This window comes from Lingula anatina, chromosome 3, assembly GCF_051362555.1.
Source record: "Lingula anatina isolate TDL-2025a chromosome 3, LinAna3.0, whole genome shotgun sequence".
Lineage (NCBI taxonomy): Eukaryota > Metazoa > Brachiopoda > Lingulata > Lingulida > Lingulidae > Lingula > Lingula anatina.
In genome coordinates this window covers 16169017-16401578 of record NC_141769.1, presented here as the reverse complement: position 1 = coordinate 16401578, position 232562 = coordinate 16169017, and the positions used below count along the sequence as shown (strand labels likewise).

Sequence of the window (232562 nt, the reverse complement as noted above, 5' to 3'; positions counted from 1 at the left end):
CTAAGGCTCTGCACATTTTCTGTATTTTCTATAGGTTAAGCTCTCTTAACTGGGTCACATATTTAGGAATTGGTGATAATTATGCAGGTAAATGTTGTTTAATATTGCAAATAAGTTTACAAAAGAAAAAATTTGTGTAATGCTAACATTAATGCTATAGATGAATAACAGCGCCTTATTATCCTCAAACACATTGGGGTTATTCATATCATGTAATACAGCAAGATTAAAAGTTTGAATAGCAGCTTTATTGGAATTTTTTTATTGTTTTTTTTTTTGTGTGTTTTCTTTTTAATTTTTTTTCCTAAACACTGGCATTTTCAACTCCCATCCACCTGAAGCTCTTTAGATTTTCTATATTTCCACATTTAATAAGCAGTTGCATAGGTTTTTATGTCTTTAAACATTATGTAATATTATTTTATGTACTGTCAACATTTTTTAAATATTGGGATTTTTGTTATCTGAATTTGAATTCTCATGGTCCAGAAACTGTAATCTTATTGCAGGGGTGGATTGAGGCCGTCTTCTGGGTCTTTCAGATGACGGTCAGATATTTAAGTTTACATTGACTGGTATCAATTTTTTTCTGTTGGAAGACCATCAAAAGTGGAGGATGGATCAACAAAGATACTTTGGAATACTGTCAGAAAATATCTCTGGATCTGCTCCTGTTATTGAGCATGTTACCTGTTGTGCATGATTAAAAATCAGTGTTAACTGACTGTGCTATTATAAGCATTATTTATTATTGAATCAAAATTGACAAAATGACCTATTTTGCATCTTTATTTTCTGTTTTGTGTCTGTACATTTGACAGCTTTGCTGCCTTGTTTTGTGTCTTAATATCCAACTTCTTTCCCAATCTAGACGATGAAACCCGTCAAATAGGAGTGCCCGATGTCGATATTTCCAGAAATGTCAAGAAGACTCTTAAAGAATCTAAATTCATTTAGAAATAACGTGTCCATTAAGAAATGGCACAAAACCTAGTCATCTGACATCGCTGGGGTGCAATGGTTTTTTTCTCCAACAAAATCAGCGCAAAAATCCTACATAAGATACTTTCACTCTCAAAAAATTACATCTCAAAAATGGAATAGTATGTACGTTTCTACGCGAATTTTCCGACTAGACCTTATGGACTATTACGGACACATTCATTGAAGTGTCGTCGACAGCGGTCTACGTCTCGAACAGATAATATATCAAGCTTTTATGATGACATAACCATGAAACATAGCACGCGTTACCTGTATCGATTAGATAAGCGGCAGACGACAGCCATTCCGCATGGTAAATCTTCTTGCGATAAGGAAAATGATGCGAACAATTGAAAAATTGTTCAATATCTACAAGCGGTCATGTGTCTTTAGTTTGCATGTTCAAAGGGTCTTTCTTTGAGTGAATTAAAATTGTTGATGGAATTGTTTTAAGCATAATGCTGTAATCGATGGTTGAATTATGAAGTGTAGGTATTTTCACAATGAACAGGACTGTCGATTCGCAGAACTACCGGAAGAATACGTTGAATGTTAATTTCCTACCTAACATTTGAATTGGATAAAATGATTTACAGTTGTAGTTATGGCGCATTAAGTGAGCGTTATCAACACGGAGATAACACCCCGGGTCATATATGTGTGTTTATATATATATGAAGAAACGGACTGATAAACCACTTCAATATAAGGTACTTAAAACGCAGTCGCCTAGTAGATATGAAAACCTGGAAAGGTGCGGATGATTTTCAGCGAATTTGAAAAAGCAGAAGGAACCCTAGGGATATAAAGCAGCCAGTTTTGCGCTTTTTTAAACATTTCGTCTGTATTGAGTACACAAGAGAATGTTTATTTAAATCATAAATGCTTAAGGCAACGTTTTGCGTTGTCCGCCAAGGTTAAAACATGCATCATGCTGAAATTGAAGTGGAAGAGGTCAAGTTGTCAGCGTCCAAAAACTGCAAAGTGGTTCCAGTCATTTCGGTTGAAGACACCCACAGACACAGACGACCCTTGGATCAGCGACTTGACCTGCAATGAACAAGGGGATCAGTTCTTTATAGATAATGACAACAAAAAATTGAAGCACTATTCCGAAAGTCATGAGTTGATAGCTGAAACGGCATTACCCGAACCAACAGCAGTTTGTTCCATAGGTAATGGCAAAACCATTGTGTCCTGTTCGGATGGCTGTTGGGTAATCCCAAGTAGACCCGGGGCGGTGCACAGGTTTGCCCAGGGAGACATGGTTTTCCCTGTCAGTGTGACAACCAACGCGCGAGGACAAGTCTTTGTCTGCGACGAAGTCAAAAAACTAGTTTGCGTGTACGATGTCGAGACGGCCCGTTTGGTTGATCGAATCAGCATTGCGGTTTGTAAAACTCCCAAACATATTGCCATTCAGGGCTTACACGGTGGTATTCTAGCTGTGACGGACCATGGGACACATTGCGTTTATGGGGTGACACCCCAGGGCGATACCATCTTTAAATACGGGGTTTCAAACGTGGCAGGATGTGGAGATGGCCAACTTAATTCCCCATGGGGAATATGTTCCAACGCATTTGGGGAAATACTTGTCGCTGATTGGTTAAACAGTCGAGTGGCGGTTTTAGGACCTGATTGGCTGTTGAGGTCGCATGTGCCGGAAAAATGTCATCTCAGTTTACCAACTGCAATTGCCATGAATCAAAACGGACAGTTAATTATAGCGGATAGAATGTCTAGACGACTGGCATGTGCTGCAAGATGTCAGATATTTGAATATTGATAATTACATGCATTTGGGTATACCTACGCCAAGATTCAAATTTCTTCCAAACTGTATGTGGGGCTGTTGTCTAATTTAGAAAAAAAGATATTAAACTGATAATAAGTGCAACCTTACATGCAGACCTATTGAAATCATTCAGACGTCCATTTTGTATGGAAGAATTGCTAAGATGGATATTAAACAGCCATGTTCTCTTAAACTTTTAATATGTATAAGTACTGGGCCACGCTATAGTAGACAATCACAATGCATACGCACGTATAAGACAAGTGTATTAAATATATAAATACAAAAATAAATAAATACGTCTTGTCATAATAAGATGAATAGATTACGGCAGTAAATATTGTGCAAAGATTTGTCCCTTTTGAAAAAGATCCATGTTTTAAAGTTTAGAACTAAGTGATTCCGTGGATTCCCTCGCGCAGCATTCAACAGGGATTTTATAATCTAAATTAAGCCTGGGGATTCCCCCTCTCTTTTTAGCATACCTACGTAACCAGTTATTTTTTCCACCTATAAATACATTTGTTATTGTGGACAGAAAACACTTGCGCAGTTTTAGTCAACTTTCATTCTAGTAAGGAGACTTTGACTTGCCGAATTTAATAGATCGTGGACGGGTGTTAAGCGCTAAAGTCAGGTGGATAAATTTGACTGGATCCTGACCGTTTACGCCGGTTCGACCTTTGAGGGACCATCTGAAAACTGCATCAGTAGTAGCAAAGATTAAAGGTATGTACACTTTAAAAACTTTTTTGTATTCTCAGGTAAGGTAAGTTAAAGGATACAGACGGCTGCGAATCTGTTGTCTTGGAGCAGTGGTTCGGCCACTGTTGGCGGTGAGATCCGGGCTCTATATACCAATGTACTGATGAGCACATATCAGAGGCAGGAAATAGAAGTGTTAACGCACGAAACTGCATGTTTCATACTGACATACATGTAGGCCCCTACGTGTATTGGATCCTAGGGGGAGGTTCCTCAAACCATCTTAAGTCCCCAAAAACAGTCTAAGCTTAGTTTTAAACCAGAAATTTGGTTTACTTCCGTTCAAGGTAAGTTCATAGCAGTCCATTTAAATGAAATAATTATTGATCTGAAACATATGGTATGTCTTTCTTTTTGTAATAGTAAAGTAGGTAAGATATTTCACTTACATTGCACGTGTAACTAGACTACTTCTGATCTATCTTGGGCCAAAAAAGACATTTTAAAGATTAAAATCTTTGTTTAATTTAACTATGAAATTCCTTTGCGAGACGGGCCCCAGGTGGAAAAAAAAAACAATTCTTCACTCTGGTTGAACTCAAGTTTCAAGAAATTCGGCTACTTTCTACTCTAATACATAGTCTGTAATGTGTTTAGTTCTGTCACTGTATTCTACCTTGAAAACGGCATAAAATAGGGATGAGACTGTCATTTAGTGATAAAGGTCGGACAATATGGCGTGAGGTCCAAGGGGCCGCCTAGGCCAATGATATTTTTGACTCCCAAAAAGTTGGAAATCCGCTGAAATTCTCATCCCTGCATAAAACATTTAGTTGGGGAACAGCCACAAACATTTGGCATTATAGAGAAACAATTGTGTTGAGAAAGTGCAACATAGCGATCGAAGGAAAAGGATGAATTGAAACGAAACCTATATTTAACTGTGTTGATGACGTAGGTGTTCAGGTGCTTTGGGAATTTCCAATGTTTACTTTCCTGCTAACAACTAATTTTAGTCGTGTCGTATTTATTGTATTCGTTCATTTTAATTACAGATTTTAAATGTATGAATGCACATGTTTTGTTCACATATTTGATAAAAATAATAATTAAAAATTACCTAAATAACTTATGGCAACCAAGTAAACAAGGCAGCAAAGCTGTCAAATGTACAGACAAAAAACAGAAAAAAAAGATGCAAAAGAGGTCATTTTGTCAATTTTGATGCAACAATAAATAATGCTTATAATAGCAGTCAGTCAACACTGATTTTTCATTATGCACAACAGGTAACATGGTCAATAACAGGAGCAGATCCAGAAATATTTTTGACAGTATTCTAAAGTATCTTTATTGATCCATCTTCCATTTTGATGGTCTTCCAAAAGAAAAAAATAGATACCCATCAATATAAAAAATCTAACTGTCTTCCAGGAGACCCAGAAGATGGTCTCAATCCACCCCTTCAATAAGATTATAGTTTCATGACCATGAGAGTTAAAATTCACATGATGAAAGTCCCAATATAAGAAAAATGATGACAGTGCATAAAATAATATTACCAGTGTTTAAAGACATGAATACCAATACAACTGCTTACGTGGAAATACAGAAATTGTGCAGAGCCTCAGGTGGATGGGAAAGTCACATCTTAAAAATGCCAGTGTTGGAGAAGAAATTAAAAAGAAAACAACAAAAATATAATCTAATGAAGCTGCTATTCAGTGCTTCCTTATTATGGACACTGTTATCTAGCAGAGAGCTTAACCTTTGGGAGTTTACAGGGAAATATCAACAAGTGTGATTTATGAAATCTCATTTAATGGCCACTTAATCAGGCAAATGAGTTTATAGCACTAAACTTAGCCTAGTGAATACCCAAGGGGAATTTACAGACTGACCACACAAATTTGTCCCATAAGACACAGCTTAAGAAAAGCACAAAACAATAATGCACAAAAATAGGAGACTGCCAATTCTGATGCAATAGTACATTATGTTTAACTGCACAGTCAATATCAAATTTTAATTATGCAGAACAGGTAACAACGACGAAAGTAAAAGCATAAGGCTTCAGGTCCATCAAAGTTCAAATTTACAATTAGAAAGAGCCAGAATGAGAAAAATGAAAATTTAACACAAAATTGCATAAATTCAATAATAAATGATAACCCAATTGAGCTGGCTTTCTAATTTGAACTGCATGCCAATCCTAAAAATCATACTTGTAAGTTAAACACAATAATAGGTAACACAGTTTTCTTTCCATAATGTTTGCAGAAGCAGTACAAAAATATTTTTGTCAATTTTGATGTAACATTACATAATAATTTATAGAATAATGATCACCAATTTTTTATTATTGACTATGAATAGCAAGGACATGTAGAAAATTTGATTACCATTCAGCTTCATGTCCATGGGAGTTCTGAGTCCCACAATGAATATGCCAAAAAGATAATAATGAATATTTCACTAAAATGTATAAATTCCAGAAAAAGAAGCCAATTAGACTGCTTTTCCAACTTTTTTTGAAAGATTGAGTCGTAAGTAACATGATTTTCCCATAATGGTCATCATGGCAGCAACACCAAAAATTATGTTTTCTTCTATTTTGATGCAACATTACATAATGTTTAACAGCATAATGACCATCAATTTTTAATAATAAAATATTAGTATCATGGATATTCAGAAAATGTGACTAGCAAAGGTCTTCAAGCCCGTGGAGGTTCTAAGTCACACCTTGAAAATGCCAATAAATGAATAATTAAATTTTCACAAAAAACTGTTTAATTGCCAGAAAAATTTACCAAACAGACTGCATTGCCTACTGAAGCTATATTTTAGTCCCATGTTTCTTTCCTGTAAGTTTGAGAACAGTGAGTGATATGATTTTCCTTAAATGATCATCATGGGAACAGTGCCCAAAATAGGGGTTTCTTCAAATTTTGATGCAATATTACATAATGTTTAACAGCATAATGACCATCAATTTTTAATAATAAAATATTAGTATCATGGATATTCAGAAAATGTGACCAGCAAAGGTCTTCAGGACCATGGAACTTCAAAGTCACATCTTGAAAATGCCAAAATGTAAACAAGACAGCACTTTTCTGAAATGGGTTTATTTCCATTTTTAACACTTTTTTAACATAAAACAAAATTAACAATTAACTGCCATTTTTATATGACCAACTAATAAAATTGATGAGATGGGGAAAATATCAATAGAACAGTGTTAAATGTCCAATTTCCTCCATCTAAGATTCTGAACATAGTGGATGATTGAATATGACAAATTGCAATGATATGTGTTTATTTCCAGTTTTGACACTTCATTACACAATACATGATACACAATTTACCATCATTTTTACATAATCAACTGACAATGTTGTAAAGATGCAGGAAATGTCAAACAAACACTTTTATGTATCTTATTAGTTCAATAATGAGACTATTAACATGCCTAAGAATTGAATCTGAGGAAATGTAAAAAAAAAGAATAACTTCTAAAATAATGGACCGATTATGCTGATTTTCATACTCAACCTATGTTTTAGTAAGATTGACCACTCTTGTGAGTAAAATGACAATTTGCCTATCTGTTTTTCTTATATTGTATTATCAGTGTTGTATATATGCTAAAAAAATGAAAAAACAGCATAACTTCTATAAAAGTGGCTCTATCATGCTGTTTTTCAAACTTGACCTGCGTATTATGAATATTCATCAGTTCTGTAAGTTTCAAGCCAAAAGGTAAAATGGTATTTCACATATCGTGTTATCGGTGCTGCATATATGCTGAGAAAAGTGAAATAAAGATGCAAATAAGTGAAAAATTAAATTTTCACAAAAAACTGTTAAATTGCCAGAAAATTTTACCAAACAGACTGCGTTGCCTATTGAAGCTGTATGTTAGACCCATGTTTCTTTCCTGTAAGTTTGAGAACAGTAAGTGACATGATTTCCCTTAAATGGTCATCATAGGAGCAGTGCCCAAAATAGGGGTTTCTTCAAATTTTGATGCAACATTACATAATGTTTAATAGCATAATGACAATCAAATGTTATTAATAAAATATTAGTAACATAGACATTCAGAAAATGTGACAAGCAAAAGTCTTCAGTATCATGGAACTTTAAAGTCACACCTTGAAAATGCCAATATGTGAAAAATTTAATTTTCACAAAAAACTGTTTAACTGCCAAAAAAAAAAAAAAAAAAAAAAAAAAATACCAAACAGACTGCATTGCCTACTGAAGCTGTATTTTAGTCCCATGTTTCTATCCTGTAAGTTTGAGAACAGTAAGTGACATGATTTTCCTTAAATGGTCATCATGGAAGCAGTGCCCGAAATGGGGGTTTCTTCAAATTTTGATGCAATATTACATAATGTTTAACAGCTAAATGACCATCAATTTTTAATTATAAAATATTTGTATCACAGATATTCAGAAAATGTGACTAGCAAAGGTCTTCAGGCCCATGGAACTTCAAAGTCACGCCTTGATAATGCCAAAATGTAAACAAGACAGCACTGTTCTGAAATGGGTTTATTTCCATTTTTAACACTTTTTTAACATAAAACAAAATAAACATTTTACTGCCATTTTTATATGTCCAACTAAGAAAATTGATGAGATGGGAAAAGTATCAATAGAACAGTGTTAAATGTCCAATTTCCTCCATTCTGAGTTTCTGAACATAGTGGATGATTGAATCTGACAAACTGCAATGATATGAGTTTATTTCCATTTTTGACACTTTATTACACAATACATGATAACAAGTTTACCATGTTTTTTACATAATCAACTAACAATGTTGTAAAGATGCAGGAAATATCAAACAAACACTTTTAGGCATCTTATTAGTTAAATAATGAGACTGTTAACATGCCTAATAATTGAATCTGAGGAAATGTGAAAAAACAGTATAACTTCTTAAGTAATGGCCCGATTATGCTTATTTTCGAACTCAACCTGCGTTTTAGTAAGATTGACCACTCCTGTGAGTATAATTACAATTGGCCAATCCGTTTTTCTTATATTGTGTTATCAGTGTTGCATTTATATTGAAAATAGTGAAAAAAACAGCATAAATTACCTAAAAGTGACCCGATCATGCTGATTTTCGAACTTGACCTGCGTATTATGAATATTCATCAGTTCTGTAAGTTTCAAGTCAAAAGGTAAAATGGTTTTCCACTTATCGTGTTATCGGTGCTGCATATATGCTGAAAAAAGTGAAAAAACAGCATAAATTCCCTAAAAGTGACCCCATCATGCTGATTTTCGAACTTGACCTGCGTATTATGAATTTTCATCAGTTCTGTAAGTTTCAAGTCAAAAGGTAAAATGGTTTTCCACTTATCGTGTTATCGGTGCTGCATATATGCTGAAAAAAGTGAAAAAACAGCATAAATTCCCTAAAAGTGACCCGATCATGCTGATTTTCGAACTTGACCTGCGTATTATGAATATTCATCAGTTCTGCAAGTTTCAAGTCAAAAGGTAAAATGGTTTTCCACTTATCGTGTTATCGGTAAAAGTGCACGGCGACGGCGACGGCGACGACGGCGACGACGGCGACGGCGACGACAGATGCAGATGATGGCTATATGTACAGACACATCTGTGTCTGTACATAAAAATACATAGTGTATAGCTCTAGTTATATCGATCGCTTAATGCTATTTTCCATACATTGGTTTTCTGGTAGATCTAACAATAGGGATTTTTCAATCGTTCAAATTTGACGCAAAAATTGGACTTAGTCAGGTGTTTTTACTGGCTTACAGAATGCCGCTGTTTCTTTTTCTTACTTAAACCGAAGTGAATTGTTTACAATACATGTACTGTTGTAGGTAACAGCATGGCTGACAATATAACCTACAATCCTCTGTTTATCTTACCTAAAATGTGTAATCTAAAAGTTAAATGGCATTGAAAAGGAATTGTTTTCGCGACAAGAGTCGTTGTGTAGTTAACTGACGAATCTGAAAGTGCATTGTATCTAAGTTTATACATGTACAATCGCGAAAATGTAAATAAAAAAAAAATACTATTACTTAAACTACTGATATGTGAGTCACAATAGTTACTAGTTCAAGACTGTTGCTATTACAATTCAGATTCTATATTTACTTAACACAAAGATTTCTTGTCTTATCTATGTCTTCACTAGATGTTTCGACCTAAGAGTGAAGGTATTCCTTTGAGGGTATCCCCATATGGGGCATCCAGATACCCAAGTGATGACACGACCCAGGGAGCTTCTAGTTACCCTATAGCCACCACACGCCAAGAGCCGTCATCGCCTGTGGAGCTGAAGCAGTATATGACAGAGCCGCAACCGCTGCTGACTGTAGATAGTAACGGAAAATTGCAGCTAAACGAGGACACCATGAGGACCATAGAAAACTGCACTCAGCCGGTGGTGTGCGTGGGGGTTATCGGACCCGCCCGCACCGGGAAATCGTTGCTGATGAACCGTCTTCTCGGACGGCAGTCAGGTTTTGATTTAGGGTCGACTCTCGACTCCAAGACTAAGGGGATATGGGCCTGGCTGGTACCACACCCAAAAGATGCAAATTTGTCTTTGTTACTGTTGGATACAGAGGGTCTGGCCCACGCAGCGGACGGATGCTGTGATAGAGACAACTGTATATTTGTTCTGACTGTTCTGATCAGCGGGTGCCTGCTGTATAACTGTCAAGGGGTGTTTGATGCGGAAAAGGTGGACAAATTGGAGTATCCTTTTCTGATTTTACAATTTGATAACATATGTGGGAAAATGGTGTGTGTGTGTGTGTGTGTGTGTGTGTGTGTGTAATGCACTTGTCTACTCTATTTCTACCAATTTACTAACTGAACAAATGTGTTTTATTTATGTCACACTTTTTGTAGATATTGAACGTTATTGCCAGCCTGTTGAAAGTTTCATTGCCTTAACGCACTTTAAGACTTATCGCAAACCTGTCGCAGCACATGGTGGAAAAGATGGGTTCTGGCCGAGACACAGACGTGCTGCAATTGTTTCCAGCGCTGTACATCGTTGTGCGAGACTTCACGCTCGAGCTTGTCATGGACGGGGAACGTTGCAGTCCTGATGAGTACCTGGAACGCTGCCTGAAGACAAAATTTGGCCACAACAAGGAAACAAGAACCCGCAATGCCACCAAAGACGCCGTGAAATCCTATTTTCCAAACAGAGCGTGTTTCGTTTTGCCCCGCCCGACCGAAGAGGAAAAGCTGAGCGCTTTAGAGGAACTGGGAGAGGAGGATTTGAAACCAAATTTCGTCAAGGGGGTCAACGATATATGCGACAGGATCCACAAAGAGGTGAAACCGAAATCTATTCAAGGAAAGGTGTTCATTGGTAGAGGTGGGTATTGCTTGAAAAAATTTAGATAACATTTTAAGTTTTTACTTTGTTTGTTGTTTTTATCTGTTCATTCATGCACTCGTTTTCACTTCATACGCACAATATAGTTTTTGTTATTAAGGCTTTCATCTGTTTGTTCATTTGTTAATTGAATTATGTACTGAGACAATTAAAGAAGTGGCCTATTTCATGGCAGTGGACCTTTAATTACATGTCAATTTTTGTCAGTTACGTGAAAGACAATGATCATGAATCCAAATATCACAATCGACAAAAGTAGATGTGCAAGATGTTAAAAAAAAAAAAAAAAAAAAAAAAAAAAAAAAAACTTTTGTCCATATTCAGTTTAACAATATGATTAAAATACGATAGTTGTTAAAATATATCCGTTTAGGCCTATACCTGTAGAAAACTGATTTTATATGAAGTTATTCACTTGTTCCATTTCAGTGCTCGGCACGCTGATACGAGACTGCCTCAAGGCATTTGAAAGCGGTTATATTCCAACAGCCCTGAGTACACTGGAGGCTCTTTCCAAAACTGAATGTAGCAAAGGTATAGAAGCCGCACTAGAAATGTACAGGCTCTCAATGAACGTGTTGAAGGAGGATTTCCCTGTGACAGAAAGACAGCTGGACAAACACCACGACCAGACATTTAAAACAATCGTAAAACCAGAGTTTGATAAATACGTAGTTTTCGACGACAAGGCAGACGGGTTTAGAAAATTAAAGGTAAATTTAAGGTTATTACAGTTTTACAATATGCCAAATCCTAGCTGTAAAAACAACAGTTTTATTATGATATAAGCATATTTATTGCTTCACTGTCCAGTATTTACTTACTACAGATATACTTACTACTACCTATATTACCTTACTACAGCCTATTTGACCTAGAGTGTATAACCTCCGTGGTGTTCGTTTGATTTTTATCAAGAAATTTTGTCCAGACAATCTAAATTTTATTTGTTCTCAATAGATAACTCACTGCTTTGATTGTAAAACTGACAAACTGTTTGTTTCATCAGGAGGCCATCGACAAGGATTACAAATTTCTCCAAAAAATTAATGAGGAGGATTCAAGAACACTTTGCCAACGGATAATCAAAACACTGCACGAGGCTTATGTTCTGACCAATTTAGAGGAAAACCCGTATACTGACGAAGATGGACTTGAGCGTTTTGATAAGGATGTGGAAAAGGTTATCAGTTTGTTTGGAAGATGCCCCCATAAAGGCCCACCAAAAATTATCATGGCAGCATTAGAGGAATATAAGTCTGAAATCGGGGATCTCAGAACGACCATCGAAGTAAACGCGACGGAAATTACCAGGAAAAATCAAGAAATTGATGAACAGCGACAAAGGGTGGATCAACAAAGGGAGCAGCGTAAAATTTTGGAGAGAAATTTCGAAGAATTTAAAACCCAAGTACGTCGTAAAGACGAGAGATATTGCCGCCAATTCAAAGAACTGAAAACTGAAAATGGAGCTTTGCGTGTGAAACACGAAAAAGAAATAAGTCGAATTATAAGAGAAGCCAAGAGTCAGGCTATGGAAATGCAACGTACCAACCAGCACCTTCAGCACGATCTAGAAATGCTGAAAGAACGCAATCAGTATCAAAACCAAACCGCAAGATATTTAACAGAAAGGGCAGAGATGCTCCAGCGACAAAACCTGAGATTAGAAGATCAATTAGAACGTATTCAGGAGAATGAAAGCGACGAACGTAAGCAATTTAAAAATATTATATCACTATTTCCTAACTGAATTATGTAGTACTGTTTGATTGGTTTTTAATTTGACTTTTCAGTTGCTTTTGTGCAGCTTAATTGTAATGTACTAGTCTGACTAGTATTTTATGTCCATGCGTTATTTCGTAATGGAGAAACGAACGGTTCAAGTGTTTTGATAATTCTATGTAGAAATCACGAAGAATGTGTGGCCTATGAAGTCAACTTTTCCTGTTGTTACTGTCTTACTACCGTCTTTTCCTTTCAGGCTGTATCATATTGTAGATGAACGAATAGGGTCAGCTCCATATACAAGACAGAAGAGTTGTCATGCATACCAAAACGGATATAGACCCGAAATAACGTGCCTTAGGGTCACCGCTGATGACCAGTGTTTTCAGTTATGTTTTATTAGACCCACAACGATTTCATGTAGGATTTTTACCTTTTATTCGTTAATTAATGGGCTCTTTTTTTCAATCCAATTGTGATTTAATTAAACAATCCGGTGATTTTTTTTCTCATAAGCTCAACAGTTTATTGTTTTGGAATTTTCCAAACTGACAGATTTCGACCTAATCATGGGGATGCATATCGGTGCCCGAACTGTACTTTTCTTTACCACGAAGGTGTATATAGTGGTGGTGTTACAGAGTAGTGGTATGATTCTACGTTTGTACGGTAAATAAAGTGCCATCCACAACATACAGTGTCCTCTCACAGCAGGGCGCAAAACGCGGTCAACTGAGACGCAGTTTACACACGATCTTTTAAGCCATACTACGGGCGTTGATATTGTGAAAATCCAACGCACCTTTAAGCACCTAAGGTGACAACAACAACAAAAGAAAAGACTTAAAAGACCAAAATGTTGATTTACTGTTATTGAGAATAAATCCACAGTGCTGTGGTTTACAAGGAGAAAGTTGCTGCGATTAGCCAGTACCTGAAGTACAAAGTAAAACAGGTTCTTAATTTGAAATGCGATATAAAAGGTGGTTAAGGGGGATAGTTTTGCTGCCATGGTAACGTTTGATGGAGTCCATTAAGGTTGGTTAACAGTACGTGACCGAAGTTCTGCGTCAGTTAACAAAACGCTTGAGAAGTAGAGAGGAGAGTATAAGACATGGAAGTAGCATTAGTTAAAAACCAAAGACCCGTGTGCGGTGTTTATTTTCTACTTTTCTTTAATGTCGTCGTATTTTCAATAATCACGCTACTCATGGCAATGGAGTATGTTAAACTGAATAGCTACCAGACTGTGAGGCAGACGAAACCATTCGTGGACAAAGAAATAAAAGCGGGTAATATATTTTCTTCTTCAAGACAAATTTGGAAAGGATTACAAAATCTGCTGACAGCTCCTAATGACGATGGCGGTTCTATTTTAGGCATCGGAGATAAAGTCGATGAGATTCGATCAGTGCTTTGGCCGTATCTTCACACTAATTCCATTACCCTCAGTGAGTTAACTTTCAACGCTAGGAAGAAAATTTATGAGAGAAAGGGGAAAGCTTTGATGTTCACGTATTGGAATGGATCGACCATGCCCTCGTATATCGAACTGTGTATATTGACGGCGTTGTGTCATAACTTTGAAGATTTTCAATTATATTTGCTAAATGCAACAGAATTTCAAAAAAGCGTTCCCTACACCCACCCAGCTTTTACGTCTCTAACCCCCGTTCATCAAGCCGATTATTTTCGTGCCGCCATGCTGAACCAATATGGCGGCATATACATGGACGCGGATACCCTTAGCTTTGGCAGCTTGAAGGCGAAGTTAAACATGCTGTCGGACTACGATTTCATTTTCGGCGGGGATGATTACTGGTTCATTTACATCACCCCTCTAGGCCCCATCCGCGCCTTAACCCCCCTTACCATGACATGGATGAAAGAGTTGTTCGACATGTTCGATACCACTGAAAATCAAGAATTTCTCTCGAAGGGAAAGGATAACTTTACATGGGACGCTCTCGTGACAAACAGTTTCAAACGGCTTCTGGATGAATACCTGACTTCTAAAACCATATCGGCCTATCGTTTTAATATAACTGAAACCTGGGGACAGTTTAGCGCAGGTGATTTAATGTCCGAGGGCGATTTAGTGTCCAGGTACCGGGAAACCGATGTATTAACTCTGAATAATGATCTATATTCTGCAGAATATAAAACGCTGAACACTTCCCAAGTGCTCCAGAACCAGAGGGGGCTGTCACAGTTGCTTCGATTATCGCTGAATACTTGTTGGACAAAATTGATCTCAAAACTATAGCTTTCACTGGTGCTGTAACACGTGCGACTCAAACCATATTTAAAAGGTATATGAGTCTATGTCATTCAAGTGATTGTATTAAAATATGTGTAAATAAACAATCGCCTCACGACTCTCTCACTTAAAAAAAAGTTAAATACCATTAATGAATCCCCATATTTACTTGCTCAAAATTACTAATCAGATTCTTTTGGTTTTTTATTCTCTTAATGATATACTAGTGTAATAAACTTAAGTCAGTTTACGCGATTTGAAATTCATTTACTCATCAAGGTGACAGCAGAACGAGATTTATTACCATATAAGGCACGAGGAACAAACTTAATTACACTAACCGCATGGACCGGTATGCACCCAGGTGGCTTGTTGTCAACAAGGACACCCGCTGAGTTTGTTTTTCAAAATAAAGTTCGGTCAAGCAAAATTGATGGAATGGTCAACAAAATGGGATACCCGCTGAGATTTCTTTTCAGAATATAGTTAGGTCAAGCAAAATTGATAGCATGGTCAACAAGATGGAAAGACCTTCATTTTGAGAAAATCAGAATTATTTTAGCACCTTTCCTTAAAAAATACGCATTAAATATAGTGGTTTGGTTATGGAGGATTTACAGATGAACCATGGAAAATCTCATTGCTGTTGTTTTAATCTTCCATGTGGCTCACATTGTGTGGATTTTACATTTCCACCCCTAAATAGCAGAGAAAAAATAATTAAGTCCTCTTCGAATGTGCTGCAATACTTGTTAAACAATATATTTATATGTTTTTAAAAGCAAAAAGCAAGAAAGTTACTACTCAATCACCAAGGTATCAGTTTTGCAGAGAAGTCATTGTAGCGGTGTTGCGATAATCCGCAGATTGACCGGGAGTTCTTCTCTGTCAAGAGTTTGGCCTATCTCCATACGTTTTGTACTCGACGAAATTATTTTATCTTTAAAGCCCACATTACATTCCCTATGCGATGTCGGTACAGTGCTTGTATACAGCCCGTAAATCCTTTTCCGTGTGGCGTCTGTACGTAAGCAGCCAGTGTCCGTGCAAAATCGTACGGATTCACGGCCTCCGTAGCCTCTACGATTTTGTTAAGGTTAAACCTTGGGCAAAATTTGAAAATCGTTGGCCCGTAGGCCGTAACAGTATCGGCGATGGCACTGCACAGTTCCCATAACGGGCATCGTTAGGTGGACTTGCGGCGATCGTGATAACGGTTGAACGAGTTACTTGTGTCTTTCCTTTTCACCTTTGATAGTTTTCGGAGCCATAACGATAATAAAGATGTTTAAAACTTAGAGTAATTCACTTTTATGAATTTAAAATTGTGCGTTTCCTTGCTATGGCCAAATGGGTGCTTAAAATCGTGGGGGCTGTAGCGACAACGTATCGATCGTCAATAGAGCACTTTTTAACCGACAACCGATTTTTCCCTGTGACCTCAAGGCCACGGCACCCGCTGTGTCTGCAGGCAACTCGTCGTAACATGTAACTATTTACGATGTCAAAGATGAAAAAAAAATCGCATGGAAAATCGTATACGATTTCATCGAACGACAACCGTGGCATATGTAATCTAGCTTAAAGTTTGTATTGGGTATGGGTGCAAAGTTTATGACGTTTTCATCATGCAGAGCATTGGACTCCTTAACACCAACCGGTCAATGCATAAAAAAATAATTTCAAAGGATACATTGCCTGCAGACATAGCTTTATAGTTCTTTACGGTATGAACACGGTAAAGATACAATTGTATAACGGTCAACTCCCTAACGATTCCCGACAACATTTACCTATTTCTTCCACGCGGTGCACTAATCACGTCTTTGATCTTAGTGATGTTTTATATTAAACAAATTAAGAGGTACACATGTTGTGCTCAATGAATCCGACTTCCTTCCGTTTAGTATTGCAACTGCATACTATTTATAACATTTTAAAATAAGTAATTTAGTTCAATACGTTTTTCGTACCATTAATCGCCTTTAAGGTTCGAAGCTCTAGAGGATAAAGATATCACTTAGTAAAATTTTCAAAGGCGGGCAGGCAGGATGCCTTTTATTTTGCCCCCCCCCCCCCCCCCCCCCCCCCCCCCACTTAACACAGACAATCAAAAACTCAAAACCCTTTTTTTAAGTGAATGCTGTATTTCTGATAGTATGCATATGTATATAATAATATTTATATATAGAATCTGTTCATGTTTAGTGTAAAATCAACGTAATTTTTCCACAGTTCATGCAATAAAGAAATAGGTGTGATATAAAACAAATTAAAGTGCACTTCAACCCAGTCGCATATTAGCTTGTATAACGTGTTTGTAACTGGCCTAATTAAAACTGGTTTCGGATCCCGGACTGCCCAAATGTTTAAAGCCAAATTTTGACAACCTAATTTAAGGTGCAACTACACCGAAGATGAGATGATCATTTCGGTGGCAACTGAGGCTAATGTCTCAGCAAACCATAATGGCAAATAATTATGTTTTGTAATAAATCTCTCCACTTGGCAAAAAAATGCAACTTCAATGTAGAATTGCACTGGGTGTAGCAGTAGAGGGGTTTTATTGGCTTTATGTGTTCAAATATCGTAAATCTTTCACTTACTGATATAGGGCTCATTCCCAATGAAACTATCGGTCTACGTAGCGGGGACTCTCACTGAATTCAAGCAATTTAAACATATGAACACACCTCTTTTTCCAGTGTAGTCATAGAATCACCAGCTTTTTGTATTCTGCTCAATGCCAGATAGAAGGGAGTGTGTTTATCTGTTAAACTGACTACATGAGAGTCCCTGTGGAGTTGGATCGATCTACATAAACAGTGGAGTTGGATCGATCTACATAAACAGATAGTTACGCTGGGAATGTGCCCATAGTGGTGCACTAAATTAGGCTGTCACAACTGGCCTGGGAACACACTTAAAATCAAGATTAACCAAAAGAGCCTGTGTACAACCCGTATAATGCACCCACCACAGTGGTGGGGCCTCTCTAACATGTCACCTACAGACAGATTACCTAGGTTTCTATCCAGGTGACCCAGTATGTACCTCACTCTCAAGTCTTCACACTTTATGCCTTATACCAGACAATACATCCCTAGGTATGTTACATTACTGTCAATAGGAAAGTGAAATGCATTTGATACAATTAACTTGTCATCGTCTTGTATCAGTACCATATTACACCGGCTCTTCATACACAGCCAAGTCATGTTTCAAGTCAATTTGGGCAGACATAACCCATTACAACAGACCTTAGCCGGTAAAATGTTTATTTTATAAACTAACTCTGAACTTTTCCTAATAAAATGAATTCAGCTATGCTCAGTTGGGTGGAAAAAGTTGACTGGAACCACGACTTGACAGTGTAAGTAACACACCTCTTTCCTGATCGACCATTACATTCAGTAGACAAGATCCATTTTTTCCCCAGAAACTCAACAATTTCTAAAACATCCACTGCTGTTGGATAAAATGTGTTTGAGTTGATCCATTTTCAGGCCTGCCTATGCACATTTTTCTTTTCAAATTAATAAAATAAAATAAATAAGTCCTTTTCAGTATAAGTCCCTTTGTTGAAGTTATCATTCCTTAAATTCTTTAGAAAGAATCCCCGACATAACTTTTTAGCATCCTAAATAGTAATATTTTATCTTAAAATTTATAATGAAGCAATAAGGGGTGGTTCATAATTAATATCTATAATCTTATGGATAGTCAAGTTAAAACATGAATCCTTGGTGCAGCATTCAACTAATTTGTACATATATAAATACAATAATCCTCAATGTTATATTAATATGCAATCAATCTCAAATTTTCCATTGACTAAACAATGTCCGCCTTTGCATTCCTGCCTGTTACACAGCTAGAAACCTAGTCACATTAATAAAAGGTCACTAGCTGTGCACAGCCTGTAAAAATATGATGAATATATTACATATACACAGATTCTGTCACATGACTCGGTGAGCACAACAATGTGCCTTTGTACAATATTTTTACACTATAAAATGTGAAGTTCAGTCAACTCAACTATTGTAGAATGTAGCATCAATTCTGAATTGAAATAGCAGTTTATACTACTCCACAAAATTTTCAATGAATTTTCTGAACTGAGGCTCTGTCTATCCCATTGCACCTTAATTACATACACACTGGCATACATATGAAAGATACTCATTTCAAATTTGTGCCTCACGCTCCTTAACTCTTTTTTTTTTGACTCATTTAGATATTTTGGTTCAAAATACCAGATTAAAATGAATGAACTTAACTGAATCTCTTCCTACACCCAGACTAACACATCATCATCATTAATGACCTTGTATAAGTCCCTCTTCTTTCAAGTCATGCTTAATTATAAATATTAAAATGACTAAGTTTGAAACTCCACAGATATTCTCTTTTTCTTTTTTGTTTTTGGTGCCTCAACCGTTGCTTCAAGCGTGCATTCACCAACCTTTGCTGCAAGTCTGCTACATTATAATAAGGTAGCCGTGGGGACTGGAGGGGGGTGGGGGTGGGGGGGGGGGGTAGGTAGAGCTCCGATTTTACATAAGAATAAATCAGGTAACATATAGGTCAAACTGAACCTCTCAAGTTACCAGACAAGCAATATTAAATATATATCAAGAGGGATCGCACTGTAATTGAGCCTCCCAGTTGCAGGTTAGCAAGGAAAGAACGTACAAATACCCATGTAATCTGTAAGTTAGCTATGTGCCAATGTGGTGGATTGAATGTGAATGTGTGTGTATTTATGCATGATTGCACAAGTTTATGCATGCTACACTTCAGTCTGGGATCTATAATGTGGTAAAGAAGACATATGGGCAACAATATACTCAACATAATAACAAAGGCCATGTTATCACTGTCACCTGCAATCATGCAATGTCACCATTACTGTCATTGATGTAAGACTCGCTCTTGCCCACTGTACCATCATTGCTGGCATCAGTACCATGTTTAACTTTCATTTCATATGACTGAGTCTTCCGCTTCAAACATCATCTCACTACACAAAACAGCTTACGTTAAGAACCATAACAGGTGTAGCTCTACTGCCTGAAAACGTCCCACCCTGTCCAAATAATATTGACAGATTTGTTCTATGTTGACCATTGTCCAGTAAATACTTTATATGTATTCATAAAGTCAAAGGGCATATCAGAGTGATCAGTTTAGACTTTCTGCATAATTTCAAGGTCTGACCTTCACACAGCTACCCCAGCCACTACTATCATCTCGCAAGTCAGTTCTAAATGAAGTGCTTGTTTCAAATATCCTCTTTCAGTCCTAGTAGGCATCTTCACTCCGTATGACTACTGCATAGGTAACTTCTTCACAAGTTCCTTCCTTAATTGGCCTTGTATTACATTGTCCATAATGAGGTACACAGACCCCTCGTTAATGACTTTTTTTCACTTCATAAAGGGAGCCTCTACAGATTGGTGACATAAACGCTAAACGGGAAAACTCAAGTTTTTTTATACAAGTAATTCCTTACTACCAGAGCACTGAATAAGAACTTGCATAATCTTTATATTCCTGCATTTTAATAGTGAGTTCTCAGATAAATTCACTTCTTAGTTCTTCAATAGTTTTGCTGTCTTCAGATTTGCTGTTACTCTAGACACATATTTTCTCAGATTAAAAACAAATGTGCTGTTATGATAACAATACCAATGGTGAATACTACAGACAACGTGCGTCCACTCGGTGAATGAACTTGTATATGACTAAGGTCAACTGCACAAGTTACTGTACATACACACAAACACACACATAATATGCTGGCTCTCCTTTGGGGCTATGTTACAATTAAGGGAACTCCACCTCCTCCTTTACACGAGGAAAATACCCTTCATGCTCTTGAGTTTTTTCTTTCTCTGTTGTTCCAGTTCCACATCCACTATATGCCAGGTTCAAAATTCAAAACACTATAATTATACAGTCAAATCGATGAAATGGTTCTGTGAATCAGAGCTGTGTGAAGACTTTACTGATTACTGTATATCCATTGCTTATTAATGCACACAAAATTGAGGATGAGAACACATGTATCACTCTTTACACAGGCAGAATTTCCATAATATTGCATACTTCCAATAAAAAGTTAATGCATGTTATAATTCAAACCATTTTCTCTTGATAAAAAGGCCAGTGTGTCCCCAAGAGGTAGTCATTATTATTGTACTCGTTCCCACCTCTGCCTCTGAACATTTTCGTACTGCGATTTACATCTTTAATGATATCTGAGAAAGCTGTACACATAAGTATTGACCTATAGAAAGTTGATTAAGTATCCATTGCTCCAGGTTAACACAGAGGTCAAGGTGCTCTATCTTGTGCCAGATCATAATATTGTGCAACAGTTACTGCATGCACTCTCCCCTCCTTTATCTTTCTTGATCTGTCCTGTAAACAACAAATGGAACAGTATTAGTAAGTTGAACTGGCACCAAAAAGCTAAGTAAATGCACACAAATAATTGGTCCATTCAGTGGTTCATCATCTGGGCCATATCTTATGGAAATATTTGGGATGAAAAAAAAAAAAAAAAAAAAAAAAAAAAAAAAAAAAAAAAAAAAAAAAGATGGTAGTCATTCCATGCATCTATTATTTTGAGCATACACACAAAATGCCAGGACTTGCCTCAAGTACCTGTTACCTTCAGCTCCGAGTATTCCACTCTTTCATGAAATAAAAGTGTATGTGACATCCACTGTAAATTCTACATTTAAAATACCAATCTCCCGTCACGTATTACTTAGTGCCCTTTGGTATGGTTTAGAACAATGATTTAGCTAGTCAAAATTCTAATTTCAAGAGGGGAATATTGGTGTAATATATTTTTCAGAAACCAAAGGGGGGGGGGGGGGGGGGGGGGCAGGAAACCCCTTCCCCTCCTCTAAATCTGCCACTGTTACATAGGTACCTACCTTGATTATTGGGCTCAGGTAAATGCTCCCTAGCAACCAAGTGCATCACAGTCATCTTGCCCACTGGCAACTGAAGTGCTGAAACAATGGAAGGAGTGTCGAGATTAGATTACAAGAAATAATGAGAGAGAGAGAGAGAGAGAGAAGAAGAAGCTATTACAAAGTTATATTTCAAGTTGTTACATTCTATTGGATAATAGTTTTTCTCTCTGTAGTGATCTAAATATTAATATATACTGCACTGAATGTTCACCATGCTGTACTAGTGCTACATCATCATCCAAGGCCGTCTTGCAAATTGTGACAGGTGTCCATGACCTACTAAACCCATAATGAGTTAGTTGTGCTTGATCTACTAGAACTTGCACTAAATTCTCTGTTTACATGAACTACTCATTGATATGTTTCTATGGACTACTTACCCACAAATGCGATTCTTCCTGGAACTACTTAACCCCAAGACAACTCACTCAATGTTATATTTCAGTGGATTACTTAACCCACCCCCTAACTGTGTCACGTTTCCATGAACTAGTCACCCCCAAATGTTTAATTTCAATAAACTACTTACCCCCCAATGTCACGTTTCCATGTAAAAATCTTCCTTGATATATGAGGCGCAGGATATTTGTGGGGGGCAGCTGCTCATCTGCCCAACCTGGGGAAAAGCAGGAGAAAAATATTAACAAACAACAAATGATAGGCATTCCTTTATTACAGAACATGTGATAGGTAATGAAGCTGTATGGAAGTGATCTGCAAGAACATGCTATTGACCTTTTGCTTACCAAATTACGAGTGAACAATCTAATCTGCCTGGTGGGTATAGTATGACATAAATTAAGAGAAAGGTGAGGCGGCCCAGACTTCAAAATAGATAGTAAAAGTACATGGTTCACAGTGTAAAGCTAGAACATCAATTTCATCAAACCATGCAACAGGCTTTAAAAAGTACCGAAATGACAAAACCAGAAGAAGCTTTCTGTCTGAATACCATGTACACATGGTTTGTGTATCCTTAAACACACAATATGGGAATGGTATCACAGAGAGGCCCCATGGATCCCAAGACTTATAAATTCCTGCTGCACAATGTACACACATGCCCATCTTATTATATTCTAGTTAATCACCTTTATGTAGCTTCAGAAAGGTACATTCATTAAATCCTAGGTACTAGTAGTCTGTCTCTCTTTGAGAACAGATAACATTATTGATTTCTTTAACTGTGGAAGACACAAAATCTATGGTTCTTATGACAATGCTCAAAGAAGAAGATAACTAAGTGAAAAAAAAAAGAATTTATTTCATAAAATGTAAAGAATAAAATTAAGAGGGGGGGGGATCTTACCTTGTGGCCAGTTATCGTAGACATATTGTGTGATCTCTGCCGCTGAACTGTTGGGGGTGAACAGGAACTCATTTGTTTTACCACTCACTAGGATTAGCTTGAGGCTGATCTGGAAAATAAAATTTGAAGAAAATTGATCAATATGTTGTACACCAAAACAATTTTCTGCCTGTGTTGTGTGAAAACATGAGTCACTTTATAAGTGCAGGCATATCACTAGGGAATGTCTAATGCTAATGACAACAGGTGATAAATGACTCCAAATTACAATACTATTTTGTATTGATAATGGTGATACTTTTACTAGACTTCTTGTCCATGCAAATGATTAAATAAACATCGAAAAGCAAAAACATGTTAGTAAACATGTTTTACACTAGATGAGGAAGAAGTTAAGAAGAAGTTAAGATCTTTAATAAAGATTATTGAACCAATCAAGACAAAAAAAAATGCATAGCTAACATAAGCTAAAACATATATATCTGATATATGTAATATAACTACATGATTAAATATAAAATTCAACAGACACATACAGAGAAGCACCACAGCTAGGTAGGAAATGGGCTGAAACCAGCAGTCTGAACTCCTGGTGATAAATCACATGATCTCCATTACAGTTTTCTCACAAAGGAAAGGTGTACCAAGTACAACAGATATTGATATTGTTAACTATAAAATAGAATCTTTAAATTATTTCTGTTTGGTCCCTACTAGTATGCATTATCAAAGTCATGACTGCTGATGAATTCATTCAGGCTTATTCCATATCTTACTTGTTTTGCTTTTGAGTCGATGAAATGTTACCACATGGCCCACACTTGCTGATTTACTGTCTTTACATTACCCCTCCCAAGTCCCTACCAAATAATAACTGTAGTATATCACTTTCTTATAAAACTACTAACAAAGATATTTCTTTCAGCAATACATCAGTGCCAGGCTATCCGATAACTCCCAGTGAGTCTATCAAATGGCAATTTGCATCACAGAAACTTCATTAACAGGCCATAATGTAAAGAGATGCTAAGGTTAAATGGGTCTTTAAGGGAGGCATGATGTCAGTATAAAACTGCAGCCAGAGTTTACCACTGCTTATGCAGTGACAGGATATTTAGATAAAGAGATTCTTGTAAAAAGGGTCTTTAATGTTCTTCACTTCATCCAGTGACTTTGTACATAAGGGCTCTTTCCCAGTGAAACTATCATTCTATGTAGATTTGTCCAACTCTGCAGGACTCTCGCTGAATGCAAACAGATAATGATTAACACACCAATTCCTGGCATTGAGCAGAATACAAGGAAACTGGTGATTAGACAAGTACGTTGGAGACAACACACACACACACACACACACACACACACACACACATACGTACTACCAACAATCCACAGCAGAATAATCAACAACTACCAAGATAAAACGAACACAGAGATACTCAGAAATCTTGCATCCTTTTTATACTTTTTTTTTTAACTCTGATATTTCTCTTATAGTCATATTTCATTTTAAATTTTAAAAAGTATGGATCAGATGAAACTGTCATCTAATTTTCATTTTTATTCTTCACTTTTTACAGATCTCACTAAGTTATTTTCTCATTCCGTCATAACAATTTCCTGGCACAAACTGTGAAACATCAAGTGATGAGATAATTTTTCAACTTGAATGAACTGAGACAGGATGTAAACCTCCGCAAACAAAGCAGAGGTCATACAAGGTGATCAATATATTCAATCTATCTGCCTAGTTCTCTCTACATTAATTGGATGACGTTTTCCAGCTGAACATTTCATAAATACTGATCAACAAAACACTATCTATACACTATCACAATATTATAAAATCAAGAAAAGTTAAAGCAATGAAAAAATGCAATAACATATTTCAAAATATCTTTTCATTTCCTTTCAATTATTCAGATTGAGTATATCATGTATTTGGGTTTAAATTTATGGCTCTAAATTGGAGCACATGAATCAATGAACAGGTTAAAGACTGTAAGGCTGTAGAAATAGGAGAGCTGACAGCCAGACTGACACTGGTCATGTTCTCAGCTGAAGAAATGGGAGAGCTGGCAGTCAGAATGACACTGGTCATGTTCTCAGCTGAAGTAATGGGAGAGCTGGCAGTCAGAATGACACTGGTCATGTTCTCAGCTGAAGAAATGGGAGAGCTGGCAGTCAGAATGACACTGGTCACGTTCACAGCTGAAGAATTCGGAGAGCTGGCAGTCAGAATGATACTGGTGGTATTCACAACTCATTTAATTTTGACTAGATATTGCCCAAATGACATCACCAAATTAAAGGACCATATAGAGCATTCCAACGACATTCAGTTTATTGTTTTAAGCCAAGTTTAATACATGGGGACACGGGTTCAAAAAGAGCAGACCTGACAGTTGAAATGGCACAGGTTAACCACTATTTCATCTGTAAACCAGTCTCAGGTTGATGAAACATTTCCTTGTTCTCATCTTCAGGCTTTAAAAACTTACCTAACCTCTTTGAGCACAGGTTCATAAAACAATGCACTGTGCTGTCGGATTTCCTGGCCACACCATCTACTTTGTGCCAAGGAAAAAAGATACAGATATCACTTAGATGATATCAGACAGTCTTTAACTTATCCAACACCCTCAAAAAAAAAAGACTCTCTACCAATTTGGATCACTCCATAAAATGGTTTTAAAATGACAGGAAGGGTGATACGAATTAAGGTTTAAATAGTCTAATGCCAATCAATTCAATATCAGATTAAAGTACAAAAAAATCCCACATGAGTTAAACTTGTGTTAGAACATGTGCAAATGTACCAAAAGCAATACAACAAGTAAACAGCTTCATCTCTTAGTAGCTAGAACATTAAATGCTCCATTTACTGTTCCCTGATGTATTTCAAACTGTCAACACTCAAACATTATCATCCTTTCGGTTGTTATCAGCTAGCATGATTGCATAATACCTATTTATATTTTGTTGTAGTCAAAACAAGACCACTTCTGCGTTGGTAAAATGAGATAAACACTTTTTTTATCAGACTACTGGCTTTCTTATGACTGATCAACAACCTGTTTAGTTTCCAACTGATGCTGGTTTCTATTTTCTGAACCTTTTTTTTAAACCTTAGTCAAACACGTCTTCACGTCATAGATATAATTTTCTCATAACAATTTACACATTGAGATATATCTGCCATAGGTTCTTATTAATCCAGACCCTGATCTTGATTTTGAACACAGGCTCTTAATGACAAGTTTGTCTTTCTTTTATGATATTAATTGCAACATTTAATGTGTGCATTTAAAAATAAGTGTTATTTTGACAAATCTTCATTGATGTGCTTTGCTCCACTCTTCTCTTCTCAGAGTCAAGGAAACCCTTTCCTCAAACTAATTTCATGTTTTCGTCAATATTACATTTGATTCTAGGAAAATTCACACTTTTGCTAAGCATTTTAAATGTTTCAGTGACTACGTGATAACAAAAGAACAGGGGAGGCACTGTCAGTGCACACAAAGCAGCCATATAAACTAAAGAAAGCCAAGACATAATTGGATTCTTCTGTATGTCTTGCATGTGACAAGTAATCGATAGAAAAAGAGAGGTCTCAATTTAATACCTATTTTTAATATTCCCTTGTTAAAAAAGCAAAAAAAAAAAAAAAAAAAAAAAAAAAAAAAAAAAAATTGATATAACTGGTGAAAATAATGAAAAATGCTGAATCATGGTTGTAAGATACCGAGTCGCTTTCTTAGGGAATGTGTTAAATAACCTTCTGATAATTTCAAAACAGACAATGTTTTTTTTTAATACATTACTAGTAATAATAAAGCCAGGGCTCTTCTGTACAGAAAGACACAAAGTGAGTAAAAAAATTCCACAAAGTCTGCTTAAAAAATACTAACTGCTTATATTAAATGACTTATTACCACAAAACATCACCCTTCATATCCTTTAGTTACATCCTGTATCTGAGCTGCTCTATTCACATATGCCTGCGCGTCCTTGTGTATGCGTGTGTGTGTGTGTGTGTGTGCGTGTGTGTGTATGGGGAGGGGGAGACAGTACCTGATTACTTAAGCAAATCCACATCACCACATATTATGAATCTACAGAAAGCAAGAACCAAGATTCAACATTTAGATAACCGAGCCTAGCATGTTGAACAGCATGAAGAACTGAATGTTTGTCTTTATAAATCAATAGTTCACACACTGAGGCTGGACACAGGAGGTAGATTAGTTTCCATCATAGAGATTATTTCAACAGACTTGTCTAGGAATCAGATTGAAAACAAGTTTAAAAGAGGACACTGTCTAACCCTATCCACACAAAGCCAACAAAATTTCTAAAACCTGTTTTTATCCAAATGTTATTAAACCTTAAATTATACTTGGTGTATTCATTTTAATTAATATATTAAAATATTTCAAGATGGATATTACAAACAATAAAAACATTTTTGTTTGATAGTCTATCAGTGATTTAACAACAAATACAATTTGATACAGATTTTATTTATCAAAACATTTGGCAAGGCAGAAGAAATCAACAAAAACATTTTTACAATATCATCAAGCCAAGCATTCATATGTAATAGGGAAAATAAAAATATTCAATACATCACAAGAATATTTGTCTAAAAAAACTATTTACAACTAAACTAAAATCCAACTTAATGTGTACTGTTTATTGATGAGTGCAATTAAATTTAAAACTACATGTGTCATGCAGTTCATAATCTTAATTTTAGCATAAAATTGTTTAAGTGGCAATAAATATTTTATCCAAGGGCTAGTGTCAATTTTTTTTTTTTTTTTTTTTTTTAGAATAAGAGAAAATAATGTCATATCTATTTTAGATTTCAAAATGCAGTTTCATTCATTTCTCCCAATAAGAAATCATTGCTTAAAATTCCAATGCACTTTGATTCGATGTTTTATTCAAATTTTAATTTAATGATTTAGTTATAAATGACAGGCCAGAAAGAGATAAGCATTTATTATGAGTTAGCTTGACTGTTTAGATGAACAAACCAAGTAACAAATTCAATAATGATTATGATGATGATGATGATGAAGACAATTACTTCAGGCAATGTGTCATTTTTATCATGTGTTGATAAATCTAAGATTGTTCATATGGATTATGAAATGAACAATGTACTACTAGTGTTTAGATGTGAAAAATGCAGAACACCAGTGACCTGGAGTTCAATCAATGCAACAGACAATCAGCTACATGTATCAAAGGCGATATTAAAGTTATAAATGCAATTTCTTTCTTAAGCAAATTATCAAAATGTATCACACTCATTGGATGATTCCTGAAATGAAATAAAGCAAGTGTCAGACAGTGTCACTGTCAGTGGATGAAAAAGGAAATCTCTAACATTGCCAATCAATATACGTCCCACTCACCTTATCTGATGGAACAGACATTTTTTCGCCCTTCATATCAGTCTTGATTACTTATCTAACCGAATGCTGTTGAATGAATTCCCTTTTATGAATGATCGTTTAACAAAGTCACTATCATCGGTGACAAGTCGCCTTTGGCTCAGCCCAGTTGTTCACAAAACGCAGGGGAGAGTCGTCATTTTCAACGATCGTGCTCCATCTTCGGGCAATGTGTCTGATAAAAATATACACTTAAGAATCCAATCTATCTTCCTAGGCAAAAAGAATCCACGTGAATGTAGTTCCAAGGTAGATTTAAGAGAAAATATTCTTGATACTAATTCCCCGAGTTAAAATTCCTTAATGGCGGATTCCTAGTGGGATTATGGGTAAATTTCCCTGACGTCACGCTGTAAACAAAACACCAGAGGGCATGGCTGATTACAGTTTGAATAAAGGTAAGCTCATTGTAAATTTAACCCAATCAGCACAAAAATGTAGCGTTCTAAACAAAAATTTAAAAAGAGGTTCACAACACGTGATAAAGGAGAACTGGGGAAAGTATCACCAGAGCCTTCGAATGGCTTCTGTAATTGCAATTATGATGAATTCTCTGTCCCTTCTCGTATATTTCATGGTGCATCTCACTGTCTAGGCTAAGTTATTTTGCATGTACACTACCAGTGCGAGAATTATTTTATTTGTAGTGACAACTCATAGTCATTTTTAGGGCTTTGTTGCTGCTTTCAAAGTATTGTTTATTTTAGTGTTAGAACTAAACGAGACAACATGTAGGAATCTTAGAATACAGTACTGTGTAGAAATTGCTCTCTGGAGTATTGGGGGGGGGGGGGGGGGGTAATGCCTTTGGAAACATATGATCAACCTTTTGCCTACGTGCACTTGTTATCTCATGTCACTAGCTATAGTCAGTGGCTGCTCTTTGCCATTTTATTGTAAACTACTTTGTCAAACATGATTCTCTCAGTTTCAGGTGGAAGCATGACTGTTAGATTCCAATAATGGCATCAACACTCGTGCTTACAGAGTCTAATCATGAAAGGTATTGTATGAGAAATTCACCTACTACTACATGTACATATACTTCAGTATATAAATGTAAAGAGCAAGATAAAAATTGAAAGATTTAATAAAACGCAAAGATTACAAGTAAGCATATCTTAAAAGATCTAAAGAAAAGTTTCCTTGTCTTTAAAAGCATACTTATATAGATCTTCATTTGAAAGTGATTTTCTTTGTCTTCACTTACTGTAAACCTGCCAATATTTTCTTCTGAAATGGAAGACATATGATAGACCAAATGACTGGCCAGTCATTTGTAATTACTGTAAAGCATATAATGAGAAGTGGCATAAAGCATCACTAAAGCAATCTATGCAGGTGCAGGGGCGAGTCCAGTAATGATTCTTCAGTATACATGATAGAAAATTACATATTGTGCAAAGAAAATTTGGTTTGGCAGGAAATGATTAAAATATGGCAGTTCCAATTTCTTGAAATAAACTTGTTTGTATGACTTTTATAAATATCACTAATAAAAAGCTATGTACTGCTACATCCATTGACTTAGCAAATGATCTCTGGTTTCAGGCTTAGCAGGTCTTCCTCTAGGGGCTCTCCTGCAAGACAGCCCCAAATCATCACCTATACTGACTGTGCCAAAGGTTTAGGTGGGTAATAAAGTATAGCACAGTCCAGGATAGTTGGCTGGTGACCAGTGTCTTTGTTGACCAATATAAAACTGTTATGCAAAAGATAATAGATTTGTACTGTTGTGGAATATAAACTGTAATTTTAAAGAACTTAAGAAAAAAAATAACAGAAAAATATCACTGGCTAAACTTTGTCAGCTTTTTTTTTTGCACCCACTCACTAATCTACCACTATTTATGACCCCACTAGATTCTAAGCTCATTTGCCAGATTTTTGGCTATCTCAGGTGATTTCTACTGTCTTACAACATTGGTTAAACTGGCAGACTGCAGGTTTAACTAAAAGGACATTTTAATCCATACAATATGATAGAATGTTGAAGCATGGGCTCCAAATTGAATTTAAATAATTTTTGGTCATATGTCAGCAATTAAAGATGAAGGCCTATTTGAAAATTCATTTCAGTGCTACACTTCTTCTTGTTTCAGGTATTAAAATAATAGGGGGATGCAACTCTGAGGAAAATAGGGGCCATGGTATATTTGTTAGAAGGATCTTGATTGGTGGATTGGCAGCCAGAGATGGTAATTTTAAGAAAACTGTTTTCAGAACACCTGCAGCTTTTCAAACTTCTTTAAAGGGTTTTGAAATAAATATAAGTTAACAGTTAGGTCCCATTCCCACTGTCACCATTGTTGTACGTGGATCATACCAGCTCTGCAGGGACTCTCGCTGACTGCAAACAGCTGAACTAAATGACACGCCTCCTCTTGGCACTAAGTAAATAAAGAACAGCTTGTCATTATACATGTAAATTATGGGAGTACATTGGAAGCAGGACCTTGTGTCACATTGTCAGAATTACGATTTAGTCAGCATTCCTGATCAAAGTTGCCATTTAATCATTGATTATCTGAGTGTCGGATTATTTATGATATTAAGATGCACATGCGTGGTTTGAAAAATAATTTATTAGGAATCACCAATGACCCTGTACCATGTCTTTCACAGGCCGCCTTTGTGAAGGTGATGAGATTTTAGAAGTCAATGGGCAGTCATTTGGGAGACGAACTACAAATGAAAGGTAACTCCTAAGAGTCCTTGTACTGGGTACATTGTAAAATTTGAAATGAAAACATTCATAAGAAATATGCCAAAATCAATTATGATTATCAAAATAAAAAGTTTAGCAAAATTCAAATGTTCACATGAAAATGAAAGCAAGCACCACCAAACCAAAATATACTTTGTATAAGTGCACTGTAGCAACAAAGATTATGTCATCAATTTCAAATTTGTATGATGTATAGAAAATAGAAACAAATAGAAATTTATCATAGCAGTTTATAATCAGTCTCAATTAATATTTAGCCATGATTCAATCTGTTGCTTCAGATTAAATTCTTGGTTATGTTATGACATCTTAGTTGATCTTTACATTAAAAAGAAATAGTCAAAAAAATAAAAGAAAAAGAAAGAAAGATGACAAATTTCTATTTTTTTTTTAGTTTTTACAATCCATATAACTTATTTTCAAATATATACAAAAAACATGCTGTAAAGATTTTATTCAGGCTTGTAAATATGATAAATTTTTAATTAAAGTAAACGAATCAATTATAAAAATAACTCAAAAGATCATGTATCAGTGAAATGGGTGTTTGTATGTTCCCAGGGCTGTCTCTGTACTCAGAAGTGCCTCGGCTACCAGCACAGTACAACTTGTTATCACAAGAGATGAAATAGCAAGGTTTGTGATTGGGCTTGTCTTGGGATATCATATTTATGACTTTTGAACTTCGTAATTTTGAGAGAGAGAGGAGATGGGGGGGGGGGGGGTAAACACACCATTTGCAAAAAAATGATTTAACAATATTATTAGGTATTGAAAAAAGAAATGCAAGGTAAATATCAAGTATCAATCCATCTTCACTGTTACTGGCCTCCTTGAAGATCGATACGCATTTGGGAAGCCCCCCTACGTTTTTTTGCACCCACGTGGTCAACAGCATAAAAATCATACATGTGCATTACAATAAGTTGTAAAAATCTTCACTATTGTTATGACGCATGCACAGCACAGACATCTCTTTGTAAGTGTTACAACACACACAAGAAACTTGGATTTTGATTTGCTATTTTTGATGCGTCGGATCACAGGACTATGTCTCATACCACATTTCTATGTAATGAAGTTGTGTTCTATTGTTCTTCAGGTCAGAGTACCTGGATCTTCTTGAGAATCAGAGTAGCTATTCTTACTCGACAGCTACCCACAGTGCTTCCTCATCCAGAGCCAATACACCTCTGATGACTGCAGGTAATATATGTTACAGTACTTACCCCATGTTACAGACCTGGAGAAACTGCCTGGAGAGCCGGTGTAACATGAAAATCTAACTCCCATGAAAATCTTGACTCCCCCTACAAAACTTCATAAATCTTATTTTATTTGAGTATATGACTAGTATGCATAATGGAGGATACATTGGCACTTTTTGTTAATTTGCAGGTTATGGTTAGTGTTAGGAGTCAAAGTTTCATGATGAAAATCTGACTGTAGAGTCGCCTTTTAGGGGAGTCAGATTTTCATGGTACACCAGCAAGATTTTTGATAGTGCAGGACCTCTGGATTGGCAAGGTTTATATGTAAATACAATACATAAAATAGGAATCATACGTAAACATTGACTAATGGACCTGCACAGAATTAGGAGGACCTGTAGATTTCTTGTAGGGCAGATCCTCAGGACCTTCAGAACCCCAAAAAATGTCTGATGTTAAGTATTTTTTTTTTCATGATAATATATAGAAAATTGCAACCCATAGGATAAAGTTTTACATAATAATTGTCATAAAAGAAATATACATAAACATGTTGCAGAATAATGTAAAAATAGAAATATAAACACTGCAGCAACGCACCTTAAAACATCTACGTAGAATGGTGTGAAATTTATAGAGCTTCTCAAATTTGCAGTCGATCATATTGTGAAGGTTTTTTTTATATATACAGTATTCAGCCATTTATATTAAGTGAAATGTTTTATTTGGATATAAATAAATTAGTTTTTCTTGACATCTTCATTTATTTTTTATTTTTTAAAAAGAATTCAGTGAAAAGAGGTCATGGGTACTTAAGGATGGTCAGATGACCCCTGTGAGTCAGAGTTCAAGGTCAAGGTCGACTAGTCCAGAGGAGCATGGGAGGAGTAGAGGGTATAATGTTGGAGATGGTGAGGAGGATGAAGAGGAGGAGGAGGTAGGATTTCCATATTGAAATGCTAAAGTATCTTTTTTGTATCCATATTGAAATCCTGAAGCATCTTTTTTTTGTATCAAAGATTGATGGAGTACAAAAGGATATGGTTTTGTAATGTATTATGTCATTCTTTGTGTTATGCTTTGTATTATTGTGTTCAGGGGTAATTTAGGATAGCCATCGTGTTTGCATTTGACCTGATACCTCTGGCTTGCAAAGATGGCAATAAACTTTCAGTTTTCAATTTCCTTTTCAAATGAATGAATAGCCTTGTTTGTTTATTGATGATTTAATGTTAAAAAGAGTTCAATACATATAAATTTGTATTAATTTTAAAGATTGATGTTCACCTGGTAGGGCATTTTTAGAAATGAATTCCTGTAGTAGTGTTGATCACAACATAAAGGAACAACTGCAACAATCCAGCAGTAAAGTACATTGCTCTGGTGTGTTGATTGAACCTCTAACACAATGAGCTTTCTTAAAAAAAAAGACTGACTTTAAATAATAGATTTAAATTTTATTACCTGATTTTGATTATTTATTGTATTATCATTTGTTTATTGATTATTTGATTTGATTTGATTTTGATTATGGTGTGTTTTGGTTAACATTCAGCATCATTGAAGTTGTTATAGACAATAATTATTATCTTGCTGCTTTGATGTAAGAAAGAAAAATTGAACCAAACATGAGAGTCACATCTTATAATTAATAGCAATAATATTTATTTTTTATATAGCATGATCTGTTTGTTTACATTTCAATGCACTCAACAATAAAATATAAAAAAATTCATAAGAACCACAGCTGCTGCACCAAATGCTGACTTACTTAAAAAGCTTAAAAACATGAATCCTAAAAAACTTATAAAAAGATTAGTTTTAGAGAGACTTAAGCATAAATCGTAATTACTTTCAGTGCAAGTATAAATTTTTTTTCAACACATTTTTTTATCTTCTTCCCACTAGGGGTACAAACAATGAAAACTTAGGATATTCATCCAAATCCCACTGTCTCTAGTGTTTTTTTCATGAGTTCATGCCAGAGTGCACTCTCTTTCTAGGAGACTGAGACTGAGAAGTCCGAGGGCTCTGAGGCAGGGAGTAACTCCCAGTCTGATACAGGCACAGAATCTCAGGGAGAGGAAGAAGGTGAGGAAGATGACGACACAGATTCTCAGGGAGAGCAGGAAGAGCAGGGTGTGGTAGAGCCTCCCAGACTTAATACACAAAGTGCATTGCCAAAAGTTCCCAATACATCATCGTTGCAGCGATCATTACAAGAACTGCCAGCGATGGCCTCGACACCACAAGGAAGCACAGGTATAGTAATGTGTGTGTGGGTTTGTGTAATATGCTTATGAAACCACTTTCTGAACCATACTTGTTAAAACCAGGTGGTACCTAGAGGTCAGCCCCTGCAAAAACTTGTCTCTTTTAACGCTCACTTACAATTCTCGATCTGTCCTAGAACAAAATGTTTTTCTCTTTTAATAAAAAATGATCTTAATAATGTTCTAACACATTCTGAAGGACTTCCCAAAAACAGTTCTCGAACTGTTACATCCATTACAGAACAGCATTAGAACTCTTAAAAAAAAAAACAGCAAATGTTCTAGATAAGATTGAAAACTGTAAATGAACGGTAAATGAGACAAATTTTTGCAATGGAGGGTATTGCAGTTAATGGCTCAGTTTCTGTATTTAAAATTCTTATTCAATGATATATTTATTGAAAAATTTTTAAATGTGGCTTATGTGTTAGGATGGGTATCACTGTATGCATTGTTGTGTTCTCTTATTTATACACCATAATTTACACAAAATGAACCTCAACTCAATTTAATTCAAGCAATTAAGTAATAGTCATATAAGAGCATATATTAGTTGTACACTTACATGTAGCATAAATTAATACCCTGATGTATTTATGTAACTTTGCCCCCCCCCCTCCCCATAGAAAAAAAAAAGCTTACATATTCAGGTATCAAACTGTTAATCCTTGTCACAAGCAAGCACTTAGGTAATAGTCATATAAGAGCATTGATTAGTTATACACTTACTTGTAACATAAATTAACACCCTGGTGTATTTTATGTAACTTCCAAACCCCCCACCACCCCAATCCAAAAAAAAAAAAAAACAGCTTAGATATTCAGATATCGTACTGTTAATCCTTGTCACAAGAAAACACGTAGGAATTATAAAAGAGCATCTATTAGTTTAACACTTTCTTATAGCATAGAGACCATTCCCAGACCCTATTGTCCTGACTTTGGATCGAACTATCTCCAAGGGGATTCTCGCTTAATAACAATTAACTTAAACTGCTTAGATACCTGTCACGCCTACTATACACTGATAGGGGGGTAATGAACTGTGGTTTAGCAGCTACAGTAGCCGTCCCAGACATCTAAGCCACTAAAGCTGAAAGCAATTTAGCGAGAAACCCCATGGAATTAGACCGATCCTGTTAGATCGATCTAGGAATGGGAGCCCCATGGAATTAGACCGATCCTGTTAGATCGATCTAGGAATGGGAGCCCAATCATAAATTAGCACCTTGGTGTATTTTATGTAACTGTGACCCCCTGCCTTAAAAAAGATTACATATTCAGATACTGCACTGTTAATCCTTGTAACAAGACAAGACTTCCTGGGCTTATGATGATTTTGTGTTCTGTAATGGTATGCCTGTGTGTTCTGAGTTACACTTATAGAACTTCCTGTAATTTTTTCTCTGACCTTTCTGGCCTTCTACTGGTTTTATAAGTATTTTCTGGATTGCTGCCAAAGAAAGCCCTTAAAGACTTTGTAAGTCAACTGAAATAATGTACCATGTGCTGCACACAATATTTGGTTCACAATAATCCATGTTATGTATTTGCAGCATGTTATTGCCATTTAAAGCAGTCAGGCTTACAGCTAACAGAAAGCACTAGTTGGTATCTTTACATTAAATGCAGTAAAAAAAAAGGTGAAAACAAGAAAAGTAAAATGTGCAGTTTATATTAACCTCTATCAAAATGTCTTATGCCAAGTATTCTGTGAAGTACATTAGAAATGTCAGATTGCCTTTTGTCACACAATGATCTCCACAGGTGAGGTGGGCATTATCATTGAGATTACTATTAATTCTCTTCTGAAGACCATCAGATAAGCTCATGTGGAATTCATAGTTGGATAGTTAGAGTATGATCATTGATTAATTTGCAGGTGTCAGGAAAAAGGTGCTACAGTATTCAAGGAATTGGTTTCAAAGAGGTGAAAATCTCCCCCCCCCCTTTTAGCACCCTGTTTCATAAATGTGCAATTGTTGATTACATTTATTTAGATTTTATTATGCATGACAGACTTTAAGTAGTATTTATTTTTACCAAGAGATAAAATTTAAAGTTTTACTCATGTTCTCAAAAATGACTTTCTTTTTGGATTCCTACCAAACAATATTTTAATGATTTTGAGATTTGCAAGAAAAGTTTTTGTATGCATGTGTGTTTGGGGGGGGGTCTCAGTATCTCCTGAATTAAACTGAAAATTTGTTTTAATAAATGTATATCAAAGGGTTTTATAAGTTTTGATATAGTAAGATATATGGTAATGTGCCAAACAGTTTGACCAAGATCAATTAATTAATTTCAGAGAAATATCATTTTGGTCAAATCAATTTAAATACAGCAATAAAAACCTTTGAAAATGTCAGATTGTTTGGGCCATCTGCTAAAACATCCATATCTTACCCGAAGTATTGCATTTCACCCAAAGTGCTACCCAAGATAAGCTGCAATTTACGCTTAATACTTTTCAAGTACATTTTATCCTCCTTTTTAAATCCTATTTTGCTGTGTTACAATGTTATATTTGCTAACGTACATTACTTGCTATTGAAATAGACAACAGTTCACAATTTCCATCTATTTATTTCCCCCACCTACGATCATTTTCATGATGTACTTCATTACACAAGTGATGAGGGATGCTTTCAAACCAGTTATATGATCATATAATTAAGCTGAATGACTGGAATAGCATCTACGTTCGCCCTATTTGAATTTTTATAAGTATTTAATGAAAAAATTATGTCACAATAAACATATTGAGAAAAGGCAATCTACAGAGCTTCCCTGTGCCGATAGACATATCTTGTTAGAACTATTCCAATTTTCTTATTTATATACACTTAACTGTGTACAAGTCCCAGTGCATTTATAAAAAAAAAACAAAAAAACATTGAATCAAACCACAAATAAACATTTAATTGCCTTAATTTTCACAAAACAGATGCATTTATAATTTGACTTTGGAATTGAGCAAACACAAAAATGAGAGACTGGTCTGATCTGGTCTGCTCCCAGCACAAACTACATGTTATTGAAGATGGTCATATTGTGGGGAAGGGGGGTGATGGAGTTCTTCACAGATTAGTTAAATAATATCAACGTTTCATGCATCTGGGGAAATAAAAAGTGAGTCACAACTCCCTATGAAGCTTCGCCGGTCACTGCCATATAAGTTACTGTATTTGCTAAAAGGTACATATGAACCGGGCATCAGTGGAGCGTGGATTCCCAGTTACATATATAAACCACTTCTACTAGTTTCTTAAACGACTCAAATAAATTCGACATGCCAAGGGATAAACTGAATAAATCACTCAATCAGCCATAAAAGAGCTTTAGACTGCTCCTTTCCTTAAATTTTGGGTGAGAAATTTAACCAAATTTTGTAACCTACTTTTCTTACCCATACAGCATAGAAAGCTAGCAGAATAGAAAGCAGCATAGAAAGCTAGCAGAAAAATCCATTCAAATATCATTTTTTGGGTAAAATTTGACAATGCCTTTTGGTAATTCTCTTAGTTATACTACTTGAAACTGTATGCTGGCATTTGGATGGCTTTTGTGGCAAAAATTGACTTCATATGCTTCTTTAAAAGGAGATAAGGAAGACATCATTTTTATTGTTGACAAATGAGTTTTCCATGTAGGTGAACAGGTTACACCTCTTCATCCGTTTTTTACAGCGTCAAACTGTTTGACACATTATGGTAGGGATTACGTTCCATATATGGTCTAGTGAAAATAAAAACTAAATTCCATCAAAACTATTTTAAACTGATATCCATGATGGGCTGAAAAAAAAAAAGAACAATTGGCACTTCCATTGAAGGGTTTTTTTTTGACCAGATAGTGACATACCTGGTGTAATATTTTTCCATCTGTTTAAGGGGACAATCAAACATGACACCTGAGATTTCCTTGCATGTCACCGCTCCCTGCATTGTGGTTTGACTCAGATTTTTGTGTGTGCTGTTGGCTTGACGACAGATTATATAGTTAATTGCCTTATCTTAACCCTGCTGGGCTGTTTTCCAAATCACTTTTAATGGCAATCATCAGGTAGGAGTTCAACAATACACAAAACCAATCTCTGCCAAGATACTAATAAATCACATCTGATGTGAAAACAAAATTTTATATTAAGTTATACCAGACTCAAAGGGTTCATTCAGAACACGGGACTAACTAGTCTGAGCTAGGGTCATATATGGCCGATCGACCCACTTGAATACTTCCTCAATACTCTCTCTGCTATGATAAAAGCTTATTGATAATATCCTGCCTGACATTGCATGATTTCCCATTTTCCCTCATTTGTTTGTTGTTTATCATTTGAACTTGGCTTATTTTTGAAATGTTTATCCAAATATGCCCTTGGAGGTTTGTCTTTTCTTAACTATAAATATCACATTATTGATCATTATGTTGAATTGATCTCTTAAACATTGCAGTGACAGTTTGGCTGTGCTGTTGAATTAACATGTACTTGACTTCTAAAATCAATAATGCCATAAACCCAACACACACACACATATACTCTTCCAATAATATGTTACAGTAACTGTGTACATTCAGTTTGGATAAAATCTATTTGGGCATGTAAATTTTCTTAATACCATATGATGGATGTCAAGTAGTACAAATATAATTAGGTGCAGTTAATGTACATTACTTACATCTTAGATTTTAGCTGGAAAAAAAAACCTGAAATGTGAACAAAATCTGTAGAGTTCCTTATAACATAAGTGAGTCTGTCTGGTGATACAAAGTGTATCATGTAATACACAGGGACATCCATATATGTCACTGTTTGCTACTGACCAGTGTGAGCCACTGACCACAGTGAGTGACAGTCCAACTGACGATAAGCAAGGTTGACCTACACCAAGCAGTTCAGATACTGCTAAACAGGTACAGAATTCTACATTTATAATATGAGCAATGTTAACATTTAATGTACCAAGTCATAACACAATTTTTAGAATCTGACTGACCCCAACATCCTTAACACGATTGATAAAGAAATTGACAAAACATATAGGAATTGCTCTGCAACTTGCACAGAGAGGAAGTGCATGTTTGGAAATTTTGGAAATCTCTCCCAGGGAAATTCATTGCCTATCAAATTATAGGGGACATTTAATAGTCTAGACACCCTGAGTTTCAGAGGGCACTTGAAAACGTGAAACCCATCACTTTTACATGATAACTGTACACGTGGATACATAGTTTAAATTTCCTGTGCTCTTTGAAACACTGGGTTGTCATTAAAACCCCCTTTACACTGGACAGCATCCTTTCCGTATCCTTTGTGCGACCATTTAACCGGCATCGCTGTGGTTGTGAAAAAGAGGTACAAGCATTGTCGGCACATAAAGTATTTTTTTTACTCTCACATGGGGCCATATGGGATTGGCTTATGGGATGCAGAAAGGACGCTGTCCAGTGTAAAGGGGGCTTTACTGTATATTATCATATAATCATATAAATTATATCTTGTAATGAGAGAAACATATAATAATAATAATGATAAAATACGAGTGTGGAACACATTTATTGTTAAGTAAGTTAAAAAAAATGTTAAAATAAACCATAAAGTAAGGGCATTACGGTACTGTCAAAAATTTTAGTGAGTGGAGTACTGGGTGGAATAAATAAGACCTTATTCAAGTATATATATATATATATATATATATATATATATATATATATATATATATATATATATATATATATATATATATATATATATATATGTAGTTGGTGAGGAGGGGTGTACTTCCAAACTGGAAATGCGATGAATAGGTAGGTGAGTTCCAGCATTTTTTTTTCTTTTGTCACATGTAAAGACAAGAAAATACATTCAAAATAATATGTGCACCAAAGAACTACAAATGTTGGTTTTCTTAATCCCAAACGTGCCCATAAAATACTACACAGGTATTTTTTGTGCAATGAAAATGCATCAGAATACTCAATAAATGTACATTTCAGAAACTACCTCTCAGTCTTTAATTCATTTTAAGATGTTCAGGCCTACCCAACTACCAGACTCGGCACCGAATGATCCAGAATTCACCAGTAGATCAGACCACACTACCTGTTTTCAGGGTGTGTATCAGATCGCATTACACAGTATCATACCCTGAACAAATTTTGAGTGGTGATGCAATGCTTTTCAACCCTGCTGAGAATGGTCACTATCACATCGCGTACTAGGCAAGAGCCGTGTCGCGTCTGATACTGTATGATGCGATCTGACACACACCTTGAAAACGGGTAGTGTGGTCCGATTTACTGGTGAATTCTGGATCATTCGGTGCCGAGTCTGGTAGTTGGGTAGGCCTGAAGTTGATGCGACTTGGCTTATGCAACATCTGAGATGTGTCAAATTTACCTTTTATATGTGATAAATGGGGAACAGTTATATATCTGTTTTTTTATGTGTTGCCCAGAAAATAATAATAACAAAGTTGAGTTGGAATTTCAGCTAAATTGTCTCAGGAACATATTAATCAACTGATCTGCCATTACCTGCTGAAAGCATCTTGAATGTGCTAAACACGAAGATTAGTTTCATTATGTATATAATATAAAATGTTGTTGGGTGTCAATTAGTAGTCGAAACTTATGTAAATAGATTACACAGTTTGAGAAAAAGAGAGAAAAAGAATATTGATCACGGGTATGACATAAGAGATAATTGGTCTGTGTAAATGCAGCACTAGGACAATTAGTAGTTTTTTTCGATTATCCGTATTACTTTCTTTGATGCAAATTATCACCTATAACATGGCTGTTTTCATGGGAATTTCCTGTAATATTAGATATCCATCCTCATTAATTTTCTAGGCGTGTGAATCAAACTAGTTTATATTTCTACAATTTATTCATCAAGGTTTAAAATGTATTGTGTAGATAATAAATCAGTATCTTAGTAATGTAGCCTAGTTGATTCAAACTCTCTGTCTCTGGATGAAGAATGTTGCAGGCACTGCAGTGACACTCTACACCAAGGGTATTTTTGTTCTTTTATTGCCATTGCATGGGTCTAAAGCTCATGTCTGTCCACTCTTTGATATTGTCCTTCCATACTTTCCTTTGTCTACCTGTTACTCGACAGTGTAAAAAAAATGGCAGTTGCAGTCTTAAGAAAAGGAAAAATGTATAAGGGCTTATATAAAAAATACAATTTGGCTTTTGTTATTTTGGAACATTGCAAATGTCTGTCAGAGTTATTTGAAAGAAAGTTTACTTGACATTTAAATCTTGAAGTCAGATATTCTAGGCATCTTGTTCTCACCTACTCAGAGGTTATAACCACCTTTTTGTAAACAAGTTAACTGGCATGGCATTTTACACAGTGTCATATTGTTTATGGATTTGCTCAATCCTGCCTATTCACATGGCCTTCATGTAGAAAGACAACCAAAGCTGATGGCTGTAATTGGGTTAAATAAGTATTCAAAACCAGTGATCTTTTCCCCACCTTAGGAAGCTTGATTCTTAGGGTGACAGCAAGGGCTGTTTTGTAAGCATGGTCTTTGGTATGACTTTTACTATGAGCCCCCCCCCCCAATCTGAGGCAAGCACTGAAGAAATGTGAGACCAGGTTGGTGTTTATCCCCCCCCCCCAACCCAGTTCCTTTACAAAATAAAAAAGTTTTTGCTATATTTATCAACACAATAAATGTTTAGAGATAAAAGAAAAGCAACCTTAATTTCTGTTGTTATCTTGCATGTTGTTGTGAACTTTGCAAAATGCGTGAATGAGGGATGCTAAATGGCATTATACCTGATTCGTTTCTAGGGTAATTGCTTTGATTGTTCAACTAGAGGTTGCATTGCATGTTTGTCTTCAGCAATATCTTAGTTTTATAAGGCTAGGTTCAGTTTCATGAAACTGTACTGGAAGGATTGTTTTGAAATGCAGAGTTTGGTTTTACTGGTGGTAAAGGGGATTGTCTCACAATAGTCTTATCTCAGGTTGAAAGCACCAGGCTGAGAATTCATGTCCATATTTATATAGACACTCCTCATATGAATATTGCATCTTTCCCATCAATTCCCACTGGTATTTTTCCAGGTACTTTCTCTGTTCTATTGAATTATGTCTTTTGCACAACATAAGGGAATCGCCTTGTTTTGTATGTCACTTTTGTATTGCTTTCTAAGATGACATTTCTGCTTCATCAGGTTTCACCTTTATCACTTAGAAGTAAACTCCACCCCACCTGGTTTCTTGCATGTTTACTATTCAAGACTGGTATGATTGTTTAGCATTTCAATCAGCCTTGTTTTAGACATCCTCAGATTATTTCCATTTGGACTAATGCTAAATGTGTGAGTGAAAATATGGCCACCTCTATGGTTGTCAGTCCAGAAGTGGACTTTCTCTTTAAGAGAAAGTTTGTCTTTTCTATTTGGAGTTAGGCCAAATTAAGCTCAACTTTGTAATGAGTCGGGCCATTTTAGCTCAAGTTCAGACCTAAATTGCCTGGTCCATTTCACTCCCAGTCCCAGTGTAAGGATGTAAGATGGCAGTTTAGCTTTGACCGTATTCACATCGAGTTGAGCCATGGCTCTACAAAGCCACGAACTAAATATGGTGGACGTACATGAAAGGAAAACCGCATAATCTTTTAATAATCTCTCCGCCTCTCACACGCCTCCCCATGTGTCGTCCCAATGGAGCCGAGATTTAATGACTGTACCCCCGCAGGCACGACGCATGGGGAGGCGTGTGAGAGGTGGAGAGACTATTAAAAGATTAGGCGGTTTCCCTTTCATGTATGTCCACCATATTTAGTTCGTGGCTTTGTAGAGCCATGGCTCAACTCGATGTGAATGCGGTCTTTGACATGTTCCTTAATTACTACCAGTTGTGAAGTGCATGTTACAGTTTACATCTGATTGAGTTATTTTTATGGGTATATTCCAAATATGTTTGCAGAGTTTAGTACAAACTCCATTGCATGGTTCTAGATTACAATAAATATTGCCTTTTCATTATTTGAGGCTTTTCATTTATTTTATATACATTTGACAATGTGTTGTACATTTGTTCTATTGAGAACCTGTAGAAAATAATTGAATTCATGTAATAATAATAACTTATCGTAATTTGTTATGATATTATTAACGTGCATTTTCAAGTATCCCTTGTCAAAGAAAAATATAATTACATTGTTTCATTACTTGACAACTATTTGGTATCCTGAATTTTCATAATTTAGTTCAGGCAGTAATATACCTATTTCAAACTAAAAATTTCCTTATTTGTTATTACTTACATATTCAAAACAAAGAATTATTATAATAAAGTTTAAAAAGCGCTATCTAAGAAGAGAAAAGGTATGTCCTTATTACCATGTGTAAGTTACCAGTGGCAAGATGGTTTATCTATTTATACTTTCAGGTTTTCTGCCTAACAGTAGACCTGGAACTTCATACGGCAGTGCCCTGCATCCTGATCGAATACCAGCTCAAACCATGTATGGGTCTGTCCAGTCTCCACTTGACCCGTCCCCTGTTTTGGCAGGAAACCCAGGTCGAAGTGCCCCTGCCCAGTTCCCATTTCAGCAGACGAACTCTTCCTCTGCCAAATTATCCCTCGACCCACAAGTCCGTCTTAAAGTGGAAAAGTTAGAAGTGGTAAGTACAGTGTATTGACCTTGTGGAGTATGGTATCTTCAGGCCCTTAGCCAGGGAGGGGATGGGGGGTTAAAAGAACCCCCCTTTTTGCTGGAAAAAGGTCCCTTCTGAGTTAAATTTTATTGTGGCATATGAAGGTTTCATGGTAAAAGGTCCACTTTTTCAGAAAAAGTACCTCCCTTTTGAAATTGCTGGCTGTGAGCCTGTTCTTGCTATTAAAAATAACATATAATTACTAACTGGGTCATGGTTTAATTAACAAATGATTTTCTGTTTGGATTAAGATTTATGACATTGAAAGTATTTATGTACAATTTTATACCTGGTAAGTCTGACAATGCTGTTTTGTCAGATTTCATTTTTAAATTACTAGAACTCGGAATATTAAAAAGTAATTTTTCTTCACTCAACAGCTTTAGTCTTAGCTGTCAATATAAGCCATTGCCATGCACCCTTGTCAAATTAAGTGCAAAATATCTCCCAAACAAAAGGGAATATAGGAAAAGTTACTATAATGAAAGTCTGACTGAAAGTCTTTTTTGTTTTTCATATAGTCAAAGAGCTGTGCTAATTCTAAAAATGGTCAGCGGTGAACATTTTCAAAATAAAGTGTATAATACTCAAAAATTAGCAGAGATACACCCATAGGAACTATTTAACTTGAATAGCTGCTAGCAAATCTGCATGTCCAAAACTGGCAGATATACATCCATAGTTAATATTGAACTTGAATAGAAAATCAAATATTGGCCATCTTTATATGGCCTTGAATTTGAACCTTTGGCATGCTTTTGCTCTAAATGCACTTTGCATATTAAGCACACCCTATTTGTCCACAACTAAAACAGGTACATCCGTAGCCACCATTTAGCTTCAATGAGGTTAAGTTTGCCGGTGGTACAGTACCTGGTGGCGGTATTGCCGCTCTGATCCCCTAGTTCTCATAACATAACACAGCTGATAAAATTCTTCCCTGACTTACTGGAACTCTTGTTGTCAACATCATGATATCATTTTCATTCTGATCAAATTGAAAGATATTGACACAAAAACTTGAATTTAGCTATAGACAAACATGCAATGAAACCTCTAGTTCACAACCTGCAAAATTACCCTATAAATAACAAGAAGATTACTTCTGAGAAGTTTGGTAAAATGAATAGAATAGAAGGTATTTCATTTGTTTGCCGTGTCCTTATAAACCAGCCTTAAAATATAACTTGACCCGGCCCAGGGCATTTTACCCACAAACTTTCCTGTTGTGGTAAAAGCCATAAAAGAGAAGTTTGGTAAATGACGAATAACAATTTGTAAAATGTGCTTTGCCCTTTTTTCACTGTTGTAATGAGTCATTGTAAGTTTGTGATTTAATTTCAGACATGAGCTTTTTTTAGTTTTCTACATGACCCTAGGTTACATGATGGTATTACATGTAGGTATCATAATTAATGTTCAGAGGTTTTTTCCTTCATTAAAACCAAGGCTGATGTCTGTAATCATTATAATCATTGGGAATGGTTGTTATTTTGGAATCATAATACACTCTGGTATTTGAAACTGATAAACACATTTGATATAGGTTAAGGACACCATTTTTTTGTCTGTGCATGGAAAGAAAACAAGAAAATATGCATTGAATTGGGCCCTTTGTGACCAATTAATTAACAACTTACAGAGTGCTCAGAGATAAACATATCGCACTGCATGGGTTGATCTAACTCTGTGGAAGATTCTTCCGAAGTGCAATATTGCTGTAATCAGCTTAAATGTCTGCCATACCTCCTTGAGTTGCTTGGGGGTAAGTAACTAATTGACTAGCCACTCCTGGAGGTGTGGTAGACAATTAAGCTGATAACACTGAATACACTTTAAATTAGTGAGAACCCCCTTACAGAGTTGGATGGATCCAGGTCGTATGATGTTTGAAGCTGACCGTGTTCTTAGCAGCAGGATGAAGAACCTGTGAAAGGGAGCAAACCATTATGACTTAATTGCATGTTAGGACCCTTTAACCTGGACCAGTCTAGACTGGATCAATGAGTGCATTCAGAACAGCGGACTAACAGGATCAAATATGGCGACCCACTAAAAAGCTTGTCGCTTATTTCCCGATTAGACACTGATTCCCTGTGGGAATTAAGCAACAAGCATTCAAGTGGGTCAGGCATATTTGATCTGCTGATCTGTTGGTGCGTTGTTCTGAATGTGCTCATTGAAATATTAATTTTGGAGCTCTGTGTAGTCTAAGGTGCCTTCGATTGCCAGTAATAAGGCTTTTTTGACCGTGATGTTTTTGAAGGGACTGCCTTGATTGGTTAGCAGTACTCTCTCGTGCTCTTCTACCAAGTTTCCTATGATAGTAACAGTCAAGGTCCCAAGAGAGGTGTCAATTTGATTGCTCCTATTGGCCTACCAAATCAGATTTTAGATCGATCTATCCCTGTGGGGAGTCTCACTAGATTACTGTCAGCTTAGCCAGCTTAAGTGTCTGTCCCGCCTACTAATAGCTGTAAGGAGGTAATTAACTACCATGCGCGCTCGGCTGACATCAATTTAGCGTGAACACCCAGGGAGTTAGGTCGATCTAGATAGATTGATCTAAATCTTTGGGAATGCACTTTTAGACCCCATTTCCAGAGATTAGATCGATCTACTTTAGATCGACCTAACTCCCTGGGGGTTCACGCTAAATATCTGTCAGCCGAGCGGACACGAAAGTTAATAACCCCCTTACAGCTTGTAGTAGGTGGGACGGACATTTAAGCCGGATTATCTGACAGTAATCTAGTGAGACTCCCCGCGATCTAAAAGCTCAATCTAAAAGCTCTGGGAATACAGCCATAATGTTCAAATCATGGCATATTGGCAAGGAATGTGAAGTTTGTGGGCAAAAGTAATTACTTTGGGATATTTGGGATTTAAAACACTCCAAATATTTTACACTCCCAAAAATGGCATAGCATGTTCATTTCTAAGCATATATTTTGGCCAGACTGGACATGGTGTAAAAAGAGCTTTTAGTGTACTTCTCATTCCTCTGTAGAGTTCAGAACTCATACAGATCGAAATATCCCCCTTCCCATAGAGGAGCATTTTTATTGGACATTTTTCTCTACATTTGCAAAACCATGTGACCACTTTTCTTATAACACTATTAATCAGGGGTGGATCCAGATATATTTTCTGACAGTCTTCCAATTTATCTTTGTTGATCCATCCTCCATTTTTGATTGTCTTCCAACAGCAAAAATTGGATACCCGTCAGCGTAAACTTGAAAATCTGACCGTCTTCTGGAAGACCCAGAAGATAGCCTAAATCCACCCCTGTAAATGATAGCTTTTATATTATGGAACATATAATTATTCTTTTTTGCTTAGCACTGTAATTGTATGATTGTAGAAGATAACAATTCTGTTTCCAGGCATTGAAGTATTTGGGTTTAGAGCCAACTCCAGAGCAGCAGTATGAGTTAAGGAGGCACCTGCACCTGGATTCCTCAGGCTGTGTCACATATGGAGGTAAATACATACCTGATAGGAAAGCAGGAATTAAGGATATGCTGCTGGTTTGTGCAAGGACATTCTTGGTTTGTGGTTTCTGCTCAGAAGGTGGCATCCTCTCAAATAATTTGTTTTATTGATTTTGGCCTTCTGAAGTTGGATGCTGATCAGTAAATGAAAATTTTGTGGGTTATGTGAAATATGGTAATTTTCTTTGATAAAATATAAAGTGGGTGTATGTATGAGTGTTTGTGTGTGAGTGCCTGCATGAATGCTTTCATGTTTATGTGTTATTGTACTTTCATTTTATGAATTACCATTCAATAAAAAAAAATAACATGTAGACATTTTTTTGCTTATTCAGAGTTTGTACAAGTTGCCAGGGAGATGTTTAAGTTTCAATTGAAAGATTGTGATATGAAGACGTCAACAGCATGTCACAATGACTTCAGAGATTTCACACAGCCACCAGCCTTCAAACCAGAGGTCAGTCACTGCCCAGTGGTCACCTATTGCACTTATAAATTTTTAAATCCTATATATATGCATATTATTGACTTGTAGTGGAGGGTCTGTGACATTGGGTGTTTCAACTTTAGGTAAAGGATGGTCATAGCTTAGACCTTGAAGTAGCAGGGTCTGGTTCATAAAAATAAGACATATTAAGCCAAAAGTTACATCTAAATCATTTTCATGTATTGAGCATGTCAAACAGTAGTGGCTCGATCAGGGTTTCTATGAATGTGAGATTTTGAACTTCTTTGAGGTTTAGAAACATTTCTATTTATAGGAATAACTGGAAGAAATCAAGATATGTTTACTTGTAAATTGTCCTGTATATAAACAATCTAAATTTAAATCTAAGTTTGTTCATATTAGTTTAGCCAATTAATCATCTTCCACAGAAAGGAAGCAAAGTTATGAAAGCTGCTACCACTTAAAAACCTACCCCCCCCCCCCCCCCCCCATAGGGTAATTACATGTTAGAGCGCATTCTCAACGAATTAAGCCAGGCTTTACAAAGCCGGTGACCTAAAAATGGCGGACGTACATGAAAGAAAAACCGCCTTATCTTTTAATAGTCTCTCCGCCTCCCCACACGTCGTCCCTGCGGGGTACAGTAATTAAATCGCGTCTCCGTTCGCCATGCGGAAGCTACCTGAGAAATATTAAGTGCGCATGCTCGTCAGTTAAACTCGTGGTGAAGAAAGCATGGCGACTGAAGGCGATCGAAGGAAAAAAGCTCTTCTGTTCTATTATCTTTGAAAACAGAGACGAAAAAGGAATAATTTGGCCCGTAGAGCAGCAATGAATCGACTATCTACGGAGATAATATCACCAGAGATATTCACGGAAATATTAATGTTCGGAGCCGAGATTTAATTACTGTACCCCGCAGGGACGACGTGTGGGGAGGCGTGTGAGAGGCGGAGAGACTATTAAAAGATTAGGCGGTTTTTCTTTCATGTACGTCCGCCATTTTTAGGTCACCGGCTTTGTAAAGCCTGGCTTAATTCGTTGAGAATGCGCTCCTAGGCCCTCTAACTGTGTAAAGGTATGACTGTATTGCCAAGGTTTATCACTCAATGTTAAAACGGCATCAAACATGAAAATATAATGTGGAGTTTACTTAATAACCAGGCCTCATAAACAATTATAATTGCAGTTTATTTTCCCCGAGCCACAGATTAGTGATTGCATACAGCGATTTCTAGGGGCAAATGTAAAAAAAGTGGTTGTGGGCATCACATAAAAGTACATGAACAATTTGGCAATCTTGATAATGTCTGACACATAATAAACGTACTGAATGAGTAGGTTAGCACTGCATACTTGAAATCCCACAGGGTGGGATACAATAATTTTGTAAAAGACTATGAGCGTACCCTGTGTTCAGAGAGTACAGTTAACCTATGAGAACTACAGCAACGCAGTTTATGTAACATGATATTGATGTTGATGTTGACATGATCAGTGCAATGACCAAGATACCTGATACATTGATTTTCTGTAGAGAGTATGGGCTACTAGTATGAGATTTACTGTAGATGTATGTAGATGTACATGTTACAAGTCATCTCATATTTTAAGCTTTTCAAGCTTTCCATATTCCACAATGTCATAATGTTCTGAATGGATATTGATTACCGGTGGTGTGCTGGTTAGAATAATGTGACAGACAATAGACAAACAATTGAGTCACGCAATCATGTTTAGCACTGACATTGTTCTTTAAATGTTTTAAGCTTTTTCTGTGGAAGCACGGAACTTCCAAGATTTTAAATTCAGTCCCAGTGGGGCCAAATAAAGGAATCTCAGGACCCCTGGCAGATAAAATGTTTGGTTGTACGATTATTAAATGTTCAAAGACTGAAACAAAAAACTAATCTCAGGTATGTGCTTTCAATCTCTTTAAAAGTGATATTAATTTGGCATAATATACAATGAAACTAGCCATGTTTTTTTTTCTTTTAGATAAATTATTCCCCATCTGTAGGCACAGAGGAGCTTCACCATGTTGTTGAGGAAAGAGATCAGCTGAGGAGAGAAGTTGAAAAACTTAAGGTTTGAAATTTTAATATCTATCTATCTATCTTAGTCTATCTATCTATCTTCAGATAGCAGTAATTTTCAATCAATAATGTTAAACTCATATTCAAATGCCATATAATATAATGACTGCATATTGTTTGATTTGCTTTAGGTTTTGTTGCGTGAAAAAGAGAAAACATGTCAATCAGCAGAACAGGAATTGCTAAGGCTTCGGAGGGTGAGTGACTTGCAGGCTTAAAAAAATTATAATGCAATTTATAAGTTAAGTATTTTATTTCCTTTTTTATTTTAGGTTAATACCATATATCACTTGCAAAATATTAAAGCATTCCATGAAGTACCTTTTTGGAATTTGAAATTGTCTTAACTTTGAATTTCTTGCGTATTGGACAAACCATAGATACAAAATATTTTCTAAAAAAAAAATGTAACTTCGTGCCAAATGAGATCTCTGCCTTTGGCTAGCATAGAACAAGTGCAGGATGCCAACCTTTCAAAGTAGAGATTTGCCCAATGCTGAAAAGACATGCTCACAGCACGCAGATAGCACTTGCATTTACCATGAGAAACCAATTTGGATTATTTGTATCATCACAGTGGTAAAGGAAGAACTTAAATAAAAGGGAGAGCCATAAGAATCACTAATTTTTAGTATCATGCTTTGATTTGTCATATATAATGAGTTTATTCAACCAGTATACTGTGGACTTGAGAATGCATTTTAATAATATTTAAGAGAAGCATCAGGGGTGAAGCATACATTAGTAAGGCATGTCATTGTGCAACAGTAATTTGTCTCTGGAAAGATAGAGATAATATATATAAAGAAAACTTATGGAATGCAGCATTTTAATAATATAAAAAGGTCTAGCCGGAAAAGCTCAAGGTGCCAGGAAAACTTGTGGACGTTTTTCATCTATACACACAAACTTCCTATTAATTTTCTTTTAAAATGGCATATCAAGACAGTTACTGTTACAGTAGTGTTTTTAACAGTAAATAATACCTAAGAATACTACTTTTCAATCTAAATAAACAAATTTTTATATCCAGTGCTAAACATGTACTCAATTCATAGAAACAACAACAAAAAATAAAAAATGAATAAATAAATAAAATCATGTATCATGCAGATGTCATGCCAAAGAAGCATGGTCAGCTAATTTGAGCTAGATTGAGCATAACAAGAATATGAGCTCCAGACTTTACAGAAGCTGATAATCTGATTAGTTCAGTTTAATTGTCAGATTGCTGATAAGGATATACCTGATCATAATATACTAGTTCAGATTATTCTATAGTATGATATGTCCTTCCTGTTACCATTTCAATTTAAGGTTTTATGATTATCAAAGTACCAAAAATGAGGTGTTTCGTGCATCTACCTTTTTAAAAATTAAAAACAAAACAAAACAAAAAATCATCTAAAAAATATAAAACATAGGCCTTTACATTTTCTGTGAAAAACATAAGCACCTCAGAGTGTTTATCATCAGTTAAACCTGTCAGCTATTTTGAAGTAAGACAACAAGCAGTATGGGGCATAACTTCATCTTTGAACAAGATCTTATTACCAAAATTGGCATAGGTGACAACAAGTGTATGGGCTTCGTCCCTATATCGTCATTTTATTTAATATTTTTGTCATGGAGTCATGAGCTGCATCATTGAAACAAAGGTATTATTTTGCCTTTTTAAGAATAAATCTTAACTAAGGCCTTACAGAAAAATTACTGAAGTACTTAGTGATATCATTAAATTGACATTGAAATGTTGTTTGTGGATGCTCAGGTAGAGAAGAAATCTGAAAAAAAAAAAAACAATTTTGCAATTTTTACAACAATCTTACAGCTATGACATTATTATTAAATAACATTGAATTTTGTGTCACTTCTGAATCAAAGAAATTTAGTCAGTGAACACTGAATGTTCATCTATTATCCATTACAGGTATGTAGTAACAGCAACTGAGGAGTTAGATATGTAGTAACAGCAACTGAGGAGTTATCTAACCCTGAACCTGTTAATTGCTACCCCCTGCACAACAGTTAATTAGTTTTAATTATCCCACCAAGTAACTAAGGATATGGAATTACTTTATATTAAATGTGTGATGTCTTAACCTTACTAGAGCACAGTGTTAAGGAACTATAATCTTTACATTGTGCTGTTTCCAGGAAGCTCAGGGTGCTATACACGAGAGCCGGAACTTACGCAGTAAAGTCCATCTGGCAGAGCAGGCCCAAAAGGCAGCCCGCAACATGGAGCAGGATTACGAAGAAGTTGTGCAATTACTGGAAACTGAAATCTCTGACATGAAGACTCAGCAGTCCAAACAGCTGGTATGTCAAGGGTTTGACAGAAAATGCCAGCAGTTGCTTGAAATAAAGTTTCTCATTTTTATCACCATATGTTGGCTCAATCAGGTTCACTGTTCTTTTTCTTGGTTAATTCATTTTTTAATAAATCAGTAGATTCCAATAACTTAAGAGTATGTAACTGCCTTTCCAATGGATTTTTAAAGATAATTGAGATGGTCAAAAAACATTTGCAAACAGAGTGTGGCATTTATGAAACTACTTCATGAATTAAAGAGATTATTAATTCATTCTAATCTTCAAATTCTCTGTAATGCTTGCTGCCATCTTAAGTTCAGAGACAGGGGTTGTCATGTGTATAGGGTGATTTTCTGTTCATTTGAATTGTAAAAGAGAGTTTAAAGTTGCCATATTTTACAAGAAATATTTAAAAAAATATCAGGGAAATTCAGGGAAGAGGGAGTATATTCCTGTATTCTTTTGCGTTCTCTATACCTATCTGAGAATTGACATAAATTGTCAATTGAAAGTTCCATCAGCAATATTTCTATGACAGTTAAGACAGATTTTCCTGATGGTTGTCACCATTCATATGTTTGCAACTGTTTCAGGAAAGTCCTATTGTCCAAAAGAGGCTAGCTGTGTTAAGTTGTCAACTGCGGAAGGCTGAAGTTGCAAAGAAAACTTATGAAGTTGCTACAGAAAAACTGTTGCACTTTGCAGAAGTAGGTATTTCTAACCAGTAGTTTTGCTCAAAGTTGCCTTGTGATTGCATTTGGTGACAATAAAGCATTACACTTAAGCATACAGTGAATTTTATATGCTTTTTAAGTGCAAGTTTTTCTAACCACCAGGCAAATCAGCCAAAAAGCGGCAAGGTGGGGTTCTCACAGAATACACTCATTTTGCCCACAGTTAATCACCTTTGTGACCTTAATTTAACTGTAAAATATTAAAGCTTTCCGTTGCGTTATTGTCGAGATACAGCCACATGAATATTTCACTGCCTCGCGTGGCTCCCGTCTCACTTTTCAGCTGTGTGAGTGGTGTATTTTTCACCGAAGTTTGCTTCACAAATGTGCATCAAGTGATCAACTCATTACTTCGATCAATACCAAAATTGAAAGATGGATATATAATCTTTATAACGACAGAGATTTATATCATAAATCCGTTGCTATGGTTACAAACTACCGAGGTTATTTGAGGTCACTTGATGACTGCCGCAGATACCCACCCTGTCAATAGCCTTATATCTCCACTAGTAGAGCACCTTAGATAATTTCACTGATATTTACTGAAAATATGGACAAGGGGCCTACCATAAATTAAAACACTGGCGTGGCCTTTTGCCTACAAATTTTGCAACAGCGACGCAAATTCTTCTATTTTCTGGCTACATTATCGTAAAGCATTTTTGCTTCCCACAGTTTCGATTTGCATTCAAGGATGTTTAAGTTAATTTCAACGTTAGTTAGGGACTAATTAACTGAAATAGTCTTCTGTAGTTTTTATTTATTGATTCCTGGATAATTAGTATATGCTAAGTTCAAATACGGGGGTTAACATGCATTCGAAACTAAATTCGTGTAGGCGGTCATGACAGTTTCAAGTAGCAGTGGTGGAAGACGTGCGATGAATGCACTGCAGATTTTCCGAATTTCAAGCAGCAGAGCGTATACTTTGTTGTTCTGTAGACCGTTACAAAGACGGAAAGGTTGTGCGATACTCAGGAGATACGACTAAGATGATTGGGGTCACCTCCCGATGCTAAAAGTTACATGCAGTGTGAGAGGCTAATGAGAGGCAGTGTCATCATCAGAGGAAATGGAGAGTGAGCTCGATTCAGTCGTGTGTCCAGCGCATCGTCACATGCTATGGATCCTTTGGGGAGCTGCAAGAACACGTCAACTACTTCTTCGGACCAAGTTATTATTGTAGGACTTTCCTTGCTCGGACCAAGCGGGAGCTTTCATGAACAGTCAGTGTATTCAAATTTTTATCAAGACAAAGCCAAGATATTCAGTTGGTTGGGCCCAGGTAATTAAAAAGTTGACATTCGTCACATCTTTATAATTAATTAACACACCGAATTTACATACAGACGGAAGGTTGATAATGGTATGATATCTGTGTTGTTTGAATTAAATATGCATAGTAATTAGACAAGTGAAGCTAAGTCATCATCTAAATACTGCTATCTCTGACCCTCAGAACCACAGCAAATTTGTTAAATATTACATATAGTGAAAAGAGCTTATGTTTTGTACTGTACATGTCAGCAGTGTAAACTTTTTTGTTTGTAAGAGCAACAAGTTACAGAACCCTCACAACTAAATAATACTGCTTTTGTAGGTCATTGCTTGTGATTAAAAGAGTAACAATCATATCACAATTACATGAATTATATATATATATATATATATGAAATAAAGCTTAGTTGTAGCCTAAAATGGGGTTTCATGTTAAATTTTGTTGGTTGAAAATTAAAACCATTCAGTAGATTAAAGAATAAATTTTTGTTGTTATTTTAGCTAGAAGATGTTTGGAGACTGGTCAGAAAGAGCAGCCAGGAATCAGATATATGGCAAAGAAAATAAAGTGATTAATCCAAGCACCCGAAAAAGAAGTTTTGTGAAGAGGATTGACTTACTGCCCAACAGACTGAAATGTATTTTTGATGTTTATCTACTTTGAACAAGTATTTGTATCTACAGTTGAAGGACACCAATGACCTGACAGATAGCTAATGTCAGCCATGATGATCCAAGCAAGTAGCAAGGAGATCCCCCATAAGGAAGGACAGTAATTTATGGGAGCTTCATTAAATGATGAAAACTGACACTTTTCGGTGACTTTTTTTTACAAGGAGCTTTTCAGACATGAATTTTTGCCCCAGAAACGTGGAATTCCGCATTTTTTAATTCAATTCAAGGTGTCCTGGACCTCTGGACGCTTAGGTGTTGAGTCCCATGATAAATGTTCAGAGTTCTTTTTTTATTTATTTATTATTATTTTTTTTTTTGAAACCTAGGATCATGTCTGCTTTTTTCTGTTTCATTTTACTGAAGATATCCGTGAATGCCACCTTTCAATGGGATAAGATCTTACTGAGATATTGATATGGAATATCATATTTTTATTCCTAGGAGCAAAAGATCAGTTTGACTTAAATATTTAGAAGCAGCAATATGTTCCTGGTCCTGAGTAGTGCAAAATAATCCATGAATTACACTGTTACAGAAGTTCAACTTATTTCTTCATTCTTCTCAGGAAGGGGATTCAGTTGGATAATATAGATTTACATTACTTTGATGTTTTTGTAGAATGAAAATCAACCTTACTTTTTTTTTGAAACATTCACTTAAATCTTGAGTCAAAACTTTGTCGGTGTCTTATTCAGTTAAGGGTGACAGGAGTAGTCTTGAATGGCAGTTACAATGCCTTCCACCCATTTATTAAGTTATTGGTAATAAATATTTTCCAGTATGAAGATTTGAATTGTTTGCTACACTTCCAAATAATTTGCTTATTTATACTTAAACTTTAAAGATCCAATAAAGAGATGATTATGCATTATGAAACATTGTTGATTGATTAAAAGCTGTGTGTGTGATTGGTGCCCACTTGTGTCCAATAATTGTTGAAGTAGTAGATCAAAAGAAATGTTGAAGGAATACAGTTTTCTTTATATGATTAAATGTAAGAAAAATGTGGGTTTTTTTGTCGTTTTATTTTCTGAATAATTAAATTTATTAGGCTAAAAATATTTTTAATTAAATTTGTAAGCTATAGTGTTACAGGGAATACCATTCCCAGGTGTACAATCCAGATGGAAGCTATTGAGCAAAGGGTAAAAACTTGAGGCCAAGTAGCAGGTTGAAAAGGGTTTATGTCTTGACCAAAGCTACATAAATTTCTATCACAAGTCATCAAAATATGAATATGACGGTTTAAATCCCAAAGGTAGGCTCTGTTATAGGGCAATTGCCTATTCTTGTAAAGTCTATTGTTCAATTCTGCCGTGATTAGAGTAATTGAGCAGGTATTACTGGCCAAGACAAGAGCAACACCCATCCAAATTTTACAATTTTCGGATATTTAAATATTAAAATATATCGCCAACAAAAGAAAAGGCCACGAGGATCTCCTTTGTACTTTATATTTTTAATGTTCCTTTACAAACCCATACAGGTTTGACAGCCATAGGGCCTCTACTAGTGGGTATATGACCCTCTGAAAATCGCCATGCGTAAACTTAGTTTTGGGGGGTGGGGTAAAAAAAGTGGGTACAGTGTGGACAAGGTGGGTTATATTTTTAGTTTGAATGTCTTGGGGGGAAGAATATTGATCAACAAAATACATCATACATAAACATAGTAAATATATTACTAGATAAGAGTATAATAAGCATATATATGAGTGACGTGTATGATAACTGAAAATATGCTTCGAAAGCTGGAAAAACAGAAAATTGGGCATAAATCCCCTGAAATACAGTTTTATGGCATAACATTTGGCAGAAGTTAAAAGGGTCCTCAGGCAAGTATTTCAGCCCAATAAGGTCAAATTCTGTGAACCCCCACCTTGCCGCACTTGTCTGGTGCTTAAAAAAACTGGCACTTAAGTTGTTATTTCTTTAACACTTTTTAAAGATACTTAGTTTTGCTCAAACATTTAATGACATTTATAAATTATATAATAATTATACAATATATAAGTTGGTGATGTACGTATTAATGTGATCCTAGACTTCAACAAATTATGACAGTGTTGTTTTTTATGTGAGATTTCAAAATTCTAATAAATAAAGTATTTATCAAATGATACTTTTCTCTTTCTAAGCTTTCATGGGAGCTTAATTTGATTAAAAAGACATGATTGTTCAGTTAGAAAATTGGCTTCTTGGATTTTTATAGGAAATTTGATTATTTTTTCATACATTTTTGCATTTTTTCTTCTGTGCTGTCTGTATATTTGCAGGCTTTGCTGCCTGTTTTTTATTAAGTTGTTTGAATACTTAAATTATGTGAAAATTTCAGCTTAACAGCCTTACACTTTTTCTTGATATAGTTAGGATCAAGTAACACATAGTGATAATATGACTTGTTTATTACTTGTTTATTTTTTCTTTATATTTATTTAATTGTTTTATTTTTTCTCTCAGACTGTGCATGAGACATTGACAAGTGGAGATGGCATACATATAAGGTAGGACCTTGTTTACAGCCGTCATTATTTCATAAACAAGCCCGTAGGTGGGGTGGAGGGGGGGGGGGGGTCGAGCAGTTCAAAAGAACTGCCCTTTTTGTCAGGAAAATGTCCATTCAGGTTAAAATTTCACCAGCTAACAAACCCACTATAAGATCATATTCCATGGTAATTATATAGTTACTATCCATACAATCTGAATGGCCCAGTGGTGCTAACAGGAATTGTATTTCAGATCTGAGTCCAGCAAGGGGGAGCAGGCTAGAGGAAGTAAGCCCCCTGGATTTTTGGCAAGGCACAAGAAGCACACCCCTCAAACATTGGGAAAAGAAGCCAAGGAAGTTGTCAGAGCTGTTAAAGCCATTGTTGAAGTAGAACGTAAGATTTTTTCCTCTTTAAGCTTGTGTGTGTGCGTGTTTGATTACTTACTAACTGTATTGCAACTATGTTAACAGTTATTTATTGATTTATTCTGACAAATTGAATAAGACAATTTATTATTCCAGTTAAAAATGAATAATGCGGTATGACATTTGCAATTATTAGTTTGTCCTTGAACTGATTAGAAATTTAAATTTAACTGGAAAAAATTAAACTGTAGGCTTACCCATAAGTATCAAACTGCACAGTACTGCATTTTATATGATTAAAGGGTACACAAAGCCCTACAGATTCTGCATGTTTAAAAAAGTATTTTAATCCTTGTTATAGACGCGTGAAACATTTCACGTTTTAATATTCCACTGGTAAGATTAATATTTATTATATTGCTTCTCATTGTCATTAACATGTGATATGGTACATGTGTTTTTGTGTCAGGTTAATGGGAATACAAGGAAACAGGTTGGATGGTTATTACAGTCTTATCTGCTTTTCAATTTAAATAATAAATGATTACGTTGTGTGCCAAAGAAAACAAACAACAGAACATTCTAAATACAAAATAATAATAATTATAATAAAATTTAAAAAAAGGGTGCCAGTTTCATGCAAACATATTCATCAACCATTTTCAGCCTCCTTTCTGTTCCAATTTAGACAGAAATTACAGATTCGATTCAATTTAAAATTAAAAATTTTCATCCAATTTTTCATTTGGTTTCATTTCCACTTTTTTTTAATAAGTATCAACTCTGGGTTCAGCACTGGAAATGCAAAAGAAAAAAAAAATAGATTTACTCTTACCCTAATATTAGCAATTGTGCCATTGGGCCTGAGTACATAGTACTGAATATATGCACTATGTACTCAGTACTATGTACTGAATATATGCACTATGTACTCAGTACATAGTACTGAATATATGCACTGGGGGAGTGCATTCAGAACCTGGGACTAATAAACTTCCTGCGGATCAAATATGGCTGACCCACTCGAATGCTTGTTGTGTAATCCCTGCGAGGTATCTATTCAGTGTCTATAGGAATTAAGCGGCAAGCTTATCAGTGGGTGGCCATATTTGATCTGCAGATCTGTTTGTCTGCTGTTCAGAATGCGCTCTTACAGTACTAGTGTAAAAGATTTTAATCTTTAAAACCGGATTATACTAACCTTAAATAATCATTAAGCTATGTGAAACTTTTATTTGTGTAGATCAGTGACAACTTTTGGTTGGTATTATCCATTTTTGCCATAATTTCTGCAATTTATGAAGTTTTGATTTTTTCAGGAAGCATTATTACTCCAATGCTAGGTATATAAAAATATTAAATGTATTTTTTCGTGTCTAGATAATTTTTCATCTTCTAGCATTGCCATTTGGTTGGGAAGAGGCTTTCACAGCTGACGGCACCAAGTATTACATCAAGTAAGTACCTATATCAGGAACCAACATTTTGAAATATTCCTTTTGTTCAAAGTTGATGTTGGGATGCATCTAAGAATTGGGCATGTGCTTCTTTTTATTTTTCTTAATTATTCATTTAATTTAATTCAAATATGAATGGTGTGTGCTTGTGACCAAAAATAGGAATTTGTAAAATAAAATACCTAGTAGTCTTTTTAAGGTCGCATGTAGAACAGTGGACTAACAGATGCTCAGATCAAATATGGCCAACCCCGTGGGGAATATATTTAGTGTTAAATCTGGAATGAAACCGCAGCTTTTTGAATGGCTCGCCATATTTTATATGTAGATCTGTTAGTCTGCTGTTCTGAATGTGGCCTAAATCAGTCCTTTATTGGATTTTTTTTTTTTTTTACTTTTTTTCCCCAGTCATGTAACCCAGACCACATCCTGGACCCACCCAGTCTCCAATGTGCAGCACCTCCCAAAGGATGAAGCTGGCACCGCAAGTCATATAAAAGAGACGAGGACTTAGGGTGCACTCAGAACAAGATGATTCACGGACTGAACATGGCCGACCCACTTAAAAGCAAAGCCCCTAGTCCCTTGATGGTCTCCCCGCCTCCACATGCTGCAGGGGCCTAGCAATTAAACCTGGGATTCAAGATGTAATCCATTTAGTGGGGTGTGTGGAGACAGGGAGACCATCAGGGAATTAAGTGGCTTGCTTTTAAAGTGGAGTCAACCATATTTAGTTGGCTGATCAGTTAGTCCATGGATTATCTGTTCTGAATGTGCCCTTTAAGGTTATTTTTTTTATTATATAAACTGATATATATATATATATATATATATATAAACCCAATACAGTCTATTTTATCCATTGTTATATATATATATGACAATCTCCAGCTCAAACTTATGCAGCAAGGTGTTTTGTGAATTAATTGTATTTGAATACAGTTATCATCTCACCAAATCTGCCTGAATCTGGTTCATGTCATAATTGTACATTGTTAGGTGAATAGCTGGAGTTAGTGGTAAGGCAGACAAACTTGTTTTACTTTTTACCTGGCTTCCATAATTTCCAAGGCTACTGGATGAAAAGTATTTATAGATACAGCAGTGCATGAAAGCAGGTGGATTGATTTTTATGATAAATGTAAATATTTAAGTCTTGATTTTAAAAACATGATTGCATCCCCATCTTCCTGCCTTAGCTGTGGCCTTGTTTCATTCTCTGATGTATTTATGTGATTATAATTTGCATACTTTGTAATAAGTTTTAACTTGCTATTAAAATTGTTGTTTGTTTTAATTTTATCATATATTTTTTGCATTTTGCATCATCTACAATTAATAAATTTGTGAATTTCAGTTGGACACATTTTGAAGAAAATATCTGATAATGGGTTTTGAACTTTCTTACATTGTGTTCAAAAGTTTAGTTAATGGAAGTGTGAAACGGTATTGATTTAGATGTGGACTCATATATCTACGGGGACTCCTACTAAATGCAATCAGCTTACTGAAAATCTGGTGATTACACTAGTATGTTGAGGCGTGTTGATCTGATTGCTTTCAGCAAGTCCCCACGGAGTTGGATCACTCCACGTAGAACTATGGTTTCATTGGGAACGGGCCCTTGTTATTTCCTGAATAGAGAACATCACGTGTTGGAGCTATTACGTTATGTTTGGATTTGAAAAGATTTTGAAGAAGATAGTATTTTCTTGTTTAAAAAAAATGAGTAAAATCCTGATGAAGTATTTTAAGAGTGTTTGTCTTCATACTTTTTATTATGTAATATTCTGTTTAAGAAATAACTTTGAATTTTGAAATACACTCACCAACTATTGATTTTTTCTTGAAACCACATCAGGATGTTATCAGTAACAATAAACTTATTGCATCAAGAAACCAAGCATTATTTTATTATTTTTATCTACAATGAATTTTATAACCCGTCTTTTCCTCTTTGTCCTTTGCTAAACAAGATGTTAATATCCGAAGGAAAATGCTACAGTCAATGTTATGGTCCTTGAGGTTTTCCTTTGGTTCCTTGAACAATACTAGGCCTTATTATGCCTACACAAATTGAAAAATTTATCAGCAAAAGCCAAACATGTGCCTTGCCATTCACTGCAGTGTGACGAATTAAACAGAGGTAATGCATATGCCCTGTCAAAATATGTACAGTATACAAAGGAGTATGTTACAGAAAGACGTGTATATTCTACTGATAACTGCAATCCTAAAAAAATGAAACCTTATTCATAATTATTTTAAAAAAGAACATCAAAATGAGTTTTGAAGTGCAAAGGACATATTTGCGAGATATGACATAAATTAGAAGATACCATATGTTGATGACAATTTTTTATTGTGGAACTAGTTATACATAGTTATTTTTAGATAGAGTTTCTAGTAATTTCGAAATTTGTTTATATCAAGATGTTTTGAAAGAAAACTGCTAAACAAACTAAAACTGTTGTTTTCATTCTAAATGTATTTCATCTGCAGACTTCTTAACTTTGGCATGATTTGTACTTTGCCACAGGTAACATGGGGGGGGGGGGTTGCTGCCATGGGTGGACCTGCCCCGCCCCCCCCCCCCCCCTCGATTTCTGAAAAAAACGTACCAATGGTCCCCTCTTGAAATTAGAATTTTGACTAGCTGAATCATGAATCCTAGTTCTAAACCGTACCAAACGGCTACGTTCTCCCTATAAAATACTAAAATACCATGCCAAGGAAGGGGGGGGGGGAGGGTTGGCTTTGGATCCGCTGACCCTCGCTTCAAATAAACCTTAAAGGGATAATAACTCTTCGTATGAGATCTATATTTTACAATAAAAACATTGTGAATGACTCATAGAAATAAAATATATTCTGTTTTACCACAAAAACGGCAGTTATAGCTATTTTTCTGATATTTGAGCTTGTGTTTAGACCATGTGACCTCCATTGATGGCTATACTCTGTTAAAATCTCTTAAGAGATTTTAAGAAAAAAACAATCTTTTTAGAAAAAACCAGGGACTAACTTTGAATGTAAAAATAGATTCATTAACCATTGGTAAGTATGGGAAAATTGTTGTTTACTCTAGGAAAATTCATTTTTTTGGCTGAAATGAAGAGTTATTATCCCTTTAATCTGCCCCTGTATTAATAAGTGCTTATAACATCATTTCAAACAAAATGCACAAATGCAAGACTCATTGGTAATAAATGATATATATATTTTAGAGCATCAGTAGGCCTAGGGACTACCGGGTACATATCATTATGTAATTCAGGCACTAATTCCCAGTACAGTAGGCCTAGTAACTGAATTAGGCCGCAGCCACCCACTCACCCGTTGCGTCCATGCCAAAGCTGTCCTTAATAGTCCATGAGCCAGACACTTTTTTGGTACCAAAAAAGGGCCAAGTTCTCATAGTGATTTTTAGTAAGGCCTTTGTCTCTAGTGTCCAAATATGTGTGATAGCCTTCTCATACTGGTAGCTTTTTGTGTGCTATCACACCTTATATAACCCCATCCCTGCAGCAGCAAGGACTTTTTCCAGATGGGGGTAGGGGAGAGAAAATGCTTACTATATCTATATGGTAACAGGTATATCAATAAATTGTATATCCTTATGGAGGCAAGGGATGAGACAATTTATTTCAAAAGTCATGAATGCATGACAATTAGTCAAGGGTCATTGATAATGGGTCAAAGGTCACAGGAGGTCATTTTTGGGGATTTTTCATAAATTAAAGCCAAAAAGTTTTTTTTAATCATTGTACAAGTAAGAATATGGTATTTGGTGAATGATTTGTAAAGATGGTATAGTCTTATGCTTGTGAGCAAAGTTTGGAGCCTCAGCTGTCTTATTTTAGAAAATTATGTAAAATAATGTGAACCTAACGGCCAAAATATGCCATCTTTGAAAGTGGGGGTAGGGGAAAGTAAATCCTTACTACATCAATAATGGTCAAAGATATATCAATGCATTATATATCCTTATGGAGGTAAGAGATGGGACAATTAATTTCATAAATCATTTATGCATGACAGTTAGTCAAGGGTCATAAATAATGGGTCAAAGGTCACAAGAGGTCATATTTTATGGATTTTTTATAAATTAAAACCAAAATCTTTTTAAAAATATTGTTTGAGAAAGAAATTGGTATTTGGTGAATGATTTGTAAACATGGTATAGTTAAACACTCATGAAAAAAATTTGAAGGCTCAACTGTTTTATTAAAAAATATTATGTAACTAGTTAAATGTGAACCGTACTGTCATAATATACCCTATTTGCAAGTTGGGGTAGGGGAGAGAAAATGCTCGCTACATCAATATGGTGAAAGATATAACAATGCATTAAATATCCTTATGGAGAAAAAGGGATGGGACAATTAATTTCTAAAATCATTTATGCATGACAATAATTCAAGGGTCATAGATAATGGGTCAAAGGTCACAAGAGGTCAAATTTTATGGATTTTTCAAAAATTAAAACCAAATTCTTTAAAAAAAATATTGTTTGAAAAAGAAATTGGTATTTGGTGAATGATTTATTTACATGGCATAGCATCATACTTGTGTAAAAAATTGGGAGCCTCAACAGTTTTATTTTAGAAAATTATGTAACTAGTTGAGTGTAGCCTAACAGTCAAAATTTGCCAACTTTGAAAGTGGGGGTAGGGGAGAGAAAGTGCTCATCATTTAAAGGCAGTAGAGATACAGCAACAAAATGCACATATTTATGCAGCTTTGGAAAAGGACATTTCATATTTTGATTAAGACATGTAAACAAAGTCATGCTTCATTAAAAATAGGTCAAAAGTGTCAGTTGAGGCCAAACTTCAGCAACAATTAAAGCTTTTTCATAAATATGAACTTAAACACCATTAAAAGAGGATATTTTCAATTATATAAATACTTTTGGGGTATAACTAGATGTTTTGTGACTATTAAAGACTAGTTCATCGAGTCTGAGGCCCCTTCTTTAATTTATTTAGATTTATTTGCATATTATATACCTTCAATTCAAAATGGAAGTGAAAACTTTCTATTATAAAGAGTCAAGAAGTGAAATTTTACTGTCATTCAATTTGGAAGAAGTAAGATACAAAACTATTGTACCATAGCCTGTATCCAAAAGATATAACTTCATCAAGTTTACTTTTTTAAAGAGGGCATATTACCATGCAGTGGTCGGCCAATGGTCACTCACACTCACTTTACAGCATAAAAATCTAAGCAATATCTGAAAATTTTAACATTTAGATGAAAACTTTTGGATGATTTAATGGTGATACATACTTGTTTTTTACAAAGCATATTTAGGAAAATAACTAATTTTTTTAAATTAAAGCATATAAAATTTTGAAATTTGTATGACTATATATAACAACCTGTAGTGTATATTCACAATTATGCTGTTCAACATCAGACAGTATCTGAGGTCCAGCAGTTAAAAGTGCCTGTCAATTCAGTGTACACATTGGATAGTTTTCCATGTAAGCAAAATGTAAAAATTGAAAGAACAGTTATGAATAGCAATGCATGTTATGTAATTCACTGTGTAAGTGAAAACATTGATTTGAAATAAGTAAAAAGTAAAAAATTTTATCAGAAACTTAAACTGCTACAAGCAGTTTGGTTTCCACATTCTTTTTTCCAACTAATAAATGAACTTTAATTGGCAGATTTAGACGTCAAAACTTCTGTTACAGTATACACGGTAAGAAAGTGAATGTATTTCAAATCAGTTTAGAAAAGATTATTATATCAATAATTATTACCAGTATACTAGTACCCAAGTACTGACTGGGCTGGCTCATTGTTAAATCATTTTATCTAACTGATGGATAACTTTTAATTACTACATGTAATAGCTAAATTAGAATGTTCAACCAAATAATTGATAAATTTGGCAAAACACATTTAAACAATCAACATGATAATGTTACATGTGCCATGAAGCCTACTTCAATCTTCAGACTTTAGTCTATTTTTCTCTCGTTTTATAAAAAAACAGAGGCAGATTTAACTTGGTGTGTTTGTGTTGGGGGTTGGGGGTGGACGGGCTTGTTCTCAGGTCCTTGGTCCACTTGATCAGCCTATGGTGTACATGTATGAATTCATATCATGGAGCAGGGTCCATGCTGACAAATTATCTGCTTTCTTTCCACTTATTACTTAGTTCCTCTGCCATCCCATAAATCCTGTAAATGTGTGTTAGTGAACATGTGTGTAGTATTTGCAACCCCCCTCCTCAAAAGATCAATGATAATTAATAAAATTATGACAATGTGCAATTTGATGCATTTCAAAGGACAATAAACATACTTCTGTTTGACCTTAAATGCCACCTAGCCATCAATATGTTGCCATTCTGAAGAAATTTTGAGTATAATGTGTATGTCCCATGTTAATAAAATTTTGACAATTTGGTGTAAGTTAGAATTTTTAGCAGAATATGAGATAGCCTATTGTGGGCTTCATTGCGTTTTCTCTCAGGACTATCATACATTCAGAACACAAACTACCCATCCTGAATCTGCAGATCTTGAATATAAATATAGAAAGAAGAAGAATATCTGCGAAATGTTCAGTTTCATGAAAGGACTGAGCAATATTTTGATACAAGCCTTTCAGTATATTAATTTCAACTAAATGGTACTTAAATTCCCTTGTTGTGGTATTGGTGGCATGTTTACAGGCATGAGATGATTCAATCATTAAGGTTTAAGAGAGAATGAGGCTGAATGCATTTTTATATCTGCTATCCATACCGGATACCAGCCTGAATTTGTTTCCCTTTATCTCCCCCTGAGATCAGAATGAAGCAGGCTTAAATTTTTGTCTTTTCCAATGGACTATCTCATTATGATACAAAATTTTTAAATCCTTTAGAAATATTATCAAAAGACAAAGGTATGTTTCTGAATGCTAGTATTAAAAACAATACCTATTTCCCTTGATTATTGAATCAAAATAAACAGTGTATGTAGGCTTTTTAATTTTTTAGGAAAAGTAACCAAATGTGAATAAGATATATGAAAATGGGTATATATAGTCTCAAATTTAAAACATTAGTCATAAGTAATTATATGATATAAGTTATCCCTAAATATAATACATTTAAACCAAAAAATAATCTTTAAATGGTGTTAAGGTTTGTATTTATAATAATTTGTCCTGGACTAACCTTTCAACCTTTTTCTAATGAGGCACGACTTTCTATGCAGGTGTCTTAATCAATAAATTAAGGTCCAAAGCTGCATAAATATGTGCATTTTGTTGCTCTATATTCTACTATCTTCAAACAATGAACAGTTTCTCTCCCCTACCCCCACTTTCAAAGAGGGCATATTTTGACCATAAGGTTCCCTGTAACTAGTTACATAATTTTCTAAAATAAAACTGTTGAGGCTCCCAATTTTTTACACAAGTATGATGCTATACCATGTTTATAATTCATCCACCAAATACCAATTTCTGTCTCAAACAATATTTTTTTTAAAGAATTTGGTTTTAATTTTTGAAAAATCCATAAAATTTGACCACTTGTTACCTTTGACCCATTATCGATGACCCTTGACTTATGATTTAAGAAAATAAATGTCCCATCCCTTTCCTCCACAAGGATATATAATGCATTGATATATCTTTCACCATATTGATGTAGCAAGAATTTTCTGTCCCCTACCCCAACTTGCAAAGAGGGCATATTATGGCAGTAAGGTTCACATTTAACTAGTTATATACTTTTTTTTAAATAAAACAGTTGAGCCTTCAAATTTTTTCATGAGTGTTTAACTATACCATGTTTACAAATCATTCACCAAATACCAATTTCTTTCTCAAACAATATTTTTAAAAAGATTTTGGTTTTAATTTATGAAAAATCCATAAAATATGACCTCTTGTGACCTTTGACCCATTATCAATGACCCTTGACTAACTGTCATGCATAAATGATTTATGAAATTAATTGTCCCACCCCTTACCTCCATAAGGATATATAATGCATTGATATATCTTTGACCATTATTGATGCAGCAAGGATTTACTTTCCCCTACCCCCACTTTCAAAGATGGCATATTTTGGCCGTTAGGTTCACATTATTTTACATAATTTTCTAAAATAAGACAGCTGAGGCTCCAAACTTTGCTCACAAGCATAAGACTATACCATCTTTACAAATCATTCACCAAATACCATATTCTTACTTGTACAATGATTAAAAAAAACTTTTTGGCTTTAATTTATGAAAAATCCCCAAAAATGACCTCCTGTGACCTTTGACCCATTATCAATGACCCTTGACTAATTGTCATGCATTCATGACTTTTGAAATAAATTGTCCCATCCCTTGCCTCCATAAGGATATACAATTTATTGATATACTTGTTACCATATAGATATAATAAGCATTTTCTCTCCCCTACCCCCATCTGGAAAAAGTCCTTGCTGCTGCAGGGGTGGGGTTATATAAGGTGTGATAGCACACAAAAAGCTACCAGTATGAGAAGGCTATCACACATATTTGGACACTAGAGACATAGGCCTTACTAAAAATCACTATGAGAACTTGGCCCTTTTTTGGTACCAATGGCTGAAAATCAGGCGTCTGGCTCATGGACTATAAGAAGTCCCTCCCTCCCTCCTGCATAAGATACCTGCATGTATTTGGTGCGTTTGAATTAGAATTTTTTCGTCTGTAAAAAAGAAAAAAAAATGAATTGTAGGCCTACCATGAACTGCAAATTAAGTCACGAACAAAAAAAATACTTTTATACTTTTTGACAAATATTAACATGCTATTAACATTATTTTGCATCTTACATAGAGTTTTATGACCTTTAAAAAATCAAAAGTAAATTTACTTTCTTGGTAGCCATAAGCCTATACTTGTAAATTTAATGCGTATATTATAGTAGACTATGCTGTAGGATGCACATCCCTTCAAAAATATACAAAGTAGGCTACGTTAGGTCTACATGTTTTTCTGCATCTAAAACAGGCTTTTCGGGAGTAAATCTTTTAATCGAGTAGGAAAGCACTTCAAATCCGTAACATATGGTTGAATTAATTTATTGATCAAACGCTTTCACAAATATGGTACAAATTGATCCATGAAACGTATAGACTTAGAAATGCAATAAACGCATTCAACAAGTAACAATATTGCATTATTTGTGTAAACTCGTACGTACGTCATTAAAAGTACCAGGATGTAATGAAAGCACATTGCTGCCAAGTGACGGACCAAAGTCCAAAACCATTTAAGTTCTAAAAATGATCAGATTTACTCAATATCGTATCTCTGTTACGCGTTCGGTATATTCTGTATTTAAAATTTATTCAATTCCTTTTCAGGAGGCTCATAAACGTTTTGCTCATCTTGACGGGGGTTAGAGAGTAAAGCTTATCAGCAATCTGATTGGCTGCCTTTATTCGCATATGGTAATTAGGATAAAAGGAAAACATTGCCCGCTTCTGTGGCACACACGAATCCACGAGACCTGTAAGACGGAATTCACGAAAATATTTCATCATGGCTATGGGTACTACTGGCGTCTCTCTCCGCTCACTCTTGGAGAATCCATCTTTCTTGAGCGTGTGTGCGCCAGGTGCGGGTAAGTGGGGAAAACGGGGCAGATATTTGCGTCTTACGATGATAAATATCAAACTGACCAAGGTTAGCGGAATTCAGTGGTAAACAGACCAGTATCCGAACTTCTTTTACAAAGTTTTAGGAAGGATGCATGGTAGAGGAGAGTATAGGTACAACCACCATCTTGATCGAGAATCATTTTTTGTCACTTTTAGCTTGAATTTACATTAAACAGATGGTCAGCTGATTGGGGAGGTGTGGTGTTGCGAAACCAGGATCGTGGTCATGGTCAGTGACATTAGCCCACTGACCACTCCGGCCAAGTCACGTTGTAGTCCGCGTGTGTATTTTGATCAGACTTGGGGGTCAGATTGTAGGTCATCGCTAGCTGATTGCCCCTGTTTAACGAATGCAGTACTTTGCATGCACTTTTGCATTTTTCCTCCACCATATTAGTGATATCTTTTCTAAATCAGTTTGTGGGGTGATTTTGAGTAATGTCGACGTCACCGCTAGTCAAATAATTAGTTTGGCAATTCATTTACTGATTTTAAGATGTTTTTACATGAAACTTTGCCTTCCAAATATGATGAGTGTTGAGGTTACCCCTTGGGTAAAAATTTGCTGTAATCCCATTGACCAAAGATCTTGATGGTTAATCAGAAAAAGATAAAAAAAATAAGTAAATATTCTAAAATTTAAAAAATAAGCAAATTTCCAAAATTATTTAATTGAATAGCAGAGCCATTGAAATAAGTCACCACATAACTTTGATAAGTTTTAAAGATTAGAGAGTTAGAGGGTGGAAGGAATACTGCAGAAGTACCCTTTGTAATGCGGTTTATGGCATCTATCATGAACACATGAATAGTCGAATAAAGCTGAAAAGTATTTTGTAAACTTATTGTTACAGTAGTAAGGATGTATTATTAAGGAGGCTCTCTCATATTTCAGAAACATAATTTCTGCCCTAGCAATTTGATAAAAATTGTAAAACGAAACCTAAAACTATGTTTGAAATATGAAAAAAAGGGGGTAATCCAGCACATTTTGGCAGGTTACGTCCTGAATAATGTCACTTTTCACCCAAACCCAATATAGAGGTGCACTTGATGTCACAGGCATGCTCTTAAAAATATTTAGTACGCAGATTGCAAACTATGTTTGATTATTTTAGGGTACCACATGAAGAAATTTGTAGCAAAGTTTCACTCTCCTGGAACCAGGAATAATAAAAAATAATTCATCGTCTTACCCCAAAAAGGGACATATATTACTGTCACAAATGCAAAATGTCCAACTGTGAAATGTTTTAGTCACTTTGAAAATTCAGTCATTATTGGATTTGGTCTTTGATTTATCTCCTATAAGTATAACATTGTAAAAAATTATAATTTTCTGTATAGAACAATTAATTGTCTTTGAGCAAGTAAAGTTTGCTTAACACTGAATCTTAAAAAAAAAAAAACGGAGAAATACACCCTACTGACAGTACAATAAACATTAAGTATATTATTTTTCCCCTCGTGCTCCTAATATTATGTCAGAAATGTCAAACGATCATGGAATCACAATATATTTTTCCATCAGCAAAAGAAAACATTGTTTTCTCTTTTACCAAGTACTTCAACAAAATGAAACATTTTGACATTTTTTCTAGGGAACATAAGTTACCTAGAATTAGCCATGATGCAAAGCCCCAAAAACATCCTTACGTCATGTCTAATTTACCGTAAATGACCCACTACAAAATATATCGGAATGTAGTATAAAGATTAAAATTAGACTCGGAACATAAATTACTGTACATTTGTGGAACATAAGTTACCATTAAGGGCTCCTTGCGTAATGTAAAAGACATGGTAAAAATGAAAATTTGAATTTAAATTGAGGAAAAAAAATCTGCCCTAGGGATTTCAAATTTCAACCTGATGTGGACATATGTTATAGTTCTTAAATATTGATTTTTGTCTTGATTTCAATGCTGTTTGCAGTTATGCTGCCAGGTGCCTTGGATTTTTAAAATTTGATTTTCTTCAGCAAAGTTTTACTGCAGAATTTAAATAATAAGTCTATTGATACAATCACAAAGAAATATTATAATAAACACTGTATTGTGGAAATAAAAAACAAGGGGTTACTTTTGAATGATATGATTAAATGCTATGCTTGGCAAATACTTCAGTATGGTGTTGTACACTTGTGCTTATAGGTAGTTCCACACTAAAAATGTCACCAAAATTATACATCTTCTAAGCAATCATATCTCTTAAAGTAGAAAAATTAATATAATAAAGTTATGGTGCTCCTTTTGGTAATAATTTTGAACAAAGTTTCATTTTACATTTATAACAGTTATCAGTGAAATACACATCTGAGACTCGGAGACTTCTCGGTGCTGCTATCTTTTCTCTCAGGATTCCTGCACTGTGCAATTGTAAATTGCAGGATTTTGTACAGTAACATTTTCAAATCAACAAAAAAACTTGTAAGCAAGAGGGAACTACTTACATAACTGATACAAAGAGAAGAGAAATAATCTCAGCAGATGAGTCACAGGGTCAATAACTTTCAAAAATGATTAGAAATATAGAAATAAATGCTGTAGCCTATCATAGAACATATGCTCCTGCAGAGTATAAGTACATGACAACTTAAATAAAAATCATCACATGGAACCTCTTACTAGTAGTTATATGGCAAGCCTTGACGAATATTCTGAGTAAGATTAAGTTGAAAATTTAGTGCACACACCCCCCCCCCCCCCCCCCCCCCCCACACACACACACACAAATTGGCATTTATAAATGAGTTGCCAGTGGGCACTTACATCGTAAAAGTTAAACTATTCTGCGTAAAACGCAACAAGTAATTGATATTCTAATTGCCCTTCTAGTATAATTATAACAAGGTTGAGTTACACATTTTATTGCATTATAAAGTTAAATGCTTAGTTGTTATCCTGAGGAATTACTCATGTGTGAAAACAAATCTGTGTAGGTTGCAAAAATGCAAATATAAAGGAGCCTCTTTAATATATTAAGTTTATCTGGCCTTGAATGCATGTTCAGGATCTATTCATTTACAGACTCTGTATGCTGCCAAGTTTTCTAAACATTCACAAATTTTGTAAGGGGGGCTTTGTGTCTGTTACTTGTGGTTTAGATGGCCCATACTGTGTAGCAAAAGCTTTGGATGACAGGTGCAAATACATGTCCTGCCAAAGTATGTTGCCAAAATAGGTAGGGTGAAGATGTGTGTGTTGATTGCTGGTAACTGCCAAGTAAAACAAACTTGTTATGTTGGCCAAGGAAGTTATGTTTTCACCCCTGTTTGTTTGGTAAAATGTGTGTCTTACTGGTAACTGCCAAATAAAATGAATTTGTTATAACAAACAGACATTTAAGCCGGTTAAGTTGATAGCAATTTAGTTAGACTCCCCAGGGAGATAGATAGACCCAACCAAATATCTTTGGGAATGGTCCTTAAAACAGCAATGGAATGTTTGCATGTTATGAAGGGTTTTTTGGACCAGTTGAATATGCAAGGTCATAGAAATCCTCAAAGTCAAATAGTTGAATGTGCCATTTTCCAAAATAGTTCTCTCTAAACTAGCACATAAAATTCATTTGCTAAATATCAGAGAATCATGCAAAAATTCCAGTAAATTACATCACTAAAGTGGGAGATACAGGATGTGTATTCATTCCTGAACTGGATTATCTATGACAAAAACGTATGCTAGTCTGTGGAGGGATACACATATTTATATGCAGAGATGTTTAGACATATACAGCCTCCATTTTAAAACCACTTTGAACCCTTTCTTACTATTGTTAGATACTAAGGTAATTACTCAAGGGAGTACTAGTAATTTAGCCAGTACTAAGTATACAAATACACACATTTCAACAACCATATGGTAATTACAGTAAATACTTGATTTTTTTTCAATGAGCAAACTTTCCAAAATATAATTTTCTAATCACAAAAATTATATTGTTGGATAGCATTTGTTTTTACTAAATTGAATAGAACTATTGGATAGCCGGTTTTTATTATTATTACAATTATTATTAATATTATTATTTTTGCAACCACTCAATAGGAATGTACTAATTATAAAAAAATTATGACATAAAAAAGTACAGTATCTGTAAAATTCACAATTTCCCCCATTTTCCCCCCATTGAAAAAATCAGGTAATTGCCGTAATTACCATATGCTTGTTGAAATGTGTGTATTTTAAATGATTTACATGCTCAGTTACTGGCTGAGGTATCCCCCCACTCCCTTCTTGACCTGGGAATTGCTACAGTTGTGACGAGGACAATTGTGACAGTGGTGTATCCTCATGCCATGGCCCAAAGAGTAGGAGACCAAGCTACAGCAATCTTTAAGGCTTGTGAAAAGTAATACTCACTGATAGAATTTATTTATCAGGCTTTCAGTGGCTTGCTTATAGATGAGGGGATATGAGATTGTTTATGTTAATCTACTGTATATTGTTAGTTCAATAATTAATAAATTTAATAAGAACTTGAAATACATGATTTTAATTTCAGTTTTGATTTTAGTATTGTTTTGGCAGTAAAAAGTTATTTACCTAGAAAAATTAAATGTGTACGTGAACAAAAAAATTTTATTTGAATTTAATATATATTTGGCCCAGTTGAGTGGTTTTTAATCAATTTTTATCTGTCCTGTTTGCAGTTTTGATGAGAAGATAATCTGCTAATCCAAGGCCCTTTTCTCCTACACAATGTCCTCTCAACGAGGCCTATCCTGCATTTTTCTGCCAATTCGAATTTTCATTGGGAAAAGACAATGTTCTACTACTTACAAAACATTGCTCGATCTGTCCATGCTCTTGGATTATAGTAAATGGTTTCTGATTAAATAATTAGGTTCCCATTACCAAGACTGCCATGTTCTGCAAGTTGGGGGTTTATCTTTAAATATCTCTTTCTTAATAAAAAGGTTTGAAATGGGAAAGATCCAGTTAGTAGCATTGCAGTATATGTAGACAAGAAAATGACTTTGGGACATTTTCAAAAGAGGATTTTATACTCAAAAATTGACCAAGTGAACCATTAAATTAGATTATGTGTGCTAAGTTGTATTCATAGTTAAGTGAGAGAACTTAAATGAAATTGAGATATTTGACCAGTGTATATTACTTGTTTCTTTAAGTATAAAATTGTGTCTGCAAAACCTGTTTTATCCCAGATCTTTCAAGATTTTATACTACTCTTATTATATGAAATGAATTCCAAATTATGTAAGGTAGATAGGGCTTTGTGAACTGGGTCAGACGTGTTGTAAGTACATATAAACTAGGTCATATGTATTATATAAAATGAAGGCCGTGGTAATTTTATAGAGAAAAGATTCCTGTGGTTATTATATTAAAAGAGACACATTTTATTAAGAAAGAATGTTTCTGAATATAGATGTTATCAGCTTTGAGACACATCCAGCATCATTTCTATTCAAAACTGTATTTAGACTAGTGGCCACCTGGTGGTTTGTGTTGGTGCCTGGGAGGCAGTTCACCCTCTGGGTCACCCTGGAAGTCTGACCCTCTATAGCTGCTCTCCAACCTGCTCACTCAACTTGGTGATAAATTTTTCGTGTCATTTGGTGGTGGTGTTACTGTCCTTATGTGTCCTGAGTCTTATGTGGTGTGACAGGTGTCCTTATGTGACCCAAAGTAGAGGTCAGAAGAATGTATGCCAGTTTTGTTGTCAGCCAGATGCTGGTGTCACAGACGCAGGTTACAGGAATAAAATGTCAACTTGGTGCAGAAATAATTGTCTACAAAAGTTTTTTTTTTCTTTTTCTTTTTATGCTTAAGGGAACCTGTTGGGGGTTCCCATTGTGAACACTGTCAGAATGGGCTCAATTTTCTAACTAAATGCTTCTTACTGACTGAAATACACCCCCATTTTCTAAAATAAGGGTACAGATTGACCCGTAAGTAGAAGTGCAAGTTGACACTTGGGTTAAGTTTGGTGTCTATCCACTCGAAAGAAAGCACTGCTGTCATGTGACTTGCGCTTTTAAACAGAAGTCAGAGGTTGATCCCACTGTTCAAACATTCCATCCAGAACTGAGACAGGTTTCTCAGTCTCAGCAGGGAGGAGAGGGTGGACATTGTTTTTGTTGTCTCCTCAAAATGCTGAAGGCATTTCTTCAGCAGATAGCATTAGCTCGTGGTAAGCGTCAGCATATTAAAAATGGTAAGTTCACGGTTAGACGTCACTTGCTCAAGATGTTCATTTAGGTAACAGAAATAGGTGGAGAGTCTTTGGAAGGTTGGTTAAAAAGCAAACAAATTGACAATGCAGGGTTTTATGTGCTAAATATTTTGAGCAGCCATATATGCTTGGGAGGTTACTTTTTTAATTCATGAGCAGGTTAATTAGATGTTATACAGATGGAACTGAATAAAATGCCATGTATAAATCCAGACAAATTTTTTTTCTCCTACAATATGCTACTTCTTGTGTACCAGTTTATCTTTGACATGCACACACTTAAAATTAATGAACATTACAACTTTCAGGTGACAGTGAACCAAAGAGAAGTACTCCAGTCGACAAGGCAAAAGCTCTCAGTTCCTCCCCCAGCTATGATGCTGCCTCGGCTTTCCTGGGGCCCCAGATTTGGGATAGGACCCTGCCCATGGATAATGACTTCAAGCTGGAATACATGGACCTGGACGAGTTTCTCTTCGAGAATGGCATACCACTGACTCACGAAGATGGTGTGGGGGAGGAGGAGGGAGACAGCCAGTCCTCCAACACCTCCCTGACCATTGCTCCCGAGTCTCCCCCTGCTACTTCACTGCCTTTGATACAAAGTAAACTTTACTGTTTTTCCTTTTAATACAGAAGTAATGTTTAATTTTTACCCTTGATACAGAGTAAAATGCAATTGTTTTTATTTATAATTTTTATAATTGTTTATTCAAGATGGTCTCTTTTCATCTAGAAATGTAGTAATCAGTGAATCACTAATTATGCATTTGTATATTTTTTAAACAGAAGTTCACTGGAAATGTCTTTACTGTGAAGGAGCTATACAAATGATATCAAATTTTGTAATGTATTGTCTTAAATCAAATTGGACTCCGGCCATTGCACAATCTGCTCATATTCCTTATTCCAGTGTCTGCCTCCCCAAGTGCCAGTCCAAAACGGCCCATGTCCTCCCCAGAACCAGGGGCTGCTGGCGGCAGCATTGACATTGATAAAATAATCAAAGTTGACTATGAAGTCAGTAAGTCCGATCTGGCCTTGGCTACCATTCCAGGTAAAGACCCAGGAAGTAGGTACACGTTTTCCTTTTTCACATGACAGCTCAGGAACTTTCTGAATTGACATTGGTGGGATACCAGTAAAAATCATAGAATGGCTTTGGTTGTACTTGCTGACAAATATTTCACTGCGTGCCATTTTAGCTTTCACAAACTTGTGGTAACTTGCACCATGTAAGAGCATTTTTGAAATGTCAAAGGCATGCATTTGCCACAAGCACTGTTAAGCTGAAATGACCTCTTTGATATTGTCCATTAGTACTCCAAGTCTAGATTTCTATCTGTCATGAACCTTGTGTATTTAAACATATTTTTTCATTTTATCAAATCTGTTTTATTTATTTACTTTCTTTTTAATGAAGAAAAGAGGTTTCCAAAATCTCTAAATTTGTTAAGGAGAGAGGGCAGGTGGAGTTTGTAACATTTTAAGTAAATCCTTAGTCATAAAAGTGTAAATTGGATGTTACCTTATAATTGCTTATTAATATCCTTTTGAAAATCATTTTAAGGGGAAAAACAAGGTCATGCAATTGAATGTCTAGGATTTTATTATCCCGTCTGCAATGCACTCAGTTTCTGAAATAAGTCTTTATAGTACTAGTAAACATAAGAACAATTTGCTTCAGCATTTTCAAGCTACATAAGCATTTCTGCAAGAGGGGATAAACAGTTTGCATGTGACAGTTTTGTAAGAGTTAAGGATCACCATTAATGCATTTTTATGTACAGACACAGATGTGTCTGTACATATTGCCATCACCTGCGTCTGTCGTCGCCGATGCCGATGCCGATGCCGATGCCGTCGCCGGCGCCGTGCACTTTCCTTGTAAACACGATAAGTGGAGGGCAGTTTTACTTTTTGGCTTAATATTTACAGAGCTGATGAATATTCATAAAACACAGGTCAAGTTCGAAAATCAGCATGATCGGGCCATTTTAAGGGAAGTTATGCTGTTTTTTCACTTTTTTCAGCATATATGCAACCCTGTAAACACATTTTAAGGAAAACTGTTATGCCTATTGTCATGAAACTCACAGGAGTAATCAGTCTTATGAAAACTCAGGTCAAGTTCGAAAATCAGCATGATCGGGCCACTGTTTTAGTAGTTATGCTGTTTTTTTCGTTTTTCAGCATATATGCAACACTGTAAACACAATATAAGAAAAACAGATTGGCCAATTGTCATTAAACTCACAGGAGTGGTCAATCTTACTAAAATGCAGGTTGAGTTCGAAAATCAGCATAAAAGGGGCATTATTTTATAAGTTATGCTGTTTTTTCGCATTTCCTCAGATTCAACTCTTAGGCATGTTAACAGTCTCATTATTGAACTAATAAGATACGTAAAAGTGTTTGTTTGACATTTCCTGCATCTTTACAACATTGTTAGTTGATTATGTAAAAATGATGGTAAACTTGTTATTGTGTATTGTGTAATAAAGTGTCAAAAATGGAAATAAACTCATATCATTGCAGTTTGTCAGATTTAATCATTCACTATGTTCAGAATCTCAGAATGGAGGAAATTAGACATTTAACACTATTCTATTGATATTTTCCCCATCTCATCAATTTTCTTAGTTGATCATATAAAAATTTGCAGTAAACTTTATTTTGTTTTATGTTAAAAAAAGTGTTAAAATGGAAATAAACCCATGTCAGAACAGTGCTGTCTTGTTTCACATTTCCTCAGATTCAATTCTTAGGCATGTTAACAGTCTCATTATTTAACTAATAAGACATGTAAAAGTGTTTGGTTGACATTTCCTGCATCTTTACATCATTATTAGTTGATTATGTAAAAATGATGGTAAACTTGTTATCGTGTACTGTGTAATAAAGTTTCAAAAATGGAAATAAACTCATATCATTGTAGTTTGTCAGATTCAATCATTCACTATGTTCAGAATCTCAGAATGGAGGAAATTGGACATTTAACACTGTTGTATTTATATTTTTCCCATCTCATCAATTTTCTTAGTTGATCATATAAAGATGGCAGTAACCTGTTAATTTTGTTTTATGTTAAAAAAATTGTTAAAAATGGAAAAAAAAAAACATTTCAGAACAGTGCTGTCTTGTTTACATTTTGGCATTTTCAAGTTGTGACTTTGAAGTTCCATGGGCCTGAAGACCTTTGCTAGTCACATTTTCTGAATATCCATGATACTAATATTTTATTATTAAAATTGATGGTCATTATGCTGTTAAACATTATGTAATATTGCATCAAAATTTGAAAAAAACCTATTTTGGGCACTGCTCCCATGATGACCATTTAAGAAAAACAATGTCACTTACTGTTCTCAAACAGTACAGTAAATATGTACAGATGTGTCTGTACATATTGCCATCACCTGTATCTGCCGTTGTCGCCGTCACTGTCGCCGGCGCTGGCGCCGTGCACTTTCATTGTAAACATGATAAGTGGAAGGCAGTTTTACTTTTTGGCTGTATATTTACAGAGCTGATGAATATTCATAAAACGCAGGTCAAGTTCGAAAATCAGCATGATCGGGCCATTTTAAGGGAAGTTATGCTGTTTTTTAACTTTTCAGCATATATGCAACACTGTAAACACATTTCAAGGAAAACTGATAGGCCTGTTGTCATGAAACTCACAGGAGTAATCGATCTTATTATAACGCAGGTCAGGTTCGAAAATTAGCATGATCGGGCCACTGTTTTTGTAGTTATGCTTTTTTCTTCACTTTTCAGCATATATGCAACACAGTAAATACAATATAAGAAAAACAGATAGGCCAATTGTCATGAAACTCACAGGAGTGGTCATTTCTGCTAAAACGCAGGTTGAGTTAAAAAATCAGCTTAATCGGGCCATTATTTTAAAGAAATGCCGTTTTTTCACATTTCCTCAGATTCATTTCTTAGGCATGTTAACAGTTTCATTATTTAATTAATAAGATACGTAAAAGTGTTTGTTTGGCATTTCCTGCATCTTTACAACATTATAAGTTGATTATGTAAAAATGATGGTAAACTTGTTATCGTGTATTGTGTAATAAAGTGTCAAAAATGGAAATAAACTCATATCATTGCAGTTTGTCAGATTCAATCATTAAAATTTGATGTTGAATTTGCAGTTTATTTGTCTCTTTGTATCTTATTCTCCTGATGCGAATGCAATTTGTCCTGACCATTATATATATATATATTTCATGTATGTGAAATTCTGCTCCCCTGCTTACCTTCATCATTAATTTAACTGTTTTACATATATATTTAAAACAATCTTCAAAATATACTCAATTTACAAATTAAAACTATATTGAGCCATTATTACTGTAGTGTCTTTAATGTTTGTTTGACCATTTTAAACAAACAGTTCTTTATTTATTTCTGTTAGAACTAATGCACCTTGAAATTTGTGGCTGTGCGCCCATTTCTTGATATTTTTAGCCACCTTTATATCCTCCTACAAAATTTCAAAGTGTTTGCCTCTCAAAGGGAAACCTGATGGTTTGCTTGGTTTTTAGAACATCCCCTCTAGAAATGAGCTTAAAGATGCTGTCCTTACTTGGAAGTTTTGGTCACTGACCTCTGTTTCACCCCTTTTATGACCTTTACCTTTTGACCTTACTTTAGGTCAGGATGGATTTGACCCAAGAAGAACAGCTTTCTCAGAAGAGGAGTTGAAACCACAGCCGATGATCAAGAAGTCGAAGAAGGTGGGTAAAGATGCACTGAAACCATATGAGATGACTCTCTTTCACACACAGACATATGTTTTGTAGCAAATTTTAAGACTGAAAAAAGCCCAGAACACTTAGAACTTAGGTTAACTCTTGTGATGGCACAAAGAAACTGTCGCTGACCAATTTTAAACAGCCTAATTCACCTTGTATCAGTTAATAGCAAGGATTTCCTAATTTCCCTTTTTATACAATTTTTTTCTCTAATTACTGCTGTATTGGCATTTATGAGGACAAATTTTCACCTCAAAAGTTCTATTTGTGACTGGCATCACAGAAAAAAAATGAACATTAGAAAATATTTTTTTAAGAAAGTATATCTGTGTAGTCTCAAACAAGATGAAGGGTTTCTTGCAATTTCTTAAATAAATATTTGTCTCCCACCAAGCAGATTAACAATATAGGCTTTTGTTGTTTATTTGGTCACGTTTGGTTGGTTTCCCTGCATTCAGCAGGGCACACAGTGCTTAGGCAAACTGAATAGCAGTTCAGTGAAGCGCACATCCTTACCTTACTGACCTGAAAATTACAAAGCAATACTTCCAGAGTGGAAGCTTTGACAGAACTGAATGAACGAGTTTGACTGTTTACTGAGAGAATAGTTTGTTATAAAAATCTTACAAAGGTAAAATTGTGGAAGAAGCGAGGCTCTTAAAATTTGTAAAAACTAGAAATGCATACAGAGTACAAACTGACACCAAGTAGCCTTCATTGGTAAATTGTGGTAGTTGGAAAGGCATCCATTGCACAAGGTGATCCTTCGTGAAGCTTGCATAGGTAAAATAAATTTTAAGTTCTTGGATCCAGGTGACTGCAATTACAGTACAGACATTCTACTTTTTGTGGTTGAAAAAATGTAGATGAATCTGCTCTTTTCTAAACTGTCAGGGTCATAGCATGGAAATCTTTGTAGCATGCGTAACTTGACACTGTTCTTGGTATAAGCAGTAAATATAGATAAACAAATGCTCACCTTTTCTCACAGTTTTGGAATAGCTTCAAAGAAGTTACGCCAAAGAACTAATTCACGAGGAAAACTAATCTAAAAAAAGTAATGGACTAGTTACTGTAGGAGAAGACTCTTCTTTTCAACCCATTTTGGAAGTTAGATTTTTATTTTCATTTTGCATATATTAATTGGACTTTGGCATATATAAAGTGAATTGGCATATATTTAGTGAACAAAAAATTTTAAACAAGCACCGTTGTTTATTTTATGCTTTTAAGGATTATTCAATAGAGTCTGTGTCATCATGGCTCTTCATCTACGGTAAAGTCTTGAAAATTTCGTCGTTCTTGAAAATTTCGTCGGCAGACGATTTTCCGCCGACGTAATTTTTTTCCCTTTGAAAACTTCGTCGACCTTGTAAATGAGGTACTCGATAATTTTTGAAAAGTTCGTCACCAAATATGGCCGCGTTGTCCAGCTCAAACATGAAGGTAATGCGTCAGTTGATGCAAGACAATGATACGATCAAGATATCATTGCTGATAACACTCTCAATGGGAGATAGGAACAATAGTGCGCCCCTGCGAGCGGTTACTCACAATATAGATGGTTTAGATGTGAATTCCCGTTCTCAATTGCGGGAACGTCGGCCTTTTGTCTTTAGTTTCATTACTATTACTTGGCTTAAGGTTCGTTATCAAGCCGGCAAATAGAAGTCACAGGCCGCGGCTTTGTCATTTGTAACGCCGTTATTGTTATCGGCGGCTGTCCTAAATGAGGAAGACACAATGAAAAAATCAAGATATTATCTCGAAGTGAAATGTACCCGTCACTTCTATTCATGTCAATGTTCAATTTCGGACCATTTAACGATTACCTGGCTCGTACATGGAGATCGTTCGCAATGCAAATGGGACGAGATGGCAATATTCATATCTTCAGCGGAGAATCGTTCGCGTAATATAGTCAACAGATCGTTCGCGATCCAAACGAAACGAGAAGATAATTTTCATATTTGTAGCGGACTCCGTTCGCGTAAGATCATCAGCGGGAGATCGTTTGCGATTTGAGAGAGACGAAAAGGCAATCTTCATATCTTCAGCGGCAGAACGTTCGCGATGTAAGCGAGAATAAAATGCACTTTTCATATTAGTTCAAGGGAACCTCGTTTGTGGAAGATCGTCAGCAGGAGATCATTATTTTAACCCCCCCTCCCCCTTTGAATTTTATAAATAATATATATTTTTCATTTTATCTTTAACCCCCCTTCCCCCGCTCACGGCATATCTTCAGCGGAGAATCGTTCGCGTAATATCGTCAAGACTTTGTTCGCGTAAGATCGTCAGAGGGAGATCGTTCGCGATCCGAAAAGGCAATTTTCATATCATCATCGGGAGATCGTTCGGGATGTAAGCAAGAATGAAATGCAATTTTCATATTAGTTCAATGGATTTAGGGAACTTCGTTCGCGGAAGATCGTCAGCGGTAGATTATTTAAACACCCCCCCCCCCCACACACACACACACACTTTGGATTTTTAAAAAATATATATTTTCATTTGATCTTTAATCCGCCCCCCCCCCTTCCCCCGCTCACGGTATATCTTCGGCGGAGAATCGTTCGCGTAATATCCTCAGGACTTTGTTCGCGTAAGATCATATCAGAGGGAGATCGTTCGCGATCCTAGCTTGACGTAAAGACAATTTTCATGTCTTCATCGGGAGATTGTTCGCGATGTAAGCAATAATAAAATGCAGTTTTCATATCAGTTCAAGGAACTTAGTTTGCGAACGATCGTCAGCAAGAGATCATTATTTTAACCCCGCCTCCCCCTTTGAATTTTATAAATAATATATATATTTAGTTTTATCTTTAACCCCCCCCCTTCCCCGCTCACGGCATATCTTCGGCGGAGAATCGTTTGCGTACTATCGTCAGGACTTTGTTCACGTAAAATCGTCAGAGGGAGATCGTTCGCGATCCGAGCGAGACGAAAAGGCAATTTTCATATCATCATTGGGAGATCGTTCGCGATGTAAGCAAGAATGAAATGCAATTTTCATATTAGTTCAAGGGATTTAGGGAACTTCGTTCGCGGAAGATCATTATTAACCCCCCCCCCCCCCCCCCCCCCCCCCCACACACACACACACACTTTGGATTTTTTAAAAATATTAATTTTCATTTTATCTTTAATCCGCCCCCTGCCCCGCTCACGGTATATCTTGGGCAGAGAATCGTTCGCGTAATATTCTCAGGACTTTGTTCGCGTAAGATCATATCAGAGGGAGATCGTTCGCGATCCTTGCTAGACGAAAAGGCAATTTTCACATCTTCATCGGGAGATTGTTCGCGATGTAAGCAATAATAAAAATCAGTTTTCATATTAGTTCAAGGAACTTAAATTGCGGAAAATCGTCAACGGGAGATCATTATTTTAACTCCCTGTAAATTTTTAGGAAGTTACAGATGGTAATTTTAGAAGGCCTGACACTCAATCCTGGGAAAAGCCCTGCATGCAACAAACCTTCCCAAGTGCGTAATTTTTTTTAACATGTCGCGTCCAGGTTATGATGCAAGGTTGCAATTAGGCTTATTTTGATCCTTCTCCTCTACCAGGAGGTATGTTTCTTACCGAGAAGATAATTCTCAACATGTTTTCGGGTAGCCTACAGTAAGTTAAGTATAACTTAATCGAGATGCACTAATAAATAGATTATTATTTACCACCAGAAAATGACTTAGGAAGTGGTAATAAATATCCCACAATACAGGAGCGTCAAAGATAACAGTCGCTAAGGATAAAAGCCCAAAGGCCGGATTTTTGAAAATTTCGTCATACCCAGGAGTCGGGGAGAGGTAATTTTGAAAAATTAGTCGGATTTACACAATTAAAAATATTAATTAATTTTTAAGCGACGAAATTTTCAAGACTTTACCGTACACTGAACCAAAAAAGTTCAGAAACAAATTTTTTCTTCAGTAATTTAAAAAACTATGTAATGAAGTGGGGATATCTTTAGTGTATACTGATATAATAAAGTAACAAATGGTGTGTGCATTACCCATCAATATTTGGTTAAAATGTTTACCAAAGCTCATGTGGTTATTTCATAATTATTCAAAATGCCAATGTTTACGAACTTTTTTTTTGGTCCAGAGTATTAACCTAGGGCAGTCTTGAACTAGACTGTCTATCAGTAGAGGCAAGATTGTATAAAACCCCTGTCAAGGAATGATGCGTATAAAACTTTTTTCAAAATTATTGAATCTAGTAAAACTTCCATTATTTTTAGGATGCATAATTTTGACAATAACTTTTTTCATTTTTACAAAACACACGAAAATCAGGTTCCTAATAGGAATGATCAGGCCTGCTTTATGTTTTTATTGTTAAATATTCAATTTTTATTCAGATTTTTGTCCCAGAAGACTTGAAAGATGAACGTTACTGGCACAGGCGCAGGAAGAACAACGTGGCAGCCAAGCGGTCAAGGGACGCCAGGCGAATAAAGGAAAATCAAATAGCCATGCGGGCATCTTATTTGGAGAGAGAAAATGCGGAGGTTAAGAAGCAAATGGAGAAAGTTCTGGCAGAAAATGTGCAGCTGAAGAAGAAGTTGGCAATTTATGAAGGAAAGGCTTAAGGTTGAAGGAGAAGATTGTGTCACATTTGTTGTGATTGCCCCCCCTTGGTGCAGCACCATTGTCTCTGGAACACAAGTAACTTGGTATCAAACGCACAAAGCCTCATACTTTTTCCGCACATCTTGCCACGACAGATGAAATGAGGAAAAAAGGCCCACATCCAGTGCATTGATGTAAAATTATTTCATCAGGTGAAAAAGCTGTGTCTTGAATGAGAGATCCTCATAAGTGTATACAATTTAGATTCTCAACTGCGGGTACTCTCAGATGTGGTAACTTTATAGTCTAACCTGTTAGACAGGGATATTTAGATCTTCAGCAAAAGGTATCCCCCGATGTTGAAACTTGTAAGACTAATTTGTTAGACTATGATAAATGGATAAGGATAAACAAATCTACACTTGTTATTTTAAGTAAACATCAAAAACCAGTCTGCCTTAAGGTAAAAAAAATCTGGCATCTATACACTTGATTCCTGGGGTATTCTTAAAGGAGAGTCTGAAGTATCTGGCTTAATATCTGAAAATATCCCAGACTGTCAGGGTCTGCTATTGGCTGATTGTTTTATTCAGCATCCTCTTTCATGTCAGGGCCTGCTATTGGTTGAGTGCTTTATACAGCATCCTCTTTCATTTTTACCTTTTAATATTTTCAGTTTGGTTATTGTGTCTGCACATGTATTTGTTGGGATGGGCAAGTCATAGGTAAATTTTGTTTGTTTTGGATTTGAGGGATGTTCATGTAGCATTTTAGATATGACAACACTGCACTAACTGACAAATAACTTACATTTTTAAAATTCTTTTCATTCAAAGGTGAGATAACACCTACATAACTTAACAAAAATTAAAAAAACAGGACTAACCTAAGACATTTCTTCTCTTTTATTTTCTGGTAGTCTTTTGAGTAACTGAGAGAATTTAATAACTCTTAATATGTAGAAAGTTGAAGTTATTTTTCAACAATTACAGTGTTTATAGGCTGTGTTGTATTGTCAACCTGAGTCTGAGACAATGTGCCTCTGTAACATATGATAGAAAGTAGAAAATGTGGCTTGGTTGTGGGATTAATCTGATAGCTGTAATAATGAAGTGAATTTAAAAAATTGCAGTGGAAATGTTTCTCAGATTTTTTTTCGAAGACAAATTTTTATCATTCACAAAAGAGGACATATTTTGAACAATTGTTGAATAATTTTTGGAAAGATTGCTTTCATGTGATTGACAAGACGAGAATTAAGACATATTACTTAAAAATCTTTATAGACAACAGACTTGATCTTGCTTTAGAGATGGGTCAAAGTTTACTTTTATATATCAAATTGTCAAGCACATTTATTTCATACATTAGTGAAGATCAAAGTTGCTACATCATCTATACTCTGGAAATTGTAGATAACAAATGGCGTTGGCATAAAAAATTGGTTCTGTCTTGACATTTATCAGTTAATTTGGCACTGGCGGTTCATTTTTAACCAACGCAGTTTGATATTTAGGCCAAGGATGTTAATGCATTTATCTGATAAAGGACTTTGTTCTTTGATTGTTGTATAGTAAAACCAGTATCATTAATGTGTAAATATATATATATTGAGTGGTGTTGGTGTGTATATAGATAAATGAATATACGAATATCTTACTTCTGTGATGAGGAGTCGGCTGTAGTGATTTATACTGGATGCCGTTATGTCACATGATGTCATTATGTCATGATGCTGTAGTTGCGTGTTATGATAATAAAAGCAAGGTGATTCAGAAAATATAACTGTAGAGTCAGGGATGTGATTTTTCCAACTATCCTTGGATTTTCGACTTTTTGGGAGCCAAAGATATCGTTTTTGAGTTCAATGTAGATCTGCAATTGAAACTGGGGTGGGGGTGGGCGACTGATCTGGACCCCACACCGTATTTTCTGACTTTTTCACTAAATGGCAGTCTCGTCCCTGAACAGAGAGCATTTAGGCGATATTCATTGCCAGTTGGGATTCATTCATCTAGAATGATCTTTAAATTAATTAAAACATTTGAAAAATACAAGGATCTGTGTAATAAGAAGTTTTGGGTCTGATAATTAAAAACGTTTAACAGATATCTTGTAACTGTGACCAGAGTTAGGATTTGAAGTCATTTAACTGTTATGTTCATCTGTGTCGTTCATATGGTTTAGAAAATTATGGTTCAGGTTCCTAATACCTGGTGTTAATGATACAAACACACAAGCAAGTTTTGTATTGATTGTTGTAATGAAATTTTCTCTGATATAGTAAATATATATTTTGTAAAGCAATAGAATGTTTTGTGGTTTCTCTTTGTGTGAAGTAATAGCCCTCTTGTCGTGTGTGTATACTGTCTTCTTTTATTTACTGAAATAATGTTTTGTAGAGAAGATCGTACCTTTGCTGTAGAGAGCAACAACAATTTTTTTTTTTTTTTTTGAAATGCAAAATACATAAAATACAACAAAATAAAAAGTAATATACTCACACATCCATTTTTCTGTTACACAAATAATAGATCTGCCTGATAATAGTCTTCTAATATTTTAAGCAAAACTGACTTAAAAGGATAACAACTGTTCGTAAGTAATCAATATTTCAAAATAAATACATTGGAAACAACTCGTGAAAATATAATAAATTCTATTTTACCACCAAAACGGCAGTTAACGCAATTAGTCTGCAATTTGTGCTTGCCATCACATCATAAGACCTCCATAAATGGCTACACTGTATAATAATCTCTTAAGAGAAAATAACAAAACTAAACTTTTTAGGAAAAAACAGGGACTAACTTTGAATGTGGGAATGGATTCATTAACCATTGGTAAGAATGGAAAAATTGTCCTTTATCCTAGGAAAATCCTTTTTTGGCAGAAATGAACAGTTGTTATCCCTTTAAAGTTAGGTGTGATAGACAACTTCTATTTTTATCCAAAAAAGTTGCATCCATAGCTGACATTCAACTTGAATAAGCTTAAAATCTGTCTGGCGGTACAATACCTGGCAGTGGTATTGCCGTTCTGTTCCTCTAGCTAGTGCTAATATCTGTTTAACCTGTTGTGCATAATTAAAAATTGGTGTCGATTTTGCTGCTAAGCATTATGTAATATTGCACCAAAATGGACAAAATAACCTATTTTGTGCATCATCATTATCTTATGCATTTTGTCTGTATATTGACAGGTTTGCTGCTTTGTCATTTAAATTCAATTTACCATTTTTGATTAAATTTTAATGCTATCGAAAGTGCAGTGAGGTCCCTCTCCAACAAAAAACGGTTATAAATCTAAACTATATTAAGTCAAGATTTTATCTAGTCAAACATTTCGTGTGACAGTTATCGAAGATACAAAACGCAAATGGTATTCAATTAAAACATATTATGTTATTACATGTATGTTACACGTTTCTGATATCTAGGGTATTAATTCTTTACCCCACCGCCTACTTCATGCCACAGTTATGACAGTCAAGCATCAGGCCGGTTCACGCAATAACCTAGTGAACCTCTAGCCAAGCAGCGTGACACCTGATGGGATGAAATCCGAAGCCTGACAACTGGCCTTAAATGGATGCAATACTATATGCTACTGATGGTTCAAACCTCGCTAATGGTACGAATTTCGAGACACCACACTTCGTACACTTGTCATCCTGGTTGTTGCCGCTGACTCGACTTCGTCATTTTCACCACTTTTCTCCTTCACGAGATAATTCAGTTCAGCCGGCCTACAATATACGTAAACGAGGGGATTCAATGTTAGACTGATTGGTATGAGCACAAGGAGAAGATAGCCTTCAGAATCAACGACTGACACTACGCCGCTTTCATAGAGCTTCGCAATCAGAATTGAACACCAATCAAGAAAAACCGTCCAAACAATCCAGATAAAGCCATGGGCACATCGTGAATACGCATCGGAATCGATGTCCCAGTCTTTGATTTTCTCCCACGATTTATATAATACAAAAAACAAAAATACGATAAAAGCCAAGGGTAAAAAGTTGCATAAGACCATAAGCCAATCCATAAAGCTGATGGCGAGCCCATCACTGTGAACAAACATGGTACAGAAACTATTGTTACTGAAGATCAGAATAGATGTGACTCCACTTAACACAGTGTAAAAGCCTATGACAACAACTGACAAAACCATGTATTTACTCTTTGGGAACTTTATATCAGGAAATAACAGCATTCGTATATCCTCTGCCAGTATCATACCTAAAAGATACATTGTGATACCGACAGAGATTTTTAAAAGACAAGCTGCTAATTTACACATCCAGTGTCTTGGCCACGTGTTAATATGAAGGTAGAATTCTCCTCGAAATCGCAGGTCTACTCCAGCAATAATAAGCATATAGGTACCGGAGAGGATTTGAGCAAACGCCAATAAAACGATCAAGAAAACCTCTATACTTGTCATTTTCGACTCTCTGACGTTAACCCAAATAATCACTGAAAAATTCTCTATGACAATTACAAGACCAAGGAGCCAAATGATTACCCTTAAGAAAACATCAGAAATCAAATCTGAACACGTTGTCTGACCGATGTGTTTTGGGGTACACTTCGTAACGTGATTTGCTAAACAACATATTCTCCTCAGACCGCCTATAAAAATAGTGTCTTCATGTAAGGAGGCAAAAGCACTTACGTTGACATTGTTAAGGGAGTTGCCTTCTAGATTAATTTGTTTCAAATATGTTAGAGGGACCAGAGTTTCATCATAAAGGGTATCCAGATTGTTATGACTCAAGTCTAATATTCTTAATGCCGAAAGTCCCACGAGGGCATTCTTGCCAATAAAACCAATGTTCATGCCTGCCAATGACAAGGATGGAAGAGCCCGCAATCCCAGAAATGCGAAGTCCAGGACAGCGCTTAGGGGGTTATTAGCTATGTTTAGTTTGGCCAAAAAGTGCAAATTCTTAAATAAGTACCCTTCCACGATTGTGAGATTGTTATGTGATATATCTAATTCACGTATGTTATAGAGTCCATGGAAAACTTTTTTGGGTAACGTCACCTGTTCACAGTTTGATATGTCTAATTTCACCAAATATACAAACCGGGTGAACGTTTCATTGGTTAGTTCTAGAGGATTCCCGGAGAGAAGCAGCCCCCTCAGATTATAGGAATACAAAGGTATATCAGATAGCCCCTGATAATTGCACTGCATTGATTCACCAAGACAGTCACAGTTGTGTGGACAAAGGGTGTGACCGCAAAAAAGTTCATCGTCAATACTCTTTTTACAATGTTTCTGTCCGTCACACAGTTCTGCCACGTGAACGCAGTGACGGTCACCCTTTCCGCGAAACGCCCCTGGGCACGAAAATGAATGCGCCGTGCAGTTTTCTTCGTCTTCGGCACCCGGGCAATTTATAACCCCATCACAGATGCTATGCAGATGGATACAGTATGATTGCGAACATTTAAAAAGATTTTGCTGCGAGCAATAGATATCTTGACACCCTTTTAAATGATCACCGTTTCTGCATGATGCCACAGTGCCATCCCCTAGTACGTCCTGGATACAAGCGTTCCACGGGGGGAAACATATTTCACTGTTGTCCACACAGGACACCATGTCCGCCCCGCACGAGGAAGCCACCAGTGTCGTGTTCTCGTCCTCTCCAGCATTACCAGGACAGTCAATGACGCCATCTTGGATATACCGGTCAGCCAGGCAGTTACCAGAGTGGCAGACAAAACCAGTGCAATCAACATTAATAGCTTCACACCCCCCTTCATCAGATCCATCCAAACAATCTTTTACTCGATCACAGCGTCGATTTAGCGGCAAACACTGACCGCTGTTGCAGCGGAAGTCGGTTTCGGCACAAATAGGATGTTGACAGTAAGCCTCATCCGATTCATCCGTGCAGTCCTGGTAAAAGTCACAGAATTTAGAAGTGGGAATACATTGTTTATTATTACAGGAAAACCCGTGAATTCCGCATTCGCCTCCTTCACTGTAAATATCGTCCTGCTTAATGACTTTCTGCTCTCGACAACGCAATTCGTCGTCTCCGTTGATACAGTCACTGACGCCGTCGCACACGTGATGTTTCAAAATACACGTGCCATCAGAACATCGGTAAAAGAATTCGGATTCTGTGCAGTTCAATACAGGTCCCAGAACGGGATCCCTCTCACAGAGAGCATATTTAATGCTCCTGAGAAATTTGTCATCATCTACTTCTATTGAAGCGGTGCAGTTCATGGTTTCCCAGGTTCGGAATTGCCTAGAATAGGTAATAGATGTATACAAAGGTGGAACTAATAAGGCAAAAAAGTAGTAAGTACACATCAATCATGAAAAATACGCACATTTATAATATTCATTTATTAAAAGAAAAAGGGAAACCCTTTGCATATGATTTATCGATGAATATTGATAATTGTGTGAAAATAGTTACTCAGATTTCATCTTCAGAATTGTCATCCGGCAGTACATGTGCTTTGAAAACTTTGTAATGACCAGCTAACTCATCTTTGCTATATGCAAGGTAAGACTACATTAATTTAATTCATAACTCAACGATGTTTGTTTAGAGAGTGAGAAAGAAAAATTACCGTTGCCCCAATTTCACGTCCAAACTGTGCACGATTTCTGAGAAATACACGATGGAAGAACCGTAGACACAGGTCGAATTTTCAAAATCAAAATCGGTGTCCGCAATTACAGTTTCACGTTGTTTAGGCAATCTGTAAGCAAGTAAATATTTTGGAAGGAGCTCTCCGCGTTCCTTTGTAAGAATAGCAAGTCTCCACCCTGATTCATGACACAGTTCTCGCGCCAGTCCCTCAACTGACAGGTACGCGTTTTTCCGCTGCAGCGCGTCAACGTCTCTCGAAAAAGCATCTCCGGTGTAAACGTTGCTTTCAGTAATGGCCAAAGTCATGTCAACCGGCTTGTAGCAAAAGCCACCGATACGCCACCAAGTGTGCGGACATGTATTTGGCGACAACAAGGCTGCAAGGGAGGCCCCATCACTTTGTAATTTTACCCCAATAACAGAACCGGAATGGTAAGAAGCTGTGTTTTTCGCCCCGGCTCCTTCAGCTTTGTCATTTAAGGACCGCATGCAGAGAGCACTACTGTGGTTCATAGGTAGATAGCATGGGATTTGAATCCAATTTGAAGAGATGCGCGGAGACGTGAATGCCATCAGAGTACACCGCCGACCTTCGTCAAACATTGGCTGCTTGATATTTGGGTCGATGAAGGTACTCCTGATTGAATCTAGGTGTAGATTGGAGAGCTTTCCGTCAAGCTGAGGTTTGGAGATATCTGGCTCATACCAGTCCGTCACTCCGCTGGTACCATCTGGCCAGCTAGTCGAGTGACCCTATGAACAAATGGACATGGTACTATAGGTAAATACAAAAAGAAGCTATGAAAAGAAAACATACTCTGCGAGGCTGCATTATTAAGTCCTAGATCAAGTCTTGATTTAACTTCGTTTCATCATAATAACGTTTATCTGTATGTATTTGATGCAAGGTATGAACAAAGTCGAATCCTCTTTAGTCAAAAAGGCTGAACTTAAGTGAAACGTTAGGCCATACACCTGAAATAACCATTGACCTACTAAAATCAATTTAGTTACTTACATTTGAACTCCGGAGTCCAATGAAAACCAGCGAGCGTTTTCTAACGAATAGCTCATGAAACCATGTTCTCGCCATGACATTCTTCACATAGTCAAGATCGTCACCATCATGGAACATCCCTAGCATACCACCTTTGTTCGTGCACAGAGTGTGGGCATCAGCCCATGACATCATGGTGTCGGGAACAAAAAGGTCGTAGCAAGTGTCCCGGTATTGTATCCCACCGAATTTAGCGTCCGTGCACTTGCCAGTTTCTGCCATTCTCCTGGAGTAACGGTCCTCGTGATCTAACGCGTAGGTCACTGCGGAGATTCCAACGATATCATGAAGATTTTCACTTTGTATTTCTGTAGTAAACACAAGACGGTAATTTGATATACTTGTCCATTGAAATGGTTTTCCCATCTCCCCGTACACGTAAGATATCAAACATTCGCCACTTTTAGCGTTACACGGATGATACTCCTTTATTTGAAACGCCACCCGTTTCCCCACGGAACACCCACTGGGCACAGCAGAAATCTTTATTGTGTATGCCAGAAATTGCTCGTGTTCACTTTTAAAGAGAGTTCCAAGTATTACTTCATTGTACGGGTTCTGTAGGGTATAGTCTGCCGGGCCACAGTCCCCGTCCCTATACATTTGTCCGCAAGATTTAAAGAGAGTATAAAAAGGGCTTCGATAGAAAAATGCAGAGACATAGTTCCAACAGTCGTAGTGCTGACGTAGGTAGAAGACAATGATTTCAAAACCAAATTGTTCATTTGCCAGATAATCAGACAAGGAAAGTCGAAGGTTCAAAGTTTGGTTGGAACCGTTCGTAGGAGTAAACAAGCCTGTCTCAAAGTAATCAGCGTAGCTAGACACGGGAACGATTTGAACATCAATATCTTTTGAGGGGCGAGAAGCAGTTAACCTGACTTTCACTTTTGAGACCCCCCATCGAAAACGAACGACCACGGTGAATGGGTACTGTGTGTCTGCATCCGACGAAATAGTTATGTCAAATTCGTCCGTTACCTGTGATGGCGGTTGTGTGAGGAGATCATACGCAAATGTAAACTGTTGATAAAATGTATGTTTTAATGTTAATTTTTGGGGAAGGAATATGTCCACTTTCGCTTTCTTTCCACCAGTTTCATTCCGGGAGAAAACTCTGTCTGTTAGGTTACTCACTGATAGGGAATAATCAAATTCTGAATCGTCTACCTCATACTGAGGATGGAAGACCACGTCGCACATAGGGTTGATTCCGATATAGGTATGTATTTTTACATTGTAAGAAACCATGCCTTGTGGCATTCTTTCGAAAAGACCTCCAACAGTAAATAACATTACGTAAAGCGAACGGATTGGTACATTCAATTCCACCGGAGGCGCACAAAATGGCCCAACTGAAGAAGTGGCATTTATTCCCCATCCGTTAACAAAGAGAATAAGCCCACCGTATTGGCAATCTCCCGCCTGCGGCATGTCAAGGACCGGCATACCATCATGCAAACCGTTAAGTTTATCATAATCTAGAATTATGCCCAAGCCGTGCAAGAATGCCTTGCCATTTACGGGATGCCAGACATATACCTTGTAGAAAGAGTCGCTTCTCTCTTCAGTTAGTATTTCCCCACCTTCAAGTCCAACCAGTACCCCATCTTGTGGTATACAGGGAACAGTTTCTGAAATTAACATTCCGCACGGCTGAAGCCAATCTGAGGAAAAAGTTGCCGAAAACTTGAGGTCCGCCTCCAGTTTACTTTGCTTGATTACTATAAAGAACTGATACGTTCCAGCGGTGATATTCCCTGACAAATCAACAGTAGAGGATTGGAGAACAGCCAAACGCTTAGCCCAGGTGGAGGGCCCGTCATGAATATGTACAATGCTATTAGACTTGCCGTCGGATGCACGGAATACCCAGGTCATTGTGAACAGCTTCCCAATATCTGTTCTAACATGAAATTGGTGATGATAATGAGACTGAGACTCAGCTGTAACAGTGTCCAACGAAAGGTCCAACCTTCCTGTTTTGTCGACATAAATGGCGTTGGGTGTAAATTTAATAGGCTTCCAAATATAAGCAGGCAAAGCTTCATAAAATGCTCGAAATCCAAGGAAGCCTTCATTTACCTCGTCAGTTTTAAAAACCACTGTCATAAAATTAGTGGATGAGTAAGAACTCCAAGGAAAGACGCTACCACAAAATTTCCCAATTAATGTGCCCTCCGATGACCTCCCGTCATAGACTTCCACTGAGTCGTATCGGCAATTTTCAGAAAATACTAGGTTGAAATATTCAAACGTGAGATTCACGATATAACCTCGAGAAACCTCGATTACCCAGGTACAATGTTGGTTCGGCATGTACCTCCAGCGAAAACCCGTATTTAGACTGGACAGTTGTCCACATGGTGACGTGAAATACTTCACTGACCCACAGCCAGAGTCTCCGTGACCAACATTACAGTATTCTGTCGAGCAGGCTGCTAAAGTCTTCAGGCTATTCCCTGTGCTTCCTCCACGTGCCAACATCTGCTTCTGGATGCAGTCAAAGACCAATGTCGTAAAAGCGCCGTGAGTGTCGCTATTGCTATTATCTTTCTGAAGAATGGCCCCTTCTGACTGGTTCACGACATCGATTCCCCCAAAACTGCCTGCGACACCAGTTCCATCAACAATTACCACGTGGTCTGAAATAACTCCGAGTAAAAATAAGGTAAGGGTTGCACATAGCTCCACCTTCCTTAGCTTATGAGCTGCTATATCCATTCTTTCTGAAAAAAAAATTGATAATTTCAGCTATTTCCTGATCAAAATTGTGGTAAGCATATATCTTAACATACAGAGAAAATGATCGTGATCACTCGTTTGTTGTACACGTGGTAGTATAAATGGAATGGAAATGAAATGCAGGGTGTCTTTTGTAGCGGGGGGGGGGGGGGGGGGGGGGGGGGAGGGGGGGGGTCACCTGTGGAAATCCACAGAGCAGTCCCTTTAACTTCCGAGAAAATCGCTGTCACCCTGAGCTTCAGAGCTAACTTGACACTAACCTTTTCACTGTAGCCTATCTCCATCGTGTCAAGTAACCTCTGACCAGATTCGAGTGCCCCCGCCGCCCGCCAATCAAATTTAAAGCCCGCACTCAATGACTCATTGAACGATCTAGCCAATGAACGCGAACGAGTCAAATCGCGCTTTGTTCAAATCCGGATCAATCAAAGATAAGGCTGAATATCAGGGACTTGCCGTAACCTGTGGGCAGCACGCAAAATACATCATCCCTCAGTAGATAATGATGCAGGGCATCATACTGCTCTGGTTTCAATTCCGATATACTCCATGCTTTCTTTGTGTACGGTTATGCACTCGGAACCACTCGGAACTACTCGGATGTCTCCGCACTCGACAATAACTATGTTGTTAGTATGGAGCTTGCGGAATCAGCCGAGGATTGCCGATTGACGATCAACCAATCAGCGTTTTCACCAAACTTTGGTGAAAATTTTTGAAACATGGATTCGATTGGCTTATATAAAATAGGTCAAACTATTTTCGTCAGAGGTTACTTGACACGATGGAGATAGGCTACAGTGAAAAGGTTAGTGTCAAGTTAGCTCTGAAGCTCAGGGTGATCGCTGTGGACAATTGCGTTTTTTTTTAAAAGGGAGGGTCTCAACTTCCCTGATGTTGAACTGAACTGAAAAAGTGCCACGATGGAAAAGTAGTTGAAACCAAGATCAGCAATTACACAGAAGTTCCTTTATGCATTCGTGTACCATATCTGTAACAGTATGTCGCTAAATGGAACTATGCTGTAAAGGCTACATTATGCTATATTTGTGTACAACTTTGTCAAGCTGCATCACCATGTGCATGAATCTGAATTATAAAGTAGTGCTGAGGGCGTTGTTGCAGACCCTTTATCATGGTTCAATTTATAATATTGAAAACGTGCTAATAAAAGTTGACAAAAATGTGAGCCGAAACAACGTGACTAATGTCCTATTTTAAAAATCCCGATAAAAATCTGGTTCGTTTGTCAAAACTACGACGTAAAAATTAAACATCATAGCCAACTGCACACTTGATATTTTTGAGTTTAATATAAAAAAAGAAAGCGCTTAGATATTTTTGTCGTAGAAAGAACCGCGTAAACTCAAAACCCTGTGCACGTAAAGCCTAGGTTACATTGGAAATGCGATGCCCGTACGGTGGATGTATACTGACCGTAATACCCTTTTCGTACGGCATCTGAGCGGAGGTAGATTATGGCCGTGCGAAATCGCACGGAATCGTACAGATATAATTAGATCTCCGCGGTCTCTTCGATTTTGTGAAGCTGTAACTTTTGACAATTTTTTTAAAAATCGTAAGCCCGTAGACCGCAGGGGCGGATTGAGGCCGTCTTCTGGGTCTTCCGGAAGACGCTCAGATTTTGAAGTTTACATTGTCGGGTATCTAATTTTGTCTGTCGGAAGACGGTCAAAAATGTAGGATGGATCAACAAAGAGAATTTGGAAGACTGTCAGAAAATATCTCTGGATCCGCCCCTGGACCGTAACAATATCGAGATGGCATTGTGCAATCCCCGCATGAGAATTGCACAGGCCGGCATTGCACGGTGGACTTCCGTTATCGCGCAACAACACAAGGTGACCCAACGATACAGAGCTGTCAAAATTGATAAGCCTTGATTACATTTGCCACGGGCGTACTATTTTTTTTTTTTTTTTTCAACCTTGTGTTCAGATTTCGAAAAACTACAATTTCACATTTATGCAAATGAATTAAGCCAAGGAGTTGTACAACTCCATGATTACAATGGCATTTAAAGTTTTAACTCTTCTCATGCCAACCTAAACCATCAAATAAGGAAGGGAAAGAGACCAACAACAGGTTCAACCATTGTCACGATCGAAGCAAGCCCACCGAACAATGCCCATGCGGAACTGCGCAATGCCATCAGCGATATTGTTGCGGCCTGCGGGCTTACGATTTAAAGGAGTTTGTCAAAAGTTTCAGCTTTACAAAATCGTAGAGGATACGAAGATCGTGAATCCGTACTATTTCGTACGATTTCGCATGCTCGCCGTCTTCCGCCGAACAGACTCCGCACGAAAAGGGATTTAAGGGCAGTTTACGAGCAGCGTGCGGACATCGCACGGCAGATGCGAACGGGTAAGGGGTTCTAGTGGTCCATCTGCACCGTATTTTCACGCTAATCCTTATGTTATTCCTCATGCTGTTATTTTACCTCTATTTCCAATTTCGCCTTTGATGGTTTTAGGAAGCCGTAATAACAGTAAAATGCCTTACATTTTTTTGAGTTGGAAGATTATCGTCTCCTTGATATTTCGACGTAAGTGGTCAATACGCACGGGGGCTGCACTGACAACGTATCAAACAGCAATAAAGCCGCACGGACAAAGTACGTCAACTGCACAGTGGCCGAAAAGACTCCGTATATGATTGTTTTTCAACCGACAAGCCGATCTTTCACGACCTGACGTCAAGGTCATATGAGAGAAATGGCACTTCGGCCGTATTAATGTAGACATATGTGGCGGGCCAACTTGGCCCCAAGGTCGGGGCAAGTTGGCACTATATACTTAAATGCAATGTTAACGCCAGAAATACATCTTTACACATATTTATTTTATTTAATTGAATTTAAAGAGTCTTTGCTGAATAAGTAGATCAAATGAGGTTTCTAAACGTTTCGTTGTATGTGTTGCAAGAACCCAAATATCTATTAATCAAACTTTTTTTTGTTTAAGAAGAGACTAATAATGGCATAAAGCAGGTTTTTAATAAATGATAGCGAATGATAAATATTAGTTTTAAAACTAACAAATTCAATCTTAAATTGGTATTAATTTAACAAACCATTGACTTTGTTTTAACAATGGTCAATAGCTCTGTTACCAGCAAAGGATAGTGGTCTATATGAGTGATCAACTTGCCCCGAGTCAAGGGGGCCAACTAGCACCGCGTCCACATTTTTTTTTTAATTTTAAAGGAGTGCAGTCATTTTTGGTGCTAGAATGAACTGCGATAAAACATTAGCTTTAGTTTGCTGCCCCATACATATTTGACGAAAAGTCAATGAAAATGAAATTTTTTTTTAATTTCTTTATTAAGTTGCTTTTAGATGCAGATATCTTTCAATTGGACTAGCCGCTTAAGTAAAACTTTTTTCAACCAACGTTTTCTTGGCATTATTGGATAGGATCACTTTGCAAAATGATGTGATCAAATTTTTTTTTACCTCGTATTTACTTTTTCATAAAATGACGAGAGGCCAACTTTCCCCGGGGTCCAACTAGCCCCGGTCTCCCCTATTTACCACCAAATCTTACAAATTTTGACAAACTAATCATAACAAATTACTGCAGAAGTAATAAGATAAAATCATAATGCGCATAATCTGAATACGCTTTAGTTCTCAATGCCCTCAATGCGCTCTTAGATCAACCCGGGAGTATCATGGAGTATGCATGTCAAGCTTTGCACCCTGGCCTTACCACCAATCTTAGTGATCAATTAGAATCCATTCAAAAAGAGTATTTTAACTATTATATCCTGAAAGCTCATATCAAGAAGCAACTCCAAATTAGCAATAACTGTATCACTACACTATACAATGGCAAAATGCGAAATGGAAGTTTCAGTATCAGAGTTATTCATATTTCTCATTCTTATTCCACTGGATTACTAACAACACTTACGCACTTGCCAATCGTTAATTGATCCTTATGAAAATCATTAGGGTTCATTCTACATCCATCAGTAATCTACAAAAAAAGTTTCCAGCGAAAATCTCTATAATTGTGGTCTCTATCGTAACACGAAAATTCAACTACAAAAAAAAAAAAAAAAAAAAAAAAAAAAACGTGCAGAGATATATACTGGATGTTTTTTTTTTCACGTAAAAAAAGACAGAGAGAAAATAGATAAAAATTCAAGAAACGCAAAATCCTAGAAACGCAAGCCCAGCTCCAGGAAATGAATTGCATAAGAGTACTCTCCTTAATAAGGAGGCAATTTCAAAATGAAGTGAGTTGTTACTTTCACAAAGCTTTATCACAAATGAAGTATTGCGCAAATGTGTTCACTTAAACACGAGCAGGAAAAGACTACTTACTAACATTGAAACTTTACTTTCTGTGGCAGGTTTCCTAAATGATATGATTTTATAACAGTTCTTTAATTACAAGAAACTATTGTTTGTTCTTAAAAAAAGCTTGTAAGAAAGACGAACCAGATGTTGTTGTCAAAACTCTATCAGGCTGTAGTACTTCAAGTGTATTATAGTAGTGGTTCTCGAAAATTGTACCCGGTTGGTTCCAAAAATAGAGCTTAGCCCACCCCAACTGCATGACTCAATCTATTTTGGACACCCCTTCTTGCAGGCAAAAAATAGTTACGCACCCCTCCCCCCTACTCTATGACCAGTTCCTAAGTCGATAAAGCGTGTCACATTCATAATTTTAAAAAAATTAAATTTCCCACAACCTTATAAAAGTTCTATGTATACCTGTTCCATGTGTAATGAACAGATATTCTGTGATTGGCAATTGGTTATCTCTGTTAAATCACATGGCCTTAGCACTGTTATCAGCTCTCTGTTGATAAGACCAATGATATTGCAGAAAATCATCCCCAACCGTTTCGTTTCCATCCCAGTTACACTTCCACGGTTTTTACAAAGACAAATGAGGCAAACATTCGTTTAAAAGTGTTAACAAAAGCATACTGTTTAAAAATGAAGCATGTTATGTGATCCATCAGCATTACAAGAATTAAATATTCTACGCCTTGGAGTTTAAAAACTTCGTGAAATATAGGCACAAAAGTAGGCCCCATTTAAGTAGTTAACAGGTTTGACAGGAATGGTAGTCCTTGGATTGGAAGGTTAGGGCTAGTTGTAGTATCGGGTTAGTACATATTAGGACGAATGTCACTTGTTTGTGGTAATGTTGAACGGACTAGGGTTCCTAGCGAACTTCCATTCCTGTCACATTGAAAGAATAGCCGTTTCCTTTCATTGTAAGATGAGGATACAAAACAATTCGCACTACGCCTACCGTTGCAGGCGAAGCTGATGGATTTAAACTTTCTTTAACATACCGATTTGATGTTGAACATATCAAAAATTCTAAAATTATTCACCGATCGATATAGGGGATCCCTTTCCTTTCAAAAACGAAATGACACATTCAGCCCACGAAACTTTATCATAAAGGTTGAAATAACTGGCATTACGCTCATAAAAATACCTAAGATTGTTTGCACTTAGGTAAACATTGTAAATAACATTTTTGCATGGCATCAAATATGCGTTTCGCTTTGGAAGATGATTTTCAGATCATTCTATATTCGATCGGCCTTTAAATGGTCATTATATTCATGTTATGTTGATATACGCGTACATACCAAGTTTCGTAAGCAGGCCTCCGTAGAAGCAAACAGGCGCCTTAAATACTTGAGCTACGCTTTGAACAGACGTCTTGAGCGCTGAGCCATGTATGTGTAACTGAGCAAGAATATCTGTGCAAAGAAAGAGGCGCCAACTACTTTTATACCGTATTGCCGAATTAAGAGGCAGGTGTCTCTTGCGAAACAGCACTTTATTATTTTTTCAACCCACAATATGCAAAGCTGAGAGCGTGTGTTATATCTTGCGGCAAGATCAATTACTTTTGCAGGATGACACGGCACCACACTGTTGATACTTTATTAAGAAGTTTCGAAAGTGAGTTTTGGTATCTCACGGTAGAAGTTACAAAACTAAGTGGGAACTCATGGTTTATTCACGTTGACTAAACATGGTCATTTTCTTCATGGTTACACGTTCAACCTCGACCACACTTACAACTTTTTGGCAACCTCCAAAATTGATAAAACGACAGCAAGTACTTAGTATGTAGGGCTTAAACAAGTGGTCAAGGCTTATAATTGTTATAGTGAGGAATGACGACAGCAGTTTGAAGCTTCCGAACGTTTATTCACCGACTCTTCTTTCATACAACTTCACAAATATTTATACTCAATTTCTCCGTACTGACCATGCATTTACTTGTTTTCTTTTCTTTGTCTTTGCGTGATTACAAAATATTTTCCATTCTCATGTTGCAAGTCACTATGCAACATTTCCTTATTAGGTAATCCTTAAGGGACTTGTTTTCAATTAAAGATATCTAAAATATTATTTGGATTACTCATATTTGGACCTTATCCAAAACTCAGTTATCATGTGATAAATAGATGATCAAAATTAAAATATGTTATTAAATTAACCAATTACATTAACTGTTACTGACTTTGACCTTTTCCATCTTTTTCTGACATTAAAAACATGTTCTACACTTGTTGACTCTTGGAGAAACTTAACTTACACTCAATAACTCTTTGTCCCTTTTACTCATTTGATTCCGCTTTAATTATTATCTGTGATTAGTGAAAGTGTAAGTAATTTGCTTTACAACATAATCTAAAACAAGATAGCAATGCTTTCAAATGTACAGACAAAAATCAGAAATAAATGATGCACTAAATAGCTAATTTTGTCAATATGAATACAGTAACACATTATACTTAACAACAAGTTACGTCAACAGTAAATTTTGATTATGCACAAAAGATAACATGGATGCTAAAATATGTAACTAGCAGGGATCAGGGATCAGGCCCATGAGAGTTCAAATTCACACATTGAAAATGCGAGAATGAGAAAATGAAATTTGAAAAAATGCACAAATTCAAGGCCATAAATTTAAGGGCACAAAATATTTTTTTGTCAATTTTGATGCAATTTTACATAATGATTAACTGCAAAATCACCAAAGACGACAATTGTAGGCCAATTAATCTTTTCAGTAAATTTGAGAATCATATGCAACATGGCTTTCTTCTAATGGTCATTATGGCGGCAGTGCCCAAAATAGGGTTTTCTTCCATTTTGATGCAATATTACATAATTCTTAATAGCATAATCACCCCCATGTTTTATAAGAATCATGGATATTCACAAAATGTAACTAGCAGAAGCCTCCCCATGTAAGTTAAAAAATCACTTTGAAAATTCCACTATATGCAAAAATGAACATTTCATGTTTGGCATGAAAAACTGCATTTTTTCAGAAAAATAATCCGATCATACTTTTTTAATTCGACCTGTATTTCAGTAATATTGGTCACTACTTTAGGATTGAAGCCAATGAGTCAACTGAGTTTTTAAAATGTGTTATGGCATTTATGTTGAAAAAGGGTGAAAAACAGCAAAACTTTTGGAAAAAGGTCCGACCAAGCTGATTTTAGAACTCGATCTGCATTTTATTAATATTCATCAGTGATGTAAATTTGAAGACAGAAGATAAAACAGTTTTCCACTTATCTTGTTATCACTGAAATCGCCCGCCGACGACCATGACAAAGACGACGACAGACGCAGGTAACGTCTATATGTACAGACAAATCTGTGTTTGTACATAAAAAGAGAAAAAAAAACGAAATGAGTATTCATATATCTGATAAGGTGCAAGATATTATGTAAATTAATCAAAATGAAGGAAATGAAAATTCTTACGGCAATTCACGTATTATTTGAAACTCACATAATAAAGCAAACAAAGGAGAATAATGATACTTCGTAAATAAATTGCTTTATGGCACAATTATTTATCGCTTAACTTGAGTCTGTTGAAATCACGCGCCTTTTTAAAAATACCCAAACGAGGCGATTATGCCGACATAACTCTTTTTATCAATTATGCAGCAAATATAATGTATGTTCAAAGGATCTTAATCAGATACAACAGAACTGAGATATTGGTACACACTTAAAAGGAATGACCTTTCCGGTTGACACCAGTGCAGTCCCGTAGCCGGGGGGGGGGGGGGGGGGGGGGGGGGGGAGGGGGGGGTTTGATTCGAAAGAAACCCATTTTTTGACACTGCTGGCTACGGGTCTGCAGTGTAAAGATAATAATGGTGGAGCAGCATACAGTGTAACTCTGTACACCTCGTCTGTCTCCAACCCAGTAAACGTTGAGGGAGATTGAACTACGCCCCTACGCGGAGGCATTTCAGGTGTGACAGGAATGGAAGTTCGGGTTCCATGTGAAAAGTACAGAATAAGGTTAATTGGTTGGAAGTATAGGAGTCGGCTTATAGGACCAAAAGAAAGTCACCGATACAAAGTTTTTTCTAAAATGGTAGTTTGAATGTAGCATATTGGGGATCTGCCAAAAATATCCAAGAAAAAATTGACAGTGAGTAATCATTTTCCTACTCTACCAATGGTAAAGTGTCTATAAAAGCAAAAAAAAAAAAAGAAAGTAAACGTGGGAAATAAGTGAGTAGATTTGTTGAAAGGCAAACCTTTTAAATGATACAACTCGAGTATCCTAATGAAGCACGGTACTATTATCTGTGCCTTAGGGGACGAATGCGACAACACGCCGTGATGCCGATACAATAATATAATTATTTTACGTCTTTTAGGTTTCAGATGTTCTGGGATCACGAGTCATTTTCCTTGCAGGTAAATAAGCTGTTATGTAATGACGATGTCTCAGGTGGAATGCAAAAGAGCATCCCAGCCCACACTCCATTAGTTACTTTGTTTGAAACTATGCTACCGTGTAAAGTATGCTTTAAACACGCGAACAAGAGTTTGAGAAGAGAAACACCAAAGCTCCAACTCTCTCGAGCACATGTCGCGCTGACAATGCCTACATTGTATCAAAGCCGTAAGCTTAGAAGATTTCATAATTCATCTTTGAAATACCTTTCTTATATCCTTTTTAACGAATTTTGAATTTGGCGCATTTCTTGCAGCTGTTTTTTTTCAAATTAATGCAGAACGACTGCGCGTTGCCTTAAAGTCTTAATCTTAACTCGAGTCCTCTCTTCCATGGTCCGTAAACTTAAGAAAACCAGAAGAACAGAATTTCATGCGCTACGTTAGTATCCCTACGTCATTGCTGTGCCGTCATACAACGAGGTAATTGAGATTTTGTAGTCCATTTATTTATAACATTTAACTGCACGACCAAGTCTCTTCATGGGAATCCCTCTCTCCCCTACAATGATAGATAACATACGTACTCCGCGAGGCAAAGCAATTGTAATGTGCAAAATACACTGAAATTCGTACAATGGTACTAGCGGGTAATGAACATGAAAAAAACTTTGTTGGGCGACCAGTAACAGGTATACTAGTAACATGTTTAATTTCGATTTCTGCGTTTTCACCGACAATTCTACTTTCTTGAAAGCAAGGCAGCATGGGAGACCACTTGTAGGCCCTAAACGCCTAAATTGAAATTTTAATTAAGTTTAAAGCATGGCAAGCTTCAAAAAACTGTTTAGTTCATTCTAAGATCTTTCAAAATAATAAATTAATGTCTCCTCCATCTCAGTGTACTTTCATAGTCCCATTCACAACAATAAAGAAGGCAACAAGGAATTTTGATTGTTCTAATGTTATGGCCTTACGGATTATATATTTATATATATATATATATATATATATATATATATATATATATATATATATATCAAATATTCGATAAGACTTATCATCCTAAAAATTGTGATGTAACGAGTCAGGAAAAGTTATTATTTGTAAACAATTTTGCACAAATTTCGCTTGTGGGGTTCTCTAATAGAACATACCATAATAAAAATATGTTTGTTGGCCTATCCTCATTCCCAATAAAACTAACGTTATACAAAAGGCAACATCGCTGCATGTCTCAGCTGGTCAGAGACGGCGAGGCAATCTCATCTCTTGAGTAAATGCTTCCGTGCACGGTAAAACTAAACGAAAGATCTCGTTTTGTTCCTTTTATTATAAGGAAGAACAAAGATCACAGAGTAAATAATTTTGCATGTTACAGGTTCAGTATTGGTCTTTAGCGGCCATCCGTACCCCTTGTTCCTTGCACTTGAATGATCGTAATGGTGCCCATACATGCGTCTGTGATATTCTGCAGAAAAAGAGATTGACAGATGGTCAAAAGGTCGACCATTTGTTTTTCTCAAAGCACCGGCAGCTGTAAACATGTTGTGTGCATCACGTACTTTATACTGTGTTTGTCTCATAAAGTGCATGCTTGGAAATGAATAGCAAGTCTCAACCCGAAAGTGCAATGACAGTTAAATAAATCATTCTTAAATCGACTAAAGTGTGCAAAGAGGTAGTAATGGCAGCCAGTGGCTGCTGGTGCACTCGGGCGTTCGTATAAATGGACAGACTGAACACATTAATCCAACATCGACAGGCATGGGGTTTTTAAGTGTGTTCGTATTGTGTGCAGTGGCAACTTCGGAAGCCACACGTCTGGTGAGTGGCGTCTCCGGGCACGATGCCTCTGGTTGTCCATTTTATGAGCCATCTTGTTACGTGCGCAGCAAACACCTGCCGCTGGCGGATGGGTATATCTGTAAGAAGGCAAACTCCGTCATCGCCAAGTTGAGGAGTGGCATTCCATTACACCCCTCTCCAGCCAGTGACACCATCGTGGGTCAAATACGCAAGACGTTTGACTTAATAGGTTGTAAGGTTTGCAAGCCACCACACCCATTCAATGCATTTACTCTGAAGGAGTCAAGCTGCACTCTAACACCATCTCTCCAGAAGAAATGCTATGCATATCAAAGTCTACCATTAACGTCGCTGGCCAAGAACTGCGTTCCCGTCCTGTCCGATGCTTTAACGGAGTATGTACGTTGCAGGAGTCTTTTCTTCAGAGTGCCCATGGATCCGCCATTCGTGTGCGCTTTCTGCTGTGAGAATTTAGAACAGTGTAGCTCGGATATACGCGCCACGTGCAGCTGCGAGGGACGAAGACCTGCCCCACCGCCGGTTGTGGCCCTCTGTGCCAACATCGTATGGGACGCGCTGCTTAGCTGCTTTTGCTGACAACATAAGTTAACTGAACCTCTAAAAATAAGTATTATTGCTGATGCATCTCTGAAGATCTACTTTACAGATGTCAAATATAATCCAAGCTTAATATCTATACGGTGAATTGACATGAATCCTTTACTGAACCTCAAAACGTTAATAGAATTTATTTGGGGGACCTGAGCTAAATTGTAAATCATTGGATACAAGCTGTTGGTGGGTTATTGTAGCATGATGCTTTGCCGAAAAATACACAATTTGACGAGTAACAGGAATTTGCTTTTGATGTTGCTGCGTTTTTAGGACATTCTCTGATTGCTGTCTCACCTCAAAATAGAACTATGTTTAACTGACAATAAACGCTCAGAAGTGCTTATGCTTATGCATAGCGACGAGAATCTTAAATCAAATATTTTTCAAGGGGATTCTTATTATTTTTTATCAGCAACATGGTAGATGCATTATTGAATAATTAAATGCACAAAAAAAACTTATTTTCGGTAGTTTGATACTCGTAAACCCTGTCAGTAACCTTAAAGCTACAGCTCAGTTACTGAATTAATCAAAATAACCATTTATAGTTATCATATCCAGTTGCCTTAATTTGCAACATTATGTCCAGCATTTGTATCATATAACCTGTAATTCATTAATGTAATAAGATTAATTTTTGTTACCCATAGAAGCGGGCTTTGTGACTGATAAATATCGTTTGACATAGATATGGCATTTTGAAAATAAAAAAAAATTACTAAAATTTAGATCGCAAGAAGATAATGATTGCGATAAAAATTAAAAATTTTAAATGATGGAGTTTGGACACAATATTTGAAAGAATAAATATATAAGGTCACATTATAGTTAAAGGGAGAATTATCAAATACATATACGGCCAAAATCAATTTATTATGCATTTTGCGCCGTAATTTCCATTGTTCCTTTAAGTGACTGCTACAAGACTTAATGTCGTCTACGCATGACAACGTTATTTAGCAGGAAAAGTTATAACAGCGTAGACTGCGTGTAGATCGTCCATGTACTGAAATAACGATGTTCAGATCGCGTGTATCGGCAAAATCACATTGGTAAAGTACAGACTTGGCATTGTCACCTAACAATACATAGTTAAACCATAAAAAAAGGAGACAATTTAAATTGACTTAAAGATATAAAGGTGTGTGGCTTCTAAACTAGTCAGCGCGGATTACTCGTTGTAAAAGATTTATATAACGCCCTATTTATACTTAGCTCTTCTCTAAATGCTAAAAAAAGGCAACTATGTTTTTTTTTGTTCACACACACACACACACACACACACACACACACAAAAATAAAAATAATAATAATAAAATAAAAAATAAATATAAAATAGAATAAAATCAATTAATGAATAAAAATAAAACACTGTTTCTGAACGCGCTTTTCAATGTCGCTCGGGATCTTCTCTGGACGTGCACTGCCTCGGTGTGCTATCTCAAATTTCGATGTTTTCTTTGACAACTGAAAAAGTTAAAATGTTTTCTGCGTGCCACACGAAGGTGAAACAAGCCAATAATTTATTTCTTTTTATAAAATGAAAAAATCGTGCTTTTTATCCTTTAAGATAATGAAAGGCAGTCATAACATAGGCATCAGCCTCACTTCGAAATCTTTACTTAATGGCACTTCCTAATGGACTGATTTTAAATACTATGGTCGCAGTGATGAAAGCAGGACTTTTCAGAGCGTTTCTCTTGTGCGCGGTGACTAATTTAGAAGCCACACACCAGGTTCCCAGTGTTGATATCTTTGGGTGTCCTCCATATGATCCGTTCTGTGCCGCTCTCACACAACAACGACAAGAGGCCGGTGGAAATAGTTGTAACAAGGGAGACATCGTCAGGAATCACATATGCAAGGTACTAGACTTGATAGCATGTCAGTCCTGTCACCCACCAAGCCCTACAGGGTTAGGATCCATTCTCACCAAGACTGGGTGTACTTTGTCTCCAACACTGCAGAACAAATGTTACGCGTTTCAAAGTCTACCATCGGCGTCCCAGGTAAGAAACTGCGCCAACGTCTTGTCGGTTGCGCTGCTGGAGTGGGGTCGGTGCAGGAACATTTTTCTTCCAGTGGCTGTTGACCCACCATTCGTGTGTGAATTTTGCTGTATGAATCTCCCGGATTGTAGCTCAGACCTTATCGCCACCTGCGAATGCCCGGGTAGACTCAGCCGTGCCGTCGAGCCTGCTGCGGCTGTCTGTGATAGGATCATACTGCGAGCACTACGAACTATCGAAGGTACCATGACGTCGGGGTCAGTTTTACTGCAAAGAACGGGATAAGATGGCTAAATTCCCAGTGAATGTCAGTTATCGATATCTTTAATGACGCCATTTTCATATATTCAAAACTGATATCCAAGCGGGTACACCACCGATCGTATTACACCGTCGATCCCCTTACCTAAAACTGTTTAGAGCCGATTGAAATTAATGTTATATCCAAAAGCGCTGTATAAAGCCACAGTTATGACAGAAACTAAACCACAAAAATATTGTAATTTATTTTAGTTCTGAAGAGTACATAAAAAATATGGTATGCATTTACTTTCGAAAAATGTTGTTCATTGTGGGAAGTGTGCACTTGTGACTCAAACTCATTACACTTGATTAGTCGTGCATCTCTGTAAATTAATTGATAATGCAAATACGATTCTAGAGTTATTTTTGTTCTCAGCTCAGTAAATACGCTTGATCTAGACCAGTCGCAATTGTCAGAAGACAGACACAATTCATTGACTGTAACCCGAAAACTTCCAGAAGTGTACTTTTAACTTCAAAAGAGAATGTTTCGTGATACGAACATTCACCCCAACTTTCTTGGAATAAAGGAAAAATTGAAAAACTAATTTAATATTTCAGCGCACCTGTTCGGTGTGGAGCACATATTGCGTGTGTCTGGTTATAACATTACCTGCTGTACGACGCGCATACAATGTTATAACAGACAAGAAAGCTTAATGTTAGATACGTGATTTAAAACGTTAACAAACAGGTTTCTGCTACGTAATTGGAGGCAGGTGCAGATCACTTTGATTATAGAGCAGCCACAAGGCAACCGTCACCAAAGGGTTTCAACTCCCAAAACAGAGGTACGTTGAGTAGCTTGATGATTCTTGCATTTTGTCTCTTGGGGACCGTTCACATGAAAAATCTATTTTCTAAAAATCTATTTGCGGTATCTTGTGATCATGGTCTATGCCCTGAATACCCCGCGGCGTAATTACTGGCAGCGCCGATAATTAATTACAGCTTTGGAAGTAACTGGCTCGCGCTGCCCGTAATTACGCCGTGGTGTATTCAGGGCACAGACCGTGATCACAGGATACCGCAAATAGATGTTTAGATTTTTAGAAAATAGTATTTGCATGTGAACGCAGCCTTATACACAAAGTGCTTTGTGTTTCATAATACCCCGAATCGGTGAGCGTCTCGATGCACACTAAAATCAGGGCATACGTAGGCCCAGCACCTGTGCTATATTTTATGGTACATTTTAGACTAAGAAAGCCAAAATGTGATGCCAGTCCATGCACATATTATTCTATAAGTGCACTGCCTAAAAAAGAGACAAAATGCTCCTCCAGTCAACTTCACGTACTTCGAACCCGTATACTCCATGGATCGGGAAAGTTACCTTTGAAAAAACTCTCACCAAAAAGGTCGATCCTAGCTGTAGTCTATTAGGTGTCCCTCGGTATTGTTTCAAACCAATTCTATAATTGCAAGAGACATTTTTGATTATAGATTTTGTATAAAAACGTATAAAATAATAAATTTTGAAGACCGCTAACCACACTAAATGTGCCATTCACAAGAGAGGATGCGTCAATTTGACTGTCCCTATTGGCTGACCAACTCACCCCATTGATAGAAAAAGTTTCAGCCTTAGTGTTCAAATCATGACATAATGGCAAGGAATATGAAGTTAACAGATCCAAAAGTAATTAATTTGGAGCATTTATAACACTCCCAATATTTTACACTCGCAAAAATAGAAAGGCGTGTGAATTTCTAAACATAATTCCAGTCAGACCTTATAATGAACCACTACTGAAGAATACTGGGAACGAATGAAACAATACAACCGACTCGTTATCTCAGACGGAATGACGCAGATCAATGAGAAACAAATTGGTTGCTTTTTTTTTTCTTGATATGTGGTCACAAATTTTGACGCCCAATTGGTCGAGAGCAGTCATGTGCAGGCCAAATATCAGAACATATTGACCAGCCGGTGAATATAGGTTTGCATTTTGTAATGAAAAAAGCTTGATACTAGATATCAAACCTGGAGCCACTCGCTAACCACTAAGCCATCATGCCGAGCGTAAAAATCTATTTACTCGGCCAATTTGGACAGCAAGCTCATTTTATTCAAATTAATGTAATGTTTCACTCACACTCCTATTAAACCTTTTGTAATATTAAGCTCGAAGTGCAATTTGAACATCAACTGCAAGTTGCATTTTGAGAAGAACGCTTCTACTTTTTAAAAGACGAAGAACCCACTGGCATTCGAGGATCCCGTATTTTCAAGAGGTGGACAATAACCTACAGGGTGCTACACATACAAATGCGGTTCATTCGCAGAGTGGATGAAAAAGGGCAGTTTCAAAATGCATGTATTATATCGACAAGACCTAATCCCATTCAGAATATCCAACAAGGCCTGTTAATATAAGAGTAAGGGGTTCCACGTAAAGCTGCGTTTTCTATAGCTACCGCATCAATTTTTGATCATTCTTGAAAGTCACTGTCCCTGTGACTCGTCTGCTGAGATTTTTTCTCTTTTCTTTTGGATCAGTTATATCGTTAGAATTATCGTGCTTTGACGTTGATTTGAGAATGTGATTGCGTAATAACAGTCACAATTTCTGCACGGTGCATGTCTTGCCAGATTAGTGTACCAGGTGTGATAGGAATAGGAATGGTGGTCCGTTCTCCATTACTCCGAAGGCGGAGGTAAATTATCCCAGCTTCAGAGCAATAAATTGTGATGATCTCACCCAAAGTCAATTATTGTATGAAGTTAGAATACAAAAGGACGAATGAGGAAATGTTTTGAAGCGTTGTGTGAAATACAAAAGATAAAAACACGGTTCCAAACTTTTTCATTTATATATTTTGTAATATTGTATGATAACAGAACAAATTTTAAAAACCACAAGTTAAAAGGGAAAAGCATAAATCAACTTATAGGTCATAACAGTTTTTCAAAATGTTACCTATCTCTACATACACATTCAGAATGTTGTAAAAGTCATTTTCATTTTTCAGTTCCTCTAAAAATAAAATGCACATCAAAGTAGATGAAGAAACATAACTTGATTTCAATACTCAACATTTCTTCAAAACTTTAACTGTTTAGGAGTGAATCCTTGTTTTCTTTACCTTAAAAACACTCTCTCTCTCTCTCTCTCTCACACACACACATACAAACAAACTTGCTGAGGGCAAATAGAAGCAAATATGTACTACCTAGGTGAACCATGCTTTAAAAAAAGATCTAACCAACTAAAAAAATGTACCACAATGCACTCCATGTCTAAAACAGCTCCCAGTTATTGGCCTCCTTAGTACACATCAACTACTTAAAGACTAAAAAAAATTGGCCAACTTCTTAATAAACCTGCAGTAGTTCACTAATACAAAGACACTATGTCCAAAATATTGATCATTTCATATTTTATTTGTACAACAGATGTAATACCCTCATTTCATGTGGCTTGCTACTGCTGTATTTGATTCAAAGTTGAGGGTACTTTTTCAGTGTTAAAGACCAACTTTGAACTTAAATTCTTTTGTGAGGTGAACTCTAGCACTGAAAACAAATTCACAGATGTCAATTGACATCAGCTGATCATTTCCTCTTTATATACTGTACCCCATTTGAGCCCTGCATAAAAATAGTAAATAAACAAATAAATAAACAAACAAACAAATAAATAGATAAATAAATAAATAAATAAATAAATAAAACATGGCCATGGATGATATTCCATGATGTTCCAAACTGACTATTGCACTGTGAACTATGTAAACCTATACCATGTGCACACTGCCTATGGATGTTTTTATCTTTAATGATAAAGATACAAATTGACACTAGAATTTGTCCACTTTTTACATATCCACTGGCCAGACTGCTGAATAATGCAGCACAGACAGCGCAATAACATCTAGGCTTCTTTATGGACAGGTGACAGTTTTATGTGTTTGGACAATTGCAAACAGTTGATGTAACAGAAGGTTTGTAAAATTGCCATGTTGTGTAAATCATTCCACTTGAAGGTGTCAGACAACCTGAAATCACATAGCCCTGAAAACAAAGCACTATCTTAACCTAATAAATGATTAACAGAATCAGGAAACTTAATTTTTGGAAGGAGATAGTGGCTACAATTCATAGCAGAAATGAAATTTCTTTTCTGGACCCGTGAACTTTGTTGATGACTAAGATCACCAAGATGGGATAAACAGTGCCGACAGTTCAATTATCATAAGGTTTCTTTCTCCTAACCATTTCCTTTTACAATACCATATTCATATAAATATAATATCAAGAAATTAAGGTGCAGATAAACTTTGTTGTCAGAGTAAATTTTGAACAATACTGCAAAAATAACAAATCCCATACTGTCAGAGAAAGAATATGCCATTGGTTGATTTTAAAAAAAATTCTCCAGTGCAATAACACTAATTCTTTTATCCATTAAAAGCAGAGGCAATGAAATGCTGGTAGAAATTTTCAGTGTCTGTAGTAAGAAGAACTCATTATAGTAAGCCAGTGCTAAAGAAATGAAACATCAACACTGCCATCCTTAAATACTGTTATTCCACCTCATCATCTCTCACATGTGCATGGATAAATAACTGATATGTCACATGCTCTCCATATTTATCTGAAGGTAGTGCTTTTGAACAGTTGCTGCAGGCTGAGGTATCAGTTACATACATGACAGCAGTTCTGATGAGTGAATAAGTCCAGTATATTGAAGGCAGCAAAGTAGGAGAGGGTGTTCCAAGTTTTTCTTTCTCTCCGTATCCACTCACCTAATGCTGTCAAACTGTACCATTTACTGTGCCATGATGAAGCACACGAAATATGATGACATAGCACACAGAATACGATGACAAGGCACACATAAGTAAATCACTAGTCACATAGTTTTTTTTCATAGAATATCTTCTCTATGGAAGTCCTTCCACTGTAGATTTAGACCTGTGAATAGGAACCCAAATAGGAGAGGGTCTGTCCCTGCATTCAAAGTTCATAGGTATATCACAAGTATAAACAAGATGTGTTGAGACACTGGCCTTTCTTGCTTTCAACACCCTCTGCTGGTCTGAATTATCTTCCTTATTCAAAGGACATTAAATTGGCTGGGGGCTGTAAAGAAAAGAAAAAGAGATCAATTTGTTTTTCACATTTAGTTTTCTTTTTTTAAACCAAAGCAAATCTTTTTATTTCTAAACATGACATATAACTTGTTTGTATTATTACTCAGTGTGAAAGCTTTTTATTGAAAAATTGACTTTCTACATCTTTAAAAGTGAACATGCTTGAAGTGTTAATTTTGTTCAAAATAATGATAAACAAGACAGTAAATAATCAATTACAACAGTGCATAAAAAAATTGAGTTACATAATTCTGCATGAAACAAAGCATAACAAAAGGTTATATTCTACCAATCTTCTGAAGTGTAAGGATTTTCATGAGAATGAATGATTTAGTTTCAATATCTATTTTAGAAAACCCTAAAAACAAAAGTATATTAACACTATTTCCCCTCCCTTACCTGAACTATGTGACTTTTAGCTGCATTATTCAGGTGCCTGCACCATTCTAATGCTTTGTCCGAATCACTAGCACGGAATTTATACACATCTCCTGAAAAAGGTGAAAACTGAATTAAATTTGTGCACATATAAAATCTTAACTGGTGAGAAATATCTATCATGTAATCATGAACTGTGTGCCCTGAAATGAATTAAAAAAATACTAGATTTGTAAATTGTTCAGTTACTGGCCACTGTTCCTGCTTTGCTTTGGAATAGACTCCTAGACCCTGGCATTGGGGGGCAGTAGGTTAAAATGTTTTAAGCATACTGAGGGGGCGTCTTGATAGTCCCAAGATTCATTGGTCCGAAGAAACAATGGTCTGAAAAATGGTAACATTTTCATCAATTTTTAATCAAGTATTCATTGGGCCGAAGGTTTTATAGTGAGCATTCGGACTATTGAACCTTCGGACTATTGCTACGGGCCCCCCTACTGACACACAAATAATCATGTCATGCCTAACACTTTACTTCCCACACATATACAATAATGCTAGCAAATAAATATCCCTTCTCTAATGCTTAACCTGATGCATCAGCCCAATTAAAGATTTATAACCTTACCTTTGGTAGGATCTGTGAGGGTAAAAGTTCCAGGATGTAGGGGGTCGTCCCCCATCACAACCATCCAGCCTACTATAGACATCATTTTACTGGGATCTGACTTGAACTGAAACAAAAAGAATGTAAATCTGATACATGCTGACACAGGTATGATGTGATCTTGAAACATAACGCAAATGGACTGAAAAAAAAATTGATATCTCTAACATTATCAACAATTTACTAGAATCATTTTTGGTTTTAGTCATATAAAAAGTTATATACAATGCATTTTAATTTCACTGAATTTGGCAAAATTTGAAAATTGCCCAGTATTTGTTACACCTTACACACAGCCAATCAAAACACACTCTCATATCGAACAAAGGCACACCTTACACAATGTCACACCTAGCACACTCACCCCAGATCTGTCTGCCCGGGACCGTATTGTTTTAGTTGGGTAGTAGAGCAGAGATGTCCCCCACAGAGCTACCCAGTACTCCTTCCAGGAAGACATCTGAAACAGAACAACCCGTTGGTCAAATAACAGTGTATATTTTTCTTTATGCTGTATTATCCAATAAACACTATATATCACATACTGAACACTCAGGAGGTAAAAAAAGATGAGACTGTGAGAGACATGAAGCTTTGTCCATATCCATATATTTCAAGGTTACAGTTTTCACCAGATTGTGAATTTTCTTCTTGTTAAATTGATGGTAAGGCCACGTCAACCTGTCAACAGTTAACTACTATTGTCTTCATCAGCAAAAGCATTATTTTGAGAAAATCTGGGAAAACAGACTTTACAAGATAGAGTGGAGGTGAAATTATTAAGGCATCCAATATAAACACTAAGCTCAGTCTTGCACTTACATATCAATTATTTCCAATTTAACTAAAATGTAAGATTATCATATAAACATTTATATTCAATTTGTTAAAACATTAATTTCTTTAAAAAAATTAATAGAATAAAAAAATCTCAATTGTAGCTCCAGTATGGTGTTGATATATATATAAAATATACCAAACATAAAAAAACTTACTGTAGGTTTTCTCCCATGCCTTAGCACCGACTTCCTTTTCAGGCACCCTTGGCATGTGAAACTTGCAGAATATAACTCATCAGTTACCCTAAAACAATGGAAATCCTGTTTACAAACAAAGCTACAAGGAGCAGACAAGACACCAGGCTGAAATAATTCTCTTTACTCTTTAATCAAGTCGAATGTAACTCATCAGTTACCCAAACACAATCGAAACCCTGTTTATAAACAAAGCTACAAGAAGAAGCAGACAAGACTGAAATACTTCTCTGTACTCCGTACATCAAGTTGACTGCTTTTAATTAGTTTTTTTCTTATATCTATTATATTTCATATTCATTTATTTATTGTTTTCCATCCATATTCTCTATCTTTTTTTTCTCTTTTCTTTTTTAATTGATTCATTGTACAGCTCATAATAATAATAATTACATTAAAAGAACAAAAACAAAACAACAACAAAAAAAAAAAAAAACTATTAGAACAAACTGTTATTATAATTTAAAACATATGATTTATACAATATTCAGACTTCAGTTTTCGATACAGCTAATTCAGCTCATACTCCGACATATTTATAACCAATACATACCTGTCTCTAACAGGCCAAAACATCTCATGTTCACTGCTTGTGTCTGAGCCTGTCACGCTATCTGTAAGGTGACAAAACATTAACAGTAGTACAGAAGTCTTACAAATGTTCGAAGGAAAAATGTGATCATCCCAAACAGCGATCAACATTAATCAGCAGTGTATTCAAAGGAAGGCCTTCTGCATCATTCAAACAGAGGAACTTACACGCAGAACAAAGATGTGGAGAGTGTAGATAATTCAGGGGTGACAGCCAACTCCACTGGACTGGTCATTTTCCAGTGGTCACTGATTGAACTCTGCAATCATCTGTACAGATTGGAAGACTCTCAACTCAAAGTATTCAATACTTCTCTACTGACAAGTGGGGTTTTACTTCAAGGATCAACACATCCCCCTCCACTGTTATCACATACTCAACTTTAATTTTTTAGTCTTATTCAAATTGGAACTTCCATTATAATTGCAATTATTAAATAAATCATTTTGTAAGCAAATATTACCTTTCTTCCCTAAACAGGAGGAACCCTCACTGGAGGCAGACGGCGACTCCTCCAAGACGCTATCATCCAGTAGATGGCGCTGGCCTCTGATGTAGGGGTCTGTCATTTTTGTAGGAAGACTTTGAGTCTTGTCAGGGCCCTGACTTGTATACAGAAAACTGGAGGGAAAATGGATGTAACTGGTTATCGTATTTTTTCAGTGATCTTGGCAACAGTGGTGAATGGTCAAACTCCAAATGGCGACACAGTTGCAACAATTACGAATTCTGTCAATTCTAGTCACTATCAGTTCCATTTTGACTTTAAAAAATCAGTTTGAAAACAAACAATAAAATCTCCTTATCATGTAATTTCATAACTCCTTCCAAAATTCTTTTCCTTGCAAATATTTTTTTTTTCTTTAAAATATAACATTTTTCCTTACTCTTTTTCTCATTTGTCAAATATGGTTGAACAATATGAACCTACAATTTGGAGGTGCTGCAAAGTAAACTTACTTGGTCCCTAAACTCCTGGACTTTCTGTGACTTGGGACAAATTTGGACCCTCCTGGGGTTTGGACTACTTTTGGAGCACCGAGCAGATCTGCACTGGAGGAGGGGTGTGGCAAACTGCTTAGGTCATCCCGTGACCTTGATAAGGTCACACCACTATTACTGGTACTGCTACTGCTACTACTGCTGGCTGGCGGCTCAACTTTTAGAGATAATCTGAAATAATAAGATAAAGGATAAATATTATAGACTCTACACACACAAAAAAAAAAAAAAAAATAAATGAAATAAAAAAATAAATAAATAAAACATTAAATACAGATTTTTATTTTAAGCAACAGTAATATTTTTAAATAAAAAGCTTGCACTACACTTCATCATAAACCCCCACTTTTTTTTTTTGGGTGGGAAACTGGTAATAAATCAAATAACTGCCTACTTGTAATTGTCATCCTCCACAAACTTCTGCAGTTCTTCAATGTACCTCACAGACAAGAGGTACCCTCTTATATGTTCTAACACAGGCAAGTTAGCTGTAAATAAAAAACAAGGTCAAGGTCAATGAGAAAACTGGACCAAGGGCAAGGCATCAGACAAACTTTGAGTGTGGCTAAAAGAAAGTTTAATAAATAGACGAAAACAACCTACAAAATGCCAAGGCCAGGTTTCTTAAAGAAGACAAAATAATATTTCCATATAGAACATTTTTGACCTTCAACAAAGATTATCCTGCAGAGGGGCACATACTCCCTGTAAAATACCTTTATCATATCTCCCAAAGGATTTTTTCAAAGGTAATAAACCATTTTAGAGTAACAGTATAACAAATTTATACATATCTTCACTTGTTGTTCTATAATAATGTGTACATAAAGCAAAGAATTTCATCAGCTGTGTTTTGGACTGAGATTAACTAACTGCACTATTGGGCAGAGGCTACTAAAATAATTACAGCCTCCCTCCCTGCTACCATGAATCTAAAATTATAGACACTTTGTGAAGTACACCCAGTTTGCTACAGCCTAGTACGCTTTGTTACGACAATGTGTGGAGTTTAGGCAACTAAAAGATAGGATTTTAGATTTTTTGTAAAAAGGCCAACTGAAGGTGTACTAACTCTAATTCTTAGCCATCGTCTGAAGAGCCAATAATGGTAATTTTGCATACAGAAAGTCTGGAAACACATTTCCCCCGACTCAGAGTTATTCAAACTGTCAAGGTCAACCTACCATAACTAGACTGTTGATATTCTGAAATGACCCTCAGTATGTTGTTCATCTGCAGTCTCCGCGGCCGACTCTCCAGACCACCAGAGTGAGGGTGAGCAACGTCTATATAGATCATGTCTGTTAAATATAAACCTGGAAGCACAAAACATTGTCAGCCATATCAAATATGAAACTGAATCTGGTTAAAGAGAATGTCTTGTTGTCTTATATCAATTTGTTTAAAAATTACATATCTTTTACAGGCATCTTACTTTTAATGAAATTGTTTAAAAAAAGAGCATGTGCTAACAAAAAATTAAATTATGAATGAAATACCAAGAGCTATCTTTTTAAGTAACATCTTTTACAGGTGAAATTTGCAAGATTTTAACTAAATTACAATGACATGACTACACAAATTCAATATGTAACTTTTACTTAAAATGTCAGTTTTTATAAAAAAATAATTGTCTTCCAATCATTCTTGAATCCAGGTCAGGTCTAAGATAAACCTGATGTGAATATGATTTACGTGTACTTACCGAGATATGGAATACATGGAAGCCGTACACTGCTCATATAGTCACGCAACCGTTGACGATTGTTATTTTCAGAAAATAAATCTGCAATTTTTTCATAGCTGGCCTTATCCTTCTTTGATAACATCTGCAAAAATATCAAACAGAACTGATCATAAACTGTTTTTGGTGAGTGTACACATACAGATAATTTCTACAGTTGCATGTATTGTTTTCTTTTCACAAAAGTGACTTACTTATTTTGTCAAAAGGTCTTAGCAATATAAACCTTTTTTTTCTGTTAGAGAATATAAAACAGCTAGATAAGTATCAAGTGGGTTAAACTTTGATCCAAGTTTATCCTTTCATCTACTTAAGAAATGTAAAATATTTATCTCAAAGGTCAGCAACTTACCGACCAAGTTTTGGACAACCTAAATATAGGAGCACTTTGTAATGCTGATATGACTGCCATCACAGCATGGAGGTTATTTAACTCTAATAATTTCTGGAAAAAATTTAAATTTAAAATAAAATACAACATCTCAAAAAGGTTAATTATATTTGCTGAGAGAAATATATCTTAGTTTTCTTATAATATAATACATATTCATCAAACTTAAAACTTATACAAGCTCAATCTAAAGGGTTGAACTCCCAAGAACGAGGCACTTAAGTAAAGTGATAATTCTGGTATTTTGTCCCTTTTGAACACAGTTCACATATTTGATATGTGCACCAAGTAACTACATATATATAAAATATAGCACAGGTGCTGAGTATGCTTATGTCCCAATTAGGTGAACTTTTCTATGCACACTGAAATTGGGACATAAGCATATAAGCATACCTGGGACAAAGAAAGCCATGATATGCAGTTGCATGGTGCAAAATGCCAAAACCATCAATATGGCTATCGTACTTCCATCTTGGGAGTTCAATAAAGAATGGTTATCAAATCTCACCTTTGCAATTTTGATGTAATGTGCTAAAACTTCAGCCCTCTTCTGAAGTGTCATACAACATAAAATTTCCTTTTGTACCCAGAAGTTGACCTGCAGTGAAATATAATGAGAGTAAAATGAAATATCAAAATTTTAATCATACAGAATACAAAAAAAAATTTTTTAACATTTTAAAAAATTGACTCGTTCGACATCTTTCTCACCTCATTTTGATAAAGCAGATTTCAACTAAAAAGAGTAACTAATCATTTTGGAGGCAGTTTCCATAAAATTAAAATTATACGAAATAATCAGATAATGCCCAGTTTCAAACTTGACCAGAATATTAGGCTATTGAGCAATCCATGATGTTGGTAAAAGAGTATATGTCTTCCAATAACTGTGGTAATAAGGAACGTAGACAGCTCTACCTCTGGCTCCATCTTCAGCAGCACTAATAAACAACAGGTAATGGCAATATCTATACATTACTGGGTGACACAACTGTGTCTGTGCACAAAATTTATTACTTAAGTTTTATTTTTTTCCCTTGAAATTTCCTAAACAAAATGTTCATAACTTACATGATTAAATCTCCTTGTAAATGCTACCACATTAGGAGCCTTTGAAAGTTTTTCTTTGGTAGTCCATGCACAAGTGGTTAATTCCTAAAAAAAAATGAACAATGATCACATCAAAATGATTGTCCTCCCTTGGATAATTCATTTAAGGATTTTGACAAAATCTTATCCCTGCAAATTGTGGCATCAAATTAATACTAATAGTAGCAATGCTAATTTGAAATGTTTAACCTCCAAGTCAGTAATAATTCTCATTGAACAAAACGGATCATGATTTCTGACAGTGATTAAGTTTGATTAGTGTAATCAAAAGGCTATCACCAATATTTGCACAATTTATTAACTGATTAACATTAAATGGATGATGTCAGCAGCAATCATCATCAGCTTTCACCACATTCCAACATGGGCATGTTTCACCACTTAGTCATCTGTGTGTGTGTGTGTGTGTGTGTGTGTGTGTGTGTGTGTGTGTGTGAGAGAAAGAGAGAGAGAGAGGATGAGGGGATAGCTATCAATCTGTTAGTTATAAATTGGTGAGTCTGTGCGAGTGTGAAACCAGGGGCTAATAATGAACTTAAATTATAGTGGAGCTGTGGAAAAACTTGCACGAATACACAGGTTGAATACAAATAGGACATTTAATCACACAGGGTTCTGGGAGATATAATTTCAATTTTGACAATCAAAATACTCCATAATAACAGGCTTTCAAAACTTTTTCAGGGTGATGAAAAGTGCTGCCAACATGGCTCTAGTGTGATCTGCTGAACATTGCTGATTGCAAAAATAAAATCACATTAATCTGCTTTACTTCAAAGTTGTTACACTCATTGTGGATGGATTTGGAGTTTCAAGTGTACCGGGACCATCAATGATCACGAGGAGCTTCATTACAGGGTGTACTAAAAACATCTCAAAGGAACTTCACTTAAAAACCTTGTACTAGTAACTCATGGTAGGCTGAGAAAAGCACTGGGGAGCTTTACTACAAAGCCTTGTTACTCAGCGTGTATTAAAAACATCTCAAAGGAAATCCACTAAAAATCCTTGTAATTCAAGTTGTATGGAGAGAATCATAAAAGAGTTACATTACAAAACAGTGTAACCCAGGGAGCTGGCAATCATCATGGATGTTCATTACAAAGTCATGTAATTCAGGGCACATTTAAGCAATCATAAAGGAGCCCAGTGATCGTCTTCATTCTGAAGCCATGTAGCCCAGGGTACAAACAATCACGAAGAAAACAGGCAGTAATGCAATCTGGTGCAATGCCAGCACCATTTGTTCTCATTCTTCTCCATGTTCAGTGACATTTGTAAGAGATGATGGAATTGCTCCTCCGAGTCTAATGAGAGCATTTCATGTCTGAACAGTACTCGAGTGTGCACACAGCATAAGAGACTGGAGCAAAACATGGAGTTTATATAGAATATTTTTTACATTAAATTGAACAGATGGTATAAATCTTGATGGATGGGTGCTTGCAAGATAAAAAGTCCCAAGTTTAACCTCAATGGGTGGGTGGGTGGGGGTGGGTAGGCATTGTGAGATATATGCAAAAATGAACAAAGAATGCCCCAAGAGGTCACTGCTTTCATTTCCATTTGCTTTTAATTTCTGCTAAAGGTCTCTTACTTGGAAATGATGACGGGGGAGTGTTCTCTAATTTCTATACATATTAGACAATACAGCACAGTTCATTGTGAATGTTTTAATGGCTCTGAAAGTCAACTTGTGAGGAGCATGGCAAAGTTTTAAGTCTATGAAGTCAAACCAGATAGGGTAGGTGTGACTTCAAGTTCTCCACGTGTTCAGAAGTACTTACATCAGGTTGGATAGACTTGAACACAGGAAGGTCCATGAGAGTTATCTGGCTCTGCAAGAAGGAAAACAAATGCATTTATCTTAAGGCAACTACTTCATCATTGAAACATTTTATTCATAATTCAACTTTTAAACCCCATTGATCCAAAACTGACCACAAAAAACATACTTTTCCAACCATCAATTTATCTACTAGTTGAAATCACTTACTGCAAAATCTTCAGGTGCCACTTTCAGCACATCAAAAACCACGGCATCGTAGCTCTTGGTTCTCACGTGCCCCTGACCGTCAGGGTAGCTCCACCGCTTATGTTCCAAGGATTCAGTACTGCCGCGGGACGTCAGCTGGAGATGAAGAAAAAAACATAACATGAAGATATAAGCAACCACATGTACCTGATTTCAATGCATGTACCACATGACCAAGCTAGGCATTAAGAATGTCCAAAAGTAACCTAACACGTAATTACCCCCCCCCCCCCCCTCTCCGTCCACAGCACTGTTTCGAGACTCATGTTTGTCATAAACAAAAGAAAGAGGATTTAGACTTGTTCTCTACCGAAATAAAACTGAATGTTTCCTTTCCATTACTATCGTTAATTATCCCCTAGCAGCTTGACTAAGCATGTCAGACATTTAAGCCGCGAATCCCTGCAGAGTTAGATCGATCCAGCTTGTACGCTGGGTTTATGGGAACGCTTCCTTATACTAACTGTTAAATTTCATTGGAAATTTTTTTTTCTTTTGACTTCTGTTCTTTTGTAAAGGTGGTCTCGGGACCACTTTGGCTGAGAAGCCCGATGATCAATCTTTAGAAAGAAAGACCCTTCCCTTAGGGCAGAAATATACACCCAAGTTCATCAAACCTAGCATAAAATCACAGACTTAAGAGGCGACATGATACGTTTAACAGGTTTTTTCCATTTCCCTAATCCCATCCTCAATATAGCTCACCACTGGGGCCTGACACTGCCCATAAATAACAAGCAATCACCCTGACTGTTGGAGAAGCTGCAGGGGTTCTTGCAGAATGGCTATACTTGATCTGTAGCCATTTACTGCAAGATAAGGTTTCTCTATGCTGTATAGAAGATGAGCACCTTTGACTCCACCACAGTTTGGTGTATGAAATATAATTTGTTTGCATGATGAAAGCATGGGGGTTCTTATGATGAGAATTTTTGCACTAAGTCACTAACTCTCGTCTTAAGAAGATGGGTACTGGAGTTACACATCTTAATGTTTATTATTCTTTATTTTTGTTTTGTTTTGGATATAAATCCAGAGACTTTTACATGTATATATATTTCATTTTAGTGAAAATACCTTTTTTGTTAACTTAATAAAATACATTAAAACAAATGGGGAACATTTTCTTTTGCCAACACATTGCACTTTAGTGGCCACAAAATGTCTTACATTATATAACTCAGAAGTGCATTCTTTTTTCATTTTTTACAATAGAGGAGCAAAAAAAAAAAAAAAAAAAAAAAAAAAATTGCAACAAAGGAACAAATCGAGTAGGTCTTTGCCAATCAAGACCAGTGTCCAGTGAAGTGACAAACAGATCGAACCTTCATATTTGACACGGTCTTCCAGTACATTTCAAGAGCATTTTGACTGAACTGAATAAGGATATTATCCAAATCAGAATATCTAAACCCATGCTGATAGCAAATAATTACACAATTCTGATATCATAGTATCAGTTTTACTCTAAAATCAAAATCACCATTTACGACCAAGGTTCATAAGTGGTGGACCGAAATGTCAAATATGACTGATGTTATTAAGTCTCTAAGTAAAGAAGAATTCTGTATTATCATCCTATCTAGCGACCATGAGAAAACCCCTTTTTCATAGAATTTTACTCTTCATTATTTTCTCTAACTAGAATGCAATGCAAAGTTATCATGGCGCTGTCATGTACACTTGATAGGCAAAATCAGACCACTGACAAGAATATGGCGTCTGACATGAAATACCTGCAAGAAGTCAGAAATGAAATACTATACAACAATATCTTCGGGTGGGTAAATCTGTAATTCTGATTTTAAACTCCCTCTGGTTAGACCAGAACATCAGATCCTTCTTTTCCTTCCAGTTATATGATATGCATATGTATGAAAACAAATTCTGGCATATTTTTTTAAATCATTAAAACTAAAACTTTTGTCATGATCAGGGTAAAGATTCAAACAAGAGTATGTGACTTGTGATCTTGCCATAAAAATTACCAAGACCTAATATGCTCAAAATCAAATGCCTCTAAATCAAATTATAACAAGTGTTTGTAACAAGGTTAAAAAGACAAATGAAAATAAAAACAATTCTTAACATATTTAACTTACCCAGTGTTATTGAGTTCATTGGTGCATGCACTACATTACCTTGATGAAAATAACCATGTTTTTTTTTATTTCTGCTGTAGGTCATGATCTACCAGGTGCAATATTACAGGTGCAAATACAATATAACATTGCTGCAGGTAGACGATGCACAATTCATTACCTAGGTAATGATAACCTGACTAGAGAATCCTTGACTCTTATTGTTGGATAAACATCTGGTACTACTAGCATACTATATTAACATAGAAAGAAAGAAAAGAGAGAGAGAGAGAGAGAGAGAGAGAGGGAGAGAGGAACAATTCCTAAAATTAAAATACTATATAAGTGACAAATGCCCCAGTAAAAAAATTAAATTTCCATGACAAGAAACAATGTGTATTAGTATAATACCCTCATTGTTGTCACTCTGTACTTACACTGTCATACCCTAGAATACACATGAATATAGAGTATGCTCTCATCCAGTTTGTAAACTGTCTGAATAAATGAAATGTAGACAAATAATCTAAATGGAATTCCAACAGAACTCAATGTGCTGTCCAGTCCCTGTCAATAACTCCGCAATGTGAAAGTGTTTCAAACACTGGTATCTAATTTACTATGCACTCCTTCCATTTTCAGTACGTTGATATCACCCCTGCCATCTAGCGTAGGTAGGCGCAATGATTGTGGGAATAACAAACAAATTATCTTTTATCTCGCTTGGGTCTGGTTTGCGTGGTCAGAGGGTGACAATAATCACTTTGTTTTGCCCCAATTCCTGACAATGGTAATCACTGCATGTCCATGCCTATTGTCTTGAACTGTCATAATGTCACACGGTGGTTATCTACCCTGGTCATTTGACATTTTTGCATGTCAATCATCATAGCAAGTTTTACTTATGTGTCTAGATGTCGCTCTCGTAAAACAATAAAGAAGAACAATTTTCAGTTTTTGATCGGCATTCTGATAGCGAGTAGCCATCTATCAATCTATTTATATTAGCTGTGGTCTGTTGTCTAATCATTTTGGATAAGCATAGAACATATGCATCAGGGTCAAGCCACTGTAAACAATCAATACCACCTGTATCAAATTGACTGCCATGCAAGTACTAAGCATGTATGCACATGCATTTACATAATATAGGCACATATATACATGCTTACATATTGCAAGTTGAGCCAGGATGTGCTATGCACAATGCAGTAAGTGTAAAGTATACATCAGTAGAGAGTGGTATACTATAGATTAAGCATATTGTTTAGTGTACATGTTTCCATACACATGCATGTGAGAGTGCAAGAGTGTGCACGGAGTTTCATTATCAACAGCGCTGTGTGTGTGTGTGTGTGTGTGTGTGTGTGTGTGTGTGTGTGTGTGTGTGTGTACGTTTGTAATTGCATGTGTGTGTTAGTGTGTCCCTCAGGGGTTTCCCAAAGTTTGTTTTTTTTTTTTTTTTTTTTGGGGGGGGGGGGGGGGGTCCAGATTGTAAATCTATAATTTGTTAAACAATTTACAGGGAGTCAACCCAGGCAAGCCCAACCAATAATAAACCCATAAATTTTAGGCCGTCTCCTCAGGCCAATGGCTGTCAAAATGAGGACTGGAGGGCTCTCTAGGGAAAGCCTTGGTGTACCTGCATGTAAAGTGTGTGCAGGCACTCACCTCGTGGTGTGGAGTGGCGTTGTAATCAGCACTGCTGTCGGACTCCATGATGATGCCGCCAGTGCAGACGCTCTGGAACACTCGCATCTGGACAGGAAGACTAGGCAGATACTGCCATCTGGTGAGAAAATAAATGAATCAATAAATACAGGGATTATATTGAATTAACAATTTCAAAGTGGAAAACATTCAATATTTTGAAAACAAGACAGCATTTGTAAATAATTTAAAGGAACAAATAATGTGAAAAAGGATGGACACTAACGAAAAAAAGTTAAATGCAGCTTGACGTAAACTCATGCAAAAGGGCAGTTCAGGACTGCATGTATGCGCACACACATGCGCACACTGCTACATGAGGAAACATTCACTACATGCATCCTAGATATCCACATTTAACAATTAAGTGTCTTTTGCTAAAGATCAGTCAAATACTGTCATCATTTTATAACATTTCAATTCAAGTCAGTGAACACATTTATCCTGGGGAAATTCTGATATGTACATGTAAGTGTGCATCTGGTTTCTTACCTAGACATCTCGCATTTCTCAGACGACAGACTAAATGGAGCAGTTCTTTTGTACTTAGAGGGTCATACTACACTGAACACTGGTAACAACATCATCCTGCCTGCGCAAGGTTTCTATAGATCACGCAACTCCATGATCGACATGAACTCAAAAACCATTTCAAATCCTGTCAAGTCATTTAAGACATTACACTATATCCCAAATTCAACGACTGCACAATGGACATGATCTTGAAGACACATCAACTCTTGCAACCTGGAACGCTTTAAAAAGTCCCCCAGGTCCTATACTGCTGATGGCAGATCACACAGGATTGCACTGTCTGCATAATAACACACTGTGTACCTGACATGTGTAAGTTTTAGTGGCAGATCCCCAGCACAAGGCTGCACGCGGGCTGATTATGCTCAGCACTGACAACAGAACAAGTACCTGTTCTCTGCGTGCATGCTATCCTACCATGAGACCAAAGACATTTACAGCTGTCAAACACACAGATTACTACTGCCCTGAATCTATTATGACTGCTGCAGTAAAACATGCTCTTATTTGCAATATCTATATAGGTAAAAGTGGAACAAGGTCCAAACTTTCATTTGCATGTTTATAGAAATACATCGCGCATGTGTGTGTGTGTATGCATGTGCATGTGTATATGTCCCTAAATTTAATGTTCAGGGTTTAACTTTAGAAAACTGAATTGGCTGTTACAATTGTATATATTAGCACTTGAAGTCCTCACATAACATCAACTCAAGCCATAGTTAGTTAATGTATGCTCCAAAATTCAGGAATCCTACAGCCATACCTATTTTTCAATGATCATGAAGGCAACATAAAATAACTAGCATACAGTTAATAACTGGCAAAACAGAAATCTCACTGTGCTGCAAAAACATAACTAATCCATATGAGGATAAAAAGGTCAAGTTCGGTGGACGTTTACCACCAACTTCTTACTGTGACCACAACCACTAATGATGCTCTGTACTAGCATCTGATATAATATCTTTAGGTTATTTCTCGAAAGAGCTTAAAGACAAAATACTGAATATACTACATATATATATATTTGATTACAGCCCTTCTAGCAAATACTCTAAGAACATTTTCCATGGTAAATGGGTCATCAAAAGTAGATTGCACATTAATATTTGGTGATATTTTTGTTACGCATATGGAAGTACCATAAAAATGTTCAAGGTGATGATAAAAGTCCCATCAAATAGGTGTTTTTTTTTTCAAAGTGCAGAGCTGTTAAATATAAATGGCTTTACAAATAGTGAAAATATAGGACTGCCATTATGAGAGGATTTGTAAACATAGAATGCAGAACTTCAGGTCATTTTTAACCATGGACAGGATACCATTTATCTATTAAAATTTTGTAAACACACAAATACACACAAAGGTACAATTACGCTGTGGACTTCATCCTACAGCAGTTTATCAGCCATAATGTAACCCTCCCCAAATAATCATTAGCTATTTACCACTGCCCTCTACTTTCCCATGATACAATGCCCTTCATTTCTGTTCATTTTATAACAATCTAAGCTCATTTCCAGTGAAAAAACATCAACAATCCAATCTAATTTCCTGAACAATCTCCACCCTAAAGATTGATGGATTAAATGTGGCCTTTGGATGATTGGTGATTATTCTTTTTTTTTATTTTCCATTTTTTGATTTAAGCCCATTTGTAGATTGTGAATTTTAAGCAAATTAACAAAGACCACTTTTTTTCTAGAGTGCCATATACAGATGAAAGAAAAATATAAGAGAATTGTATCACTGTTAAATTTATTTTATCATAAAGCTTTTATTGTTTCGAAATAAACAATTTTTCTTACCTTGAATTCAGTGATTTCTACTGTTGCTTTAATCTATCCATTTGGTTGTTGTTACTCCTGAAAAGATAATAATCCCATAAATAATAAAATCCTATTAATAATAGAGTGTAGAACAAACACAAGGTAAATGAATATTATTAAACAAGGTCAACACATACTCATATAAAATAAATAGGCATATTTGCATTTGTGTATATATATTTACATATGCTTGCAAATGCATTACGTCATGTGCTTGGAAAAGAAACCAACAGCAGAAAAAGAAACTGAAACCAAATGACAATGTCAACTCTCTTTGTTTCCATCAACCATGACATTACTACCCATGCTCAAAGAAAGAGAAAAGTATAAATAGAAGAAAACAAATTCCGCCACATCAAGAACATACATCACTCTGTGGTTTTACAAAATCCTTCTGAGCACAATTCCATATAACCTCTGATAAATGTGTGTAATTTTCTTCTCTCTCCAAACCATTAATAACGTTCCAAAGTTCCCTTAACAAAGCATAAGTTCACGTTACCTCTGTCAAAAAAATCCCCCCACAGAAATATATCGTATGACGTGTGTCCCTGAGCCTTCTATAAATAATAACCACCAAATTTTGTAGTCAACAAAACAAAGAACAAACAAAAACATGATCACCCAGACACCAAAATAACCCTGAAATCAATATTGCTCTTTCAAAACATCAATTTTCACAGCTTTCCACTACTGATTATTATAAACTACTGATATCATTTTCTCTCACCTAGTCTTAACAGATACTGTACGGCTTCTGCAGCTTGTAATAATTCTCCCCAATGCTATCAAACCACACAATAGACTGTATACAAGTATACACCTCGATATGGATGAGCCAGTATTAATATTGCACTGGTCAGTAGTCTTAGAGTTGTTATTAATTAATGTTCCACGGTACTTCACAACTGCATGATGGATCACAATTTGTTCTGAGCTGAGCACATGAAGCAGCTTATCCTATGAACTGGTGAAAATGACTACAGTTTTTTGTGCCCGACTTCCAAAAGAGAGAGAAAGAGAGAGGGAGAGAAGAAGTGAGAGAGAGAGAGAGAGAGAGTAGGAGATGGAGGGAAGGAGGAGAGAGGGAGAAAGAGAGAGGGAGGGAGGGGAGCAAGAGAGAGAGAGAGAGAGAAAGAGAAAGGGAGGGAGGGGGAGCAAGAGAGAGAGAGAGAGAGAAAGAGAAAGGGAGGGAGGGGGGAGAGAGAGAGAGAGAGAGAGAGAGAGAGAAAGGGAGGGAGGGGGAGCAAGTGAGAGAGAGAGAGAGAGAGAGAGGAGGGAAGGAGGGAGAAAGAGAGGTAAAACTAGCCTATCTCTCATTCTGTTACCTGATCAAGAACACTGTCCCCAGAGAGAAAGAGAGCACTCCTTAAGACACACACCTCTCACTGCTCCCAGCATTCAGATATAAGTAATGTGACAAGTGAAGAACAGAATGGAAAACAAACCCCACATTGTGACATAACTCCATGACTCCCTCGTGCTCCGACTAGTACATGTGATACATTACGTGGGTGGAAGTCTATATTTATAGTTAAATTATCAGACCTTTTCATCAGCAATCTACTAGTATATATTTGTGTATACTTTCACTGTAGACATCCAATTTCCATATACCAAGTGACTAATTACTGGACAGAATCTGCCATCAAAGAAAGAACAATTTCTATAATGAACAGAAATAAAAGAGAAGACTTGCCGACAATGGTAATAACAATGAGCAATTGAAACCTTTCTATGTTGTTAACACATAACAATTTGGCTTCAATTTTACATAGTCAAAACAATTATCTTAAAGAGTTTTACTCATTTACTTAGTCAAAAATATTAAACCAGACTGAACTAAACTCAAATTCATGTCGCACCCTGGAATAACAAGCAGCGTAGGAGAAACAAATTCCAGTCCTATTAAAAATGCTAATCACGTCACTATTCTCACCACAACTGAAATAAGACACAGCACAGACCAAAGCAGGGCAAAAGATTTGACATATTTCCCCCCAACACATGACTCCATAATTTGATACCTCTTTGCTCTTTTAGCTAAAAACATTGAATCATACATTTCCAATCTCTTTTGGGTTGAGGCTGAGGGGCATTTTACATATTACCTAATAGTGGGTGTGAAGTTCTGTTACTCACTAACTTATGTTATTTGTGCTGTCATCAACATCAACATTTTACCATAGGCTTGTTTCAAACTAGACAAATTGTTGCCCCCCCCTCTTTTTCTGGGTTTGCTATCAACTGTTCACATAACCACTTGCTTTCAGTTAAGGAGAACTAATTGTGTTTAGTGACACTAGTTAACTCTTTCCTTTGACATATTACAGGATGCAACTTAAAAATCTTTTTTTTTCCCACAAGTCAACCATTAATTGCAGCCCACAGAATTTATCCTACATAAGGTGTCATCACTAATAAATACTTGTCTCCATCAGTACAGAAACCCGACTGCACATCTCAAAGCATATAACTGAGTCAGGATACAAGATACACTAAGATTTTTTCAATCAGGTGACCTTTTTTTTATCTTTTTAAAGTGGGCTTTAAAGCAATTAAATAGATCTAAATAAATAAATAAAAACATCACAAATTTAAATCTTCACCAAATTACACATCTATATCAACTACACATTGATACATATATTTTATATTATCCCTTCCAGTCAAATTATATAATTTCACAAAACGTGTTTATGTGTGCTAGCCATGTAGTAGCCTTGACCTGTAGTGGACACCCAGATAGATTACATGGTCACTTTCATCCTGGCCACTTTCCACTGACCCTCTGTGCAGCCAACTGGAAATCAACACAGTAAATAATACCTGCGTCTTTACCGTCTGACTTGGATTCTTTCATGTATAAGATTCAAACAGTTTTTGGTCGAATAACTGACTGATACACAATACAACAAATAGGTAAAATAATCCAAAGCCAGAGCTTTACAGTCGGATGTAAGATCCCAATCTCTAGTCAAATCATATGGAGAGATATTTACCTACAGTGCACCTGCCATACAACTAGCTTGTCGTAGTGTTTCAATTACATGTGTAATGTTATACAAAGGAGATTCTTAACTGCACTCCACCCAAATTAAATGCTTTTTCTTTTTTGAACTTTTACCAATGTGCCTTAAGCTCCTTTTATTACAATTTTCAGTAAAAATTCATAATCGATAAAGCACATGGAAAACAAACCTTAACTAGCTTTACACATATGATATAGTATCTCTTATAACAATTCACTGGTAAAAATCCTATAAAGTAAAACCTGCACATCTTTCACTGATGTTTAAATCAAATACTAAAATATTTCATTTTTTCACACATCATTCAACTTGTTTCCATATTAGAAGTCCAGACCACTGCATGTTTACACTGCAAAAGAGCACTATCAGTACATATATCAAATAAACATACTAACTGACAAGTTCACGCCATCCAAAGCTTAACTATTTTTAGCGAGAAACGGTTTCCAGATAATGAAGGCTTATTTCTCTTGCGACATATACATACCTCCAACTTACTTCACTTGACACATATGACACCTCTTGTTGACAACCATAAATAAAGAATAATAACCACCATGCTAACTAACCAGGTTGCAGTAAGTTCAACCAGTGGCTACAGCACAATTTCCACACAGAAAGTCAAAACATTTTATAATATTGGGACACCTGCTAATATAATATTTTTTCCAAAATTTATGACAGAATTATCTGGATTAAATATTTCTGGGGATCTAGATCATTTGATATAAGTGCACTCTGTCAAAACTTTAAGTAATTAACATACTAAAATCTATATACATTCTGATAAGGGTCAAAAATTTTTGAAACCAGATAGGCTTTAGTTTGTATTACTTGTAGGTGGCCCAGCAATAGCCCTGTCCTGGATGGTCAGTCCCTTTTCTGGGGACAACCTTAACACAATGTGAATGAGGCAAAATCCTAATTGCAGCAAATTGTCAGACTTCATTAATTATTTAATAATAATTCACAGATAGATCTCTTTTCTCAGGACAGTCAGGTGGAAAAAATAGGTTGTGAAAAAATGTGCAATGTGTGTGCATGCATGCCTGCATGGTGTGTACATATCCATGGCAGAAGACATGTTAGAGATACATCGATATCGAGCCATGTTTTATCTTATCAATCTTTTTCCCTAAAGCCAACAGAACACACCATCACTTGGGCTTGATCTTTGTGTAGACAGACCAAAGGTAAACTATTTCTCAAAATTTTACATGCCTGCATGCAAGCTATCACCTCTTGCCCTACATATATTGAACTCCAAGTATCTCCGTAGTGATAAGCCGTGACACTGATAACACATGAGAACAATTGATGGCTTTTTGTTAAAAAGCACTCTGGGGTAATCTCTACTTTGAAGAGACAGCCGCTGTCACGACTGTGTGTCACTTTGGTGTAATCTGTACTTTTAAGCCACTACTACTCTCATGGTTTTGTGTGTCAATCTGCCAAATATCACTGTGATAAAGGTTCAGTTATTTGTGGCCAAAATATCAAAAGGTTAAATACCCCCCCCCCCCCCAAACCAGCAATTTATTTAACACATCTCCTAAAGAGACATTTCATACAAGAAGGCAATGGATTATGATATTGCACAATTATTTTCCCTGTCAAAGAGCTCCAGATGAAACCATGTACGAGAGGGCATGGCACCAAAGGCCAATTTTATCTAATATTAAACATCCACAGCCAGATTTCTTCAAATAAACCTCAGTTGCCTATCACAACCATAAAATAATTAAATCTAATACCAACTTACCAGTATACAATTTCCTAAATCACCATAACAACATTCCTTTAATCAGTAGTAGAATCCACTTTACTGACAAAGAAAAGTGTTGTATTTACTCCTTAAACCTTCCTTTCTTTTTCACTTGTGTGTGCAAGGGGCATTACTGTGACCAAGTGTCACTTTATATGTTGCACCCAGCAGCAAATTTCAGGTGACACTGACAGAAACTAATCTAAAATCTCTTTGAAGAAAACCCCCAAGCACACATTTCCTCTTTTTTACCATATGACAGTCCCTCATTACTTGTGTTCTTCAGTGTCCTGACAGTCCAATTTCCCCAGTGTTATAACCTAAATGTCTAGATACATATGTCCTAGAACAATATGTCTTCCCATTAAGTATACATGTATGCAGACAAACCCCCCATACCACAAGTTCCTGGCATACCTGACATGTATTGGAGCCGGGTGTGAACCTTCTATATATCAATTCTGGTCTAATACCTGTAATGTCCCATTCAAGGTGTGGAATACAGCAACACCTTTTATCTGTCCCGTACCTGTATAAATTATAACATGCACTGTTATGGTTAAAGTGGCCTTTAGGCACAGTCTTAAGCCCTTTTCATACTTAAGCAATTACAGTCTGTACCAACTTTTAAGAGGTCCTAAGTTGTTATTATGCCACAGGGAATTTTACACCCTTCCACATTTTTTTTCACAAATTCGTTACCTGCTGTTTAGTTAAGGTAATGTCCTTATGCTCCAAGGAGGTTGCATTTAGAGGACTTTCATACTTAGTAGCAAAGGCTACTAATTTTTTAATCTCCTATAGTGATCCAGTTGGGTGTACCAGTCAATGTGAAAAGTCTCTCCTATCTAAAGCAGCCTTGAATATCAACTGGCTAAGGTATAGCTGTGTAGAGGGCGGTCTATGGAGATACCCCACTACGTCAAGTTATTATAGATCACCAGCAATATCAGTCTGGATGCAAGCTGATGTTATTTAATACGAACACAATTTTGTTTACCCAGACAGAAAATTTTGTCTGCAAGACTAAGATCCCTTAGGCTAGCGAGCTAAAATGATTAGGCTCAATTTGTTTTCTTGTATCCTAGGTACCTGGGGACATTAACATCCTGAGATTGATCATTTGGAAGATGATTGTATTTGTACTTGAATATTTTTCTATCAGCATTGAATGTTTGTTTGTAGACCTTCATACAGCCAAAAATGAATTTTGCTGAAATTTCCGCAATTTTACCTAAACCACTAAGAAAAACCCTATCCAAAACTGTTGAAAAATAACAATCTAATGTGCACTGCATTCCTTCTTCAAAGATCTGTTGCAAGTAACAGAAATCAAAAATAGCAAGATAAATACCCTGTAACAAAGCCTGGGAATTTTTGAGAAATAATACATGCCGATACACAGCCACTGTGAAGAATGGTTTCTTTATAATGAAACAGCATGGGAGGATGTACTGGTCTTCTGCAAGCCACTCTAGGCAATCTTTAAATCCTGGGAATACCAAGGCATTCCAGTATGCTTGATGTTACTATAGGGTCTCTGGTAAATGGGATTCCAGGAAAGATTGCTGTGGAAAAATACTGTAACAATGGTCCACAAATCACCAAGAATGTGTACATAGTAATTTTCCTGGAATCCCATGGTTAAGAACCCTGAAGATAAAAGCCTACAGTACTGACAGACATCTCTTTTCCATTACCAGTACATACACAGAGATTTCAACAGAGAAGTGGTGAGGTGAGAATCCTCATCGGTACATTAAAATTCAGGGTGATGGAGACCATATGCTGGGTAGAAAAGAGTTACCATCAGTGCTCTGAAACTCTTGGTGATAAACACATACTGGGTAGCAGGGCTTTCCCCAGGATTTGAGGTACAGGTGGTCCCAGGATTTGGGGTACAGGTGGTCCAAAGTGTGAATCTGTAATTTGGTCATTAATTACTAGGAGTCCAACCCAAGCAAACCCAACGAACTCAAAAACTTTGTAAGATGTCCAGTCATATTTGGAAATATAAGCTTTCTTTTGAGGCAAGACAACTGTTGAGGAAAGCCTTGCTGGGTAGAGAAGGGTCACCATCAGTGCTCTAAAATTCAGGGTACAAAGCTTAAAAGTACAGTAAAAATTACATCCACTACAAATGCGCAATGCAAGAAGTGACAGATGTGCACTTAGTACCCTGGCATAACATATTTTATATCGAAATTACTTTTCAATTTGATGATTTTTCCACCCCTGGATAAAAGGCATTAATGAACAGAAGAGTTGCGGAAATTAAAACACAGGGTTTCTGGATTACTAACTACATCATCTATTTATTCCTATACATCCTCCAGCAAATATTCTGGAAAAATTACCTAGAATATCCAGGCATGTGTCCTTGTTGTCACCATTTCAAATACCAGTAGAGAAAATCCAAAGCTTATTTACTTAATACCCCAGTAATACCAGAGAGACCTGGATCACTTGGGTTCAAAAGTTTAAAATAATAATAGTCACTATATATATATATAAGATAAGGGTGAAAAACAATTTTTACAGGGCTACCATCTTTACCATGGAGAGTAACTGGTGTCATGCTGTTAATGTTAAACAGCTGTAAAATTTCCCCTCTACAACATGGATAAGATCTCTAGAGTGGTAAGCGGATAGAACTGACCTTTCTAAGAACACATGTCCATCAAATGGATAAGACAATATATGTCATATGATGACCTTGAAGTAGACTATGACCTACAAAGTCAGATAAAACCTAATCATGGTCCATTTGTACTTCTAATCACTAACCACTAGGTCATCACCTATAAAAATATGTATCTGATATATATTAACTTAGAATATCTTGGTTTTTGTTATAAAAGCTAACTTATGCTTTTCAATTAAAGACAATCCAAAAGACACCTAATCAAAAATATATATACACTAGTCAGAACTTACCAAAATGATAAAACTAAGTTAAAACAGGTGTCTGTCTAACCTAGCAAAATAAACTGAAAAAAAAATTAAAATAATAATAACTACCATTTTCATCATCATTATTATTACATAAAGGTTTTTTATAGAAGATGGAATGTCAAGCATTAATGATTTAAAAAGGAGATCTGTGTTCATCTGAATGTTCATAATGTTACAGAAGGTGTTTCTGAATTCAGTCACGTAAAGTGCCACAGATGCTCATAATCTCAATATAAGTCACTGCTGTACATGTACCTTATCTTTAAGTGTCTCTGCCTATCAATACAGCTGAAATATCCCAAATTTTTACTTTTAATCACGATTCGCTGCCCAATTCCTGAATATTGAACACTGCGAGTAAATGATTCACAAATATTATCAATAAATAAATATAAATAAACCTCCTAATTTAAGTTCCTAAGCTATCTATTTATGATTCCTTTGCCTACTTGTACTTATTTTTATCTCTCTTCAGCCAATAAAAAATATAGCAATCCTTACTATCATTAATTTGTCTTACCCAGACTTGGTAGAGACAGAAAAAGCAGTGCTTCAAGCAGAACAAAAGATAATTATTAATACAGAAATATTCTGTGGAATGTTCATTTCTAAATCACTGATACTGATTTTTAGCAACTTCTATTTTTTATGTACTAGTCCAATTCTTTAAATAAATTGTATGCATAAATTATCAAAGTTTTCTTTATATCAGTGTGGCCCAGCACCTCACCTTGTCCAGGTTATCTCAGTTCTGTTGACAGAGACACATGTTATTTCGGGTGACGTCCCCATCAATCTCTTACATATTAGACATTGCTCTGTGTCTGTGTTAAATAGCTTCAACAATACAACTCTCAGGAGAAAATCTTTCATAGATGCGTGGTTTGATTTGTTGAATCACTTAACTTCATCCTAGTCTTTTTAAGTGACAACATTTTTACCTTAACTATGAACATTTCTTTGGGGCAAGAATGATATGATTATTGCTTATGAACTTTTAACTCTGTAAAGACAATGAAGATTTAATTTGTAATTTAACACAAATGGACTATTGAGCAATTGGCTGAAATAGGGGTCAAGTCATAGAGTGCTCCACAACCTGTCACTAACACCAGTGAAACATTGTGCCTATGCATGTGGTGGCACGCGCGTGCACACACACACACACACACAGAATGAGAGAGAATTCTGAAATAATTGCTTAATGTAATAAATACAATTATAATCTTATCTTTCTATAAATGAGAATGATGAGAACCGTCTCTCATCAACATGTCCATATCTCTCTCTCTCTCTTATTTCCATTAATGTCATTAGCTAAAACCTCAAACCAGATATACTTACAATATCAAAATGATCTTCATTTCAAATAGAAAAACTCCACATTGTCATATATTAATAAATATATACCTTTGAACAGTGTCACACGTCCTGCTTCAAAACATCTGTACTTGCCTACCTCACTTCAAGATCTGGAATCAACTTGCCAATACAAGTCAAGGTACTCAAAATATTGACACAATATAAAACCGGTCCCTGGTGGGAGATGTTGACGTTATTCATGTTATTTACGCCATGCTACACATGACATTGGACTTGTTTCATAGAACCCAAGCCCCAAAAACTGGGCTAAACTTTTGAGCTTCTTTAGGCTTCTTAAAACTGATCTCAGGAGTATTAAAATAAACCACATTCCTTGCAGTAGAAGTGCACATGCCCAAAGATCTGCTGTACACAAAGAGGCCTGCAGCATACGCAACAGTCCCACTCTCCGAGGTCAGCCTAAATAATGGAAACTCACTGCCCATAGAGGTGACATTTTAAAACGCCAAAGTGGGGTCCCAGACAATGGTCCCACATATCACCTGGTATGCCGTGTCAGAGGCACTAGCTTTGTACCATTATTGATCAAAATCAATAAAAATCAGGATATCCAAACTGGAGTTCAATAAAATACATCTAACCTTAAATGTACAACAATGTCTAGATGTCAATTCATTCCAATAACCTAGCCTTCTTCTTTTGCTCTACTCCAAACTACTTGAAATTTGATGCATGAATTCTAACACAAATGTGAAGCAGAGTTTTTAAAAAAGGTTGAGCTGGCACAGTATCTAATTCTACAAGTGAGAAGCATAACACACCTGTGCTGGTTCTTTTTATATTTATGATGATCATAATAATCATAATGACACACTGCACTACACGGGTATGGGCGGAGCAAGCACTTCAACTTGCCCTTGAATTAGAAACATTGCTTCTGTTTAGGATATTCCAAATGGCAAATGGTCAAATCTCTTGAAGAACTTGACCTTTCACAGCTGAAGGAGCACTTAGTGTAAGCCCAAGATGCACATTAACATCATCACAGACAAGCTCCTGTGGTGTATTTTGCGAAAACAAATATGCGATAAGTTCAATATTTCTGGACAAAATTGTGCTTTTCAAAATAAAATAAATAACATTTCTCTTAAAAAAGGTGTCATTTCTCTTGTAACTATCTCCATTTTCCACGGATTGATAATCAAGAAATGTCATGCTGCATCAGCCCCGGATTAATATAACTCTCTCATATCTTCTGAATGACCTATTCTAAACCAATCTAACTGTACGGAAGACCTCTTACTTTTACATCACATCTTATATATGTCATGGTCTAGAGAGAGGGGGGTGCTTTGTTAAGATTTTTTTCTATATGACCTTCCTCTTTGTTTTTATGTTTCTTTACATGATATGGCATTCTTTTTATTCCACACACCTCATTAATTTAGCATGATTAAAAAAATCCCAAAAGGGCGATAAAAAAACATTTTTTATAATCTCCTGACTAATAACTCTAGGCTGTTAATATATTTGCAACTCTGTGAGTGAAAAAAATATATCTGCCTTGCAAGGGCAATTTGTCCAGACGTGTTCTGCAGCTAACAAGATTACTCTGACTGCTTATCAAAGTCTGCAGCCCCAGGGGTTTCATTGCCAGTAACCTACTCCCTATTCTCATCCAACAGATTAATGCTTTATCTAACGATTGCACACTTAAATCTCACAACCTTTGCATATCCAGCCTGACCCTAAAAGTACAGATTTATGGATTGTCAGTTTATTTGGTCTTTTGGGGATAAATAATGGGAAAACATGATGAACTTATTTTGGAGTCTATAAGCATTGAAATGATTGGATTTTAATTTTCATTTTGAAAGTACTACAAAACATTCACCCTTAATGACAACAAAATGTGTCGATGTTACTTTGGAAAATAAACAAGATATACATTGATTTAATGATGTCTATGCTACCATAATTATTAACAAATCTTTTGCAACAGCTATCTTAGGCTAGAAATCATTGATACAACAAGGTTTAATATCATTATTCTGTCACTGTAATTCCATTCCTTATCAAAGAGGTATTTATTATTAATATGGACTGGACTTCAAATATTAGCTAGAACTAATGACAACCCAAAAAACAAAGGTTTGTTTCTGTACAAATGATAAAAAAACTTGAAATGCAAAAACTTCAGTGTTTCTTCCCGCATCTGGACAATAATAGATTTCTGAATCACTTTACCTTAAACCGATAACAACAAGAAGAGCTGTCCTTTGAGGTTTTTGTCCTTCTTTCAGATACTACTCAGATAATATGCTGTGCAGATTGTACACTGATATTGTGAAAGTTCAAAAACCCTTAATGATTCAATAACACCTGTTCTTGTTGTCTACCTCAGAAATATGGGGACTTCAAAGTCAGATGTCCCCAGAATTGACACACAGCAAAGCATACATATCAATGACCAATATAGGGGTCAATACAATGGGTCACTCCTTCCTGTATCAAAATATCAAGTCTCACTATAATAACCCTTGAAGTGAAGAGCCAAGGGATATAGCGATATAGGTGGTACAAAATTCTGGCCAAGAGTTAGGTTACCTTATGTCCTGGGAACAGTGGCACACGGACAAGAGGAAATTTAACCTGGGAATCGAATTGAATCCAGTTCAATTGGAAGATTTATTCTTAATCAAGCATGCTTGTAAACGCTATTTTAAGCCTGTTAATTATGTCAGTTTATTGGAAGGTCTTACCTTGCCCTCTGTGTTTTTTGGTTTTCCTGACATGATGACATCAAAGGTCAATTCAGTATGTCTTAAAAGATAATTAACAATTTTTTTCATTCTTGAAGTTTTTTACTAGTTGACGCTTTTAAAATCTAAACAAGTGGACCCAACAAACCTTATTGGTACACTACATAATTAGGCATCACTACAGTGCTGCTATGCACAAAACACAAAAGATAAGTGACATATAAAATAAAATTGTTGATAATAAAGAAAATAAAACTTTTTCTCATGACCAACTTGGCAAGTATATATATTATACAAAGTGGTGTTCACCTGAGAGCATTAAAAAGTACCACTATCTTACAAATAGTATCATAAAATGTAATTACTAAACCAATATTCCTCGTTTTATTGTTGTTAAAGATCAAGTGATATCTAAATGGGACCCTCTAAACAAAGTGAGAATGGTATTTATAGCCCCAATAAGATATATACAGCCGTGTAGAATTTCATTTGTATTTGAAGTGGTACCAAAGTAAACAAGGCACCATTTACTATAGTTTGTACATTAGTTGAGAGTTTGTAGGTTTACAACAACAACAAATAAAAATATAGAATTTCAATATTTCTGATATAGTACCTGGTCCACCTAAGGCTAAACATATATTTCTGTCATTCTAATTCACATACTGTATTGTAGTACTGGTCAAGTTGTTTTCCAGTAAAAATACCCCGAGTGAAAATAACAACAGACAGAATGATGGTCATGTATCACAAACCTAAGTCTTCATTTCATCTTTTTTTTCCATTAAAAAAGACTGAGGTAGGCCGCTACCACCAGTATTCTATCTCAAACAATTGTTTAACTAATTACAGTTAAAGAAGATAGCTCAATTACACTGACATCCCGTTCCATGTTATCTCGAACTTTTCTGTTAATGGGTCCAACATGCTGGATGAATAGTGTCTGACATTTGCAATAAACTGATGGACATTATCAAAACAGCATATGTCTCTGGAACTATTCTTTATTTTTCTCTTTTGTTTCATGTTACTCGAGTTCAGATTCTCATGTTTCCTACACCTCTGTCATAAATCAAAAAGACAATCACACATTCATATTGATCTTTTATACAAAAGAGAAGGTAAGCATATATTTCATGCTTTTCAGTCATCTGTTGGAAACTTCTCAAAATCTGGAACACTAAGAGGGTGGAGGACAGGAAACTTGGGCCAACTCAATGACTCTGGGATGCAGAACTTAATTTTTCAATACAAACAAAGCTGGGTTTAGAAAAGCAGACCTAAAATACATTCAACAAAACAGATATGCACTGGGAATTGGTAAAATCTAAGTGTAAGAGAGTTCCATCTGAACCATAAATCATTCACACCAAACTCTTGATCATAAAATTTCATTTAGTGCAAAATTTAACCCTCCAGCTTTTTAGGTAAACTGGTAATAAATGAAATAGCACATTCAGAACAGATGATCTGTGGACTTACTGATCTGCAGACTAAATGCGGCCAACCTATCATAAAAGGAAGCTGCTTAATCTCTTAATGGTCTCACTGCCTCCACTAAATGGATTACATCTTGGTTCTGATGTTTAACTGCTAGGCCCTTGCAGGGACAGCACATGTGGAGGCGGGAAGACCATCGGGGGGACTATATGTGGCTTCCTTTTAAGTGGGTCAGCCATATTTGATCCACAGATCTTTAAGTCTGCGGATCAACTTGTTCTAATTGCGCTCAAAGAATGTATTTGAATGATAACACTTCTGAGGAGCCCCTTAGGATTCTTTAGGACCTTTTAATAGCGAGCGCAGACGTCCCTAGGTGGCGTTAGTTGTTCTAGTTCGCGAAGCGCCATTAAAACTGTCCCCAGAGTATCAGATTTCAACCCGCTTTTACAATGCACGGCGTGTCTCAACTACTGCATCGGGAACAGCCCCACATTGACACGTGATAGAGAACAGCTGTTACTTCCTTATGGGTATTGTTTTCGCGATCTACGAGAGGTCAGAAGTGAAAATCTTTAAGGGCAAACTTTTAAACTGATAAATTTTTTAAAGGCGGCAAAGGGCGGCAAGACAAAATATATACCATGTAGAAGAACAAGGACTAAGGTTTCTAACGAACATTTCAGATTTTTGGGCAAATTTGGGCAAATATTTTTTTTGTAATTTAATTCAACGCCCCCCCCCCCTCTCGCACACGCTTGTTGACCGCAGCCAGTCGAGGTCAATTTTTACTGCGTACGCTTAACAACAATGTTACATCGTTTGCATACATCAGTTAGAAGTGATAATAACAGAGAAAATCCTGATTGTGATGAGTTTGTTGGGAATCATGGTGAAATGCACTAAAAAGTTAAAACCTGAGTGGACTTTGACAAGCTACTTTGACATAATTATTTAACTCTAAGCAGGTGTTTTCATCCGTTTTGCGGCATCAATACATTGAATAATCCTGACTCTTCTTCTTGATTGTCTGGTTTAGCAAGGAGTTGTAACTTCTTGGGTTTAGCGTGTCTGACTGATTATAAAGGTCTTAATGGGGCTTTGACAGATTTATTATTGATTAATTAATAATTTCTTTCTTTTTTTTTTTGGTGTGTGTGTGTGTGATTTACGTATGCTGTTTACACATCTTTGCCAAAGACTTCAAATGACCTTGAAGGTGTGAATATTGTTAAGTCCCTTTCGGAAATTTCTATGTACATGTAGGTATTTGTGTGAAGAACTTTAGGTTTAAGTATATGTATATAATTATATTTATATCTAGAACTTTAGGAGATGGACGTACATGGAAATAAAAAAAAAATTTTTAAGGAAGCCAACAAGAGACAATAGGTTATCCATTTTTTTTGTGATTTACTAATGTTGTTTTTATATATCTCCGTGCCAAAGACTTAAAATAGCTCAAGTTCCCTTTTAAAACTTACTGTCTTTGTATTGATAAATTATATTTACTTTTTATATATGTAGACTTCTGTAGTATAGTTGAACCAACAGCTTTTTAAAACTAAAATTATCAGTTTTGTGTTGCAAGAATTCCCTATTACAGAGGTTCCCTATTACAGGGGGGGGGGGGGGGGGGGGGCGTTGAAATCACATTTGTGTATTCTTTACTTAAATTGGTAGACAAAGTGGAAGTACAAATATTGTTACAGATAATTCTTATACTTTTTCAATATAATCTTGGATCAGAAAACTCTGTTAAGTCACATGAATTAAAAAAATTAAGTCTATCATTCATACGTGGCAAGCTAATTTTCAATGATATTTAAGCTTTAAAACATTTATGCATTACTAGTAGGTTTAAATAGTAGTATATCACAGGTGCTACATGTATATAGCTTGATTTATTTTCTTTCAAGCTCACCAGATATTGTTTTCTGACATGAAATATATAATTAAATTTTGGTTTATACTAATATCAAGACAACTGCCAGAGAGAGAGAATTTTATTACAAACTGCCTTATCAGCATTTATAAACAGGGGTGATGGAAATATGCATGGGGGTAACATCCTCAGAAGTGGGGGCATTTTTATTTTTTGCAAGAAGTTTATCATAAAAGAAAATTATGTGCCATGTTCATACTATACATATGTGTTCGATACTAAGGAGTAAGAGTACATATGCAAGAATAACCTTATGATCCCCAGGGTGTGGGTTGTTTCTGAGTTTGAATAATTGTTTTTTTTTCACAATGACAATTTGCCAGTTATACTATTAATTTTTTACTAATACTCATATGTAAGACAACTATTCTGCCAAGAGTTATAGTCTTGTTGATGAATAAAACCTAAGAAACGTGTATTTTCTAGCATTTACCGTCAAAAAATCCTACATTTTGCTTAATTCACATGCACATAACTCTGCTTAGGAAAATGCTAGAACCAAAATTTAAACTTTGTGTTAATGCTTAACTTCTATACTTAATGTGTCCCAAATTTCAAATGTCTGTGACAATATTAAGGGGATGAAAAATGAAAGGGGCAACTTTTGTCTCATTTTTGAAAATGGCGCCTGAAAAAAAGAACAAACATGGTGTTACTAAAACTTGAATAACTTTTGATCTAAATGAGATAGATTAAAAATTTTAATTGATTATTCATACTCATATGTGTGGCTATCTGTGCACCAAATTTCAAGTCTCTAGCTCACTTAGAAAAATATCATGTGTGCACCCTACTTTTAAATGAGTTGTTGGCCAAAGCATTGCCAATCATTGGCTAAATTGAACATGCCCATCCCAATTTCATTGGTTTCAAGATCATTCGTATCCAAGTTGGCTTAAACTGTCTCTGTGGACTGAAAATGGCCTCATATTCACAGGGTCAATAATCTACACATGGGTAAAGTAATGGATGCATGAGGAAAACTCAAAATTGTGAGAAAAATCTTTAAAAAGGCGTGTTTAAATAAACTGTATTAAGTCTTTTAATAGCTGTCAAAATAGACCCTGATTGTGATTCTAAAACAATTCGAAGCTTCAAATCTGTAGATATTTCAAATCATTAAATGTCACATACTAAATAAGTATTGTCATCGTAATTTCTTCCCTTCTTTCCCTCCCTCCTTCCGAATCGAACTTCGATGTCTGACCCTACCCCCTTCCAAACCGATACCGAGACAAATCAACGAGTGTATAAGCACCCTTTTCGATATTATAAAGGTTTTAACCAGGGTATAACTTAGGAAAGCGAGGGAAATATCTAACATTTGGAACGCTTTCTTCTCTGTTGACACAACGATGTTAAATATTAGATTACGTTCAATTTTCAAGGCGGCACACTATGGTGCGTATTACATGCTGCTTTGCATGTTACACTTACGTTAAATTTATCACTCAATGATTGCAAACGATAGGCTATAACCGTAGCCAAATGCTCACCAACAAAAGGAAACGATCTAACTCACCATATTTTGAAAAAAACACTGATTTAGGCTAAACAACGTTTTCGCTCCACACGGCGGGCTGACCAGTATGTGCGGCAATATCGATGACGTCATCAAATATTGCGCAGTGAAATATACACGCATTGCAGTTGTTGCGTCGATAATGGCAACCATCTCTACCACAACCAACACTTTTTCTATTAGTCGATTTTTTGAACGCCATTGAGTAACGAACCGCTTTTCAATGTGTTTTACAACGACCGTTTGAAGAAATTTTTTATTCTATCATTCTATGTCAAAATAATGTTTAGGTAGGCCTACTCTAAACAGGCCCTAGCTATCAGCTTTAATTTTAGTCTTGTCCTTAAAATAGGAGCCTAATTGAAATATTGCCGCTTTTATTACTAATCTACAGCCTATTACAAATAAGACGTCCAATCTAGGAAGCAAATTTACGAAGCCCACTGCACTTTTTTGGGCTATATGCACCAACATTTAGGCCCGCTAAACTTTAAACATATTGGCTAGGCCCATAGGCACAATTTAGGACACGTTTAGGGCCCAATTTCTAACTTCAAGATTCACATTTCGAAGACCCAATATGAAGGAAAAAAGGTGATGATGAGGATGATGATTATGATGACGAACAACAACAACAACAACACTGAACTAAAATTAACAATAGGGCCTAATTGAGAGTCTAGTTTTGGTAGGCCCCTTGGCTGAAAAATCAGAACTAAGAAAAATAACAGACTATACAAATTTCTTGTAACAATAGCATGATTAAAATGACTACATAGTTCTAACAAGCTTACAAAACAGAGATTAGAAAACCTAAAAAAAAAGGCGAAAAGACTGACTGCAGTAAATATGATTAGGCCTACATAATCAACGTCATAAGCGCATTACGTTACAGCACGCCACGTGACAGCGCCGTGATACCATAGTTACTTCAACCGTCGTCGCAGTTAGGCCATATTGTTTCTTTTCATTTTATGTTTAGTTCTCCTTTATCTCGTTTCATTTAATTTTGACATATTCCGACATCATTTTTATTTATAAAAAATGCCGCAGAATCAGGTCGACGTAAAAAAGAACATTCGCGAAATTTGGCCCCTTCAATCTGAAGTTGAAGAACTGCGTGGAAAGGTGAATCTTAAAGGTAACCAAAACAGGTCTATTCAAGATTAAATAAAACATTATATATATATATATATATATATATATATATATATATATATATATATATATATATATATATATATATATATATATATTAGTGCACGCTAAAAATCTTCTTCTTTTTCGCCTTCTTTTTGTTATCATTATTATTATTATTATTTATTTACAGGCCGAGACCGCCAGGCCCTTTATGAAAGCTCCCAGTTAGAAAGGAAGAAGAATGATGATCTCATTGCATTCCTGCGACAGGATATTAAGGCCAAAAGAATAGCTCTGGCCGAGGGTGTTAATGTAAGAGATTTGTTGTTTCTTAATAGCAAAACTGAAAATGATGAATCTATCTCTCTCAAATGACGCACCAGTATATGTGTGGTGAAACAGTGGCTAACTCCTGCGTGGGAAGGGAAAGGTGCAACTGTTGAAGGCCAAAGCTAGGGCACAATGTGTATCGTCTGCCCATTGCCTATTGCCTGTCCTACATGTAGGCAGTGGCGGATTTAGAGGGGAGGGGGGGGATCAGGGGGGTCCTGACCCCCCTCCCCCCTTCGATTTCTGAAAAATATATCACCAGGGTCGGATCCAGGATTATTTGAAGGAGGGGTCCGCGGGTGCGAAGCCGACCCTCCCCACTCCTTCCTTGGCATGGGGTTCGGGGCCCGCTGCAGGGCTCAGAAAATTTTTGATATTTTAGAGGGCGAACGGTGCCATTTGGTACGGTTAAGAACTATGATTCAGCCAATCAAAATTCTAATTTCAAGAGGGGACCATTGGGGTGATTTTTGTCAGAAATCGAAGGAGGGGGGGTCAGTACTGCTAACATTTCAATCTCTGGACAGGTAGCCTCCGGGGGGGCAGGGGGGGCAGCTGCCCCCCCTGGAATTTGGAATTTTACACACCACACCCACCCCCCTCGGTAGCTTCGCCCTCTCGTGTCCGCTTACTGCCCCCCCTGGCATTTTGCTCAGGCTACGGCCCTGCTGGATTTCCTCATGCAGACAGAGCAGAGTCTATATATATTGAACAAATGAAGTCTCGGAAACTTTGAAGGAGAGAGGGTTTATAAAAATGACAGAGTAGGCCTACGTGAGACTGGCACGTGCGTTGCGACAACAAATAAAAGCAAAGTGCAGCACTGCACACCTTCAGTATTTATTACTTTTATAAAAACATTTTAAAATAAACATGGAGTATGTAAGAGACAAACCATAAAAGATCAGTGGCTTCAGGTGTTAAAGATTACCGTGGCCCATAAAAGCCTCTGTGCGTTTTTTCTGAAAGGTGAGCCCCACTTCACGCAATTTCTGGCATGAAGACACTAAGACTAGATTCCAATACCTAGAACGGTCTAAATTGCTTTCAGCTTAAGCGGCTTAGATGTCTGGCACTCCTACTGAAGCTGCTAAACGATAGTCAATTACCCCCTAGCAGCTTCAGTAGGCGTGTCAGACATCTAAGTTGTTTAAGTTGAATTGCAATTTATCGAGAATTCCCTCGGAGATGGATCGATCTACAGTTAATATGATAGGGTCTGGGAATGCTCCCTAAGTATCCACGCTTCATTTAGGCTACCTCAGATAATTTTTATTGTTGTATGTAATCAGTGCCTTTGACAATTTACTTAAGAGATGTAATCCGAACATGTTATCCTACTACCCTCTACCAGGGTGACAGAATGATTTTTACTAGATATTTACAAGATATATAGCATGTCTCTGGCTAATTCGTGACACGACGCGAGGAAAAAAATATACATAATTAATCTGCGGCTCTGCCAGAGGGAATCATCATACTGTGTTAACCAATTCGTGTCCAAGCGATTATATGCTTTCGAGAGTTACCCTGTTTCCCTATCCTATATTTTCACAGCCTTTCATTTGTATTACTTTCTTATTTTTCAATTCCTAATACAAATTGATTTTCTAACTCTTTTCCTACTGCTTGCTCACTCCTAGGCTACTTCTAGGCTGATCTACACCTTTGCCTGATCTGATCCACGATCTTTTTATTCTTTCTTTTCTTTTCTTTTTCACACTTTTAAACCTGTTCAATGCGTATATCGATAAATGTGGACTTCTTCTCGTATTAATGAAAATCATCCCAGAAAGCCAAAAGTCAGAGGTTACAGACTGCAACACACTTGTCTCTTTCCTGTCAGATAACATTAAATTAATCCAAACACCAAACTGGAAATGTCAGAAAAAAATTTAAAGCGATATTCTTACAGCAAAACCGTTTTTATTTTTTGTCAATGCCTATTGGATTTTCTAACTTATATCTCAATGCCTATTTGGTTTTCTAAGTTTTTTTCCTACTCGTAGCTAACTCCTAGGCTATTCCTAGGCTGACCTGTTGGATTTTCTAACTTATATCTGAATGCCTATTTGGTTTTCTAAGTTTTTTTCCTACTCGTAACTAACTCCTAGGCTATTCCTAGGCTGACCTACACCTTAGCCTAATCTGACCTACACCTAGCCTGGCCTACACGTAACCTACTCCAGGCGTCTTCGTGTCTGTCGGCGTCGAAGAAGGCTTCGTAACCATATAGGTGCGCTACCCATTGCGCCACCGACGAGGACACAATGACACCTGCATTTCTTGGTGTATTTACCTGTACTCTTTACCTTGAAATTAAAGTATTTAAAACACGTTAATAAAAGAAAACCATTCACTCAACGTGGGTGTTGAACCTGACACTGCAGGTTAGGGAATCCGACGTCCTTACCATTGTACCATCGCCGATGTCGCAAATCCCTTGTTTTAGAATGGTATGTAGGCATGTAATCAATCTCCCCTTATAGAAATTTGTAATTCTCCTAAATATGGTTCACTTTTTAGATGGTAGAGATGCAGAGTGGTTACATTGGGCTTGGCTTTTTTACGAACGTAAGTAAAAACAATTAATTAATACTATTTGAAACTGCATCGCCAACTACCTGAAATGATTTCTTAAAACAATTTACATACATGTTTTGGACGATCAATGAATGCCTTCTAAATACGCTAAATGCCTTTTAAAGGACTTCACATCTTAACATTTCGTTGACTCTGCCTGTTTTTCAGCATCAATTTCTTTTTATGAAAACATTTTTTAAAAATAAAAATAGTACATATAAGACCCATGACCCATAAGAAACTTTTCGCACTAAGTCCCACCTCACGCAGACTCTCACACCTTTTCTAATAATAATAATAATAATAATAATAATAATAATAATAATAATATATAGTTTGAAATCAATTTAGTTGTAAAATGACCAGTATTTTCTAAATAACTCCTCCAAGCTGTTTTAGCGCACTGAAATAAAATATCTTAAATAGTTTCCAACATTTCCAGTTATTGTTTTAAAAGTAACTACAAAATTTTCAACCATAGAGGTACAATCCATGGGTTTGAATATCCCTCAAACACCATCCACAGCAGTGGCGGGTATAGGGGGCCCGGGGTGTCAGGGGGGGGGGGGGACAGACACCCCCTTCAATTTCTGAAAAAAAATCACGACAATGGTCCCCCTCTTGCAATTAGAATTTTGACTAGCTGAATCAAATAGGCATTGAGATATAAGTTAGAAAATCCAATAGTTATGCTGTTAGAATCTAACTTAAAATTTTTTACGACATTACGGGTTTGGTGTTTGGATTAATTTAATGTTAACTAGCAGGAAAGAGACAAGTGTGGTGCAGTCTGTGACCTCTGACTTTGGGCTCTCTCCGATGATTTTCATTAATACGAAAAAGAGTCCACATTTATCGAGATACGCACTGAACAGGTTTAAAAATGTGAAAAAAGAAAAGAAAAGAAAGAATAAAAAGATCGTTGATGTTAAAAAGGATGCACATGTATGAAAATCAGGGTTTATTAAAAAAAGGGACTAGAAATAGAAGTTAGAAAATGAAACAAGCATTGAAAATTAAGAAAGTAATACGAATATAGTGCAGTGAGAAAAAATAGTGATTATGGGTTGGGGTCATAAAAGTGGTTAAGACGACGCTTTCTTGAGAAAAATGCTGCCGGATTATGATTATGATTTTTTTTTACGAAAGAAAAATCGTTAATTCGTTTAGGTAGGCCTTACTTAGAGTACTTAAATGACCACTGTAATAATTATCCATATTTCAGGGGGACGAAAAAGTCATCAAAGCTGTTTTTCAAAACCGACGCAAGGAACGTTTGTCGATGCAAAGGTATAGCGCAGAGGTATATATCATACTTGCATTTACTTCTGGTCAATTTAACCCCTAAAATGTAGAAATTAACCTATACCACCATTTGTTTAAAAACCAATTAATTGAGTTGGAAAATGTACAACTGGGTCTTAAATTATTCTAGTCATATTCAAGAGTAACGATATTATCTTTGCAGATTTCATTTACTTTGAAATACACAACTTCGTATTGGATAACAAATAAGTAAATCAGCCACAAATTTTATTGAATCTCAAAATTTCCAGACAGCGATAGAAGCCGTTGATCAAAAAATGTGCGAGACAGCAAATCAGCTGAACGAATTACGCCACCAGCGCGTGCAGAGGGAGCTGAAGGTACAGGAGTTACAGGCAGAACTAGATCGCATGGCAGACATACTGGCCAAGGAAGAGTGCGACTCGGAGGAAATGAGGGTAATATATAAACATTCATATGATACTTGGTTCATGGACATTGATTTCGTGAAAAAAAAGAGTTGTGAAAGGAATAGTGTATCACAGGTTGTTCCGGAATGTTTACGTTTATGTTTACGTTTATGTCTCTTAGCATTCTTCCTTCCGGAACAGCCCATATATGCTCAAATGTTTACAAATCCAGAAATATTATGCCATGAAAAGGGAGAACTAGTTAAGTTTCTGTTGGGGAATGTTTTTGATGACAAGTAATGACACGAAATGCAGTGCAAATCTGCTTTTTATGCGCTTTACATTGAATTAGAATGATTGTACAGTACCAGCTACGTAAAGAATTTTAAATTAGATTAAAATTTGATAGTGGGGTGCGGTATTTCCTTTTTATGCATTTATTTATTTATTATTTATTTATTTATTTATTTATTTGTCAGTAAATATTTTTAGAAGCGTAAAAAGTTCAGTATTGCCGTGACCAGGATTCGAACCTGGGTTGTCTCGGCCACAACGAGAAGTACTAACCACTATACGATCACGGCTGCTCTGTTGCCATGGTAACATGGGCCTCAGTGTCACAAAAATAGCATGCCTATATCATACCTCAGTTGTGGTTAAAACAGTTCAGATCTGGTAATCTTCGTGATCTGGACGAAGTCCTTTCGTGAAATACACCTGAGCTGGGGGATCGAACGAATGATTGCCAAAATAAATAAATAAGTGTGTCAGGAGACAAGTAATATTTGCTGTCCGCAAGTCCTCTTGTTGTGGGCAATCCAAATACATTCTATTTTTGCTCCCTTTCAGCACACTCGTCTTCTAGAGAACTCCCTGGACAAAGCCCTCATGAAGTGCCAGACCGCCCGCAATATCAGCTCGCAGTACGAAGCCATCGTGGAGAAATTGAAAGAGGTTAGTAAGGCCAGCTGGAAATATTATTTTTTCTTTGTGTGTGTGTGTGTGTGTGTGTGTATGTAATTTTTTAGAATATTTTACTTCAGCCTCAAAATTGAGCATCACGTTACGTGTCAGATTAATCAAGTAGTAGATATCCATGTCCTTCAAATACCTGACCAAAAATCCGTAATTCGCGTTTTTGCAAACAAATTAACTATTGGCTTATTTATATATTTGTAATTAAAACGCATTGCTTAAAAGGACATCATTAGAAAATATACTTAAATTTGTGAAAGTTTCTGCACCGCCCTTTTCATTCTTATATTAAACTCTTTCCTTCATTTGCTATGATCTTTGGCTAGAATAACGAAAGTTCACGTAGCCAGCTGGAACACAGCTCGTGAAGCTGTGCCGTGACACCGATCAGCAGATCGGTAATAAGGAACATGATACAAAAAATTTACGAGTATACATTATGCATTCTTTCAAGATTCATGAGGGTGATTAAGTAAGTTGTTTGTTTTTAATATTTGTCATTACACCAAGACCGATCTGTTTGACAGGAGCAATTACTGTTCCCCGCCAAATTGGAAGTTCTGGAGTCCGAGTTGATGGAGGTGACGGACGAACTGAAAGAGCTTACCGTGATGAACAAGCAGGCCCAGGCCGCCGGCGAGGAGGCCAAGGTACGTACAGATCTCTCTTTCAGTGTGACAAGAATAGACGTCCGGTGTCCCATATGATTAGTACAGGTTAGGGTTAGTGTATTTGAGGTTAATGTATGAGACGAAGAAGACCTGTACAAAGTAATGGGGAATCACGGTTCCAGCGGACCAACATTCCTGCCACACCAGTCTCTTGGATCCCGGCAATGTACGATCCGAGCTGAATCTTGCGAGAACGACTCCTGGGTTGATTTCATATACATTATTATTATTATTGTTGTTGTTGAGTGTTTAGTCTCACAAAACATAGGGCAAGTTATTCTAATAATTAAAAGTTAAATAATTAAAATTTGGTATTAATTGCCTCTCTCTCTTTCTCGTTTTACTCTAAGATGGAACTGTCGAGAATGGAACAAGAAATCTTTGACGGAAGGCGGAAAAGAGACCAGGAGCTGGTGGCGACTCGGAAGGAGGTTGAGCGGAGGAAGGAATCGGTGGACAAGATGGAAAAGAAGGTGAAGTTCTGGGCCAATACGAGGCTGTATGGAGGAATGTTGTACGGGTAGATTTGGATGGCGTAAATAACGTATCTTTAAATATTTAGTTAAAATAGTTCACAAAGTAATGGAAAAAGCACTGATATGGGGAAAATGTTTAAACAAATCTGGGGAAATGGTAAACTTAATGGTGAAAAATTCGTTTATCGTTGCAGGGTGCGAGGCATACTCTATATGGCGAATCCCATCAAGGTGAGGGCCCATTATAAAAGAATGAACAAAGAAAGCGAGCCCGCAAAATAAGCGATGCCTATTCTGGAACCACAAACAGTCATAAAGATAAAAAATAAGGTAATAAGTAACTGATAAATAAACGTGGAAACGGAGCGTTATCATATTCATTACAGGACTACACTTGTTTTCTGTTCCAGACCAAAAAGCACAGGCAGAACAGCAGCGACAGCGGCAGAACCAGACCAAGATTTTGACGTACGAAGAGGCATTTGACAGAATAAAAGAAGCGACGCTGGTCTCTGACATATCCGTAAGTAAAGGCAATGGTGATTCATTAACAAGAAAAAAATATATCACTCTCACCACTGACCCGATTTCTCAGAATCTTTACAAAACTCCACGGAATTCATGCATTCTAAGATTGGCATCAACATTGGGGTCAAACATACCCATTCTCAAACGTACCTTATAGGATATTAATATTCTCTCGTGGAAAAATTAATGTGAGAGGAACCATTGAACGCCAGATAAAGTCAGACATGAAATAAAAAATTGTGAGAGACGGTATCTGTCTCTCATCATATTTTTCGATCAAAGGGACGGTTTTTGTATACTTTGATTGATTTACAATTATTTTTATTTTGTACCATCCTTTCATCTGTATATTTTCTTTTGCTGTGTGTTCATAACCATGTGTGAGTTCTTCAGTCAACAGTAATATGAAATATATGATAAAATACCTTGTACGCACCCTCTTCAATATTTCATTTGTATATGTGTCAGATTTTTTCTGGGAGATTGACGCTATAGGCCAAGAGCATCACAAGCACACACCGGAGTTCATCCCATCACGTAAAATCCTTTAGTCTAGAAAATTAATCTATTACCATTATAATGGCTAATCTCTCGTATGTTGATGTTTTTGCCTTGCCCTAGGATGTGGTCATACGCGTGGAGATGCAGGACGAGAAACGGCAGCAGTTAGAACAAAAACGCCAGCAGCTGGAGGGAAAGAGGAACCAGCTGCTAAGGGAAAAGGAGCGAATGCTGCAGATCTACCACGACCTCCGATACACGGGAGAAAAAGCTTTGTCGGAGTAAGTCAGCGATATCTCTTTTGGAATGTCTTTTTAAATATGGTTGGTCATTTGAAAAGAGTAACGAAAGATATTATGGAGAGGAAAAGAGCGTACTGCAAGAGTGCGTGTTTGTTCTTTCAAACGTTCAGCAGTGTTTATCTTTATATACGAGAGAGAGAGAGAGAGAGAGAGAGGGAGAGAGAGAGAGAGAGTGTGTGTGTGTGTGTGTGTGTGTGTGTGTGTGTGTGTGGAGGGGGGCAGGGTGTGGTGTTAGCTAGAAGATAGGGAAGTTTGCATGGTTTTGCTAAAACAAACGTTTTTACTCTCACATTTAATCAATGTACCTCGTTTTCGTAATATCATTGTTTTTTCTCTCGCATGAAGCGGTGAACGGAAGCTGGAGGAGAAGCAGGACCAGCTGAGGAAGCTTTGGGATCAGCATTGGAGAACAGAGAAGAAAGTTCTTAATGGGAAGAAACTCTACCAGACCCTGTCCGTCGCCACTGACAACCTTCTCAAGAAGCTGCATGGTATCACACTAAAGCCGGTACGTAACATGACTCTTTGCAGCCGTTCTTAAGAATCTCTTTCTTTTATATTAATCAGTTTAACTTCTCATTTTCTTTTGAACCAGTGAGCAATCATGGGCGCCGATATACTAGCGTTAAATAATTGCGAAGTAAAATGTTCGCGCTACAAAAATTTGTTAGCTTTAAATGAACCTTTTTTTTATTTTTTGAAAATGGTCTGCAAAGAAAACGTGTTAACTTTTCATTAATCTCAGCAACTATGAGAAGGATCACAAGTAAACAAGTGTCACAATTTCATCTCCATTTCAGCCACACAATCGTCCCCGTACTGGTAACTTAAAGCACGATTTAGAGCTGTGCAAGGCAAAGCTGTCCGCGTTGTTGGAATCTGTTGACGTCAAACAGATAGAGGACGCCGAGGAAAATATATCGGCACCTGAGGTAATGTATCGACGTGTTTTACAGCTGCATAGATCTTCGAGTTATAAAGTGTTCTTCAAGATAAAAAGCATTTACTGTTTTCTGTTATTTTCGGTGCGCACTTATGCTATATATTGTTTTATGATATATCTGGTATTGACGCGTATATATCTAGCTGCTTTTATTAAAGTGCAGGGCAAAAAAGTAAATGTAGATGTTATGGATCGCCCTAGTAATTGAAGTCGCTATCGCTATAATCTATATTGGGATTCATGTATGATTCAACCCATCGTAATAGGATTTCGGTTTTGCTGTTTATGAACAATATTAAATTGGGATCAATTCAGAGATGTAATAGCCTTATTTATCTGTTTATTAATTATTACAGTAAGCTGTTTAAAGCAGTAGGCACTAGGTCGTTTTTGCTGCGTAAGCATGCTATTTATCCACATTATATTGAACATTTTGATACCATTTTTAATAAAGTCGTTCGCATGGTTAGAACCCATTGTGCGGTGTCACTATTTAACAAAAAATGCCCCACCTAAACAGAATATGTATGGAATAAGAAAAAACATTGCACAACCCCACTGCCATTTCAGAAAGTGAGCGTGATACTTGAAAGTTTTGAAAAACAAAATGAAATGATGGGTTTCAGTGTATGATATCTTTCCGTTCACCTCTAACTCTCCTTACAGTACCATGAGTTCCTGGAGTCCAGGCTTCCTTCCACCAATGTGAGGATCCACCTCGCTGAAAGCCTGGGATCTCTCACAGGTAGGCCAACTCACTGACACTAAAAGTTACCCCACTAATTTGAAAAGTAGAGTTATGTATTCTGATTATCACGACTGTTTCTGGTCATTTATGAGGGTAACTACAAGATGAGAAAATAAGATCACGCACAAAGTTTTAGATATTGTAATTGCACAGTGGCTTTGGGTATGGTTTCTTGAAGTGGAGATATTTTAAATTGTTTGTCTTCATAAGGGTTTGATTTAATGTTAAAACACTCACTGTGTGCCTTTAGGCTCCACTTGACAAACATCGCGCACACAGTATGTCAATTATTAATTTGACGAATGTGACGAATCGATAAAAGAATACAATTTCTCTATTTATATATGTATGCGACCTTTTTGCAGGGAATGTAGCCTACTAGTGTATTCCAATCATTTGACCCGCTTAATTTGTCATTTGTTAACCCCTGGGCCCTTGTTGAAACTCTGAACCCAAGAGTTGACAAATAAATTAATTTAATACAGCATTACTAATATACACGCCAAAACATAATCATGCTATCATCTTAATTAATTCCAGACTTCCACTACGATAGCCACACTGATGACACGGACGTTCTGACGCGAGACGACATTAAAAGACAAGGTCAGGAATTGGCCGACGCTAAACTAAAGCCCAAAAAGAAGAAACCCCGAAAGAAATAGACGACAATTCTTACACTCATTTATTTAATACATTTTATATTTATTGGTTAACATTTCCTGTTCCGCTTTTGACTCTTGCCTTTTGAAACACTAGAATTATGTTTTACCTGAGTAACATTAAAAGAACATGAATGAAAATTGACATTTTTCCATTGTCAGCACAATGCTGATTTGAAATGGACCGGATAAAAAAAAAATCAGTGATGTTCATGCTCATTCTTTTCCTGATACAAATCAATTAAAACTCTGGTATTGTTGAAGAACACCCGAGAGATTTCGAATTGAGAGAAAATATAGATAATAATGTGAGAAAAAGCGACGATTCATTTATTCTCGTTGTATATTCACAAAAACAAAATTGGAATAAAGATTTAAATCTTTTTAGCTAACAGCTTTGAATGTGTATGTTTTTATATCCCAAAAATTTACTTCTACATATTGTACACTGAATTTTTCAGCAAATGTGCCTATACCCTTTGTCACTATGTAGGCCTATCTGTATGATGAATGCTATTTAGAGGAAAGGACCAGTGTGATGTCGTGTATTTTCGGGAAAAGGACAAACTGTGCAAGTAAAATGTTAATATGTAGTTTAGGGGAGAAGACCACGAACTCTACAGTATTATGTCATCCGTAATAAAGGGAAGAGGACCATGAATACACCATTGTGAGAGAGAGATTCAGCGAGGATCGAAGTTCTAGGGACCAAGCCGTGCGTTTAACAGCGGCGGTCTGTATTTTACCCCTAATATTTTCACCACATTGCCCTAAAACGAGTTTGACGCACTGGGGAGACTGAGAAGATAACAACGACACTAGGTACGCTACAGGTAATTTTTATTTTTGGGGGTTAATTGTCTTTAAACTTTAAATTGGGGAATATATAACGCCTTACAGAACATATTTGTGACTGTGGGAGATTTTCAAATGAGTGAAGAAAAACTAAAAAATACATTTTGGCTGGGAAATCCCACTGAGAGCACTTTCTGTTAGATATCAGCTTGGCTCGATCCGTCTTCGTCAGCTTTGGTAGGTTTAATGATGGGGGATCATCAATATCTTTACCGTCCGTCCTATATATATAGTTTTTTTTCAGTGAAAGTGACCGCTGCAGTTGTCTTTATACGTATACGTGCACTGTTATACACGTTTTCTGATATGTACTGGCTGCGCTAATGTTTACGCATGAAAACAAACAGTCCAAAAACTTTGAAATTTTGGGCACTACCCTTGAAAATGATCAGCATAGTCCAAAGAACATTTGTGCCAAGTTTCATGCTTTTTCCACCTTTTGAGCAATTTTTGCACCAGTCATCTAGACTATGTAAAATGAATACTTGTGCATCCACCGTGAAGCGGGAATTCTCAATTTTTTACCATGCCTCTCATTTCCTCAACTCGTACCCTCCTGTACGGGGAACCATGTATTTTTCCCGTCGACAGAGTAGAAAAAATGGTAGACTTTATCTGCTTTTTATCTGCTTGTCAACCAGTTGGGTGACATTTCCTTCACGAGCTCTGAAAATAATCAAATGTTACATGTAGTTTCAAGCACGGTCAATATATACTGTACAAACAATAAAATAAACATACAATAAAATAATGATAGGGCTTAAATATTTTTAAAAAATGAGTTAGAATGAAGACCTGAAACCGTTGATTAAATCCTTTAAAAAACCTCTTACTCAACTTAATATAACAGACTTTCGCGTTGCTACAAAATGTAAGAACTAAAATCAGACTGAATTGAAAAAACGCGGAAGAAAAGATAAGTTTTTTTACCATAGGATGCGTGCAAATATTGATTGAAATGTGTAAATACCTTACTCAGCGCACACCTTTGGCTTCCTTGTTTCACATTCTCATTCTGCAGTGCAACGTTTAAAGATTAGGAGTCTCATTCGTACTTTCTGTCGTTTTATTCGTTTGTCCATTCTACAAAGGAAAACTTAGGCTGCGCAAAGTTTGTGATCCAAGTACGTACACTGTATATGTATAATATCGATCTTTAAAGTTGCGATTAGGACATGGCTATACTGTTTTAGAGCACATAACAAGCAACTGGATGAGTATATCATGCTACTTTCTCTCTCTTTGTGAGTGCGTATTATAGGCCTACTTCAAATGATAGGCCTACATGTATTATTTTCAAAATGGACTGTTAAGAAAACTAGAAACAAAATTTGAATGTATGGTTAAGGCACAAGTTGTTGCAGAGCAGTCGCATTATTGTTGTATTTCTCAATTCTCAAATTTTACAGGATGCTTCGTCTTCCTCAACTGATCATTGCTTACCTGGTGGTTTTATACATCAGTAACAGAGGGCAGTGTAAGCGTTCGGGCGTTTGCAAAGAAAAAGTCCAAAACGGAGGAACCCTTTTTGTAGACTGCAGTGGTCTTAATCTGACGTCACTGCCGGAAATTCCAGAAGACGTTAATCATCTGGTACTTTCACAAAATCCGCTACAAAATATATCGAACAACGTATTTTGTAGATTTAGATTTAAAATGTTACAAGTTCTGGAATTAAAAAACTGTCAGCTTTCAAAGCTGGCGCCCGATGCATTTGAATGTTTACGTGACCTTCAAGAACTGCACTTGGATTTGAATAATCTAACACGTGCTAACGCGGCAATATTCAATCCTCTAAAAAAATTAGTAAAGCTATGGCTTACATCAAACTGTGGCATCATGAACACCTACCCTCTCTCTAGGTTTTCCTCGCTAGAAAGCCTCCAGGAGCTTTATTTGGATAAAACTTGTTTGACAAATCTTCCAAGGTATACATTCCTGACAAACAAAAGACTTACACGTCTGTCTCTTAACGACAACCAGCTTACACGAGCGGCACTGTCTGCCATTGCTCAAAATGAAACACGATCTCTGTCTTTCGTGAACCTCAGCAACAACTCCATTGAATCTTTGAGAATACCAGGCAATAATAAAATATACGCCAACACCATAGAGCTGGATCTCAGTGGCAACAGCTTACGTAGCATCAGCAAGCTGGATCTCGTAGGCTATGAAGAAACAACGGCGTTAACATTACATTTAAATTCAAACAATATCAGCGTGATTGCAAGAGATAGTTTTTCTAAGATGAAGAGTCTACATCTTCTGGACTTGTCAAAGAACCCTCTCTGTAGGCGACTGCATGCTGGAAAAGATGGCGCCGGTTGTCCCGCCCTGAGTAACCTCACGGAAGGCCTCGGTATGGCAGGGACACAGCTGACGAATTTGAGTTTGTCTAAGATACGCTGGAAAGCGGACAGATTGGACCTAAGGATGATGAACATGTTAGGAAGAACAGGCCTGGAAGTTCTGATCATCCAGGGCAATAGTATAGGTGGCGTTGGTGAAGGTGCCCTGGGAAATATGACGAAACTGCAGACTTTAGACATGGCAAATTGCAATATTAAAGAATTTTCTCCCTTGGCGTTTTCGAAAAGAAATCGATTGAGAAACTTTAATTTGAAAGGGAATAAAATCCAAAAAGTTTCTGTTTTGGACCTTATACCAAAATTAAAACACCTTGAATTCCTAGATATCAGTGGCAATGGCCTTGGCATTCAGAAGCCTTATGTTGTCATCAAAAAGTGCACATCACTTCAAATTTTAAACCTATCAAAAAACCGTCTCCCTCCGAAAATAATGTTCCACGACCTTAGTTCGCTAAAGACTTTGCATTTAAATAGTGTTGTTGACCGGAAAGGTGGTTTTAATCTTATTGACTTGACTCTGAAGAATATGACAAGCCTAGTAAACCTAACTTTCGAGTTTAACAATGCTTATCTCAAGTGTGATTTGAAAAACGCCAGTATATTCAGCGCGGTTCCCAGTTTGAATACCTTATCTCTGGCTAACAACAGCCTTGGTCAAACAAATCCGGCCATCCTCAAAAAGATGTTCAAAAACCTAGGACACATTTGGAAACTTCGCCTTTCGGGCAACGGGTTGGTGGAGCTCCCTCTGGGGATGTTTGACGACTTAGTTCAAATGACAGACTTACATTTGCAGGTGAATCAGATCACGACTCTCCCGGCCGGTATCTTTAACAAATGTAAAAAACTGGCACACGTTAACGTGGAAAACAATAAAATAATCAGCATCAGTGAGGGAGTTTTATGGGCCATTTTACCTACGTCAGGTGGGTCACTGAGGCAATTGGATTTAAGCGGCAATAAATGGACTTGTGACTGCGATATTCGGTGGTTTGTCCATTGGTTGCGGAATACGCGGGTGCTGCTCAGTAAAGGCAAACAGGAGCACTGTAACTTGCCTTCAGATCTAAGGCAGCTCAAGTTGGTGGATTTTTGTCCCGCGTGGATAGAATGCGATAATCACCTACTACACCTGACCGCTGGATTGACATCATCCGTCGTTGCCATTACGCTTACGTCTTATTTGATTTTCATATTTCGTTGGGATATAAAATACGCCTGGGTTATTCGAAAAACGAGACGGAATGCGCGCCTACGCAACGGCTACGTTGAAATACCTGACGAGAGGTACGCCGCTTTTGTCTCGTATTGTAGTAAAAATACAAAATGGATTAAAGATGAACTCCTCAAAAACGTAGAAGAGAGTGACGACATGGGCGCGCCGTTAAGACTCTGCATTTACGAGAGAGATTTTATCTGTGGAAACCCTATAGTGGACAATATCGAAGAGTACATGAATCAGACGACCAGGGTCGTGTTTGTTGTCACCAGCGACTCTCTTCAAAGTAGACTGTGCGACCACGAGTTTAAGGTAGCCCAAAACAAACTGTTTGAGAAACGCATAACCAGTATCATTTTCATTCTTCACGAGGATGTAGATAAGAAAACGATCCCAGATAATATGCAGACGATGATGCGTCACACGACCTGTTTGTGTTGGCCGGAAAATGGCACGATGCGCCAAAAGACGGTGTTTTGGAAAAAGATCAGATTAGCTTTGTTGAGATGAAGCAATTGCATTTCATTCGCTTAAATGGAATTGCTTAAAACCACCTCCTAAGGCGGTGTTTTGGATAAAGAATTAGCTCTGATATTCACCTGAATGAATGGGATTGCTTGTAGCTAACGGCTTTTAACAATGTATATGTAGCTGCATTTTGTCTCCGACAAGAAGCTAATGTTTTTGGGACCGTTAGCTGCTTAGTTTAGTTTGTCTGATTGCATTATGCAGGCGTTATGGCAGGATTTTGATGAAATAACAAAGAGAGGTCAGAAAAGGGCTTATTGAAAAGTGATTTAATCACTTTTATCACAAAATCACAAATTTTTAAATGTTTGGTTGTGATCCATTAATTAATGTAATGTTAATTATTAGTTAATTATTTGTTTTGGCGGAGTCTACGGTCTCTTGGTGCTTTTTTATTACTCGAATTATCTGTTCACAAGCTACCTGTTTTTCTACTTGAAGGAGGGCTATGGGACAACCATGTAGTACATAGTATATTACAATGCACATGCATACACATAAGTGTACATGTATATTGGGTAAGGATTCTTACTATCTCATATCATTGCCAATCAATATGAAAGTACTATCATTTGCTTCGAATAAATAAGTGTACTCATATCAAAATATTCCTTCCATCGTTATTAGAGATTTTACGGTGAGAGCAAGTTATTGCAGTTCTTTGAATCCTTAAATAAACTTTCTATCTTTTTCATTGCAAAAAAAAAAAAGTCGGTTAGCTTGTTCAGACGAGACATGCTTCAGACCGGAAAGGGGAGCTACTATGAGATGCCCCAAGATACTCTCTTGCCTCTATATCATTTTGACTCTTATGACCGTTATCTAAAAGATAACTTTATCCATGGAATTATCCTACATAGTTTCTTGCATTATCGTTTTTTTTTTTGTTTGTTTTTAATTTTTTTTTTTTTTTGATGACGCTTGCAAGACCTATTTTCGTGTATTTTTGTTTATAAAAGATTTCGTCTGAACTTATCTCGTGCTTTGAATTTGGTGTCATGTCAACTTCAATTTTGCACCGCACTCGAGTATGAATATTGTTGACCATGATCTTAACTTTGCTCGTAGTGAGGGCTTAATGGTTTATATATATATTTGAGAGGGTGGCGCTTTAGGCTCTGTATAATTTTCGTGGTGACTATCATTAGAAGGTCCATGATCCTACAGACACACCGTCCATACGCACCTAGAATTACTTTATTGAATACCGGGGAAGAGAGGCGGGGAATGTTTCATTGTGCATTCATAAAAAAGGGATAAGATGGAGTAAGATACTTTGGACAATTCAGAATTGATATGAAATTGAAATTCAAATAGAGACTAACATAAGCAATTGAAATGTCTGAAATAGAGCACGTAGTTCCGCCCACCTTCGCTGCCCCTCTTTTCTGCCCCGTCCAATGTCAATGGCAATTAACTGGTAGATGTCAGCGATAACCTGGCCACATAAAATATGTATCATAACCTAGTTGAACGTGTTACTTTAAAGATACAATGGACGGAGTCACATTCATAGCCTCTGTCAACGCTGTTAATTATGCCCGAGGAACTACATGTGTCCTATATAATTCTTGGACTTATTTCCTGGGTTTGAGTATCACCTTGGTCAAGTAAAATGTCATTTGTGACGGTCCAGTGCCTGGGGACGCGTGACGTCACCTGTGAATGACCGTAGCAAGGACTTGGTACTGAGAGGCGTCCTGATATACTGCGGACTGTTTAAGTTATATAGTTTTGAATTAAGATAGAAGGACCTGGAGCTTGAACATATGTAACAGTACAAGGGACAACTGAAGAAAAATGGAGCTTCCCAAAATGGACAATAGTAAAATACACTGTGAAGAAGAAAATAATCCCAGTAAAATTTTGTGAAAGCAGTGAAGATCGACACCTTACAATACATGTGTCACTATGGATTTGTGGATGTAAGTTTTCATTAACCCTCATACATCACAGTTAATAAACGTTTCGTTTTCCATTGGTAGTGACTTATTTAATAATAAAATGTAATTACTGGTACATATAGGCCCTATGATCATTATGAGAATTATAATCCTAGCTGCAAGTATTTATCAATTATACAATTCCCAGGCTTGCGAAGATATTAATCCTGTCATTCAGCTCACTTCATTTGGCTGGAGACGTTTATTGGGTGAGCCAACGACTTGGAATAACCACTTTGGAAATCCCGGCTATCAGTGGGATATTTTCTGGATTTGGGATCATGATCCGCGGCCAAACACAGTTAGCCAATCAGAACGAAGACAGCGGTGACGTTGAGCAGTCACATCATGGTCTACCAAAGTACAGTTTAGTCAAGTACACAGGGACTGAGCAACAAGATGCCATCAATAGTAATCGACCTCTAGGTTGGTGTTAACCTCATACATGTAATATTCTTTTCCAAGAACAAAACTGCGACGTTTAAAGTGACCCAGGACAGGATTTAATTTGTACGCATTTCAAGAGCATGAATCTTGTTGAACAATTAAAACTTGTAAATCATATGTAAATTGACAGACAAAGACAGATTTTTAAATCAGTATTGCAAAAAAAAATCAGTATTGCAAAAAATAATCATATTCATAACCCCTGTTCAACCTCGGTAGTCAGCCATCTTGATCATCATCATCATCATCATTGCTCTTCGTCCCGTGTGGGACATAAGGCCGATAAGGACATAAAGCCATCTTGATAAAGTTTGAAAATTACACGGCACGTATGGAAGGCGGGGAGACCATAAGGGGATAAGCCAGCATTGCTTTTAAGTGAGTCAGCCATATTTGATCCGCGGATCAGTTTGTTCTGAATCCACCCAGAGTTATGGCGAGTGTCAAAAAAAGGAAAGTTAAAGGTTGACAAATCGAGGGGAAATACCGTTTACGTTAAATATGGGTTTTTGGCTGGAAAACCCTGGCTTGAAAGGCTTTATTGATAATAGGGGAAACTTTTTGACAGCTATGCACTTCCTTATTATCTTTCACTTTTAGACATATACATGTGAACTATGTTAACGTTAATGTCCTCATACGTTCCATAATCAAATGACACAGCAAAATCTAATACTGTCATTTAAATGACTTTGAATGCTTTTTATCTCTTACCACAATGGGACGGATATTTTGACACTGTCTATTACAGACCACTATTATCAATCGTGCTTTCGAAAAGTTCACATGACCTATCGATTTGATTTTTAATTAATTAATTAATTAATTAATTAATTAATTAAAATTAGTATTTGACATAGGAGTCAGCATTCTTTGTTGAAATTATTGGTAATTTTGGTGAATGAAAATGTGTTGTAATATTTCTACTTCAGAACGGCTGCGGCTCTCCAAAGTATTGACACTAGTGATTCTGACGGTGATACTCATCAGGTGCTTAATATGTCGAAGGAGGGACAGAAAAACAGCAAGGTGGATCTCGGTTTTTCCTTGCACACGATTGACGAACAAATAGGGTCAAAGACATGCACGTGTACGTTACTAGTATATTGAACTTCTGTATCGTCGACATGAAATTATCAACACAACATAATACACACACAGAATACAGAACCATAGGAGAGAGAGAGAGAGAGCGAGAGGCATGAATGCTTTGTCGAATCTGAAGTCCACATATGTGAAATCATGCAACTTTCATTTTGGTGTAAATTCTCTTTGAAGGAAAGAGACGCGTGGGATAATGATTTATCACGAGATTGTCATGAAAAGAGTTATGAGGAAACACATGTACACTCAAATTACTTCCTTAGTGGGGGTATGTGGGATTTTTAAATTTGACTTTGAAATCAAACTAAAGCTGATAACGAAGCAGCTCGTCGGTTTGATTAGAACGCGGATGTGCAGAAAGAAAACACAGATAAACGCCGGTTGTCGCGACGCCTGTTCATATCTAACCAAATAAATGTACATGTGCTCTAAATATGAATCAAGGGATTCTATCTGAATATTTTTTTAAAAATTTATTCACCAGAATCTGAATACACCTCCTTGTCCAAACTGAACTTTTAAGTAAAAAATTTAAAAATGAGAAATTTTGAAATGCGTTGTAGTATTTATTGATATAATGCTATTATAAGCATCGAACTGGAATAAAATGAGTCCAATCCAAGCTAACACTCGTTATTCTTCAGGCGTGAGACGACGTCAAACATTGTAACACTGGTGTAATCCAAGTAATCTCATGTTACCAAATGACTTCTTCGCCACTTTGGTAGCGGAAGATCTGCAGCCAACTCAGTCCATGTCACAGTATCCCAGACAGCCTTGGAAGGCCCCAGGGAGATTGTACACGTGATACGCCCCCTCCACCCCCGCCCCCCCCCACACACACACACACAGTTCTTCACTGTGACTAGCTCGATGTGATAGTCAAGTGAAGTGACGACACGTTTTCAAACATAATTGTCCCGAAGGGTGCATGGCAATAGGCCGAAGGTTCATTGGTCTGAATCTTCACTATAACCATTCAGATCAACTAGTCCTGACCTCCCCTTCGATTTCTGAAAAAAATCACACCAATGGTCCCCTCTTAATATTAGAATTTTGACTAGCTGAATCATTGCTTAAACCGTACCAAATGGCACAGCTTACCCTCTAAAATCCCTAAATTTTCCCACGTCAAAATTTCCCCCCCCTGCCAACGAACCCTTTTATCAAAAAACTGATAAAAATGTTACGATTATTCGGATCAATGAACTGTTGGGCTATCGCGACGCACATTTCTCAAAAGAAGGCGCAAACTGGATCGCTTTTATTTTTTCGCCCCAACTGCTTATAATAACGGTTATATATATATATATATATATATATATATATATATATATATATATATATATGCCACGCAAAAACACCTGGAGCGTCAGCGAGAGGTTTTCAAAGCATACATACCGCTAAGAAATAATCATCGAACTTCACCGAAAAACACACCATCAAATAGAGTACGAGAGAAGACACATACACATTTCAGTCTCTAACATTTTTCTTGATCGGTTTATTTATACAACAATGTTTACTAATAGGAGCAATTCCTAATGATTCTATTGTGTCCTGGGTGGCTTATCATGATAGAAGCAATGTTATAGTGGCAGCACAATATTGTTTGCTGACACATTTCCATGCTTAAGGCATATCAGTGACCCCTAAATAAAAGTATTATTATTTTGGTGTACATTCAACTTCTTTGAATCAACACCTTGTATTACTTTCCATAAAACAACTGATAGACCTAAGGTAATTTATTTTACCTTTCTTCTAGGTACATAGCATTTCCAAGTATAAAAGTGTTCCTACATGAAATCTTAATCATTATACAGACGGATGTAGTAGATACATGCAAGTTAAGAGATCTAATCATTAACAAAGTCAATATTGTTTTATAAACATACATAAATGTGCCTGATAATCTTAAATGACTAGCACATAAACAATTCCAATATAAAGTTGTTAACAACCAGTTCAACAACAAATCCAATTAATACAATAAAAAAAAAAAAAAAGATAAAATTCTTGATTATATACATTTTAATATGTGCATATAAAGGAGCGTGTTATTTTATGAAAAGGTAATTTTAAAATTCCTTTGTGTGTCAAACACTTTTCAAAATTTGAATATATATACACATGGAATGTTGATATATCACAAGTGATTTAAAAGCTTTAATAAGCTGGATGTATTGTACTGGACACTCAATAAAAAGAAACAAATTCACTGATTCTAAACACTGAAAAATATATAAGGTATTATCAGATGATACATCATCAGTATCCTAAAAAGTTACTAAAACAGATATTTTAGTTGTTACAAAGCAAGTTTAAATGCAGTGTGTACACAGATAAAAGTCTGCACTGGAATTTGAAATAGGCATTAAATTACTAAGAAAAACAGGAACATTGTTACTTCATTTTCTTACTGTGATTAAACCAAATCACTGCAGAAAAAAAAAAGAAAAAACCAGCCACATTTGTATATACTTTGTGCATGGTATTTGTGCATGTGTATTGGTCAGTGTATTTGTAATTTGTTTGTATTTTACCGAGACATCAGGAACACAAGGTTGATCCCATCTGTTTTTTTTTTTTTGTCCCCTGACTTGTACAAAAATGAAATAAATTAATAAAATAAAAAACTGGATAAAGTATTAAAAAATCACAGCAATTCTTATTAATACTGACTTCCTTGGGAACAAAAAATTGGGAATGAATAAGAATTAAAAAGATCACATATACATATTTTGGTGTAATTTCCTTTCCTTTATAAAATTATTGCTTGAATTAAAAATTGGATTTCTCTTCCAAATAGGTTTCTCTCTTGGAATGTTCAAGTTTACTAGTTCTATTCCTGATCACATTTTACTTTTTTTCTCACCTTCAATGAATATTTCATCCTTAATATGGTACAGATAGCCAATTCGAGTACGTTTTTTATGCGGGCATTCTTGTCCTTCTCCTTCTCTTTGTAATTGTGAATTAATTTCCAAAAATTTGGTCCAATAAACTCGCTTTCTGTGAACCTGACTCAGTACCTAATACAGAAACTAATAAATGCAGTCAACAAAACCATTTGTTTCTTTGCATCGTCTTATTTTTTCCTCTTCTCATGGATGTACAAAAAATCAGATTTTCACCTTTTTTTTATATAAAGCATTTCCTCACATTACGGATTGCCTCTTTTCTTGAAATGATTAGGTACTGTAGTTTTGTTGAACACTGATTATCCCTTCTTTCCCTTCTTGTCACCCTCTGTACTTTCCAATTTGTTTTTCTTCCCCAGAATACCCATGAGATCCTTGTTCATGTAGTAAGGCTTTTCTGCTGAGCCATCATGGCGTTCACAGTCCTCCACTGGAAGGAAAAACATTTTGTCAAACAGCTTATTTTTCCAGCAAGAGAAACTTTCCTGATGAATCAGCCAATCAATAGTCATTTTAATGATAATATATGTACAAAACAAGAGTAAGCTCATCATTAACAGAAGTTTTAAAGCTTACCATATCCCCAAGGTTGATGCACATATACTTACAGAAACAAAGGAACAGAGTGTCCACACCCATGCCATATACACTGAAGAAAGCTGCTGCTATCACATAGGACCCCAGGGATATGATCTGAAACAGAACACCTACAGTGTTGTACTGGGTTCTTGAAGACTCTTCGCCAATCTTGTTTCTACTGATTTGTTAAATTTTTATGGTGCTCTTGTTTCATGATTTGTTGCAGTTTGTTTTTTGGTCATGTGTGTTGTATTATCTTCATTAATTTGTTGATTATACTGAGAACACATTAACTTCTTAATGGCATATTGTGTGACATATTGTGCATTTTGGTGTGCTGTGTATGTTTTTGTTGGCACATTGGTTTTGATAAACAAATGTTGTGGATTGACATTGTTTTGATGTATGAATGCTTGTTGGCATACTTTGTGAATTGACTTTGGTATCTTGTGAAGATTATGAATGGAGAACTATGAAACTGATCTGTTCACATGAATCAAGTGTTTCTGACATTTTTGTGTTAAAAAGGCCACAAAAACTACTTTTTGAAAAAAAAATGCTAATACAGTAACTTAAAACATGTAACAAATATTTGTTAGATTTCAAAAATCAGTAGACATACACATTTTACCAACAAAAATAAAAAATTATTAAATGAGTTTGACAAAAATATGGACAATAATTTGACAACATACCACAATGCAACAAAATATTACAGATAAATGTTAGTATGAAGTAAATTTTGGACACAGAACTATGAAAATAAAACACAAAACAATCTACTTTAAGAGCAAAACCTCAATCTTTGTGAAATAATAAAAGTGAATTAAAAAATGAAGACCAGACACAAACACCAAAAAGTTAGTAATAAACAAGACAATTCAGTTTCACTATCGGGACATTCTTTGTTACAATAATGTGTGTGTGATCACATGATGCACGATTACTCACGATGACGGGGACTAGGTAATAGTTCAGGGAGGGAGTGTAGTTGCTGAGGAAAGAGATGCGCCCATCAAAGAAGAAGTAAGCTCCGGCAGCTGGTAACACAGGAAAGGAAATGTGAATCATCATTGTCAATACATTGTCCACTAGTGCAATGTATCATTCTCCATACAATGTACACTGATACAATGTATCATTCTCCCTACAATGTACACTGATACAATGTATCATTCTCCGTACAATATACACTGATACAATGTATCATTCTCAATGCAGTTTAATGGTAAAAGCAGGTGTAAATTATGAACTTCATCCACTGCTACTTACTAGACAGCTCATTCATACAACAGCTACAGGTAATAATTCTGATTTTGGCTGTTGATTGAAGAAACTATAATACTGTAACAGGATGATTATTCTTTCTTGCAGGGTGTGACTGTTCATGCAACATAGTTCACATAAAGTGTACAGTTCTTGGGCTGCCAACAATATTCATGAATGCATTTTCTAACTGTAACTTTTCTCGATTTTTTAATTCCTTTTTTCTTTCTTGTTCTTTTTTTATGAGACAGGGTGTGGGGGGATATCAGTTTCAATTGTTTTGCAGTGTCATTCTATAGTTCATAATCGATATTGATAACTAATAATTATGAAAAACAAATTAACAGAACTAAACTGTGGGCAACCCTGAACTTCTACAGTTCACATGCTTGCAGTGTTACACCTCCACAGACAACATATGCCCTGTTATTACACAAAGTGGAACCAAAAAGATTTGCGACACCAAAAGAGTTCGACAGTGTCCAAAGTAAAAAAAAGTACCATTTTCTTTTATTTGTATATAAGAAACAGATACAGAGATATTCACAGAACTGCAAAAACCTAAAATAGAAATCTATCAAAGCAAAAGCTGTATAGAACTCTGAAACTCAGTGAGCCTATTTATCTATAACAACTGCACATAAAAGTTGGCACAGTTTCAATCTTATTGTGTAGTGTTCTAAAAGCAGCTTCTAACCTCAGTATGAACTGTCCTGTAAAAGCATAGCATCAAACAGAAAAGACAGACATGTTCGTTGCATACTCAAGCTTCCAGTGTAATGCCTTTAAGAAATTTTAAGTGGCTTAATTATACCACATATACAGAAAATTTGTTCTGTCTTAATGATAAGATAATTTAGCTGCAATATGATCTGTGTGATTCTGAAATCACAGAAAATTTATGCCAATGAAGAAAAAAATTTGGACAGAAAAGGATGGAAATTTGAATTAAATTCAAATTGTACAAGGTACAATGAAAGCCAAGTACTGATGTCATGTAAATCTTTCCCTGCATAATAAAACCACACAGTATAAAGATCCATCTTCATTGTAGACAAAGTGTAATAGTAAAACCTGAAAGTTTCAATTGTTCAGAATTCTTTTTTTCTTCTGATTCTAAATATGCTGAAATAAATGTTAGTATCATGGAAAGATGTTAGTTAAGTATGATGTGCATGCTGCATTTATGCAGTATCAATAATTACAATCCATGCAACCTCAATACATGTCATTATTTTGATTTCCTTTATTACTTACTCTAATTGTGCTCAGAATAACCCCTTTATATTAAAAATATGCGTATTCCAATTTCATAGCTTCACATATTACCAAAAAAAAAAAAAAAAAATTAAAATCTAATAACTTTTTCAATCTGTACAAAACAAATTTTGCAAAGAAATTAAATATCTTTACAAGCTGATGTTAGTGGATGCAAAAAAAGAAAAAAAAAAGATTTTTATATTTTCCATTTCTGGACTCATGCAATTCACCTCATCTTTGTGTACCACATGCATTGCTGGCAATGACTTATTACACTGGCTTCATGCAGCATGCCACATATATATCAGATATAAGGTAATAACTCGATCCTTTCAATGGGGGGAGAATTGTGAATTTTAAAGATACAGTATATTTAAGGCATAATTTCTTAAAATTAGAACATTCCTATCAAGTGGTAATAACAACATTAAAAAGCATGTTACTCTGTAGTTCTATTCTATGCAGTAAAAGTGCCAAAATGCTTTATGGAAATATAATTTTGCACTTATACAATCATGTACATGAATGTTTGATAATTTTTGCCCATTCAAAAGATCGAATCATTACCATTTATAAAGAACAGTCAAGCATCAAGTATATGTTCTTATATTATAATGCACTTTCCAGTCTTGTCTCACACTATAAAATTTACAGGGATGAGAATTATGGTGACAGAAACTGTTCAGAATATGGCTTAGGAAATGCAGGAGGAACGGCCCATTTTATGAAAATGGCATTTAAACCAAATAAAAGTTACATAAATACTGAGAAATTTTGCCAGGGTATAGGGATGCAGGGACCAACCAAATATGACTTTTGATGCGAAAAAATAAACAGGAAAGATCATGGATCTGCTGATTATTCCAATATCCCAGGGTCAATTCCAAAATAAATCAATTTTAATTGAAAGTTAAAACTGGGCAAGATTTATTCAATATGCAATCAATGGATACTTCTCATTCCTGTACAAAAAGCTCAATCAGAACAGGCCAACGAGGTGAGGATTAGTATGCATTTGTAATGACGGCGTGAGGTCAGGTGTCTGTCAGCAATACTTGGTACATACCATCACGGGGATCAAGTAGTAGTGTAGTGAGGGAACATAACCGTTGATGACTTGGATAGGGACCTGTCCACTGAAGAAGAAGAATGCCAGAATGGCTGGCAGACAAAAAGACAAAAAAAGATAATGAAAATTAGTCAATAAAATTAATTTTTTTATTTCCCTCTCTCTCTTCTTTTTTTTTTTTTTTTTTTTTTTTTTTTTTGAGGGGGGGGGGATAAATATGTTGCTTTTCAGTTTATAATACAGCAAATATCTGAAAGGGGAAATGGCAAGATATTATTTTAAACAATACAACTAATTCACAGATTTTCATCTTTCAACTACATCTGGAAGAGAAATAATTTTATTTTTTTTCTTCAATTCACTTTGAATTCTGTATTTGATTTATATATACAATATAGAAATGCACAATGAAGCATTCAGAAAGCATTTAAATAAAATATGCTTGTTGTAATAATATAAATTATAAATATATAAGTAAAATCCTAAACTGCCATTCTGCAGGGCCCATGTTGCATGATAGCAATAATTAAAAGCATGTGGCATCTTGTCTTGCATCTGAAATTGACAGCTACGATGAATATTTCACTGCAGCCCATAATTTTGAATTCATTATACATTTATAAGTCCAATAAACTCTGTCATTTCTTACATTCTTTACAACCTGAGAAAATCAAAATCCACTGCATCATTTGCAGCTGATTACTGTATTATTACTTTAACCTGGAGTATCATACAGTTAATTATACTAAATGCACTTTAAACCAAAACCTTTATTTCAAACAGATCACAATTTTTAATTAATTTACTTTCAGGATAAAAAAATCATCTTCAGCAATTGTTAAAAAGATAATACAATATATCTTGGTTACTTACTTGTTGCTGCAACGACCACCAACTTTGCAATAAGCAGCAAGAAATCGGCGACTTTGTCTATGACAACAACCCTGAAGCAAAAGATAAAAAGCAATACTTTTTAGAATTTTTTCTGAATTTCAGCACCTTTTCATACTTTTTAGATCTTTCTGAAAAGGTAAAAATTTAGAGGCTATCACATACTTACAAAAATAAGCATAAGACACATACTTACAAAAATAAGCATAAGACTATACATGTCTCAAAAAGTTATTAACAGATTCCTTTATGTAGATATTATCCAATCTAAAAAATCCATTCCCCTACCGCACTATGTTCCTCATTATAAGGAAGAAAGCATTTTTCGCAGATGTGCAGAAATTCTTTCCATAAACTGCAATCTGAAAGTCAATATGTAAGGTTAAAAAAGAAGTATGCCAATGAAAATTATGAAAGTGAAATTAAGAATAATTTCTGATCTAGCTTAATGAAGACTAAATTTCTGATAACTACTTTTTTAGAAAGCAAAACTTTTCTCCTTACCTGCTGATTCAGAAGTTATCTTTTTTTTAAGATTTTTTTGTGTTTTTTAATAATAATCAAAGTATGTTTTACATCATTACTTTTTAATTATTGTTTTTTTTATATTTGATAACATAGATCATGTAGTTTTTCATATGCAAAATTGCCTTCTACTTCTCACTTTAAATCTTAGGGAAGTGAACCTTAATACTGTGATATTCTATAGAAACTTACCAGAATGTAAGCATTTTTGTTGAGGAACTTCATAAACTTCTCCAAGCACCAGAAACAGCATTTCAGGCACCTGTAAAATTAATATATGACTGTATTAATGATGATCAAGTTTAATACATTGAAGTACAGGCTTCAAGTTATTTCAATTGTTAGTACTGACAATTAGAATTAAGGAACACCATGCATACCTTAATGCAGGAAAGAAATGTAGAACCAAGATATCTTTATTAACTTCATGACAAATTTATTCATTGATTTTTAAATTACTATATTTTACATAATCTGCAGTCAGCTGCCAGACTGACAACAGTACAAAGGTAAAAAGTTCAAAGCTGTAAATTGAAATGGAATCATTCAAGCAGGAAACAGTCAAAATGAAATCACAAAATAAAACAGATCACAAAGGAAAGCTTTCTAATGAAAAGATGTCAGACCCCATCGTAGCAAACCTGGCTTCCAGAAAAGTCAGTTTGATTATTATTGACTTATATAATTAAACATGTAAGTAAGATTCTGATTAAACATTAAGTTACAAATGACTTACTTGAGGAAGAATTTGGCCACTTGGTTCTCAGAGCCTTTTAGCTTGTTATCTACGTACTCTAGTATCACCCGTATAATCTGAATGATGGCAATGATCAGAGAACCAAAGGCTATTGAACCCAAGTGATATCTGAAAATACAAAAGAATTTGATATTTACTTTGGATTTGTCATCAAAGTAATAAGAGAATAAACAACAATAAGCTTGCACATGTGCAAAATTCTTTTTGAATCCTCACACACAATTCTGAAGCTTTCAAAACAGTTTCTTCATTGAGAGATTCAAAGGAGGAAGAAAAACATAACACAGAGAAAAATATTATCCAATATTTTAAGAAAAAACATACTGTTACAAGCAAATTTAGGATAGAACCCAAACAATATCTCCATACACTCCATTCACTTTATTTTTATTTGAACTTTGAAAAAAAAAATCAATGTCAACCCCACCACTTTCAGAAAACCCTGGCCCAGCCAAAAATATTGAGCTATTTTTACCTTAAAGATCTCCATAAAGAAGCCGTGACAGGAAAGGCAGGGATATCCTGGGGCTTGGAGAAGGCCCAGTAGTAGGAGGCAAAGGCCCCTGCCAGGGTCAGCTGTCCAAGAGCAATGATGAAGTTCATCACCCAGAACAGCATGAATAACATGTAGAATTGTAAGTATATGGTGTACCTGGAATAATAATAATAAAAAAACAATGGATACAGGAATAAATAAAACTCCTTTGTATCCATAGTTACCATTTTAATGTATTAAAATACATATGCAAAGTGATAAAAACATTTGAATTCCTTTATGAAGACTTACAGCTGAAATATATAAGTTTAAAGATCTTTGGCTTCACCAAATTTTGAAATTATTTCATACATGGGCAGTTTAATATATAATATATATCTATATTCAAGTGTGGTGAATGCCTGAAATGCCAAATTAATGATATGTAAGCATAGCATTTCTCACAAGATTTCGAACTACTAATTCAGTTTTGAAGCATTCTTCCCCATGAAGAATCTTTTCAGTGCTTATTAGCGGATTAGGTGGCAAGATTTTCAGTCGGCCGCCATATTTGGCCCACAGACTAGTAAGTCTGTTGTACTGCATGCAGCCTAAGTTATGGTGATACATGCTTATTAGGGAACTGTCAGACTTACTCCTGGACATCATAGCCCACAAATCCACAGAACTGGCCCAGGGTACTGTTGGTATAATCCGCCTGAAAAGAAATCATGGTTAATGTATTACAAATATAACATAGACTTTCAATAAGCCATTTTAATACTTTTGTAGCAATGATAGTTTCTTCAATTACAGGCAGAAAATTCAAATGTATTGGTCTCCAATATTTTCTATCTAATCTTAGCTGCTAAAATGTTAGAAGAAATTCTTATAGTAACTCAGTAACTGATACAGCTGAAGATATTTTCACATTATTACCATTATCTTTACATATAAGTATACATCACACTTTTATACAATCGGTTTGTATATGAAACCAAGTTATAGCACAGATAAAGGGGCGTGTCTGTAGCACACCTTGAAACTCAGGCTAAATAAGGCAATATATATTGCTGATAATTTTGTTAGACTTCTTGATACTCACAGCACATGATGCTGCAAACGTTGTGACAAGATTGGAACTATCTGCTGCCGTCACATTACTGGTCAGGTTCCCAGAGGAGCTAGCATACTTCTTCTTGTCTGACGAGGCCAGGTAGAGGGCAGTTGCACCCCAGAATCCAAACAGGACCACTTGGAGGAAGAATGGGATGATGGGCCACAGTAGGGTGAACATCATGTTGCCCACAGCTCTGGATAAAATGTAAAAATGAAGCGATGTAGAGAAAAATGTTTTCTTATGATGCTCATGCCTCCTTTCAAACCAAGATAGGTTGATATCACTCATTAAGACCCAGCTCAGTAGTTTTTCTTATAGATCAAGCTCACCATAGCTTAACAAATTGGGGCTTACTCTAAGGGAGTGAAAGTATCCCTCTCCTATGGTTTGTGTTGCTATAATATTAAGCTTACAACTGACACTGTGCCATGGCCCCTACTACTTTCTGCACAGCTCACTTAGGTACATATATAAATTTCATTACAAACATAAAATTCAATGTCGATTTTTGAGGAAAACTATATTTCTTGGTGGATCTTTGAAAAGATTGTAAATTCAACAGCTCTAAGTATGAGGTATAAGGCCTCATAATAGCAGCATTTAAATTTCCCAGGTATGTTTGAGAGTTTGAGAGTTTAATTTTTGCTGGCCAAATTCAACCAAATTTGTTGAACATCATAAGTGATAGATTCTAAATAAAACCTTGCTCTGGCTTTAATTTTTACCTGCTGGCTTCCTTGATGAGAGCAATGGCGATGCGGATTCTGTTCCTGAGGAAGAGGAGGATGAGGATGGACAGGCCAAGGATGGTGGCAGAGATAATGCCTGCAGAGGATGAGAAGAATATCAAATTTCATTAATGGCACGAGAAGCAATTTAATTATTTTGTTTGGATTAGGTTATAGAAAAGAAGTAAAGGTTTAATAGACTGCAGCATTTTATCTGGAATTTTATGACCAACAGACATCAATTATGCTTTCTTTATTATACATGTATAATTTAATTATATTTTAAATCCAATGAATATTGCAAATTCCACCTCAGAGACTAAGTTGAAATTTTAATGCCAGAGTTAAAATAAAATTAAATTTATATTAAATTCCTAATCTAAATTAAATTGAAATACACTTAAAGGAATCAAACCCATAGACTTTCCACCCCCAACCACACATATTCAAGTATGTAATGACATAAATCACATAAACCATCCACATATACAAATACAGCAACATGAGTCAGCAGCAATAAACAAACAACTGAGAATACACTAGCAGCTACTACACAAACCCCACTCACCAAAGACCAGCCAGGTGGTGCTGAGGTTCCAGTAGTAGTCCAAATTTGTGGTGAACTCTATGTCCGTGACACTGTTTAGACTGGCAGACGAGTTGTTCTTCATCTCAAAGTACCTGCTGAGTGTGTAGTATGTGGCTGGTGGAGAAAAATTCCAGATTTTGATTTAATACTAGCTGGTGATCAGAAGTTTTTCTCATTTTTTTAAAAGAATAAACATTATTCAATATGGAAAGCAGCAACTGTTTAGTATCTATATTCTAATCTATTCAAATTATTACATAAGATAATGCCACATCCGCAAGAAATTTGTTCTTTCCTTTTTTCAATATAAAAAAATATTTCAAAAATGATACACAAAAAAATTACCTAAAAATCCACTGAATGGCTTAGTTGTAAAATAAGAATTAACCAGAACTTCACTAGGCATTCTTTCCTAATCAATGGGAAGCAATTCAAATGTTCAAATTTCATTATACTCACAGAAGGAGAATAGAGCAATGAAGGCAAATATGGTGAACCAGACAATGACTCCAGCTATCCATCTCATGATGATAATCCAAATGAAGGCAATTACACATGAAATGCCAAGGCCACTGAAAACAAAATAAAATTACAGACACATGTATTGTTTGGTACCCTTTACATCTGTTTAAGTAGACCACTGTGCAGTGACACAAAAGGGGATAAAAATTTCATCCATTTTAACAAGATGTCATTTGATATTGGGTAACGAAACATATATACAGATTTTCACATTTGCACACAGAAAAAAGTATATGTGATAAATTCCGAGTCTTAAATATTGCATGCATCATAACAAGTTGTAACATTTTGTAAACTGACACAAAATCCCTAAAAGATGTAATGGGATAAAATGTGTTAAAGTTCAGAACTTATTATGTTAGCTATGAAAACTTACACCAAAATCATCCACCAGGAGGCTCTGACATCAGCCAAGATCTTCTCACCATACTCTTTAGCATTCAGGATGTAAGCCAGTACTCTGTTGAATGAAAATACAACATATGAGTTAATTATAATTACAAAACTATGAATTTAGAACCATATTAAAGCTAGTTTCTTCATGATTTGGAAATTGTTCTTCTGCTCAAGAAGTGTCCATAATATTTACAAGACAGGCAACAAATTAGCAACAGTGATATAATTCAACTTTCACCTCATAATTACAAAACTGTGCACATTTACAAATACATAACATGCTTACAAGGCAAAGAGCTTACGCTTGTGTCTACAATCTTTGCACAATAAGAGACGAACTGAGAACTTACTTGGAGGCTGCACTAAGTGCATCACCTGTGACAGTAGTGTTATCGGCTGCCACCAGGGTGGTGTTGCCAGCATCAGACAAGAGACCAGAGGCAGAGTTTATGAGAGTAGAAATAGCCGAGGGAACGCACCTGCCAACAACTGGAACAAAAATTGATGTTGTGTCTCAATCAGTGCAATGTGAATGCAAGAAAAGGTGCATCTTTGTTACAAGCGTAGAATTGTCTAAAAAATGATAAAACAGTGGTGACATACATCAATATTGTGCAATGTTATAAGTTAACTGAAAACACTTTGAAAAAAAAAACAAAACACAATGTCTAATGTAACTTGCAAATCATCAAAAAAAAAAAAAAAAAAACCTTGAATAACACATTTTTTAAAGACATTATAAAAGTGATAACAAAATGAAAAGATACTGACATATTTCATAAAAATCTTGCAATAAAAACTTAAGACATTCAAGCTCATACCTGCATCGCTCTTGACATAATAGGAAGCACAGTTGCCTCCTTCCACTAGCTCTTTAATTGACTGAATGGAGAAAAATAAATATGCATGCAACTAGTGGAACAAAATTAAAGCAAGCTAGCATGTTATATAAAACAAAATTCATTGAAAATATTTCAATTTTTTTTCTTTGTGTAATAAATCTTAATTCAAAATTTACTTAAAAGCAGCAAGTTTTCTTTTACGACAATGCCAAATTAAAACTAACTGCTGCCTGAGTAAACTTATTAAAATAAAACAACACATACACATCATTATCTCCAAAACTAAGTTTTTCCTTCACAAATTACATTTTTTTTATCAACAAGTCGATATGTTATCTAAAAGTTATTCAGTTTTTACTATATGTTAAAATTGATACAATAAAATATTTGAAATAAAAGAGCTATTTGGTTTTTTTAGTTTTTACTATGAAGTTTATTTTCAAAATTAGTAACACAACAATTTGCTGTGCAGAATTAACAAAAAGTTTTGAAAATAAAAAGGATCAAATGAAATAAAATTATGCAAAAACAAACACTAAGTACAACTTACAGTTTTCATGCAAGCACACAGAAATACCTTTTTCCTACTAGCAAGCCAATAAGCAACAATATAAGAAATCAAATCAACTACAGCTTCAGTTTCTCCAGGTTTAGTAAGGCCGTGACCTAGATATGCAGACCTACATGAAAGGAAGTAATTAAATCTCAGCTCAATTCAACCATTCGAGGAACAACGCGTGGGGGGGGGGGTGTCAGAAGCGGAGAGACCATCAAAAGATAAGCGGTCTTCCTTTCATGTTGGTCCAACATACTTAGGTCACGGCCTTACTAAACCTTGGCTCTTCTCGATGTGAATGCTCCCTTAGACAGATAGGCCATTACTACATCCCATCACTATCCATGTTTGATAATTTTAATTAAAAGTCCATATTCCAGTTTGCTCCATTTACTGCCATTGCTCTCCCTTCCCAGCCCCCTCCCCATCCCTCCTCAATTTACCTTTTCATCTCTAACTTGCGTGGTTATATTATAAGTACAATACATGTCCTCTTTTAACTTTCTCCTTTCCTCGGTACTGAGCAAGGGGTTAGCATCCTGCGCAGCAGCAGCCACCCACACCCAATTCTTGTCAGGACATTTTGACACGCACACCTAAAATTGAGTCTTATTGTCTGACTAACAGAGTTCTGTATTTTCTTAAATTTTTACTTGAAATATATTAGACTGATGCCAAACTGTGGGATTGAGGGCATCTCTGTTGGCCATTTTTGTGTCTGAAGATTGTTTTGGAAAATGAAGTGATTAGTTTTCAAGAAAGACACACCGAGTAGCAGGTTTTATATTTATAACTTTCACTCAACTACCCTCAAGGATCTTGTAATCATGATTGATGAGAGTTCTCTTTTGACCTTTCTTTAGCTTATTCTCCATAACTGAATTTTTCATTCTGTCATCTCCTTTAAAAAAAAATCATATTGAATACCAAATCATTCTTTTTGTGTTTCAGGTTCAAAGTGTAAGTATTTTAACTATAAAACCTGCTTACAAATAAAGTGACAAAATGACACACAAAGTATCACTGCACACAGAATCATCTGGAAAAATGAGAAAAAAGTAAAAGGTCATAAATAACAGTGCTATTATTGATCTATCAGAGAGCAGGTGATATATACATATAAATGGGCAGAAGTTATATTCTAGTAGTAAAGTTTCTGAAATAAAAATGTATGGAAAAAAAGGACACAAAGGAAGGATGAAATAAATGGTAGTGATTTATTATATAATTAGCAAAAATTATGATCTAACATCCTGCTATCTGAGGCTCAATAAAATATAAAATTGGCTGATAATGCAATCACCATATAAGATATTGATGACACAATTGCCAATTTTAGGACCAACCAGAGAAAAAGAGACATGGATCAGACAACAACAGCAGCGTCACGTGACAGCATATGCTGCAATCAGATGTTATTTTTGAGAAAATTGACATTCAGCAAGGGTTTTCCCAGGTGACTATCTAATGTCATTTGGATGGCTGCCAGCAGCACTGTATGACATATATTTTCAAAAACAGCTTGATGGCCTATGGATTTTTTTTGGAAACATGACGGCTTTAGGCATACTTGGACTCCCTGAAAATTTGTAGGAAACCACAGGTGGCAATTTGGGACAACCTGTACCCCCATTCCAGGGAAAAGCCCTGACATTCAGGTTTATATATATATATATAGTAAGCTTTTCAATCAAAACACTTGAGAATCCAAACCAAGCTCATCCATATGAAAATTCACTTCATGGCATTTATCAGTCACCATCAATAACATTTCCACCAGATGGTGTTGCCATAGCAAAGGATAAAGCATGAGATAATTCCAATGTGGTACATTGTAACCAGTTAATTGCTATGGCAGTCAGCAACAATTGTCAAGATTGAGAAGAAAACAAATCAGTAATCACCAGAACAGGCAATTTAGGTCATCGATATGAGATATAATTCCAGTAGCCTAAGAGATTAGTCAAAGCACAGAAAATTTATCAATGCATTGAACTATAGGAGTCAAGCCGCAAAAATAAAGAGAGCTAACGCATTCAGTGTCATTAGTTTATCATTTGTGAATTCCTTGTCTTAGACCCACTTCATATGGGTCTAACCTTATGTCAAATTGTATACGTACAAAGAAAGCAGTTCACAGCCAACAAACAGTAAGCTTATGCAATAGTTCTTCATATATACTCACTGTCCAATATCTTTAAAACAAGGCTAAAAAAAGCTCAATGGCAAAAAGCACAGATTCTGAAGATGTTTGCACCTAGGAAAACTAAGCTATGCACAGAAGCTACACATGTACACTATAATCATTGTTGGATGATCCTCATCTTCTCTGAGATCGTACTTTGGTGGTAGTAAGTAGGATATCCTGTGTGGCGTAGTCACAGATCATACCATCCCTGTACTTGGCACCAGTAAGAGAGGCCAGCTCCTGGAGATAGCTGGGAACCCATGTCCAGTAAGTGGTAGGGCAAGAACTGACACAGATCTGTAAGGAGAGATGATCTCAATGGTGTGGAGACATGGTGTACGTGGACACTGAGAAGTGTATTGCCTGGGTTCCCTGCATGCTTCTTTGGTATACATGACAGCTATGCCTTAATGCATTGGCAAAGAAAAATATCATGATAAACAGATTGAGTAAAACTGGGGAAACTCTGACTATCCACTTACATACATTTTGGCAGACGTACCTGAAACTGTGATCATCTTGGAAAATGGAAAAGGAGGAAGAAGAGTCCTTAAACAGTTTACAGCCATGACATTGAACAGCATCTTGATAACTACAAGAGAAAGCTGTACTCTCAAAGAAGGCAACCTTTGTTTGATAAGCATAAATGTATCTTGAACACCAGGTTTTATCAGCTTGAAGAACCAAGCGCAGAATACAGAACCTCTACATGGAACGCTTTTCGGTGCATCACAAGTATTACAAGTCATAGAGAAGTAATATGAAAGACAAATTCTAAAAGCCTAGATATGATCAGAACCAGGTCCTACATTGTACCAAGCCATATATTTTTGCTACAGGACCTTTAAAAGCAAAAGTCAACCCATCACCATCATTCTTATTGGCATTAGGACTGAGAAGCAAGCTTAAAACTTTATACCACAAAACACAGTTTTGTGGACACCGAGTGAAAAAATTCCTAACATGTTGGGAGATGCATGGAGTCCATAAAAAGTTAGTTTTGAGAGATGTATAAGCTCCTGATGAAGTATGAAGGAAAACTCTCCATGTCCTACTGTTGAGGTTCATTTTTTCATCACATTCAGACAACATTACACATAAGGCACATTCTAACAGTGAATACAGGAACGCGATAAAATCAGCTGTCAAACTTCAAAACCATTCCAAATATCCAAAAACAGCCACAATGGCAGCTCAACAGCCCATGATGGCATCATACTGTGCCCGAGATATGATAAATACATGTACAACATTCTGTGACGCTCTCACATCTCATACCTTTAATAACAGGAACTCTTACACAACACTCATGACTCTTATACAGTGACATGCTAGAGATCTAGAAATACAGAAAAGATAGCTCAGGTTAGTATAGCCAGTCACATTCAAGGGCTGCATTAATTGTTACTACTGAACTACTGTAAAAGCAACATAAAGGGGCCAAGTAGACCAATGCAACCAGAGGAAATGTTACTATGACTATGTTATTATAATGACAATGTTGTACTATGACATCCCAGTTGTACAATATTTCCAGCCATTAGAAAACAATATGATAAAGTCTATCATAACTTTATCATCACACCTAGTGATAAAACACTACTTGCTGTCAGAGCACATTGATTTTTGTAGCCAAACAATAATTCAATTTTTTTAACCATATAAAAACATTTTTGCAAAAAAACATGGTCAAAAAATGAAAAATTATCTTTATCAATTTTCATTCTGTACGTAGCAAAGTTGATAATGTTGACAGCAACCTGTTAGCAAGACTACACACAGCACAACAAAGTCACAGGATTAGTTCACACCACAGCACGATGGATCTACACCCTACAAACAGTGTTCATGGAGGTATGAGTTCATACAACAGCAGAGTAGATCTACACACGATCCTCAGTGTTTACAAAGGAATTAGTTCACACCAGAAAATATTGGATCAACACACGATCCTCAGTGGTCTACAGCTTACAAGAGTAGTGGTTGAAAGAATAGCTTGAGTGGTGTAATCGCAGATCAGATTGCCCCGCGTCCGTACTCCAGTGGTTGTCTCAATGATGAAATCAGGTAGCCATGCCCAGTATTTATCTGGACATTTTTCAACACAAACCTATTGGAGATATTGCAGGTCAATATATTATTTAGAATAAATAAAAAAAATGTTCAATCACATCATTCAATTGACCTAAGTACAAATTTGCTGCACATTCAATATACAAAATACCAATTAAAGCATTTGCTGTGTAGTCCTGAAAGAAATTCTCAAATTATACTACATATTAATCGGATTAAATGTCTTCCTATATATTAGAATAGTTGAAATCAAGTTTTATCAAAATGCTGGAATAAATGTGGCAACCTGAAAAAAAGCTGCAATTATGAATACTTCATGTACTTTGAATCATTTGTCAGTTAAAATGTCAAGTTCACAACATCAGCAGCAGATGTACACATTAATACAAAGATTCAATACTCAAAAACAAAAAATTTGACTCAACTGTTGTGCAGCCGTGAGGATATATATATATATATATATATATATATATATATATATATATATATATATATATATAATACTATTATTAATACTTTATACTTTGCGCAGTATAGTTTTGCAATTTAGGGTGTATTACAGTACATTCTGAAAGATTCAGACATGTAATTAAGCTACTTCAGGTTTCACAAGTTGGCTTCCCTCTGTTTGTGCAGAAGTTCATTAACTGGCCGGATTGAACACTGGGCTACACTAGGTGGCTTTTTTACGTAATAGCTGGACTTATATTAACTTTCAAAGTGAAACAGTACAGATGTTGGACAGTTTCATTAGCTTTGTGTTTGAAATGACCACTAAATTTTTTTAATTTAAAATTTCTTAAATCAAAATTTATCAATAGCTATAAAAATAATAAACTGATCTTTCCAGCCAATATTTCATCTGTGACAGTCGGACTTCATCAGGGAAATGAGTGTAAGGGCGCATTCCCATAGATTTTAGATCGATCTATCCCCCTGGGGAGTCTCATTAGATTACTGTCAGATAATCCAGCTTAAATGTCCGTCCCGCCTACTACAAGCTGTAAGGGGGTAGTTAACTTTCGTACCCGCTCGGCTGACAGCTATTTAGCATGAACCCCCAGGGAGTTAGGTCGATCTAGTTGGATCGATCTAATTTCTGGGAATGGGGTCTAAGTATTTTCACCTTTCACCACTCAAGTGTGCTGTCTAGTCAGATGCCCCCTTCTCCTCTTCATCCCTCCCCCTCCCTAAGGAGCAGATGATAGAGGTTGGATAACTATCAGCAGATGAAACAATGGCTGATAAATATCAATTAATAATTTCTATAGCTATTGACAGAAATTTACTGAAATGATACAGAGTATCATCACCACTTGATGTAAAAAGATCCCAAGGTTGAAGACAGCCAAAATCACTGCATAAGTGACTGATTTGTTTCTCTAATCAGTGCCCAAAAGGCTGAAGCCCTTTAGGACACCAGGTTATATCCAAGAATTTAGTGGTTTAAAGCAGAAACTGTGGCCATAAACTGAACATAATTTAAAATTATTACAGGTCCAGTTAAAATTTAACTGCCATTTGGCAAGGAGCCAGTCTCAATGGCACAAAGAAACTATTTTTTTCTGCGAGTTTTTATCTGCTTCCAGGGCTGACATTACATTTGACTTTATCCCTAAAGACAAACATTCTGAACAGATAAATAGTAATTTATTAACAAATGAATATAAAGCAAATGGTTACTTTACCTGTGTGGTAGGGCACCCGACAGCAACATTCTGGGCAACATTGGTGCACTTTAACAAGTCAAAGAAAAACAGGTTTGGCTTGTTTCTGAAAATTGTGGGAAACATGTTCAAAGTGATTTTTTAAAAAATCAGCTTCATACATCATATGCGCTGTACCAATACATAAATAATCTGAATAGGACTCCCACTGACCTACGTAATTTGATGTACAGTGTTGTTTTGTAAATTCTTCATACAGATTCATAAATACATTTATTTACACAGATGGGCATCATTTACAATATGAAAACTGAACTATTAACCCCTTGATCACATCATCAATAAATCAAATAAACCTTTCCGCCTTCATCCAAGGTTTCACTGAATTTTACTCACACAAAATTCCCATAACCACACAGGTTTCCCTCGGAGTCAGACGGGTATATCAGGACAGTAGGATCCCCTTCTTTGTAGCCTGCAAGAAATACATAAAAAACTTTCTTTTAAATTTGTGGTGTATAATATACCTATTAACTCTCATTTATTCCTTGCCAAAGCAGTTAAATATGTCTCTACAATGAATTGAGATAACTGACATGCACACCCAAAAAGTTAAAACAGACATGTTAATTGCATTTTGTTTTGTTTTTTTAATTCAACAAATTTTATTAATACCACTGCTACATAAATTGGCTTCTAATAAGCACTACCTGGTACTACTGTACTGCAGGAAATTCTCTCAATTATATTCTGACCTGCAGATCTAGAGCTATTAACAAAGGTCTGATGGGGGGGGGGGGGGGGGGGGGGGGGTCGCTGGGCAAGGAAAATTAATTTTTTAGGGCAAAAGTGCAGAAAACAATTATTATTATTATTATTATTATTATTATTATTGTGTTCAATGTGGCACACTAAGCTATGAACAAGGGAGGTGAAAACAATTATCTATCTTGACAGGCATAACTGTGAAACTGGATGAATAAAACCCTAAGCAGATCAAGTGGGTTGCGTGACTAGGTTGAATATTATGTGAAGAGGTTGACACCTTGATACTGGGTTATGTGACACTAAAAACAATTTTTTTGTTATATGGTTTTGGATTGCTGTCAATGTCCCCTGGTTAAACGTTGTAACTGTTTGGGAGGAATGGTATCCATACATGACAGACTATATTTGTCCAATAATACAGAGCATGATGCAAATCTAGAGGCATCTTTATATCTCCATAGCAACACTTAGTCAATTGCTATGGTGACATGTCCAATAGAGTGAAAGCTTTTAGTTATCAATCAAGTATTTCATGTCCATACAAGTAAACAGAATGATTTCATTATGTTTCATATAATTTAAAACATTATCATTCGATCACTATCATTTTATCTGGTTTGAACTGTTACGTATAATGTATGCATGTCAAGAAACTGAGTGAACTTTTGCATTACTATTATTAATATTATTTATTATTATTAGGGGGGTAATTTTGATGGGGGACAAATAGCCAAATTTTCAGAAACAACTGCTGTATGAGAAAAGGTGTCAGAGACAAAAAGTTTTTTTTTTCTGTTTTTACAAAAACAATGGCCATCACATAACAGATATATTAGTTTGCCTGTGGACCAGTTCCATAGTTATACCGACCACAAGCCAGGCCTGTGCACGTTTGATAAGAAACTGATTTGTTCACATGCAATTCTTACCAAGAACGTTTACAGTGCAGTGTCTCATTGCAAATGAACATACAAATCAAATAATTTATCATACAAAAGAGTCTGCAGATGGCACACAGTGATTTATATAAAGCATATCTGAGCAATGCTTTTTTAATGAGACATGTGTCACACACAACTGTCACATGTTACAGCTGTGTTCTAGAGCACAAGAACCCCAGGAAACAAATACTGAACAATTATTTATGGAACTGGAGACATGGAAGCAGCATGATTTATCACAGTCTCAAATGAACTATTGATTATTTTAGAAAAGACACTGGTAATGTACAGGTCTCTTATCCATGTCGCAAATCTTTGAATTATATAAGATTAACAACTGCCATCTCTTGGCAATGCTTATCAATATCAAATTAACAGAAAAATATTACTTAAAAGACAAGTTGCTTTTTTTTTCAATTTATAAATAACAAATATAATATTTCATCTTCATTTATGCTGCATACATCTTATAAAATACATTTATTATTATATATATATCATATCCTGTACTACTACATATTATTATTATATATTATATAATATCATACATACCCTCCTTTGACCTACCCGCAAGTGTTAAAAAGCCAGTTCCAATCCACATGTATGCTGTTAGGCTTTATCATGAATAATACAATCTAATATATTATTTCACTTCTTCAATACATCTCTGCCACTACAATATTCTACCCTTAATTCTAAAAAAATTCTGCTAGGAATTCAGGTCACTCTTGGTACTCACCCCAGTAGCCCACCACGCCCATTCCCAGGAAAAATATGATAAAAAGGATGCAGCATATTACATCTGTGCAGCCCCTGGAAAACAACAGCAATATTCAGGCATTGACAGAGATAAAACTTTAGGCTTTTTGCTAAAGACTATGTACAACTATTTATTTCAAATTATATTTATAAGTGATGAATTTATGTTTAATACGATGGTTAATTGAGCATCAACTTATTATTTTAGCTGGTTAATTGAATTACCTTTCTTTCCAAAAAAATTGACAAAATTATCAAAATTAAAACAGAAGACTGCTAAATATAAATATTTAACCCAAAACACATATTTGAACAAAGATGTTCAGGATTTATCTTTTCATTTCAAATATTTATATTCTACGTAAACAGGATGTATATATGGCCAATTTTAGTTGATCTTTCAAAACATTCCAGGAAGTTAAATCATTCAAAATCAATGTTAAATATACCCACCTGTTCTTGATAGGTCCATTGAAAGTAGGATCAAACTTGGCAGGTTCACCTGAAATTACACAATGTCATAATTTTATCATAAAAGTTGAAGCTTTTTATTTGCTACTTTTCTTTTTAAACGTTTTATATGCAGTAAAAGGCATATTTATACACTTGTTTCCTGGCAAGGCTTTTGTAAACATGTTGCATTTTTACGAAAAAAAAGTAATTGGTCACTAACAGATACATGTATGTCTAACTCCCCTCATTTTCTTACATCAAACCACCCTATGTCATTAATGTAATACAGAGAATAAGTTGCTCTTCATAAATCACTTCAAAAGAAGAAAAAAATATTTTATTTTATATTTGTCTTTAAGATTATATGCAGCATAAAGGGTATAGTGTAGATAATGAACATGTACTGGTACTTAATCACACTGCAGTGATGTTTTGTCAGCGATAAAAGCTTTTAGCTGATTACTATCAATGTTGAGTAGATGACATAGCACCTGCTAGCACTACATGACACCTCCACTCTGAGTGGTACACTTACAGCAATTTACTCAAGCTTTTCAATGGAAAAAAATTATGAAATTTTCAGATACATAATTTTATAATCACAAAAAAATTTTTCTATGCAGCTTGAGGTGCTTTTACTGATGGAAATACAGATAAGCCTGCTTTTGAATTTTGTTACTACCACTTAATAGAAAGTTTCTAATTTTAAGAAATTATGACTTAAAAAATAAAGTATCTAAATTCACAGTTTTCCCCCATTGAAAGATCAAGTGATTACCGTATTCCTACCACCAGGATATCACTACACAGATGACATTTTAGACATGCAGCCATTGTACTTCAACCACACATTCCTTACTGCATCACAGCACCTAATATGTCTACCTTTGTTGAATATATACTAGTCTCAGATTAAGTTTCAAAAATGGGATCACATTTGATGTTTTAAACACATCACATACTAGTACATGAATATGTGATAACTGATCACCTAATTTTTTCAAGAAGTTGGAACTTATCAACAGAGCACATGTATTAAACAATACATGATATACAGCATGCGTGCGTGCGTGCATGCGTGTGTGTGTGTGTGTGTGTGTGTGTGTGTGTGTGTGTACACTCACACCCATACATGCAGGGTGCTCAGGCCCGTAGCCAGGGGGGGGTTCGGGGGGTTCGAAAGAACCGCCCCTTTTGCTGGAAAAAGGTCCACTCTGGGTAAAATTTGATCTAGGTACATGAAGTTTTTATGGGAAAAGGTCCATTTTTTCAGAAAAAGAACCCCCCTTTTGAACTTGCTGGCTACGGGCCTGGTGCTTGTGTACTAGTACATACACATCTCGAAAAGATGACTAAGATATGTGTATGCGTGAGTTTGAAAAAGATTGCGCCATCAACCAGTAAAAGACACATTCATGTTTTACCCTATCAGGACAAAACAATTTTTACCCTTTATGACTTTACAGCCATGCTGAAAAATAAGCTGACCTTACTATAATATATCAGATATATATCATAAGGTAAATGGGGCCAACTCTAATCATCAGATTAAACCAATAAACCAGTGATTTTATCTGTTGAACGAGCCTATTATATATCTGGTTAAGTTTGTGAACCATTCAACATTCACCTGCTCAGGTACAACATTAATCTTTTGATTAAAAATAAGGGCCCTTTTATCATCTCCACAGACTGATTTATTGGATAATGAATTAATCTAATTTTTTCCTCTCATGTAGGCACACTTTTAAGGGTCAACATGAGCCTGAGATCTGAAGCTCAAAAAGGGTATCATAAACTTTTACATTTGTGCGGTTTACAAAATTTCATATTAATTGTGTTCAATTACATCAAATACAAACTTTACTTTAAGTAACTTCATGTTATTAAATCACATTATTGTCTTACAAACATTTGAAAAAAAAAGTCACTTTCTGGACTGAATGCAAGTATGACTGGAGGGGGGTGGGCAGTATTCATCATCAATATTTGTGTGTTCTTATCAGGGTGAGTGACAGTTAACTCCTAAATCATGTAGTCACTCAGGAGATCATGACAGGCCACATAATACAGTTCGTGACTCTTACTAAACTGTGTAATTATGCAGGTCAATAAAAACGTTGTAATAACATACCTGTCAAACAGGTGATTCAGCCCCAAGACTTAACCATGACGCACATGTAGGTCTGAGTCCCCTCATACAGAGAAGATTTAATGCTTATATCCTGTTTTAAAAATGGATTCAGTTTTACCTTTTTTCTTGGAAAAAGAGATGAATCAATCTTCTAATCAGGGCCACTTGTTTATTTCAGAAAAAGATTCAAATAATTGAATGAATGATTCCATAAAGTAGAACAGGTGGTATTTTTGTCCTTCAAATCGATTGAATTTTTTAGTACTGTTGAGCCCCTACTAGTATCCAAGCTAATAATAAAAAGCCGATGAGGAATTAAAATGAATTCCCAAAAATATTTACTGGTAAAAGAGCAAGCGCTATGACCTCATTTTAATGCCAAATAAGCAATTATCATACACTGTGAATTATCATACACTGGTTATCAAGTGTATGAAAATCATGCACAAAATTGTTCACTAATTGTTCAATAATGATATAACATGCAAAACCATATGTCTACAGTATACACATAGGTATATGATTAAATGGTCCCTAAATGGATGTTATGGTCACGCCCAATTCAATATAATTTACTAGTACTGACCACGATTGGGTATATTTGTCTAACATACAAAGATATATATATATATAGTTATGCCATATATGGGTCACAATATAGCTGCTGTGACAACTGATTGGCGTTACCATAATACGCTGCCGTATACTTCATTGATCCTATTCAAGTTCCAGCCTGCTGGTCTATTGTCACTCTAGTAGCCATTCTTAACCACATCTAGTATATATAGAATTACACTGTTCCTGCTTTCACATTCTTTTTTAAAATTCCTATTAAGCTTCAGTGTAAGTTCAATGACAGCCCTAGTGTTTCTTAATCATATGGCAACCTACTGGAATATGATTTCAAAATATTTACGTTTTATTTACGTTGAATTTTGCTTACTAATGCAACTGGGAAAAGTGCTTTTTGAATAAAACATGAGCACCTGATGTGCATCAAAAATACATGGAATTTTTTTCTCAATGCAATCACATGGCAAGAAATCACATAAATAAATAAAAGCATATGGACTAATTTCCATCCCACAATAATATTTACTTCAGTTTTCTGGAAACCTTTATCTCAATCTGTTTACTCATGCATGGCAGATTATAGCAATAAACAAATAACCTGACGGTTACTAATTGCTGAATATCATATATAAGGTAACTGTTTTAGTGATTCTGCCATCTACACCATGAACCCAGAACTTAGCTGACTATCCGGACACTGAAAATCAAAGGCTAAAGTCTTGGCCCCACCCCACATTATCTTTTATTTGTAAATACCCACATATTAACAAACACATGATCTATTCATCCCTTTATGTTGATTGTTCAGAAACTTTTGGTTCATGTTGGGCCAATGCTGAACAAGCCTGAAAATTTTCCTCTTTCACAACCATAATTGACATCAAACTGTGACAAGAGAAAGCTATATATGACTATACAGGTACCTATACACATATATAGAGCTATATATATATACAGGTACCTAATTAGGTTCTCCACATTTTTGGAGGAATTTTCCAGGACCAAGTTTGACACCCTCATATAATATTTACACTTTGTCACTAAATCCCAAATGCAAATGTTTTATGATGTAATCAAGACATTCAAAGCCGTAGTATTCCACTTTACCTAAACTGATACTGTGTTTCTGAAATTACTGCCATATCTTTATTTTTGACCCCTCTCTCTCTCTCTCTCTCTCTCTCTCTCTCTCTCTCACATACACACATACACATACACACACACACACACACACAAACATGCATGAATGTACGCATACTAGTACACACATTTGCATACATACCAGAATATTGCCAAGCTAATCAGGTGAAATATGACTGTTCAGGTATTTCTACATCAGGTACATAAAGTGTACTGTACAGGTATATCAAGGATATACAATGTTACTTTTGTAGACATCAGGTATACACAATATACAAGTTTATCACTTACTAGTATACACAATATTTAAAAAACTTAAAAGAAATAATATATATTCGACATAAAATTATTTTATGTGTGTGTGTGGGTGCCCAAGTACAGTACATGCTTGCTTGTTTGTGTCCCAGCGTAACTGTGTTTGAAAGAGAAAGAGGAAGTGAGAGATGCAATTTGGGGGCTTGGGTTTAAATCACTGCCAAAATAATGCATGAAACACTGCTCTTAACCTCATTCTGGCATTTTAATAAATATTAAAATATTCTTGAAAGTTACAATTAAAACAAGATAGTTGTCACAACAGTGAGACTGGGTACTTTCCCTACAAATATGGCACGATACCAACAGTTGTATCATGCCCTTCTGTTTTATACAAGAGATTTTCTACAACATGCAGCTCAGTTTGTTAAGAAATGGGTCTCAATCCAATATTATACCAACAGAAACCAGGGAACACTGAGTCATATCTCTTCATGCCAATGTCTTATCTGCAGAGCACACCTGAGCACAAAGATATGCCATGTGCCATGATCATCTGACATTGACTTCCCTGCCTCTATGATGATGTTAAGAGGTTTTTTTCCTCACACAAGGACTACTCTTTGCTTAATAACAAGTGATTTTTCAGATTTTCCTTCAGCTCCATTCATTGCTTTTTACAGCAATTAAAATATTTGACAAGAAATATGAAATTTTGAAAAACTACATGTACAAAACATCTACATCTGAGTTCAAAATAGACCATTATCCTATACTCATATCTACCTTCGTCTGTCAACAGAAATTTCAGTCTCATATATATTCAGAATACAGAAAGTTAGACATTAGCTTAGTAGTAAATATCATGGTATTTTAACTGCACCGTTGTAATTTGTTTTTGCAGACTTAAGCACATGATGTACAGTTTTTCTTAGCATAAATCAATATATTTTTTAAACTTTTGTACAATATCTTCTTAATTACTATAATCATCCTTTTTCTTAGCATAAATCACTATATTTTTTAAACTTTTGTACAATATCTTCTTAATTACTATAATCATCCAAGTCTTTATGAACATTTAGTCATTTGTCCACGTTAGCAAGCCAGTGTCCCTTAAAATATATTTTACATTATTTACTTCTTCAATTATTTTCCTACGTGACTCAAAATGAGGGCACTATTTTTTTTTAACAAGCTCAGCTCATTAATCTCTGATAATGTTCTCTTGATTTTAAGTAGTATAAATTATTTTTCTTGTCACGATGTGATAAACTGTGTGTGTTTGTCTCAAACATAAAGTGGGGCGTTCACACATTGCCAGTAGAGCAGTATATGATATCAGCAGCAGGTACCTGTACCTGTTCCAATTTACCTCAACTGACCTATTTATCACTGATAACACCCAGACAACTAGACAATTTGTTAATGGCTCTTGTATCTATGTTTCTCAAAAATTTTATTGCTGTATGGTATAATAATAATTATAAAGGTAAACTACCATAAAGTAATGTGAACTACTGTATGTGATGTGACAACTGTACTAGTATCTTTTTTAAATAATTATTTTTATAAACATTTGTAACGAAAAGTTACGTAAATTTATAATACTAAAAAATGGTAATTCTAAAGAAGAGACATAGGATATTACAACATTTTCTATAATACATTTTCAAAAACTGCATTAGAATTAAAATTTTGGATGTTTTTGGTAATATCATAAAATTACTTAAAAGTTGACACTTTTCCAGGAAATAAAAATCCTTGAAACTCTCACTGTTCTTAGTTTTGGCACTTCAAATATCCCAGCACTTTGTAGCTTGTAAAACTGTTCATTTTGTGTTGGTAAAATTAACAGGTGGTGGATTTTGTACCTTCACAAAAGCCCAATCACATTTGGGCTGTTAATTTTGTATTAATCATTTTTTGTGTTGACAGACAAACTGGAAAATACAAACTGGAAAACTTCCTTGAATAAATATGTAGTATTTTTAAAGTAATATTGCTTACCTAAGAGTGGAATTCTGTCCTCCTTTTGTATTTTCATTTCAAATTAGACACTAGCTGCTATGTTACTATTAGATTCTGATGCAGATATGCACTTGAATTATGAATAATGAAATGGGTTGCATTAAATATTTCATTAAATGTTGGTTGTGTTTCTGATCACATTGGATTACGCCTTGTGACTTCTCTTTACCTTCTGAATTGTACATAATCTAAAAATAAGACGCAATATATATATATATGTTTATTTCATATGATTTGATATAACATGTCTTTTTATCCAAATTTTACTATATTTATATTGAATTAGTGATAAGAATCTTTTAAATATCACATACAAAAAATATAAATTTATATCAGTTTCAGATTTTTTGCAAGGAATAATTAATCTAAATAGTTCTTGATTTTTTTTTTTACTTCATTTTATTTTTCCTTTAAATAAGTAAGTAAATTCACATTATACAAACACTCTGAGAAGTTCTGTCTGGAGAATGTTAAGTTTTTTTAAATATCTGGTCACTATCCTTATGAACAACAAGTTGCAGTATGGCATCAATAAATATCTACACGATCTTCCAGATTATAGCCAAGATAGTGCTGAAGACTTTATTTGGGGTTGATACCCTCTACCAGGGTGGCAGATTATATAGGGAAAAACGGAAAAATCCAGACACTGAGTGTCTATTAATCTAGAGACATATCTGTGAATATCCGTAAAAACCAATCTGTTGCCCTGGTAGAGTATGGGGTTGACATGCAAACAGCCTAGAGGGCTGTCTCTGCTTCTGTGTTTATCAGCATTAAAACCAAATCTATTCATCTATATTACAGCACTGATTGCAGCTGAGATAAGATATGTAGTAAGGCACATAAACTGACCAATAAATAACTGTCAGTTGCCTGGATACAGGATAAACATTGCTTATCTTAATCTTGGCCAAAATCAGGAAGTTGAAATGAAATTATGTGAATTATTCATTACAGTGTATGTACCATTTTAGATGTGGGTACGTAGATGAGGAATTCTGCTTTCGTTTTAAGCAGACATGTTGAACAGGTATATACAGGCCCAAAAAGCAGATGTCTATTTATTTTTCACTATGATAACAGTTGCATAATTTAATTGCTGATCTGTATCTGATCTTTAAAAATAACAACTATAACAGTCTCCTACGTACCAACAATTCAGAACTTTATGTATGTCTAGTTATAATCACATAACTTTTCACAAAGACCCCATTCCCTTAGATATTTAGATCGATCTATCCCCCTGGGGAGTCTCACTAGATTGGTGTCAGCTTAACCGGCTTAAATGTCTGTCCCGCCTACTTAAAGCTGTAAGGGGGTAATTAACTCTCGTGCGCACTCTGCTGACAGCAATTTAGCGTGAACCCCCAGGGAGTTAGGTTGATCCAGATGGATCGATCTAAATCTCTGGGAATGCAGTCAAACATAACAGTTGCATATAAATTTAATTGCTGACCTGTTTTCTACATGACCGTTAAAATGACATATATGAAAGCTGAAATATTCATATACATGGCTTTTTTAAAATCACGTTTGCAATAAATACTCTAGGTGATCAATAGCATTGCTATGAATAAGTTATGTAATACATGTCTATTCATCTTGTCAACAGTCAATAAATTCATTTAAGCAAAGCTGAAAAGACAATGTTTAGTAATCAGTCTAAGTAACACTGACACACGACTGGAAATAATGGGGGCAAATTTGTGTTTTATCATAGATCACTGTCAACTTTACAATGTTATGTATTTTTTCAGGTTTCCAAGCCGTATACAAAACCTCTCTTAGTGAATGTCTCTGACGAAGACGGACGAAAACGATATATCTAAGACAGCTATTACTTTTCTATTTTTAACTGTTATAATTCCACGCTAAATAGTTGTATTTAGTTCACCTGAGTTAAATCTTAATTCAAACATCAATTAGCAGTTACTTCAAGTGAGGCGTAATCGACAACCAACTTCAACTTGATTTCTCAATCGGATCACACCTGCTGCGAGGCAGGTCTTCAAAACTTACCGTATTTGTTCTTCTCTTCTGATTTTTCAGCTGCATTTTCGCTGTCATCCACTTTACTATCCTTCCCCATCTTATACTGTTAATTCTACGAGTTTATTTCCGCGAAAATGGCGCTTAAATCAAATATTAATGTCTACTGTATGTTATCAGCGCCGATCTGCACTTTAGTAATTACAAGTGACGTCACATGACGATATACACGCTTTGAAAAGGGAGGTACATGGCGGCGATGTTTTCAAAACGACCCCTTTCCAAGAAACGACTGGTTGATTAGTAAATTAGTAAAGAAGTTGGAAAAAGAAATTGCAGACTATCAGGTCTGTACCCAGCCATTTCAAAGGAGGGGTGTAATTTCCTGAAAAAGTTGACCTTTTCCCATGAAACCTCCGTGTACACAACTCATAAATTGCCCTAAGCAGACAACCTTCATCTGGGGTTCGCCCCCCCCCCCCTTTTCCGGCTACATACCTGTTTATTTTGGTAATTAAACAACAAAAGATCACAGGAGCTGAGGAAGGTTACTCCCCCCCCCTCCACACATACGCGATTTTTTTTAACCATGCCAGTTCTGAACAGTGAAAAGGGTGACTAAGGAGCCCTGCATGCCATCTTCTTTCAAGCAAATATAAGAAGTAGTAAAAATATTTAAGCAAATGTAAAAAGTAACTAAAACATTGAATTACACCAAGTATGTTATCCTTTTGTTATCCTTTCTCCTTGCAAAATTAAAGCTACAAAAAAAAAAAAAAAAAATGGACAACTCCACATAAATGTTTATAGCAAAAAATATATCATCACTTTATCTTAATTTTGATTAAGATAAAGTGATGATATATTTTAACAGATGATGTTAAAACATCATCTGTGAAGCAAGAAATGAAATGCAAGTTTCTTCAAAGTCCACTGTGGTTCAGTGTATATTGTGGATAAGTGTTCCTGCAGTGTACGCGGTAGTCCAATGATGGCCTGGGGCAGGTTAGTAAACATCAGGTTGATATCATGTCAACAAGATGCAAGGATACTGTCAAACATAACTGGGGGAGAGGAATGCGTGGGTTCCCTCCGAAAACTATTATAACATTGATTCTTCCCTCCGAATTAAATGCGTGTTTTTCTTTTCATTTTATACAAAAAAAGTTGAGGTATGAAAATGCTGAATGCATTTCAAACGTAGGTGTATCTATACATTACAAAAATGAAATTTGGGTCTCACTCTCATACGACACCCCCGTGTTGAAACTGACAGCATGGTGACGACAGCAACGCCCCCAGCCGACAATCTACGATTGGAAGTCTAAGAGCGGGCAATTGTGAACGTGTAATAACTTAACAGCACACAGAGCAGCATGATGGACATATTGCGTTGCACACCAGAGGAGAACAAAGGACGCGAAGTGAGCGCGAATTTCTTTGGGGAACCGCCTTTAAATCTCGTGTGATCCTACGCCAATGTATCGCAGTTGAGGATAGTTTCTTTACTAGCACAAAACACCGAATGTATCGTCTTTCTTCAATATAGTGTGTCTCCGTGAATTCGACTCTTCAATCCATGCGGACTCGTCGCTCTGGGAAATGTACATGTACAAATAACACTCAGCTCTTAGCCCGGATGTCAAATAACCGCCACAGGAAAATTCATCTTCAATAGACTGAAATCCAAGCTACTGGAGATGGGTAAGTGCCACCATGTCATTCTCTCTTTTCATTTCTCTCATATTCAACTTACGTCCATGTTTCTAGGTCGTTCTAAATTGCCCTTTGAGGCTAGAACCAAGAGTCATATGCCCTATTTAGGTCACGCTCGTCGTGTTTTGTTCTGTTTCTCTTCTGCGGCTGATGTACATTTTCTCTCAAGTGTAATTGAGTGTTGTTCCCTTTTTATGTACAGACACAGATGTGTCTGTACATATAGCCGTCACCTGCGTCCGTCGTCGCAGTGCACTTTCACCGATAACACGATAAGTAGAAATCCATTTTACTTTTTGGCTTGAAACTTACACAACTGATGAATATTCATAATACGCAGGTAAAGTTCGAAAATCGGCATGATCGCGCCATTTTTATGTAAGTTATGCTGTTTTTTTTCACTTTTTCAACATATATGCAACACCGAAAACACGATAAGTGGAAAACCGTATTATCTTTTGACTTGAAACTTACAGAACCGATGAATTTGCATAATACACAGGTCAAGTTTTAAAATCAGCATGATCACGCCATTTTCATAAAAGTTATGCTTCTTTTTCGCTTTTTTAGCATATATACAACACTGGTAACACATTTCAAGGTAAACCGATCAGCCTATTGTCTTGAAATCCACAATTGAATATTTTGCTTTACGTAAAACAGGTGTTGATAATGGAAATAAACACATTTCAGTACAGTTAGCTCTTGTTTACATTTTGGCATTTTCAAGACTTGAAGATGCGACTCTGAAATTCCATGGGCTTTGGCTAGTCACATTTTCTGAATATCCATGATACTTTTACTTTAATATTAAAATTTGATGGTGATTATGCTGTTAAGCATTATGTAATATTGCACCAAAATTGAAGAAAACCCTATTTTGGGCACTGCCTCCATAGTGACTATTAAAGGAAAAACATGTCACTTACTCTTCTCACACTTACAGGAAAGAAACACAGGACTAAAATACAGCTGTAGTTGGAAATTTTGTCTTATTGGTTAATTTTTCTGGAAGTTATGCAGTTATTTGTGAAAATTAAATTTTTTACATATTGGCATTTTCAAGGTGCGACTTTGAACTTCCACTGGCTTAAAGACCTTTGCCAGTCACATTATCTGAATATCCATGATACTTTTATTTTATTATTAAAATTTGCTAGTGATTATGCTGTTAAAGGACAACTCAGTGGGTTAGATTAATGTATAGAAGCAGGTTCTATGTAAAACTTTGATCAGATTTGTGTTTTGGGAGATTGTTTATTATTATATGAATAAGTCTGGGTCACAAAAGTCCTGTTAAGACAACAAGAATAAAGAATTAGAAAGCGAAAACTATTTATCATGATTTCGGAGCACAGCCAGAAGTACTTCCGGCTCAAGGTCACGACCTCGATTTTCCCACGCTTACGACCAATCACAGCAGGCTTCAGTCAGAATGAGATAGACGTCACGACTACACAGCGTAACTTGTCAGACATGTAAGTGCCGCCTGTCCATCTTTTCGGTACATGTACCGATCAAAAACAGAAAACGTAAAGCCCAAAACGCTCTTACACACGTAACCAACTTTGTATGAGCACAAATATTGTCATTTATTGTGAACAGGATAATATGATAATCAGACACACTTGAGACCTGTGAAGCGTATGTGAGTCCTAACTCAGCTTTAAGTGTCCTCCACCGCCCCACCTCCCTCCCAACATACACAGTCTGAGTGCTTCTTCGTCTGTCTCTAATTTTCTTTCGTATCTTTCGAACTGGAGTGGCTATTTTCTTTCGCCCCCTTTTGTCGCTCTCCTGTTCAGACTTGACGCGCGTCTGAGCCATGTTTGCTGTTTTGGCGCCAAATAGTAACATCAGGGTCTCAGCCGTAGTACTTCATTCATAGTAAACCGCGAGACTTAGCGAGAAATTGCGCGTTCTGAAGCCGTACTGTGAGGTGGTAGCTGAGTATTTAAGACGAGTCGTCTTTTATTATTTAATGGAACTTAAAAACGGTATTAGGTAGCTTCATTTTCTGGACGGTTTTGGATAGGATATACCTTGGTCATTATGGGGAAATTGGTGAGTTTTCCAGGAAAATTCATTTTCGTGCTATTTTAAGGGTTTAACGCGCTGAGACTGTCTTTAAGTATTATGTAATATTGCATCAGAACTGAGCATCCTTTTTTTTTGTGCATTATTATTTTCTGTTTTTTTCTTGAATTTTTGTGAACGTTTCATTTTTCTCATTCTAGCATTTTCAAAGTGTGAAGTTGAACTCTCATAGGCCTGAAGTCTTCTGCCTGTTAACTTGTAGTACTTAGTTTGTGATATATGGATAAGATGGGTGGTCAGTCTGTAATAGTCCCTTGGGTAATCATAAGTTAGGTTCAGAGCTATTAAGTCACTTGCCTAATTAAGTCTGAAGTGGCCATTAAATGAGCTAACATAAAACACACATGTTGAGATTTTATTATCTTCAAAGATAAGTGGGATGATTCATATCATGGTAATACAGCTAGATGGAATGGACGCTTTAGTGAAATATTTTTGTAATGTTTCCTTTTTTAATCTTTCATTTTTCAAACTGGCATTTTCAAGATGTCACTTTTCACTCCTATCCATCAGGAGCTCTGCACAAGTAACTTTTTCTGTATCTTTTAACTTATGAGAATGATTCTGAGGATTGACATACAGCTCATATTAGAAAATTTTTATTGAATTTATGCAATTTTTTTTTTTTTTTTGAAATTTTCCCCTTTTTCTCATTCTTGCATTTTAAAAATATGAACTTGAACTCTTATCAGCCTGAAGCCTTAGGGACAATTTCCAGACTCTATTGTGCTAACTATGAAACGATCTGTCTCCGGGGGGATTCTAGCTAAATTAAAATCAATGTAAGTGGCTTAGATGTCTGTCACGCCAGAATGCCAAGCCGCTTAAGCTGAAAGCAATTTAGTGAGAAACCCCTTGGAGGTGGATCAATCCTGTTAAATTGATCTAGGTATGGGAACCCAGTCTAATGCTTGTTACACATTTTACTTTCATCTTTATTAACCATTGAGCAGACTTAAAATTTGATGTTAGGTATGCAGTTAAAGGGATAATAACTCTTCGTTTTGGCCAAAAAATGAATTTTCCTGGAGTAAACAACAATTTTCCCATACTTACCAATGGTTAATGAATCCATTTTTACATTCAAAGTTAGTCCCTGTTTTTTTTTTTTCTAAAAAGTTTGGTTTTTTGTTAAAATCTCTTAATTTTAACAGAGTATAACAGAGTATAGCCATCAGTGGAGGTCACGTGATCTAAAGACAAACTCAGATAGCAGAATAATAGCTATAACTGCCATTTTTGTGGTAAAACAGAATATATTATATTTCTATGAGTTATTCACAATGTTTTTATTGTGAAATATAGATCTCCTTCGAAGAGTTATTATCCCTTTAAGCATAATGCATTATTGCATCAGAATTGACAGTATCCTATTTTGTGCATTTTTATTTTGTGCTTTTTGTCTGTACATTTGACTTGTTTGTATTGTCATGCATTTGTGATGTATTGTGTCAATAAAAAAAACTTAACTACACACCTGATCAACAATTTAAGGTAAATAAACTTTTTTTTTTTTTTGGGGGGGGGGGGGGGGGGAAGCGAGGGGGGAGGTAAATTGAAAAGAAAATCTTATCTCGTTTTTATTTATTTTTACAGGACATAGAGCATGATGAGCGCCTCCACTTGGACATCGATTGCACTCGCAGGATCAAAATTTAAGGTTAGTTTTTTTTTTTTTTTTTTGGGGGGGGGGAGGAGAAGTGAAAAAAAAAAATCAAATCTCATTTTTACTTCTTTTTACAGAACATAGAAGATGATGAGCGCCTCTACTTGGACATAGACTATAATCGGCGGATCAACGACTTACGGTTAGTAAACTTTTTTCTTTTAGGGGAGTGTAGGTAAATTTTAAAAAATCTAATCTTGTTTTAATTTCTTTTTACAGGACATATAAGATGATGAGGGCCTCCACTTGGACATCGTCTCCACACATGCAGGATCAACAAATTAAGGTTAGTAAACTTTTATTTTTAGGAGGAAGGTAAATTGAACAAAATCTGATCTTGTTTTTATTTCTTTTTACAGGATATACAAGATGATGAGGGCCTCCACTTGGACATCGTCTCCACACATGCATGATCAACAAATTAAGGTTAGTAAACTTTTATTTTTGAGAAGAAAGGTAAATTTAACTAAATCTCATCTCATTTTTATTTCTTTTTACAGGACAAAGGAGATGATGAGGGCCTCCACTTGGACATCGTCTCCACACATGCAGGATCAACAAATTAAGGTAAGTAAACTTTTATTTTAAGGGGGAACATAAATTGAACAAAATCTAATCTTGTTTTTATTTCTTTTTACAGGACATTGAAGATGATGAGAGCCCCCTCTTGGAAATAGACTACAATGGGCGGATCAACGACTTACGGTTAGTAAACTTTTTTCTTTTGGGCGAGTGTAAGTAAATTAAAAAAATCTAATCTTGTTTTTATTTCTTTTTTCAGGATATAGAAGATGATGAGTGCCCCCTCTTGGAGATAGACTACAATGGGCGGATCAATGACTTACGGTTAGTAAACTTTTTTCTTTTGGGGGAGTGTAGGTAAATTTAAAAAATCTAATCTTGTTTTTATCTCTTTTAACAGGACAAAGGAGATGATGAGGGCCTACACTTGGACATCGTCTCCACACATGCAGGATCAACAAATTAAGGTAAGTAAACTTTTATTTCAAGGAGGAACGTAAATTGACCAAAATCTAATCTTGTTTTATTTCTTTTTACAGGACATAGAAGATGATGAGAGCCCCCTCTTGGAAATAGACTACAATGGGCGGATCAACGACTTACGGTTAGTAAACTTTTTCCTTTTGGGCGAGTGTAAGTAAATTTAAAAAATCTAATCTTGTTTTTATTTCTTTTTTTCAGGACAAAAAAGATTATGGGGGCCTCCACTTGGACATCGACACCACACATGCAGGAACAACAAATTAAGGTTAGTAAACTTTTATTTTGAGGAGAGAGGTAAATTGAACAAAATCTCATCTCATTTTTATTTCTTTTTACAGGACATAGAAGATTATGGGGGCCTCCACCTGGAAATAGACTACAATGGGCGGATCAACGACTTACGGTTAGTAAACTTTTTTCTTTTGGAGGAGTGTACATGTAGGTAAATTTAAAAAATCTAATCTTATTTTTATTTCTTTTTACAGGACATAGAAGATGATGAGGGCCACCACTTGGACATCGTCTCCACACATGCAGGATCAACAAATTAAGGTTAGTAAACTTTTATTTTTAGGAGGAAGGTAAATTGAACAAAATCTGATCTTGTTTTTATTTATTATTACAGGACATAGAAGATTTTGAGTGCATGCACATGGAAATAGACTACAATGGGTGGATCAACGACTTACGGTTAGTAAACTTTTTTCTTTTGGTGGGAGCGTAGGTAAATTAAACAAAATCTAATCTTGTGTTTATTTCTTTTTACAGGACATAGAAGATGATGAGGGCCACCACTTGGACATCGTCTCCACACATGCAGGATCAACAAATTAAGGTTAGTAAACTTTTATTTTGAGGAGAAAGGTAAATTGAACAATATCTAATCTTGTTTTTATTTCTTTTTACAGGACATAGAAGATGATGAGGGCCTCCACTTGGACATCGTCTCCACACATGCAGGATCAACAAATTAAGGTTAGTAAAGTTTTATTTTGAAGAGAAAGGTAAATTGAACAATATCTAATCTTGTTTTTATTTCTTTTTACAGGACATAGAAGATGATGAGGGCCTCCACTTGGACATTAAAGGGATAATAACTCTTCGTATGAGATCTATATTTCACACTAAAAACATTGTGAATAACTCATAGAAATATAATCTGTTTTACCACAAAAACAGCAGTTATAGCTATTATTCTGATATCTGCGCTTTTCTTTAGACCATGTGACATCCATTGATGGCTATAAGAGATTTTAAGAGATTTTGAAAAAAAACAAACTTTTTAGAAAAATACCAGGGACTAACTTTGAATGTAAAAATGGATTGATTAACCATTGGTAAGTATGAGAAAAAAATTTTTGTTTACTCTGGGAAAATTCATTTTTTGGCCGAAACGAAGAGTTATTATCCCTTTAACTACTCTTGGGATCAACAATTTAAGGTTAATAAATTTTATATATTGTGTATTTAGAGGCATTTCTCATAACTTGCGAAACACCAAATATAATTTAAGGAATGCATCGAATAGTGTACCCAGTTCATATCCATGTTGAGAATAACTGAAACATTTTGGACCATGGTCTATATGAGAAATATGCAAGGTTAATTTCTCATGAGAAACATTGGTATTGCCTACAGTTATTGTTGTCCACATTTCAGCCAGTCGTTTGGAATAAGTATTTATAAAATGTTTGCCTTTGATGACGGAGGAATTGTTTAGCATAGCATTCGAGAAAATCATAATTTAAGTCCTTTCCGTTACCCTTACTAATTCTAATCCTTTTCCTCCTGATGAATGCTGGGTGCACACAGTCATTCCTCAAGGGAGGATCGCATGTCACTGCTTTCCCGATTTTCTCAAGTGTGGTTGAGCAATAACTTTACATGAGTACATTTTATTCTCTAAATCAAAAATTATAAGTGGACATTTACTTGAGATTATACCAATGATCCAAACGATTCCAAAGCAAGCTTTCTTACTTGTTGTTGCACATTTTATGTAAAGTAAAGAGCAATAAAATAAAAGAATTGAATTAAAGTGTATATTTTTTATAACATTTGTTACAAAGGTGGGTCGATCATTTTCCTTAAAGAAGTTTTCCTTATTCATTAAAGAATTATTTGTTCCTGGGATGTTGAAAAAAATTAATCCAGAATGCAGTTTTTGAAGAGTATTAATTGCATATAAATAGACAATCTGCACCAATCTGCAATTTAACATTTGAAAATAAATAATAAATCGTGTTTCTCTTAATTCTGTATTCGATTTTTGTAATGTTTAATTAGAAATAAAGGTTAAAGCTTTCTGGTGTCATATTGTCTAATTTGTATTCATTGCTAGTAAAAGGCAAACAAAATTGTACTCCCCCCCCCCCCCCAATAAGAATGTTTGTTAATTTTGGCATTTTTATAGCTTTTTAGGAAAAGTGCCAGTTTTTCTTCCGTGACATTAAAAGGAGCTATTTAAGATACTAAAATGCAGAATGATGGTTACGGAAGTAATAATCGTGCAAGAAGCAGCTACCACCAAATTACTTTAGCTCCAAAATTGGTCTGATCTTTTCATCCAGAACTTGGTCAACTCCCGTTCAAGATAAATCCAAGGCAGTCTACTTAAAATTTAAATTGGTTTATAATATGAGTTATGTTCCTCTTGTTATAAATGCACTAAATGTTCTAAACCGTACCAAATGGCACCGTTAATTTGCCCTCCAAAATACCAAAATTTTTCAGGCCCTTCAGCGGGCCGCTAACCCCACGCCTAGTTTCCAGGGGGACGGGGGTCGGCTTTGCATCTGCGCCCCCCCCCCCTTCAAATAATACTGGATCCGCCCCTGTATCGTTATACCCACAAATAAACCGAGGTGTCTCCAGTTGTTACAAGTCTGTGACTGTGTTTTCTAGAAGAGCTTAGTGATCAGTGGTGATTGCGTTTTTAGCGTCTCAGCTACAGCACTTTAAATCCCAGTTTTAAAGGAAACTGACGTCAACTAATGCTCACTTAAGTAAATGCAATGAGAAGGAGATTCCACAGCGGCTGTGGTCTCACCACCGTAGAATGCAGTGGTCATACACTAGCTGATCATTATTTGGCTTTCAGATCTAAATGGAGGAGACGGGATTGTACTATGGTATCCTTTATCTTCTCTATTCCTTTTTCTATCAAGATCCATTTGAAACCCCATAAATTATTTTTATCAGAAACAAGCAGCTAGGTTTTATATAAGCAGCTAGATTATGATTGCCTGAATACTCAAATTACTTTTTATGTCGTGTCGAAATTGTATGTTATCTATGCATCACACGTACGGAGCATGATAGCTGGGATCTCTGATGATATTTTTTCTTAAATTAAGAAAAAAATTATTTTTGCACTGGACACTTTTTTTATCAGATGGCATTCTATGGTCGTCTGCGTATCTCCCTATCCTTCCTTCAATTCTCTTTTTTAAGATCAAAAGTCTTAACGTTATTCATAATCTTAATTCCGTTTATCCTGACCAAGAACAGGTGAAGTCATGTCCTCATTAAAATACACTGTAGCCCTTATCCATCTCGAAGAAAGACACTAGTATTGATTTTAATAGTATTTTATTTTTATTATTATTATTATTAGGAATGTATCAAACATAATTACTAGAACCAATAGGTCCACATTCGCCCAGATTAACGTCAGACTGGTTTTCAACATTCAACAGGTCCTTTCATTAGGAAAAAAAAAATCCTGAACATTCCAGCAATTTTTTATTCAAATTGTATTTTATCAAAGGTGAACAGCTCTGGTATATTGGTGTGGTTTATAGGTCCACATGTATGCTTATATTTACGACGAAAATCCAAAGGTTTTCACTTAATTGCTGTTCGCATGTGTCTTGGAGAAAACGATGAACTGATTATTAACGGAGAAACGGCTGTCACACGGCTCACGTGGATCAGCTCTCGTGCTCGTGCGGGGTTAAAGGTCATATCATCAGTAGGTCAGGGTCGTGTATAACTTGCCGCACTGAAACTAGTGAATCAGTACTACAAATGAAATCAGAACAAACGGACTATATTCTCCGAAAGACAGTTCCTAGAGATCGAGGGTGGAAACTTCATAAAGGTGAGTAATGCAGAACCAATACTCTCGATCATTTCTCGATCTTGAAGTGCAGTGCGCCGATATCACATTGTCAGAGCATGTGTCTGAGAATGAAGGTCTCTTCGTCACGTACTTGGATTGCCTTGTTGCCTGAGATCGTCGTTAACAAATCTGTGGATATGTTTGCCGGCTCTTTTTATCGCATTTCTAAGGTATGGGTTTGATTTTTAAAAAATCAGAAATAGTGACCATTGCGGATTTAACAGGATTCATGTTTTACTTAAATTAACAGGAGTTCTTACCGTCTTGACGCCTTGAAAAAATACGTTATTTTTTATGATTCTTTTGTAAAATTTAATTAAACATACTTTTCATCAGCATTTTAAAAATATCTTGTACATGAACAAGAACAAAATATGTTGATAGTATAAACAAAATATTTATTCCTTAAAACAATCTTTATTTCGTCTGTTATACTACAGTGAGCAACCAGAGATAAGACTGTACTGTTTGAACACGGGACAGTTTCGTCACGCTACACCCGTGTCGGCCTGCGGCACTTTGAGACAAATGTAAATTGTTAACCAGGCAGTAAAATGTCGCTTGTCAACGTGTAAATATTATTGATGTTCCTATACGTGTTAACTCTCTCTCGGATAATCCGGGAGTCTCCCGGATAGAGAACGAACCTCCCGGTCTCCCGTACGAGTAACCAAATCTCCCTGATAAAAGCGTCCTGTCTCAAATACACAAATTGTCCCCCAGAATAGTGGGGTGAGCTTTTGTAAACGTAATAATTCTCTCCTAATTCATTTTGGGGCAAATTTGAGCAAAATTTTAGAATCTCTCCAGATTTTAGTTTTCCGGAGGTTGGCATCTCTGTGTTCCAGGTAACGGTAATTTATTTCCTTTAGCTGATAGACCTAGAAACGAGCTACACTATTAAATTCCATGGTAATGCACCAATTGTTTTGTTAATTATATTTATTGCATGCACTGGTACATTGAACCTCTACTGAAATAATTTTAGTTGGATTTAATTTAATTGTCACAAGAAGCAGTATTAACCAGTAACATTGGTAGGCATGACAATTACACAGTGTAGATAAGGAGTGAAGCCATTGTTTTAACTCAAAGAAATAATACTAATCTCCAAAATCAAATGATTTTAATGAAAGCATTTATCTCATATAGTTCTCACAGCCAGAAAAAGATTAAAATGTGAATTTTCACCACTGTCATATTATGGTATGTGTAGGCCCTACAGTCTTCCCTCTCTGTCTTAAAAAAAAAAAAAAAAAAACTAAAATTCTGGTTACAGGTCTTACATGTATTTTTCATGATATGTGATTAGCAGTAGACTAACACATAACAGGGGCAGATCCAGAGATATTTTCTGACAGTCTTCCAAATTATCTTTGTTGTTTCAACCTTTCTTCCGACAGAAAAAAATAGATACCCGTCAATGTACACTTGAAAATCCGTCTTGCGGAAGACCCAGAAGACGGCCTAAATCCGCCCCTGCATAAGGTAGTCACCTGTCCAAGGTTAGCAGTCTAAAGGAAACTCATATTTTGAGTCTTTTTATGCATTTATCTTTTCAAAATATTTGAATCCATATTTATTTATTTATTTATTTATTTATTTATTTATTTAAATATATGTGTGTATTTTTCAGAATGATCTAAGAAGCTATGATTTCTGAGAGAAAAATTTAAACCATGAACATAAGTATTTATTAGCAAATGATATATGTTACTGCAGGCAAAGCAATGTTCTAGCAGTTGAGTAAACAGTCTTGATAGTCTCATTTTATTGATCATATTTAGACTGCTACAGTTGTTAGGGCTTTACGATAAGGGATGAATCTGATTGGCAACCAGATTTGTATGGTATAATGATACATTATTAGCAGCCTTTGGATTTACAACGTATATAATATATATCACGGAGAATATAGTTGATACACTATGGAAAAGTGCTCTACCCATGGTGACGGACCATGGGGAGCTAGTATAGAAAGACAAAAAACGAACAAGTTTCTCTCCATTATAATTTACATAAGTCCCTACAGCTGTTTCGGCTGCTTATCCAAATGACACCATACCTCATTGAGCAACTATATTTGGACTTTTAAGGACAAAAAATCAACTATGGACTGAAGTGGTCAATACTAAGGAAAGCACGACCATTTTCAAACATAACCAAATGGTGTCAGCTCTGCCTGTGGGAAAAGTTTTACATCATTACTGCGGAAAGACAGAAAACGCTGAACTCTAAAAATGAACTCGTCAGTAAATGCCGACACTCCAGAAAATAGTTGCTGAAAAACATTGATTATATGCACTAATTTTGAAAAGTTGCTTATATAATCACATTCTTTTATTATGTAATGTAACCGCATTCCTTTGTTACCTGTACGCGCGATGTAGCGCTAACGTATATTTTGAGCGACGTTTCACATTGACCATTTTTAATCAGTCTTTTTTTTGTATTTTGTTCTGTTTGCGCCCCTGACAAGGCTTCCGGGCCGAAACAGCTGTAGGGACTTATGTAAATTATAATGGAGAGAACAGTTTAACCTTGTTCATTTTTTGTCTTTATATATATATATATATATATATATATATATATATATATATATATATATATATATATATATATACACACACACACACACACGTTGCAAATCCAAAGGCTGCTAATAATGTATCATTATATGTATAATGTATGTATATAGTTTTAAACACTAACAAGAGCACTTAGAAAGCACAGACCTCTGCCGGGAAAAAGACAACTAAAATTAACAATTAATCAATCAATAAATCACTTAACCATTAATTTTTAATTGTGGACTGCAGGTTGGAGATTTTATCTTAAATTAAAGGTCTTTAATTTTTTATTCCTGTTGCATTCATTAAGTGTATCTTCAAAATATCCAATTATGCTTGAAACATAGCTCCAAGTTCATCATGTGATGTAATATTAGGATTTTTGGGGCAAAAACATCATTTTGGTTCCCTGATTTTCTCAGGCACCTGGAAAGCTATAAACATGCTTTTGATGGTATTATAACAAATGAACAAACTACTCTAAATGGGGTTCAGGGATTTTTTAAAAGACTGTTGATTTTATCTATAAAAATGTGATTTTTAGCCCTGTTTGGGCACTTCCCCCCCCTTAATTAATCAATCAATCAATTAATTACCTAACCATTAATTATTTAATTAATTCACACTTAACCATTGATTAATTTAAGGATCATCACCAAAATCTCATCATTTCTTCCTTGACACATTTATGACCTATCCTGTTAATTTCACCAAAATCCCTTTATTACTTTTTGCATAAAGCTGCTGATAGACAAACAAACAAACAGTAATGAAGAATGGTGGAGGTAATGTGGCCGTAGCAATACATGTAGTTCGACGGTTTATTGGTCCAAATATTCACTATAGAACCTTCAGACCAACGAACCCTTGATATTAAAACTGATGAAAATGTTACAATGTTGTGGACCAATGAACCTTCGGACCACTGAATCTTTGGACTATCGAGATGTCCCCGAGGTATTAATATTTGCCTTTGGGGCTGCTGTACACATCTATTTTATAATTTCAACTTTCAGCCTCGGGTCAAAATCTGCTTATGTACTAAACACAGCAGTGAACCTCAGAAATTTATTAATTACGTATATTATGTTTAATTTTATTATTTTACTCAAAATTACTGTGTGTGTGTCTGTCTGTATATGTGTGTGTATGTGTTATAGTGAGCATGTGAGAAGTTGGCTGTGTTTTAAATTTCAAGTTGTTGTATGCAAGAAGATATCTGATTTGCTATCCAAAAGCAGGTTAGAATGGACTTGTAGTTCATCTGGGTGCCACCAGGTGTGCTAGTGCCCTGGGTATTGAGGCCTGCATGCTGGATTTTTAAGGTGCCATATACATTGTTGTATAATAGTGAGTTTGGGACTGTTTACTCTTTGTTTGCTAAGATGTATTTTAGGACAACACATATCTTTTTTCATACATAATCTTCTTTTAGATTTTTATTATCAACAAAATGGCCTATTACTGAAGAGTATACTACAGGTATTTGCATATGAAAATATCCCAAAGTCATATGTTCTTCGTCTTCATACTCTCCAAAGATACTTATCTTTCAAAATTCAAACATAATAGAATGATAAAATCAGTCAAATAAAGTACCTGATGTAAATGTCTGACATCTGAGATGTACAAGAACATACTGTATTATGTACAGGAATACATGGCATTCTTAATTACTTATTTTTTCGGAGAAGATAGAGTTGGCTGAAAAATTTTGGATAGGAAGTCATTAACACCAGCATACATTTCCAGTTTTTACTTCACTTTGCTCCACGGACTTTCACACCCAACCCATAACAAATGACAAAAGTGTTCCAGCTGTTCCCTTACATCATCAGTGGTATTTTATATATAGATCTTTACTAGTAACACAGAGCCAATAGCTCTTACGGTAATTACTGAATGGGGAAAAATTGAGAATTTTACTTATACAGCATTTTTAAGTCATATTTTTTTTTAATTAGAACATTCCTATTGAGAGATAGCACCAAAATTAAAAAGCAGGCTACTTCATAGTTCTTTTCTGTGCAGGAAAAGGCACCACAAATATAATTTTTTTTGATTATGAAATTGTGTATCTAATGAAGAGATGGTGTAATTACCGTCATTGTAATTCATGTTTGGGATAATAGAAAATTCGACAACTAATGCTGTAGTTGGCATTATCATCACATTGTCCAATCCAGAGTTTTGTGTGGTTGGGGGGACAAGGGTGAAAAATAAATCCTTACTTTCCTTACTATCTGTTAACAGGCCTGTATATTTAACAATTTTAAGGATAGGTTCTTTTTCCAAAAAAAGTTGTTTTTTTTTTTTTTAACACATACCCTTACCTAGGACCAAGAACCTAGACACAGTTTTGATTTGAAAAGGGTGTTTTTGTACCCTCTGCCCCCCCCCCCCAAAAAAAAAAAAATAAAATAAAAAAAAAAATGACAATTTTTTTTTTTTAGATCAAAGTAGGAAACACCAATTCAAGCATAGCCTGCTGCTAGATCAAAGCATTTTCTGCTGAGCTGGTGTCTGTGACAGTGGACATTGTAAAAATTGAGCCTTCAGGGTCACAGGCAAACTACCATGGAGTTGTCATATTTCACAGAGCCCACAACCCGGCTGGACCGGGACAGCCAGCAGGACCGGGACAGGCAGCAGGACCAGGAGAGCCAGCGGGATCTGGACACACAGAGGGACAACCAACGAGAACAGGACACACCGCAGAAACAGGACACTCCACGAGAGCAGGAGCTCCAGCAGGATCAGGACACTCAACAGGACCAGGACATGCATTTGTTCCGTGACTTCAAACTGAAGAAGAGAAAAATTACAGATTTATTCCCAGGACTGCGTTTTGTGGAGCGTGCCAGATCTCCTGTAAGTGACATTGGAGATGGTGTCTCCACAGACAGTGGCTACGAAGGGACGTCCACTGAAGACGATGGTAGTCCAGCTGGCGAGCCCATGAACTCTGACCTTTGTCTGGACTCATCAATATCAGATAACAAAGATCTGTTGTCTTCTGATGGTGGTGTCCCACCGAAAGCAGATTTGCATTTACAGTCTGCAGTGTCCACAGAAAGGGATCGTAATGATATGTGTGAAGCCTGGAATGCAACAAGAAGAAATGCAACTGAGAACATGGCCCAAGGAGAAGATTGGGAACCATTGCCCAGACCACTACTTCAGGAAAGGTCACACAGTGCGCACTGCAGCACCTCTAATTCAAGTCGCTATCCTAATGTGGAGAACAACAAGCCTCTAGTCAGCCATGCCCTAGGGGATTATCGTAAAATTCCATCGATCAACCCTGACTTTGCTTCATTGAATAACTCACTGCCATGTTATGGATTCAGCCCTTCCATGGTGATGGCACCGTTGTTTTACAACCAGATGATCGCCATGCAGTGTTTTCCTAACATGACAGTCACTGCGGAAACATTAAGAAAAATGCCTGGGCCAAGTGCAACCTGGGGCTTTGAGAAGAGACCCAGAGTTGAGTCCTCTATAGAGCATCGATCAGGTGGCTTCAGTGTCCCTCAGTTTGGGGAGGCACCTGTCAGTGGCAGACCAGAAAGGGATGAGGACAATAAGGGTCAAGGAAACAGTCAAACGTCATCACCTTTCTCGAAAACTGATGTGGAAAGCATGGCTTATTGTCACCAGCAGTGCGATTCAGCAGGTGATTCCGAGAATGGAAGCCCAGGGGCTGCAAAAATAGCCACTTCGAAAACCGGCTGCGTCGAGGATCGTTCTGTATGTGGGATCTGCGGAGATCGTGGGTCTGGTTTACATTATGGGATTATTACTTGTGAAGGGTATGTACTAAAGATGCCAGTGATCTTCAACTATTTTCTTTTTTATTTCCGTAGATAATAAGTTCAGAGACAGTAAAAATAAAGTTTATTGAAATGAGAAAGGAGACTTCTTCTAAAATGTTCTTATTGTTATGAGCATATATTAAAGTTTGTTAGTTTTGTTTCATTTAGTGGTTCCATAAATGAATTGAAATAGATATCATAGTGATGCAGTGTATAGTTTTTAAACATTTTAGTTTTTGATTTGACAATTTTAGAACAAAATTGCACTTTCCAGACCATTCAGTTTCTCTTCTTTAGGTTTTGATTTGACAATGTTTGAACAAAATTGCACTTTCCAGAGCATTCAGTTTCGCTTCTTTAGATTTTGATTTGACAACTTTAGAACGAAATTGCACTTTCCAGAGCATCCAGTTTCTCTTCTTGACAACTGTAACCATGGAATTGTGAACATTCCTTGCCCTCTTCCAGGGCCACCAATAGTCACAAACGTATATAAAATATGTCTCTGGATAATTTATGGCAATTTTCTCTTCTGAGAGTAATGAAATGTGTCATTAATTAGCCAGAGACATGTGGTATCTGTGAATATCGAGTGAAAATTTATCTGTGGCCCTGGTAGAGGGTAAAGGTATCTAGTCATTGGGTTTTTAAAGGGATAATAACCCTTCGTGTGAGGTCTATATTTCACAATAAAAACATTGTGAATAACTCGTAGAAATATAATATATTCTGTTTTACGACAAAAACAGCAGTAATAGCCATTATTCTGATATCTGAGCTTGTCTTCAGACCACGTGACCTCCATTGATGGCTATACTGTGTTATAATCTCTTAAGAGATTTTAACAAAAAACCAAACTTTTTAGAAAAAAAACAGGGACTAACTTTGAATGTAAAAATGGATTCATTAACCATTGGTAAGTATGGGAAAATTGTTGTTTATTCCAGGAAAATTCATTTTTTGGCCAATACGAAGAGTTATTATCCCTTTAAGTACCACATGCTTTTCTCTACAACTAAAACAGATACGTCCTTAGCTACCATTTAACATGAATGAGGCTAATCTTGCTTGTTGGCCGTATCACCACTGTCATACTCTATTTGTACTTGTTTTCAGGTGTAAAGGGTTTTTCAAACGCACAGTCCAAAATCGTCGCATCTACTATTGTATAAGCCAAGGCCACTGTGATGTTAATAAACTGGAGAGAAATAAATGCCAGTATTGTCGCTTTAAGAAATGTCTTCAGCAGGGAATGGTTGTAGCAGGTAAGATAACAATAGAAAATTAATCATTAGATAGTGAACTTTAAATATCATTGAAAATAATTGATTTTACACAATCAGTAGCTGAAATTCACTTTATTCAAGCAACCTTTCTGAAAATGTGGAATAAATTAGATGAGGCAATGTTAAGATATGTTGTTTTTTTTTAATATTTACTCATATTGGTAGTTTTTGTATGTGTACAGTCTCAGCTTACTTTTAAAATACCCTTGGTTAAACATTCATTACTCTTTTAGGTAGCAAACCCCAGCTATTTAATGTAAAGTATGACAAAATTGGCTTTAAACACAGAGAGTTCTACCTGTAAATATGATGGATAAAATTTTTCTACTATTTAGATAGCTTAATTGAGCGAAGATTAATTTATTTAGTGGTCTACTGTGTTGAGAATATTTGGGCCATTTTACAAAAAATAACTAATGGATAATGTTTATAACCCTAACATAAAGGTACAATGGGGATCTCTACAGAGGTTCCAAGGATTGAAAAAAAGGCTAGATGATATTTTTCATTTTAAACTAATTTTAAAGTCAAAATTTGAAGATCTGAAAACAACAGTGCTTTTTTATGACTTGATAATTTTGATAGCCATTTCTTACAGATATTTTTCCTAGCAAAGACATGCAAATTTCCTGTGACCTTTTAGTTTCTCACATAAGGGCCAGGATATGCTGCAATCATAATTGAATCTATTAATCATTAAAGAAAATTTTTTGATGTAGCTGTTCGTGAGGACAGGATGCCAGGCGGCAGAACAACAGGACCAGTGTATGATCTTTATAAGGTAACGTGCCTGAAATACAGTCATGATGTGTGCATGTGTGTGAGTGCGTGTGTGTGAAATCATGCGAGTAGCTAAATTGATAAGGGGCTTGAAGTAATTATTATTTAATCATGGTTATATTTAATGGTGGTTTAAATGCAAGTTTATTGCAAGTAAGATGAAAGATAGAAGTTTGAGATAGTAAACCAATGAGTCTTCCAGTCTTGAAAAAAATATGTTTTTTTAAAACAAGCCTCAGCTCATACAGGACCATTGTATCAGTGATCTCTTGATCTTAATTTTAAATCAGATAAAAAGAAAGACAAAGAAAAAAGAAACAAAAGTTGCGAAGCGATACCAATCATCCGTCCAGCAACTATCTACTCTTTCCAAGCATAATGGATTCCTCGTCCCAGCACTACCCCCAGCCACTCGCAAGGTGCCGAGCGAAGGTGCTGTAGCCCAGTCATCCAGTCAAGATGCACGCTGGTTGACTGTACAGAGTCCCAACACTCTCCTTGTCAACCCAATCTTGTCAGCATTTCACATGCTTCAGTTATTAGTCAACATAGACAATCATGGCGAGCTCATGTCCATTTACTGTTCCAACCTTGCACCTGGAGACTCGGGCCAGATCATGCTGAATGATCGCAGCAAAGAGTACCAGAACAACCTGATGTGTTGGTTTAACAAACTGCAGTTCCAGAAGCAAGCACTGGTGAATCTGACTAAGGAGAAATGGCATCACGTCCTGTTGCTCTCTCTCTGTGCCCACCATTGTTGGAAACTAGACAGTAGCAACAGTGGTGGTGGCAAAGATGGGAAGTCCAACTCAAGTGGATGTGAGGCTGTTGTTTTACATCAGGGAAACTCATCATCCAATCATCAGCGCCATCTACATGAGGTTTGCATGCACAAAATTCAGCAGATGCTGAGCTGTGCCTTTCTGCGAACAGTTACCCAGAGTGAGATTCGTGCCGAGGCCGGAGACACAGTGGACCGTGTCGCGCAGGTGATGCAGGCCCTTTGTAAGCTGGCGCCAACCCTTGAGGAATATGTCTGCCTAAAACTGGTTCTTCTGCTCAATCTAGGTAAGCGCAGCAAACAAATCTTTACTCCTTTCATCCCTAAGCCCTGCATTGTGGTTGGAATTGCTTTGAAAGCTGACTTCATTAAGAGGAATAAGATCAATATACAAAAAGCAATTTGTTTCTCCATCTTTCTCTGTACAGCGTGTTCCAAACTTAGCTCTTAATTATCAGCATAGATTTTAACAAATTATGGCTTCCAGTTTTGAATCTACCAGTACATCATAATATGTCATGATTTGAAGGGATTCGAGTTCATGAACTAGTAGTCCAATTCATATTCTGAAATGAATACTGTAAAGATTATTTTAGGTGATATCTGCATTTATTAAGCATTGTTTGATTGAAAGGCATTTGGGATGAGTAATTTGCCTAAGAAAAAGGGTTTTAAAGTTATTTTTCAAGAAATGACAGGAGAATTTGCTTTTGGTGTAATTTCTGTAAAGTTTGATATCATTATCATTCCCAGAATTTGCAAAATATTCATTCGATTTTAACATTTTATTAATTATTTGATTAAATAATCAGTCAATAAATACAATGGTGGCAGCGGTTGTGCGAGATAGGGTTTGCGTCTTTCGGCATTTGGGGGGAGGAGTGTAGTGCCAGGGGCAGGTAGAACCAGCCGGGTAGCTCAGTAGGTAAGAGCACTCGCCCTGTAAGCGAGGGGTCCCGGGTTCGATTCCTGGTCTGGTCGGTGATTTTTCTGCACTCACCCCAAATCGCTACAATGGTTATTTGTTTATTTGATGAGAAATTTTTTGCATCCTTGATATTTGTCTATGACTCTTCCACCATTATTAACAGGTAACGTAATTCACAGCTTTCTTTTCCTGGCCCTTAATCATGATCACAGGAAAACACTTGTGACATGTAGATAACCTATAATCTGCTTTTTATTTTCCAGCTGAAGGCGAAGAGGCAGAAGAAGAGAGACAAGCCTTACAAGATCAGTTTGTTCAGATACTTCAGGAGGTCATCGAGATCAAGCACCCTCAAAGGTCAATGCGTCTTGGTCGCCTGTTGCTATGGATACCTCAGATTGAGGCTGCGGCTAATCAGCTGTTGCAGAGCAATTTAATTCACATCCCTTTTTTATGTTAAAAGGTAATGTTTTTTTTCAAAAATCACTGCATGTCCTGTCCCTGCACTTGGATTATTTTGTACCATTTTTAATTAAACAAAGTAAAAATATCTGCCAATTTCCTCATATTTGCAATACACAATATAACAATTGATAGTCCTGAGCACCTCCAAAATCTAATCTTTTGTTACTTAAAGCACCTTTGATAGTTTTTAAAAGGAGAATGAAAATATGTCTGTAACATTTACGTTGCTAACATGCAGATAAAAAGACAGAACCAAAAACATAAATTCCTTGACAAAGGTAACTATGTTCTAAATGAATCTTAAACCTCCATCTGTCCTCCTGACATTTAACATAGTCATGTGCTGCACAGAAGGGGGAGTTTCATATTACGCCCTTGTACTTTGTCAAATTTAATACAAGGGCATAATATGAAACTCCCCCTAATGTCTGATGAAGGCCTTTGACCAGGTCGGCCATAAGCTAACAGTATGAAAATATTTCGGCTTGTGTTCGATATTTCTCATGTATGATCCAACTACCAAGCTAATGAACATTTTTGCTCAAGTCATAATTCACTTTCAAGTCATACACCGTGCTATTTGCATTACTTTCAAGTAATATGTTTCATTATACCCAAAAGCTCTCTGTAAATAAAAATATAACTCAAAAGTTAAGCGACCAGAATGCCTTGAGAGTCTATAACCATCCATGAGGCTAATGAGACCTTGTCTTGTAATAGTGACACCATTATACTTGGAAGTCACTATCCTGCTAGAGATTAAGACTGCATTCCCACAGATTTAGATCGATCCATCTGGATGGACCTAACTACCTAGGGGTTCATGCTAAATTGCTGTCAGCCGAGCGTGCACTATAGTTAATTACCCCCTTACAGCTTTTAGTAGGCGAACCAGACATTTACGCCGGTTAAGCTGACACCAATCTAGTGAGGCTCCCCAGGGGGATAGGTCAATCTAAAAATCTGTGGGAATGCAGTCTAATATGCGTAGTGCTGCTTTTCATATTGAGGAAATTTTCAACACTTAATGAAAACTTACTAATACCAATACTTGGGCCATTGTCAGACACACTGAAGTAAGGAGACATTGTTTAGTGAACAGTCTAGTGCTAACTTTAATTCATTTTTTCTCAAGATCATAGATCATTACTAAGTAAACATAGGAACTGAAAAAGCCACGCATTCTGAGAGCTGTAAACAACCCACGGAGAAGATGAAATTTGGCTGACCCACTTGAATGCTTGTTGCATAATCCCTGCAGGGAATCTTTTCAGTGTCTAATCGGGAATTAAGCATCAAGCTTTTCAGTCGGTGGCCATATTTGATCCGTGGATCTGTTAGTCCGCTGTTCTGAATGTGCTCTTTGTCTATGGATCAAATTGTTTTAGTCTTATTTTGTACACTAGTGGGCTTGATTTGGTCTTAAAGTGCAATTTAAGAACACAAATAGTCTTACATGATCTTAAAACATGAGTAAGACCATTTCTAGTCTGACAGCCAATTAAGTTGTCTCCCCTTACACATTCTCCTATTGTGAGCAGAGGTGTCCTCTATTGTAAGGGGAGGTATCCCCTGTTGTGAGGGGAGGAAACTGCTTGACCACTGAAGTAGATCATTTTTGATCTTAAAAGCAGATTCAGTCCATTTTAAGACTACTGTTGTAATGATTAAGATCATGTAAGATAGCATTCACAACGAGTTGAGCCAGGCTTTACAAATCCTGGGGACTAAATATGGCGGTCGTACATGAAAGAAAAACCGCCTAATCTTTTAATAGTCTCTCCGCCTCTCACACGCCTCCCCACACGTCGTCCCTGCGGGGGGATAGTCATTAAATCTCGGCTCCATTGGGATGACACATTGGGATCACAACTCGTTGTGAATGCGATCTAAGATCACTTGTGAATTTAAATTGCACTTTAAGACCAAATCTAGCCCACTAGTGTGTACATATGGTAAATACTGCATGTTATTTTTTACAGAGAAGCCACTTCATGGCAAAGAAACCTCTGAAGTTGAATTTAGCCGATCATCTTGACTTGGGATGCTGTTTGGGAAATAACAGACTGACAATATCCGCAATTGTAAAGGTGATGATATTTTCTTAATACTAGTGTAGTAAAAGTGAGTACCGAGCAGTAACGTCATATTACGCAGAAAGTTAATATGGGACTGCTATAATATGTTAGCACCTGAGCGTATCTGGTTAACACTTTGATAGTTGATTTTGTACAGTATCTGTAACAGTGGGAACCACTGTAGGTTATGTTTTTTAGCAGGCAACCCAAGGTTGCAATCTCTTCACACAGATGGAGATTTTAAACATATCTGGCTTGAATATACTGATGTTAATATTTGAAAATCCATTTTATTGCACAATAAACAAGTAATTTTTAAATTTGAAAATAGTTTCATTGGATCTTAGTTTTGATAGTCAGAAAGGTTTCATATATGCTAGATCCTGAAATTTGATTTACCTGTTGACTGTTTTGTCTGTTCACTCTGACAGACTTGGTCACAACTGAATTACCTGTTCAGGTGAAGGTGAACAGGTAATTATCTCAGTATTGATGATGACTTGTTAGCCCCTCTCGCCCCCTCCCCCCAGGGTGGGTTTGACAATGTCGTCATACACATGGGACAGCTTGTGTGCTCCTTCATCTCTGTTCATGGTGTGTTTCTTCCTTCTTATCCAGATCGATTCCAAAACTTTGTGCTTGCTGTAGTCATTTTCACCGGTTAGCACCTTTACATTGTCCCATTTTGGCACATGGTTGTTATCTGACATATGATCTGTGATGGCAGATTTGTGTAGAACTCCTGTCGACATAGAGCATTTGGATCTGGTGTTAACTCCCTCACCTACATTTTCCTTTACATCTTTCTTGTGTTCCTTTAGGCCACACTTTTTATTTTTATGGATGACATCCTCTGGGTACCCCAAAATTGGTGCGAGAGGGCGAAAAAAAAAAAAAAAACAGCCCCCCCAAAAAAATACTGCTTAAGTAAAGGAATGCTGTCAGTACACAGCTGGAAACACAAATTTTACCACAGAAACACGTATCAAACTAACAATATGTCTTTATCCATGCTCTCAAAATATTAAAGCATTGTGAATACTTCGTAGAAATGTAAAAAAAAAGTCATGAATATATATACTTCATATTACCAAATCTATTTAAGGTTATTTCATGCCTTCAGTTGGTATAGCAATCAATAAAACAAATATTAATCAAAGAGTGTGTCTTTATTTGTATTCTCAGAATGTTAAAGCATTTTGAACACTTCACAGAAATGTTTAAAAAATGATGCAAAGATATGCTTAATACTACCAAATCTATTAAAGGTCATTTCGGATGATGCCATTTTGTCTACTTCAACTCACACGAGGCAGCCAAACTGTCAGGTGGCCTGTCCGACCTTCAGCCCACCAAATACCTCTACACCCTTGTTGACCCTTTTTTCGCTACAGAAAACCTGGTATTAATGTGCTGCTTTGTATAGAATGTCACAGAAATTTTTCGGGCGAAATTTTTCAGCCTTTCGCACAATTGTAAAAAGGTGATATCTCCATGCCCAATATCAATGGCATACCAATCAAAAACGACGGCGCCCGTTCTCTTTATGACTTTTATTGTTGTGTAATTTGAAAGTAATCCTAGAGATGAATTTGACGGCAAAGCGGCCGCATTTCCACGTGGCGATAATACGCATGCGCAGAAAGCTCATTTCCTGGCAAATTCAATAACGACGTTTGCAACAACCGACTTCGTTGGGGGCTGGGGGGGGGATTTTTTTTTTTTTTTTTTGGAGAACGGGCAAAAATCGGTGCGCGCGCGCGTGGCCTTAGTCTTGTTTCTAATTTTCCCGTCTCTCCAACATAGACTCTGTCACAGCTCCCACACCCGATATGATATACTACTCCACACTTCTTGTTGTCTTCTATCTTATCTTTTGGATGTACAAGAAAGTTTCTGAGTTTTGCGTGTGGTTTGAATGTTTTCCTTCCTCATTGCATTCATGATTTTCTCTGATATTCCTTTCACATATGGGATTGTAACTTGTCCTTTGGATTTTTCCACTTTCTGGTCTTTCTTATTTTTGGATATCTTACTTCCTGATCTTTTCATTTCCATTTGATGTTTCACCTTCTTTATTGTCCATTTTGGGTAATTACATTGTTTCAATGCTTCTTTTATGATGTTTTCTTCTTCCATCCTGTCCTCTGGTTCGGTCACTAGTTCGTAACAGCGATCTAACAATGTTCTTACCACTGCCAATTTGTGTAATACTGGAAGGTGGGATGTGAAATCCAGATACTGGTTGGTGTGAGTTGGTTTTCTGTACACTTTGGTTTTTATGGATCCATCTGCTTTGACTATAATGTCTGTGTCCAAGAAAGCTATGTGGTTGTCCTTCATTTCTTCATTGGTGAATTTTATGCTGTTGGAGAGGTCATTGCTATTCATGTGTTGGTAATTCAGTTGTGACCAAGTCTGTCAGAGTGAACAGACGAAACAGTCAACAGGTAAATCAAATTTCAGGATCTAGCATAAATGAAACCTTTCTGACTAAGTAATTTTTACTTATTGAAGAACCATTGTGTCATCCAATCCATATGTTCCTGATGCCTTATCTGTACTTCAGTCTCCTGATATACTAGAATTAGAATGACTTGATTCATCAACACTGGGAAGAAAATTTTTAAGTGTTGTTATTAGATCTATGGGAGAAACATCAAAAACATACTTTACTAGTATATACACTGTACAATCTCCCCTTGGTTACCAGCCAACATTCCCATTAATTAATATTACCAGGTCAGATCAACTGGCTTCAGGGAGTATTTGCTACCTTCAGTTCAAGTGAAGTTTGTTATCTTGGTAAATATATTTATATCTGCTCATGTCTGTTACTAAATTTTTATGTGTATTGAAAGTCATATTGATTAAAACTACATGCTAATTAGGTCAAAATGTAAAAACTTAAAAGGATTATTTATGGTTACTGAAAATTAATATATTATTGTTTATGTGATATCTGTGTGAATACATTTTCGTCTTTATTAAAAGACAAGGTAAGTTGCTGTGAACATGTTTTATTGTTACTGTCATAGTAGCTACATTAAAGTAAATAGACAATATGTTTATGATCAAGATCTAAATATATATTCATTTACTGTATTTATTTATTTATTAAAAGACTTAGTGGTGCTTGCTGCATCCAAATTACTTCAGTCAATAACCTTTCATTTTTCTTTCTGTGCAATATGTTCATTTGAAGAGATGTCTATCCTATTGCTTCACAACAAATGATTTATGAGAGAAAAGCCTCTCAGATGAAAATAAGCCTGAATAATAAGATGCTATGAAATATGTAATTGATCATATATAAATATAATTTAGTTTTGTAATGAGCACAATTATTTAATGTTTTAATGATTTGAAGTTCATTGTTTGATTCTGCTGTGTAGAATGCCAGAGGCAAATGCTCAGTTTTGAGAGACAGAGTGTAAGGTACTTTCTTAGCATATGTTAGTGACAATTTGTCATAACCAAAAGTATGACAGAATGGTGTGTCACCCGATATGTTCCTCCTTTTGATTCTCAATCACAATCCCCCCCCCAAAAAAAAGAAAGAAAAAAGAAAAAAGAAAGAAAATGATAAAACAAGCAAAACGCGACACAACTTTTAAATTGCCTTATTCTGTTTTATATATTTACCCAGCAGAATAAGGCAAACACGTTTTATCCTTGTGCCCCCCCCCCTCTCCCCTTAACAAAATTCTTGATTGGTAAGTGTCATCACATTCTTACTCTGTGTGATATTTACCCAGGTACTGGAACATAATTACATACAGTTATTTTGGGGAAGTGCTTTTTCCAGATCTAAGGGCTTAAACCAACTTTACACTGGACCGTGTCCTTTCTGTGCCCTTTGTGTAACCATGAAACTGGCGTCGCTGTGGTCAAAGAAAGGAGGCACAAGCATCACAGAATGAATGCTCAATGATTGGCCAGTTGTTGGCACATGAAGTATTATATTTTTTTCCCTCAAACAGGGCCGTACTACGAGATACAGAAAAGACACCATCCAGTGTAAAGGGAGCTTTAACAAAATTTTGGATTGGCAAGATTGATCACGTTCATACTCTGTGATATTCACAAAGGTGCTTGAACATAATTACATACAGCTATTTCTGGAAAGTTCTTTTCCCAGTTCTTAGGGATTATATTAGCACTAACTAGCAAGTGTGATGAGCTATGAACACCTGTTATGACAGGTTAGCCCATCGTAGAGAAAGTTCGTCTACTCAAAAACTCTCTGAGATATTATTTGAGAAATATGGTAAAAAAGTATTAATTTTAACAAAGTTGATGAACATTCCATTCTCTCGGTAAACAATTTCATGAAGTCATGCTTTATGATCACGTTATAGTGTTATATTAATTAGTACCACCAGCGTGTACGCTGGCAGTACTTATGGTACCATAGCCCTGGCCCTTCTCATATGGCTCCGCCGGTTCCCTGTTTGGGCGCTGGATTTTTTTTTTTTTTGCCATACAGTTTAGGAGTTGCACTTTATCAAAAAGTACAACTTCGCAATATTTAGTGGTGAAGATAAAATGTGAAATGCTCCAAAATGAGCAGAGATATGCCCTTAGTTACTATTGAAATTTAATTGGAAGTCATATACTGGCAATCTAACTGTGACCTTAAAATTAACCTTTGAATTACTTTTCCTGATTAAGTGCACTTTGCAAATTTTCCATCCCTTATATATCCAAAACTCACAGAGATACACCAATAATTACTGTTGAAATTGAATAGAAAGTCATATACTGCCAATCTTACTGAAACCTTGAAATTGATCTTTGACCTGCTTTTCCTGATGAACTGCATTTTGCAAGTTTTTCATCCTTTACTTCTCCAAAACCTGCAGAGATATGCCCTTAGTAACTGTTGAAGTTGAATAGAGACATACACTGGCAATCTAACTGTAACCTTGATCTTTGACCTACTTTTCACCGTGAACCGCACCTTGCAAATTTCCAGCCTCTTATATTTACTATTGAACTTGGATGAAAAGTCCTATATTCACAATCTTTTTGCAACCTTGGATGTGACCTTTTACATTTATCCATGATTTTGTTGTAAATTGTAATGTCCTACATAAAATATATGAGAGTTCTTCTTAACTGCATTTTGTAGAACTTGTCAAGCACAACACTGGAGGTGGTGCCCCCCTTTTGTTTTGTTTCCATATAAATGCGATTTCTCCAGCTGGTGGTACAATATCCGGAGGCGGTATCACCTCACTGATCCTGTAGTCTTGTTGTAGTTTTCATGATGTTTATGAAATATTTAAAAATGTTATTATAAGACAGTGATAGATTTTTGAATCAAAATGCTTGTGACAGAGAAACATTCCAACAGCATTAGATCTAGGAAATATATTTTTGATGTGTGGCCGTATGTCCCACACGGGATGAGGAGGAATGATGATGATGATGATCTACCTACTGCCCCCATTGTCAAAGGGGCCTCTAGTATTCCCTGATATAAAATTAAAGAAAAGGTTATTTAACAATTTTATAAGAGACTTCTATTGACCCCATGTGGCCAGAGAGGCTCCCCATTCTAAGCATTATCATGAGGGAAAATCAAGTAAAGGGACTTGGACTCCCAAGCCAAAAGTACATTGAGTAATGTAGGTAAAAATTTTAGGCCTTTTGCCTCATTAACACGCTGTGCATTTAGGGTAATTTCATGGGGCTTTCTTATACCCCGATTTTAGTGTGCTTATTTAATTCAGCCCATGGGTGCGCTCAGGAACTGTGCTATATTTTATGGGTTCAGTTGCAACGAAGGAAACCAAAATATGTAGTTGCGCCGTGCACATATTTTTAATGTACCGTGTGTAAAAACGCCAAATGCCAGAATTATCTATCTGTTCAAAATACTTCAGGTTTGAGAGTTCGACCTCCTTGAAAGTGATATTAATCAAGATATTGTAAGGCCAGAGAGTGGATGATTTGATTATGGAAGGCGTCAAATTTGGTGGAGAACCTGTTTTCATGTTCTGGCACGTCACATTGCCAATTTATGCTATTTTAGCAGGTGCTCTTTTTTTGTGATGAAATGAAAAGCAGTATTTTATTATTTATTTTTATGATATCTTTTGATATAGTACCTCCATATTGAATTATTGTCGTAGCTAAATTTCTTGAGAATAAAGTTCCATTATGTAATAAGTGTTGCTTATGTTGTGTGATTTATTGTGTACAGAACACTGATAAATTGAGGAAAATAAGGAAGACGCCACTAGTGTGCATTTGAGATTTTTTTCATTTATTTGAAGTATCGATCTTTATTTACTAATATTTTTAGAATCAAAACCATTTGAGATCTCATACTTGGTTCCCAGTTTTAATAATATTTGAGTAAATAACTGCAGCAAAATCCCGGAACTGCTGTTGCCAAGCTCAAGTTTCGTTTTCACACCTGTTCCACGTAAAGTGAAGGGATTAATTAAAAACGGATATAACCATGCCATTAAAAACATGTAAATTAGATCCCATGAAATAAACAACCACCCACGCGTTTGTCATAAAAAAACAAGATCAATCATTATCACCGTGTTGATCTTGTTTAAGAAATTGATAAGTTGAGCTAAAAGCGCATATTTAAAGATAAACTAAAACTAGGTATAAAACGAGAAGGCACATAGATGCGCCTTAAGCTTTATTTATAAATCACTCAAAACGGTGACGTGCAATTGTCCTAACCGTTCGTATCAAGTGCACGTGAATGCACGCGGTCGAATTTCCAATTTTCTGATGTCAAGCTTGCATGCGTATTCTCTATACGGCAAAATGTTTGACTAGTTTCTACACCATAGAAAGGGATGAGAGAAAGAACTGTATGATTTGTTGTTTGTTTACAATAACATTGTAGAATTCAGTTAAATTGTTGATTAGTTGTTCTTGGAGTTAATTTGAACTCCGAATAAACAAGAATAATGGACTTGTATTAAGTCGTGAGATCTCCGGTTCGGTTTGCGATAACGTACTGGGGATCAGAATTAATTCTTGGAATTTGAGCTTTAAATTTTACATCGGTTAACGTGCCTCATGGCACTCGTTTTAGCGGCAGATAACATATATATGTATAATCTCATGAAAAACGCTTTTTGGCTTTTATCCATTCAAATATTCGTTTTAATAAATCATCAGCAGTATGATGTCAGTTTTGAACTTTAAAAAGAAAGTACTATCGTATGAACGCACACGTGCTTTCCAACATCGACTTTCAAAAGTGCAAAAAGGCAGTGAAATGAAAAAAAAATGGTGGAGTGGAGTAAAACCAGTTTACAATGAGCAATATGAATAATATTAATATCCTCTATGTGGTCGGCCAAATATAGAAAATGCATAAGAAAGGAAAGAATGCACGAAAGCTAGCTGAAGCAACAAAGGGAATGAAAGGACTCGGTAGCAATGACATTTTATGTATTCCATATTGTATTTAGGTTGTAAGCGAACTACTGATTAATCGAGTTTTTGCTGCATTTTTGATTTTACGACTGTCCACTACGTACATAATGGCAAATTCAACTCTCCACAGCAGTTAATATTTAAACATAATCTTTTTTCGTACCCTCAAGAACTCATTACCTTCTACCTTCTATGTATGATTTCCAATTTTAATGCCATTATGCAATATATTTCATACATGACGTAAAGGTTATTCATCTAGAAGATAATTTTGGTGAAAAGAACCGCACTATGTGCCTCGAATATAAATAATCTCTAGTTTAACAGGACACTAAATGGATTTCCGATGGTTGTCGCCTTTTTTATGAAACGTGAAAGTTTCGTCATATTCTGATATCTGTCCTGAACAAATCCTTTTAAACTTGTAACATAAACACTGTTAAGGAATTTATACCTTCACACCTGTTCCAAAATAAAAAAAGTCTTGATCACATTTCATTTTTTTAATCTGCTGAACTATGCGGCCGGTGGTTTCGTATAAGGAACCAGGTTCAATGGCGTGATTGGATATCTGACACTGACAGAACCTGTGCTATCTTCGAATGTCTGAAACTTGCGTGGTAGACTTATCTACTTTTATTGATTTCCCTTCGTTGCTATAAAGTATTTCACTGTGTACATTGCATACACTGAAGCTTGGCATTATTCTTTAGTGTGTGTGTGTGTGTATGATTTTTCCCCACTGGCGTTTGTATTTATGTTTACAGACATAAATTCTGTAATCATAACTAAAATATGGAAGGTGGCTTCTCTGTTTATTAGGAGCGTAACATCTTCCATACTATACCCGACAGCATCGTGACAGTAGTGACGTGGATTCATCCCCTGCTGAAACAGTGCAAAATAGTCGCTTCAACCTCATTTTAAAACCGCACTCATCCTACACCTAGGAGAATCATTCACCACGAGGACGTGCGGCACGCGGACAGCCTTACGACTCAGCGGTTCATATAGCTGATAACCATGGTAACATTGTAAGTTTAAAGTTGAATTATGAGTCAACACATGAAATGAGATCCTGTTTCAGTGTTAAGACCTAAAAGCAAACTTCCGAAATACATGCTAAGCCACGTGCAGACGTGTAAGGCTTGGGAGCGGAAAGCAGGAAAATGTCGCTGGAAACCGTACAGGTTCATTTACACGCAAATGTGAAAATTAACACGACCACATTGAATGTTTACCACTGATTTTTTTTCCTTTTGCCCTTCATATTGTCTCACAAAAGACAAAAATATTTTGGGTTTCAATATTGTTTATTTAAAAATTATATATCTCCAATATTTGGTAAGTGACGTGGGTTGAACCTGCCATTTAAGTTATGATCTGTCAGTATCAAGACTAACATTCATACAATACAGCGCTTACAAGTTTTCCTCTCATTGAGTTCAAACCAGTTGCAGGTATTAGTATTTACATATTTACAGTACCTTATTACGAAATAGTTAGGCTGTGAGCGCTGCCTTTCTACAGAATAGATAAGAAGAGGGGCTTAACATTTTAATTAACGCTGTCAATTCACTGCAAACATATGAGGCGCTATCTAATCAAAATATGGCGCAATATTTTTTCACTAATTTAATAATTTCAGTGTGGTTTTGATCAAAAAAAGTGAACTTCTAATAACAGGTAGTACGTGCAATGGCAGCCTCGAGTCCACACAGGAAATTAAAGCTACTTCTCGGATTTTTCTTTGCGAAGACTCCTTTTACTTTGATTAAATGAAAACAAAAAAATTAAATACAGAAAGCATGCGTTAGACTATTGTATAGGGATAGTTTTGAAGCAAAATCTTAATAATATTTGTGTATCAAGAGATTGTTTCTGATTATATATATACATTACATATATAATTTTTCATTTGAATCGAGTTTTAAACCTACAAAATGAAAAAAAAAAATGAAAAGTACATATCGGCATCTCGCTGCTCCCAAAAGTACATTATCTGAGTGACAATCTGAAGTCGAGGGTTTCTCTCAAGGTCTCGACCAATCACGATGCTCAATAGGAACAAACAGTGGGCGAATCAGAACACAGGTGAGTCTCAAATAAATGTCTTTGAAAACTCTCAACACGATTTGTTTGCTGTTGGCACAATCAGAGACCGAGTTTTTTTTTCACGCTCTCGCCCAATCACGGGTGCCCAAGAGATAAAGTAACAAGGAGAGCGAATCAAGATAACAGTTAGTCTCAAATAAATGGCTTTCTAAAACTCTCGCCGTCATTTCTTTGTATACATTTAATAAAAATGCAATTATAGGTCACAGTAATATTCCCTCTTCTTGTATGTAGCATTTTTTTGGACGATGTACAATGTACATGTATCTCTTCAAACGAGGAAGTAAGGTCGTGGAAAGAAACGCTTGGTTTCTTACTTCGTAGGCCCTACTTAAATCCAGACCTTTCTTCAGGTTTTTTCAACGACCCACCTCACGGCCAAATAGAAATGTTTGAGTGCTTCTTTTCTAGTCTCTAGCTATTTTTTTCTAACCTGAGGGGCTACCCTTTCTTTTTTATCTCCCTTAGCACCACTCTCATCCATCTACAGTAGGCTTATAGCTTCAGCTTTAGTATTTCATTCATGAGTAATTTACCATATTTTGCGAGACTGGAAACCATACTTGAGATGAAAGCTTACGATTTTGGGCAAGGTTCTCCAAAATTATAATATAGAACTGAAAAATAGTTTCGCAGATCTTTATTTTCTCAAAGGTTTTGGACAGAGTTTAGCTTAGTGATTATGAGGAATCTGTTGAAATCTTATTATTATTATTATTATAATTATAATTATTATTATTATTATTATTATTATTATTATTATTATTATTGTTGTTGTTGTTTACTTATTTATTTATTTGGCTATAAAGTCTAACGCACGTTTCGTATAACAGCCCCAAATGCAAAAAAAGAAATTGATTGGTTGACCTCTTCCTCAAGACTTGCTATTAAAGTGTGGTCAATGTTTCTCCTCGTGCCAAAATTCTAGGAGTGCACGTGGATACCTCTCCTTCTATGGTCAAAATATCACACATTTTAAAACCATGCACGTTTCATATCACATGGACTCCTCAACCGCTACAGTCATTACTGTATTTTTCACATCTAGATTGGACAACTGCAACTCCATTTTCTATGAGCACGTCCTCAAGAAAAGGGAAAACGTCTACAGCGCATTCAAAATACCTCTGCCCGTGGCCTTAACCGCACCCCTGGTGACAGACACATCACATCTATCCTCAAATAGAACTTCGCTGGTTACCCACAAGAGCATAGGTTCTCTTTAAACGGCAAACTTATGCATCACCGTACTTGAGTGAACTCGTCTTCCCTTACGTGCCCCCTCTCCACCAGTTACGCTCCTTCGGTCACGTTTTAACACTGTACAAGACCAGATTCAGGCCCGGGGGGTTCGAAAGAACCGCCCCTTTTGCTGAGAAAAGGTCCACTCTGGGTAAAATTTAATCTAGGTACATGGAGTTTTTAAAGAAAAAGGTCCACTTTTTCAGAAAAAGAACCCCACTTTTGAAATTGCTGGCTACGGGCCTGAGATTGGTCACGTAGGCTACTTGTCACTTTTTTCTGCGTTTTTTTTTTAACGGCACGGCTCTATATGATAGGAATGCATTTCCACATTAATCACGCGGTACGGCTTCCCTTGGCAATTTTGAAAATAGATATTTATAAAATATCTTTTAAAGAACTTTACGCCTGAAAATTTACGGATCTAGCATGTATGTTATAGGACTTATTTATTGAAAATATTCGGATTACAGACTCTACATAGATATGATTATTGTTATAATTATCATCATTCTAAATATAATAAATATAAATAAAAAATATATAAATTAACAACGTGTACTTAAATTTATGATGGAATTTATTTCCTCAGTGAATCTTGACACATTTATTATGCTATTCTTAACGTTTTCTACAAGAATGACTTAACTGATTATTCCAAAACAGCACTGCGTTCGTGTTATCGTAGTATCCAGCTACGGGAATAATCAAAATGCAACAAGATGAAGCAGGCTTTTAAATAAGAGAGACAAAACTTTCTAAACACGGGCACACGGTAGTAACTTTTCCACATATCAAAATCGGTCACAATTGCCATAATTTCGTTGTTTCTCACGATCCCACATCCTACGCTGCAAGGAGAAAAACGTTCATCACAACGTGAGGAGTTATATCACGAAATTAATGACGTGTCAACACGGAAAGACGTCCGCTCAAATTAAGTTGTTTCGCATTCCAGAAAACTGCTGTCGTCGACTTAATCATTCACACGAACACTACCGTCTTT

The 232562-nt window shown here is 36.1% G+C and overlaps 13 protein-coding genes, 2 long non-coding RNA genes and 1 other non-coding gene across 37 annotated transcripts; 9 read left to right on the top strand and 7 right to left on the bottom strand.

Annotated features, from left to right (window-relative positions):
- Nucleotides 1-3288: 3288 nt before the first annotated feature.
- Nucleotides 3289-15010, top strand: LOC106156638 (guanylate-binding protein 2-like). 2 transcript variants are annotated; one of them, XM_087008825.1, is made up of 6 exons: nucleotides 3289-3511; nucleotides 9684-10249; nucleotides 10462-10883; nucleotides 11334-11617; nucleotides 11914-12616; nucleotides 12889-15010. In XM_087008825.1, exons 2-6 carry the CDS (start codon nucleotides 9684-9686, stop codon nucleotides 12903-12905), a joined length of 1992 nt encoding a protein of 663 aa, XP_086864951.1. In that variant the 5' UTR covers nucleotides 3289-3511; the 3' UTR covers nucleotides 12906-15010. The 2 variants fall into 2 exon arrangements, with proteins under 2 accessions (XP_086864951.1, XP_086864952.1); XM_087008826.1 differs by lacking the exon at nucleotides 3289-3511 and adding an exon at nucleotides 3576-3834.
- Nucleotides 15011-20380: 5370 nt separating this feature from the next.
- LOC106156640 (ubiquitin-like protein 3) lies at nucleotides 20381-28971 on the bottom strand. Its single transcript, XM_013531977.2, has 5 exons — nucleotides 28623-28971; nucleotides 23197-23305; nucleotides 22417-22503; nucleotides 21846-21923; nucleotides 20381-21321 (listed from the first exon to the last, which is right to left on the bottom strand). The coding sequence occupies exons 1-5, from the start codon at nucleotides 28656-28658 to the stop codon at nucleotides 21260-21262; spliced, it is 372 nt and encodes a 123-aa protein (XP_013387431.2). The 5' UTR covers nucleotides 28659-28971; the 3' UTR covers nucleotides 20381-21259.
- Nucleotides 28972-28979: 8 nt separating this feature from the next.
- Nucleotides 28980-61822, top strand: LOC106156639 (syntaxin-binding protein 4). Of its 3 annotated transcripts, none has more exons than XM_087010005.1 (21): nucleotides 28980-29059; nucleotides 29590-29664; nucleotides 30213-30292; nucleotides 30764-30859; nucleotides 31287-31359; nucleotides 31951-32025; nucleotides 32492-32595; nucleotides 33386-33537; nucleotides 34604-34862; nucleotides 36756-36803; nucleotides 44298-44533; nucleotides 47956-48052; nucleotides 48399-48520; nucleotides 50510-50599; nucleotides 50739-50804; nucleotides 52765-52929; nucleotides 53517-53630; nucleotides 58073-58116; nucleotides 58352-58494; nucleotides 59866-59923; nucleotides 60332-61822. In XM_087010005.1, exons 2-21 carry the CDS (start codon nucleotides 29624-29626, stop codon nucleotides 60435-60437), a joined length of 2169 nt encoding a protein of 722 aa, XP_086866131.1. In that variant the 5' UTR covers nucleotides 28980-29059; nucleotides 29590-29623; the 3' UTR covers nucleotides 60438-61822. The 3 variants fall into 3 exon arrangements, with proteins under 3 accessions (XP_086866131.1, XP_086866133.1, XP_086866132.1); XM_087010006.1 differs by having other exon boundaries at nucleotides 29033-29059; nucleotides 29596-29664; XM_087010007.1 differs by lacking the exon at nucleotides 36756-36803.
- On the top strand, nucleotides 54024-56621 carry LOC147762969 (uncharacterized). The gene is made up of 2 exons (XR_015333653.1): nucleotides 54024-54945; nucleotides 55440-56621. It is a non-coding gene; the product is annotated as an uncharacterized LOC147762969 (long non-coding RNA).
- Nucleotides 61823-69358: 7536 nt separating the features above from the next.
- On the top strand, nucleotides 69359-87446 carry LOC106156637 (hepatic leukemia factor). 3 transcript variants are annotated; one of them, XM_087010004.1, is made up of 5 exons: nucleotides 69359-69544; nucleotides 76091-76387; nucleotides 76696-76839; nucleotides 80451-80533; nucleotides 84924-87446. In XM_087010004.1, the coding sequence occupies exons 1-5, from the start codon at nucleotides 69463-69465 to the stop codon at nucleotides 85152-85154; spliced, it is 837 nt and encodes a 278-aa protein (XP_086866130.1). In that variant the 5' UTR covers nucleotides 69359-69462; the 3' UTR covers nucleotides 85155-87446. The 3 variants fall into 3 exon arrangements, with proteins under 3 accessions (XP_086866130.1, XP_086866128.1, XP_086866129.1); XM_087010002.1 differs by having other exon boundaries at nucleotides 76696-76854; XM_087010003.1 differs by having other exon boundaries at nucleotides 69365-69538; nucleotides 76696-76854.
- Nucleotides 87447-87583: 137 nt separating this feature from the next.
- On the bottom strand, nucleotides 87584-91395 carry LOC147762968 (uncharacterized). The gene has a single exon (XM_087010001.1). It carries the CDS (start codon nucleotides 91384-91386, stop codon nucleotides 88762-88764), a length of 2625 nt encoding a protein of 874 aa, XP_086866127.1. The 5' UTR covers nucleotides 91387-91395; the 3' UTR covers nucleotides 87584-88761.
- Nucleotides 91396-92608: 1213 nt separating this feature from the next.
- Nucleotides 92609-96401, bottom strand: LOC147762967 (uncharacterized). Its single transcript, XM_087010070.1, has 2 exons — nucleotides 95825-96401; nucleotides 92609-95548 (listed from the first exon to the last, which is right to left on the bottom strand). Exon 2 carries the CDS (start codon nucleotides 95541-95543, stop codon nucleotides 92769-92771), a length of 2775 nt encoding a protein of 924 aa, XP_086866196.1. The 5' UTR covers nucleotides 95544-95548; nucleotides 95825-96401; the 3' UTR covers nucleotides 92609-92768.
- Nucleotides 96402-111840: 15439 nt separating this feature from the next.
- Nucleotides 111841-146083, bottom strand: LOC106156641 (ras-specific guanine nucleotide-releasing factor RalGPS2). 6 transcript variants are annotated; one of them, XM_087008469.1, is made up of 19 exons: nucleotides 145995-146083; nucleotides 129230-129286; nucleotides 126846-126963; nucleotides 123055-123189; nucleotides 122846-122896; nucleotides 121020-121103; nucleotides 120457-120546; nucleotides 119907-119999; nucleotides 119516-119639; nucleotides 118995-119126; nucleotides 118205-118298; nucleotides 117769-117981; nucleotides 117272-117429; nucleotides 116770-116830; nucleotides 116178-116265; nucleotides 115547-115642; nucleotides 115144-115249; nucleotides 114537-114628; nucleotides 111841-114126 (listed from the first exon to the last, which is right to left on the bottom strand). In XM_087008469.1, the coding sequence occupies exons 3-19, from the start codon at nucleotides 126930-126932 to the stop codon at nucleotides 114097-114099; spliced, it is 1734 nt and encodes a 577-aa protein (XP_086864595.1). In that variant the 5' UTR covers nucleotides 126933-126963; nucleotides 129230-129286; nucleotides 145995-146083; the 3' UTR covers nucleotides 111841-114096. The 6 variants fall into 6 exon arrangements, with proteins under 6 accessions (XP_086864595.1, XP_086864597.1, XP_086864596.1 ...); XM_087008471.1 differs by lacking the exon at nucleotides 145995-146083 and adding an exon at nucleotides 140573-140592; XM_087008470.1 differs by lacking the exon at nucleotides 145995-146083 and adding an exon at nucleotides 138413-138585.
- An 869-nt stretch (nucleotides 146084-146952) lies between these two features.
- On the top strand, nucleotides 146953-158044 carry LOC106168361 (outer dynein arm-docking complex subunit 3-like). Its single transcript, XM_087009506.1, has 14 exons — nucleotides 146953-147135; nucleotides 147325-147446; nucleotides 151273-151350; nucleotides 151604-151771; nucleotides 152573-152677; nucleotides 153226-153348; nucleotides 153720-153842; nucleotides 154040-154076; nucleotides 154256-154368; nucleotides 154995-155155; nucleotides 155522-155684; nucleotides 155977-156108; nucleotides 156786-156864; nucleotides 157408-158044. Exons 1-14 carry the CDS (start codon nucleotides 147039-147041, stop codon nucleotides 157530-157532), a joined length of 1626 nt encoding a protein of 541 aa, XP_086865632.1. The 5' UTR covers nucleotides 146953-147038; the 3' UTR covers nucleotides 157533-158044.
- Trnah-gug (transfer RNA histidin (anticodon GUG)) lies at nucleotides 152236-152307 on the bottom strand. The gene has a single exon. It is a non-coding gene; the product is annotated as a tRNA-His (tRNA).
- A 1332-nt stretch (nucleotides 158045-159376) lies between the features above and the next one.
- On the top strand, nucleotides 159377-162920 carry LOC106160409 (toll-like receptor 4). Its single transcript, XM_013537002.3, has one exon. It carries the CDS (start codon nucleotides 159795-159797, stop codon nucleotides 162480-162482), a length of 2688 nt encoding a protein of 895 aa, XP_013392456.3. The 5' UTR covers nucleotides 159377-159794; the 3' UTR covers nucleotides 162483-162920.
- Nucleotides 162921-163970: 1050 nt separating this feature from the next.
- On the top strand, nucleotides 163971-166616 carry LOC106160411 (uncharacterized). 2 transcript variants are annotated; one of them, XM_013537005.2, is made up of 3 exons: nucleotides 163971-164425; nucleotides 164622-164869; nucleotides 165823-166616. In XM_013537005.2, exons 1-3 carry the CDS (start codon nucleotides 164412-164414, stop codon nucleotides 165960-165962), a joined length of 402 nt encoding a protein of 133 aa, XP_013392459.2. In that variant the 5' UTR covers nucleotides 163971-164411; the 3' UTR covers nucleotides 165963-166616. The 2 variants fall into 2 exon arrangements, with proteins under 2 accessions (XP_013392459.2, XP_013392458.2); XM_013537004.2 differs by having other exon boundaries at nucleotides 163976-164425; nucleotides 164592-164869.
- An 852-nt stretch (nucleotides 166617-167468) lies between these two features.
- Nucleotides 167469-197699, bottom strand: LOC106160416 (choline transporter-like protein 2). 10 transcript variants are annotated; one of them, XR_015333409.1, is made up of 23 exons: nucleotides 197498-197699; nucleotides 189343-189391; nucleotides 188870-188943; nucleotides 186818-186896; nucleotides 186443-186527; nucleotides 180937-181089; nucleotides 179917-179977; nucleotides 179446-179584; nucleotides 179076-179159; nucleotides 178637-178749; nucleotides 178157-178291; nucleotides 177586-177685; nucleotides 176846-177053; nucleotides 176397-176458; nucleotides 175741-175917; nucleotides 175245-175373; nucleotides 174701-174770; nucleotides 174272-174345; nucleotides 173966-174036; nucleotides 173090-173184; nucleotides 170449-170537; nucleotides 169527-169611; nucleotides 169259-169348 (listed from the first exon to the last, which is right to left on the bottom strand). XR_015333409.1 is itself a non-coding variant. In XM_013537014.3 (22 exons), the coding sequence occupies exons 1-22, from the start codon at nucleotides 197565-197567 to the stop codon at nucleotides 169218-169220; spliced, it is 2235 nt and encodes a 744-aa protein (XP_013392468.2). In that variant the 5' UTR covers nucleotides 197568-197698; the 3' UTR covers nucleotides 167469-169217. The 10 variants fall into 10 exon arrangements, 9 of the variants coding, with proteins under 9 accessions (XP_013392468.2, XP_013392466.2, XP_013392469.1 ...); XM_013537014.3 differs by lacking the exons at nucleotides 170449-170537; nucleotides 180937-181089 and adding an exon at nucleotides 182835-182978 and having other exon boundaries at nucleotides 167469-169348; nucleotides 197498-197698; XM_013537012.3 differs by lacking the exon at nucleotides 170449-170537 and having other exon boundaries at nucleotides 167469-169348; nucleotides 197498-197698.
- Nucleotides 197700-198268: 569 nt separating this feature from the next.
- On the top strand, nucleotides 198269-203233 carry LOC147762966 (uncharacterized). Its single transcript, XR_015333410.1, has 3 exons — nucleotides 198269-199171; nucleotides 202877-202940; nucleotides 203024-203233. It is a non-coding gene; the product is annotated as an uncharacterized LOC147762966 (long non-coding RNA).
- A 4630-nt stretch (nucleotides 203234-207863) lies between these two features.
- LOC106178547 (uncharacterized) lies at nucleotides 207864-221113 on the top strand. 2 transcript variants are annotated; one of them, XM_013561765.2, is made up of 7 exons: nucleotides 207864-208053; nucleotides 213098-214456; nucleotides 215576-215724; nucleotides 216465-216526; nucleotides 216816-217596; nucleotides 218501-218700; nucleotides 220685-221113. In XM_013561765.2, exons 2-6 carry the CDS (start codon nucleotides 213222-213224, stop codon nucleotides 218695-218697), a joined length of 2424 nt encoding a protein of 807 aa, XP_013417219.2. In that variant the 5' UTR covers nucleotides 207864-208053; nucleotides 213098-213221; the 3' UTR covers nucleotides 218698-218700; nucleotides 220685-221113. The 2 variants fall into 2 exon arrangements, with proteins under 2 accessions (XP_013417219.2, XP_086864045.1); XM_087007919.1 differs by lacking the exon at nucleotides 207864-208053 and adding an exon at nucleotides 208099-208244.
- Nucleotides 221114-222649: 1536 nt separating this feature from the next.
- Nucleotides 222650-223171, bottom strand: LOC147762965 (uncharacterized). The gene has a single exon (XM_087007978.1). The coding sequence runs from the start codon at nucleotides 223169-223171 to the stop codon at nucleotides 222650-222652; it is 522 nt and encodes a 173-aa protein (XP_086864104.1).
- Nucleotides 223172-232562: the final 9391 nt, after the last annotated feature.

Excerpts from the sequence above, each read along its gene's own strand:
- LOC106156641 (XM_087008469.1), bottom strand. The coding sequence starts at position 126,932 with ATGCGAGTGTTCCAGAGCGTCTGCACTGGCGGCATCATCATGGAGTCC. Across the intron at positions 123,190-126,845 it reads ACGCCACTCCACACCACGAG|CTGACGTCCCGCGGCAGTAC; the intron begins GTGAGTGCCTGC and ends CTTCATCTCCAG. Across the intron at positions 120,547-121,019 it reads TTACAAGGAGATTTAATCAT|GTCAACTTCTGGGTACAAAA; the intron begins GTAAGTTATGAA and ends ATTTCACTGCAG.
- LOC106168361 (XM_087009506.1), top strand. The coding sequence starts at position 147,039 with ATGCCGCAGAATCAGGTCGACGTAAAAAAGAACATTCGCGAAATTTGG. Across the intron at positions 152,678-153,225 it reads TCGTGGAGAAATTGAAAGAG|GAGCAATTACTGTTCCCCGC; the intron begins GTTAGTAAGGCC and ends TCTGTTTGACAG. Across the intron at positions 156,865-157,407 it reads AAGCCTGGGATCTCTCACAG|ACTTCCACTACGATAGCCAC; the intron begins GTAGGCCAACTC and ends AATTAATTCCAG.
- LOC106156637 (XM_087010002.1), top strand. The coding sequence starts at position 69,463 with ATGGCTATGGGTACTACTGGCGTCTCTCTCCGCTCACTCTTGGAGAAT. Across the intron at positions 76,855-80,450 it reads TCCAGGTAAAGACCCAGGAA|GTCAGGATGGATTTGACCCA; the intron begins GTAGGTACACGT and ends ACCTTACTTTAG. Across the intron at positions 80,534-84,923 it reads TGATCAAGAAGTCGAAGAAG|ATTTTTGTCCCAGAAGACTT; the intron begins GTGGGTAAAGAT and ends ATTTTTATTCAG.
- LOC106156639 (XM_087010005.1), top strand. The coding sequence starts at position 29,624 with ATGGCATCAACACTCGTGCTTACAGAGTCTAATCATGAAAG. Across the intron at positions 48,053-48,398 it reads AGGCTGTGTCACATATGGAG|AGTTTGTACAAGTTGCCAGG; the intron begins GTAAATACATAC and ends TTGCTTATTCAG. Across the intron at positions 50,600-50,738 it reads GAGAAGTTGAAAAACTTAAG|GTTTTGTTGCGTGAAAAAGA; the intron begins GTTTGAAATTTT and ends GATTTGCTTTAG.
- LOC147762965 (XM_087007978.1), bottom strand. The coding sequence starts at position 223,171 with ATGAATAGCAATGACCTCTCCAACAGCATAAAATTCACCAATGAAGAA.
- LOC106160416 (XM_013537012.3), bottom strand. The coding sequence starts at position 197,567 with ATGGGGAAGGATAGTAAAGTGGATGACAGCGAAAATGCAGCTGAAAAA. Across the intron at positions 177,686-178,156 it reads CACCACCTGGCTGGTCTTTG|GCATTATCTCTGCCACCATC; the intron begins GTGAGTGGGGTT and ends CATCCTCTGCAG. Across the intron at positions 169,349-169,526 it reads CACTCTGTTCCTTTGTTTCT|TGGAGGACTGTGAACGCCAT; the intron begins GTAAGTATATGT and ends TTTTCCTTCCAG.
- LOC147762968 (XM_087010001.1), bottom strand. The coding sequence starts at position 91,386 with ATGAACTGCACCGCTTCAATAGAAGTAGATGATGACAAATTTCTCAGG.
- LOC106178547 (XM_013561765.2), top strand. The coding sequence starts at position 213,222 with ATGGAGTTGTCATATTTCACAGAGCCCACAACCCGGCTGGACCGGGAC. Across the intron at positions 214,457-215,575 it reads GGGATTATTACTTGTGAAGG|GTGTAAAGGGTTTTTCAAAC; the intron begins GTATGTACTAAA and ends ACTTGTTTTCAG. Across the intron at positions 215,725-216,464 it reads GCAGGGAATGGTTGTAGCAG|CTGTTCGTGAGGACAGGATG; the intron begins GTAAGATAACAA and ends TTTTTGATGTAG.
- LOC147762967 (XM_087010070.1), bottom strand. The coding sequence starts at position 95,543 with ATGGATATAGCAGCTCATAAGCTAAGGAAGGTGGAGCTATGTGCAACC.
- LOC106156638 (XM_087008825.1), top strand. The coding sequence starts at position 9,684 with ATGTTTCGACCTAAGAGTGAAGGTATTCCTTTGAGGGTATCCCCATAT. Across the intron at positions 10,884-11,333 it reads AAAGGTGTTCATTGGTAGAG|TGCTCGGCACGCTGATACGA; the intron begins GTGGGTATTGCT and ends GTTCCATTTCAG. Across the intron at positions 11,618-11,913 it reads ACGGGTTTAGAAAATTAAAG|GAGGCCATCGACAAGGATTA; the intron begins GTAAATTTAAGG and ends TTGTTTCATCAG.
- LOC106156640 (XM_013531977.2), bottom strand. The coding sequence starts at position 28,658 with ATGAAGGGCGAAAAAATGTCTGTTCCATCAGATAAG. Across the intron at positions 23,306-28,622 it reads TGTCTGTTCCATCAGATAAG|ATCAGCCTCAAGCTAATCCT; the intron begins GTGAGTGGGACG and ends TTTATTTTCCAG. Across the intron at positions 21,924-22,416 it reads TGGAAACGTGACATTGGGGG|CACTTCAGTTGCCAGTGGGC; the intron begins GTAAGTAGTTTA and ends CCATTGTTTCAG.
- LOC106160411 (XM_013537004.2), top strand. Across the intron at positions 164,870-165,822 it reads CAATAGTAATCGACCTCTAG|AACGGCTGCGGCTCTCCAAA; the intron begins GTTGGTGTTAAC and ends TTTCTACTTCAG.
- LOC106160409 (XM_013537002.3), top strand. The coding sequence starts at position 159,795 with ATGCTTCGTCTTCCTCAACTGATCATTGCTTACCTGGTGGTTTTATAC.